At 45.3% G+C, this 237,258-nt stretch overlaps 1 protein-coding gene across 6 annotated transcripts; it reads left to right on the top strand.

Moving 5' to 3' along the window:
• The first annotated feature begins 42,197 nt into the window (after positions 1-42,197).
• Positions 42,198-233,784, top strand: gak (cyclin G associated kinase). Of its 6 annotated transcripts, none has more exons than XM_038804410.1 (29): positions 42,199-42,582; positions 74,535-74,596; positions 80,016-80,075; positions 92,959-93,073; positions 93,257-93,399; positions 99,780-99,905; positions 108,985-109,074; positions 116,621-116,756; positions 127,574-127,686; positions 137,782-137,881; positions 147,979-148,096; positions 157,639-157,647; positions 163,578-163,627; positions 164,385-164,533; positions 170,121-170,243; positions 172,075-172,208; positions 176,431-176,625; positions 178,075-178,192; positions 181,288-181,367; positions 189,702-189,895; positions 193,414-193,569; positions 197,765-198,250; positions 205,003-205,158; positions 207,412-207,555; positions 208,677-208,778; positions 217,987-218,217; positions 218,757-218,905; positions 230,289-230,465; positions 230,800-233,784. In XM_038804410.1, exons 1-29 carry the CDS (start codon positions 42,444-42,446, stop codon positions 230,899-230,901), a joined length of 3,957 nt encoding a protein of 1,318 aa, XP_038660338.1. In that variant the 5' UTR covers positions 42,199-42,443; the 3' UTR covers positions 230,902-233,784. The 6 variants fall into 6 exon arrangements, with proteins under 6 accessions (XP_038660339.1, XP_038660338.1, XP_038660341.1 ...); XM_038804408.1 differs by having other exon boundaries at positions 42,200-42,582; positions 208,653-208,778; XM_038804411.1 differs by lacking the exon at positions 193,414-193,569 and having other exon boundaries at positions 42,198-42,582; positions 208,653-208,778.
• The last annotated feature ends 3,474 nt before the right edge of the window (positions 233,785-237,258 follow it).

The following is a 237,258-nucleotide window of genomic DNA, read 5'->3' as shown; positions in this document are numbered from 1 at the left end:
ACACAGGCTGCAGCATTTCGGGGCCTGCAGGCCTGTGAATTCAGGGAACGGGTACTTTGAGCCGTGGGAGGGTTAGAGGCTGGGGCTTTCTTCGCCAGACACACTCTGGCATAGTGTCCTTTTCGCCCGCAGCTGCTGCAGGTCGCGTTACGGGCCGGGCAGTGCTGCTATGGGTGCTGGCTTTGGCCACAGAAATGGCAGGCTGAAGCAGCTGAGTAGCTGGCTGGGGCAGCAGAGTAACTGGCTTTGGCAGCGCGGTAGCTGGGGGGGCCGTGCGGCACAGGCTTGGGGGGACTGTTGGTCGGGGGTCCACGATGAGGTTGCGGGGTCCGCGGAAAACGAGGTGAGGCTGCGGAAGGAAACTTCCATAGTGGTAGCAGCCTCCACAGTAGTGTCTAAGTCCTGGGCCCCCTTTTCTAGCAGTCTTTGGCGCACATAGTTAGACCTAAGGCCCGCCACGAAAACGTCCCGCACAGCAAGCTCCCTATGTTCCGCCGCGGTAACGGCTTGATAATTAAAGTCATTGGAAAGATTGTTCAATTCCCTTACAAACTCGGTTAGCGTTTATGTAGGCCGCTGACGGCGGGTCGTAAACACGTGGCGTGCATAAACCTCGTTAATGGGCCTAACGTATATTTTGTCCAATATTGCCAGCGCTGCAGTGTAAGAACCGGCCGGATTTAGCTGTGTGGAGATTCTGTGGCTTACCCTCGCGTGCAGTAGGCTGAGTTTTTGTTCCTCCGTTGTTCCAGCGGTGCTGGCTTCTGCCAGGTAGGCTTTAAAACATCTCAACCAGTGGGAAAAAATTTCCTTAGCCTCTGCATCCTCTGGGTCGAGTTCTAGGCGTCCAGGCTTGAGTGCTGCTTCCATGATTTCTTCGACTGTTTCCTGAATATATTAAATTATTGGAACCAACAATTCTACGGACACGTGCTTGTAGGATTAGAATAGCGGTTTTAATATACTCACAACAGAGCCAGCCGGTTAGCCATTGAACTTTCGGTGAACTGGCCGGCTGACCATGTGGCACTGAGCTTTTATACAGCAGCTTCCAGGGGAGGAGTCCTGGGCAGAGCCAAAGGAGAAGCCCCATACAACTCGAGCATTCCCAGAGCTACTCCCCCTGGAGGACAGGTAGTGCAACTGCACTTACAATACAGACACATAGAACATAGAACATAGAACATAGAACGATACAGCGCAGTACAGGCCCTTCGGCCCTCGATGTTGCACCGACATGGAAAAAAACTAAAGGCCATCTAACCTACACTATGCCCTTATCATCCATATGCTTATCCAATAAACTTTTAAATGCCCTCAATGTTGGCGAGTTCACTACTGTTGCAGGTAGGGCATTCCACGGCCTCACCACTCTTTGCGTAAAAAACCCACCTCTGACCTCTGTCCTATATCTATTACCCCTCAATTTAAGGCTATGTCCCCTCGTGCTAGCCACCTCCATCCGCGGGAGAAGGCTCTCGCTGTCCACCCTATCTAACCCTCTGATCATTTTGTATGCCTCTATTAAGTCACCTCTTAACCTTCTTCTCTCTAACGAAAACAACCTCAAGTCCATCAGCCTTTCCTCATAAGATTTTCCCTCCATACCAGGCAACATCCTGGTAAATCTCCTCTGCACCCGTTCCAAAGCTTCCACGTCCTTCCTATAATGAGGCGACCAGAACTGTACGCAATACTCCAAATGCGGCCGTACCAGAGTTTGGTACAGCTGCATCATGACCTCATGGCTCCGGAACTCAATCCCTCTACCAATAAAGGCCAACACACCATAGGCCTTCTTCACAACCCTATCAACCTGGGTGGCAACTTTCAGGGATCTATGTACATGGACACCGAGATCCCTCTGCTCATCCACACTACCAAGAATTTTACCATTAGCCAAATATTCCGCATTCCTGTTATTCTTTCCAAAGTGAATCACCTCACACTTCTCCACATTAAACTCCATTTGCCACCTCTCAGCCCAGCTCTGCAGCTTATCTATGTCCCTCTGTAACCTGCAACATCCTTCCGCACTGTCTACAACTCCACCGACTTTAGTGTCGTCTGCAAATTTACTCACCCATCCTTCTGCGCCCTCCTCTAGGTCATTTATAAAAATGACAAACAGCAACGGCCCCAGAACAGATCCTTGTGGTACGCCACTCGTAACTGAACTCCATTCTGAACATTTCCCATCAACTACCACTCTCTGTCTTCTTTCAACTAGCCAATTTCTGATCCACATCTCTAAATCACCCTCAATCCCCAGCCTCCGTATTTTCTGCAATAGCCGACCGTGGGGAACCTTATCAAACGCTTTACTGAAATCCATATACACCACATCAACTGCTCTACCCTCGTCTACCTGTTCAGTCACCTTCTCAAAGAACTCGATAAGGTTTGTGAGGCATGACCTACCCTTCACAAAACCATGCTGACTATCCCTAATCATATTATTCCTATCTAGATGATTATAAATCGTATCTTTTATAATCCTCTCCAAGACTTTACCCACCACAGACGTTAGGCTCACCGGCCTATAGTTACCGGGGTTATCTCTACTCCCCTTCTTGAACAAAGGGACCACATTTGCTATCCTCCAGTCCTCTGGCACTATTCCTGTAGCTAATGATGACCTAAAAATCAAAGCCAAAGGCTCAGCAATCTCTTCCCTGGCTTCCCAGAGAATCCTAGGATAAATCCCATCCGGCCCCGGGGACTTATCTATTTTCACCTTGTCCAGAATTGCCAACACTTCTTCCCTACGCACCTCAATGCCATCTATTCTAATAGCCTGGGTCTCAGCATTCTCCTCCACAATATTATCTTTTTCTTGAGTGAATACTGACGAAAAGTATTCATTTAGTATCTCGCTTATCTCCTCAGCCTCCACACACAACTTCCCACCACTGTCCTTGACTGGCCCTACTCTTACCCTAGTCATTCTTTTATTCCTGACATACCTATAGAAAGCTTTTGGGTTTTCCTTGATCCTACCTGCCAAAGACTTCTCATGTCCCCTCCTTGCTCGTCTCAGCTCTCTCTTTAGATTCTTCCTCGCTTCCTTGTAACTATCAAGCGCCCCAACTGAAACTTCACGCCTCATCTTCACATAGGCCTCCTTCTTCCTCTTAACAAGAGATTCCACTTCTTTGGTAAACCACGGTTCCCTCGCTCGACCCCTTCCTCCCTGCCTGACTGGTACGTACTTATCAAGAACATGCAATAGCTGTTCCTTGAACAAGCTCCACATATCCAGTGTGCCCAACCCTTGCAGCCTACTTCTCCAACCAACACATCCTAAGTCATGTCTAATGGCATCATAATTGCCCTTCCCCCAGCTATAACTCTTGCTCTGCGGGGTATACTTATCCCTTTCCATCACTAACGTAAAGGTCACCGAATTGTGGTCACTGTCTCCAAAGTGTTCACCTACCTCCAGATCTAACACCTGGCCTGGTTCATTACCCAAAACCAAATCCAAAGTGGCCTCACCTCTTGTTGGCCTGTCAACATATTGTGTCAGAAAACCCTCCTGCACACATTGTACAAAGAATGACCCATCCAATGTACTCGAACTATATCTTTTCCAGTCAATATTAGGAAAGTTAAAGTCTCCCATAACAACTACCCTGTTACTTTCGCTCTTTTCCAGAATCATCTTCGCCATCCTTTCCTCTACATCTCTAGAACTATTAGGTGGCCTATAGAAAACTCCCAACAGGGTGACCTCTCCTTTCCTGTTTCTAACCTCAGCCCATACTACCTCGGAAGAAGAGTCCCCATCTTGCATCCTTTCTACCACCGTAATACTGTCCTTGACTAGCAGCGCCACACCTCCCCCTCTTTTGCCCCCTTCTCTGACCTTACTAAAGCACCTAAACCCCGGAACCTGCAACAACCATTCCTGTCCCTGCTCTATCCATGTCTCTGAAATGGCCACAACATCGAAGTCCCAGGTACCTACCCATGCTGCCAGTTCCCCTACCTTATTTCGTATACTCCTGGCATTGAAATAGACACACTTCAAACCACAGACCTGAACACTGCCGCCCTCCTGCGAAGTCAAAACTGTGCTCCTGACCTCTCTACTCTCAATCTCTCGCACCCCAAAACTACAATCCAGGTTCCCATGCCCCTGCTGAATTAGTTTAAACCCCCCCAAAGAGTACTAACAAATCTCCCCCCCAGGATATTGGTGCCCCTCAGGTTCAGATGTAGACCATCCTGTCTATAGAGGTCCCACCTTCCCCAGAAAGAGCCCCAGTTATCCAGAAATCTGAATCCCTCCCGCCTGCACCATCCCTGTAGCCACGTGTTTAATTGCTCTCTCTCCCTATTCCTCATCTCACTATCACGTGGCACGGGCAACAACCCAGAGATAACAACTCTGTTTGTTCTCGCTCTGAGCTTCCATCCTAGCTCCCTAAAGGCCTGCCTGACATCCTTGTCCCCTTTCCTACCTATGTCGTTAGTGCCAATGTGGACTACGACTTGGGGCTGCTCCCCCTCCCCCTTAAGGACCCGGAAAACACGATCCGAGACATCACGTACCCTTGCACCTGGGAGGCAACATACCAAACGTGAGTCTCTCTCGCTCCCACAAAATCTCCTATCTGTGCCCCTGACTATTGAGTCCCCAATTACTAATGTTCTACTCCTTTCCCCCCTTCCCTTCTGAGCAACAGGGACAGACTCCGTGCCAGAGGCCCGTACCCCATGGCTTACCCCTGGTAAGTCGTCCCCCCCACAAGTATCCAAAACGGTATACTTGTTACTCAGGGGAACGACCGCAGGGGGTCCCTGCACTGACTGCTTCTTCCCAGTCCCTCTTACAGTTACCCATCTATCTCCAGTCTTTGGTGTAACTACTTCCCTGAAGCTCCTATCTATGACCCCCTCTGCCTCCCGAATGATCCGAAGTTCATCCAGCTCAAGCTCCAGGTCCCTAACACGGTTTTTGAGGAGCTGGAGTTGGGTGCACTTCCCACAGATGAAATCAGCAGGGACACTGACGGCGTCCCTCACCTCAAACATTCTGCAGGAATGTATATACAGATTACAATCCCGTGTGAATCACATTCACCACAAGGATATTTACATTTTACTGACTTTCTGGAGGCACATTCAGACATGAAGTTCATCTCTGACTTGTGCAGAAACCATAATGGAGTCACCTGATTCCCTTGAGCACATTCTGCCAAGGTAATTGTCCATTATTCCAGGCAGTCTTTTAAAAGAAAACTGTCTGTCTTCCTGTGAAGTTTTACTGGCGTATGACATGACCGTGATAGGACAGAATACTGAGTGACATTATAAACCATACCAGCTTGCCAGAACTAACTGAATAACAGAAATCCAGTGACTATTGTATTTTTACTGAGAGCACTGCATTAATATTTGATTTTGTCTCCAGTTTTTTGCAGTAATTGGCACAATGCGGTTACTGTTTCTCTGCTTGGCTTATTCTGCAGAGCGAGAGTCATAGATCATCCAAATCTAGGACAATGCACCAAATTCATGGGTAGCAGTCAGATCTCACTGTCTGCCTTCCATTACGCCCAACCTCACCAGCTGCTGCTTGCGTTCCTCCAGCATTCTTTTTTGCCAGCCACAAAGCAAACCTTTCTTTCCCCTATCCCTCTTTTTACTGTCTGAATGAGTTCATCGGAACATGACCTGGCTGTGGGGTTACTATTGGAAAGGTAGGGGCAGCACAGTGGCGCAGTGGGTTAGCCCTGCTGCCTCACGGCGCCGAGGTCTCAGGTTCGATCCCGGCTCTGGGTCACTGTCCGTGTGGAGTTTGGACATTCTCCCCGTGTCTGCGTGGGTTTCACCCCCACAACCCAAAAGGATGTGCAGGGTAGGTGGATTGGCCACGCTAAATTGCCCCTTAATTGGAAAAAATTAATTGAGTATTCAAAATTTATTTGAAAAAAAAAAATTATTGGAAAGGTGGACTGTACCAAAATGGAGGTGTTGGGGAAATACATCACCGCTTCTAAAGAGAGAGACAAAGCTCAGCACCCTTCTGTTTCCAGACAGGTTCTGAGAGGAGAAATTAGAGCTTGTTAAATTGCCCACCTGTAACAGCAGTTCATTCATTAAACTGTGCCAGCATAATTTTTGACCAATGATCCATGGCCATGGTTTTGTCCAGCGAAATATATCTCTTTTTTTCATTTAAAAAGAACTTTACAACAGGACTCGAATTTGATAACTACTTTGAATGGTTCAGAATTTTGTATTCAGAAGGTTCAGAATTTTGTGTATTCCGGATTAAATCAAAGTTCAACTCAATCAGAAACAGCAGCTGGGGTAGGGTGTGGGGAGCGGAGGGGGGATGCTGGTGGTAGTGGTGTGGAGATGATGCCAGGAGGCCAGAGGCCAGGAGGCTTTCTGTTTAGTTTATTAAAGCCTCAGTTATGTTCACTACTCGTCTTGTGTTCATTGATGGCACATCAATTTAATAAACTAAACAGAAAGCCTCCTGGCCTCTGATCCCGAACTGGGGCAGAGGCGGAGACCAGCCACCTTTATACCGAGCCCGAGGGGAGGCGGAGCAATCAGGCAGTGGTTTACCATATTACATGTAATACAGTAGCAGTTTACCATAATACACATATTATATACTACAGTGGTTTACCACATGATGCACAAATGAACGGCTGAGATTGTCTGCACGTCATCGGTGTGGGGACCAACTCACCCCAGAGGCATAAATATCACACAACACAGAAAAGTGGGGCGGGCGAGGAGCAGCTTTATTACAGCGAGGTAAAGGGGGTAATGGGAGTCACAGGTCAAATGCAAAATTCAGAGCTCACCCCATACGTACAATAAACAGCAGAATTTCAAAAATAATTACAACGTTTGATTGCAAGCGAAGTCAGAAAACATAGTGGGTTGCTGCTAAGTGACTGTACATCAGGCGGCAGGTCTGAGGCACCTTGCCTACAGAGGATCCAAGGGTTTATTTTCAGATGTGTGCCCAGCAATGCTGCTCCTGGGTGCATTCATTATCAGATAGGTCTGGATGGGGCCTGGGCTGGGAGGGATAGTTTTCTCTCTTCCTCCTCTTGCCCACGTCCTGGAGGTCAGATATATCTCTATTTTATACAAAGACCATACTCAAAGTCAATCCTAAGCATTTTAGTTCCTTGGATTCTTTTGATACAAGATGCACGAATGAATAAAACAACAAAACTTTGGTATTATTTATGTCTGCTCTGAACTAGTTGTTATCCAGCCACGATCAGCCTTCATCATGTGCTCATTCAATGGTTTGTCTATAGATTTATTATATTTCTGAAGGAAGAACACAAGAAATATGAATAGGTCGTGTGGCCCATCGAGCCTGCTCCACCATTCAGTAAGATCATGGTTGAACTCCCACATTACTATTCTTTCACAATCTATGTCCACATCCCTTGATTTGCTGAGTACCCAAAAATCCATCAATTTCAATCTTGAATATACTCATCGTGCGAACATTCAAACTCTCTGAGCACCGAGAATTCCAAAACTTTACATCTTACCCTCCGAGTGAAGAAATATTTCCTCAACCCCTTATCCTGAGACTGTGGGCATTATTCTCACAAAAAAATGACTAAGGGCAAGATTTAACAGAAACTTTTTTATGTGACATTTGCGGCGTGTTTTGCTGGGAGTTCCCCACCGCTATCTAATGACACTTGGGCCTGGATTCTTCGGCCGCGTCCACCACACGATTGCCATGGGCGGGATGCGGATCATGTAAAGGTCCATTGACTTTGGACGGGAATGTCCGGTTGCCAGGCGAGCGCGGCCACAGAATCCCGCCCTTAGTCACTTTTTTGGGCCCTGGGAAGTTTCTCAGTGGTTTAGCCCCACAATGGGCACGATTTACTGACCACCCTGCCGTGTTTCTTGGCGGCGGAGGTGGCCCGTCAGTGGGATCTACCGACCCTGCCATTGTCAATGTCATTTCCCAGTGACATCACCCCTTGTCACTGGAAACCCATGTGCCGCCGTGGGATCGGAATCCCCCCCCGGTGTGAAAAAGCCGGTAAATCCCACACTTAGAATTTTTTCATCACTGGGGTACTGAACTCAGAGATCAGGCCGCCATTTTGAAATAGTGCCCGATCTCTACGTGAAATTGTGGATCCCCTACACCCTCCATCCATGGGCATTGTCATCCCCGACACATGGGCATTACCCCATACTCCCCCAAGTGGGGATACCTTGCTAGAGGTCGTGGGGGGGGGGGGGGGGAGGGGCCCTTCTTAAGGCCTTCCAACACCCACTTTCAGGCCCCCTTCCAGGACCCCCATGTGACACCCCCCCAAACTCCCAGAGCCCCCATTTTACTGGCCCTGCATCCCACCACCCTTCATACCTCTCCTCCATCCTCCTTTCATGGCCGTGCCACCCTGGCACTGCCACCCTTGCACACTGGTAGTGCTCCTGCTGGCTTGGCAGTGCCAATGTGGCAGTGCCAAGGTGTCAGCCGGGCAGTACCAAGTTGCCTGCATTCAAGGGGGGGGGCAGGCCCTGTCCCAGACCACCCAGGGGCCTCTGATGGCCAGGGAGACACCCCAGGCGCCAAGCTGGAGCCTCCCTGGGTAGGCCGGTAGATTCCGGGAGGCCGGTAGGTTTAAGGTCTGCTGAGACGAGCGCAGCTTGGTACCTCTCATTGTTGGCGGGTTGTTGAACCCGCCGCCTCGGGGGACTTGGGTAGATGCTGCGAGGCATCGTAGCTGTTGGAACGCCTGAGGGAGGCTTCACTCAGGATCTACCAGCCACGTTGCGCTCCCATAGGGGCCAATAGATCATGCCCTAAGTGTTATTATGAGCGGGTTTAGCTGGGTGTTTCCCGCCGGTGTTTTATGTGAGATCCAGGTCTGGATTCACCCACACTTTTATTTAGGCCTTGGGTCTAGCTCACACTTGGAAAAGCTTTCATAGGTAGGGAGCTGAACTCACCAGCGAAACCGGCTCTTCAGAGATCGGGGTGTTATTGAGAAAAGATGCCCCGATCTCTAAGTGAGTTTGAAGGTCCCCTCACAGACAATGCCATCCCCCACAGACATGGGCATTACCCCCCTTCTCCCCCAAGTAAGCATATCCAGCAATAGGGTCACTGAGGGCTGTAGCCACCTAAGATGGACACTGGGCTACAAAATGGAGAACTGCTAAGGCTGCAGGGAAAAACAGTCTTAGCAAGGACAAGCAGTTTGCAGGAGACTAATTAGCATTCTGCACGTACAGAAACCAGTTTGTGGCCAGGTGCAGAGTGTCAGCCAAAGGTGTAAATGGCAACAAGATCTACATAGTAATGAGGTGATCCAGATCCAGACCCCGCACAATAGAAACATTTAAGTATGAATGGATACTTTTGAGTAGACGCCCAGACAGAACGGCACCACAGTATCCAACACAAAGAACCATAGGGACAGCCCACCCATCGAGGGACGACCCTCAGATTGGGGGGTTTAGAAGATATCGATTGGGAAAGGCCCAATCGATACATGGCAGGTAAAAGGCCCGCCCCGAAGGGGCACGGACTTCTAGGAACTATAAAAGTAGACCCCGCACATGGTTCGGTCTGCTTTGGCTCCGGCTCTGACTGCTACTTTTGCTCCGGCTCCGCTTTGCTGCTACATCGCATCCTGACTCCAGTTCCATCACCAGCCATTGAGCCATTGAGCCATCAGCCATCGAACTGTAAGTGCCAATACAACGATCGCTACGTGATCCAGACCTTGCTAGATCCTGACAACTTTAAGTACCTGAGAGTTGCAGACCAAGAACGGGATGAAGGCCTTGCTCCCTGACCTTGCCTGTTCCTGTCTAGATAAGTATTTTAGTTGTTTAGTATTAGAAGTAAGTTAGTCTCTTTAGCGTATGCATGTGTATTTATTATATTTGTCATAATAAATATCAATCGTTTGGACTTACTAATCGGTGTACAGATTTATTACTTTGAACCTGACCTTGATATACTTGTGAGGTGTCTAAATACGGCACCTGGCAACTCCTGAGCATAATTACATACACAGAGCCATAGTAGTGTTAAGCACACGGCCTTTAAACGGAGGCGTGTTAATACACTCCAGTAAAACGAGCAACAGGGCCCCCTCTTGCAGGCCCCCACCCACACTCCCTTTCAGGATTCCCCCTTTCAGGAACCGCCCCTTCTCCCCAAAACCTTTCTGAAACCCCTTCAAACCTTCCTTCACACCCCACACTTCATACCCCCCTTCAGCTCCCCTTTCATGGGCATAGCCTCCCTCATGCCCCTACCCTTGGCAGGGCCAATCTGGCACCCTTGCACAGCCCCTGGCCCTGTCCCCATCCCCGACCACCTAGAGGGACTCCAATGGCACCCGAGACCCTTGGAGTGGCGATCATGCCTGGTCTCTGCTTCTGGAGACCAGGACTAATTGGTGCCCAGGTGAGGCCTCACCAGGGGAATGCACTCTCAAATAGGCCATGGATATTTAAATGAGCCTAACGACTAATTTAAATATGATTATCTGGACCACGCCCTTGCTGGATTTGATCCAGATCGTGCTGGGGTGCAAAGTCAAGCGGGAGTCACCCGACCCGTGGCACCCAGCGCAAAGCCTGATATGTGCATCTCCCACGATGGGAGGTGGGAAAAGTTGCACCCCGTGACTCAGAGTAAATAAATTGCTTCAATGTCTGAACACGTTTTTCCATTATATATTTTTCAAATCAGTGGTAATCTTCACAAGATAAAATTATAAAGCACTGCAGTTTGGAAAACACATATGCTCCTGATACAATGCATGCATAGAATTTGCATTGTGCCTTTTACATTCTTGTCACTCAGTATAATAATAATCTTTATTGACAGAAATAGGCTTACATTAACACTGCAATGAAGTTACTGTGAAAAACCCCTAGTCGCCACATTCCTGCGTCGCCTGTTCGGGTACACAGAGGGAGAATTGTAAATGCAGCCACAGTCCCAGATGACCAGAGGAAGCTCTACCCTGTGAGAGCTGAGGGTCATCGCACCTCAGGCGAGGGGCAAGATTGAGAAGGCGGGACCTCCTTCATGGATAACCTCAGCTAGTATGGGAATTGAACCCATGCTGTTGGCATCACTCCACCTCACGAACCAATCGCTAACAGAGCTAACTGGCTTGCACCAGATCATCTAAATGATACTATCTGCTTCAGATCCATTAGTCCCAGATCCTCAATGCGCTTGAACTGGAGGGAGCAACAAACGCAGTCAGGGTGTTGCCACTAACAATTGTTGTTGAGTGACTCGTGTTAGTAAGTGAATGTTTGTGGAAAGTGGATGATGATAGGATCAGCCTTGTTTGTCACCTTCCTCCCTATTTCTTCCCTCCTGATAAGGCATTTCTTGCCTTTAATTCACTTCCTTCCTGTGCCATTAGTGCATTTGTTGATTTATACTGTCTTTAATGAACAAACAAGAAACAAAAGACAAATGTTTTACAATTGTTAGGCCACTTCAGAGGGAGTATAAAGTGACAGTCATGCAGTGAGGGGCCTCAGTGAAATGTAGGCCAGACCAAGTAAGGGCGATAGGTTTTGGTGAAAGACACTTCTAAATGAGTTGCCATTTTAAACTAAAAGCACTGCAATTCTTGAGGGTTTTTTTTCCTGCTGCCAGCCCGCAAATTAGCAGACTCATTCAATTTATTTTCACAACTTCCCTGGCATGATTCTGAACTCCCAATCTCTGGATTGCTATTCTATCTCGTACCATAACTAGTATATTACCACTGGTCTGAAGAATGCCCCTTTTCTTGCACTCGCAGCCTGCCAGCATGGCAACTGACTAAACAAGACATAGAATTGAATAGATAGAATAGAATTTAAAGTGCAGAAGGAGGCCATTTGGCCCATCAAGTCAACACTGGCCCCTGAAAGAGCACCCTACCTAAACACACACCTCCACTTTATCCCCGCAAGGGGCAGCAGGGTAGCATGGTGGTTAGCATAAATGCTTCACAGCTCCAGGGTCCCAGGTTCGATTCCCGGCTGGGTCACTGTCTGTGTGGAGTCTGCACGTCCTCCCCCTGTGTGCGTGGGTTTCCTCCGGGTGCTCCGGTTTCCTCCCACAGTCCAAAGATGTGCGGGTTAGGTGGATTGGCCATGCTAAATTGCCCGTAGTGTCCTAATAAAAGTAAGGTTAAGGTGGGGGGTTGTTGGGTTACGGGTATAGGGTGGATACGTGGGTTTGAGTAGGGTGATCATGGCTCGGCACAACATTGAGGGCCGAAGGGCCTGTTCTGTGCTGTACTGTTCTATGTTCTATGTAACCCCACCTAACATTTTGGACACTACGGGGCAAATTAGCGGGACCAATCCACCTAACCCGCACATCTTTGGACCGTGGGAGGAAACCGGAGCACCCGGAGGAAATCCATGCAGACACGGGGAGAACGTGCAGACTCTGCACATACAGTGACCCAAGCCAGGAATCGAAACCAGGTCCCTGGCACTGTGAAGCAACTGTGTTAACCACTGTGCTACCGTGCCGTCTGCTATATACCATCACCAGACCAAAACAGCTAAATTCAATGGCTAATACCTAATTTGCAATGAAAGGCCACCTCAGACTATTTTCAGTGGATGAACATCAGCCTTTTCTTATGCACAAGCTGGCAAAGTTGGGAGACATTTTAATGTAACCATCTAGTGGCCATTGTCTGCAACTACGTTGTGACAATTAACACTGCAAACCTAAATTTATAGAATACTTTTATTATAATAATCTTTATTGTCACAAGTAGGCTTACATTAACATGGCAATGAAGTTACTGTGAAAATCCCCGAGTCGCCACACTCCAGCGCCTGGTCGGGTACACAGGGAGAATTTGGAATGCCCAATTCACCTAACAAGCAAGTCTTCAGGGACTTGTGGGAGGAAACTGGAGCACCAGGAGGAAACCCACACAGACACGGGGAGAACCTGCAGAATCCGCACAGACAGTGACCCAAGCTGGGAAGCAACAGTGCTAGCCATTGTGCTACTTTACATGGCCTGAGAGCATTTCAAAGTGCTTCAAAGGCAGTAATTTATTTACAACTAGTTAATTTGTTTGTGGAGGTATGGTTGAGCGCAATATTGTGATGGATAAAAGAAAAATGCTATATAAGTGAGTTAGACGGTGGTGCAGTGGTTAGCACTGCTGCCTCACGGCACTGAGGTCCCAGGTTCGATCCCGGTCCTGAGTCAGTGTCCATGTGGAGTTTGCACAGTCTCCCCGTGTTTGCATGGGTTTCGCGCCCTCAACACAAAGATGTGCAGGGTAGGTGGATTGGCCACGCTAAATTGCCCCTTAATTAGAAAAATTGATTGGATACTCTAAATGTTCTTAAAAATAAGTGAGTTAGGACAATTAAACAACTCACTGGAGGAGGAGGTTCCTCAAATATTCCCATCCTCAAAATGAAGGAGCCCAGCACTTTTGAGCAAAAGACAATGGCTGAGGCATTTGCAACAATCTTCAGCCATAATGCTGAGTGGATGATCCATCTCGATCTCCTCCGGAGGTCTCCAGCAACACAGATGTCAATCTTCAGCCAATACAATTCACTCCATGTGATATCAAGAAACAGCTGAAGACACTGGATACTGCAGAGGCTATGGGTCCTGGCAACATCCCAGAAACAGTACTGAAGACTTGTGCTCCAGAACTTGCCGCACACCTAGCCAAGCTGTTCCAGTACAGCTACAATACTGGCATCTACCCGGCAATGTGGAAAATTGCCCATGTGTGTCCTGCAGACAAGAAACAGGACAAATTCAACCCAGCCAATTACCGCCATATCAGCCTACTCTCCATCATCAGCAAAGTGATGGAAGGAGTCATCAACAGTGCTATCAAGCAGCATTTACTCAGCAATAACCTGCTCATGGACGCACAGTTTGGGTTCCGCCAGGGTCACTCAGCTACTGACCTCATTACAACCTTGGTCCAAACATGGAGAAAAGAGCTGAATGCCAGAGGTGAGGTGAGAGTGACTGCCCTTGACATCAAGGCAGCATGTGACCGAGTATGGCATCAAGGAGCCCTAGCTAAACTGGAGTCAATGGAAATCAGGGGGAAAACGCTCTGCTGGGAATCATACCTGGCACAAAGGAAGATGGATGTGATGGTTGGAGGTCAATCATCTCAGCTCTAGGACATCACTGCAGTAGTTTCTTAGGATAGTGTCCTAGGCCCAAGCATCTTCAGCTGCTTCATCAACAACCTCCCTTCCATCATAAGGTCAGAAGTGGGGATGTTTTTTTAAATATAAATTTAGAGTACACAATTATTTTTTTTCCAATTAAGGGGCAATTTAGCATGATCAATCTTCCTATCCTGCACATCTTTGGGTTGTGGGGGCGAAACCCACGCAAACACGGGGAGAATGTACAAACTCCACACGGACAGTGACCCAGAGCTGGGATCGAACCTGGCGCTGTGAGGCAGCAGTGCTAACCACTGCGCCACCGTGCTGCTCTCAGAAGTGGGGATGTTAACGGATGACTGCACAATGTTCAGTGCTATTTGCAACTCCTCAGATAATGAAGCAGTCCATGTCCAAATGGAACTAGACCTGGATAATATCCAGGCTTGGGCTGAGAAGTAGCAAGTTACATTCCTGCCACACAAGTACCAGGCAATGACCATCTCCTACAAGAGAGGATCTAACCACCACCCCTTGACATTCAATGACATTACTTCGCTGAATCCCCTATAATCAATATCTTAGAGGTTTCCATTGATCAGAAACTGAACTGGAATAGCCATATTAATACTGTGGCTACCAGGGCGGGTTAAAGGCTAGGAAACCTACGTCGAGTAACTCACCTCCTGATCCCCCAAAGCCTCTCCACCATCTACATGGCACAAGTCAGGAGTGTAATGGAATACTCTCCACTTGCCTGGATGAGTGCAGCTCCAGCAATATTCAAGAAGCTTGACACCATCAAGGACAAAGCAGCACGTTTGATTGCACCCCTTCCATATACATTCAAATCCTCCACCACCGACGAACAGTGGCAGCCGTGTGTACCAACTACAAGATGCACTGCAGTAACGCATCATGGTACCTTAGACAGCACTTTCCAAACCTACGACTGCTGCCATCTAGAAGGACAATAGCAGCAGATACCTGAGAACCTCACCACCTGGAGGTTCCCCTCCAAGTCACTCACCATCCTGACTTGGAAATATATCACCGTTCCTTCACTGTCGCTGGGGCAAAATTCTGAAACTCCCTCTATAACAGCACAGTGGGTGTACCTACATCTCAAGGACTGCAGCGGTTCAAGAAGGAAACTCACCACCGTCTTCTGAAGGGCAACTGGGGATGGGCAATAAATGCTGGCCTAACCAGCGACGCCCACATCCCGTAAATGAATTAAACATTTTTTAAAAGGCTAATTGCCAAGGCCTGCCATCCTGGGATCCTGAAGTAGTTGATGGAAGGAATGCAGAGGTCTTAGAAATTATATTTCAGGGTTCCAGGGACTTTGCATGGTGTGCTGGAGGACTGGAGAACGACCAAACTAGCAATTTTAAAGGGGAACAGGGTAATATGAAGAATTACTAGTCAGTTAGTTTAACATCTGCGGCAAGGAAGAAAAGTAAACACTACATTGAAGGTTGAAATAGCAACACATCTAGATATGGAGAAAATGGATTTCAAAAGGGTGATTGTGCTTGTCAAAACTCATAGAATACTTTTTAGAGGGAACAGACATGATGGAAACTCAATGGGCATAGAGAACATAGACTTTGAGAATGTGTCATTAGGAAGATTAGGTTAGAATATTGAATTAGTGGGTGGATAGAAAACTGGATAAGACATTGGATTCAAGTGTGGAAAACAGAGGGAGATGTAGGAAACGTTTAGTGCTGTGCTTTGGGGTTCTGAGTTAACTTTTGGTCACGGTACATATCAATGGCTTGGATGTCAGCAGCTGTTTCTTTTCCTTATTCTTCCTTGGAATGTCGGCATCACTGGCAAGGCCAGCAATTGTTGTCTATTCTTAATTGCCCATGAGCTGAGAGGCTTGCTGGGCCATTTCAGAAGGCAGAAACGAGCCAATGTCAAGTCTCATCCTTACCTTGGCCAGACCAGATAAGGATGGCATCTTCCCAGCAGGGAGGAAATTTATTGGAAGATTATTGAACCAGGTGAGTTTTAATTGATATTGTTGTCATGGTTACCATTACTGATGACTAGCTCTATATTCAAATATAAATTCCACCAGTTACCATGGTGGGATTTCAAAAAAAATTAATTTAGAGTACCCAATTCATTTTTTTCCAATTAAGGGGCAATTTAACTTAGCCAATCTAGCTACCCTGCGCATCTTTGGGTTGTGGGGCGGAACCCAAGCAAACAAAAATAGAATGTGCAAACTCTACACAGACAGTGACCCAGGGCCGGGATCGAACCTGGGACCTCGGCTATGAGGCTGCAGTGCTAACCACTGCCCCACCGTGCTGCCCTGTCATGGTGGAATTTTAATCCATTTCCCTGAAGCCTTACCGTGGGCCTCTGGATTATTAGTCCAGTGACATCATCACGACACCACCATCTCCCTGCATGCTATCCTTAAAAGTTGGCAGACCAAAATAACGTGCGGCGCACAGTGGATAGCACTGCTGCCTCATGGCTCCAAGGTCCGAGGTTCGATCCAGACTCCGGGTCACTGTCCGTGTGGAGTTTGCACATTCTCCCCCAGTTTGCATGGGTTTCGCCGCCACAACCCAAAGATGTGCAGGCTAGGTGGATTTGTCACACTAAATTGCCCCTTACTTGGAAAAAATAAATTTATAAAAAAAATAACGGGTGACACAATGGGGCAGTGGTTAGTACTGCTGCCTCATGGCACTGAGGACCCGGATTCAATCCCGGCCCTGGGTCACTGTCCATGGGGTTTGCACATTCTCCCTGTGTCATCCCCACAACCCAAAGATGTGCAGGGTAGGTGGATTGGCCACTTTTAAGTGGAAAATTAAAAAAAATATCAAAATAATGTAAGGGATAATGATTGGATAAAATGGACCAATGACAAACGGACTTTAGCAATAACGGTGGGTGTGCGTGTGTGGGGGTGGAAGGGGGATGGGAGGGTAGATTTTAGGTACAAATGTAACCACAGTAATTATTTTCTGAATGGAAGCAGGTACAGTGGAAGAACAGGGGGCTTTGGGGAGCAGAGATGGACTAGTGCTCTGAAGATATGAGTTCAAATCCCAGCACTGCAGCTTGGAGAATTTAAATTCAACAAATGAACGAATCTGCAATAAAATGCAGGTCTCATTAATCATGTTCATGAAACTAATAGATTTCTATTAAAAAAAAACATCTGGTTCATGAATATCCTACAGGGAAGGAAATCTGTCATCCTTACCTAGTCAGGTCTCCATCTGACTCCAGACGCACACCAATGTGGTCGATTTTTAACAGCCCTCTGAAATAAGACGAGCAAACCACTCAGTTTTAAGCAGCTCACTATTGATGTGACCATCAATTCACACAACACGTGGTTGAAAGTGAACAGTGGTTTTAATAGTCTTTCAACAGAGCCTGCCTGCGACGTGATGAACTGGCAGGCAGGCTCACGACTGCCAAGCTTTATACTACCGGTTAGTGGGAGGAGCCATGGGCAGAGACATGGGCGGAGCCAAGGGTGGAGCCAAGTACAAACTCCTCATCTCCCCCTATGGGCAGAGCCGCGCAACTGCTCGTATACCGAGCTTACATAGACACAGTACATCATCTACAATAACAGTGTGAATTACACGGACTGTGATTCACCACAACTACCACATGCAGAAGGATAATTAGGGATGGACAACCTTGCCTGCAATTTTTACATCCCAGGGACCAATAAAAACAATTCACAGAATATAAAATTCACAGAATATCTCAGTTTGATGAGCAAAAAAGATAGTAAAGACAGATTTTCAGTTAAAAATAACTACTTTTTGTGATCTCATGATATCCCAAAGTGCTTAACAGCCAATTAAATACTTTTACAGTTGTGCTGTTGTCTTGTAGGAAGCGAGGCACTCAATTTTCACACAGCAAACTCCCACAAATAGTGAAAATGACCCGATAATCTCTTTTGTTGTATTGAATGAGGGATAAGTATTGAGCAGTTTAGGCCTATGTTCTCTCGGGTTTAGAAGAATGAGAGGAGAGCTAATTGAGGTTTCTAAGATGATACAAGATATTGTCAAAGTTGACATAGAGAGGACAGCACGGTGGCGTAAGTGATTAGCTTTGCTGCCTCACGGCGCTGAGGTCCCTGGTTTGATCCCGGCTCTGGGTCACTGTCCATGTGGAGTTTGCACATTCCCCCCGTGTTTGCGTGGGTTCCCACCCCACAACCCAAAGATGTGCAGGGCAGGTGGATTGGCCACACTGAGTTTCCCCTTAATTGGAAAAAATTAATTGGATACTCTAAATTTATTCTTTTTTAAAGTTGACATTGAGTGGATACTTCCTCTTGTGGGGCAATCTAGAATGAGAGGTTCACAGTTTTAGGGTAAGGGGTAGCAGGATCAGAGATGAGGAGAACTTACTTCTTTCGAAGGATCTTGAATCTGTGGAATTCACGACCCCAGAGTGCTGGCACTTTGAGTAAATTTAAGGAGGAGATAAACAGATTTTTAATTAGTAATGGATTGATGGGTTCTGGAGAATGGGCAGGAAAGTGGAGTTGAGGCTGAGAGGAGATCAGCCATGATAGTATTGAATGGCACAGCGGGCTCGAGAGGCTGAATTGCCCACTCCTGCTCCTAGTTCTTACGTTCTATTGACCAGGACACCAGCTTTACACCTCTGATCTTCAAAATAGTGCCATGTGATATTTAATGTCCGATAAGAGGACAGACAGTGCCTCAGTTTAATGAAGTAAAAACAGAAAATGCTGTAAAAACCCGGCAGCTCTGGCAGCGTCTGTGGAAAGAGAAACAGAGTTAATGCTTTGAGTCCGTCGGATCCTTATGATTTATTTCAAATTTCCAGCATCTGCAGTATTTTGCTTTTATTTGCCTCCGTTTAATATCTCATCTGAAAGACATTCAATTTCAAAAGTGCAGCGCTCCCTCTGTACTGCGTTAGAATGTCAGCCTTGAATTCTGTGCTCACTCCTAGGGTAGAACTTGATGCTACAATCCGCTCACTCAAATGTAAGAGTGCGACCAAATGAACTATGACTGATACACAAGCTTGTATAAACAGCTGACTGAATTTTAAGTTTAAGTTCATAGAACATAGAGAAATACAGCACAGAACAGGCCCTTCGGCCCACGATGTTGTGCCGAACTTTTGTCCTCGGTTAATCATAGATTATCATAGAATTCTGGACACTAAGGGCAATTTATCATGGCCAATCCACCCAACCTACACATTTGTGGACTGTGGGAGGAAACCGGAGCACCCGGAGGAAACCACGCACACACGGGGAGGATGTGCAGACTCCACACAGACAGTGACCCAAGCCGGAATCGAACCTGGGACCTTCAGAGCTACCTTAATGCAAGTTGAGACCGAAACGAAATGGATTTTGCAATGATCGCTGAGGAGATAAGCAGTGGCGGATTGGCCAGGGGGTCAGCTTGCCCGATGGCAAGTGGGCCCCTGATGAAGTGGGCCCCTTATATCAAATAAAAATGCAATAAAGAAACAAACACAGACAACTGTTTTAGTAATAAAAAGGAATAAGAAAAAAAAGAGAACAGGACGCAAATAAGCAGTGCATGAAAAGGAACGAAGCAGGGGAGGTAGTGGAAGGATGTGGAATAGGGGGGCCCGGGTCGGGCATAATTAAGGAAATTCCATGTTTTCAGCAAGAGTGTGTGAATTTAAAGATAAAGTTACAATTCGGGATTTGAGATGGTCGGCAACTTCAAAGGATATCAAGCAGTAGTCTTGGTTCAGCCGGTACATCGGTCCGGGGCCCGGAGAGCCAAGAAGGGGCACGTGAATCTCTGAAGGGCCCTTAAAAATTATAATTAATTAGATAAATAAATCTCCAACTTCTTTCCTGAGATTTCTAACTTCATAAAATATTATTGTTTTTAAAAAGAACAATACCAAATAAAAATGCAATAAAGAAACAAACAAATAATCACTCAGTGTATGAAGGAACGAAGCAGTGTTAAACGGATGTGGAAAGGAGTGGACGGTGGGGGGTGGGGGGACATAGTTGGAAATTCACGTTTTCAGCAAGAGTGTGTGAATTTAATATAAAGTTACAGTTCGTGATTTGAGATGGTCGGCAACTTGAAAGGATATCAAGCAGTACATAGGGTCGTGAGGTCACCGAAAAGGAGAAGCGGTACCTTTGACCGTGAATCATGAGGTCAAAGATATTGAAGTGATAAGCCATGATCGGTAAACTCAAAGAGTTGCGACTTGTAACACTACACTGGTATCAAACTGGACATGTTAACTTTGGACATGGGACCATTCTTAATGTCTTACTATAGTCGGACCAAACTTCTAAGTTTCAACAGCTTCTAAGGTATGGGCAGCACGGTAGCATGGTGGTTAGCATAAATGCTTCACAGCTCCAGGGTCCCAGGTTCGATTCCCGGCTGGGTCACTGTCTGTGCGGAGTCTGCATGTCCTCTCCGTGTGTGCGTGGGTTTCCTCCGGGTGCTCCGGTTTCCTCCCACAGTCCAAAGATGTGCGGGTTAGGTGGATTGGCCATGCTAAATTGCCCTTAGTGTCCTTAAAAAGTAAGGTTAAGGGGGAGTTGTTGGGTTACAGGGTATAGGGTGGATATGTGGGTTTGAGTAGGGTGATCATTGCTCGGCACAACATCGAGGGCCGAAGGGCCTGTTCTGTGCTGTACTGTTCTAACAGTTGTCTCAGTTGCTTGCTGGTGTGAACACTGGACAGTGGATTGTCTCCTCTTCTGAAGCTGCATAGGCCACAGTAGTATTGACTAATGAACATAGCCTATTGAAGTGTAAGTAAGTTATTTTATATTTTTTATCAAGTAGGGGTTTATCTGGCGTTCCTTCAAGTTATTCTTGCAATCATCAATATTCATTTTTCCCAATGTGGGCTATTTTTAATTAAGTTTTTATTTCAGGAATATTACCCCTACCAGCATGGAAAAGAAAAAGCATAAATCTGGGTCACTAAAACGCAAAGAACAAAAAGAAGCAGAAAGGAAGGAATCAGCCAAGCGATGCAGGCCTATTACAGAGTTTATAATACCACAAGCACAATCTACATCAATATCCAGATTTGCAACAAATAATCAAGAAGCAAGAAACAATGCTCATGGTGATGATGCAATGACATGCGAGTTACAAGAACAGAGAAGAGCTACTTTGAAGGTAGAGACAAATACAAGTGCATTCATTACTAATCAACCCAGGCCCAATATTTCTTATGGCTTCCTTGTTCTTATATCTGTACTGCCTGTAGTTGCAACATCTGAACACATAGCTTCAACTTGTGACAGGGAATCAGATCTTCCTTCAAGCATAAATGACTTGGTTTCTGAAGCACATTCTGTAAATTTAGGGCAGCACGGTAGCATTGTGGATAGCACAATCGCTTCACAGCTCCAGGGTCCCAGGTTCGATTCCGGCTTGGGTCACTGTCTGTGTGGAGTCTGCACATCCTCCCCGTGTGTGCGTGGGTTTCCTCCGGGTGCTCCGGTTTCCTCCCACAGTCCAAAGATGTGCAGGTTAGGTGGATTGGCCATGATAAATTGCCCTTAGTGTCCAAAATTGTCCTTAGTGTTGGGTGGGGTTACTGGGTTATGGGGATAGGGTGGAGGTCTTGACCTTGGGTAGGGTGCTCTTTCCAAGAGCCGGTGCAGACTCGATGGGCTGAATGGCCTCCTTCTGCACTGTAAATTATATGTAAATCTATGTAAAGGAACCTACGCAAGAAAATGAAAGATCAATTACTGGAATCTTCCAATATCCATCACGAGCAAAGCTAAAACAGTTTTTTACTGAACATCCACTTCAGCCACTTGATGATCTGCCATTTGATGCTCGTTTGTATGAGAGGAAAATTATGAATGACTCAGTCCCAAGAAAATGGCTAACATATAACAAAGAAAATAGATGCTTATATTATTCATACTGCTTAGCCTTTGAGTTTCCCAACACTTGTAATCCATTACCCTTTGTACGTGGCTTTAGTGACTACAGGCGTATTAGCCAGAGCTTGACTTTACATGAATCGACAACAACACATATCAGAAATGCTCAGCAATATATCAGTGTGGTTAATGATGGCACATTAGATAATGTTTTTGCAGCATCACTAATTAAAAGGAAAGAAGAAGTATTGAAGCAGAGAAGTATTGTCATGAGGATTATAGACATCATAAAGATGTTAGGCAAGCAAGCACTTCCTTTTCGAGGTCACAGAAATGAATCGGCCTGCACTCTAGATAATGAGGTTCTGAATCATGGCAATTTTTTAGCTACAGTGCAGTTGATGGCAAAATATGACCCCATTATGGCAGCTCACGTTTCTGAAGTGCAAAACAAGTCTAAACAAAGAATCAAATGATTAGAGCAACAAGGAAAGGCTCAAAGTAAAGACCGTGGTGGACTTGTTACACACCTGAGTAAAACAACTATAAACATGTTAATCAAAATTATGAAGAATATGATACAAGAAAGAATTAGTCATGAAGTTTCTCAAGCAAAATATTATTCTATTCAGGTTGATTCAACACAAGATAATTCATCCATCGATCAGTTTAGCATTATTATTCGGTAGGTGCTTAAAGGTATTATCTGTGAGCGACTACTTTCAGTTGTGCCAAGTAATGATGGTACAGGACAGGGACTTTTTGATCTATTGATTGAAACATTACAGCATCTTAAAATTGACCCCCAAAAATGTTTATCTGATAGCACAGAGGGCGATGCAAGCTACCATGGCCAGTATAATGGTTTACAAAGTAAAATTGCTGATGTGGCTGATCAACATGTTCATATATGGTGCTATGCCCATGTCTTGAATTTGGTGATAACTGAAACAACAAAATGTTGTGTGCCTGCAGTTTCTTTTTTCAATTTGCTCCAGAATATAGCAACTTTTGTGAAAGCATCACACAAGAGAATGGCTGGATGGATAGAAGTTGTTGGAAAACATCTAGGACAAGAAAAAAATGAAACGATTAAAGCTAATTGGTGAGACCAGATGGTCAGGAAAATCCAATGCAGCAACAACTATATTTGGACGTTTTGATGATGCCGCTGCCAGTACTTTCGTAAATCTATTGACATGCTTATCAATGATACAGGATTCAGAAAAGTTTGATGCAAAAACAAAACATGAAGCAAATGTTTTACTTCAAAGTCTTCTAAAGTTTGAAACCATATTGACAGCATTTACTTACTTGTATATATTTGAAACTACAACCCCGTTATCAAGTTATCTACAGACAAGTGGTTTAGATATGTTTACTGCATGGAGTTTGGTAGATTCAGCTACAACAAAGTTGAAGGAACAGACAAGAACATTTGATAACGTTCACAGCAAGGCTTTGGAATTTGTAAATAAATGTAATGACAGGATTTCACAGATGAATATGGATGAAAATCAAACATTGGAAATTGATGCGTTGGAAACAGCATTGCTAGTTAAGAGGCAGAGGAAGAAGAAAAGAATGGCAGATGAGCTTATTGATGATGAAAGAAATTCCTCAGATTCTCTAGCTGATTTTCGAGTAAATGTGTTTAACCTAATAATGGATCGCATTGTCCAGTCACTAGAATCACGCTTTGTACCACACAAACAGTTGTATAAAGATTTGTCCTGCTTGGACCCAGCAAAGTTCAAAACTATTGTAGAGAAGGGCCTTGAAGATGAAGCATTGGAAGGTATTATTAAACTGTTTCTACAAATCAGCAAAGATCAAGTAATATTGGAATTGTTTTCTTTTGCTTCAAACTTTGATGTATTAAAGCTATTGCTTAATGATGGTGAGAATATGGATTCCAGTTGCAACAATTGTAAAATTTGTAGCACTTGCCCATCGTGTGTACTAAAAATTCTGGCATCCAACGGACTTCATGACAAGGCATATAATAACCTTTATGAACTTTATAAACTCATCTGCACACTATCAGTTACTCAAGTCCAATGTGAGAGGACATTTTCAAAGCTAAAGAACATAAAGACAAGGTTAAGAAATTCGCTGTCTGAGGAGAATTTGGAATCATACATGTTGCTATCCATTGAAAAGGAATTGTTAGATGAATTGGATGCAGAAGCAATTATTGGCAGATTTGCACAATCATCTAGTGAACACAAACGATTGCTCTTAATATAGTGGACTGCATGCAATGCTCTATTGTGCTTTTGAACTATCTGTTACTGTGTAAATTGTGCAGTAAACTATTTAAAAATATCAACCAATTACTTAAAATTAAAAACATTTAAAAAAAATTCAATTATAACATTCTGTATTTACATTTGGTATCTACTGCCAGTAATATGTACAGTACGTGTACACTAATTACTAAGAAATACACATTTTTTCCACAAAAATTTTAATTGTATCCTTTTTTCCATATGTATTTTTTGAAAATTTTATTTATTCGTTATGAAAATTAAATGATAGCATTGTAGTTGTGGGTGGGCCCCCTTTGTCTCCTGGCAACCAATATCTTTAGACCCAGTCCGCCACTGGAGATAAGGAAATTTTAAACTTTTAAAAATAACACAAGGGAGTGGGTGTGGAGTTAATGCAAACTGCTCACACGGAAGCTCCTGTTAATTATGCTCCAAAAAGTTTGACAGTTAACTATGTTTGTTTATTTAATTTAAATTTATTTTAAAGTTCTTCTGTTGTTCATTGGTGTTGGGGGGTGGGGGATGGGATACATGCGTCGATACGGTCTGGGGGTGATATAGTTATTATGGGTTATTTTGTTGCATTTCATTGTTTGTCGTTACGTTTTATATTTTCTGTAACAAATTCCAATAAAAATTGTATTTAAAAAAATATGTATTTATTTTTAAATCACTTTTGTTTTCTTCTCGAAAATGCTGCTGATAAAGTTTGGACTGCAGTGTCTGAGCCTATCATATTTGGAACACTTTGGATCAAGTTGAATTATTGACAGTTGGGGTCAAATCAGACTTCAAAATAATCTTGCAAAATACATCAAGGTAGGCCCAATGGGAAGCGGATGGAGTCTTGGGGATGACTATAGGCTGGATCAGGGTGTTACAGGTGGAATGGACTCTTCAGAATGCTGAAAAAGGAAGAGAACGTGTACTTGATGTTGGCATCGTGCTGGTGGAAATGGTGAAGAAGGATACAGTGAATGTGGACACTGGTGCAATGGAAGGTGAGGAGAAGGGGAATGTTTTCATGGTTTGAGGGCTCAAAGTCAGGTCTGAGGTGATGGAGGAGGTGGCATTGGACAGTTGACATTGCATTACCAAAGAGTAGACGACTACTTGTGAGACAACAACAGCATGCCCTGGTCAGCAGATTCAGTGTCAGTGAGGGTCGACCATGAGAGGACAGAGTATGTCTAGTTCAGAGGGATTCTTCTCCTACACTCCTATTAACAATCTAATCATTTCACAACAGTGGAAAGGTCAAGAGAAATGTGAATATTTGCGCTGGGCTTTCAGATGATACTGTTGAGCAACATGTGAATGTGAAATAGAAGGGGGTCAAGGACAGATCCTTGGGGAGCACCGGAAGTAACATTATGGGAAGGGGGAAGTGATGCCATGGTGAGTGATACTCTGTTTACATTTAAATGGAAGGAGGTGAATGCAGTCTCATCCAACTCCACACAAACACTAGTTTGAAAGCTTCCATGGTGGGAGAGATTAAAGGAACAGAAGAGACAGTAAAATCAGAGGAGGGGGAGCACGATGAGTTGAGATGGAGGATGAAATGACCAAGGATGAGAAGTAACTCAACACAAAGGCTGAGAGAGGAAAGTAGTGAAGAGAGGTCAGTGATTAAAAAGTAGACATGCCCGCAATCTCCAGCCTAACTGCCCTTGATGAGTGAGAGAATATGGTTAGCGAGGCGGATACATCTTATGCTCCATTTCAATTCCCTGGTCACAATGTGATGGCCATGATGTGGAGATGCTGGCGTTGGACTGGGGTGGGCACAGTAAGAAGTCTTACAACACCAGGTTAAAGTCCAACAGGTTTATTTGGAGAGCGCAGTTCCTTCATCAGGTGAGTCATCTGATGAATCACCTGATGAAGGGGCTGTGCAATGGATCCTGTAATTTGATGCCTGATCAAAGGATGAAGCCAGTCGAGATCATCTGCCAGTTTTTTTAAAAGCAACTCCAATATTAATTTTAAAGATGACATTGAAGCCTTGAACTTGCACTGTAACTGAACGATAGTCTGCACTCAAGACAATCAACTTCCCCTGGGAACTCTAATTTTGTCTTTATCTTTATTTTCCATTTCTTCAATAGACGTGTTTCATAAATATTTTATTGTCGTCCACCTTGATTGAAGTTGCTGGAATGGCAGAAACATTTAAATTGATCAGCTTTGCTGAGCTGGGCAGTCCAGGCACCTGTGTTGATTTTTTGCCCCACAATGCATCCTCCAAATGTCTGCCAAAGTGCAGTTTCCTGCCTTTTTGCCCAGTATAGTAGTCTTTGTTATGCTATCTATGAGCCCACCCAGTCAATTGATTGCTAATGAGGATCTTCTGGAAGAGCATTCAGTCAGAACTCCCAGGCGGTAGGGTTTCCTCTGGGAAGTCATTTTAATTTATATTATTCTGGGCCTTAACAGCCTCAGGCCAGTTTGATTCTTAAGGTTGTCGCTCTCACCTTCTCCCCAGCTTCAGCTTGTGGTTTAAATGTAACTGGTTTCCAGACTCAACAGAATGTCCCCTAGCTTTACTGAGGAAAAACAGAGGATCAGAGAAGCAGTTTCCATGAGATTTCAGAGAGGTCTGTTAACCTTTTAGGGAGATAAATCAAAAGAGTTCCCCGCCCTCCCCCCCAGCTCTGCCTTCAGGAATTAAACACTCACAGGATAGAGAGGAAAAGCTGGCTATATCTGTTTTCCTGGAGAGAGCCCCAGCATAGATGTTGATCTGCTGCCGGATGTTTAAAACTGAAACTCAAGATCAAACCTTCCAGCTCTGCAGAACATTCCAGAATTGTCAGCACCAATCAGCATTGGGTATCAGCAAGGGGCCCGGCAATTTAAAACAGCTCATTGGCCACCAGCCAATCCATCATGATGTGTCATCACTGATGTCGGATCAATCAGCACAACCTGCTGGGGTTTCCTGTTTTCAGATTAATGGTAAACTGCTTGGTTTTAAAGGCATTAACCATCGATAGTCAAAAACTGACGACTGTTGAAAAGATGAACAAGAATTAAAACGGGAAAGGGGAACAGACAGGGATTAAACGGGAGGATCCTCACACTTTATACAATGGAATGGGTATAAAATCGCCACCTATCCCACTCACTAATACGTAAGCTTTCATGAGCTCTCTGGAGGGAAAACTAAGTCCATCTACAGTCAGAGAGTTTGAGTAGCCCATGTGTTCCATAAAATAATTATGGGTTTGGCTACATCAGTTGAGAAAAATGGGGGTGACCTTCACCTTAGTCAAAAACCCTACATAGATCTCCTGTACCTCATTCATTACACCTGCTCCCACAGAAGTGTTCACTCATGTCTCCTAAGTCCAGTTAAAGCTACAGTTTACCCTATGGTATTCTAAACTTTTGTTCCCTTTTCAGAATGCTCCACAAGTTGCACATAACCACAAGTTGAATTGGCTTTCCTTGCAACTTCCAACATGAATGAATATATCCCACCTTTTTACAATCGTAACACCTAGACTTCCGAGTCTCACTTCCACCCTCACTACCCTCCTCCCTAGTCTGAGGAGATCTTGGAGCATTCCCAGTTATCTCATAGAAATTTATAAAATTCTAAAAGGACTAGGCAGGGTAGATTCAGAAAGAATGTTCCTGATGTTGGGGGAGTCCAGAACTAGGGATCATAGTTTATGGATAAGGGGTAAACCTTTTAGGACTGAGCTGAGGAGAAATTTCTTCACCCAGAGAGTGGTGAATCTGTAGAATTTGCTGCCACAGAAAGTAGATGAGGCCAAAATGTTTTGTAATTTCAAAATATAGCTCTTGGGGCTAAAGGGATCAAGGGTATGGGGTGAAGGCGGGATCAGGGTATTGAACTTGATGATCAGCCATGACCATAATGAATGGTGGAGCAGATTTGAAGGGCCGAATGGCCACCTCCTGCTTCTATTTTCTATGTTTCTATGTATCCATTCTTTACCTTGGACACCTGCCTTCCTTTCACTCTTCCATTTCACTCTTAAATTCCTCTAAGAGAGGGACCTGTCTCAGAGTCTCATAGGTAGTTGTAACTCCCAATGCTCGTACCCATCTAACAAAATTGTTCTGCTTAACCTTTTTGAATTCAGCAGGTCTGTCCTGGCTGTCTGCTCAAATTCTGAAACGTTTGCCTATATACTTCGGGAATTAATTCATATGCACCCAGAATAGACTTTTTAACTTCGTCATAATTCTTAGACACCGGCTCTGACAGGGAAGCATAACCTTCCTGTGCCCGCCCAGTCAATTTACTCTGCATGTGTAATGTCCACTTTTCTATTGGCAACACCTTTTGGGTTGCTATTTTCTCAAAAACCCTAAAAAACATTTCTACCTTTTCTCTTTGAATTTTGGGGGCGGGACGAGGGGGCTAAGTAAATTTAAACAAATCGCCACTGGATTCCATTCTAAAATTAAGCTCCCTGCTAATTTCTGGCAGCTCCCCTCTAATTTCAAATGCCTTAAGCTGAAGGTGTTTCTCTTTTGCTTTTTCCTTGTTTTCTAATTCCAACCTCCTCATTTCAATCTCCATTTCTTTTTGCTTCATCTCCAGTTCTTGTTTCTGCATCTCCCGTTCATGCTTGAACAGTAACTGAATTCTCTCCAGCTCAATTTCCCCTTCAGAAAATGTCCTTGATGCTACATTACTTTGTGGGCTCCCCTAGCATCTCTTTCAAATTTAAATGTTGAGCAATTGTGTCAGTTATATCCACCTTCCTAGCTCTTGCTGGTACCTCTATTTTTAATTCCACTGCCAATTTGACTAGCTTGTCTTTTCAAAGTTATTTTAAATAAACTAGAGACAAGTTGCCCACCTTAAGACAACCCCGAGCAGCTTCCACAGCCATCCTGTTATATCACTACTAACCTGGTGATGTTTAATTTTTAAAAAAATATTTTATCAAGCAACATTTTCATTATAACAAACACATCCAGCGAAAAGAGAACCCCAACCCCATCCTATCCCTAAACTACACCAAGCCTGACCCCTGAACCTCTTCCCTGTAAAGAAAACAAAACCTGAGTGAACCATTATCCCAACTAAGAAGACAAACCCTTCCCCTCCCCCTAACTGCTGACAGTAACCAACTCCTTATAAATGGAGGATCCCGCTCAAAGTATACTTAATCTATGCTAGATGTAGAAATTCCATCAAATACCCCCAACCAAGCTGAGGTCTTAGGTGGTACAAGGGACCTCCAACTAACAGAACTTGCCTCTGGCTATTATGAAATGAAATGAAAATCGCTTATTGTCACGAGTAGGCTTCAATGAAGTTACTGTGAAAAGCCCCTAGTCGCCACATTCCAGCGCCTATCCGGGGAGTCTGGTACGGGAATCGAACCGTGCTGCTGGCCTGCTTGGTCTGCTTTAAAAGCCAGCGATTTAGCTGAGTGAGCTAAACCAGCCCCAAGCGAGGCGAAGGCTAAGATATCCGCCTTAGTTTCCATCTGCAGCCATGATGAGCCAGACACTTCAAAGATGGCCACCAATGGGCATGGCTTCACGTGAAAGCCCAAAATCCCTGATAACGTATCAAAAAAGGAGTCCCAGAAACTAACCAGCCTTGAGCAAGACCAAAACATGTGCTTGTGATTCACCAGTCCCCTAGAACATCAATCACGCCTATCCTCCACCCCCAGGAAGAACCACTCATACATGCCCTCGTCAGGTGTGCCCTGTGCACCACCTTAAACTGGATCAGATTTAACTTTGCACATGAGGTTGTGAAATTGATCCTATGCAGAGCCTTCCTCTAGATTCCCCCTCCAGGAACAAACCTAGCTCTTTCTCCCAATTCCTCTTTACCTCCTCCAGCGAAGCCTGCATCATCGCCAGCAACCGTCCATAAACCACCGAGATCTTACGCAACATAGAAACATACACAGCTCACCCATGGCCAGGCCCCTATCAATAAGTGAGGGCAATGGCACCAGAGGAAATGAAGGGAGTTCCTTGCACAAAAAAATTCACGTACCTGCTAGTACTTAAATACATTCCCCCCGGAGCTGAAACTTCTCCAGTAGCTCGTCTACGCCGGCGAACCTACCCTCCAAAAACATATCTCTAAACCTCTCCAGAACTGCCTTTGTCCCATGCCTTGAATGATGAGTCTAACCGGGCGGCACGTGGCGCAGTGGTTAGCACTGGGTTCGAATCCCGGCCCCGGGTCACTGTCCGTGTGGAGTTTGCACATTCTGCCTGTGTCTGCTTGGTCTCACCCCCACAACCCAAAAAGATGTGCAGGTTAGGTGGATTGCCCACTCTAAGTTGTCCCTTAATTGGGAAAAAATATATAATAGGGTATTCTAACTTTTAAAAAAATGATGAGTCTAATCCAGATGGGACAAACCGATAGGTTCTACAGATTGCAGCCAGAAGAGACATGGAACCCAGCTTGTAATGCTGTCTAAACTGATTCCAAATCCGCAAGGTAGCTATCTCCACTGGACTTGAAGAGAATCTAGCCAGGGAAAAAGGAAGTGGCGCTGTAGCCAGAGCCCTCAGACTAGACCTTTTGCACAAAACCTCCTCCATCTGCCCCCAAATAGGCCCCAAATCGTACCACCCTCGCACCTTGTCGATGTTCGCTGCCCAGTAATAACATAACAGATTGGGTAAAGCTAACCACCACCCCACCCCGCCCACCCGACTGCCTGTGCCTTTGTAAAAATGTCTTACGCACCCGCAGAGTCTTAACATGCCCAAAGTAGAAATTGTGCAAATAAATGACCTTCGGAGAAAGATTGGACCAAAAACAAAAACCTCGGAAGAACAATCATCTTCACTGTGCGTACCCTTACCGCCAGGTCAGAGGCAGGGCATCCCACTTTTTCAGGTTGGCCTTCAACCCATCCACCAGACCAGACAAGTTTAGTCTGTGAAGCGTGGCCCAGTCATGGGCCACTCCGACACCCAAGTATCAAAAATTAGTCTTGGCTGGACAAAACGGCAGCCTTCCCAGATCAGCACTCCTCACCGGGGAGGGTTCACCGGAAAAATTTTGCACTGACTCAGATTTAGCTTGTCCCCTGAAAAAGAACCAAACCTCCTGAGAATCTCCATTATCCTTCTAACATTGGAGAGAGAGTCCATGATATATTGTAACATATAAGGACACCCTATGCTCCCTCCCACTGCGCTCTATGCTCCTCCACCTGGTAGACAATCAATATCCTGGGGTTTGCCATTGAACAGAAACTGAACTGGACTCGCCATATTAATACTGTGGTTACCAGGGCAGGTTAAATGTTAGGAATCCTATACCAAGTAATTCACCTCCTGACCCCTAAACGTCTGTCCACCATTTACAAGACACAAGTCAGGGGTATAATGGAATACTCTCCACTTTCCTGGATGAGTGCAGCTCCAACAACACTCAGGAAGCTCAACACCGTCCAAAACAAGGCCGCCTACTTGATTGCTCCTCCTTCCACAAACATTCAACCCTCCACCATCGACGGACAGTGGCAACTGTGTGTACCAACTACAAGATGCACTGCAGTAACTCGGGTACCTTAGACAGCACCTTCCAAACCGATGACTACTACCATCTAGAAGGACAAGAGCAGCAGATACCTTGAAACCCGACCACCTGGAGGTTCCCCTCCAAGTCACTCACCACCCTGACTTGGAAATAGATCACCATTCCTTCACTGTCGCTGGGGCAAATCCAGGAATTCCTTCCATAACAGCACTGTGGGTGCACCTACACCTCAGAGACTGCAGAGTTTCAAGGAGGCAACACACCACCACCTTCTGAAGGGCAACAAAGGATGGGCAATAAATGCTGGCCTAACCAGCAACAACCATATCCCGTAAAAGAATTTAAAAAAAGACAACCTCAATGAATGGCCAACAGTTTGATTGTTAATGTGAACAGCAATGGAGACAATGGACACCCCTGTCTTGTATCCCTGCCCAGTTAGAAATGACCCGAACTCAGGGCATTAGTACATACGCTTGCGGAGGGGGCCGTGTCCAAAAACCTAATCCATGACACAAATTTAGGCCCGAAGCTAAACCGCCCAAAGATTTCAAAGCAGTATCCCCACTCAACCCTGTCAACAGCTTTCTCCGCATCAATCAAAATGTCTACCTCTGGCGGCAACACAACATTTAACAACCTCCTGACATTGGCTGACAACTGCCAGCCCTTCACAAATCCATTCTGCTCCTTCAAAATCCCCTCAGGTAGATAGGGTTCCAGCCTCATTGCCGACGTCTTCACCAACAACTTAACATCAGTGTTTCACAAGGAGACAGGCCGATATGACCCACATTCCATTGGATCCTTGTCCTTCTTCAGGATCAAGGAAATTGGCATCTGTGTCAGTGTGGACGGTTACACCCCTGAGATATGGAATCATTGAAAATATCTAGAGGGACCATTGTCCTGCAAATGGTTTATAAAGTTAAATGGGGAAACCCATCCGATCCCAGCGCCTTACCGGTCTGCATTACACTAATATAATCATGATCTCTTCCAGCCCAATTGGCAGCTCTAACTTCTGCCTTTTCGCCTGCTCCACCTCTGGGAAGGTCAACCCGTCAAAACACTGTCTTATTGATGAGTCGCCAACTTGGGGCTCTGATTCATACAACCTACGATAGAACATGGAACATACAGTGCAGAAGGAGGCCATTTGGCCCATCGAGTCTGCAACGACCCATTTAAGCCCTCACTTCCACCCTATCCCCGATAACCCAATAACCTATCCCCTATAACCCAATAACCCCTCCTAACCTTATGGATACTGAGGGCAACTTAGCGTGGTGAATCCACCTAACCTGCATGTCTTTGGACTGTGGGACGAAACCGGAACACCCGGAGGAAATCCACGCACACATGGGGAGAATGTGCAGACTCCGCACCGACAGTGACCCAGCGGGGAATCTAACCAGGGACCCTGACACTGTGAAGCCACAGTGCTATCCACTTGTGCTACCGTGCTGCCCAAAACACCTCATTCACCTTCTCTGGGGCAGAAACAACCGTGCCAACCGAGTGCCTGACCTGTACAATGTCCTGGGAAGCTGCTTACTGCCTCAGCTGGTGAGCCAACAGACGGCTGGCCTTCTCATATTCATAGAACGCCCCCCTCGAGCGATGTAACTGGGTCACCGCCTTCCCTATGGTCAATGGCTCAAACTCCATTTGCAACTGGCGGTCCACCTCGAGAATGGAGTCCGCCAGCCTCTGTCTCTCTGACTTATCCCCATGCGCCTTAAACAAGATTATCTTGCCCCTAACCACCATCTTCAGGGCCTCCCAGAACATGGACGCTGAGGCCGCCTCATTCTTGTTAAACTTAACATAGCAGAGGATACCTGCTCACAAAATCTCTTATCCATGGCCAGTGCCGTGTCCAGTCTCCACGAGGGTCTCTGAGAGTGACCCCGCTCCAACAACAAATCCACAAAATGCAGCGTGTGATCCAATATAATGATCGGTGAGTAACCTGCCTCCTTCACCCCCTGGAAAAGGGACCTACCCACCACAAAGAAGTCTATTTGGGAGTAGAACAAGATGCGAGAAAAAAAGGGAAACACCTTATCCCTCGGAAACCTCAATGGGTCTGCACCGCCCCCCCCCCCCCCCCCCCCCCCACCCGCCCCCAGCCCGCCCCCGGCCCAGGCCGCTGGCCATCTGTTCCATGAATACCAGTAACTCCTTTGCCACCCATGCTGGTTTCCGGTACTTGGGACCTGACCTATCCAGGGCCGGATCAAAAACACAATTAAAGTGTTTTAATGCCAACAATGCACTGACTATTACATACCTCCCTCCTAGGTCCGCTAGTATGTGGCCCGCTGAGAAAACCACCCTTTCATTAATTAACACCCCCCCCCCCCCTCCCCCACACACTCTACAATCCAAACCTGAGTGCTATACCTGCCCCACCCATCCCTTCTGCAACCTTGTTTGATCTTTAATTCTAAATGGGTCTCCTGTAAAAAGAGCACATCCGCCTTCAAACTTCTGAAGTGCCCAAACACCCAGAATATTTTTACTTGGCCATTTAACCCCCTCACATTCCAGGTTATCAATTGGATCGGGGATCTCCGGCCCCCTTCCAACCCTGAATCGGCCATATCCACCATGTGAGGCAGTCCCGCAGTGCCTCAACCCGCGCCATCTCCAGGCCCAATCAAGATGGCCGCCACATTCCCCCATAAAACCAGCCCAAGAAACAAGGAACCATCAGCATCAGCAGTCTCCTCCCTCCACCACTCCCCCACCTTCATCCACCACCCTCACCCCACTCCAGAAGCCAATCAAATAACCAATCAAAAAACAAAACCCCCTCCCCCCACCACCCTAACCCCCAACCTAAACAAAACTGAAACCAAAAGCCTAATCTCATTATCTTAAAATTAAAACAAAATGCATCCCACATTGTAACAAGTTGCCGACATCCCCCCTTCTCCTCTCCAGTTTACTTGCTATACCCCCAGCAGGGTGACCCACACACAGAGAAAAGATCAAAGTCAAAACAATATATCAACAATCAACCCCCCCCAACCCAAAGTGAACTTTTAAACAGAACCCCAGAGGATAAAGAAACAACACCCATTCCCGCTCACCCAAACTCAAATGCTCAACAGTAATATATAATCCCTAACTTTGCCCCTTACAAACACCCGCCAACAAGCCCAGGCACAATCCTAAAGCTTCCCCTACATACCAAAAATCCCCTAGCTCATACAAGAACAATCACTTTAGTTCATGCCCAGTCCATGCTTCCTGACAAATACGTTTGCATCTTCCAACGCACCAAAATAATTGTCCCTGTCTTTAAAAGTTACCAAGAGACGTGCCGGGTACACAACACCGAACCTCACAATGTTCTTGTACAGCGCAGCCTTGAAATTATTAAACGCTGCACGTCTTCTCGCCAACTCTGTGCCAAGATCTTGGTATATCCTGATAGCACGACCCTCCCATCTACAGTCCCGGTGGTCCTTTTCCCAGCTTAGGACCTGTTCCGTATCCAGGAATGGATGGAACCTGACTATGACCGTCCAAGGTGGCTCCTCCAATCTGGGTTTCTGCTTCAGTGATCTATGGGCACAGTTCAAATCAGGAGTCGAAAAGACCTTCTCCCACATCAAGTTTCTGAAAGTCTTGGAAATATAGTCCATGGAGTTAGAGCTCTCCAGGCTCTCCGGTAGCCCGAGGATCCTTATGTTTTGCTTCTGGAGTAAACCTTGACCTTTAGCACCCTCCGTTCCTCTGGCAGCACTATCATCTCTGCCTCCAATGAGGCAATCCGATCACAATGATTGGAGAGCACCGCCTCAACATTGTCTCCTCGTGTGCCTCCATCCACTGGTCCAACTTCTCTCTGGTCACCCGGATTGGGGTCAAAGCCCCTTCCATTGTCTTCTGTATATCCTCGGTCATCTCCTGTTGCTGCTTCCTAATTAATCAGCCAGGAAATTAACCAATTGTCCTTTGAGGGGCCCCGGCCTCAGCAGAAGTCTCTAACACCATGTTGTCCAGTGTTGGGGCTCAAAGGGCTCCAGACTCTGTAGACGCTCCCTTGCCTGACTTCTGCTTGGAACTGCTTCTGCTGGACATTACATGAATGGAGAGATCATTTGTCATGGGAGTGTCCCTTTAAGAAATGTGTGTTTATCAAATGGCTTCAGTGATGACACTGTGTGAGTGGAACTGGACTGTGGCTCTGGCTTTTACTTTCGTTTTGAGCTAGCTGTGGCTCTGAGTTTTACTTTCGTTTCATAGTTGGAAGCTGGATTCCGGCAAAGAAGGCTTCTCTTCTCTCTCGGCATGTTAAAAGGTGTCCAGATCACTTGATAATTTAAAAGTGATAACTGTTTTCGGGAAAGAATTCAAACCTACTGTTTTGGTAAAAGGGTTTACCTGGTTTTTGATTAAAAGTGCTTCAGGCTTCTATTTAATAACACCTGAAAGGTGGGCCCTTATGCTCCTTATAACCAAAATCTTTAAACAGCTGTGGATTAGGTGAACTCCATGATATACTTTGAAGTTTTCTAAACCCTGGTTCATAACACTTTATACTACCAAATTATTCTTGTTTCCTCCAAAAATAACACCCTTGCATCGGGCAGAAAGGGATGAAAACCGAGCACACCATTGGAAGTCAGTGTGTGTGCGACCACTCAGTATATCACCGTCATAGGAATTTGGCTCTGTTTAATTTATAATGTAACCAAAACTTTGCTGTCTATTGTTCCAAAGATCCCAGACCCGAGCCCCCAAATTATGTTACGACACCCTGGGATAGTGAATGGTCAATTCCAGCCACACTTGACCTGGAGTCACAGCACAAGTGAATTAACCAAAGATTCTTCGTAAAATACAAGAAATGTTTGGCCCTTGGCTGCCTAATAATTACAGTCACCAGGTTTGTAAATGTAAACACAATTACTGTTTATTTATAACAAGAACTATAATTAAATATGCAGCAAATACAACTGGTTAACTATTATCTAATACCTAACTCCCCACTTTAATGGCCTCTCACCCTCCACCCACACAAGACAGACAAACACAGAGGGGTGGAAAGGGGTAGAAATCATGAGTAAGAGGGAAAAAAGTCTTTGTTTCAGATGGTGTTTTTTTTTTAGCACTTTACTCCTCTTCAAATTTTGCTGTCAGTTCGAAGTCTTTATTGTAGATTTGTTCAGTCCTCTATAGTTTCATAAATACAACACTCATAGCTTTGCTGGAGAGAGATAGCAGGTTCTGGTCTTTGTTTGTAGCCTATAAAAGTTTTTCTATAGATTCATTTACCCAGATTCTCTACAGTTTGAGGAATACAGCACTCACAAGCTTCCTGGAGATAGCAGGTTCTGGTCTTTGTGCTGTCAGGTTCATACTGAAATTCTGAAAATCATTTCACTGGGTTAGGATTCAATCACCGCCTGTTACCGGGCAGAGTGCCTTTTAGGCCAATTCATTGGCTACTAGACAATCAATCAAACCCAGTCCCATTCCATCTCTCTCTCTGGTGCTGACAAGTCTGCAACTCCTGTTTATACCAGCAGAGTGTTCTCTCCTTTAAATTCTGAATTCTGCAGCTTGCCTTAACGAAACATGTCCATTAATCATCCTTGAATCAAATAAAAGAACGAGAAAATAAGGGAATAAACAGAAAGGACCCTTACACTGTCACATTCTCTCTCTCCCTGTCAGATTCCCCCTCTCTGTCTATTTCCAGTTGCCTGTCACATACCATCTCTCTCCCTCCTTTCCCCGTCACATTTTCTGCATCTATTTCCACGTCATATTCTCTCTCTATTTCAGTCACATTCTCTCCCTCTCTATTTCCTTATCACATTCACTCTCTCTATTTCCCTGTCACATTCTCAATCTCTTGCTGTCATTATTCCTCCCTCTTCCTCTATTTCCCCAGCACATTACCTCTCTCTATTTCCTTGTCATATTCCCCCACCTTCATCTATTTTCCTGACATATTATGTGTCTCTCTTTATTTCCCTGTCACATTCCTTCTCTCTATTTCCCTGTCATAGTTTCTCTCACTGTCTCTCTCCTGTCACATTCCGTCCCTCTCTATTTCCATTTCCCGGTTACATTCTGTCTCTTTCTATTTTCCCTGTCACATTCTCTCTATTTCCCTAAAACATTCTCTCTCATTCTCTCTACTTCACTGTCACATTCTCTCTCTCTATTTCCCTGTCACATTCTCCCTTTATCCCTACCACATTCTCTCTTGCTATTTCTCTGTCATATTCTCCCTCACTATCTATTTCTGTCACATTCTCGCTATTTCCCTGCCTCATTCTCCTTATCTATCTATTTCCCTGACACATTCGCTCTCTATTTACCTGTCGCATTCTCTCACTCTCTTTCTCTTTACTTCCCTGTCACATCCCCTCTTTCTCCATTCCCCTGTGACATTCTCTCTCTCTATTTCAGTGGCACTCTTTCCCTCATTCGATTTCCCTGTCACATTTACTCTCGTCATATTCTTTCTCTGGCTATTTGACATTCCCTTTCTCTATCGCCCTGAGACATCCACTCTCGTCCTCTCTCTATTTTGCTGTCACATTCTCCCCCTCACTCTCTTTCTGGATTTCCATGTCATATTCCAGTCCTCTCATTTTTGCTGTCACTATCACTCCTTCTTGCTCTATTTCCCCAGAACATTCCCTCTTTCTCTAATTCCCTGACAAATTTCCTCTCTCCATCTATATTTCCCAAGGCAATCTCTTAGCACAGGGCTAAAGAGCTGGTTTCAAAAGCAGACCAAGGCAGGCCAGCAGCACGGTTCAATTCCCGTACCAGCCTCCCCGCACAGGCGCCGGGATGTGGCGACTAGGGGCTTTTCACAGTAACTTCCTTTGAAGCCTACTTGTGACAATAAGCGATTTTCCTTTTCATTTCTCTGTCACAGGGCAGGACAGTGATTAGCACTCTTGCTTCACAGCACCAGGATCCCAGATTCTATTCCCGCTTGGGTCACTGTCTTCATGCTCTCTATCATACGTTGTATGATCAGCCATGATTATGTGATTATGATGAATGGCGGAACAGGCTCGAAGGGCCAAAAGGCCTCCTCCATCTCCTATCTTCTAAGAATCTATCTTTCCTTCGGCTGCTCCGGTTTTCTCCCACAAGTCCTGAAAGACGTGAATGTTAGGTGAATTGGATATTATGAATTCTCCCTCTGTGTACCCGAACAGGCACTGGATAGTGGCGACTAGGGGCTTTTCACAGTAACTTCATTGCAGTGTTAATGTAAGCCTACTTGTGACTAATAATACAAAACATTCTCCCTCTCTACTTCCCTGTCACATTATCCCTTTCTGTCTATTTCCTGACACATTCTCTCTCTCTCTATTTCCCTGCCACATTCTCTCACTCTCTGCATCCCTGCCACATTCACCCTCTATTTCCCTGCCACATTCTCTCAGTCTCTGCATCCCTGCCACATTCACCCTCTATTCCCCTGTCATATTCTCTCTCTCTCTCTCCCTCTATGTCCCTGCCATTTTCTCTCTCCCCCTCCCTCTTTTTCCCTGTCACATTGTCTTTCTCACTCCCTCCCCTCTATTTCCCTGTCAAATTCTCTCTCTCAGACTCCCTCTATTTTCCTGTCACATTCTCTCTCTCTCTCCCTCCCTCTATTCCCTGTCACATTCTCTCTCTCTCTCCCTCCCTCTATTTTCCTGTCACATTCTCTCTCTCTCGCTCTCTCTCCCTCCCTCTTTTTCCCTGTCATTGTCTTTCTCACTCCCTCCCCTCTATTTCCCTGTCAAATTCTCTCTCTCAGCCTCCCTCTATTTTCCTGTCACATTCTCTCTCTCTCTCCCTCCCTCTATTCCCTGTCACATTCTCTCTCTCTCCCTCCCTCTATTTTCCTGTCACATTCTCTCTCTCTCTCTCTCTCCCTCCCTCTATTTCCCTGTCACATTCTCTCTCTCAGCCTCCCTCTATTTCCCTGTCACATTCTCTCTCTCCTCCCTCTATTCCCTATCACATTCTCTCTCTCCCTCCCTCTATTTTCCTGTCACATTCTCTCTCTCTCCCTCCCTCTATTTCCCTGTCACATTCTCTCTCTCTCTCCATCCCTCTATTCCCCTGTCATATTCTCTCTCTCTCTCTTCCTCTATTTCCCTGTCATTTTGTCTCTCCCCCTCCCTCTTTTTCCCTGTCAAATTCTCTCTCTCAGCCTCCCTCTATTCTCCTGTCACATTCTCTCTCTCTCTCCCCCCCCCTCCCTCGATTTCCCTGTCACATTCTCTCTCTCTCCCTCCCTCTAGTTCCCAGTCACATTCTCTCTCTCCCTCTCTCTATTCCCTGTCACATTCTCTCTCTCCCTCCCTCTATTTTCCTGTCACATTCTCTCTCTCTCCCTCCCTCTATTCCCCTGTCATATTCTCTCTCTCTCTCTCCCTCTATTTCCCTGTCATTTTGTCTCTCCCCCTCCCTCTTTCCCTGTCAAATTCTCTCTCTCAGCCTCCCTCTATTTTCCTGCCACACTCTCTATCTCTCTCCCTCCCTCGATTTCCCTGTCACATTCTCTCTCTCTCCCTCCCTCTAGTTCCCAGTCACATTCTCTCTCTCCTGCTCCCTCTATTTCCCTATCACATTCTCTCTCTCCTGCTCCCTCTATTTCCCTGTCACATTCTCTCTCTCTCCCTCCCTCTATTTCCCTGTCACATTCTCTCCATTCTCTCTCCCTCCCTCTATTTCCCCTGTCACATTCTCTCTCTCAGCCTCCCTCTATTTCCCTGTCACATTCACTCTCTCTCCCTCCCTCTATTACCCTGTGACATTCTCTCTCTCTCTCCCTCCCTCTATTTCCCTGTGACATTCTCTCCATCTCTCCCTCCCTCTATTCCCCTGTCACATTCTCTCTCTCTCCCTCCCTCTATCCCCCGTCACATTCCTTCTCTCTCCCTCCCTCTATTTCCCTGTCACATTCTTTCTCTCCCTCCCCTCTATTTCCCTGTCAAATTCTCTCTCTCAGCCTCCCTCTATTTTCCTGTCACATTCTCTCTCTCTCTCGCTCCCTCTATTCCCTGTCACGTTCTCTCTCTCCCTCCCTCTATTTCCCTGTCCCATTCTCTCTCTCTCTCTCTCTCTCCCTCTATTTCCCTGTCACATTCTCTCTCTCCTTACCTCTATTCCCGTCACATTCTCTCTCTCCCTCCCTCTATTTCCCTGTCACATTCTCTCTTCCTCCCTCTATTTCCCTGTCACATTCTCTCTCTCCCTCTCTCTATTTCCGTCACATTCTCTCTTTCCCTCCCTCTATTTCCCTGGCACATTCTTTCTTTCTCCCTCCCCTCTATTTCCCTGTCAAATTCTCTCTCACAGCCTCCCTCTATTTTCCTGTCACATTCTCTCTCTCTCTCCCTCCATTCCCTGCCACATTTTCTCTCTCTCCCTCCCTCTATTTTCCTGTCACATTCTCTCTCTCCCTCCCTCAATTTCCCTGTCCCATTCTCTCTCTCTCCCTCCCTCTATTTCCCTGTCACATTCTCTCTCTCTCCCTCCCTCTAGTTCCCTGTCACATTCTCTCTCTCTCCCTCCCTCTAGTTCCCTGTCACATTCTCTCTCTCTCCCTCTATTTCCCTGTTACATTCTCTCTCTCCCTCCCTCCCTCTATTTCCCTGTCACATTCTCTCTCTCCCTCCCCTCTATTTCCCTGTCAAATTCTCTCTCTCAGCCTCCCTCTATTCCCGTCACATTCTCTCTCTCTCCCTCCCTCTATTTCCCTGTCACATTCTCTCTCTCTCCCTCCATTTCCCTGTCACATTCTCTCTCCCTCCCTCTATTCCCCTGTCACATTCTCTCTGCCCCTCCCTCTATTTCCCTGTCGCATTCTCTCTCCCTCTATTTCCCTGCCACATTCTCTATCCCTCCCTCTATTTCCCTGTCACATTCTCTCTGTCCCTCCCTCTATTTCCCTGTCACATTCTCTCTCTCCCTCCCTCTATTTCCCTGTCACACTCTCTCTGTCCCTCCCTCTATTTCCCTGTCACATTCTCTCTCTCCCTCCCTCCTTCTATTCCCGTCACATTCTCTCTCCCTCCCTCCCTCTAGTTCCGTCACATTTTCTCTCTCTCTCCCTCTGTTTCCCTGTTACATTCTCTCCCTCCCTCCCTCCCTCTATTTCCCTGTCACATTCTCTCCCTCCCTCCCTCTATTTCCCTGTCACATTCTCTCTCTCTCCCTCTCTCTATTTCCCTGTCACACTCTCCCTCTCTCTATTTCCCTGTCACACTCTCCCTCCCTCTATTTCCCTGTCACACTCTCTCTCTCCCTCCCTCTATTTCCCTGTCACATTCTCTCTCTCTCCCTCTCTCTATTTCCCTGTCACACTCTCCCTCTCTCTATTTCCCTGTCACACTCTCTCTCTCTGGCCCCTCCCCTGTGCCGGTGATGATTGTTGCGGAAACGGCTCCGCCTGATCCGGATCGCGGCGGGATTCTGGAGCCGAGTCAGTGAGTCCGCTGCCGGTGACAATATTGTGCGCCAGGTCCGCTGCCGCCTCGCCGAGCCCGGCCTCCGGCCTCCAACTCCCCCGCCCACCGCAATGTCTATCTTCCAGTCGGCCTTCGACTTCCTCTCCGGCACGCCGGGCCTTGCCGCCGGCCGCGATCATAACGACTTTGTGGGGCAGACGGTGGAACTGGGCGACGTGAAGCTGCGGATCAAGCGGGTCATCGCCGAGGGTGAGTGTGCGCGGTCCGGGCACAGCAAAGCAGGAAAACCCGGCACAGGAGCTGGTCCGGCCTAGAGCCCCGGGCTTCGGCATCAGGAGCGGCAGAAAGCCGCAGGTTTCTTGGGTGGGGGTAGGTATTCAGTGTCAGTGATCCCCTGGGGATGGGGGATATTCAGTGTCAATGATCCCCTGGGGGTGGGGGATATTCAGTGTCAATGATCCCCTGGGGTGGGGGATATTCAGTGTCAGTGATCCCCTGGGGTGGGGGTATTCAGTGTCAGTGATCCCCTGGGGTGGGGGATATTCAGTGTCAGTGATCTCCTGGGGTGGGGATATTCACTGTCAGTGATCTCCTGGGGTGGGAGATATTCAGTGATCCCCTCCGGTGGGGGGGGGGGGGGGGGGGGTGAGGGTGGTACTCAGTGTCAATGATCCCCTGGGTGGGGGGATATTCAGTGTCTGTGATCCCCTGGGGTGGGGATATTTAGTGGCAATGATCTTCTGGGGTGGGTGGATATTCAGTGCCAATGGTCCCCTGGGGTGGGGGGTATTCAGTGTCAGTGATCCCCTCGGAGATATTCAGTGTTAATGATCCCCTGGGTGGGGGCTTTTCAGTGATCCCCTCTGGTGGGGGGTGGGGTGGGGGAGGTATTCAGTGTCAATGATCCCCTGGGTGGGGGATATTCAGTTAATGATCACCTGGGGTGGGGGATATTCCGTGTCAGTGATCCCCTGCGGTGGGGGGATATTTAGTGTCACTGATCTTCTGGGGTGGGGGGTATTCAGTGTCAATGATCCCCTGGGTGGGGGATATTCAGTGTTAATGATCCCCTGGGGTGGGGGATATTTAGTGTCAATGGTCCCCTGGGAGGGAGGATATTTAGTTCCTTTGATCCCCTGGGGTGGGTGATATTCAACATCAGTGATCCCCTGGGTTAGTGGTTATTCAGTGTCAAAAGATTCCCTGGGGTGGGGATATTGGTATCAGTGATCCACTGGGGTGGGGGATATTTAGTGTTAAAGATCCTCTGCGTTTTGACATATTCATTGTCACTCTGGACCTGGGTCCGATAATAATCGGTTATCAGTAACGTCCAGATGTGGATGAATATTCGGAGTCCAGTAATGAGCCGTTGATGTGGGAAGTCTTAATGGACGGGTTGGGGTGGGTGTTGGCCTACAATGGGAGATTCAAAGGAGGATATGGAGAGACCCCACTGGCAGGGCTGTGTATGAATACAGTCAATGTAACGAAAGGAACAATATTCAACCCCTAAAATCTCAGGAGACATTGCAATCTTATGTTGATTGCTCATAAATCAAACTCCCAACCTTCTTCCCATATGCCTAGTTTGTCTCGGGGGCTGTTTCTGGTTTTCTTTCTAACCTCTTGTGTAAACTTTGGTTTCCACCATCCCACCTCTTTTGTGGAAACTGTGACTAGCAGTCAGTTCCTGTAATTGCATCATGATCATTTCTACCTGCTTTTTGTACAGGTTTGGAGAATGTGTTTATAGTTTTTAGCATCTAATCCATATAATTAGTCAGCTGCCATTAAAAAAGTATTTATTTACCTTTTTGGGATGCAGAGTTGAGTGGAATTTATGTTGGCATTGTGGTAATCTTGTAGAAGTGGTGCAGTAATGCGTTTGAAGCCTGTGATGTGTTTGCAATCTGAATAACGTTGTGCTGTGTTTGAGAACCAACTTTTCATTGTGCCTCCTCAAGTTTCTCTTTAGTTTTCCCTACTCTTCATTTATTCACCCGCGGAGATCATTCATTCATTCCTGATCTGTGATCCCATGGATGCCAGTTGACCTTTGCCACCTCACTCAGCTGGCTACACAGAAATTTTGATCAACTCATGTTCCCAAATGGGCATTTTCAACAGGATTTATAGGGAGTAAACAGGGAGAACCACAAATTTTCCGACTGTTGCCCCATATTAGATCAACTAACTTAGCAAAGGCTTCTGATTATCTCTGGTTCCCTTTTTGTTTATGTGATTTATTTTGTAACCTTTCCATGTAGCGTTTATATATTGATTTTCATTCAGTTGCCTGGGATTTGCAGCTTATTGGTTGTTCATACATCTAACACATACTGGCCTGGGCTTTGCTGGATTGCGAAACTGTCAGTCTGTCATTATTCCCTCTCTGAAACTGACAGCAACTTCTGGGGTCCACACAGAACTATTTAATGGGGAAGTCCTGAAGTTACTGTCGGTCATTTTATACTTTGCCTTCGAGTGTGATATTGAAGTCCCCTGGTCTGCAATCAATTTGAAATCATTGAACTGATGGAAATCTGCCCTTCTTAAAAAATCTTTTTGTTAACAATTAATGCAACAAAGTAACAAAAATAGTAATTATCAGTGTGAAACTGGTACATACAGAACAAGAATTAATGCAAATATAGGAATGAGTAAGACAGGATAAATTTGGAACCATATACTTAAGGAACTAGTGCCAAAATTTTTAATTACAAATAAATCAATCCAAAAACAAATTGACAGATTGCGGGGGGGGGGGGGGGGGGGGGGGGGGGGTGGGGGGGTGGGGGTGGGGGTGGGTAGAGAGACAAGCAGGAGGGGCTCAGACAAGGTGGAGTCCAGAAAAAGTCCTATATAACTCGCAGCCAAAACCTTCCGGTCCTGTGGCCTTGCCCGGCTGAAGCTCCCTAATGGACGCAACTACCTCATCTAAGGGCCTAACACTGACTCTGAAACCTCCGGAAATGAAGGGAAGAGAAAAAATGTTCCGTATCTGTCATCACATTATTAGACTGATCTGACTTGTATAACTCCGCAGAGAAATCCTTAAAAGCCCCATTAATCTTTGCTGTCTTCATAACCAACATCCCCCCCACCCTCCCACACTTCAGGGTGATAGCCCTAGTATCTGCCGCCTCTTTAGTCAAGCAGGCTGAGTACTTACTCGGCTTATTCCCAAACTCATACAGTTTATGCCTTGAAAATTTTAAGCCTCTCTCCGCCTGGTGAGTCAATAAGGAATCAAGAACCACCTTTGTTGCATTAACTTCCTTCAACAATTGCTAGAGGCCTTCCTATACCCATCCTCAGCTTCAGCCACACAGACCACCAGTCGATGTTGGCTCTCCAGCATCCTCTGTCTTTTAGCCATGTAGAAAATAGCCAGACCGCAACCATTGGCCTTACAAATCTCCCATAGGATGGAAGGAATAATATCATGAGTCAAGTTAACTAAGTAGAAAAAGTCAAACTCCTTCATGAAATTGATTTTGAAAGATATATCCCTGAGCAAGGAGCTGTCAAACCACCATGATCTAGACCCGGGGGGGAAAAGGAGCCCTCGAGCAAAAATTCCAGAAAGACTGGAACATGGCCCGGTACGCAGTGGTTAGCACTGCTGCCTCATGGTGCCGAGGACCCTGATTCGATCCCGGCCTCGGGTCACAGTAAGCGTGGAGTTTGCACATTCTCCCTGTGTTTGCGTGGGTCCCACCCCCACAACCCAAAGATGTGCAGGGTAGGTGAATTGGCCACGCTAAATTGCCCCTTAATTGGAAAAAAAGAATTGAGTGCTCTAAATTTAAAAAAAAAGACTGGGACGTGACTAGAGATTACGATACTATCTGTCGAACAAGACGAGATGAAAATTAGTATCATTCTAGGTACGAAAAAATAGTTAACTCCAGCGTGACTGATGGGGGGTCTGGGAAGAAAGTAAAATCTCTATTCTTGGGTTCTGGTCCTCTAGACATTCTAATATCTCACCTCCGCAAACGGCAAAGCCAATGCATGAGCTTGCAGGTAGGGGAGGGGAGGCTCCTAGTAATCGGGAGCTGGTCTAACAAATGCTATTTGTCTTGGTTGTAAAAATGCTTGTGAAAGATGAAGTAATAAGTTCATAATTACTGTTGAGTAGCCTCACTGGAACGGAAAACTAATTTTACATTTGTGGAATGTCACATTTCTCTATTTTTAATAAAAAAAACGCATGTCGAAATTCTTTTTAGAAAGGTTTGATATTCAGCTTCCACCTTAATCCCATGTGTATGTGACTTATTTAGTGCACTAAAATGTAATTGAAGTTGAAGGATATTCAGTTAATTTTATTTCCTGATTGCTTCAGTGTGATTCGTTGCTGTACGCCATTTGGTGGATGCCTGGGGATCCCCTTGACTTGGCGCCAGCTTTAAATTAAAATCGTGAAAAGGGAAATCCATGCCATAAAGATTGCTTTGTTTTTGTGGGAAAATCTCTCTGAGGTCAGTGGTGAGTGCTGATTGTGAAACCTGAGCATGTATGTGTTAACTAAATTATATATAGGCCAAAGGATGCATATATAATATGAAGCCGTCACTGCCATTGGCGTTTCTGTGGCGCTGTACAGAAAAGCTTTGAGGTTAAAAAAACTTGTCTGACATTCATCAACAGTGCTATTCTTTAAAAACCAAAGCAGTTATGGAAAAATGCGATCACTTTTAACAGATTTTGTTTTGCTGTCTATTTCTTTTTGTGTGGGTGAGAAGATTTGTTTTCCTCTAACCCACCAGGGTTGATTATTGGAAAGTATAAGCTGGATCAGTTGCAAACAGTAAAGGCTTTGGTATCATCAAGATGTTATATATTGCTTAATCAGAACTGATACAGTTTAAGCTCAGCATTCAGTCATCCTCCAACATTCTTTCAGTAACTGATCTTCCCGCCCCCTTTCCCTGCAATGTTATAACTTCTCACTGTAGTTACCACAATTAATTGTTCAACTGATTTACTTAAAAATAAATGCAGGCAGTGACACTCATTTGAAGGTAAGGAGTACAGATCCTGTTGGTATTATACTTTTCACATTGTTTGTTATTGCTTATACTTAGAACGTTGAATTGATTTAGATGTACGGCCAAATTGTGTCAGGAGAAAATGCGCTTAGAGGGGAATGTTATACGAATATACAAAAGATCGAAGCTAAAAGAGAAAAGAAAGACTTGCATTTATTTTGTGCTTTTCACCAATAGATGTCCCAAAATGCTTCAAAGCCAATTTGAATCTTAGTCATATAATTCAGGCAATGCGGCAATCAATTTGCACCTAACGAACTCCCACAAACTGCAATATGATCATGATCAGATCATCAGTTTTTTTGTTCATTTGATTGAAGGATAAACATTAGCCAAGATACTGGGGATAACGGCTCTTCCAAATAGTGTGTGTGTGTGTGTGTGTGTGTGTGTGTGTGTGTGTGTGTGTGTGTGTGTGTGTGTGTGTGTGTGTGTGTGTGTGTGTGTGTGTGTGTGTGTGTGTGTGGTTGATGAATAAAAGGTTTGCTTTTTCTGTGGGTAATATATTGGCAGACTCAGGTGAGAGGTACGTAATCATCAGTGGGTCGCTGGGGGGCACGCCGGCGGTGTTGGTCAATGAGTTTGTAGCGAACTGGGATGACATGGCATTCATTAGCTCATTAGAGAGGTTGGTATTTATCCCAGAATTTGGGGGGGGGGGGGGGGGGGCGCTTCAATTGTGTTTTGGGCCCTAAATTGGTTCGGTCGAGTCCCAAGTCTCAGCGTCGATCAGGGATGGCGAAGGAATTATTGGTGTTCATGGATTAGATGGAGGGCAGATCAATGGAGGTTGAAGTTTCCGAGGGATAAGGAGTTTCTTTTTTTCTCTCATGTCGATTGGATCTACTCCCTTAATTAACTTCTTTGTGGTGAGTAGGTCCCTGCTCCCTGAGGTGAGGGGGACGGATTACCCAGCACTCGTTATATCGGATTGCACTCTGCATTTTGTGGACCTGATGTTGGAGCCAGGCTGCTCTCAGAGACGCTAATGGAGACTAATTACAGCGTTGTTCATGAATAGAAGTTTTTGAAAGTGGGTATCCTCTGCCATTGGGGATTATGTTGAGTTCAAGAATGAGGCAGTCTCCCCGTCCATGCTCTGGAAGACCTGAAGGTGGTTGTTAGGGAGGGAAGATAATGTCTTTAAGGTGCATATGGATAAATCTGGGAAACTGGAAAGGCAGAGACTGGTGGACTCCATTCTTGAGGTGGGCTGTCAGTACGTGATTGCCCTGATTATTGATTATTGATGGACAGAAAAAAGTTGCAAATGGATTTTGAATTGTTGTCAATGGGCAAAGTGGTGACGACCTAACTGCGTTGCTCGAGGAGGACCTTCTATGAGTATGGGGAGAAGGCCAGTTGTCTGTTGGCTCACCAGCTGAGGTGGCAGGCGGTCTCCTTGGAGTTAGTGCAGGTCAGGGACATGGGTGGCGGGATAGTTTCTGTCCCGGAGAAAGTTAATGAGGTGTTTGAGGCCTCTCACCATGAGCTGTATGAGTCAGAGCCTCAGGTAGAGGGCTCATAAATTAGGCAATTTTTGGATGGGTGGATCTTCCTGGGGCTGAAGCAGGAGAGAAAGCTAGAGGTTGGAGATGTTGATAGGGCATGAGTTGTATTTGGTAAATGCAGTGGGGCAAAGCACCAGGCCTGGATGGGTACCCCATTGAATTTTACAAACAGTTTGCTGGTCAGTTGGACCCAGGGTATTGCTGGTCACTCTGATGCAGATGTCGATTTCCTTGATCTTGGAGAACATAGAACAGTACAGCACAGTCCAGGCCCTTCGGCCCACGATGGTGTGCTGACCATTCATCCTAATCTAAGATCAACCTAACCTGCACCCATCAAATTTACTGCTGTCCATGTGCCTGTCCATGAGTCGCTTAAATGTCCCTAATTACTCTGACTCCACCACCTTTGCTGGCAGTGCATTCCACGCACCCACCACTCTCCGTGTAAAGAACCGACCTCTGACATCTCCACTATACTTTCCTCCAATGCCCTTAAAATTATGTGCCCTCGTGACAGCCATTTCCACCCTGGAGAAAAGTCTCTGGCTATCCACTCTATCCATGCCTCTCATCACCTTGTACACCTCTATCAAGTCACCTCTCTTCCTTCTTCGCTCTAGTGAGAAAAGCCCTAGCTCCAGCAACCTTTCTTCATAAGACATGCCCTCCAGTCCAGACAGCATCCTGGTAAATATCCTGTGCACACTCTCCAAAGCATCCACATCCTTCACATGAGGCGACCAGAACTGGACACAATATTCCAAGTGAAGGACAAGGATCTCATGGAACGTGGGTCGTATTGGCCTATTTCGTTAAATGCTGACACTAAGTTGTTGGCGAAGGTGTTGGCAATATGGTTGAAACTCTGCCTACTCGGGGTGATTTTGGAGGAGCTGTTGGCGGTCATTTTTGGATTACCGGACTCGCCGGTGCTGCAGACGGGGGACGAAGGCCTTCGCCTCGCTATTTGCCCGGAGGCGAGTTCTGCTTGGGTGGAGATCCCCGTGCCGCCTAGGGCCTCGGCTTGGTTGAGGGACCTGAAGGATATTTTGCACCTAGAGAAGATTAAATGAACCATGAGGTGTTCGGTGCAAGGGGTCTACTCGAGGTGGTAGCCTTTCATCTCCTTTTTCAGGGAAGAGGTTACGTCAGCCGTCTAAGGGGGGAGCGTTATCTTTGTCATTTTAATTGGGTTAAGATTTGGTTTCTTTATGGGGGGCTGAGGGGGATGGGGGGTGCATTTTGGGAATAAGATGGGATTGGGATGTTGCTGTGTTTGTTATATGAAAATTCTGTTTGAATATAAAGATTTAAAAAAAAGGTTGTGCCAGGAACCTTTCTCTTCCACCTGTGAGGTAGGACAGGGCCTCGGTTTAACGTCTGACCCAAAAGATGACATGTCCGACAGTGTGGCACTCCCTTATTGCAGCACTAGGGAGGTAGTCTTGATATTTGTGCTCAAGCCCTTGAGTGGGACTTCGGGGCAAGAGTGCTATCAACTGAGTGACAGCTTACTCAAATGAGGGGCCATTTGTTCAACATATTGGGCTGGATTCTTGCGTCCCACCCGCTGCAAAAATGCCATGGGCGCGACGCGGACAATGGAGAAGCCCATTGACCTCGGGTGGATTCTCCGGTCGTAGGGCAGACGCGGCATGATTCCCGGCCATTATGGTGCCTGAAGCATTTAGCTCTGATTATACACTTGAAAGATAAACATTAGTTAGCAATTTACGTTTGGCTTGGGCAATGTTTAAGTTGTAATGTGAGATTGCAATCAATGGAGAAACAGAGTGCTGGACTGCATGCTGAAGATTTTGGCATGAGTGAGGTGGCCAGTTAGATTAAGAATATTGTATTCTAAAAACAATACTGTACTGAACTAACGCAGAGGAGAATCTCACAGTAATTCTACCACGAGATTGTCTAAATCTGAAAATATTCCGTCCTGTGAGTAGCATGGAGTGAAAGGGGATTGTTATAACCTGCCTGCTTACCATTGGCTGGGGACGAATGACAATCCCACAATCCTGTGGGAGTATGAGCTTCCCCAATGAGGGGGGGGCGGAGAAATCACTAGCAGACTCCCTGCATCAATAGAGCTGGCCAGTTTGGAACCAGGGAGAGAGGAGTTTGGCAGCAAGAGAAGTTGTTGCTGCTGTTGTATATATGTTAATTTGTAAATAAATGTTATTTCTTTGTATCCTGAAAACTCGTGCTGGATTCTTTGTGGCCCTCACAAAACTGGCGACGAGGGTTAAAGTGAATAGCTGTCTACACTGCTGAAGCCACCACCCTGGATTTTTGTTGGACACAGGTTGGAAGTTGTTTTCTATTACACCATGCCTCTGTACGGATCCTCTGTTTGGATGTTTTTGATGCTGCGCAGGAAAGCTGGAACCAGTACGCACAAAGGTGCGTTACTATTTCCGGGCAAACAACATCGAAAACGAGCGGCAGGTGGTCATATTGCTCACCGCCTGCGGCCCGCATACGTTTGAGGTGATTAGGAGCCTTACCCAGCTGCGCCAGACACCAAAACGTTTGATGAACTTGTGAACTTAGTGGGGCAATATTTTAACCCAATCCCATCCACGATAGTCCAACGTTACTGGTTTATTACCGCTGAAAGGACCCCAGGAGAATCCCTTGCCGACTTTCTACTTCCGACGCAGGATTGCAGAGCACTGTGACTATGGTGAGACCTTGTCAGAAATGTTACGCGACCGTTTGGTTTGCGGTATTAACAATGCGGCCACCCAGAGAAAGTTGTTAGCCGAGCCAACATTGACTTTTCAACAGGCCATTCAAATAGTATTGTCCCGGGAGAGCGCAGAACGAGGAGTGCAGGAGCTACAGGGAATGGAGATGCATGTCTTGGGGCGCAACCCCTTCCATCCGAAAGCATCCCCCCGCACCCCTGCGGTACCTTGGGCAAGGCGACGTTCGGATCGACGCCAGTGGCCGTCAGATATTCCTCCCTGAAGGGAGCCTTCTCCAGAACCAATGGATGAGGAGCCATGTCCGTGTCAGACTTGCAGGCGCCGGCCCCGTCGCGGACGCCGGTCCTGGGGGCGCCAGAGGCGCCGTCGTTTCGATCGAAACTGGGGCCAGCCGAGGGGCCGTACCTTTCATTTGGATGAACCTGCGGCGACTACTCCCGAGGACGTGGAGCCGGAGGATGACTGCCTGCAGCTGCATTGTGTGGCAGCTCCCCGTGTGGCCCCCATTAAGGTGACAGTATGGGTCAATGGTCACCTACTTGAGATGGAGTTGGACACTGGCGCAGCGATCTCCGTGATCGCCCAGAGGACATTCGACCGCATCAAGCAGGGTACAGACCCTTACATTAACCGACACACAGGCCAGGTTGGCCACCTATACGGGGGAACCATTGGACATTGCTGGAACTATGATGACCCCTGTTGTTTATGGACGCCAGGAGGGCCGTTTCCCACTTATTGTGGTGCGCGGCCATGGGCCCAGCCTGTTGGGTCGGGACTGGTTGCGCCATTTGCGGTTGCAGTGGCAGCACATCCTCCAAACAGTTTCTGCAGGGTTGACTGAGGTGCTAGGACGATATCCAGATGTATTCCAGCCCGGTTTGGGGAAAATAATAGGGGCTGTAGCCCGTATCCAAGTCGAACCAGGAGCCAGGCCGCGCTATTTCCGGGCGTGCCCGGTGCCTTCCGCCTTGCTCGAGAAGGTAGAAGGGGAGCTCACTCGTTTGGAGACTTTGGGTATCATCAGGCCCATCCGTTTCGCTGACTGGGCAGCACCAATTGTACCTGTAATGAAGCCAGATGCCACAGTTCGCTTGTGCGGCGACTATAAACTTGCAGTGAATACGGCTTCCCGACTCGACCGATACCCAATGTCTCGCATAGAGGATCTCTACGCGAAGCTTGCAGGCGGACTCTCGTTCACAAAATTAGATATGAGTCACGCCTACCTACAGTTGGAGCTGGACCCTGCCTCCCGGCCATATGTAACGATTTATACACACCGGGGCCTGTATGAATATACACGTTTGCCCTTTGGAGTATCCTCTGCCTGCGCTATTTTTCAACGTGTTATGGAGGGCATTTTGAGAGGTTTACCGTGTGTTGCTGTTTATTTAGATGACGTTTTGATCACAGGGACGTCGCAGCAGGAACATTTAGAAAATTTGGAGGCTGCCCTTAGACGCTTTTCGGAGGCTGGATACCGTTTACGTCGCACAAAGTGTGTTTTTCAGGCGAAGGAAGTAGTCTACCTGGGTTATCGGGTGGACCGCGAAGGTTTGCACCCCGTCGCAGAGAAGGTCAGGCGCGCGATTCAACAGGCCCCTGCCCCCGACTGACACTTTGCGTCTTCGTTCGTTTCTCGGCCTCGTAAACTATTACAGGAAAGTTCCTCCCCAATCTGGCAACTACGCTGGCCCCGTTGCACCTTCTGCTAAAGAAGAATCACCCCTGGGTTTGGGGTCAGCAGCAAGAAACTGCTTTCCGGCGGGTAAAACAACAATTGTCGTCTTCTGGGTTACTAACCCACTATGATCCTGGAAAGACTTTGCTCGTCACATGTGATGCATCCCCGTATGGTATTGGGGCCGTCCTGTCCCACAAGGTGGAGAACGGGGACGAGCGGCCGATAGCTTTCGCCTCCCGCACATTGACTGCAGCGGAAAAAATGTACGCGCAGATCAAGAAGGAGGGCCTGGCAGTGGTCTTTGCAGTGAAACGTTTCCACCAGTACGTATATGACCGCCACTTCACTATCGTAACTGATCATAAGCCTCTGCTGGGACTTTTCAGAGAGGATAAGCCAATACCGCCCATTGCTTCTGCACGGATCCAGCGCTGGGCTTTGTTGCCCGCTGAATACGAGTATTCTCTGGAACTCAAACCAGGAACCCAGATAGGGAATGCCGACGCACTGAGCCGATTGCCTTTATCGACCGGCCCCATGTCGACCCCCACGACCGGTGAGGTGGTTGCAACCCTAAATTTTATGGACACCTTGCCTGTCACAGCATCACAAATCTGTGAGTTGACCCAGACGGAGCCAGTCCTGTCAAAGGTTCGGCACATAGTCCTGTATAGAGGGCAGCATAGACAGCTCCCAGGCGAGTTGCGGGCATTTTCCTCCAAGCTGTTACGCAAAGAGTGGTGAGGCCGTGGAATGCCCTACCTGCAACAGTAGTGAACATGCCAACATTGAGGGCATTTAAAAGTTTATTGGATAAGCATATGGATGATAAGGGCATAGTGTAGGTTAGATGGCCTTTAGATTTTTTCCATGTCGGTGCAACATCGAGGGCCGAAGGGCCTGTACTGCGCTGTATCGTTCTATGTTCTATGTTCTGTCCGAATTCAGCGTGGAAGGCGGCATCCTTTTGTGGGGGACGCGTGTGATTGTCCTGGAAAAAGGACAGGAGCTGTTATTGAGAGACTTGCACAATGGGAATCCAGGTGTGACCAAAATGAATATGTTGGCCCGGAGTTATGTCTGGTGGCCAGACCTCGACACCGACATTGAGAAGGTGGCCCAAAACTGCTCCATTTGCCAGGAGCATCAGAAGCTTCCGCCGGCCGCGCCCCTACATCACTGGGAATGGCCAGGGCGGCCTTGGACGTGCTTGCATGTGGATTTCGCTGGCCCTTTTCAAGGATCCATGTTCCTGCTATTAATCGACGCCCAGTCTAAATGGCTAGAGGTGCATAAGATGGGAGGCACAACGTCCTGCGCAACAATCGAGGAGATGCGTTTGTCTTTCAGTAAGCATGGCTTCCTCAAGATGCTGGTCACGGACAATGGCACTCCATTCACAAGTGAGGAGTTTGCAAGGTTCATGAAGATTAACGGCATACGCCATATCCACACTGCCCCTTACCACCCGGCTTCAAATGGGTTGGCGGAGCGCGCAGTGCAGACATTCAAACGAGGCCTAAAGAAGCAGTCTTCCGGGTCGATGGACACGAGACTGGCTCGGTTTTTGTTTGCATATAGGACCGCCCCCCATGCGGTCGACTGGGTAGCTCCCGCAGAACTCCTAATGGGCCGGAGACTTTGCACCCGCCTTAGCATGGTTTTCCCGGACATTGGCGCGAAAGTACGCCGCACACAAGAACGACAGGGACATGGTTTTTCTCGGCATCGGCCGATTCGGCAGTTTTCGCCCGATCACCCAGTGTTCGTTCGGAATTTTGCTGGTGGTGCCCAGTGGGTCCCTGGCGTAATCTCTCTTACCAGGTGCAAGTCCAGGGTCGTCTCCAGCGCAAACATGTAGACCATGTTCGGTCCAGAAGACTATCCCTGCCAAAGATTGCCCGCCCCAGGAGCTCATTCCTACAGCCGCAGAGACCAGACACAATGGAAAGTATTCCTCTCAATCTTCCTCTGGTGCCTCACTCAAAGCCTGCGCAGGTCGTGACAGAACCGCATGGAGATAAAGACACCGTGATGATGGAGGCAGCAGACTCTGACTCCGAGATGGAGACGCAAGACACCTCAGAGGGGGAATCCTCGGGCCCACGGGCCGTGGATGTACAACTGTTACGTCGTTCATCACGGAAGCTCCGGTCTCCATCTCGTTACACGCCGCCTGATCTAGCGCCTCGTGCAAATGGGGTCCAGCCTGCGGCAAAACGAGTCCGACGCCCTCCTTCGCCAGGGTCTTCGGTGGATTCCTTGGACTTTGGGGGGGAGGGATGTTATAACCTGCCTGCTTACCATTGGCTGGGGACTAATGACAGTCCCACAATCCTATGGGAGTATGAGCTTCCCCAATGAGGGGGGCGGAGAAATCATTAGCAGACTCCCTGCATAAATAGAGCTGGCCAGTTTGGAACCAGGGAGAGAGGAGTTTGAATTAGAATTAGAACAGTACAGCACAGAACAGGCCCTTCGGCCCTCGATGTTGTGCCGAGCAATGATCACCCTACTCAAACTCACGCATCCACCCTATACCCGTAACCCAACAACCCCCCCTTAACCTTACCCTTTAGGACACTACGGGCAATTTAGCATGGCCAATCCACCTAACCCGCACATCTTTGGACTGTGGGAGGAAACCGGAGCACCCGGAGGAAACCCACGCACACACGGGGAGGACGTGCAGACTCCGCACAGACAGTGACCCAGCCGGGAACCGAACCTGGGACCCTGGAGCTGTGAAGCATTGATGCTAACCACTATGCTACCGGCAGCATAATTTTAAGACAGACATGATTAATTGAAGTGAGAGTGAATAAATCACTTGAGTTTGAACAAAGGTAGTTTGTTAAACTTTCAAGTATCATGAAAGGAATTACGATTTAGAAACTGAAGTTCATTGTTAATGTAATATAATATAATTTGACATAGTTTTCCTACTGTTAATAGGCTCTCAGATGTAAATGACCTGACCTCTGGATTTGCAGTGATGTTAACGACTCAGTCTTTTATGGATTTTTCCACTTGTCCTTGCTGGTAAATATGGAGATGCAGCACTGATGCAAACATGTAGGTGAACAGGATCAACTTCATGTCAATGAAGAAGGACTAATAAAGAATTTCCAGTCAAGGGTAGAATTAGGTTTTGCATGAATGAATTATGAACTTTATTCCATGCAAATGCCTCACTGAGATTGCACGTTGCTCAGTTACAGCACAGATTTATAAAAAGGATAATGAGGCTTAAAGGGTTAAATAAGGACTGGTTACATGAACCTCGGTAGAAGAGTGATCTATGTGAAGTGTTTAAAATAAGAACGGATTCGATGGTATAGATAGCCAGAAAACATTCTTTCTGTTGAGGGAATAAAGAACAAAGGGGACCGGAAATCAGGAAACGCTTTTTCACTCGAAGGGTAGTGGAAATCCATCATCAAAAATGCTTGGTCAGTTCAAATTTTTAAAACTGAGTGATTTTTTTTTTGTTAAATAAGACTATTAAAGAAACCAGAGCAAGCGTGAATGAATAGCACAAGCGTCACAATCTTTTAAATGGGGGATCAAATTCAAGGGGTTGAATGATCTACTCCAGTTCCTATACACTGTGGGCATTTCCTGCTCTGCCGTATATTAATAATGGCTGCAGGCCCTGTGATTGTATTAGATTTGACATTGAAAATGAAATGAAAATCGCTTATTGTCACGAGTAGGCTTCAATGAAGTTACTGTGAAGGGCCCCTAGTCGCCACATTCCGGCGCCTGTCCGGAGACGCTGGTACGGGAATCGAACCGTGCTGCTGGCCTGCTTGGTCTGCTTAAAAAGCCAGCGATTTAGCCGAGTGAGCTAAACCACCCCTCTTGTAAAATCCCTCTTGTAAAAGAGAGACCTGGTTTCCTGCACAGTGTCTCCTCCAGTGAACCTATGGAAGAAAAGTGATGAATAATGATATAAATCATGAGAGTAATTCATGGGCAGCCTTGACCTCTGTTTGATCATCGCTATGCTGAGACTTGATAAGCAAGGTGCATGCGCCTTTGCTAGATTTTGTGAGCAGAGCTTGATTAACTTGTTGCAGAATTAATTTGAAGTGAAACTTTGAGGACGAGAGGAAATCTAATTTGAGATGGGAGAGCTGACTGCAGGAATGACTATTTTGAAGTCAAGGTAAAGTCGCCACAGTCCCAGATGACCATAGGCTGCTTTCCCCTTTGAGCGGGGAGAGCTGACTGGTGGTGATTTAAACCTGGGAATCACCACACCTCAACCGAGGGACAAGGTTGAGATGGTGAGGCCTTCATGAATAACCTCAGCTGCTACAGGGTTGAACCCACACTGTTGGCCTTATTCTGCACCAAAAACCAGCTGTCCAGCCAACTGAGCTAAAGTGGGCCCTGTTTATGTTCAGACATACACATCTTAGCTGAATACTCTATGCTCCTGAAGGCATTTTCTTCCTCTGGGGCTAGCATTTCATAGATGCTGGTCCCACCCTATGGTGTCTTGTCTGACAGGCTAATGTTTGTGTGTGAGCCTTGATAATTAGCTATTGGATTGGTGAGAGAAGAGAATAAAGGAAAATGTCACATCGAGCCTGACTTCCACACACAGGCACTCCAGCAGGGACTGCTGTAAAGCAACCAGGAGCGGGATCTCCAGCTTGATTTATTTTTCTCCTTCCCTAACCCAAACATTTGAGGTTAGGTGGGATCATGTAACAGCTCTTCCAATCCTTAAAATAATATATTTCAGACTTTTTAAACCTTCATCCATGTCTCCAGGAACTTGACACTGAGTAGAGCAATCATTGTAGTTACACAAACAATCTTTTCGAAAAAACTTTGTTGGTTGAATGGCCAACAATTAGATTGTGCCTTTTCATTACAGTCAACCAAATGGCAAAGACCAGAAGATGAACAGGCTCATATCCTGTCAAATATAGGTACATTTTTTTAATGAAGGTTTTATCCATGTGAACCAGGGAAACAAAATGTCTCTGGACTAGGAAATATGTATGTACTGTGGTGTGATAATGGTTGACATATTACAGTGTCAAGGTGAGAGTTTCTTTGTTATGTATTTGTTTTTAATATGTCTGTACTTTTACATGTAACTTGGCATTGAGATCTTTAAAAAAAAACAGTGCACAATGTTCATCTCATCTAAGCAATACTGTATAGCTGCTTCAAGCAGATGTCAACACTTTTACATTGAAAGCTACTGTACAATTTAAGTGCGATTCATTTCAATGTGCGGAATAGATGGCCATCAGAAGCTTATGAGCTGCTTAGTAATTCAAACATTCCACAGTTATTTAGCTTTTATATGATCTGCATCATATGCAAACATTAAAAAAAAGCTGTTTTGCAGCGTTTAGATTTGAGTCTCGTGCTCCAGTAGAGCGGCATGTAACACAGTCGTTAGCACTGTTGCTTCACAGCGCCTGGGTCCCAGGTTCGATTCCCGGCTTGGGGTCACTGACTGTGTGGAGTCTGCATGTTCTCCCCGTCTCTGTGTGGGTTTCCTCCGGGTGCTGTGGTTTCCTCCCACAATTCCAAAAGCCGTGCAGTTAGGTGAATTGAACATTCTGAATTCTGCCTCTGTGTACCTGAATAGGTGCCAGAGTGTGGCGACTAGGGGATTTTGACAGTAACCTCATTGCAGTGTTAATGTAAGCCTACTTGTGACAATAATAAAGACTATTATTATGTACTGTAGAACCATATAGTGCAGAAGGAAGCCAACCAGCTCACAGAGCCGTGTTGGCTCTTTGCAAGAGAAATCCAAATCTAATCTCCCCCCTGTACTTTCCTTTTTAAAAAAAATAATTTTTATTCAAATTTTCACAAAATATGAATAACAAAATACAAAAAGAAAAGACGAAACAAACCCCCCCCCCCCCCCCCCCCCCCCCCCCCCTTCATATATACAAAAAAGAAATAAATTAACACCCGTCATCAACAATGAACAAATATACACGCCCCTTCAGCGCAAAACAAAGAGACTAACCCCCGGCTCCGGGTTGCTGCTGCTATTGGCCTTTTTCTACCGTTCTGCCAGGAAATCTAGGAATGGTTGCGACCTCCTGAAGAACCCCTGTTTAGGGCAAAGTTTACCCTCTCCTATTTGATGAACCCCGCCATATCGTTGATCCAGGCCTCCACGCCCGGGGGGCGCGCATCCTTCCACTGAAGAAGAATCCTCCGCCGGGCTACCAGGGACGCAAAGGCCAGAATACCGGCCTCTTTTGCCTCCTGCACTCCCGGCTCCTCTGCAACCCCAAATATTGCGAGCCCCCAGCCCGGTTTGACCCTGGATCCTACCACCCTCGACACCGTCCTTGCTACGCCCTTCCAAAATTCCTCCAGCGCTGGGCATGCCCAGAACATATGGGCATGGTTTGCTGGGCTCCCTGAGCACCTAACACACCTGTCCTCACTCCCAAAAAACAGGTTCATCCTTGTCCCGGTCATGTGAGCCCTATGCAGCACCTTAAATTGTATGAGGCTGAGCCTCGCGCAAGAAGAGGAGGAGTTCACCATCCCCAGGGCTTCCGTCCACGCCCCCTCCTCAATCTTCTCACCAAGCTCCTCCTCCCACTTACCCATCCGCTCCTCCACCGAGGCCTCAATCCTCGTCCTGCGTCACTTGGTACGTTGCCAAGATCCTCCCCTCTCCAACCCACACCCCCGAGAGCACCCTGTCCTGGACCCTGCGCGGCGGCAACAGTGGGAACTCTGCCACTTGCCGCCTGACAAACATCCTTACCTGCAGATATCTGAAGGTGTTCCCCGGGGGGGAGCCCGAACTTCTCCTCCAACTCACCCAGGCTTGCGAACTTTCCATCCACAAACAGGTCCTCTATCTTCCTAATACATGCCCTGTGCCAACTCAGGAACCTGCCGTCAATTCTCCCCGGGACAAACCGGTGGTTCCCCCGTATCGGGGACCCCACCGAGGCCCCCACCTCCCCCCTATGCCGTCTCCATTGCCCCCAAATTTTGAGGGTAGCCGCCACCACCGGGCTCGTGGTATACCTCGTTGGAGGGCTCCAGGCTCGTGCCCACACAGGACGCTACCTCCATCCTCTTCCATGCTGCCCCTTCCCCCTCCATCACCCACTTGTGCACCATCGCTGCGTTGGCAGACCAGTAATACCCACAGAGGTTGGGCAGCCCCCCCCCCCCCCCCCCCCCCCCCCCCCCCCAAAATCCCTACCCCGCTCCAGGAACACCCTTCTCACCCTCAGGGTCCCCTGTGCCCACACAAACCCCGTAATGCTCCTATTAACCCGCCTGAAGAAGGCCTTCGGGATAAGGATGGGGAGGCACTGGAACAGGAACAGAAATCTTGGGAGCACCGTAATCTTAACTGACTGCACCCTACCCGCCAAAGACAGCGGCAGCATGTCCCACCTCTTAAACTCCTCCTCCACCACTAAGCTCCACCAGCCTCGTGAGGTTAAGCTTGTGCAAGGCCCCCCAGCTCCTGGCCACCTGGACCCCCAAGTACCTGAAGCTCCTCTCTGCCCTTTTTAATGGGAGCTTACCAATCCTCCCCTCCTGATCCCCCGGGTGGACAACGAACAGCTCGCTGTTACCCAGGTTGAGCTTGTACCCTGAGAAATCCCCAAATTCCCTGAGAATCCCCATCACCACCGGCATTCCCCCACTGGGTCCGCCACATACAACAAAAGGTCGTCCGCGTAGAGCGACACTTGGTGCTCCTCCCCACTTCGGACAAGCCCCCTCCAATCTCCCGACTCCCTCAGTGCCATAGCCAGGGGTTCAATTGCCAGTGCAAAAAGTAGGGGGAACAGGGGACACCCCTGCCTCGTCCCTCGATATAATCGAAAATACTCCGATTTCCTCTTATTCGTGGTCACACTCGCAATCGGGGCCTCATACAACAGCCTCACCCAACTGACAAACCCCTCTCCAAACCCGAACCTTTCCAGCACCTCCCACAAGTACCCCAACTCAACCCTATCAAAGGCCTTCTCCGCATCTAGCGCCACCACTATCTCCGCCTCCCCTTCTACCGCCGACATCATTATAACGTTCAAGAGCCTCCGTATATTAGTGTTCAGCTGCCTCCCCTTCACAAACCCTGTTTGATCCTCGTGGATAACCTGCGGCACACAGTCCTATTTCCTCGTGGCTAAGATCTTTGCCAACATCTTGGCGTCCACATTCAAGAGTGAGATCGGCCTGTGTGACCCACACTGCAGGGGATCCTTGTCTTGCTTAAGAATCAAGGAGATCAGCGCCCGAGACATCGTCGGGGGCAAAGCCCCCCCCCCCATCCCGTGCCTCGTTAAAGGTCCTAACCAACAGGGGGCCCAGCAGGTCTGCATACGTCTTGTAAAATTCAACCGGGAACCCATCCGGCCCCGGCGCGTTCCCCGACTGCATGTTGCCTATCCCTTTAACCAGCTCCTCAAGCCTCCACCCATCCCTCCTCCACCCTCGGAAATCTCAGCACATTTCCTCCCTGATCCTTAACACCACCAATCCCCCTGGCCGCATCCCGCTTACGGAGCTCCTGCTCGCCTTCTCCCCATACTCGTACACCGCATCCTGAGCCTTTCTCCATTGAGTCTCCGCCTTTCTGGTGGTCAACAAGTCGAACTCAGCCTGAAGGCTGCGCCGCTCCCTCAGCAATCCATCCTCCGGGACCTCCGCGTACCTCCTGTCCATCCTCACCATCTCCCCCATCAATTTCTCCCTTTCTCTCTGCTCCCCTCTCTCCCTGTGGGCCCGACTGGAGATCAACTCCCCCCCCCGAACCACCGCCTTCAGCGCCTCCCAGACTGTCCCCACTCGGACCTCCCCATTATCGTTTGCCTCTAGCTACTTCTCGATACATCCTCAAACCCGCCCCTTCACCGCCTCGTCCGCCAGCAACCCCACCTCCAAGCGCCACAACGGGCGCTGGTCCCTCTCCTCCCCAGCTCGAGGTCCACCCAATGTGGGACATGGTCCGAAATGGCTATCGCCGAGTACTCAGCGTCTACTACCCTCGCAATCAGCGCCCTACTCAAAACAAAAAAATCGATCCAGGAGTAGGCCTTATGCACATGGGAGAAGTATGAAAATTCCCTGGCCCTCGGCCTCGCGAACCTCCATGGATCCACCCCTCCCATCTGGTCCATAAACCCCCTCAGCATCTTGCCTGCCGCAGGCCTCATACCCGTCCTGGAACTGGATCAATCCAGTGGCGGATCCAGCACCGTGTCGGAATCCCCCCCCCATTATCAGCCCCCCCGCCTCCAAATCTGGAATCCGGCCCAACATGCGCCGCATGAAACCTGCATCACCTCAATTCGGGGCGTATACATTGACCAGCACCACCCGCTCCCCCTGCAGCTTGCCGCTCACCATCACGTACCTCCCGCCGCTGTCTGCCACCACACTCGACGCCTCAAACAACACCCTCTTCCCCACCAGGATCGCCACCCCCCCGGTTTTTTGCATCCAGCCCCGAATGAAACACTTGGCCCACCCACCCCTTCCTCAACCTAACCTGATCCGCCACCTTCAGGTGCGTCTCCTGAAGCATAGCCACGTCCGCCTTCAACTCCCTCAGGTGCGCAAACACGCGGGACTGTTTGACCGGCCCATTCAGTCCCCTCACATTCCAGGTGATCAGCCGGATCGGAGGGCCATCTTTCCCCCTCCCCCGTCGACTAGCCATCACCCTTCTGTATTCTGTAATGCGCCACGTGCCAGCGCCCCCCGCTCAGACCGCTCCCCACAGCGACAGACCCCCATCCCAACCCCCTCTACACGCTCCAGCTCCTTCTTGGCCATTCCAGCAGCAACCCGGTATCCCCCCATCTCTCCCCCCCCCCCCCCCCAAATCATCCCCCCCCCAAATCATCCCCCCCCAAAAGCTAGGGCCCCCCTAGCTGCGTAACTCCAGTCATTGTACTTCTGTAAGTCAGCCGACTCCTGCTGACCCCGGCTGCTCCCGCCACCCCAATTACCCTCCCCAGTGACACACACCCATTCCCCCAAAACTGACCCCGCCCCCTGCTTCTCCAGCGCGGCCCCATTCCAAGCCCCACCCTCCGACCCAAAACGCGGGAAGACAGGCACATGACCCAACAGGGCCGCGAACCCCTCCCAAACCCGCAACCAGTGAAATAATAAAAGTCCCAACATGATATGATAAAACACCCAAGTAAACAGATAACAGTCCCGAAAAGCAGACAAGGAAAAACAGAACAGCCAAAAAAAACATCGTCCAATAGAACCAAAAAGAAAAAAGCGAAAGGATATCAAGGAGGACAAAGCCTCCGTCCGGGCTGTGTACAATGTTCCCCAGCCCCCAGTTCAAGTCCAGCTTCTCTGCCTCAACAAAAGTCCAGGCCTTTATAAGTGACCCACAGGCGTGCCGGCTGCAACAGGCCAAACTTGACCCCCTTGTGGAGCACTGCCTTCGCCCGGTTAAACCCAGCCCTTCTCTTCGCCACCTCCGCACTCCAGTCCTGGTAGATCCTAATCTCCGTATTCTCCCACTTGCTACTCCTCTCCCTCTTCGCCCAACGAAGCACACGCTCACGGTCGACCAAGCGTTGAAAGCGGACCAACACCGCCCTGGGCGGCTCGTTCGGCCTGGGCTTCTGCAGCAGCACCCAATAGGCACCCTCCAGCTCCAGGGGTCCCCGGAACGACCCCGCGCCCATCAGCGAGTTCAGCATCAGGACCACGTAGACCCCCAAATCTGAACCTTCCAGCCCCTCCGGGAGGCCCAAAATCTGCAGATTCTTCCGGCGGGAGCAATTCTCCATCTCCTACATATTTGCCAACCATTTCTTGTGAAGCGCCTCGTGCGACTCCGCCTTCACCGCCAGGCCCAGGAGTTCGTCCTCGTTCTTCGAAACCTTCTGCTGCAGCTCCCGAATCTCCGCAGCCTGAGCCGTCTGAGTCGCCCTGAGCCTGTCCAGCGATCCCCTCAACGGCTCTAGGATCTCAGCCTTTAGTTCCTGGAAGGAGCGCAGCAGCAGCTCCTGCTGGTCCCTCGCCCACTGCTGCCACGCTGCCAGTTCCCCGCCCGCCACCATCTTGTCCTTTCTGCCTCGCACCTTCTTCTGCTGTAAAGTTGATTTTCTGGTCGCTCCACTTCTAGTCCAGCCCATCCACCGGCCGCCAAGCACAGAGGCTGCGTTCCCACTCAGGGAAAAGTCAAAACAGCGCCGTTGCGGGCCCTTAAAAGAGCCCGAAAGTCCAAAAATAGCGGGAGCCACCGAACTTGCGGCTTAGCACTGCATCGCCGCAACCGGAAGTATGTGTCCCCTATTTTTTTTTTTATAAATGTTTTTTATTCAGTTTTCATGTTTTATATTGAACAAATTACAAATTGTTAGAGAGAGAGAAAAAGAAAAAAGAACACGCAAAAATTAACATATATATTTACAGGTAAGCATCTTCGTAATAATAACTGTGGCCTCCCCCGGCATACATATTTTACATTCCCCAATATGGACGAGGCACATGTTTATTGGCATTTATTTAGTTTGGGTTTGGGCCTTAGCTAGCCATCAAACCCCCGTAACGAACCCGTAGCCCCCCCCCCCCCCCCGGCTACCTTCCCCCGATTCCCGTCCATTTTCCCCTGATTCTTGGCCACCCGACTATTCTTCCTCTTGTACGTTGGCCACAAACAGGTCCCGGAACAGTTGCATGAATGGCTCCCACGTTCTGTGGAAGCCGTCGTCCGACCCTCGGATGGCGAATTTGATTTTCTCCATTTGGAGAGATTCCGAGAGGTCGGCCAGCCAGTCTGCAGCTCTGGGCGGTGCTGCTGACCGCCAGCCAAACAGGATTCTACGGCGGGCGATCGGGGAGGCAAAGGCAAGGGCGTCCGCCGCCCTCCCCAGGAATAGATCTGGCTGGTCTGAAACCCCGAAGACCGCCACTATCGGGCATGGCTCCACCCTCACCCCCACCACTTTGGACATAGCCTCGAAGAAGGCTGTCCAGTACTCCACAAGTCTGGGGCAAGACCAGAACATGTGGGCGTGGTTGGCCGGGCCTCTTTGGCACCGTTCGTATCTGTCCTCCACCTCCGGGAAGAACCTACTCATACGGGTTCTTGTTAAGTGGGCTCTATGTACCACTTTTAGTTGCGTCAGGCTGAGCCTTACGCACGTGGAGGTGGAATTGACCCTATGCAGTGCTTCGCTCCAGAGTCCCCACCCTATCTCCATCCCCAGGTCGTCCTCCCATTTCCTTCTTGTTGCGTCCAGTACGGTGTTGTCCCTTTCTACCAGTCGGTCATACATGTCGCTACAGTTCCCTTTCTCTAGGATACTTGCATCCAGTAGGTCTTCCAGTAGTGTCTGTCGTGGCGGTTGTGGGGTGTCCCCTATTTTTAACCATTCCATCAATAGTGGTGAATTCATCAGATAATTCCCTAAGTTCTGGAATTCCCTGTCAAACCTCTCCACCTCTCTTCCCTCCGAGTTCTTTGATCTAATTTCCGTTTATGTGGCTTAATATCCATTCTTTTCCATTATGCTCCTGTTAAATGCCTTTGGGATGGTTTATTACATTCAAAGTGCTACATAAATACAAGCAGTTGGGCGGCATGTGGCGCAGTGTTTAGCACTGGGACTGTGGCTCTGAGGACCTGGGTTCAAATCCCAGCCCTGGGTCGCTGTCCATGTGGAGTTTGCACATTCTCCCCAAGTCTGCCTGGGTTTCACCCCCACAATCAAAAGATGTGCAGGTTAGGTGGATTGGCCATGCTAAATTGTCCCCTTATTTGGAAAAACAAATTGGGTACTCTAAATTTATTAAAAAAATAAATAAATACAAGCAGTTGTTGAAGTGAGTAGTTGAGGAAAGACCATTACTGCTTTTAAGGAAATCAGGCTCTGTTTCCATTAGGGGAGGTGGTGGCGTGGTGGTATTGTCACTGGACTGGAAAACAGAAACCAATGGTGATGCTCTGGGGACACAAGTTCAAATCCCACCACTGGCCTCTGGCCTAACACACATCTGCAAACACATATACCCCGAACACACATTCACTATCTCTCACATCCACTAACTCATATTCACTAACACACACACTGACCAAGGCTCTGCTCACTCCAGCCAGAGCTTGGCCGCCATCTTCCACCTCATTCACCACTCTCGCATACTTTCTCTCCCTCACGCGCACACAGCTTTCAATGTTCCTTTCGGCAGTCTTGAAATTCCAGGCTGTGCAGCTGATGACTACCAGCCTGCTTCCGCTCGCAACACTGACCCTAGGCTATCAACAGCCACAGCGAATCATCAGACTATGTTGATTATTTCTTAAACCGTGGGAGCCTCTATCAGCAAGGGCAGACATCGTTGATAAAACTCAGCATTGCCTCCAGTGTGCCCCTGTGGTTGTCAGTTTTCTGAGGAGAAGAGAATTTAATGACAGAGACCTCAAACCCGGCCCAAGATCATGGTCTCCAGGGCTTCATGTGCTACCTGATCTCCTGTACGTGTCAGAGACTTGGACAATGTACAGCAGACACCTTCAATCCGCGGAGAAATATGCCATTGCAAAATCTTGCGGATTCAATGGCAAAATAGGTGCTCGAATGTTGATGTCCTCGCTCAGGCCAAGATCCCTAGTATCAAGGGACCTGTTATGATTAATCATTTTTTAAGGTTTCGATTTTTCACCTTAATTTTATGAGATCAGTGATTGTGAGCAGGTATCTTTAATTTAAAAAACCCTCAATTTCTCCTAATTTTAAATTTAAAAATATTTTCTTCCTCATCTTTTCACCGTTCCTTGACGAAGAAACAAGATTTTGCGGCAGTTTACTTTTAAACTGGTGCTCAGTGGTACGCAGATGCTTGGCAATTGTCGCCTGAGTAAAGCAGAAGCCCATCTGTCTGCGAGGAAAATCTAGACTTAATATCAAGAGAGGACAGTGTACAAGAGGGAAGAATTACAAACTGTATCCGCAGCCCCCATTTGGCTGTTCAGCAGCTATATCTACTCACTCAGGACTTTTAAGAAGGATGTGACTCCAGACCCACAACAATGTGGCTGACTCTCAACTGCCCTAAAATGGTCGCTAGCAAGTCACTCAACATAAAGGCAATTTGAGATGGGCCTTGACAGTGACATCCATATCCCATAAAAAGAATTAAGAAAAAAGCAAGCAATTTGAATAAAATTGCACTGTGATTAATATTTGGACATGGTGAGGTAATTGCATGAAATCCCCCTGGACAATGATTCAAGAAAGGTGTTTGTCCATTTAAACACAACTGGTTTATCTCCACTCAAATACCTTCCCATCCTTCCTCATCTAACTCTATCACCATAACCTGTAATTCCCTTCTCCCTCATATGCTTAACTTGCCTCCCCTTAAATTAATCTTTACCATTTTCCTCAACCACTCACTATGACAGTGCGTTTCACATTCATAGAATATACAGTGTAACAGGCCATTCAGCCCAACCTATCTATGTTGGCGTTTATGTACCACTTGAGCTATATGCTATCCTTCCTCATCCAGATCTATTATCATAACCCTTTATCCCCATCTCCCTCATATATTTGTGTAGCTTCCCCTTAAATGCATCCATACAACTTCAAGCAAGTTTCATATTCTCACCACCTCTTATGGGTAAAGATATTTCTTCTGAATTCCCTATTTGATTTCTTGGCGACCATCTTATATTGACGGATACTAATTTTGCTTTCCCCTACAAGTGGAAATGCTTTCTTTGTCTACTCTGGGAAAACCTTTCATAATTTTAAAGACCCCTTGAACAAGAGAAGCCAGACCCAGCCTATACATCTTTACTTAATGGGTATAACCTGCAAGTTCTGGTATCATCTATATAAATCATTTTGTACCCTTTCTTAGTGCCTCTATATCCTTTTATAATATAGCAACAAATTCTGTTCACAGCATTTCAACTATGGCCAAACCAAGTTCTTTACAAATTTAGCAATATTCCTTTTACTTTTCTGTTCTATCCCTCTAGAAATGAACATTGTTCATGGCTTCCGTTTCTTTCTGGCCTTATTAACCTGCATTGCTACTTTTAGTGCTTTGTGTACTTGCACTCTCTAATATCCCTTTGCTCTTCTACCCACTGACATTCTTGTTTTCTAAGTAACATGTGATCTAATTTTCGTACCAAATGTAATACTTCCCATTTACCTGTATTGAAATTAACTCTCCAATTTAATGCTCATTCTGCAAGTTTATTCATGTCACATTTGTAATTTGTTAAATCCTTCCTCACAATTGATTGTCTTTTTCCTACTGCGAACAATGCAACCCCCCACCCCCAAATGTGGTGTCATTCACAAATTTCAAAACGTTCAAAGTTTAAATCATGAACATGAATTGTGAACAGTAATGGTCCCAGCATTAATCCTAGTTGGTCGCCACTTTTCTATTTTGCCATTCTGAATAGCTATCTTCCACCGCTGTGCTCTCCTTGCAGCAAGCTATCCATTTTATTCCTTCTTTTCTGACACTATGCACATTGGCCTTATTCATGAGTCTGTTATATGGTATAATTTTGAAGGTCTTTTGGAAATCTAAATATATTACATCTACTTCATTACCAACTCTCCCTGTTACCTCATCAAGGTTCAGTGGAGTTGGCCAAGTAACTCTGGTTTGAAGTCCATGCCAACTATTTTATCATATTTTTGGCTTCTAGAAGCTTTTCTATTTTTGTCTTTAGTACCATTATCTTTACTACTAATGGTATTAAGATAACTGATCTATGGTTCCTTGGCATGCTCTTCCTTCCTTTTTAAACATAGGTCTGATGTTAGCATCAACCAGTTCTCAATCAATAGTGACAATGCACCGTTCCAGTTGATTGACTGGCAATGAATCTGACACTATATACCTTTTTCTAATGAATTATTTATGTGCATAATGCTTCTGCTGCTACTTCCCTAGATTCTTCCAACATTTGTGGATGTAATTCTGCAAGCCAGGGGTTTAATAATTCAGCATTCCATCCACTTTGATTATTTTATATAGTATTTTTCCTTTTCCATTTTAAATGTAGCTATATCATTTCTAATCTCATCTTCCGATGACATGATTACCATATCCATCTTCCTTGTACATACTGAAGCAATATAATGATTTAATATTTCTTTTTTAAATTAGTTAATACATTTTTATTTATGTGCCTGTATAATATTTTTCTATTTTGTTTCTTGATAATTTAATTTCATAGTTCCTCTTTGCCTTCCGATTTGTTCTTTTTATTATTCCTGCACCAAAATGACTTGCAAACTACTATGAAGGCTATGACAGGATTTTTTTGTGCGATCTTAATTAAGGAATAAATGCCCAGGGCATTGGGAGAACATCCCTGCTCTTCTTTAAATAGTGCTGTGTGTTTTTTTTAACGGTGGCTGCAGAACTTTTACAAATTTGAGAAAGTAGATGGGACCAAAATATATCATACAAAAGGTGGCACCTCAGAATGTGCAGTACCTCAGCACGGTACGGGACTGCGTTTCGTCTTGGGTGCTAAAAACTCTGAAGTAACATTTTTGGTCAGAACTGAGAGTGCTATTGCTGAGTTACGGCTGCTCCTGGTCTTTGCCAATGTTATCTGAGCACATGAATGAAGTTGCATGGGCTAATCATTGGAGTTATTATTTTTCTCCCTTCCTCCCAACCCTTCCTCCCAATACTTGAAGACTTCCCTGTCCTCTTCCTGTAGAAATAGGAACTGAACTTGGACATAGATTGGACTGGAATCAACTTCGATGTTCTGGCATGGACACAAAACAACCCCAACCAGAACTTTTGTTTAAAATAACAGGCATAAAATGATTTCAAGGTTCTTTGTCACCATTTGCTTCTGTTACCTGCTACTGCTCTGATTTTAAAATAAGACTAGCAAATTACTAATCATTGTTCTGTGGCTGATCCAAGGAAAGTCAGGCCAAAGTGAATTTCCAAGTACATTTGTGATAGTGCAAGTATAGGTGAAAGAAAGATCTTGCATTTATTCTGTCCTTTTCACAATCTCAGAACCTCCGATCGAGCTTGACAGTCATTTAAGTACATTTTTGAAATGTAGTCTCTGTTGTAGGAAAGTTGGCGACTAATTTGCAGAGAGCAAGATGGCGCAAATTGCATTGTAATAGTGACCAGATAGCAATCTTTGTTTGAGTGGTTTTGGTTAAAGGATTAAATTGTGGTCAGGATACCGGGGAGAATTCTCAGTTTCGAATACAGTCATATATTCCCTTGCTTCCACCCCAAGACGGCAGACAAGGTCTTCTTTTAACATCTCAAAGGTATGGGTTTCTGCAGTTTATAAGATTCAAAGAGGTGGGCATGTGCAGCTGCTGGTGTTGACTGTGTGAACTTGAATGATGATGCCCAAATATGGTGGGTAGGATATAGATTTTGGTCTTGGTAATTTTTAAAACATAAAGACACCCTAATTACTACCTCAGGATGACCCAATTCTTAAATGTTTGTGCTGCACTGAGCACAGCCCTGGTGAAAGTCAAGACCATTTTCCTACAGTTATTCAGTTGATGAGTGTGGAGGTGTCCAAAATCAATGACTGTTATATTTAACAAGTTAGAAATTTGAAACTGTACAATTTTCAGGAAGTTAAAATGGTAGGATGCAGGTTTGTTCTGATTTCCTAGATGACAGGGCAGTTTGATCTGGTTGTGCATCTCTCTCTGTGGGAAGCATGGGAATGGGGAGGTCAGTGAACAACCCTGGATTTTTCTTATTCATCCCGCTGGTTGCAACAGGATGTTATTGAAAACTTGAGAGCTGTCAGGTGGTTGCTTTAGTAGCGAAATGGTACAAGCGGAGGGGGGAGAGAATTGGTGTAGGAAGGAGTGAAGAAGGGAATTGAGTTGAAATGTAAACCATCTCTGAATGAGTCGTGACTGGTTGTAATCTAGTCTTGGAATTCACGTAACATTCACAGCCACTTATACTCAATTTGGATTACTTTCTGATTTGTGCTGAAAGCTTTGTGTTAATCAGCTGCAACAGTGACGGGCAACCTAGGCTAGTTAGTGAGCAGCATGAGTGTCCCTCCTTCATCCCAGTGGGCCGCAAGATTGAAATCAGGCTCGTTCACGAACTATAACCCCATGAATAATATTGAATACGTTTAATGCATGCTGAATATTCTGAATTAAGAAAATGCTTAATCATTTATAGATTAATAGAACTATCATCAACTTCAAATGGTAAAAACAAAATAAATATTTACACTTTGGATGCAGAAGGAGCTCACGTCTCAGTCAATGTTGTGTGTAATCAGCAGGCACTTCACTTCTCTGCCCTTGTTTTTAAAAAAAATGTTTTTATTCTCCATTTTCACAATTTTCTTCAAAGTTTACACCCCACTCACAGACAGTAAATGGTAACAAATACAAAATCAATCCCCTTAACAAGAATAACGATCCCATCCTCCCACCACCCCAAACAACTGCCCACCTGTCCATATATGCATCCAATAAAACAAACACTCCCACGGTGGAAACAAAGGAGAAAAAGGAGTCCGGGACCGCCCATGGTCACCATAGAGTCTCCCCCCCCCCCCCCCCCCGGCCGCAGCCTCTCCCCCCACCTCACCCCCGTCCACTGGCCAGCTTAAACCGGCCAGCATGGAGGCCCCCCGCCCGGGTCCCTTTCCCCGTTGCTCGGCCCTAGGAAAGCCCAGAAATCCCCTTTTAACACACAAACCCCGCATATCCACCTACACCCAAAAGAGACCTCACTTCGAGTGAAAGTCCCATCACTTTCCTTGTCCAAATATATACAACATTGGCTCCTTTAGCCCATACACCCACATGCAGTGAAACAAAAAAGAAGAAAATACAGTCATGAGGTTACATCGGCTCATGGCCATTTCTCAATTTCTCAGTTCTGCCACAGTCCTTCTGCCTTCGTAAACTCCTCCGCTGCTTTCACCGTTCCAAAATAACAGTCCTTGAGCTTGTAAGTCACCCTCAGCTTCGCTGGATATACAATGCCGCACTGCACCGTGCTTATGTACAGTGCCCTTTTCACCCGGTTGAAAGCAGTCCGCCTCCTCGCCAGCTCCAGCGTAAAGTCCTGGTATACACGTATACCAGCTCCAGCCCACTGCACCACCCGTTTCTGCTTGGCCCAGCACAGGACCGTCTCCTTCACACTGTACCTATGGAAGCACAGAGTCACTACTCTTGGCGGCTCACTCGCCTTTGGTACAGGCCTCCACGACCGATGTGCCCGATCCAGTTCATATCGGGAGGGATCCTCCCCCTCCCCCTCCCCCAATAGTTTCGCCAGCATCGCAGCAAAATACTCAGTCGGCCTCGGCCCTTCAACTTCTTCGAGCAGCCCCACAATCCTCAAATTCTGTTGCCTGGATCTGTTTTCCAGGTCTTCCATTTTTCCTCGCAGATCTTTGTTAATCTCTATCACCTTCCGCATCTCCTTCCCCATTGAGGTAAGTTGATCACCGTGCTGCATTAATGTCTCCTCCGCTTCCTTCAGCGCCTTCCCTTGCTCCCGCACCTCCGCCACTGCGCTCGCCACCGCCGTCATCACCAGGGAAATTGCCTCCTCCACCAGCTCACTCAAAACCTCCCTCATCTCCTTCCTCATCGCCTCCATGTATTTTGTAAACTGCCTTTCGAATTCCGCAGCCATCACCGTAGTTATTTCTTCAGACGTAAGCAATGCGGCCTCCCCTGGTGCTCTAGCCTCCGTTTTCCTTGGTGACCCCGTGGTGACCTTTCCACTCCCCGACAGACCTTCAGCTGCTTTTTTAACGGCCGTTTTTTTGCTCACCCTCGACATTTTCCTTTACTGTGTCTTCACTGTGCCTCCTCTGTGCCTTCTCCCTGCTTTTGCCACTTCCATGAACCCTGGGACGGGCTTAAAGCCCCGAAAATGCCGTTCCCGAACGGGAGCCCTCCATTGCGCGGCTGCCTCCCGCCCGCCGTCACCGGAAGTCATCTTCGCTGCCCTTGTTTAATGAGTGTATCACTTCAGTCATACCGGTCGGGGAAAACACTACGTGGACAGACATCAGCAGAATGTGGCCACCCTGCATGTGGATAACGGGCAACAAAATGTCTTGTGGGCCGCACACAGAACACAAATGGCCCCTGGGCTGCAGGCTGCCCACCACTGAGCTACAGTGTTTATAAGCTGACTGTTAACTTCCAAAAATGTGTGGGTTAGGGAGCATCAATGGTAAAATGCAAAATAATCTGTAACAGTAACAGAACTCCCATCAAACCTGCTCACTTCCAGTTTTAATGGAGGTGGCAGGAGGGGCAGACGACCAACATGCTTGCAGGAAGTGGTTGGTCATTTAAATATTATAATGAGACTGTGCACCTTGATTTTAGTGGTGATTCTACAAAAGTGGCCAGGCTTCCTGGGTGTCAGGAAACACGGCAACCTAAAAGCGGAGGAAAAGACGGAATCAATGAAGTAACAGCACTACCTGTGGGCCAGAAGGAACAGGATAGTTTTCTCCTGGCCCAACAAGCTCCCCTGTGCACTTCCCGACTGTGATCTACCTGCCTATCCACACCTCCACAGATCACACCCGAAACCCACAAATAAAGTTGCTATAGTCCCAAATGACCATTGGCTGCTTTCCCCTTTGAGGGGAGAGTTGACTGGTGGTGATTTATCCTGAGGATCCTCAGGTGAGGGGCAAGGTTGAGAAGGTGGACCTTCATGAATAACCTCAGCTGGTACGGGAAGTGAACCCACACTGTTGGCCTTGCTCTGTATCACGAACCAGCTGTCCAGCCAGCTGAGCTAAACCGGCTCCAAAGACTGGTTTCCAGACCTCTCGATGGTGTTCCCGCCCGCACAGAGCTTGCCTCTAGGCTAACATACAGGTTTTTGTCACGGGTATCAAATATCATCTGCAGATATCAGCTGAGCTGTGCAATTTGACCATTGCTGTTTCCTATGATAATTTAGCCATTGACAAAACTTATTAAGATCTTTCACTACTGTTTGGAGTAAAATGTGACTAAGATAGTACTCTCGTTTTTGGATTCAAATGACTCTTTGGAACTATTTGTTTAATTGACGTGCTTGCCTTGATATGAAGTTACGGCCTTTTAAAAACCGTAGGTCTTTGTTAGTCCCTGAAAAGGTCTATAATGTCCACTGTATTTTGTTGCCAAGTTCTCACTCTAGGAATGTATTTCTGATTTAACAGGTGGATTTGCCTTTGTTTATGAAGCACAAGATCTTGGTAGTGGAACAGATTATGCTTTAAAGGTGAGTCATACTTTGAAACTATTTGCAACCACTGTCTTGCAGGCATTTCCCGTCTTTGTGCTGGGTTAGAGGTGTTTGCATCACTTCTGTAGTCGTTGCCTAGGGTGAAGTGCAGTTCAGTGTTTGTTTTTGTTTTACCACATTGGGCAACATCCAACACCCATGCTAATTAGTGGAGGAGTGTTTCTAGATAAATTGTACCTTCAGGTGGGCAATGTTTAAAACTGTTTTGTTTTGTGGTAGAATCTGCGCTACACATATCAGGAAGATCTCACGTGGTGTTGGTCTTTACATGCATGTCGTGGTTACCTAAGGATAGGATTGGTGTTTGAATGTCAGATCTTAATGTACAACTCAATGCAAATGTAATGCCACCGTTGAGTGTGAATAAAATTGTGTTTGCTACTCAGCATGATCAAGTATTTATTTCAGAGGAGACTTGGAAAACTACATAAAGTATATCAAATATTCACCACAGAAATAGGCCATTAAGGCCAACTGGTCCTTGTCGGCATTTATGCTCTATATTGCCTCCTCTCTTTCACCCCCCCCCCCCCCATCCATTCTTCCGCATCTAACTTTATCAGCATAACCCTCTATTTCCTTCTCCTTCATATGCTTATCTAGCTTCCCCTTTAGAACATCTGTAATATTTGTCTCAACTGCTCCCTATGTTAGCGTATTCAACATTCTCACCACTGTCTGAGTAAATAGTTGCTTCGGAATTCAGTAATTGATTTCTTGGTGACAATATAGATGGCCCCTTGTTTTGTTGTTCCTCACAAGTTGAAACACTCTGTCTATCATAGAACATAGAATTCCTACAGTGCAGAAGGAGACCATTTGGCCCATCGAGTCTGCACCAACCCTCTGAAAGAGCACCCGACCTCGGCACACTCCTCCGCCCTAACTTTGTAACTCCACCTAACCTGCACATCTTTGGAAACTAAGGGGCAATTTAGCATGGGCAATCCACCTAACCTGCACATCTTTGAATTGTGAAGAAAAAGAGTACCCGGAGGCACCCCACACAGACAGGGAGAGAATGTGCAAACTGCACAGACAGTCACCCAAGGCAGGAATTGGATCCGGCTCCCTGGCGCTGTGAGGCAGCAGTGCTAACTACTGTGCCATCACCTATCAATATACTTTGTAATTTTAAAGATCTCTTAGGTTACCCCTCACTCTTCTGTTTTCAAGAGGAAAGAGACATGGTCTACTCATGCTTTCCTGATGGTATATAACTGGAAATTCTGGTATCATTTTTGTATATCCTTTTTATAATGTGACACACAGCAATGTACACAGTACTTTAAGTGTGGTCCAACCAAGGTTTGATACAATAAAACTGTACTACCTTTCAATCCTGTACCTTTAGAAATAACCCTTAAGGTCTTATTGCCTTGCAATGTTACTGATTTGTGTATTTGTACTCCCTTTGCATCTCCATCTAATTTAGATTCTTATTTTTCAAGTAATATGTGACTTTCTTATTTTTCTTACCAAAATAAAATGCCTGACATTTACTATGTTTAAATTAACTGCCCATCCCGCGAGTTTATTAATGTCATTGTGAACGTTGGTGCGGTCTTCCCTCCCAATTTGACCATCTCTTTCAATTTGGTGTTAGCTGTAAATTTAGATGAAAGATCACCGACTTGAACCGTTAACTGCTGAGTATTTCCCACATTTTTTTGTTTTCATTACTGTAAATTTAGAAATTGTGTTTTGGATTCCAAAATCTAAATGAATATAATTTGTGTACAACAGAACAGGGATCCCAGCACCAATCCCTCTGGGGCCCAACTTTCCATCTTCTGGCAGTCTGAATAGCTCTTCCTCACCCTACTCTCTGCTTTCTGTCCATTCTGCTGCTTGCCCCTTGACTACACATGCTTTGACCATTATTCGTCTGCGACATGGTACCTTATCAAAGGTCTTTTGGAAATCTTGATAAGATTACAATTATGGCATCATCCTTGTGTACTCTCTCTGCTAGCTCTTGAAATCCAGCCCTCAAAGCAGGAGCTCAAACCCCATGTGTTGCTGAAATACTTTCTGGCATGTAATTTTTCTTTCTCCTCTTAGTTTTTGCAAACTGTCTGTACTGCTTTGGATGAATGATGTCTTTATGCCATCACTAAATTGAATCCATACAGACTCTATAGTTTATGTTGATCATGGACCCAATCATTGTTGATATTGGCATGTATATTGTGCGGTTGGGGGTAGTGAAAAGAGAAATGGGTCAGCCAGTTTCATTAATATTGAAGCAAATTATGAGTACGCTGATGGCTCAGTGGGAGAATGCACCACTCAATGCAGTATTGAGCTACCTTGCACTGCACTGAGTTATACAAACCAGACATCTCTGTGTTTTGACCTGTTTTCTATGATCAAATAGCTGATCTCTGCTGGGTTGAAGGAACCTGTACTGCAGTTGGTCTCCGGGGGCCCCTTGATTTAAGGAGCTGAAAGGTCAATCAGGCTGTGGGGTTCTCATTGCATCAGTTGACTTTTTGCAACAGTGTTTGCACCTGGGCATGAAGAGAACAATCTGCTTCCACTTCAGTGACACGCTCCAGAATGACCAATGCTGTCAAAACAGTTCTGTCTTGTAAAGATATAGTTCTGTATACATTATCAGCTTAAAAAAAATATTAACTAGCTTGCTATCTTCTCTTAATATTTCTGCAGGCTTTAAGAAAGTTGATCACATCATCCTCCCCCAGTGTTTCCCTCCTCCTGGAGAGCTTCATTGTCCAGCTGAGTGGGACTGCTCTTTCCTCGTTCCATTCTTAATTATGCAGTTGTAGCCAGAACTTATTCTGCAATGCTTTTTTCCCCCTCCCCCTTACTGTTAGCTCTGAATCCATCCGTTAGCCTCTCCTGTCTCCTTTCTGTATGCTGTCTCTCTGATGACATGATGTCAGTTTCATGCAAATGTTGACGACTCCCACATTGACCTCACTGCCATCTTTCTCAACTCCTCCATTCCCTCTTTGTTGTCAGCCTACTTGTCCAACATTCACTTCTGGGTAAACTGCAATTTCCTCTAATAAAGGATCAGAAAGATCAAACCCATTGCCATCAGTTCTTGATGCAAACTCCATACAATCTCCATGAATTCTGCCCCCCACCTTTTGGTCACTGTGTCAGACTGAAACAATTGTTTGCAACCACAATATCATATTTGATCCAGGGTGATCCTCTGACTCCAATATCCTCCTCAACACAAAGACTGCCTACTCTCACCTCTGTAACATCATCCAACTCATTCCATCTACAGTTTACAGACCGTATTCATTATTTTGTTATCTTCAGACTCAATTAGACTGATATTCTCCTGGCTTGCCTCCCACTTCCAACCTCCAAATCCTATTCACCCTTCATCCTTTTGTTCACTAACTACATTGGCACCCTGTCCATTAACACCTCAAATTTAAAATTTTCATCCACATGTTCCTGGCCTCACTCTCCCCACCTCTGTAATCTTCTCGAGCTCCATCACCCTCTGTGAATTTTGCTTTCATAAAGTCACAGAATTGTGAGGGTGCTGAAGGGGGTTATTTGGCCCATCATGTCTGCACAGGCTCTCCAAATGAGCACTGTGGTTTAGTGCCATTCCCCTGCGTCTTCCCCATGCCCCTGCACATTGTTTCTATTCAATTAATCATCTAATGCTCTCTTGAATGCCTCGATTGAGTGTGCTACCACCACAATTCCAGGCAGTGCATTCCAGACTTGAACCGCCACTCATTTGTATGAAAATGTCTTCTCTCATATCACATTTGCTTCTTTTGCAATTCACTTTATATATGTGCCCACTCATTCTTGATTCTTTTACGAGTGGGACGAATTTCTCCCTATCTACTCTGCCCAGCCCTCTTATGATTTTTGAACATCTCTATCAAATCTCCTTTTCATAGAAATTTCATAGAATTCACAGTGCAGAAGGAGGCCATTCGGCCCATCGAGTCTGCACCAGCTCTTGGAAAGAGCACCCTACCCAAACCAAGACCCCCACCCTATCCCCATAACCCAGTACCCCCACCCAACACTAAGGGAAATTTTGGACACTTAAGGGCAATTTAGCATGGCCAATCCACCTAACCTGCACATCTTTAGACTGTGGGAGGAAACCGGAGCACCCGGAGGAAACCCACGCACACACGGGGAGAACGTGCAGACTCCGCACAGACAGTGACCCAAGCCGGGAATCAAACCTGGGACCCTGGAGCTGTGAAGCAATTGTGCTAACCACAATGCTACCGTGCTGCCCATCCCCTAACCCAATCAATCCTCATTACTGAAGTTTCTCATCCTGGAATCATGCTTGCAAAACCCTTCTGCACTCTTTCGGATGCGTCACATTCTTCCTATAGTGTGGCACCCAGGACTTTACACAATATTCCAGCTGATGTCTAACTAGTGCCTTGTATGGGTTCAGCATAACCTCCTTGTACTTGTCCTCTATATCCCTATTATTAAAGCCCAGAATACAGATAGTTGTATAAACTGCTCTCTCCACCTGTCCTACACACCTTCAATGGTCTATTCATTCGTACATCCAGGTCCCTCTGCTCCTGCACCCATTGAAGAATTTTACCCCTTATTTTATATTGTCTATCCATGTTCTTCCTAACAAAATGCATCACCTCACACTTCTGCACATTGAACTTTTCCTCCCACCCATCTGCCCAGTCCACCAACTTGTCTATGCCCTTCTGAAGTTTACACTGTTCTCCTCACAGTTCAATACTTCCAAGTTTTCTGTCATCCACACATTTTGAAATTGTTCCCTTTGCACCAAAATCTGGATCATTAATATATATCAAGAAAAACAAAGGTCCCAATACTGACCGCTGGGGAACACCACTACAAAGCTGAAAATATCCATTGACCATTATTCTCTGCTTCCTATTATTTGCCAATTTTGTATCCGTGTTGCTGCAGTCCCTTTTAGTTCTAAAAGTCTGACCTCTTAGCCATCTTTGACTCCCTTCTCCCTCTGCTATTGATGACCTTCCTGTCAGTCGACTTGGCCCTCTGCGCTGCTCTTTCCCCCTTCAAGAGATTCTTCGTTAAAACCTACCTCATTGACCAAGCTTTGAGTCACTCCTCCTAATTGCGTGGTGTTAATTTATGTCTCCTGTGTGTGAAATGTCTTGGAGCATCTTCCGACATTAAAAGTGCTTTATAATTGCAATTTATCAATTTAATAAAGTGATGCAGATCACATTTAACGAATTAACTGCTTGAACTATTCTGCCGACCAATTTACTTGTGCAGTCACTTATGCAAGTTGAGCTTTTATCCACCAGAAATCCATGGTGTCTGATGTGTTTGAATAATTAAAAAGTCAAGTGTAATTTGTTTAATTGTTGAAGAATTGCTTGATCTTTATTTTGTGTTACAGAGACTTCTGTCAAATGAGGAAGAAAAAAGCAAAGCAATCATTCAGGAGGTTTGCTTTATGGTATCCTTTACAGTTATTCGAGTTTTATTGGTTGTAGCATATAAATTGCTTATTTAAGGAGCAAGCCTTGAAATGCTCCATGTTTGTGGAAAAATAGCTTTTGTTTTGTTGAAATAATGATTCAAAATATGTCTCATCTGATTGTGCAATTTTGTGCAATTTTCGTGGGTATGTGAGGAAACCACCTCCACTCTTTAACTGCACCTTTTAACTTTGAAAGCTTTCTTCCTCACTGGTTCTGTCCTCCATACCTTGTCGCTGCATGCAAGAGGATGTCAAGCAGTTTCCCTAGGCAACCTCCATTGCTGCCCTTGACTGGGTACCAGTAAATTAGGAAAGCAACTCGGTACACCCAATTAGTTTTGGCCCAGTGGTAGCACTGTTGGCTTTGAGTCAGAAAGTTGTGGGTCCAAACCATTTTCCAGAGACCCAGGTGCACAGCTTAGAGTAACGTTTCAGTGCATTACTGAGGAGGTGCTGCACTGTCTTGGGAATGAGACATGAAACTGAGCTTCATCTGTCTCTCAAGTGGAGATAAAAGATCTCAAGACACTTACCTTGAAGAGCTTGGGAGTTCCCTATAAGAACTGAGACCTTAGAACAGGAGTAGGCCCTGGTGTCATGGCCATTATTTATCTCTCAACTGACATAACCAGAAATAGCTTATTCGATCATTTATTTCATCAGAATTTGTAGGACCGTGTGTGCGAATTGGCTGCTGCAGTTGCTTACATCAGAACAGCTTTGGGACATTTTGAGGCTGTGAGAAGCTTTTTCTAAATGCCAGTTTCCCCCTCCTTTCCTGTAGTTTCATTCTTTCTCTGGGGAGGTGCTCCACTTCATGCTTCTTGACAGCAGCTGCATGGCATTTATCAAGGACTTAATAGAGTAAAGATTTGAACCTGCATGTCATCATTCCACAACTCTGTACATTTCTAAAATCAGAAATAATAGCCGTTCTAAGTTTCCTTTTGTCCCTATTATTTTTATGTGAAACAACCTGAAATGAATACAATCTCCATGCAAGCTAATCTGTGAGAAATGTTCTTGTTGGAAAATTTTAAACAAGTCCACATATATTCAGAGGTCTTGTGGCGCAGTGGGTCGCGTCCCTGCCTCTGAACCAGATGCTCCAGGTTTGTGTCCCATCCCAGAACCTGATGACCAAGAAGGTGCATTCGCAACATGGCCAAGCAGGTTGAGCATCAATCTGCTGAGCCTTCCAGCACACCAATGGCAGCCGGTATAAGCGGGAGAGATTCCTGGTCAACCATGTAATGGAAAGAAAGTTGGAGCCTCCTCCAACACTATCCATAGCTCCACACTTCCAACATCCATGTAAAAATGCATGTTTCCACAGCAACTCGGACTCTGAGTGAACTGTAACACACCACCACATTTATAAGCAATGTAGCCAGCCTTTCTATATATGGGCAGCAGGGTAGCATGGTGGTTAGCATAAATGCTTCACAGCTCCAGGGTCCCACGTTCGATTCCCGGCTGGGTCACTGTCTGTGGGGAGTCTGCACGTCCTCCCCCTGTGTGCGTGGGTTTCCTCCGGGTGCTCCGGTTTCCTCCCACAGTCCAAAGATGTGCGGGTTAGGTGGATTGGCCATGCTAAATTGCCCGTAGTGTCCTAATAAAAGTAAGGTTAGGGGGGAGGGTTGTTGGGTTACGGGTATAGGGTGGATACGTGGGTTTGAGTAGGGGTGATCATGGCTCGGCACAACATTGAGGGCCGAAGGGCCTGTTCTGTGCTGTACTGTTCTATGTTCTAAATGTAATAATCATCTTGGTGGTTTATCTGAAATGTTGTTGTAGTGACTTGTATTTTTTCTTTCCGCTGTAGCCATCTAATAGCTAATATTGCAGCTTATATGCTAGTGACCAGTTTGAATGTTCCTGATAAAGTGAATCCAGGAGTTAACCTCATTTTTATTTCCTCTTCTCCCTCTTGTTTTCTTGTAGTCTTTACCATCGCTTGGTTGGAGGGGCGATTGGCATTCCATTCTCTTGGTAGCTGATGCTCTGCATGATAAGTAGAGGTGTTTTCAGGCTAAATTCCCTTGCAATGACTGAAATCTGACTGCTGGGGCCCAAAGCAGAAGGTAACCCTGCTTCAGTCAGTGGTTTCATTCGAGAGACATATACCCGCAAGTGGCCCATTAACTGGCTGTACCGGGGCAGTAACCCCAATTATGGTTGGACTGGTCTCCATCTCCCCCCAACCCCTGCAACAGCTGCTGACTCAATCAGATCAGCAGCCTCACGTGGAGCGACTGCTAGTGGAAGCCATTGCTGAGGCTGTAGCTGTAAGGAGAAGGAGCCACAATGGCTGAGGAGCCTTCGGAGAGAGATAGGTGGAGTCAGGGCAGCAGGTAAATTCTAGCAATTGGGGTAGGATTGTTGTGCATAGGCAGTGCTGTTGCTTTGGAGGGTGGACGGTGCACCTGAGGCAGGTTCTCCTTAGCAATGAGGGACAAAAAGGAGGCCTTCCCCATCCTGGAGGCATGGAGGCTGCTGGGTTTCACTGGACGGTCTCGCCACGTTGTGGCAGACCCTCGCTTTTGATTTGGACAAATAATAATTTTCTTTATTGTCACAAATAGGCTTACATTAACACTGCAATGAAGTTATTGTGAAAATCTCCTTTTCGCCTGTTCGGGTACACAGCGGGAGAATTCAGAATATTCAAATTACCTAACAGCATGTCTTTCGGGACTTGTGGGAGGAAGCCGGAGCACCCGGAGGAAATCCATGCAGACATGGGGAGAACGTGCAGATTCCGCACAGTGACCCAACCTAGGAATCGAACCTGGGATCCTGGCGCTGTGAAGCAATAGTACTAACCACTGTCCTACCGTGTCACCCGAAAATGCCCGCAGAGAGGAAGTGGTCCTTAATTGGCAGATCTTCAAATACCATGACAGCAGGATGACATTGCCTTACTCCCAGTCAGCCCCCAAAGCTGCTGGTCGAATTTTGGCCTTCAGTTCTTCTAACTTTCTGTACTCTGTTCCCAAAACAGTCCGGTTGAGATCTGTAACCTGTAAACATCTTACTGCTCCAATCCATTATACACCTCCTTTTCTTTCACAGTACTTGTGCAGAAAACAAACTTCTCTTTATTTGAATGAGTGCTGAAGGCATTGTTGAGTTGGTGTAGGTTTGTACAATTTTTGTTGGAAAAGTTGTATAAGTAACCGTCCCTGTTGCACTGGTGCTGGTTTAGCACACTGAGCTAAATCACTGACTTTGAAAGCAGATCAAGGCAGGCCAGCAGCACGGATCAATTCCCCTACCAGCCTCCCCGAACAGGCGCCGGAATGTGGCAACTAGGGACTTTTCACAGTAACTTCATTTGAAGCCTACTTGTGACAATAAGCGATTTTCATTTCATTTCATTTTCACTTTGCCTGCAATTTGCAGTCAGTCAATGAATTTGGGTTTTTTGTAGTACAGCAACAACTTGCATTTCTATGGCATCTTCACCACGTTAAAATGTCCCGAGGTACTTCACAGGAGTGTCAAAAAATGATATTCGATACCGAGCCACGTAAGGAGATAATGGGAAACATAACCAAATGCTTAGCTGAAGATGTAAATTTTAAGCACCATTTTAAATGAAAATGAAAATCGCTTATTGTCACGAGTAGGCTTCAATGAAGTTACTGTGAAAAGCCCCTAGTCGCCACATTCCGGCGCCTGTTCGGGGAGGCTGGTACGGGAATCGAACCGTGCTGCTGGCCTGCTTGGTCTGCTTTAAAAGCCAGCGATTAGCCCTGTGAGCTAAAGAAGATAGCGTCGAAAGATTAAGGGGGGAATTTCCAGAGCTAAGGACCTGAGTATGGGAGGCATGTCTGCCAGTGGTGGAGCGATTTAAAAAATACAGGATGCATGAAAACCAGAATTGTGAGAAGTGTAGAGATCTTAGAGGTTTACAGTGCTAGAAGAAGTTACATATATGGGGAGGGTCAAGCTATGGCGTGATTAGAAAACAAAGATAATAATCTATACTTGAGGCTTTGATGCAGGTTGGACCATATTTTATAGGGCCAGTTAAGAGAAGGGAAGGTGACAAATTTAATTAAATAGGAGCCCAGATTTTGATTTCCGGAGTGGCAGTGGCAGGTCAGGCCTCGCGCTGTCCATGGCGGGTTCCTACATAATACATATGCTTGCCATGAATAGTTATTATTTTAAAACTTTTGGCAATTATGTCCTACCTTCAAGATTAAGCCAGTAGGCTGACGGGAATCCTGCGGTATCCAGTTCATGTTTGTTTGTTTGAAGTCTGTTTGTGTCTGAGGTCAGCGGTTTTCTTTGTTGAACTCTGCAGTGCAAGGGATGGAAGCAGGAGAACGGGCAGCTTGCGTGAAGGCTCAGGATTGGCATGGGTGAGTCAGTGGTTAGCGGAGCAGGGGGTTGTGTGGAGTAGGGCGAGGGGCATGGAGGCGTGGAAGAGGGAACCAAAAGAGGGTTGAGGGTATGGAGAAGAAGATGTAACGAAGGAGGGCCATTACCGGTTAACAGCAGAAGCAGCAATACCCAGCAGCAAGCAACACCTGAGGGAGAGAGGTTGTTCAGGATCCAGCCATCCAGGGAAGGCATTATAGAAGATGGGTACTGGCACGTCACCGCATCCCCAGGACCAGGACTAACAACCAGCAGGTGGTGGAGAGACAATGCCAAAGATGACAGAGTTTGTCCAATAAAATGATCACTGAAACATGTGGGATTGTGTAGCAATACCTACAGCCACATGGATTTCATAGAATTTACTGTGCAGAAGGAGGCCATTCGGCCCATCGAGCCTGCACGGGCCCTTGGAAGCAGCACCCTACTTAAGCCCACGCCTCCACCGTAACCCAGTAACCCCACCTAACATTTTGGACACTTAAGGGGCAATTTAGCATGGCCGATCCACCGAACCCGCACATCTTTGCACTGGCATTTCTATTTGGCATATATCCCACGCCATTGGCCCTCAAGGTGACTAATGCTCAGTATTTTTTGCCACCAGCGTTTTTCAGGGCTCCATGGGCAACAGTAGTATTTTACAGGTACACATGGGTACGTAAAAGAGGTAACCAACAGCCTGTTCCGTCATGTGGGTGAATTCATCAATTACTTGCCCGATGAGGACTGTCAGGCAGCAAGGGCATTGGGCTTTGTGGCTGTTGCTCGTTTCCTTGAAGTTCAAGAGGTCATTGACTGCACTTGTGGCCTTGGAGCTCTTTGGGACCAGCCTGTGTTATTTGTGCACCACAAGGGCTTTCATTCTTTGAACACTCAATTAGTCTGTGACCACAAGCAAAGGATCAATCATGTTCCTGCTCGTTTCCCAGGAAGTTCTCATGACTCAAACATTTTGTGTAATTCGCAGCACCCGAAACCTTTTGAGACTCCAGCCGAGTTTGACAGCAGGATCCACAAATTAGTTACATGATTACATGTGTCGCCCATGCATCAGCACTTTAAATTTTGATTAGAATTGTGGAAAGCTACCTCTCCACCCTGTGCCCTGGCGTGGCTGGGGGACCTGTTGGAATTCTTGACTCTTGAGAATATTAAGTTTGAACTGAGGGGAAGGATGGAGGGGTTCTACAAGTCATGGGCATTATTCATCATGCACTTTCAAGAACTGGGCAGCACGGTAGCATTGTGGATAGCACAATTGTTTCACAGCTCCAGGTTCCCAGGTTCGATTCCGGCTTGGGTCACTGTCTGTGCGGAGTCTGCACATCCTCCCCGTGTGTGCGTGGGTTTCCTCCGGGTGCTCCGGTTTCCTCCCACAGTCCAAAGATGTGCAGGTTAGGTGGATTGGTCATGATAAATTGCCCTTAGTGTCCAAAATTGCCTTTAGTGTTGGGTGGGGTTACTGGGTTATGGGGATAGGGTGGAGGTGTTAACCTTGGGTAGGGTGCTCTTTCCAGGAGCCGGTGCAGACTCGATGGGCCGAATGGCCTCCTTCTGCACTGTAAATTCTATGTAATTCTATGTAACATCGAACATTAGTTGGGGGGGGGGGTGGTGGGTGGGAGGGGAGGGGGGCTGTGTGTGTTAATGGTGACATGGGTGAGTCACGATTCCTTTTTGTCATTTGTTTATGTGATCGTGCGGGCTAATGTTTGGGGTTTGGTGGGAGGATGGGATCATTGTTATTGATATGAGGATTAACATATTTGTTACTGATTATTGTTTATTGTTGGTGGGTGTAAATTTGGGAGAAAATGTGAAAAAGGAGAATAAAAATATTTTTAAAAATAAAATTGTGGAAAGCTGGCTCCTGACACGGGCGGAAGTGCCGCCCACCTCCGGTTGTCTAATATAGCCCCTATTGGGAGGCTGACCAGGAGAGCATTGTAACAGTAATGTTTGAGCATAGTAAATGTACTGTATGATTATTGCATCAAACTGCACTAGAGGTTGTATGCTTTGTTCTGTGATGTATCAGCCTTGTGTAATTTATGGTTGTGAAACTTTGAATGAATACTTCTTGGAACACGGATTAGTATTTAACTTTGGACGCAAGATTCCCTGCTCAGTTACCTCTCAGTTGCACTTTATATTTGGAATTCATGAAGTTTAGACTTGTTTTCTTGTGGGACAGCCATGTCGTGAAATCCTCCTACAATCTTTGAGTTCAGAGGTTATCTTACAGCAGCGAAGTGGAGGACTTTCTTTAACATTGCTTAATGTCTGGTGAGGATTTTTTTCTTGAATTAATATGGATACACTGTCATTAACAATACATTAGCATGTAGCATTGTAGTGAAAATTGAAGGTAAATCTGGAAACTTTGTGAGGCTATTGTTGTACTCCAATGCTTTTCAGATAGCATTTTTGTTTTAGTTTTTGTAACAGTACTTTGGCTACAAGTAGTAGGAAAAGCTTGTTTTTGTAACAAAACCACTATGAATAGAGGTATTTATCTATGGATCTAACAGTCTGTGAGTAGAATAAGGATTAGAGCTGCAACTATTCAAGCAAGACTGACTGCTATTCAGTTTATTAAATAGCACATTGTAATTGAATGTGGCATGTTTTGTTTTGTTTGATTACTGGCTTGTAGGAGTGTTTTGTAATTAATGCTGCAACTGCCCCAAACAGTGACTGGTTAATGTTGAAGGACTAGCCTGTGTCCATTCAGGCGTAGTATATATGGAGTAACATTAAAGTACAATGAGTTCCCTGCCTGTTTGAAATGTCTAATTTTGATTACGAACACTCAAAGTAAAAGATTAACTTTATGTACAGTATTGTGAAGTAATGTACGGAGCATCCATACACTTTTGTGAGGCAGTCCATGTGAACAGTCCATGCAGCACCTGCATCAAACCAGCCAAAAAACAATTTCTAAAGTTGTAATGATAACAGATTAACCCCACCCTGTTCTAGGCTTTCGGAATGCTGTATTTCTTTTATAAATGAGCATTAAGCTTGGCTTCCGGTGTTTGTCATACAGAAACTGGACGGACAGGCTATTATTCATTAATTTTAAAAACCGAGAATGCCGTCTGTTTAGCTGGTGGTGATAAGTTTCCCATGTATCTTCCTTGTGATGCCATGAGGAAATGCTTGGAAAAGTTGGAGCAGGAGGAGGCTCAGAGAATCATTTAACCCCTTACGTTGTGAGTGGGGTTAAACTTTGGCCCAGTGATGAATGTAGAAATTGACTTATGTATTATTTCTTATTTCTGTTGCAGTGAGGTTCTTAAAAGGGTTGAGGTATATATTTATTGCATGAATATTATTATTTTTTTTTAATAAACAATTTTATTGAGGTAGTTTTTGGCTTTGTAAACAGTTACAGACATCAACAGAAAGAAAGCAAAAAAGGCAAAAATATGCAAACATTCATGTACTTTCAATACTGTAACATACTGCACAAGCCCGCTCCTCTTCCACCGGTACTACCCGCCATTTTATCCCTCCTACTCTACTCTACTCTTACCCCCCTCCCAAACCCCCTGCTGACGCTCACTCTCCCGCAAAGAAGTCAATAAATGGTTGCCACCTCCGGGCGAACCCCTGTACAGATCCCCTCATTGCATGAATATTATTAAAGAACCAAGGTTAAGGTACCTAGACTGTGTGTTTGCTAAAGCTGAAATTAAGAAGTTATAAAAGGTGAGGCAACCACTGAGGACAGACCCAGCAGGGTTGGCGGCGCAGTGGTGTACAGTTGGGAGGGAGTTGCCCTGGGAGTCCTCAATATCCACTCTGGGCCCCATGAAGTCTCATGGCTTCAGGTTAAACATGGGTAAGGAAACCACCTGCTGATGACCACATCCAGGCCATTGTCAGCTGATGAATCCGTACATTTCGATGTTGAGCACCACTTGGAGGAGGCACTGAGGGTGGCAAGGGCGCAGAATATGCTCTGGGTGGGGGACTTCAATGCCCATCACCAAGAGTTGCTCAGTAGTACCACCACAGACCAAGCTGACTGGGTCCAAAAGGACATAGCTGCTAGACCGGGACTACAGCGGGTGGTGAGGGAATCAACAAGAGGGAAAAACATACTTGACCTCATCCTCACCAATTTGCCTGCTTCAGATGCATCTGTCCATGACAGTATCGGTAGAAGTGACCACCTCACAGACCTTGTGGAGACAAAGTCCTGTCTTCACATTGAGGATACCTTCCATCATGTTGTGTGGCACTACCACCATGCTAAATGGGATAGACGGAGAACAGATCTAGCAACTCGACTGGGCAATCATGAGGCACTGTGGGCCATCAGCAGCAGAATTGCATTCAACCACCATCTATAACCTCATGGCCCGGCAAATCCCCCACTCTGCCATTACCACCAAGCCAGGGTATCACCCTGGTTCAATGAGAGCACAGGCGAGCATGCCAGGAACAACAACAAACGTACCTAAAAATGAGGTGTTTACCTGGTGAAGCTACAACACAGGACTACCTGTGTGCCAAATTGCATAAGCAGCAAGTGATAGACAGAGCTGAGCGATTCCACAACAAATGCATCAGATCTAAGCTCTGCAGTCCTGCCACACCCAGCCGTGAATGGTGGTGGACAGTTAAACAACTCACTGGAGGAGGAGGCTCCACAAATATCTTCATCCTCAATGATGGAGGAGTCCAGCACGAATGTGCAAAAGACAAGGCCGAGACATTCACAACAATCTTCAGCCAGAAGTGCTGAGTGGATGATCCATTTTGGTCTCCTCCAGAACTCTACAGCATCACAGATGTCAGTCTTCAGCCAATATGATTCACTTTACGTGATATCAAGAAACTGCTGACCAAATCCAATCCAGCCAATTACCATCCCCATCAGTCCATCATCTACACTGTCCATCATCTACAAGACATAAGTCAGGAGTGTAATAGAATATTATCCACTTGCCTGGATGCATGCAGCTCCAACAAAATTCAAGAAGCTCGGCACCATTCAGGACAAAGCAGCCCGTTTGATTGTTCCCCTGCCACAAACATTCAAACCCTCCACCGACGAACAGTAGCAGCTGTGTGTACCATCTACAAGATGCACTGCAGTAACTCACCAAGGTTCCTCAGCCAACCCCACGACCCGCTATCTGCTCTTGATCATTTCATTAAGAACTATTGCCGTGACATCACGCTCTCAATTTCTCTGCTCCTCTTACCCACACTAACTTATCTCCTTCTGAACTTGCTGCACTTTGCTCTGTCAGATCCAGCTCTGACTTTGTCATCAAACCTTCCAACAAGGGTGGCCTGTTGTTGTCTGGTGTACTGACCTCTACCTCGTAGACACTTTCTCCTACGTCAGCCTGGATCATGACCCCACCACCGAGCATCAAGCCATTGTTTCCAGGACTCACTAACCTCGTTGCCTCTGGAGATCTTCACTCCACAGCTTCCAACCTCATGGTCTCCCAACCCCAGGCAGCCCGCTTCTACCTCCTCCCCAAAATCCACAAACAGGACTGTCCTGGTTGGCCCATTGTGTCAGCCTGTTCCTTCCCCATTGAACTAATTTCTTCCTATCCTGACTCCATACTCTCTCCTCTTGCCTAGTCCCTTTCCACCTACATCCACAATTCCTCTGGTGCAATACATCACATCAACAACTTCCAATTCCCTGCTATAACTTCCTCCTCTTTACCATGGATGTCCTATCCCTCTATACCTCCATTCCCCGCCAGGATGGTCTGAGGGCTCTCTGCTTCTTCCTCGCTTCTTCCTCGAACAAAGGTCTGAACAATCCCCATCCACCACCACACTCCTCCGTCTGGCTGAACTTGCCCTCTCACGAAACAATTTCTCCTTTAAGTTGTCCCACTTCCTCCAAGCCAAAGGTGTGGTATGGGTACCGTCATGGGTCCCAGTTTTGCCTGTCTCTTTATGGGGTATGTGGTACATTCCTTGTTGTGGTCCTACTCCAGCCCATCCCAACAACACTTTTATTGGTACATCGACAGCTGTTTTGGTGCAGCTTCATTTTTCCATCTGCTCTTGGAAACATTTATTAATTTTGCTTCCAATTTCCATCCCTCTATCACCTTCACGTTGTTCATCTCCGGCATTTTCTTATTTTCTGGGGATAGATTGTCCACTACAAGTCCACTGACTCCCACAGAATACAGCTCTTCATGCTCATATCCTGTAAAAACTCCATCCCATTCTCCCAGTTCATTCGCCTCTGTCACATCTGTCCTGATGACGCCATTTTCCAAAACTGTGCTGCTGACATGTCTTCATTTTCCTTAATTGTGGTCTCCCACCCACTGTGGTCGATATGACTCTCAAACTGTGTCCAACCCATCTGCTCTCACCCCTCAACTTCTGATTAGGTGCATCACACACTACTGGATTTAACATTGAGTTCAACAACTTAACAACTTCAGACTGTGAGCTCTCCCCTCCACCTTCACTCCATTTTTATGTCTATCAATTCATTTTCATTTCTTCCATCGGTCCATTTTTCCCTCACTATTGTCTCGCGCGCTCTCTCTCTTTCTCTCTCTCTCGCTCTCGCTCTCTCTCTCTTCCCCCCCCCCCAAAACTTGGCCACCTGCTCCCTGTTCCTAGTTGTCCTTTGACACACTGCTTACCTTTATTCTGCCATTCTAACCTCTTACTGTACCATTTATCAGCACCTTTCTCAGCCTTGATCGCCAGCACTTACATTCCCTTTTTCTTTCTGTCCACGACATCTTTGTCAGTCTCCACCTATCGTTGGCCATCTATACTGCCCCATTGCTCCATGCCCCCCACTAACAACAGTATAAAACTGATCCTATTTCCAGTCATCCAGACTCGAAACATTAGCTCCCTTCTCTCTTCACAGATGCTGTCAGATCTGCTGAGATTGTCCAGTATTTTCTGTTTGTGTTTAAGATTCCAGCATCCTCAGTAATTTACTTTTATATAAGCAGGTAATCTGTTTGTTAATTGTATTTATAAGTGTTGTTTGAACTGTATTGGGTTGCTCATTTGGAGTTTGTAGCGGGCATAGGTGGTAAGTTGAAGTTTTTCCTTATGTTTAGAATTGTTTAACTGATGATTGTAAAGCTATTTTCTTCGATGATAGTGCCGTTTAATTCTGTGTTTAAGTTTGTATTTGCATAAGAGCCATCACGCCTGGGGTGAAGTAACCTTTCCTCACAGATTTACAAATTAACAACAATTGTTTGGGGTTCTTGTCCGGTATCCTAACAATTTTTGGGATCTGGTCCGGTATCCTAACCCCGGAATTTCTTGAGTGCCTTTTTTGCTCCGGTTTCCTCCTACAAGGCCCGAAAGATGTGCTTGTTAGGTGAATTGGACATTCTGAATTCTCCTTCTGTGGACCCAAACAGGCACCGGAGTGTGGTATCTAGGGGATTTTCACAGTAACTTTGTTGCCATGTTAATGTAAGCCTACTTGTGACACTAATAAAGATTATTATTATTATTATTCCAGCTACTTAGTGCTTTGAGACTTGCTGTGTTTTGTTTAACTGCTTTATAGACCAAGGTAAGGACCATGAAAAATCAAACCTTTGTTATCTGCTGATTAGGGTGTGTGTATATTTTTTTGCGTATACATGGATCCTGACGTGAATGCAGGGAAATTATACAAGACCCCGTCGTTGCATTGGAGTTAGTGTTTTTTGTATGAATGACAGAATATCTGGCTGGTCATAACCTGCAAATGGTGCAAATTTGTGTCTACTAACATTGTGGCATAAGCAGCTCTAAATCATGTGTGTGAGAGTTTCTTTGGTCTGGGAAAAACATGTCTCTACATTGCTATTGCACTGTAGTTATGCTAGTGAGTTCCAGAAAAGTCTTGACCTTTCTGTGTTATTGCCTGTTTATAAATGTATTCTCACTCCCCCCAAGCACGTATATTGATTCAGGGCTGAGAAGCAGATCAGATAATACTGCGTGGAAGTTCGCACAGCTACTCTTGACCCAACTCACAACAGCGTGAGAGGTGTGTTTAAGATCAGCTATTTCTATTCTGTGGATTAGGGTTTTTGTTAGTCTACAACAGGCTTATCCAACTCATGGTCCATGAGTTGGGCTGCAGCCCCCAAGCTCTCTGGACTAGGCCCACCAAACGTGTTGGACATTCAGCTGGATTATACTTGCTAAATGCTGTAAAGCTGTTCATCCATTCACAGGCTGGTTCCCCCTTGCATTTGCTGCTGATAGGCTCACTAGTGAGAGAGGGCATATTAACATTAGATAGGGACTGCAAGATCACTACGTTCACCCTTTAATTCGCCACTTCCCCATGCATTCCGGTGTACAAGATGGTTTTAAAAGATTACGCATCCCGTTTCCCAGTATGGCACTCTTTATAATTAATATTTAAAATAAATTAAATGTTTACACTTTAGCTCAATGAACAGCATACTCCTTGACCAAGCAACTTCAGAAAAAACTTTCAGGGCATCCAAACATTGTGCAGTTTAGCTCAGCGGCTTCCATAGGGAAAGAAGAATCTGATACTGGACAAGGAGAATACCTTATACTCACAGAACTATGTAAAGGTAAAGTTAAATATTAGCATGGATGTATAATGATTTTGCTTATTCCTTTGTGGATGCCCTCGTCTGATCGATGTTTAATCAAGACTTGACGTAAAAGAAAAATAATCCATTTTCATATATACTTTCACAACTTAAGGACTTGAAACAATAACTGTTAATCTTTTTGCTCTCTTTTGTTTCCAGGCCAGTTGGTTGAGTTTTTGAAGAGGGCTGAAGCAAATAACCCACTACCATGCAATACAGTGCTCAAGATATTTTATCAGACCTGTCGTGGAGTGCAACATATGCACAAACAGAAACCGCCAATCATTCATCGAGATCTCAAAGTAAGGAATAGCTTCTGAACCCTTGGCAGTGTCAGGAAAATAGTGCACTAAATTCCTGAATTGGATATGATGGTTGTCAAAATACAATTTGCAATTATTGGAAAAAGGAAAATACCTGACTCGTCTTACTTTTGCTTTCATTGCCTTCTACATTCTTCTCTTTTAGATGTCCACATGCTGTACTCCTACAAATGCTTGAAGTTGTAGCAGTATAGAATGAGAAGCCTCATTCATGCTTTTGTTATCTTTAGACTTGACTATGTTGACGCACTCCTGGCTGGTCTCCCACATTCTATCCTCTATAAACTGGAGCTCATCCAAAACTCTGTTGCAAGTGTCTTAACTTGCAGAAAATCCCATTCTTCTTCCCCTGTTTTCACTGACCTACATTGACTTCCAGTGAAGCAATGTCTTGATTTAAAATTCTCATCCTTACTTTCAAATTCTTCCATGACCGTACCCCTCCCTATCTGTGTAATGGTAAATCCAACAACTCTCCAAGATATCTGTGCTCCTCTAATTATTTTTTATATAAAAGACATTTTGTTACAAATGTAAACAATGACACAATAACAACAGAACCACATTCCAACAAATCAAAGTTAACAGTTTGTACATTTTCCCCCTTTTAGTGTCGTGTCCCCCCCGCCAACCGCCGCCCTGCCAATGAACAGCTCCTCGTTATGAACTGCCTCCACTGTACCTCAAAGCCCTCTTCCGACCCGACCCCCCTCAAAAGGCAAACTTAATCTTTTCCAGCCGGAGAAACACATACAGATCCCCCAGTTAGGCCTCCACCCTCTGTGAAGTCTCTGACCTCCAATTCAAAATAATCCGTTGCCAGGCAATCAGAGATGCGAAGGTCAGGACATGGGCTCGCTTCCCCTACAGCAGCTCTGTCACCTCCGAAACCCCAAAGATAGGCACCATGGGGTCCAGCTTCACCTTGGCTCCCACTATCCTCGATAAGATCCCAAACACAGCTTCCCAGAAACTCGTCAACTCCTCGCAACCCCAAAGCATGTGAACATTATTTGCCAGCCCCCTCCCACACTTCTCACATCCATCCGTTACCGCCGGGAAGAACTCACTCACCTGAGCCCGAGTTATGTGTCCCCTGTGCACCACTTTAAACTGAAACAAGCTCATTCTAGCACAGGAGGAAGTTGAGTTCACTCTCTGCATCGCCTCACTCCAGAGCACCGTCCTATCTCCCTCCCTAAATTCCCTCCCACTTCTGCTTGATCCTTTCCATCAGCGCCTTCCCCTGCTCTCCCAACCATCTGCAAATGTCCTCGATTCTGCCCTCGCCACCAAATCTGGGAACATCAGCTTCTCCAGCAGTGTGTACTCCAGTAGTTGGGGGAACATCAATAGCTCCTTGCGCGCAACTCCCTCACCTGCCAGTACCTAAACTCACTCCCCCTCGGTAACTCAAACCACTCCTGCAGATCATCTAACTCAGCGAATTTCCCGTCCGAGAACGTATCCCTGACCCGCTTCAACCTCTCCTCCTTCCACTGCCTGTACATCCCATCAATTCCCCTCTCCACTGTCTTAAACCTGTGGTTCCTGTACAGTGGTGTCAGCACTGACATGCGCCTCCTCAACTGATTCCAGATCCAACTGATTCCCGTACCAGCCTCCCTGGACAGGTGCCGGAATGTGGCGACTAGGGGCTTTTCACAGTAACTTAATTGAAGCCTACTCGTGACAATAAGCGATTTTCATTTCATTTTTTCATTTCACCTTAATAGTCGGACACAGAACTCCCTGTATACTTCTTTGGTGCCAGTGGCACTGGGGTCACCAACCCCCCTCCCTGCCTCTGACTTTGTAACAGAGCCCTCCCAGGGCACCTTCCCTGTCCACAAAAGTTCTGAGAACAGTGCCTCCACCTTCCCAAAAAAAGGCCTTTGGGAGAAAAATCAGGAGGGACTGAAAAACAAACAGGAACCTTGGCAGCACATTCATCTTTAACACCTCTTTATGCACCCTCCCTGCATCGTATCCCTCCTTTTAAAGTTCCCTCTTGATCTCTTCCAGTCAAGTTCCACCTATGCATTGTGGCCCACTCGTGCATGACTTGAATCCCCAGATCCCTAAACCGATCTCGTGCTACCTTAAATGGTAGCGCCCCCAAGTTTGCCCTCTGCCCCACCGCGTTCACTGGGAGCACCTTGCTCTTCCCTATGGTCAACTTATGTGCTCCTCTAATTCTGGCCTCCCAATTATAATTTTTCTACCATTGATAGCCCTGTATTCAGTTGCTTAGGCTCTAAGGTTTGGAATTCTAGTCCTATACCTCCCCGACTCTCAACGTGGCTTTCCTCTTTTCAGACACTTCTTAAACCTATCTGTTTGCCCAAACGTTTGGTGATCAGACTAAATTCCTTCTTTCGTGGCTGAGTGTTATACTTTATTTAATAATGCCCCAATGAAGCATCTATAAGTTGCTGTGTACTATGTTTGCAACCACTGAACTGGAATCACTTTGACATTTTACAATAAATGTGAGATCATTTGGTGAAGGTAGTCTTGTACTACGTTTTACAACTCATTGACTCTCAATGGCATTGCCATTGTCGACTTTTCCCCACCAACATCCTAGGGTTACCATCGACCAGAAACTGAACTGCAAAAGCCAAATAAATAATGTGGCTACCAGAGCAAGTCAGAATTTGGGAATTATAAGTAACTTGTCTCCTAATTCCTCAAACCCTATCCATTATCTACAAAACACGAGTCAGGAATGTGATGGAATACTTTGCACTTGCCTTGGTAAGTGCAATTTCATCAACACTCAAAGCTGAACACCATCTAAGACAATGCAACCCTCTTGATCGGCACCTCGTGCACCACTTAAAACATACACTCCCTTTACTGATGCAAAGTGGTGGCAGAATGTACCATCTACAACATACACTGCAGAAACTCCCCAAACCTCCTTCAACTGCACCTTCCAAGCCTGTGACATCTACTACCTAGAAGGATAGGTGCAGTAGATGAATGGGAACAACACCAACTGCAGGTTCTCTTCCAAGCCTACACATAAACCTGACTTGGAACTATCGCTGTTCCTTCACTGTCGCTGGGTCAAAATTGGGGAATCCCTTCATAACAGCACTGTGGGAATACCTGCATCACATGGACTGCAGCGGTTCGAGAAGGCAACCCAACACTACTTCTGAAGAGCAATTAGGAACAATAAATGCTGGCCTTGCTAGAAATGCTCTCATCCCAAGGATGAGTTTAAAAAAAGAAAGTTATTGACAACTGGCACAAAGTCACGTTTAAGTTTTAGGGGACAGCACGGTGGCACAGTGGTTAGCACTGATGCATCACAACGCAGAGGCCTCAGGTTCGATCCCGGCTCTGGGCCACTGTCCGTGTGACGGTTGCACATTCTCCCCGTCTTTACGTGTGTTTTGCCCCCACAACTCAAAGATGTGCAGTGTAGGTGGTTTGGGTATTCTAAATTTATTTTTAAAAAGTTTAAGTTTTAGCATTAAGTTAGGACAGGTCTTTTCCCTTTTATAGTTTTGCATTGACTGGTTAAGAGTTTCTTACTGAAAAGTCTTTGCAAGAGGTTGTTCTGGTATGTTTATAGAAATTGAGACTGTAAGATTCTTTGGAAACGTTGCACTTGTATTTACCAACAAAAACTCAGTTTAATTTTGTTCCGTTCAGTTTGCTACAAGAACGTGTGTTTGCATGATCTTCAATGCTTCAGTTACAGCTGAGTCTGTGTGCCAGAACATGTTGTGAAGTTAAATTCTTTCTTTCTTTATATTCCCGTGCACTTGCAGCACATGCATTGGCAAATATAGTTTTATATATATGCTTGTCCAATTTTACAATATTTGGGGGGGGGAAAAAGCTCAGACGCGGGTTTCTCCAGCCCCCCGCCGGGTCGGAGAATCCCCAGGGGCGGTGCAAAGCCGAGCGGCCGTCCGTTTTTGGCCAGTCCCACTGGCGTGGGTTATGCATGGTCCCACACGGCAGGACCTGGCAGGTAAGTCGGCCGGGGGGGGGGTTTAGGTTTTGACCCCTAAGATATTGATTTTGTAACTCTTGTTATGAGCACTCCTTATTGAGGTGGAATTTCTGAATATGATTTTACCGTTTGCATTACAATACTGCAAACTGCCCAGAAGTTTTACTTATAACCGTTTTCCCATTGTGAAGATTTACTCTGAATGCAAATTCAAGTTTTGAAGATGAAGGATGAAGGAATGTTGAAAATTTGTGCAAACATTTATGTATTTGAACTATTCTAATGGATCTGATTGTATTTTCAAGAAGTTACTGTTTTTTGTTTTTATAATTTACATTAATGATTTGAACTTTGGAGCAATGATGTCTAGCAAACTTTGCAGATGATATATAAATGGGGCGAGGGATATAACTAATGCTCGTATTACAAGAAGACGCTGGCAACCTTTTAGACCGTCAGTTGAAGTGGCACGGATAAATGTGAGGTGATGTGCTTTGCTAAGAAAAATAGAAATATCGCCTACATCTTCAGCATTAAAATTAATATGGCAGGTCAGATAAGCAATTCAATATGCTAACATACATTGGAATTTATTTCTAGGGTTATAGAATTCAGAAGTAGTGAAATTATGTTTAACTTGTATAGTACCCTGGCCAGGCCACACTTACAGTACTGGTATGCAAATAATAAAAAGGATAGAGAAGCACTGGGGAAGGTGAAAAATGATTTTCATGAATGATATCAGAATTGAGAGACTTGCAGCTATTGGGAAAGTTGGAACAGGTTGGGGCCAAAAGACTAAAGGAGATCAGTCTTTAAAATTATCAATGGGTTGGCCACACTGGGCTCGATTTTCCACACAACCCACCGCATGTTTTGCGACGGCGGAAGGAGCCCGTCGTTCCATTGGCTGGTGGCGAGATTGTCTGGTCCCGCCTTTGTCAGCTGGTTTCCTTGTTGAATGCACTCATTGCCACCATGAAACTTGTGGTGAGACCAGAAGATCCAGCTGGCATCAACGGCCAGAAAATTCAGGCTAGTAAATGTGAAGAGAATGTTTCCACTTGGAGGAGAATCCGCATCTAGGGGCTGTATTTACCAGATCATTACTAATAAACCGAATAGAGAAATTAAATTTATTTAGCAGCGTGTGGAACTCGCAACCCAAATAGCACATACGTATACACATATTGTTTTGTAAAAAGGGAACGTGGCAAATATATGAGAGGAAAGGGAATGGAAAGTTATGCTGAAAAGCAGAAATGAGTTGATGGAATGAGAAAATATTCATATGGAGTACAAAACACCAATACGGACTAGTTGGCCAAATAGTCTGTTTCTTTATAATCTCTGGAATTCATTAATACTCATGATTCTTGTTTTTCACTCTGCCAAACATTGAGGAAAAGGAGGAATTATTACATCTCCTACAATTTTGTTCATCTGTTGGATTTTTAAACATCTATTTATAATTTTGTGTCTCTGACCTTAAAAGTCAGTTATGTACCTTTTTTATATTTGACTCCTCAGTCCTTCACCACGATGTGCTTACAAATTGAAAGCAGATTTTTGAAACTATAGCTTTGACAAAGAGCGCCCCAGATGAAAAACATTAGCTCCCTTCTCTCTCCACAGATGCTGTCAGACCTGCTGAGATTGTCCAGTATTTTCTGTTTTTGTTTCAGAATCCAGCATCCGTGGTAATTTGCTTTTATCTTCTGTCGTTATAGGATGTTTTCCAAACGTTTTGTGCATGTGACGCCGTACAAATATTAATACACACTTGGGGTTTCCTAATGTCTAAAAAGAAATGTTTTACAGACATTTTTTGTTAGTATATTGCAACAAATATAATATATGATTTAATTAAAAATGCATCTTAATACTTGGAACTTCTTGTTTCAGATTCCAGCATCCACAGTAATTTGCTTTTCTCCCACTATTGTCTTGGAAGTTGCTGTGGGCAGAGCTGCAACTTGCACTATATTTTTATTTAAAGCATTACTCCCCCAAATATAGTCATTTGTAACTAAAATGTATTCTTTGTTTAATATGTTCCTGTCTGAAATCTGTTCCCTGCAGATTCATGATGAATAGGATGAATAAGCAGGTAGGATGATCAAAAGTCGCTATGATTGGCTATTTCTGCTGTTTCTGCAGATTTTCCACCTACAGACATCGCAGGTGATCGAGGAACCCATCCATTGTTCTAGGAATGCCGTGAAACTTTCTGAAGCTCCTTTGGATAGACAAAGTTTACATGAATCCCCTGTCTATCTTGTTCCCCCCGCCCCTACCTCCACCCCCTTCCGATTTGTTATTTTAACAGTCAATACTGTATTTGCTGATCTTGATTTTACTGTATGCTTTATCTCTAATGTAGGTTGAAAACCTCTTGGTCAGTCATCAAGGTACTATCAAGCTCTGTGATTTTGGCAGTGCTACAAGTATAGCACACTACCCAGACTACACATGGTCTGCACAGAAGAGAGCAATGGTGGAGGAAGAGGTATGTGTGTACATTGAAAATACACATTGAATGGCACAGATTACACAATGGCACATTTGAAAAAGGGCAAGGGACGTTTTATCTGACCAATATTTATCCTTTGATAAGTAACATTAACACAGATTGCCTGATCATGTATCTCACTGTTGTCTGTCAAACATTGCTGTATACATATTGGCTGCTATGTTTCTCTATAGAACGACAGTGACTACATTTCAGAAGTATTTAACTGGTTGCAAAGGGATTTGGAACATTGTGAGTGTTACGATTTCAGTTGGGTTTATAACTGGACAGTATGATCCCAGATAGGAAACTTGGCTCAAAAGACTGTAACTTTTACATTATCTTGTAAATTGTGGAGGAACAGAGTCAGAGGACCGGCAATTAGTTTTAACAACAAGAAAAATAAGTGAAAGAATTGGAGTATGATACAATACCGTACCAGTCTCCCCGGACAGGCGCCGGAATGTGGCGACTAGGGGCTTTTCACAGTAACTTAATTGAAGCCTACTCGTGACAATAAGCGATTTTCATTTTTCATATACTTTACCCCCTTAGCTTAACAATTACACACAGATTTTAAGATTAATATTATTTACAAAGTACATCTTGAGCTACGGTGGTCTTATTAACACACAAAGTCTCTTTTAAGCACATCAGAAGACTGTGGCAAGACACACCTCTCTCTGAACCCTAGTGAATGACTGTGGATTTCTCCTCAAAATCCCCCTCCCCCCAGATGATTCCTGTACCTCGAGCCGCCTTGTCTCACTGAGTTCCAGCTTCCATGCGAGTGATTTCAAATTCCACTTTGTTAAAAGTCACATTTTCAAATCTTCTTTTTAATTATGCTTTCCCTCTGCTGTTTCCATCAAGGTTTCACTTTCAGCTTTTACATGTCACTTTTCAGGTTTCCTTTGTCTTAAAGGCTTTTACATAAACTTTGAGGTCCAGCCGCCGATTTCAAAAATTATTTCAAGCAATGTCTTCCAAACTGTAGTAATTTCTCACAAACCTCAGCACTATACTGCAGGTATCTTTCTGATCTCTCACAATCTAATACCTTTTCAATGCTCTGTGACTTTACTGAACAACTATCTGTTCTAGTTCCCTGTTTCCTCTGTTCCTTAAACTGCAGACATCTTGGAAACTTCGCATCATTTCTCAACTTTCCTTGCCTACGTGGACTTTAGATTTGCGGCGTATGTTTTCTTAACAATTACTTCATAGTGTTATGTGTTTATATTGATTTCTGAAAGCTGGACTGAGCACTGTATAGTAATATATGCATGATGACATGACATCACTGGAAGTGAAATCACCGATCACTAACGTGGATGACTGTGCAGAATAAGGAAGGAGCCTGTACTGAACACACCTCTGTAATAAAACTCCATTAGTTTTTCAGCCTCTGTGCCTACTAGCATCAATTCTGCAGACACAACACAGAAACTGACAATGAGGACATTGAAGAGCATTTGCTAGCCACCGGGGAGGGAAAATAAATGTCAGAAAAGTCGGGGAAAAAGACTGAAGGAAAGCTCTCCATGTGCTGCGGACAGAATGGGCCCCATGGATGTGAGTAACGATCACCTTGCAAGATGATTAAAGAGCAATTGCAGAAGCAAATATAGAGCTGGGGGTGTTTAAGAAAACAGGCTGAAGTATCTTGTTTTCAAAGGGAAAAGGGAAGTAGCTGCTGAAAATACGATGCAAAGTGTGCATATGAGGAATCCCCAATAGGAAGAAAATGGCTGGAAGTTTTGGCGCAGTGGGACCCTTCGACAAAAAGCGGAGTGATGGAGCTCCTAAATGGAATAGCTTGACTATTTTGTGTAAGCGGTTTCCTGAACAATAAGTGATGATCACGTTTGTCTCCCAAGGATTTGAAAATTTATTGAAAGAGAACAGTATACAACATATTTTTAAAAAATATTTTTATTGGGGTATTTGCAAGTTTTTATAATAACAGCGACATAAACATGGTACAATAAACATTTCCACCCGATCACAATCTTCACACACCCCAACCGTAAAACCATAATCCCCCCCCCCCCCCCCCCCACGAGAAAGTCGACGAACGGCTGCCACCCGTCCGGGTGAACCCTACCATTGACCCTCTTAAAGCGAACTTTATTTTCTCGAGACTGAGAAACCCAGCCATGTCACTAACCCAGGTCTCTACACTCAGGGGCTTCGAGTCCCCCCACATTTATAAAGATCTGTCTCTGGGCTACCAGGGAGGCAAAGGCAAAGGCGTTGGCCTCTTTCGCCCCCTGCACTCCCCGTTCTTCCGACACTCCAAAGATTGCCACCTCTGGACACTGCACCACCCATATTTTGAGTACCATGGACATTGCCTTAGCGAAACCCTGCCAAAACCCTCTAAGCTTCGGGCATGCCCAAGTATACAACATATTAGATCAGCAGTGTACCCTCCTGCTATGAACAGACTAGCAGAACATTTTGTACAAACAATGAAGCACATATTAAGGACAACCAGGGAACAAGGTTCATTGACCACACATCAAAATCAATTCTACTCATGTATAGGAATACTGCTCTGTCAACAGCAAAAATTTCTCCAACATCATTGATGATGAAATAACAATTATGTTTGGAATTCGACTTATTAAAATCTTCAAAGACAAAATAAATCATTCAACAGAAACAACAAGGTCAGATTGAATGGCGGGAAAACAAAGCAAAATACCATGTTTTCTTTCAAGGACAAACAGCTCTGACTAGGAACAACTCTACAAGAGAGAAATGGGTTCCTACTATGATCATCGCACAAACGGGACTTATCTCGTGTACCAACCATCCAGATCTAGGATGATGTCATCTGGAGGAGGCATGTGGATCAACTGTTGGCGGGGAGAACCGATCTGTTGGTGATAAAACCTGTAGTGAATCTGAATTCATCTGTATTCAACTGTTGACAGAACTGGTTGAGGAAAACAACAGTTCAATTTCAGACCAAGCACAGAGTCAACCTCCAGTTGCAATGACAACACAGGTCAAAACAACCACTGACGATGTTCATACAAAGACGGAAACGCCAGAGGCTACAACTATTCAGAGAACAATGACTCCCGAACTGTCTGACTTATAGATTATTTTTGTTTAATTATTGTTCATGTTACATTTGTTTAAATTTGTTAGGGTCGTTCAATGTAAAAGGGGAGGAAATGTTATGTATTTATATTGATTTCTGAAAAGCAGCACTGAAACTGCACTGTACACTATATAATGATGGATGCATGATGTTGTTGGAAGTGGCATCACCGATTGTTATTGCGGGTAATTGTGCAGAGTAAAGAAGCAGCCTATACTGAACATACCTCATTAATAAACCTTTAGTTTGTCAACCTCTGTGCCTCTGAGCCTCAATCCTGTGCACACAACACACAGTATGGCTTTTCATCTAGTAAGCCTGAGAGACACGTTCCCTCTCTAAAACCAACTGCTTCTAGCAGAGCTTTGAGATCTGCCTTCCCTCTCACTACCTATCTTCAACTATAATAATCTTTATTAGTGTCACAAGTGGGCTTACATTAACACTGCAATGAAGTTACTGTGAAAATTCCCGAGTTGCCACACACCGGCCCCTGTTCGTGTATATAGAAGGAGAATTCAGAATGTCCACTTTACCTAACAAGCACGTCTTCCGGGACTTGTGGGAGGAAACCGGAACACTTGGAGGAAACCCACGCAGACACTGGGAGAATGTGCAGACTCCGCACAGACAGTGACCTAAGCCGGGAATAGAACCTGGGTCCCTGGTGCTGTGAAGCAACAGAGCTAACCACTGTGCTACTGTGCCATCCATCAAATTAGCTAACTAAAACTCAAATGCTTCTCTGCCATACGAGGCCCCAGTTGCTAAGCAACCACTGGTTATTTACTCTTCACGCTGTAGCCCTCTCTAAGCACAATAGACTCGCAGCTGGAATTGGAACTAACCCCCTAGCATGCAACTACTTTTGTCTAGCATGAATCTAACTAGGTTTTACTCTGTCAGGCACATAAATACTAAATTAAATCCACTTAAAACTATACCTTATTCCTAATGCTTACCAATACAAATATAAATTCCGTGAAACTACCTTTTTTCCCTAACCTTGAGGTTGTGAGAGGTTCGTTTGAATAGAAATTCTTTCCTTTTCCTTTATAACTCTTGACATTTCAGTTGTGTGTGAGTTAGCACAGCAATAAGTATTTAATTTCACACAAATTGCTGGTCCTCAACCAGTATTCTGTGCAGCCATTATTGCCATGGGTTCTTTTTGAGTTATGTTTGTTGAGTGAGTGCGAGAACAGTCGAGGTTACCCTTGGAGTGATTCATGAATCTGCCAAATAGGAAGTGATTACAAGAAGTTATATAGTATAATTGTACTTGACATTTGACTTCTTTAGTTAGGGTGCGTTGGTGCAAAATATCTTCCCATCTGACTAAACTTATTATGTTTATGCTGTTGTTTTGTTCTTTGAAAGTATGTTTCGAACTGAAGTTGCATGGGGCTCATTATACTAAGAATATGTAAGAAGGAAAAATATTGAGAAAAATGTAACTAAAATTAAATATCAGGTTTGAAATTTCTAGACATAACTTGTGACCCATTGTTCAAATATTAAAGATATTGTTGCAATAAAAACATGTTGATTGAATAAGAATATTTTGACAAAGCAGTGATCAAGATGTGCACTAAACTTGTGTTTGTTGTAGTTGTTAATTTGTTTGTTTTGGTTCTGTCTTCTGGTGTAATTATAGGCCTCTGACAGCGCTGTGAGCAAAGAATTTGCAGTTGTGTAGCGACCTCCGGACATACCAAAGCATTTTACAGATAATAAAATAGGTTTTTTTTAAAGTATGATGTATCAAATACTCAAAACAAAAGAAACCTGTCCCTTGAAACGTTATCGTGCCAAGTTAAAGTCCCAGCAGATTGGAGTTTTGAACATGTAAGACAACTATCAAGAAAGGAAGGAGAGGGAAAAACAGGGAAAGACCCAGGCCAGTTAGCCTGTTGTCAGGATTTATTTTCATTCTTTCATGGAGTGTGTGTGTTTTTGGCAAGGCCTGATTTATTGTCCATCCCTAATTGCCCTCAAGAAGGTGGTGATGAGCTGCTTTCTTGAATCGCTGCAGTCCTCGTGGTGTAGATACATTGTGTATTTACATTGTGTATTTATGCATGTCCTATGTTTTTTTAATGTATGGAGCGATCTGTCTGGACTGTAGGCAGAACAATACTTTTCACTATACCTCTGTACACATGACAAATCAAATTCAAATTGAATTCAAATTCAACCCACAGTGTGATTAGGAAGGGAGTTCCAGGCTTTTGACCAAGCAGAAGTGAAGGTACAGGGCTATTTTTCGAAGTCAGGATAGTGTGTGGCTTAGAGGGGAATTTGCTGGCGGTGGTGTTCCATGCGCTTGGTGCCATTCAACCTCTGGCCTTTGTGAGTTTGGAAGGTGCTGTTGAAGGAGGCTTGGTGAGTTGTTGCCATGCATCTTTTATATGATGTACACTGTTGTCACTGTGTGCCAGTGGTGCAGGGAGTAAATGTTTAAGGTGATGGATAGAATGCCAATCAAGTGGGCTGCTTTATTCTGGATGCTATTGAGATTCTTGTGTATTGTTGGAGCTGCAGTTATCTAGGCAATTGGAGGGTATTCCATCATACGTCTGACCTGTGCCATTGTAGGCAGCCGACAGAATTTGGGGAGTCAGAAGGTGAGTTAGTTGCAACAGGATTTTCATCCTCTGACCCGAGTATTTATATGGATGGTTCAGTTTAATTTCTGGTCAATGGATGTTGATGGTGGGGGCTTCAACAATGGTAATGCTGTTCAATGTCGAGGAAAAATGGTTTGGTTTTCCCTCGTTGGAGATAGTTGCTCCCTGGTGCATGTGTGGTGCGAATATACTTGGCACTTGTCAGCCCAAGCCTGGATATTGTCCAGGTTCTGCTGTATTTGGACATGGATTGCTTCTGGGGAGTCAAGTATGCTACTGAATGCTGTACAATCATGAGCGAATATCCTCATTTCTGACCTTAGCATGGAGGAAATATCAATGAGGAAGCAGCTGAAGATGGCTGGACCTCGGACAGCATGCTTGGTCTGAGATGTTTGACTCCAAGAAACACACAACTATCTTCCTTTGTGCTAGGTATGGCACTGACTGCTGGGGAATTTTCCTCTTTATTTATTTCCATTTACTTCAATTTTGTTCAGTTTCGTACTGCTCCTTGAAATGAAAATGAAATGAAAATTGCTTATGTCACGAGTAGACTTCAATGAAGTTACTGTGAAAAGCCACTAGTCGCCACATTCCGGCGCCTGTCCGGGGAGGCTGTTACGGGAATCGAACCGTGCTGCTGGCCTGCTTGGTCTGCTTTCAAAGCCAGCGATTTAGCCCACTGTGCTAAACAGCCCCTCCTTGATGCCACACTCAAATCAGATGCCATCTTGATTTGGATTTAGTTTGGTTTATTGTCACGTGTACCAAGGTACAGTGAAAAGTATTTTTCTGCGAGCAGCTCAACAGATCATTAAGTACATGAAAAGAAAAGGAAATAAAAGAAAATACATAATAGGGAGTAAAAAGTGGATCTGTTAGGGAGAGCTTGCAGAGAGTTGCCACGCTCCAGCGCCACCTTGTGCACTCCCGGGAAAAGGTAGTCTTGCTACAGTTGTAAGGGGTTTTTGTGAGACCACACCTGGAGTACCAAGTGCAGTTTTGTTCTCTACATTTAAAAAAGGGTATACTTGTTTTGGAGGCAGTATGACTTAAATTAAAACATTTTTTTTATTACTTTATCAGAGTTACAAAGCCAGAGCTCAGAGTGTGGACAGGGGCAAACCCCTAATCCAGCTCCTTGTCTGCTCCAAAAATCAATTCAAATTTAATCCAATTCATGGTCCCCACAAGAGAGACATACTAGATTCAGGCATTACATGTGACCTCACGCTCACCTTGGCCAAAGGCTGAGAAGCGAATAGCAGTATAACTTTTAATAAGGACGCGGGAGTCCAAACCGAGTAAAAATTAGAACAGTTTTATTTATAAACCGTATATCATACTCCCTGGTAGATCCCCTACTGGGTACTTCTTTGGTCAATGCCTTACTGGTGGATCTTATGTACTGTGGGTAATTGAGATACCCGCCCCTAGTGGGGGAGCTCATACTCTGCAAAGAGCACAGAGGAGACTAGCATTCCTATCCTGTTGGTCCCATGCAGGATATTACACAACTAAAATAGACTAGATTGGTTCTTGGAGTAAGTGACTGTGTAAATTGGACCAAATGTAAACTGCAGTTTAGAAGCATGAGACATAATCTCATTAAAATATATAAGTTTCTGAAGGGACTTGACAGAGTAGACATTGAGGTGTTTGTTCTGGATGGAGAACCTTTGGGGTACTGTCTCAGGAACAAGATGATTAATTAGGCCTGAGATGAGGAGAAATTTCTTCAAAGAGTTGTGAACCTCAGGAATTCTGTACCCCAGAGCGTTGTTGTTGCTCCATTGTTGAATATATCTTTAAGGCTGTGATAGACAGATTTTTGGTCCCTCGGGGAATCAAGGGATATGGGGAGTGGCAGGAAAACGGATTTGAGGAAGAAGAAGAGCCTTTTGAAAGGTGGGATCCGGCTTGAAGAAACTGTGGTGTACTCATTATTATGTGTCTATGCAAAAAATAATTTCTGGCAGTGACTTCAAGACTTGATTCCAATGTATTTTAAGGGCATAAATCAGGGGCAGCAGGGTAGCATGGGGCAGCACGGTAGCATGGTGGTTAGCATAAATGCTTCACAGCTCCAGGGTCCCAGGTTCGATTCCCGGCTGGGTCACTGTCTGTGCGGAGTCTGCACGTCCTCCCCGTGTGTGCGTGGGTTTCCTCCGGGTGCTCCGGTTTCCTCCCACAGTCCAAAGATGTGCGGGTTAGGTGGATTGGCCATGCTAAATTGCCCGTAGTGTCCTAATAAAAAAAAAGTAAGGTTAAGGGGGGGGGGGTTGTTGGGTTACGGGTATAGGGTGGATATGTGGGTTTGAGTAGGGTGATCATGGCTCGGCACAACATTGAGGGCCGAAGGGCCTGTTCTGTGCTGTACTGTTCTATGTTCTATAAATCAATAATGAAGATAGGCTATAACCTATTGATGCTTGACTCTCCCTTAGCATCCACTACTCTAACTCTGCACCAAAGTATTCAACTACGTCCTGTGTGACAGGGAAGTAGTTCAAGATCAGTTATAGCCCAACAATGTATCGTACTTACAATACCTGTTTAAAACATGTTTTTGATCTAATTAGTGCAGCACTGAGGAATGTTGCATTGTCAGGTATCTTTCTCATGAGGTCCATTTGCCTGCTCCGATGAATGCAAAAGATCCCACCGCACTTTTTGAAGAGGGAGTGGGGGGAGTTATTCCATACAGCCTGTACAATATTTATCCCTCAATTAGTATAACAAAACAAGAGCATCTTGCTCTTTGTAAGTGTTGGTTGTGTGCATATTGGCTCTCATGTTTCCTACACTACAACAGTGACTACAGTTCAAAAAGTACTTCATTGACTGTAAAGTATTTTGCGATACCCAGTGGTCGTAAAAGCTGCTATCGAATAATTACAAGTCTTTCATGTATTTGTTTTGCTTCTTTCTCAACAATAAAACTTGATGTTCTCCAATCTTTCCTCCGAGCTCATACCGTTGACAATTGGAATCCGTATTCTGTGTAGTTTTTCCAATGCCTCTAGCATTGCCTCTAGTTTTATGGTTTGGTAATCAAAATAGGACCCACTACTCTTAAGTAACACAGCTTCTGTGGGTTCATATTTTGCGATTCTGAGTTTTGATTGTGCACCGTTCGAGCTTAGTTTTGTGCTGTTTGAAGCCTCTTAACTTCATAATCACTGTTGGCATTGATTTACTCTGCAGTAAAATAAGACTGTATTGAGAACGGTGCTCATGTAACTAAGCTTTGGTACAATTTATATTTCCATGCCATCCATGGTGAATTATGAAACGTAAATCACTGTCTTGTTTTTTTAAAAACCAGATTACAAGAAACACCACACCAATGTACCGGACACCGGAGATAATAGATCTTTATTCCAATTATCCAATCAATGAAAAACAGGATATCTGGGTATGTTTTCTATAAAATATTATGCTTTGTAATAGCAGAACAATTCAGCTTTTTATTCATTTGCAGGATGTGGGCATTGATGGTCTGTCCAGTATTTATTACCCATCCCTAATTGCCCGTACGAAGATGCTGGTGAGATACCTTCTTGAATACAGTTGAGGGGCTTGCTAGGACATTTAAAGGTTAACCACATTGCTGTGGATTTGGAGTCTGGGCTGGGTATGGGCAGCAGATTTCCTTTTCAGGAGGACTTCAGTGAACCAGATGGGTTTTTACAACAATCCAGTAGTTTGATGGTCGCCATTACTGATACTAGCTTTCGATTGCAGATGTATTTAGTTATTTCAATTTAAATTCTCGAGGTGGTGGGATTTGAATTTATAGCTGCAGACTATTGATCCAGGTCTATAGATTATTATCCGAGTAACATAGTCACAATATGACTGTTCGCCGTTAGTTAATAATGACTTCATGGTCGTTTCAATTTGGCCAAAATTTGACTATTTCTATTTATAAATGAGCATTTATTCCCAATAATGGGTGGTGCAGCATAACAGATTGTGGTTCATTTAAGCTTTTGTTCTATGGTTTGAAGTTATTTTAACTTTGATTAAATCACAGCTTTACTACTGTCTGCACTTCACATAATTCAACATCTGGTCTCACTGTTATGCTTTCAATTGCTTTTGTTTTCTTTCTGGATTTTTGCTTCCCATTGGCTTGTTAATATTGTGAAACAAAGCATACTTTAAAAAAATCTGTAACAGGTATAATTTGTTTCAGTTATGTCCAGAATTATGATAACCTGTTAACTCATTTTTAGCAAACACCGGAGTAACGAGTTAACTGAGGAAATGGTTCTTGTCATTTCTGAAGATCACATTTTTGTTCTAATTTCCATCTACTCTCCGAGGTGAGAGTTTGCATCCATGAAAACCAAGGAATAGGAATATAGATCTATTGGAGTATTTTTGTCCTGGGGAATCCACTATATTTGCAGTGAACCCATAGCACAGTGACTGAAAAGCCCTGAGAGGCTATTTGCCGTTGCACAGTCAAGAGTTCTTAATGCTAAGCACACTGGGTCAGTTTTGTACCTTAATAAACCACACAAGTCTCAAGTTAAGGATTGTGCCCATGCTCAGGTATGTAGAATGGTATCTAACTGTTTGCAGCGTCATGCTACAGTAGTAGTAAGGGCAACACCCTTGTGCACCTGGCTCCACAGTTAAACTGAGAAAATAATATACAATGGATAAAGGTAAGATGAAGTCGCCATAATCCCAGATGACCAGAGGCTGCTTTCCCCTTTGGGGGGGAGAGCTGACTGGTGGTGATTTAACCTAAGGATCGCCATACCTCAGGCGAGGAGCAAGGCGGGCCTTAATGAATAACAGTGGGTACTGAAACTCTGAAATAATAATAACAAATGTTGGAAATATTTGCTGGATATTTTATATATTCCATTGAGAACTCCAGGGTTCCCTTTGGGCCTTCAAATAAAATTCCAGCAGCTTTCTCTCGGGAATGGTGATGTTGATGGGAAAAGTTGAAAGCTACTTTAGAGGATTCAAATAGTGCCAACAATGACTGGGTGATGAACACAGTATATCCAATCATAGTTGGTAACCTGAGCAATGAAATGTTATCCACTAACAATTAGCTTTTATTTTATTCATAAATTGACAAAAGGGCCACAGGTGATACAAGGAAACATTTGTTTGTGCAGTGTTGTTATGACCTGGAATGCACTAACTGACAGTTTGTTGGATCAAATTCAGTAGTGGCTTTCTGTGCTGTATCATTTTATGAAAGCCTAAAACCTCAGGGTGTTGACTTAGAATGAAGGAAGTGACTTACTAACAAGGTATCTATATTTGGCCGTGTGTTTATCAGCCAGTGTTCAGTAAATGTCTGCCTAAGGTGATGGTGTTTCTTGGGATACTTGGGATCCTATAAACACCTGGCTGATCAGAGTCTTGTTCCATGAGGAAGCTTGCCCAGCAGGTACTGGCCTTTTAAGGAAACCTGTCTTCATTGAAAATTGAGAAACATTTTCAGCTATTGTGATGATCCAGTTCCTGACTGATCAAACTGTAACCTGACTACCAGTCCAGATTTACTCAGCTTGGACAATTCAATCTCAAAACAGAAAAGAGCAGCCAAGATTCATATATAAATATCCTGTTAGAAAACAATTTACTTCACTTGATGTCACTCTAGGTTGAGTAGCTCTTCCTATGGGAGATCATTAGTGCAAACATACATACTGTTCCAATTGTTCATATTCCAATATTCCAGGTCACCTCTCAACCTCCGTTGTTTCAGTGAGAACAGACAGAGTTTATCTAACCTCTCCTCATAGCCTTGATTTTGTTGGTCAGCCTTTTATGTGGTACGTTGTTGAGCGTTTTCATAAAATCTATAAAGACAACATCCACCTTTTCTGTTACTTCACCAAAAGAATTACATTAGTTGAGTCAAACATAGTTTGCCTTTTATAAATCCCTGCTGGCTTAACTAACTCAAACCTCTCTAAGTGTGTGTTGATTTGTTTGGAAGATCATAACCGTCTTCTGCTATCTCTGTTCCTGTGTGACCAACCTGCACACAAGCAATCTGGACCAGGCGACTTATCCACACTAATCATAACCAGCGGTTATCGTATATTCTGCCTATTAAGTTTCACATCATTTGTCACCTGTGCCATCTCCACTTTTATTTTTTTTTAATTATTTTTTTATTAAAGCTTTTATCAACCAGGATTTTTACATCACAAAAAGAGAAACAGTAAACGAAAAATATTTAACAAACAAGGTGGATGCTATCATTATACAAAACAAAAATACACATTATATCAATTCACATTATATAATTCACATTATATCAACAAGTCCCCCCACCTGAGCCCCCCCGTTGCTGCTGCTGCTGACTCTGTACTGCTCCCCATGAAAGTCAAGGAAAGGTTGCCACCGCCGGGAGAACCCCATCAAGGACCCTCTCAAGGCAAACTTTATTCGCTCCAGGCTGAGAAACCCAGCCATATCGCTAATCCAGGTCTCCATGCTCGGGGGTTTCGAGTCCCTCCACATTAACAAGATCTGTCTTTGGGCTACCAGAGAGGCAAAGGCCAACACCTCGGCCTCTTTCACTTCCTGCACTCCCGGATCCTCCCGACACCCCACATATCGCTATTGTTGGACTCGACTTCACCCGCGTGTCCAAAATCCTGGACATAGCTCTCGCAAAGCCCTGCCAGAATTCTTTAAGCACCGGGCATGCCCAGAACATATAGATATGGTTCATTGGACTCCCTGCACATCTTGCGCACCTGTCCTGTACCCCAAAAAAACTTGCTGATTCTTGCCGTCGTCATGTGAGCTCGATGCACCACCTTAAATTGAATCAAACTGAGCCTGGCGCATGATGCAGACGAATTGACCCTGCCCAGGGCATCAGCCCACAGGCCCTCATCCAGCTTCTCGCCCAGCTCCTCCTCCCACTTGCCCTACAGCTCCTCCACTGAGGCTTCCTCCGCCTCCTGCAGCTCCTGATATATGTCCGACACCTTCCCCTCTCCTACCCAGATGCCAGACACTACCCTGTCCTGTATCCTTCGCGGGGGTAACAGCGGAAATGTCCCCACCTGTTTCTTGAGAAAATCCAGAACCTGGAGGTATCTGAAAGCATTTTCCGGGGGCAGGCCGAACTTCTCCTCCAGCGCCTGCACGCTGGGGAAAGTCCCATCTATAAACAGGTCCCCCATCCTTCTAATGCCTACCCTATACCAGCCTTGAAACCCCCCATCAATCCTGCCCGGAGCAAATCTATGGTTGTTCCCTATCGGGGTCCAAACTGAGGCCCCCTCCTCCTTCCTGTGCCTCCTCCACTGACCCCAGACCCTCTGTGCTGCTGCCACCACTGGGCTTGTGGTATATCATGCCGGCGAGAACGGCAGCGGTGCCGTTATTAGTGCCCCTAGGCTGGTGCCTTTGCATGACACTGCCTCTAGCCGACCCCCCCCCCCCCCCGGCTACCCTCCAAACATAACCTTTTGACTCGTGGGTTTTATTTGCCCACACAAATCCCGTGATAATCCTGTTCATCTCCACTTTTATTGATATTTTGTCAAGATCCGTTTCCTTAATAAACATGGATACCAAGTACTCATTAAGTCTTCCAGTCTTACCCTGTGCGTCCAAGCATATCTCACCTTTGATGCGAATAGGGACATCCATCTCTGACTGACATCACTGACTATTGATATGTCAGTAGAAGACTTTTGGATTCTCTTTTATGTCATCTGTCATTCTATTCTTGTATTCTCTCTTTGCCAGTCTTAATTTCCTCTTCATTTTCCCACCTCAACTTATTGTATTTGGCTTGAAGAATTACCTGACATGCACCATAACTGTTTTTTTTGTTTTGTCACATTCTCTATCTCCTTCATATCCATGATGTCCTGACCTTGGTTCCACTATCTTTTCCTCTTGTTGGAATGGACCTAGCCTGTAACTGAAACATCTTCTCGTTAGCATCTATTGTTCCATTAGCATTTTCCCTGTCACTTGATGGTTCTGTTTCACCCTGGGTAGATCCCCTCTCATACTATTGAAGTTTGACCCATTTAGAAGTTTTGCTTGAATGTCTTCTTGCTCTCCTCAATATCTAACCTAAATCCTTTGATACAATAATCAGTCTTTTCCAAGTGTTTCCTCACAGGCACCTTGTCCACTTGGCCCATCTTATTCTTCAGTACCAGATCCAACAATGCATCCTCCCTAGTTGGGCCAAGAATATACTGGTCAATAAAGTTCCCCATAACACATTTCAGTAATTCCTCCTCCTCTTTACTTATTCCAATCGATATTTGGGTAATTAACATCCCCCAATATCACCACTTCACTGTTCTTGCATACCTCTGTGATTTTCCTGCAGCTTAGGTCTTTATTCTCTCTCTCACCATTTGGAGGTCCTTAGCATTTCTTAGTAGTGTGTCTATCATACTCCTTTACTTCTCAATTCTAACAAAATGGCTACATGGTGGGATTCTGCGGTCCCGCAGCTGGCCAATGAGGTTCCCGTTGTGGTCACCTCATGCCATCGGGAAACCTGCGAGCGTGGGTGCGTTCCCGTCGGACTGGAGGATCCTGCCAATGGAGAATTCCGCTGACTGTCTTTGGCCCCTCAAGGACATTTTCTCTTTCCCACACTAGTGTCTTCCCTAATCAGTGCTGCCACCCACCTCCATTTTTTCCTTCCCTGTCTTTTCTGAAAACTAAATCTTTGAGAATAAAATACCCAATTCTCACAATTTTTAAGCCACATTTCCATAACTGTTATTACATCAAATTCCCACATCTATTTTTGCTTGCAGCTCGTCAGTCAACCTTATTCACCGCATGTTGTGCACTTATATACATGCATTTTAAAACTGTCTTTGAATTCTTCATCGTCCTCATTAGTCTGCAACAGTGCTAACCACTGTGCCCTCTGCAATCCACCCTTTTGAATAGATGCCTCCTCCTGCTCCTGAACCCCAAACTAGCCCCAATGTCCCAAGAATTTGAAGCCCTCCTTCTTGCACCATGCCTCAAACCACGCATTTATACCCTCGCTCTTATTATTTCTACACCTGCCATGTGCCTGGTCCTGGGAATAATCCAGAGATTTTTACCTTTGATGTCCTACTTTTAACCTCCTCCCTAGTTCCTAAAAGACTGACTGTAGTACCAAAATACCTACCTCTCTGTTGTTGGTCTGGATGTGGACCACACCTTCTGGCTCATTCCCTTCACCCTGCAGAATATTTTACATGCGCTCTCTGATGTCCTTTACCCTCGCACCAGGGACGCAACATGTCATGCAGAACTTGCGATGACATTTCCAGAAATGCCCGACTTCCCCTAACTATTGAAACTCCTGTAGAAACTGTATTTCAATTCTTTGCTTATCCCTCCTAAGCAGTCCCTTGCCCATCAGTGTCATGGTCTGGACTGCACTCCTTTGAGGTGTCGTCAGTCCCAGCAATGCTGAGTACTGGCTTGAGAGACTCGTACACCTGAAAGACTCCTGCATTTCATGCCTCTTCCTGATGACCACCCATTTACTATCCTGAACACACTGCCTGTGGGGTGGCCACATCTTCAAACATACCATCCACGAAACCTAGCCTCCCTAATGCTCGACAGTGATTGCAGCTGCCTCTCAAGCTTGGCCATCATGACCTGAACTCGGGAAGAACGTGACACTTCCTCCTAATGCAGTCCCCGAAGAAAAATGGAGTCTCCTGAAGTTCCATTGTCATGTAGGAAATGTGTAAGCAACATATCTCCGCTAGCCATCCATTATCTTAAAAAAATGCTCTTCCCTCTTTCAGAAGCTTGTTTGAACTAGTAACTTTAATTTGTGTCTCTGGACCTGCTCGACACTAATACTCTTACAGTTAATTCACTTAGTAGCATACTTGCTCTGATTAAACATTTTAATTTCCTGGCCCCTAGTTCAAATGAATACCCTGGTTTAGAGAGGGAGAAAATAAATTGAAGAAAAGGAAATGTCAATGAATCAGTAACCACCTTCCCTGTGGCTTTACACTTGATTTTCTTTTTGTTTTTTGAATGTGGTTGGTCCACTCTGGACTCTCCGGCTCTTTATTCTGACCTGTTCGTTCGCCAGCCTCGCCCTGCTTTTCAGGTCTTACTCTTACTGCTGCTCTTAGGCCTGCGCTACTGCTGCTCTTTATTCCGGCACTGGTCTCGCTCTCGCTGCTTGTGAGAAGATCTGTTGGCTGATGCCACCTCATTGTCTCTCTCACTGTTTGCTGAATTAAATGGAGAGTATACAGGGTTCAGCAAAACAACGTTTCATTTTTGCTTCACAAAACAAGCATAGTCAGGGCCAGAAGTACAAATGCATTGGACAAAATTCTCCGGTTTCCCCAGCCACTTGTTTCTAGGCGACGTGCCATTCGCTGGCAGTGGGATGCTATCTTCCCGCCGCTTGTCAATGGGATTTCCCTTTTGTAACCACACCCACGTCACCGCGAACCCCACTGGAATGAACTACCTGTGGGAAAAGTGAATCGCAATGACCGGAGAATTCCGGCCAATGTCTTTCTTGATGTTGATCTTAGAGATCAGGAGGGTTCCAGATCCGGTCCATGCTCTGTGCTGTTAACTGACCTCAAACTGGGCAGCAAGAGGAACATTATCATTTGTTCTAGACGTGAAAGGAAGGAGCCACCTGACCTACTCTTTTGAATTGATGTTCCTAATGGAAAGTGCACTTTGGGCCATCAGGCCTGTTACCTTCCTTTTTTTGCTAATCCAACTGCTTTTCAGATTGAATATAAAATTGAGTTACTTGAGAAGAAGTACTGGAGAGTTACTGCCCTTTATCACTGTGCAACAACATAAGTTATTATCTTCTGAGAAAATTGAAACGGGCAAATTTACCCACAGGCAATTAATGTAGTTGGGCATAAAGTTATCATCTGTAATTAACATGCAAGTTTTAGTGAAATGTATTTTATAACTTTCCTTAGGCCTTGGGTTGCATCCTCTACCTTCTGTGCTTTAAGCAGCATCCATTTGAAGATGGTGCTAAACTTGGAATTGTAAATGGAAAGTACTCTATTCCTTCAAATGATACCAAATACACCGTTTTTCATGATCTCATTCGTAAGTATTGAGCACAAAGTAACAAGTATCTAAGTTTAATATTCAGGTTAATTATGCAAGATATATACTGACTTGTTTTCTCATAATTGACTGTAGATTATTGCTTGATTATTTAGCAACAGAGTGTTGGGATGCATGGGATTTGTTTCATAAATGTTAACCCTCGAGTATGGATGCTTAACTCTGTAAATGGCTGGGAATAACCTAGGGATAAGAGGATGTCATGTTAATCTCGCTGCTGAACAATCTAATAAGAATGTAAAAAGTATATTCTCAGTAACAACACCTTGAATATATATAGTGCGGAAAAAAAGTGTTTCACAAAGGTCTTATGAAAAAATGGACTCCGAATTTGGGTGACCAGTTGCTTGATTGAAGAATTGGATTTTAAAGAAGGTCTTACTGGATGAGAGGTGGGTGGGTGGAGGAGTTTAGGAGGAAAATTCCATGGCATGCTGAGCAAGCAACTGCATGTGGCTGTCATTGATAGGATGAAGGAAGGATAGAGTCCAAGAAACCTAGAATTCAGGGTAGTATGTTGCAGGACTGGAGGTGGTTGCAGGTACAGTCAGACTTGAGGCCTTTTCAGGGCATTAAATCCAAGGATGAAAATTGAGACTTAATGAAAAATAGGGTACAGATTTTGCCTGAACTTGAATTCATGGGAGGTGGAAGATGCAAGGCTGGCCAGAAGAGCATTGAAATAAGTCATGTATGAAGTTTGCACAGGTATGGACGGAGAAGTTGACAGCAGATAGGCAGAGGTAGGGATGTAATAGAGGATTACCCTGCAGACTTGGTGAATGAGAGCATATGGGGTTGGAAGCTCTGCTTTGTTGCTGAAGAGGTTGTCTGTGGTTTTGGCTGAGGCGGGAGGTAAAATCAGTGACAGTGGTATAGAGTTTTTGCAGAGACTGAAGACAATGGCTTGGTTCCCATTGTTTAGCTGAAGGTATTGATGCACCATCAATTGGACTCGAGTCGTGAAGTAGTTCCAAATAACAGGCTTTAATACACTAGATGTGTGCCCGGCAGTAGACGTACAGAGAAAGGCCGACTGCCAGCCGGTATGGGTTCTTATACCCCGCCTCGTAGGCGGAGCTACCAACCCCTCAGCCAATCGGCGGGGAGTCACATGACTAGCCTCGGCCAATTGGCAGAGAGGCACATGACTTGCCTGGGCCAATGGGCAGCGAGTCTTCTGCACCAATGGCAGCTTGGTTCTAGGGTAGCGTAATCTCCCTAGTCATACTACCACAGGTATTAATGACTTATCTCAGTCTGAATGTCAGACAACGCAGAGGTAGTTGATGGACTGACAGAGCCGGTGGAAAGGTACAGTTGGGTGTTGTTAGCACGTGAAATTTAACCCCACTTGGCTGCAGATGACGCTGCTAAGAGGCAGTAACTGAGGAGAGGGACCATTTTCAGTGTTAAATACATTGGGGCTGGAAAGAGGTGGTTTAATAGGAATTATGTCAAGACTCCTTACGGGCAAGGTGAGCTCAAAGAGGGCATGAGGAGCGAAGCTGAAGAGAGATGCAAGTTCCTGGCTAACTTCACAATGTATATTTTTAACAAGAATGCTCGCGGGAATCTCAACAGATCGGTCTTCATATTTAGCTCTAAATGAGTTTCCTTGTCAGGAAGGTGAGCGCCTATAAAAAATGGGGTGTTAGAACCTTGACTATTTTATTGCAATATATCTGTGGCATGATACTTAAATAGAAAGTAAACTTTTAGTTTAAGGTCGCTTTTAAAAATCTAGCCATGAACTATGGACCTTTAGTTGGATAGCACAATCGCTTCACAGCTCCAGGGTCCCAGGTTCGATTCCGGCTTGGATCACTGTCTGTGCGGAGTCTGCACATCCTCCCCGTGTGTGCTCCGGTTTCCTCCGGGTGCTCCGGTTTCCTCCCACAGTCCAAAGATGTGCAGGTTAGGTGGATTGGCCATGATAAATTGCCCTTAGTGTCCACAATTGCCCTTAGTGTTGGGTGGGGTTACTGGGTTATTGGGATAGGGGGAGGTGTTGACCTTGAGTAGGGTGCTCTTTCCAAGAGCCGGTGCAGACTCGATGGGCCAAATGTCCTCCTTCTGCACTGTAAATTCTATGTAAAATACAATGCTGCAAGCATTTTTGTGTCTGTCTTTAGGTCTGTACAGTTCATAGTTGAAACATTCTTTCTGTTGCATACTTTATAGTGATTGAGAGTTTTAATGAACTTTTGTCCCCTTCAGGGAGAAAACAAAACTTTGTAGACTGCAAGAACGTGGCAACAGGAGTCGGCCACTTAGCTCCGCGAGCCTGTTCCACAGAGATCATAGTTGTTCTGCAACCTAACTCCACATTCCTGCCATTGACCCCTATTCCTTGATATCTATGACTTAGAAAAAAAATCAATCTCCGTTTTCAAATGAATAGTTGAACTAGCATAAATTGCTATTTGCAGAAGGCAATTTCAAACATGTATGACCCTTTGAAGAATTTTCCCCCTAATTTAATTACTGAGAGTTCTGCCTCTAATTTTTAACTGTGCGTCCCCAACCAGCAGAAATAGCTTGTCCCAATCTACCCATCAGTTCTCCTTAATATCTTACAAAATTTGGTCAAATTATCCCTTAGCCGTCTAAATTTAAGGGAATGCCACCCTAATTTGTGTAATTTTGCTACATAATTTAACTCTTGGAATTCTACTAAGTCCACACTGCACTCCTTCCAAGACCAAGATTTGATTGGTGCCCAGAACTGCCCACGGTATTCCAGGTGTTGGGCATAGATCAGTGTTAAGTGACACCACGAGGTCTCCTAGGCTGGGGCGTTCAAACCCGGGCCTTAGAATCCATAGAATAGAATCCATACAGTGCAGAAGGAAGCCATTTGGCCCATCGAGTCTGCATTGACCAAGTACCCTGCTCTATCCCTTTTAGGTGCACATTTTCCTACATTGAAATCAATTTGCCAGTTTTTCCCATTCACTTAATATCAGTATATCTAATATTATGCTTTGATTAGCATTGCTTACAGCTTTTCTGGATATGTGGCTTTCAATTTCTTCATCCCACTTTAAAAACCCATTTGAAAGGGGATTTGAATTCAAATTCAAATTCTAGTAATTAAATACCAATGTACTATAGTAATCAATTACATGATGTCCTGGTTTACTTTTTGCCAGCTTTGAAAAAAATGTAATATTTAATTAGAGTAGAACAATAAGCCATTGAGTATGCTGCAGGTTGTGATTGTCAGGTCAAAGAGTGACATTGCCTTTGTTTGCCACAGGACTCCAGCGACCATAGACATTGAATAAATTAACTTCTTGGATCATCTGTGTTCCTATCAGCTCATCGGTAACCAGATGAGCACTGATTAAAACTGAGCTGTTCACATTATTTCTCACAAATCACCTGCTGAGTCCCTTCACTTGAGCCTGGTATTTTGGTAACAGCAGAAAAAATCAGCTGATTCGTGTATATCTCGATTTAATGCAATGGGAGCAAGGGCGGGATTCTCCGACTCCCCGCCGGTTCGGAGAATCGCCGGGGGGCGGTGTGAATCCCGCCCCAGATGGCTGCCGAATTCTCCGGCGCTGGGGATTTGGCGGGGGCGGGTATCGCGCCGGTTGGCGGCCGCTGGCAGCGGGCCCCCCGGCGACTCTCCGGACCGCGATGGGCCGAGTGGCCGCTCGTTTTCGGCCAGTCCTGTCGGCGTATGTCACACCAGGTATTTGCCGGCAGGACCTGGCTGCGCAAGCGGCCTCCGGGGTCCTCCCGGGAGGGGGGAGAGAACTGGCCCCTGGGGCTGCTCCCATGGTGGCCTGGCCCGCGATCGGGGCCCACTGATCCGCGGGCGGGCCTGTGCTTTGGGGGATCTCTATTGTTCCGCGTTGGCCGCTGTGGTCCTCCGCCATTGCCGACGCGGAGATGAACCCCCTGCGCATGCCCTGGGATGATGCCATCACATGCTGGCGCTCCCATGCATGCGCCAACTCACGCCGGCTGGCGGAGGCCCTTGGGCACTGGTTGGCATGGCGCCAAGCCCCTTCCCCGCTGGTTGGCGCGGCGCAAACTACTTTGGGGCCGGCCTAGCCCCTGAGGTTGTGGAGGATTCCGCACCTTTGGGGCGGCCCGACGCCAGAGTGGTTGACGCCGTTCCTCGGCGCCGGGACCACCCCGCCCCGCCGGGTAGGGGAGAATCCCGCCCCAAATGTCTCTCTCTCTGTTATACTGACAGTGTGATTTCCTCTTCCTCTGCTTTGACGCCTCAAAATAAGCTAACATCTGAGGGATATTAAGGGTTCATTTTTATCTAAAGTCTAGTCTTTTTTTTATTTAGTTAATTAACTTAAAAGTTGCTGTTTGGTTTAGAAGAAGGTGAATTTTCAATCAGCTTTAAACAGAGGTCCTACTTGCAGCTGGAGCTTGTTAATTAGTTAATTGGATTAGGCCAGTATTGGATTAGGCCAGTTGTCCGAGGCTAGAGTCACAGTATAAAGGTGAGCCACCGATAGTGCAGACTTTGTTTGCACTGAGTGCTGAATTTGGTGCATTTGAGTGCTATAGTGAGAGTGGTGACTGAGGGCATGCTGAATTTGGGTGCATTTGAGCGCTATAGTGAGTTTGGTGACTGAGGGAGTGCTGAATTTGGTGCATTTGAGTGCGATAGTGAGAGTTTGGTGACTGAGGGTGTGCTGAATTTGGTGCATTTGAGTGCTATAGTGAGAGTTTGGTGACTGAGGGTGTGCTGAATTTGGGTGCATTTGAGTGCTATAGTGAGTTTGGTGACTGAGGGAGTGCTGAATTTGGTGCATTTGAGTGCTATAGTGAGAGTTTGGTGACTGAGGGAGTTGGGTGAGGAGGGAGCAAGGTGTTCCTTTCATTTCCTCAAAGAGCGAGAAGGGAGCCGGGAGTTTACAGAGTGCTTCTGACTGAGAGCAGAGTCGGAGGGCGGAGTTCCAGTTGGTCCACAGGGCAGTTACATTCTGTAAGATCAGAGGGGATGGAGGCGAGGGCAGTTGCATGCTCCTCCTGTAGGATGTGGGTGGTGAGGGATACCACCGGTGTCCCCGCTGACTACACCTGCGGGAACTGCACCCAACTCCTGCTCCTCCGAGACCGTGTTAGGGAACTGGATGAATTTCGGATCATCCGGAGGCAGAGGGGGTGATAGAGAAGAGTTACAGGGAGGTAGCCACACCCAAGGTACAGGTCAAGAGCAGCTGGGTTACAGTCAGGGGAAGGAAAACGAACGGGCAAACAATGCAGGGATCCCTCGTGGCCGTTCCCCTTCAAAACAAGTATACTGTCTTGGATGTTGTTGGGGGGGGGGGGGGGAAATGACCTCGGGAAGGCCCCAGCGGCCAGGTCTCTGGCACTGAGCCTGGCTCTGTGGCTCAGAAAGGAAGGGAGGAGAATAGAAAAGCAATAGTGATAGGAGACTCAGTTGGTTAGGGGAATGGATAGGAGATACTCTGGTCGCGAACGAGACTCCCGGAATGTATGTTGCCTCCCGGGTGCCAGGGCCAGGGATGTCTCGGATCGAGTCTACAGGATTCTGAAGGGGGAGGGGGAGCAACCAGAAGTCGTGGTGCACATAGGCACCACAACATAGCTAAGAAAAGGGATGAGGATCTAAAAAGTGATTTTAGGGAGTTAGGTTGGAAACGAAAGAGCAGGACAAGCAGAGTAGTGATCTCAGTATTGTTACCGGTGCCACGTGCAAGTGAGGCAAGGAACAGAGAGCGAGTGCAGCTGAACACGTGGCTACAGGGCTGGTGCAGGAGAGAAGGCTTCAGATACGTGGATCATTGGGCTATCTTCTGGGGAAGGTGGGACCTGCACATGAAGGACAAATTGCATCTAAACTGGAAGGGCACCAATATCCTGGGTGGGAGGTTTGCTAGAGCTCTTCGGGAGGGTTTAAACTAGTTTGGCAGGGAGATGGGAACCAGAGCTATGGATCAGAGGTTGGGGTAGCTGTTGAACATGCAGAAATAGTATGCAGCAAGTCTGTGAAGAGGGATAGACAGTTGATAGGGCAAAGTTGCACTCGGTGGAATGGGTTTAAGTGTGTCTGTTTCAATGCAAGGAGTGTCAGGAAGAAGGGAGAGGAACTTAGGACATGGATCAGTACTTGGAACTACGATGTTGTAGCCATTATGGAGACATGGATTTCACAGGGGCAGGAATGGTTGTTAGATGTTCCGGGGTTTAGATGTTTTCAGAAGAATAGGGAGGGAGGTAAAAGAGGAGGGGGAGTGGCACTGTTAATTAGGGAGTGCACCACTCCTGCAGAAAAGGAGGTAGTTGAGGAGGGTTTGTCTACCGAGTCAGTATGGGTGGAAATCAGAAACAAGAAAGGAGCAGTCACTTTATTGGGAGTTTTCTATAGACCTCCCAATAGTAGCAGAGAGATAGAGGAACAGATTGGGCGGAAGATCTTGGAAAAATGCAGAAGTAACAGAGCTGTTGTCATGGGTAACTTCAACTTCCCTAATATTGACTGGAACCTCCAGGCAAATGGTTTGGAAGGTTTTGTCAGGTGTACAAAAAGGATTCCTGACTCAATATGTAGATAGGCAGACGAGGTGCAGGCCATATTGGACTTGGTGCTTGGCAACGAACCAGGCCAGGTGTCAGATTTCTCGGTGAGAGAGCATTTCGGTGACAGTGACCACAACTCCTTGACCTTTACCATAGTCATGGAGAGGGCTAGGAACATACAGTATGGGAAGGTATTTAATTGGGGGAGCTATTAGACTGCTGCTATTAGACAGGAGCTGAGGAGCATAAAGTGGGAACAATTGTTCTTGGGGAAATGCACAACAGTAATGTGGGGATTGTTTAAGGAGCACTTGCTGCGAATGCTGAATAGTTTTGTCCCACTGAGATGAGGAAGGAATGGTAAGGTGAAGGAGCCATGAATGACAAGAGAAATGGAGCTTCTAGTCAGGAGGAAGAAGGAAGCTTATGTAAGGTTGAGGAAGCAAGGATTTGACTCGGCTCCAGAGGGTTACAAGGTAGCCAGGAAGGAACTCAAAAATGTACTGAGGAGAGCTAGAAGGGGGCATGAAAAAGCCTTGGCGGGAAGGATTAGGGAAAACCCCAAGGCGTTCTACACTTATGTGAGAAATAAGAGGATGATCAGAGTGAGAGTAGGGCCGATCAGAGATAGTGGAGGGAACTTGTGCCTAGAGTCTAAGGAGATAGGGGAGGCCCAAAATGAATATTTTACTTCAGTATTCACGAGAGAGAGGGACCTTGTTGCCCATGAGAACAGTGTGAACCAGGTTAATAGACTCGAACAGGTTGATATTAAGAAGGAGGATATGCTGGAAATTTTGAAAAGCACCAGGATTGATAAGTCCCCTGGGCCTGACTGGATATACCCAAGGTTACTCAGGGAAGCGAGGGAGGAGATTGCTGCGCTGTTGGTGATGATCTTTGCATTTTCACTCTCCACTGGAGTAGTACCGGATGATTGGAGGGAGGTGAATGTTGTTCCCCTGTTCAAGGAAGGGAATAGGGAAATCCCTGGGAATTACAAACCCATCAGTCTTATGTCTGAGAGATAGGATTTATGATTATTTAGATTTAATTTGGTTAAAGATAGTCAGCATGGCTTTGTGAGGGGTAGGTCATGCCTCACAAGCCTCATTGAATTCTTTGAGGATGTGACGGGACACATTGATGAAGGTCGGGCAGTGGATGTGGTGTATATGGATTTCAGTAAGGCATTTGATAAGGTTCCCCATGGTAGGCTCATTCCGAAAGTTAGGGGACATGGGATACAGGGAAATTTGGCTGTCTGGATACAGAATTTGCCGACAGAAGACAACGAGTGGTAGTGGATGGGAAGTATTCCGCCTGGAGGTCGGTGACCAGTGGTGTCCGGCAAGGATCTGTTCTGCTCTTTGTGGTTTTTATAAATGACTTGGATGAGGAAGTGGAAGAGTGCGTTTATAAGTTTGCCGATAACGCAAAGGTTGGGGGAGTTGTAGTTAGTGTTGAGGGTTGTTGCAGGTTACAACAGGACATTGACAGGATGCAGAGCTGGGCTGAGAAGTGGCAGATGGAGTTCAACCTTGATAAATGTGAAGTGATTCATTTTGGAAGGTTGAATTTGAATGGTGAATACAGGGTCAAAGGCAGGATTCTTGGAAGTGCGGAGGAACAGATGGATCTTGGGTCCACGTACATAGATCCCTCAAAGTTGCCACCCAGGTTGATAGGGTTGTTAAGAAGGCGTATGATGTGTTGGTTTTCATTAACAGGGTGATTGAGTTTAAGAGCCGTGAGGTTTTGCTGCAACTTTATAAAACTCTAGTTAGACCACACTTGGAATATTGTGTCCAGTTCTAGTTTCCTCATTATAGGAAGGATGTGGATGCTTTGGAGAGGGTACAGAGGAGATTTACCAGGATGCTGCCTGGACTGGAGGGAATGTCTTATGAATAAAGGTTGAGGGAGCTAGGACTTTTCTCACTAGAGCGAAGAAGGCAGAGAGGTGACTTGATAGAGGTGTACAAGGTGATGAGAGGCATGGATAGAGTGGATAGCCAGAGACCTTTCCCCAGGGCTGTCACGAGGGGACACAATTTTAAGGTGATTGGAGGAAGGTATAGGGGAGATGTCAGAGGTAGGTTCTTTACACAGAGAGTGGTGGGTGTGTGGAATGCACTGCCAGCAGAGGTGGTGAAGTCAGAGTCATTAGGGACATTTAAACAACTCTTGGACAGGCACATGGACAGCAATAAATTGAAGGGGTGTAGGTTCAGTTGATCTTAGATTAGAATAAATGGTTGGAACAACACCGTGGGCTGAAGGGCCTGTATTGTGCTGTAGTGTTCGATGTTCTATCCCCGCCATCCAAATGCAGTTTTGACCATTATTGATGGTTACGCCAGTAGTAAGATGATCTGATCATTATTTAATCCACTGTTTAGTTGTTCTGCTTGACAGAACATTTCTTCAGCTGACTGCTCTACTGAGGTCTTGGCAGCAATTGATTGTTTTGTTCAGAACTGAAACTGAGTTGTGAACTGCATTGGTCCTTTTCGGGGAGATTTCTGTTACCTGGACTGTCCTGTTGTTCGATTGTCCCGAAAGACGTGCTTGTTAGGTGAATTGGAAGTTCTGAATTCTCCCTCAGTGTACCCAAATAGGTGCCGGAGTCTGAATTCTCCCTCAGTGCACCCAAATAGGAGTGTGGCGACTGAGGGACTTTCACAGTAACTTCATTGCAGTGTGTTAATGTAAGCCTACTTGTGACACTAATGAAAGATTATTATTATTGAAGGAAGCCAGTGTAAAAGAAGTAGTGAGAACCAAATATGGAGAGGTAAAGAGAGGGACTATCGCCTGGAATTAAACCTTGAGCCTTCTCTACACAGCCCAACTGTTGTCTTTATCGTTTTGTGTTCATGTTCTTTTTGTTTTTCTGTTAAGGTTTTTCAAAAAAAAATTGGAGGTGATCAGATGTTTTCTATGTGGTAGCTAACGTTAGCTAACTGTCTCTTGTGAGGGAGTCTATCAAGTGCTTTCTAGATGTTCATATACTCGTAAACAAAATCCATAGACATTCTGCTATTCACAACTTTAGTCAACTCTCTTACAATACATTCAAATTGTTCATGCATGACTACCCTTTAAAAGTCCATGCACACGTTCTCTGATCAGCTAAACATTTTCAAGACCTTTTGATGCGACCATCAATTCACTCTGAGACACGAGTTGGAGTAAACTGTGGCTTTAATTGGCGTACAACTGAGCCTGCCTGCGACTGCACGATACTGAGGGCTGTCTCGCAGGACCGCAGCACTTATACTCCCTAAAGGGGGCGGGGCCTAGGCCTAGGGCGGAGCCCTGTACATGCTCCTCATCTCCCCCTGTGGGCAGAGCCGCACAATGGCTCACAGATGGGGCCCCACAGGGACAACAGTAAGGTACAGTGTGAATTACCAGTCACACATTCACCACACCTTCCATCACTCGATGCTTAATTATAGACCGGAACAATTTGTCAACAACAGATGTCAATCTCCTGGTTCCCCTCTGTCAGCTTTCTTCAATAATGGAACGACATGCGCAGTTTTTCAAACTAAAGGAATAGTTCCCGAATTGAGAGAACTTTGGATGATCTGCAATGCTCTCAGTTACTTGTGACCTGGGTTCATGTTTTAAGTTATGAAATAACTAAAATATGCTATCGTGGTTTGTGTTGATGTTGGCTGAAGCAGATGAGATGGATTATGGCCACTTTTAATGTTTTGGTGCAATAGCACATCAGGGTGCCCTGCAGAACTGGAACAAATAATCTAGGCTGACACCTCAGTGCAATGCTGAGGGAGTGATGGATGCACAGTTAAAGGCGCTATCTTTTGGATAAGGCCCTTAAGACCTAAATTGCCTGTTCATGTGGGCAGAAAAGTTGGCAACTGTTCACAGAAGAGCAAAGGAATTCTCCCATTATCCTGACCAACCAATACACGTAAAACCGATTAACTGGCCATTATCTCGATGTTATCGTGGAACCGTGCTGTGTTCAAATCGGCTGAGAGCTACGCCTATATCACAGGATATTATAATTCAAAATTATTAATGTTTGTGAAGCACCATGAAACATCTTGAGTATGAGAAAGAAGCTGTAAAAATGCAAGTTTGCTTCTTTTCCTTAAGGCTGTAAACCATAAATTTTCTACCTGGTGACTGAACTTCAGGGGAGTGAATCCTAGCACTATGTTTTAGTTGTTTTAGTTCAAAACACCTATTGGCAGAATGTAACACAATGACATATTTTCTCCCCTTTTTTGCTATAGGTAATATGATGAAGATAAATCCCGATGAGCGATTAACTATTACAGAGGTTGTGAATCAACTGCAGGAGATAGCTGCAGCTAGGAATATTAATCTTAAATCTCCAGTAACTGAGGTAAGAAACTTGATGCTGGTCTCAAGGTGTACAGTAGGTGGTTCATAGCCATTGAGTGTGCAGAAGGTTGTGATGGTCATGTCAAAGAGTGACATTGCCCTGTGTTCATAGAATCATAGAATTTACAGTGCAGAAGGAGGCCAATCGGCCCATTGAGTCTGCACCGACCCACTAAAAGAGAACACGACCTAAGCCCACGCCTCCTCTATCCCTGTAACCCAGTAACCCCATCCAACCTTCCGGACACTAGGGGCCAATTTAGCATGGCCAGTCTATCAAATTTGCACATTTTAGGACTGTGGGAAGAAACCGGAGCACCTGGAGGAAACCCATGTAGACATGAAGAGAAAGTGCAAACTCCACACAGTCACCCGAGGCTGAAATTGAACCCGGGTCCCTGGAACTGTGAGGCAGCAGTGCTAACCACTGTGCCATCTAGTGACCATAGACTTTGAATAAGTTAGCTTCTTGAATCATCTGTGTTCCTACCAGTTTATCAGGAACCAAATGGACAACGATTAAACTGAGCTGTTCTCAATATTACTCACAAATCCTGCTGAGTCCCTTCACTTGAGGCTGGTATTTTGGTAACAGCAGAAAAGGTCAGCTGATTTGAGTACATCTTGATGTGATTGTAATGGAGGAAAATGCCTCGCTCTCGGTTATACTGACAGTGTGATTTCATCTTCCATGGCATTTATTGCCTCAAAATAAGCTAACATCTCCCACCATCCAAATGCAACGTTGGCCGTTATCGAAAGTTAGGCCAGTGGAAAGATGATCTGATCATTATTTGACTCGCTGTTTAGTTGGTCTGCTGGGCAGTTTTGGCATTTCTTTAGCTGACTGCTCTGTTGGAGTCTTTATTCAGTGTGTAACAGAATTATGTAGGTTATCTTTTGTTTACAATCTACAGTTTATGAATGATTCTATTCTGACTCTACACATAAATCACCCAAAGAGGGAGGGGATACTATGTGGTAAAGCGTCCCTCTAATAGTTGTGTGCTTTTGCAGTAGCCATGAAAGTATTGAGCTTCCCTCAGCAGCTCCTATAATAAGGCTTTGTTCCTGCAGGATGTCATGTCAGCAGTTTGGTATTGTTTTCACCCACAAGATAAAAGTTGAACATTATTTAATACCTCTATGGTTAATCATATTTATAGTGCTGCCGAGGTTTTAGTAAACTTCTTTCTGCTTTTGTTGCTGTTTTACTGTCAGCAGTGTTGACTTCTGGCTTTGACAGGTTCATTGTTTGTTGTGCTTTGTGTTAAGTACTTCAGTTGGCACTTGTTAGCCGATGTTTTAAAAGCTAGCTGGAATGCTAGGTTTTATATCTAGGGGACTGGAATGTAAAGACACGGGTTATGCTGCAGCGATATAAAATCCTGGTTAGACCTCACTTGGAGCACTGTGAACTGTTCTGGGCACTACACCTTAGGAAGGATATTTTGGCATTGGAGGGAGTGCAACGTAGGTTTACAAAAATGACACCTGGATTATTACAGGGGTTGAGTTATGAGGAGAGATTACTCAAATTAGACCTGTTTTCGCTGGAATTTAGAAGATTAAAGGGTGATCTGATCGAAGAATTCAAGATATTAACAGGGAAAGACAGGGTAGATAAAGATAAACTATTTCCACTGGTTGGAGATTCTAAGATAGGGGGCATAGTCTAAATATTAGGGCTAAACCTTCAGGAGAGATGTTAGAAAGAACTTCTTCATTCAAAGGGTGGTAGAGGTTTGGAACTCTCTCCCACAAACAGCTGTTGATTATTCTTAATTTTAAATCTGAGATAGATAGATTGTTGTTGAGCAAAGATATTAAGGGCTTCCGGTGTACACCATGGAGTGAGTGGTCACACACACGGCAGCTCCTGCCTAAGGTTACAGAAAAGAGCTCCTTTTTAATCAATACGGGATGGAATTTTGATGGAAAGGCGTAGGTGAATGTTGGAGGAGTACTTTCCCCCAGGAATAGCATGTTTCTTGGTTACCAGACCCGCAGAAACAGTGAAGGATTTGGCTGCAGCTGCAGCAAAGATAAAAGCCTCTTCCAGCATGCAGGCGGGGGAAGGGTGGGCTTAGAGGCCTCAAGCTGACTTGAGGGCCTTTATGTAAGCTGAATTCTAGCAGCAGAGGGAACAACTGTGAAAGTATCTCACCAAGGCCATTGAAGAAGCGAGGACGGGACTTCCGGTTGCGGCGATGCGGAGCTAAGTCGCACGTTCGGTAGCTCCCGCTATTTTTGGACTTTCGGGCTCTTTTAAGGGCCCGCAACGGCGCTGATTCGGCTTTTCGCCGGGTGGGAACGCAGCCACTGTGCTCAGCGGCCGGTGGATGGGCTGGACTAGAAGTGGAGCGACCAGAAAATCAACTTTACAGCAGAAGAAGGTGCGAGACAGAAAGAACAAGATGGCGGCGGGCGGGGAACCGGCAGTGTGGCAGCAGTGGGCGAGGGAGCAGCAGGAGCTGCTGCTGCGCTCCTTCCAGGAACTAAAGGCTGAGATCCTGAAGCCGTTGAGGTCATCGCTGGGCAGGCTCGGGGCGACTCAGACGGCTCAGGCTGCGGAGATTCGGGAGCTGCAGCAGAAGGCTTCGGAGAACGAGGGCGAACTCCTGGGCCTGGCGGTGAAGGTGGAGTCGCACGAGGCGCTTCACAAGAAATGGTTGGCAAGGATGGAGGAGATGGCGAACCGCTCCCGCCGGTAGAATCTGCGGATTTTGGGCCTCCCGGAGGGGCTGGAAGGTTCGGATTTGGGGGCCTACGTGGTCCTGATGCCGAACTCGCTGATGGGCGCGGGGTCGTTCTGGGGACCCCTGGAGCTGGAGGGTGCCCATCGGGTGCTGCTGCGGAAGCCCGAACGAGCCACCCAGGGCGGTGCTGGTCCGCTTTCAACGCTTGGTCGACCGTGAGTGTGTGCTTCGTTGGGCGAAGAGGGAGAGGAGTAGCAAGTGGAGAATACGGAGATCAAGATCTACCAGGACTGGAGTGCGGAGGTAGCAAAGAGAAGGGCTGGGTTTAACCGGGCGAAGGCAGTGCTCCACAAGAAGAGGGTCAAGTTTGGCCTGTTGCTGCCGGCACGCCTGTGGGTCACCTATAAAGACCGCCAACTTTACTTTGACTCCCCGGAGGAGGTCTGGACTTTTGTTGAGGCAGAGAAGCTGGACTTGAACTGAAGACTGGGGGCTGGGGCACATTGTACACAGCCCGGAGGCTTTGTCCTCCTTGATATCCTTTCGCTTTTTTCTTTTTGGTTCTATTGGACGATGTTTTTTCTTGTCTGCTTTTCGGGACTGTTATCTGTTTACTTGGGTGTTTTATCACATCATGTTGGGACTTTTATTATTTCACTGGTTGCGGGTTTGGGTGGGGTTTGCCGCCCTGTTGGGTCATGTGGCTGTCTTCCCGCGTTTTGGGTCGGGGGGTGGGGCTTGGAATGGGGGCGCAGGCTTTTCTCCCGCGCTGGAGAAGCAGGGGGCGGGGTCAGCATTGGGGGAATGGGTGTGTGTCACTGGAGAGGGTAATTGGGGTGGCGGGAGCAGCCGGGGTCAGCAGGAGTCGGCTGACTTACAGAAGTACAATGACTGGAGTTACGCAGCTAGGGGGGCCCTAGCTTGGGGGGGGGGGGGGGGGGGGGATGGGGGGGATACCGGGTTGCTGCTGGATTGGCCATGAAGGAGCTGGAGCGTGTAGAGGGGGTTGGGATGGGGGTCTGTCGCTGTGGGGAACGGGGGGCGCGGGCACATGGCGCATTACGGAAGGGTGATGGCTAGTCGACGGGGGAGGGGGAAAGATGGCCCTCCGATCCGGCTGATCACCTGGAATGTGAGGGGACTGAATGGGCCGGTCAAACGGTCCCGTGTGTTTGCGCACCTGAGGGAGTTGAAGGCGGACGTGTCTATGCTTCAGGAGACTCACCTGAAGGTGGCGGATCAGGTTAGGTTGAGGAAGGGGTGGGTGGGCCAAGTGTTTCATTCGGGGCTGGATGCAAAAAACCGGGGGGGGGTGGCGATCCTGGTGGGGAAGAGGGTGTCGTTTGAGGCGTCGAGTGTGGTGGCAGACAGCGGCGGGAGGTACGTGATGGTGAGCGCCAAGCTACAAGGGGAGCGGGTGGTGCTGGTCAATGTATACGCCCCGAATTGAGGTGATGCAGGTTTCATGCGGCACATGTTGGGCCGGATTCCAGATTTGGAGGTGGGGGGCCTGGTAATGGGGGGGGGATTCCAACACGGTGCTGGATCCGCCACTGGATCGATCCAGTTCCAGGACGGGTAGGAGGCCTGCGGCGGCTAAGGTGCTGAGGGGGTTTATGGACCAGATGGGAGGGGTGGATCCATGGAGGTTTGCGAGACCGAGGGCCAGGGAATTTTCATACTTCTCCCATGTGCATAAGGCCTACTCCCGGATCGATTTTTTTTGTTTTGAGTAGGGCGCTGATTGCGAGGGTAGTAGACGCTGAGTACTCGGCGATAGCCATTTCGGACCATGTCCCGCATTGGGTGGACCTCGAGCTGGGAGAGGAAAGGGACCAGCGCCCGTTGTGGCGCTTGGAGGTGGGGTTGCTGGCGGACGAGGCGGTGAGGGGGCGGGTTTGAGGATGTATTGAGAGGTATCTAGAAGCCAACGATAATGGGGAGGTCCGAGTGGGGATGGTCTGGGAGGTGCTGAAGGCGGTGGTTCGGGGTGAGTTGATCTCCATTCGGGCCCACAGGGAGAGAGTGAGCAGAGAGAAAGGGAGAGATTGGTGTGGGAGATGGTGAGGGTGGACAGGAGGTACGCGGAGGCCCCGGAGGAGGGATTGCTGAGGGAGCAGCGCAGCCTTTGGGCTTCGTTCAACTTGTTGACCACCAGAAATGCGGAGGCTCAATGGAGAAAGGCTCAGGGTGCGGTGTACGAGTATGGGGAGAAGGCGAGTAGGATGCTGGCACACCAGCTCCGTAAGCGGGATGCGGCCAGGGAGATTGCTGGTGTTAAGGATCAGGGAGGAAATGTGGTGCGGAAGGGGGTAGACATTAATGGGGTCTTCAGGAACTTTTATGAGAGACTATATTGGTCCGAACCTCCGACGGAGGAGGGGGGGATGGGGCGCTTTTTAGACCGGCTGAGATTTCCGAGGGTGGAGGATGGACGGGTGGAGGGTATGGGGGCGCCAGTTGAGCTTGAGGAGCTGGTCAAAGGGATAGGGAACATGCAGTCGGGGAAGGCGCCGGGGCCGGATGGGTTCCCGGTTGAATTTTACAAGACGTATACAGACCTGCTGGGCCCCCTGTTGGTTAGGACCTTTAACAAGGCAAAGGAGGGGGGTGCTTTGCCCCCGGCGATGTCTCGGACGCTGATCTCCTTGATTCTTAAGCGAGACAGGGATCCCCTGCAGTGTGGGTCATACAGGCCGATTTAACTCTTGAATGTGGACACCAAGTTGTTGGCAAAGATCTTAGCCACGAGAATTGAGGACTGAGTGCCGCAGGTTATACACGAGGATCAAACGGGGTTTGTGAAGGGGAGGCAGCTGAACACTAATATACGGAGGCTCTTGAACGTTATAATGATGCCGGCGGTGGAAGGGGAGGCGGAGATAGTGGTGGTGCTAGATGCGGAGAAGGCCTTTGATAGGGTCGAGTGGGGGTACTTGTGGGAGGTGCTGGAAAGGTTCGGGTTTGGGGAGCGGTTTGTCAGTTGGGTGAGGCTGTTGTATGAGGCCCCGATGGCGAGTGGCCACGAATAAGAGGAGGTCGGAGTATTTTCGATTATATCAAGGGACGAGGCAGGGGTGTCCCCTGTCCCCCCTACTTTTTGCGCTGGCAATTGAACCCCTGGCTATGGCGCTGAGGGAGTCGGGGAATTGGAGGGGGCTGGTCCGGGATGGGGAGGAGCACCGAGTGTCGCTCTACGCGGACGACCTCTTGTTGTATGTGGCGGACCCGGTGGGGGGAATGCCGGTGGTGATGGGGATTCTCTGGGAATTTGGGGATTTCTCAGGGTATAAGCTTAACTTTGGGAAAAGCGAGCTGTTTGTGATACACTCGGGGGACCAGGAGGGGGGGATTGGGAGGCTCCCACTGAAAAGGGCGGACAGGAGCTTCAGGTACTTGGGGGTTCAGGTGGCCAGGAGCTGGGGGGCCTTGCATAAGCTTAACCTCACGAGGCTGGTGGAGCAAATGGAGGAGGAGTTTAAGAGTGGGACATGCTGCCGCTGTCTCTGGCGTGTAGGGTGCAGTCAGTCAAGATGACTGTGCTCCCGAGGTTTCTGTTCCTGTTCCAGTGCCTCCCCATCCTTATCCCAAAGGCCTTTTTCAGGTGGGTTAACAGGCGCATTACGGGATTTGTGTGGGCGCACGGGACCCCGAGGGTGAGGAGGGTGTTTCTGTAGCGGGGCAGGGATGGGGGGGGCTGGCGCTGCCCAACCTCTGTGGGTATTATTGGGCTGGCAACGCAGCGATGGTGCGCAAGTGGGTAATGGACGGGGAGGGGGCAGCATGGAAGAGGATGGAGATGGCATCCTGTGTGGGCACGAGCCTGGGAGCACTGGTAACGGCACCGCTGCCGCTCCCTCCAATGAGGTATACCATGAGCCCGGTGATGGCAGCTACCCTCAAGATTTGGGGGCAATGGAGGTGGCACAGGGGGGAGGTCGGGGCCTCGATGGGGTCCCCAATACGGGGGAACCACCGGTTTGTTCCAGGAAGAATTGATGGCGGGTTCCTGAGTTGGCACAGGGCAGGTGTCAGGAGGCTGGGGTCCTGTTCATAGATGCGAAGTTCGCGAGCCTGGGTGAGCTGGAAGGGAAGTTTGGGCTCCCCCCGGGGAACACCTTTAGTACACATGCAAGTAAGGGCCTTTGTCAGGCGGCAGGTGGTGGAGTTCCCTCTGTTGCCGCTGCGGGGGGCCCAGGACAGAGTGCTCGCGGGGGTGGGGGTTGGAGAGGGGAGGATCTCGGAAGCGTACCAGGTGATGCAGGAGGTAGACGAGGCTTCGGTGGAGGAGCTGAAAGGTAAATGGGAGGAGGAGCTGGGTGAGGAGATTGAGGAGGGGACGTGGGCGGATGCCCTGGAAAGGGTGAACTCCTCCTCTTCATGTGCGAGGCTTAGCCTCATACAGTTTAAGGTGCTGCATAGGGCTCATATGACCGGGACAAGGATGAGTCGGTTTTTTGGGAGCGAGGACAGGTGTGTTAGGTGCTCTGGGGGCCCAGCAAACCATGTCCATATGTTCTGGGCATGCCCAGTGCTGGGGGAGTTTTGGAAGGGTGTAGCAAGGTCGGTAGTGAGGGTGGTAGGATCCAGGGTCAATCCAGGCTGGGGACTCGCAATATTTGGGGTTGCAGTGGAACCGGGAGTGCTGGAGGCGAAAGAGGCCGGTGTTCTGGCCTTTGCGTCCCTAGTAGCCCAGCGGAGGATTATTCTTCAGTGGAAGGATGAGAGGCCCCCAAGCGTGGAGGCCTGGGTCAACGATATGGCGGGGTTTATTACATTGGAGAAGGTGAAATTTGCCCTAAGGGGGTCAGTGCAGGGGTTTTTCAGGAGATGGCAACCATTCCGAGATCTCCTGGCAGAACGGTAAAATCAAAAGGTCAGCAGCAGCAACCCGGGGGGTGGGGGGTTTCTTTGTTTTTGTTTTGGGTTGAATCTTCGCTAACGATGGGTGTTTATTGATTCTCTTTTGTATATATGGGGCGGGGGGGGGGGGTTCTTTTTGTTCTTAGAATTTTCTGTTACTGTTTTCTTTTTTGTGAAAATGTGAATAAAAATTATTTTTTAAAAAAGCAAAGATATTAAGGGGTAGGGGCTAAAGGCAGGTCTACAGAGCTAGATCACAGATCAACCATGAGCTCATTGACTGACGGGACAGGCTCGAGGGGCTGAATGGCCTCCTGTTCCTGTTTTTTCTCTGTTGAAAGTGCATCAGGTAGCTAGATATTGACATTGGGTTACACATTTCCACATACGTTCCTCAGTGATAGATATCAATGATTGCATAATAAGGAATAACATAGTGAAGAGAAATTATCTAACATTTTGCAGTATTAATTTTCTTGGCTGTTAATCTAGACTTGGACAGTGTTTGTAGATTGTTTTCTCTTTCAGTTACCATCAGAGCCTAAATATCTTGCACTCAGTCTCCTGCTTTTTTTTTCCTCTCCCTCTCTCCTGCCAAAAGGTAAACTGATTTTTTACTTTGAATATGTCGGCCGATCTGTCACAAAGTGTACAAGCTGATATGAACCAGAGAATTCCTACAGTGCCAAAGGAGGTCATTCGGCCCATCGAGTCTGCACGGACCCTCTGAAAGAGCATCCTACTTCGGCCCACTACCCTGCCCTAGACCCGTAACCCCAGCTAACCTACACACTTTGGACCCTGCACGGCAATAAAACATGACCAATGCACCTAACCTTCTAGTATTTCTTTGGGTGGAAACCGGAGAACCTGGAGGAAACCCACCCAGGCACAGGAGAAAGTGCAAACTCCTGACAGTCACCCAAGGTCGGAAAATGAACCTGGTACTCTAGTGCTGTGAATATTTACAATGAATCTTGATATAAGTTTCATGTAAAAAATGTGCCTCTTTAAATAATTTCTAGTTGGGTCAGGTAGAAAGAGCTGGCCTTTTGCTTCATTTCCGGACTGTTGATGTGATAATGGGTCTGTTTTGGCTGATTGAATGTGGAGTGTGTATTTGTCAGGCCGCGTAAAAGCTTTCCTGTCTTTCTTACGTAGATGCTAAATCACAGCTTTGTGCAATGCATAATTTAACCCACTGAAACCCTTGAAAAGAAACAGTTTCTGTGATCCAAAGTGCAGAATTGTTCCAGGGTTTCACTTGCATCAAGTCGAATTTATGGGCAGCACGGTAGCATTGTGGATAGCACAATCACTTCACAGCTCCAGGGTCCCAGGTTCGATTCCGGCTTGTGTCAATGTCTGTGCGGAGTCTGCACATCCTCCCCGTGTGTGCGTGGGTTTCCTCAGGGTGCTCCGGTTTCCTCCCACAGTCACAAAGATGTGCAGGTTAGGTGGATTGGCCATGATAAATTGCCCTTAGTGTCCAAAATTGTCCTTAGTGTTGGGTGGGGTTACTGGGTTATGGGGATAGGGTGGAGGTGTTGACCTTGGGTAGGGTGCTCTTTACAAGAGCTGGTGCAGACTCGATGGGCCGAATGGCCTCCTTCTGCACTGTAAATTCTATGAATTCTACTGTACACGCTTGTGCTGTCCGTCCCCATATAAATGGGGCAATTGACATATGTTCACTGAAAAACTTGTAATTCATGCAAATTGGGTTTTATTGTAGGTTGCTGTAGAATAACATGTTTCAGATCTTTGCAAAATGCAACTATTTAAAGGGATCTTTAAAGGTAACTGAACGTGGGTGGTGCAGTGGTTAGCATTGCTGCCTCACGGTGCTGAGGACCCGGGTTCAATCCCGGCCCCGGGTCACTGTCCATGTGGAGCTTGCACATTCTCCCCATGTCTGCGTGTGTCTCACCCCCATAACCCAAAGATGCGCGGGGAAGGTGAATTGGTCACTCTAATTTGCCTCTTAATTGGAAAAAATAATTGGGTACTCTAAATTTTAAAAAAAGTTATCGAACTTTTTTTTTCTTATTCTGTTGTGATTATAGAACATAGTATTTGCTTTGTTGTTTAATATGTTGGACATTTTTAAAATGGCATTAAACTTCATAAAAGTGGGACCGCTCCTTTATAACAAGCTGTCTGTTTCCACAATGAGGATAGAATTATGAAGGTAATCTGCTCATCTTCAAACTAATCAGCTTAAGTGTCAAGCAGACATGGTGTAGTCAGCTGCAAACACTGATCAAGGCTGGGCCTAAAGCCAAATTGGATATCCTGCTGAACATGCTCACAAGTGTAGGCAGCTGAGCATTGAGATGGCACTAACACAGCAATGCCCTGTTTGCTCTAAAGAGAAGCTTCTTGCTACTGCAACTCGATAGCAGAATAATTTGCAACCGGTGGCTGGGAACCTCGACTTTTCTTTGTTGTGCTAGTGTTTGGATTGTGCTCTCATGAGTCTGCTGGGCTCTTATCTGCGAAAGATCAATTGTGACGGTTACCAATCCTTACAGCTCCTGGAGCAGAATGGAGGGGTGGCCAACAATACCATGGCAAGTTCAACGCCCCAGTGGAGCAAACCAGCAGGACCACTGAACAACATGCACAATGCAGGTATGCAACCTATTTATCAGCAAAGGAGGAATAAAGGTGCAGTAGTGAACTAACTCTCCAGAATAAAACCATAGAAACGTGTAGTCTGTAGCATCAAATTACATTCAAGTCAAAACTGGGCAATTTGTTTCAAATTGATGGCCAGCTTCAGTGATTTTGAGAACCAAACTGGATTTAGTGGTTGAAATTCTGTTGCCTTGATTCCTTTTGGTTCAGGACTGTTTCATTTTTTTAGAAATTGCAAGACAGGAAGTGCATGTCAAAATCAGGTCATCAGCGACGTTGCTGCTGATGTGATGTTCTCATTTTTATTTGATTCTTTCATTTTCATTGTGCTTTATGTTGCTGATTAATTCACAAATTAACAACCAGGACAAGCTCTGGTTTGTTTTCCTTTTGTATCTGTAGAATTACAGTTACAGGACCCACCCAGGGGACTTATTAGTATGTTTGGAGCACATCGTTCTGTCAAATCAAAATCTCTGCGTCATTTAATAAGGTTACAAAGATTGTTGTTTATCTTGGATATTTTATGTTGGGCATTTCATTTAAAAAAAAAAAATAATTTAGAGTACCCAATTTTTTTTTCCAATTTAGTGTGGCCATTCCCCCCTAACCTGCACATCTTTGGGTTGTGGGGGTGAAACCCACGCAGACATGCGGAGAATGTGCACAGTCCATCCGGACAGTGACTCGGGGTTAGGATCAAACCCGAGTCCTCAGCGAAGTTGGGCACTTCAAAGAGGTTCAACTGTGTTCCCTTTCCTTACTCAGTGTAATGTGGAGACAAAAGTTGGACTATAACATATTGCTTTAGATTACTATCTTGAACTTGAGACCTCAGCTAGATTTCAAATAAACTTTAAAAAAGAGGATTATATTTTCATCAGATTTTGGAATTGAGTTTTGAAGAAATTGGAAAGGTGTGTGACAGGAATTAGTTTATAAATATTGTTAAACTCATTCTGTGCCTCTGCCTTTTAACACTGGATAAAAATAACTGGGTACATACAGTCGCATTCTGAACACTCAAAAAGCCTTTCTTGATCCAAACAATGATCAAGATTATTTCAACTGTCTGTGTGATAGATTATTTAAATGTATGTCATAAAATATTCATAGAATCCCTACAGTGCATAAGGAGGCCATCCGCACTGATCCTCTGAAAGAGCACTCCACCTAGGCCCTATCCCCTGCCCTAACCCCGTAACCCCACCTAATCTTTAGACATGAAGGGGCAATTTAACATGGCCAATCCACCTAACCTGGACTGCGGGAGGAAACTGGAGCACCCGGAGGAAACCCACGCAGACAAGGGACGAATGTGCAAACACCACACAGCGAGTGACCCGAGGTCGGAATCGAACCTGGGTCCCTGGTGCTGTGAGACAGCAGTGCTAAACACTGTGCCACCATGAAGTGTGTTTGCACTTTTACCATAATGTGCTCAGTTTAAAGTAGAAAACCTTTGCTTTTCCCCACCTTATTTTATCAATCTAGAGCACTGTAAAAGTGAAATAATGCAGGAATAACTCCTTTTGTTACAACAGTGACTGCGCTTTGAAAATACTTAATTAGCTGTACGCGGCTTTGGGACAGTTTGAGGTTGTGAAAGGCACTTTATAAATGCAAGCTCATTCTTCTCTCTTTAATTACTTCAGTTACACTTGATCTGTCCAAAAGGGTGATGGTTGATTATTGATGAACATTGGCTAACCTATTTAGTTGATTCATTTCAATGCACATTAATAAGTAATTTAACAACCGTGTATATTGAAAGGGCAAATTGTGTTATAGTTTCTCAGTTCCCGGCTCTCTCTCTCTCTCTCTCTCTCTCTCTTTAACTCTGCGTCTGATCTTTTGAGTTTTTTGGTGCATCAACAAATGATGAGCTGAATTAACAGAACTGAAAAGATATGTTGATGTTGGCTCAGATCTTCCGGCGTCCAGATTGTCAGAGATGGTCATACCCCCTAAGAAGCGCGACAGGACCCCTTGGATATCCCAACTCACTGACTCTCTGGAATTGTCCAGGAAGTTTGAACTTCCAAAGGGAAATTCCCATGCTCCCCGGGACCCTCCTAAAAGGTTTTCAATCCTGAGTTAGAGTCGGAGACTTTGGACCGTTCGGACTTAATTATCTGGATAGTAAACCAGGAAATGATAGACAGCAAAATTCTAGTCGGAACTGCTGGGTAGCTATACAACTGACATTCTGACTCCCCCCTGACACCCCACTAGACCCAAACTCACCATTCTAACCAGCTGTGACTCTTCCCCCATATCCACTCATCTCACCCATGTACCCACTGAACTCAGTCACACTACATCTTTCCATACCTACTACACATCTACATATTCACTAATTCACTTACCTTCTCATCCACTAACACACTGAGAAGCTTTGTGACATTTAAACTACGATTTCACAGAATACAGCAGCTAGTGCCATAAAAAGGCGGCTTCTGCATAGATTCTCCTGCTGTGCCCTCTGAGGTTACCTGCATTGAGTGAGTTCTGCAGGGTCCTCCGTTGGAAGATTGTCCAGAAATATTGGAGGAAGGTAAGTGCGTGGTTTTTAAAAATCAGGGTTGGAAACGAGGGTTCAGACCCTGATCTGAAGATTTGGGCCGTTGTGTTTTGGTGGAGCATACAAGGCAAAAAATATGCGTTCTATTTATCGTCAGTTCAGTACCAGTCTGTGTCTGGCTGCATTCAGATTCTCTATTTTACATCATTATTATGAGCTGGGGCAGCACGGTGGCACAGCGGGTTAGCCCTGCAGCCTCACGGCGCCGAGGTCCCAGGTTTGATCCCGGCTCTGTCCGTGTGGACATTCTCCCCATGTTTGCGTGGGTTTCGCCCCCACAACCCAAAGATGTGTAGGCTAGGTGGATTGGCCGTGCTAAATTGCCCCTAAATTGGAAAAAATTAATTGGGTACACTAAATTTATTTTAAAAAAATTATTATGAGCTGAAGGTTGCACATGAGACATCTCTAATTTAATTTACATCAGTAGCACTTCAGAAATTTCAACATTTGTTTTTTTTACAAGTGTTGGAAAGACCAGTGTTTTACAAACTTTTTTGCCCGGGACCCATTTTTACCAACTGGCCATCCTTTGGGATCCACGTCAGTCAATCTTCGTGACCCATGCTGACCGAACTTTGTGACTGACTTTTTTTGCTTACCTTTAATGCGGCAGGTGAGACTGCTTTGTCCTTAAGATGTCACTTGCTTTGTCATTCAATATTACGTTTCTGCGAAGTGCTTCAGCTGATGATTTGAGTTTTTGCTGCATCCTTTGAAAAAAAATCAAGAGGTTTGTCCTCGAACTTGCCATGCCTAGTCTTGTAATGCTTTTGAAGTTTTGAATGTTTAACCTTTCATTTGCCAGTACTTCCCGGCACATAAGGCACATGGGCATTGAAACATGATTTACATTGGCACAATTAATAATGCCATACCTCAAAAATTATCTTTATAGTGCTTTGGCTCCGATTTCAGCTTTTTAATGGGCTGTTCACCATAGGCCCTGGAGCTCTCACTAGCACTGCTTTGTACAGCTGAGAAGCTCTCTGCAGTGGATTCTGTTGTGAGATCCTGGCCGGTTTGTGTCTCTGGCCTTCTCTTCCTTATTACATACTGATCCATTTTCAGTTCTTCACACAGTCCTGAGGCTTGCTTGCTGGCAGCTACAAAATGGCGAAATCTCTCCTTCATGATTTTGCGGCCAAAATACGGATTGCGTGACATCAGTGTACATGTTGGGCTTGTGACCTGCCCTCTCTCTCTCTCTGTGTCACCACTTCTGGTGTGAAGATCCTGCTGTTTTTAATAAGAAATTTGGTCCTGGGAAAGCACGCTGAAGCAGGGGGAGGCAGTACTAGGACAGCGCACTGACGTCAGGGCGAGATGGTGCTGGGATAACGTGCTGACCTCGAGGTGGCATTCTGCCCCGCTGGGCACCGGGCCTGTGCATTGCCGAATCTGCCTCCGGGGATGTATATAGATGGCATTGTCTTTTTTAAAAATGCACATGGTGTCCCATGAGTTTTATTTGTGAAGACTGATAACTTGTAATACACCATTATAGTGACACGATTGCAGAGGTTTCAAACATTCACATTGATTTCCCATGCTGCTGCTTAAATCCTAGTTGCCCTGCCCCAGAGGAGAAACGCACATAAATTATTTTCTGTGATGCTGGTGCTTTCTTCTTGGATCTCAGTTTGAAGAATAAACACATTGCTGCAGTCCCTGTTTATCTAGCTATCACATAGTTCCTCCTCCCTGTGATGGTGTAGGCATTGAAGTACTTGTGGAAGCCAGAGAACTGGTGCTGACTGCCAGCACTGTAACCCGCCATTCACATCCCTCACACAAACGTCACTTGGCCTCTCTCTGTGTCCTTCACAGGCTCTGAGCTCCAATAGTCACAACACCAGAAGTACCGCCCCGCCACCTCCTATTGGCCAGCGGAACAATGAGGCGTTGGATGTGACATTTGGAAAGTTAATCACCCATTGGATAATCTGGATACCAATCGAATGGAGCTAGGCAAAACGCTGCGGCTGCTGGCAGACGTGGCCGGCATTCTCAACCTAAAGGCCGGCATTCTCAACCTAAAGGCCGGTGCTGGCTATAGCTCCTGCCACAATCGGGAGCGCCATGACCGATCGCTCCGTGACCCTCGACCAACCCGCGGGTCGCGACCCTGGGTTTGACACAGTGACTCAGTTGTACAAAAGTCTGGTGCGGCCACATTTGGAGTATTGCGTGCAGTTCTGGTCGCCATATTATAGGATGTGGAAGCATTGGAAAGGGTACAGAGAAGATTTACAAGGATGTTGCCTGGTATGGAGGGAAGATCTTATGAGGAAAGGCTGAAGGACTTGAGGCTGTTTTCGTTAGAGAGAAGAAGGTTAAGAGGTGACTTAATTGAGGCATGCAAGATGATCAGAGGATTAGATAAGGTGGACATTGAAGGCCTTTTTCCTTGGATGGTGATGTCCAGCACGAGGGGACATAGCTTTAAATTGAGGGGAGATAGATATAGGACAGATGTCAGAGGTAGGTTCTTTACTCAGAGAGTAGTAAGGGTGTGGAATGCCCTGCCTGCAACAGTAGTGCACTCGCCAACACTAAACGCATTCAAATGGTCATTGGATAGGCATATGGACGATAAGGGAATAGTGTAGAGGGACTTTAGAAGGGTTTCACAGGTCGGCGCAACATCGAGGGCCGAAGGGCCTGTACTGCGCTGTAATGTTCGATGTTCTATGTTCTAATCGTTGGTGATCACTTTAGCTACCAGTTCCAATTTGGATCGGAGAATGGGAATCTGGAAAATGAGGTGGTCTATGTGATGACCCTCGCAACATATATTGATGTCTTGTACCTTTGAATGGGACAGAATTGTTTTGGCCTATTCTTTGTGGAAAAGCCTGGATTGTGTTAAGCCACCTCTGCAGTCAGTTCTACTTGTGGAATAAATGTTATTACATTTGGGGGAAGGCAATGGTGTTATGGTGTTGTCACTAGACGAGTAATCCAGAGACCAAGGGTAATGCTCTGGGGACCCGAGTTCAGATCTCTCCATGGCAGATGGTGGAATTTGAATTTAATGAAAATTGGGAATTTAAAAATCTGGAATCATAGGAAACCATTGTCGATTGTTGTAAAAACCCATCTGATTCACTTTAAGAAATTTTAAGAAATCCCTTTAAGAAATCTGCCATCCTTGTGTGGTCTGGTCTCTAAATGGCCTCTGAAATAGCCTAGCAAGCCACTCAGTTATTTCAAATCAAATATAAGAAATGAAACTGCACGGACCACCCGACAGTGACCAAGGCACAGGAAACGAAAATGGCAGACACAGCCCTGTTGACCCTGCAGAGTCCTCCCGAGTAACATCTGGGGGCTTGTGCCAAAATTAGGAGAGCTGTCTCACAGACTAGTCAAGCAATAGTGTGACATAGTCATACTATTTACCTTGTAGATAATATCCGAGACGCCAGCATCACCAACCCTGAGTATGTCCTGTCCCACCGGCAGGACAGACCCATCAGAACATAGAACATAGAATTTACATTGCAGAAGGAGGCCATTCGGCCCATCGAGTCTGCACTGGCCCTTGGGAAGAGCACCTTACTTAAGCCCACGCCATCACCCTATCCCCGTCACCCAGTAACCCCACCTAACCTTTTAGACACTAAGGGGCAATTTATCATGGCCAATCCACCTAACCTACACATCTTTGGACTGTGGGAGAAAACCAGAGCATCCGGAGGAAACCCACACAGTCACGGGGAGAAAGTGCAAACTCCACACAGACAGTCACCCAAGGCCGGAATTGAACCCGGGTCCCTGGAGCTGTGAGACAGCCGTGCTAACCACAGTGTCACCATGCCGCCAGGAGAGGTGGCAGCACAGTGGTATACAGTCGGGATGGAGTTTCCCTGGGGGACCTCAACTTCGACTCAAGACCCCATGATGTCTCATGGCATCAGGTCAAACATGGGCTTGGAATCCCCCTGTTCATTGCATCTGCTGCCCTAAAGCTGATGAATCGGTACACCTTCATGTTGAACATCACTTGGAGAAAGCACTGAAGGTGGCAAGGGCACAGAATGTACTCTGTGTGGGGGACCTCAACGTCCAACACTAAGAGTGGCTCCGTAACACCTCTGCAGACTGAGTTGGCCGAGTCCGAAAGGACATAGCTGCTAGACCGGGACTGCGATAGATGGCGAGGGAACCAACATGCGGGAAAACATACTTGACCTCATTCTCCCCGACCTGCCGAATGCAGATGCATCTAGAACATAGAACATAGAACAGTACAGCACAGAACAGGCCCTTCGGCCCTCGATGTTGTGCCGAGCAATGATCACCCTACTCAAACCCACGTATCCACCCTATACCCGTAACCCAACAACCCCCCCTTAACCTTACTTTTTTAGGACACTACGGGCAATTTAGCATGGCCAATCCACCTAACCCGCACATCTTTGGACTGTGGGAGGAAACCGGAGCACCCGGAGGAAACCCACGCACACACGGGGAGGACATGCAGACTCCGCACAGACAGTGACCCAGCCGGGAACCGAACCTGGGACCCTGGAGCTGTGAAGCATTTATGCTAACCACCATGCTACCGTGCTGCCCTGAACATCTGTTCAGTGTCGGTAGGAATGGCCACTATACAGTCCTTGTGGAGGCAAAATTCCTTCTTCATTTTGAGGATACCCTGAGTGGCACTACCACCATGCTCAATGGGGTAGATTTTGAACAGATCCAACAACTCAGCACTGGATTATCAGGAGGCACTGTGGGCCATCGGCAACAGCAGAATTGTAAACAACCACAATCTGTAGCCTCATGGCACAGCATGTTCCCTACTTTACCATTACCACCAAGCCAGAGATTCAATGAAGAGTGCAGGAGGGCATGTCAGGAGCAATACCAGGCATTCCTAAAAATGAGGTGTCTTCTGGTGAAGCTACAACACAGGATTATTTGCATGTCACAGCATAAGCCGCAAGCGATAGACAGAACTAAGTGATTCCATAATCAACGGATCAGGTCCAAGCTCTGCAGTCCTGCCAAATCCAGTTGTGAATGATGGTGGAGAATCAAACATCCCACTGGAGGAGGAGGAGGCTCTACAAATATCCTCAATGATGGGGGAGTCCAGCACAACAGTGCAAAAGATAGTGCTGAAATATTTGCAACAATCTTCAGCCAGAAGTGCCCGTGGATGATCCATCTCAGTCTCCTCTGGAGGTCCCAAGCATCACAGATGCCAGTCTTCAGCCAATTTGATTCACTCCATGTGATATTAAGAAACTACAGAAGACTCTGAATACTGCAAAGGCCAAGGGCCCTGACAATATTCTGGTAATCGTAGTGAAGACCTATGCTCCTAAATTTGCTGTGCCTCTAGCCAAGCTGTTTTAGCAGAGCTACATCTATCTGGCGAGGTGGAAAATTGCCATAGTATATTCTGTACACAAAATGCAGGACAAATCCAACCTGGCCAATTACCACCCCATTAGACTACTGTTGATCACCTGTAAAGTGATCGAAGGAGTCATCGGTGCTATCAAGTGGCACTTGCTCAGTAATAACTTGTTTACTGACGCTCAGTTTGGGTTCCTTCAGGGTCACTCAGCCCCTGACTCCATTACAGCCTTGGTTTCTTCCTGGACAAAAGAACTGAACTCCAGAGATGAGGTGGGAGTGACTGTCCTTGAAGTCAAGGTGGCACTTGACTGAGTGGGACATCAAGAGGAGCCCTAGAAAAGCTGGAGTCAATGGGAATCGGGGAAAACCCTCCACTGGTTAGAGTCATACCTAGCACAAAGGAAGATTGTTGTGATGGTTGGAGGTCAATCACCACAGCTCCAGGAAATCACTACAGAAGTTCCTTAGGGTTGTTAGTGTCCTAGGTCTAGCCATCTTCAGCTGCTTCATCAATGACCTTCTTTCCACCATAAGGTCAGAAGTGGGGATGCCCACTGATGATTTTGCCATGTTCAACACCATTCACAACTCCTCCAGATACTGAAGCAGTCCATGTCTAAATGCAGTAAGACCTGGACAACATTGGGCTGACATAGCAAGCAACATTTGCACCACACAACTGCCAGGCAATGACCATCTCCAGCAAGAGAGAAGCTAACCATTGCCTCATGACATTCAATAGCATTACCATTGGTGCATACCCTACTATCAACATTCTGGGCATTACCATTGATTTGAAACTGAACTGGACTAGCCAAATAAGAACTGTGGCTACAAGTGCAGGTCAGAGGCTAGGCATCCTGCGGCGATTAATTCACCACTTGACTCCGCAAAACCTGTCTGTCATCTACAAGGCACAAGTCAGGAATGGGCCTGGAGTACTCAAGAAGCTTTATATAAATATACAAAGCACACCACTTGATTATCCCATCCACAACCATTCACACCCTCCACCACTGATGCACCGTGTCGGAAGTGTGTACCATCTATAAGATGCATGCAGGAACTCACCAAGGTCCCTTAGACAGCACCTTCCAAACCATGACCACTACCATCTAGAAGGACAAGAGCAGCAGATACCTGGGAACACCACCACCTGCAATTTCCCTTCCAGGCCACTCACTGTCCTTTGGAAATATATTGCTGTTCCTTTGCTGTCACTGGGTCAACATACTGGAACTACATCCCCCCCAAGCACTGTCGGTGTACACCACATGGATTGCAGTGGTTCATGAAGGAAACTCAGCACCATCTCAAGGATAATTAGGGATGTGCAATACAAGACCATGACACATAGGAGCAGAATTAGGCCACTCGACCCATCGAGTCTGCTCCGCCATTCAATCATGGCTGGTAATTTCTCATCCCCATTCTCCTGCCTTCTCCCCATAACCCTTGATCCCCTTATTAATCAAGAACCTATCTATCTCTGTCTTAAAGACACTCAGTGATTTGGTCTCCACAGCTTTCTGCGGCAAAAAGTTCCACAGATTCGCCACCCTCTGGCTGAAGAATTTCCTCCTCATCTCTGTTTTAAAGGATCGTCCCTTTAGTCTGAGATGGTGTCCTCTGCTTCTAGTTTTTCCTACAAGTGGAAACTTCCTCTCCACGTCCACTCTATCCAGGCCTTCCAGTATCCTGCAAGTTTCAATAAGATCCCCCCTCATCCTTCTAAACTCGAACGAATACAGACCTAGAGTCCTCACCGTTCTTCATACGAGAAGTTCTTAATTCCAGGGATCATTCTTGTGAACCTCCTCTGGACCGTTTCCAAGGCCAGCACATCCTTCCTTAGATATGGGGCCCAAAACTACTCACAATATTGACTGGCCTATCCAGTAGCATCCACATACCATGAGTGATTGAAAAAATAGTGATCTTCTGGTATTGTCACCGGAGCAGTTGGTCACACAGGTTGCTAAATATTTGAAACATTCCAAAAATATTATTTCATTATTTACTTTGTAATAGGTAGAAGGCAGGTTATGAGAAATGTACAAAAGGGAATAAGGTAATTGAAGAATGAGTTGTTTGACTGTCATGAATTATTTGTTCAATTTTTCCTTAGGTATTGAAAATGATGTATCGCACCCTGGGGGGTTGTTTGATATCCTCCGAGGAGGCACAGAGCGTTTCCTGACTAACATCAAGGATACATCCTCAAAAATGATCCAGTCAGTTGCCAAGTAAGTAGAGATGAGAGCTGAGCAATCGTTAGGTGTTCTGTTGAAATGTCACGTTTCACTGCTCGTGTTCACACAATCGTCACATTTCACTGCTCGTGTTTACACAGTTGTCACATTTCACTGCTCATGTTCACATAATCGTCACGTTTCACTGCTCGTGTTCACACAGTCATCACATTTCACTGCTCGTGTTCACAGTCGTCACATTTCACTGCACATGTTCACATAATCGTCACATTTCACTGCTTGTGTTCACACAATCGTCACATTTCTCTGCTTGTGTTCACACAATCGTCACACTTCACTGCTCGTGTTTACACAATTGTCACATTTCTCTGCTTGTGTTTACACAATTGTCACATTTCACTGCTCGTGTTCACACAATCATCACATTTCACTGCTCGTGTTTACAGTCGTCACATTTCACTGTGTGTTCCGTTGAGTCACTATTGGTGCCGTAAACATTCAGAAGTTTAATTCCCAGGGAAACTGTCAGGTGTGAAGTGTTGGAGCAATTAAATATACCAACTTTACAAAATATGATTCACCTTTTCCCTTCTTATTACAAGGAAGTCAACTTAATTATCAGTCACTTTGGAGTTGCTGAAGAAACAATGCAGCTTCTAGCTAATCTGCCACTCAAGATACCAAGTGGCTTGTTGATTTCTGTCCATTTTGTCATGGGTTAAGATCATTTATTGGATCGATCTTTTTTCAAGATCATTTCCATTTTGATGTGGAAATGCCGGTGTTGGACTGGGGTGAGCACAGTAAGAACATAAGAACGAGAAGCAGAAGTAGACTATCCGGCCCTTCGAGCCTGCTCCGCCATTCTATAAGATCATGGCTGATCTATTCGTGGTCTCAGAACCACTTACCCGCATTCTCGCCATATCCCGTAATTCCTTTATTTTTCAAAAAAACATCTACCCTATCTTTAAATATATTCAATGAAGTAGCGTCTACTACTCCTTTCGTTAGGGAATTCCATACTTTAACCACCCTCTGGGTGAAGAAGTTCCTCCTTGATTCAGTCCTAAATCTGCTCCCCCTAATCTTGAGGCTATGCCCTCTTGTCCTACTTTCACCTACCAGTGGAAACATCCTTTCTACTTCTATCTTATCCATTCCCTTCAAAATTTTATATGTTTCTATTAGATCCCCCCTCAACCTTCTGAATTCCAGTGAATATAATCCCGATCTACTCAGCCTCTCCTCATACGATAACCCCCTCAACTCCGGAATCAGCCTAGTGAACCTCCTCTGCACCCCCTCTAGTGCTAGCACATCCTTTCTCAAGTGTGGAGACCAAAACTGCATACAGTACTCCAGGTGTGGCCTCACCAGCACCTTGTACAACTGCAACATTACCTCTCTACTTTTAAACTCAATCCCCTTCGCAACGAAGGATAAAATTCCATTTGCCTTCCTAATTATTTGTTGCACCTGCAGACCAACTTTCTGTGACTCGTGCACAAGTACACCCAGGTTCCTCTGCATAGCAGCATGCTGCAGCGTTTTACCATTTAAGTAATAATCCGTTCTATTGTTACTCCTACCAAAATGCACGACTTCACACTTATTGACATTATACTCCATCTGCCAGACCTTTGCCCACTCACTCAATGTGTCAATGTTCCTCTGTAAAGTTTTACAGTCCTCAGTACACTTTGCTCTGCCACACACCTTCGTGTCATCTGCAAACTTGGATACCTTACACGAAGTTCCCAACTCCAAATCGTCTATATAAATTGTAAATAATTGTGGTCCCAACACCGATCCCTGAGGCACACCACTCGTCACTGATTGCCAGCCAGAATAGCACTCATTTATTCCCACTCTTTGTTTCCTGTTAGACAACCAATCCTCTATCCATGCTAGTACTCTACCCTTAACACCATGCATCCTTATCTTATGCAGCAGCCTCTTGTGTGGTACCTTGTCAAAAGCCTTTTGGAAATCTAGGTACACCAGATCCACTGGGTCTCCTTTGTCTACCTTGCTCAAAATGTCTTCATAGAATTCCAAGAGATTCGTCAAGCATGACCTGCCCTTCATGAATCCATGCTGCGTCCGTTCAATGGGACAATTTCTATCGAGGTGCCCTCCTATCTCTTGATAATAGACGCAAGCATCTTCCCTACGGCAGAGGTTAAGCTAACCGGTATATAATTCCCCATCTTTTGTCTACTTCCCTTTTTAAACAGTGGCGTCACATTTGCTGTTTTCTAATCCTCTGGCACTGCCCCAGTGTTCAGTGAATTTTTGTAAATTACAGCCAGTGCATCTGTTATTACTCCAGCCATCTATTTCAGTACCCTGGGATGCATTCCATCAGGGCCAGGAGACTTGTCTATCCTGAGCTCCATTAGCTTGCCCAACACTTGCTCTTTCGTGATAGTAATGGTTTCCAGGTCCTCACCTACCTTCTTCTCTCGGTCAATTGCTGGCATGTTATTAGTGTCCTCCACTGTGAAGACCGATACAAAATATTTGTTCAATGCCTCCGCCATTTCATCATATCCCATAACTAAATGACCACTCTCATCCTCTAACGGACCAATGTTTACTTTAGCCACTCTTTTTAGTTTTATATAATTATAAAAACTTTTGCTATCTGTCCTTATATTCTGTGCCAGTTTTTTTTCGTGTTCTATCTTACTTTTCGTTATGGCTCTTTTCGTGGCTTTCTGCTGACCTTTAAAGTTTTACCAATCTTCTAGTTTCCCGCTGATCTTGGCCACTTTGTAAGCCTTCTCTTTCAATTTGACAGCCTCATGTATCTCCTTAGACACCCATGGTAGATTACCTCTTTTCTTACAATTCTTCCTTCTCACTGGAATATACTTTTGTTGAGCACTGTGAAAGATTTCTTTGAAAGTACTCCACTGCTCCTCAACTGTCCTACCATAAAATATTTGTTTCCAGTCTACTTTAGCGAGGCCCTTCCTCATTCTATCGTAGTCCCCTTTGTTCAAGCATAGGACCCTGGTATTGGATTCTATCATCACACTCTCCATCTGTATACTAAATTCAACCATGCTGTGATCACTCCTCCCAAGAGGATCCCTAACGATGAGGTCATTAATTATTCCTGCCTCATTACACAGGACCAGATCGAGGATAGCTTGCTCTCTCGTCAGTTCCATTACATATTGTTCCAGAAAACTATCCCGGATACATTCAACGAACTCCTCTTCAAGGCTACCCTGACCGAGCTGATTTGACCAATCTATATGCAGATTAAAATCTCCCATCATAACTGCTGTACCCTTTTCACAGGCATTAGTTATCTCTTCATTTACTGCCCGTCCCAGTGTGATGCTATTATTTGGTGGCCTATAGACTACGCCTATCAGTATCTTTTTCTTCTTAGAATTTCTAATTTCTAACCAAATGGATTCAACCTCATTCTCCATAGAACCTATATCATCCCTCAATGCCACCCTGATGTCGTCCTTGATTATTAGTGCTACTCCACCTCCCTTGCATACCTGTCTATCCCTCCAAAACGCCTGTTACCCCTGGATATTTAACTCCCAGTCCTGACCATCCTGCAACCATGTCTCCGTAATGGCTATCAAGTCATATTCATTCGCGATGATTTATGCCGTCAATTCATCAACTTTGTTAATTTATCATTAGAGAAATTGGACATCATGAGATGTCCTAAGTTATCCTTCCTTTTTGCTTCATTCCTAGTCTGCCTTGAACTTAAACCCACCTGCACACATGCCAACCTGCTGCTTATCCTTCCATTTAACTCCCTGTCGCATTCCCTGCCCCCCGACTCAAAGTTTAAAGTCCTACTGACCACCCTATTTATCCTTTTCGCTAGGACACTGGTTCCAGATCGGTTCAGGTGGAGACTGTCCTAACGGTACAGACCCCCCCGGTTCCTAAACTGGTGCCAATGCCCCATGAAATGGAATCCCTCTTTCCCACACCAATCCCTTAGCCACGTGTTTACTTCCCTAACTTTCTTATCCCTATGCCAATTAGCACGTGGCTCGGGCAGTAATCTGGAGATTATGACCCTCGAGGACCTGTTCTTCAATTTCCTTCCTGGTGCTTGATAATCCCCAAACAGGTCCTCCACCCTAGCCTTGCCTATGTTGTTAGTCCCAACGTGGACCACAACAACTGGATCCTTCCCCTCCCACTCCAGTATCCTTTCAAGCCCGTCGGAGATGTCCCGCACCGTGGCACCGGGCAGGCAACACGCCATGCGGGACTCCCTATCCGGCTTGCAAAGGATACTATCTGTCCCTCTAATAATAGAATCCCCTATAACAACTACTTGTCTTTTTGCTCCCCCCTCTTGAATGGCCTTTTGCACCATGGTGCCCTGGTCAGCTGGCTCATCCTGTCCAGAGCCCTTTTCCTCATCCATACAGGGAGCAAGAGTCTCATACCTGTTGGACAAGGTCAAGGGCTAAGGCTCCTGCACTCCTGAACTCCGAATCCCCCTACCTGCCTCACTTACAATCACACCCTGTTTTTCCTGAACACGTACAAAATTTGAATTACTTAATCTACCGGGAGTGACTGCCTCCTGAAGCAAAACGTCCAGGTAACTCTCCCCCTCCCGGATGTGCCGCAGAGTTTGAAGCTCAGACTCCAGATCAAGAAGTCTGACAACACCAGGTTGAAGTCCAACAGGTTTGTTTCAAATCACTAGCTTTCAGAGCACTGCTCCTTCCTCAGGTGAATGAAGAGGTATGTTCCAGAAACATTCTCTATATATAGAGAAAGTCAAAGATGCAAGACAATGCTTTGAATGTGAGCATTTGCAGGTAATTAAGTCTTTACAGATCCAGAGATAGGGGTAATCCAGGTTAAAGAGGTGTGAATTGTCTTAGCCAAGACAATTGGTCGGATTTCGCAAGCCCAGGCCAGATGGTGGGGGGTGAATGTAATGCGACATGAATCCCAGGTCCCGGTTGAGGCCGTCCTCATGTGTGTGGAACTTAGCTATAAGTTTCTGCTCGGCAATTCTGCGTTGTCGCGCGTCCTGAAGGACGTCTTGGAGAATGCTTATCCGGAGATCAGAGGCTGAATGCCCTCGACTGCTGAAGTGTTCCCCGACTGGAAGGGAACATTCCTGCCTGGCGATTGTCGCATGGTGCCCGTCCATCCGCTGTCGCAGCGTCTGCATGGTCTCGCCAATTTACCACGCTTCAGGACATCCTTTCCTACAGCGTATGAGGTAGACATCGTTGGCCGAGTGGCACAAGTATGTACCGCGTACCTGGCGGGTGGTGTTCTCGCGTGTAATGGTGGTCCCCATGTCGATGATCTGGCACATCTTGCAAAGATTGCCACAGCAGGGTTGTGTGGTGTTGTGGTCGCTGTTCTGAAGGCGGGGTAGTTTGCTGCAAACAATGGTTTAAGGTTACGCGGTTGTTTGAAGGCAAGTAGTGGGGGTGTGGGGAAGACCTTGGCAAGATGTTCATCTTCATCAATGACGTGTTGAAGACTGCGAAGAAGATGTTGCAGTTTCTCTTCTCCGGGGAAGTACTGGACGATGAACGGTACTCTGTCGGTTGTGTCCCGTGTTTGTCTTCTGAGGAGGTCGGTGCGGTTTTTTGCTGTGTCGCGTTGGAACTGTCGATCGCCGAGTTGAGCGCCATATCCCGTTCATACGAGGGCTTCTTTCAGCGTCTGTAGATGTCTGTTACGCTCCTCCTCGTCTGAGCAGATCCTGTGTATATGGAGGGCTTGTCCTCAGGGGATGGCTTCTTTCATGTGTTTAGGGTGGAAGCTGGTGAAGTGAAGTATCGTGAGGTTATCCGTGGGCTTGCAGTAAAGCGAAGTGCTAAGGTGACCGTCCTTGATGGAGATGAGTGTGTCCAAAAATGCAACTAATTTTGGAGAGTAGTCCATGGTGAGTCTGATGATGGGATGGAACATCTTGATGTCATTATGTCGTCGTTTCAGTGATTCTTCGCCGTGGGTCCAAAGGGAAAAAATGTCATCGATGTATCTGGTGTACAACGACGGTTGAAGGTCCTCTGCGGTGAGGAGGTGTTGTTCAAACTTGTGCATGAAGATGTTGGCATATTGAGGTGCGCATTTGGTCCCCATGGCTGTTCCGTGCATCGTGATGAAGAACCTGTTGTCGAAGGTGAAGACGTGATCCAGAATGAAGCGGATGAGTTGCAGAATTGTGTCTGGATATTGGCAGTTAGTCGGTGTTGAGTACTGATTACGCAGCCTTCAATACGTCATCGATGAAGATGAACATCTTGTCAAGGTCATCCCCACACCCCCACGACTTGCCTTCAAACAACCGTGCAACCTTAAACAAACCATTGTTTGCAGCAAACTACCCAGCCTTCAGAACAGCGACCATGACACAACACAACCCTGCCATGGCAATCTCTGCAAGACGTGCCAGATCATCGACATGGGTACCACCATTACACGCGAGAACACCACCCACCAGGTACGCGGTACATACACGTGCCACTCGGCCGACATTGTCTACCTCATACGCTGCAGGAAAGGATGTCCCGAAGCGTGGTACATTGGTGAGACCATGCAGACGCTGCGACAACGGATGAACGGACATCATGCGACAATTGCCAGGCAGGAATGTTCCCTTCCAGTCGGGGAACACTTCAGCAGTCAAGGGGATTCAGCCTCTGATCTCCGGGTAAGCTTTCTCCAAGGCTGCCTTCAGGCTGCGCGACAACACAAAATCGCCGAGCAGAAACTTATAAGAACTAGGAGCAGGATTAGGCCATCTGGCCCCTCGAGCCTGCTCCGCCATTCAATGAGATCATGGCTGATCTTTTGTGGACTCCGCTCCTTTTTCCGGCCTGAACACCATAAATCTAAACTATCAATCTTTATCTTAACAACATTTAATTAAGGAGCCTCAGCTGCTTCACTGGGCAAGGAATTCCATAGATTCATAATCCTTTGGGTGAAGAAGTTCCTCCTAAAATCAGTCCTAAATCTACTTCCCCTTATTTTGAGACTTAGTTCTGGTTTCACCCGCCAGTGGAAACAACCTGCCCGCATCTATCGTATCTATTCCCTTCATAATTGTATATGTTTCTGTAAGATCCCCCCCGCATCCTTCTAAATTCCAACGCGTACAGTCCCTGTCTACTCAACCTCTCCTCGTAATCCAACCCCTTCAGATCTGGGATTAACCTAGTGAATCTCCTCTGCACATCCTCCAGTGCCAGTATGTCCGTTCACAGGTAAGGAGACCAAAACTGAACATAATACTCCAGGTGTGGCCTCACTAACACCGTATACAATTGCAGCATAACCTTCTTGGTCTAAAACTCCATCCCTCTAGCAATGAAGGACAAAATTCCATTTGCCTTCTTAATCACCTGTTGCACCTGTAAACCAACTTTTTGCGACTGATGCACCAGCGCACCCAGGTCTCTCTGCACAGCCGCATGTTTTAATATTTTATCATTTAAATAATAATCCCTTTTGCTGTTATTCCTACCAAAATGGATAACCTCACATTTGTCAACATTGTATTCCATCTGACAGATCCTAGCCCATTTACTTAACCTATCCAAATCCCTCTGCAGACTTCCGGTATCCTCTGCCCTTTTTGCTTTACCACTCCTCTTTGTGTCGTCTGCAAATTTGGACACTTTGCACTTGGTCCCCAACTCCACATCATCTATGTAAATTGTGAACAATTGTGGGCCCAACACTGATCCCTGAGAGACACCACTAGCTACTGATTGCCAACCAGATAAACATTAATCCTCACTCTTTGCTTTCTATTAATTAACCAATCGTCTATCCATGCTACTACTTTACCCATAATGCCATGCATCTTTATCTTATGCAGCAACCTTTTGTGTGGCACCTTTTCAAAACCTTTCTGGAAATCTAGATATACCACATCCATTGGCTCCCTGTTATCTACCGCGCTGGTAATGTCCTCAAAAAATTTAATTAAATGAGTTCGGCATGACCTACCCTTTATGAACCCATGCTGGGTCTGCCCATGCTGCGTCTGTCCTTATAGCCAAGTTCTGCACACATGAATACGGCCTCAACCGGAACCTTGGATTCATGTTGCATTACATTCATCCCCCACCATCTGGCCTGGGCTTGCGAAATCCGACCAACTGTCTTGGCTTGAGACAATTCACACCTCTTTAACCTGGGGTTACCCCTATCACTGGATCTGTAAAGACTTAATTACCTGCAAATGCTCGCATTCAAAGCATTGTCTTTCATCTTTGACTTTGTCTATATATATATATATATATATGTTTCTGGAACATACCTCTTCATTCACCTGAGGAAGGAGCAGTGCTCTGAAAATTAGTGATTTGAAATAAACCTGTTGGACTTTAACCTGGTGTTGTGTGACTTCTTACCGATTTCAATTTTGGTCATCTTTCTTTTGCATAATAAATACCCTGTATTTCTTTGCATTGCAGTTGAGAACTCCTTGCTAGTATTAATCATAGATGGATGTTTCACCCAGTTGCTACAGAGATATTTGCACCTTTTTGTACAAACACTCTTTCAAAAGTTTAACGATTGCAATTTGAAGCGGGAAAACTGACAAATATTTAACAATTAGCAATCTGCGTGTAAACATTTGTATATGAAAATAGAAAAAAAGTACTTTGGTTCCTACCCTGATGTCGCTCTTGGTTGCACTCTTATCCTGGTATTTGCTTAGTCACAAATCGGAGTAGGTTGCGCCACCATTTCAGTGTACCAATGGCAATGTGCCCTGTCCCATCATTGATGGGTCCTGAAGTGTTCTCTTGAATCATAGATTTTAAGGACTCAAATAAAAATGCCAGTGGTAAACAATGGACGCTATTATCATTTGTACCTGTAAAATGCTTAAATAATGACTTTTTCCAAAAAACATTTGAGTTTAAAATGGACATAGAATTTAGTCTTTTGAAAACAACACAGTCACATCAATTAATTCTGCAGCAACATGCCCATTTTCTCGAGCTGAAACCAGGTTATATATACAGCTATTGTGCGAAAGCATGTGTGTGGACACAGGAGAAGATGGAATGATGGCAACAAATCAGAGTTTTGTCTTTTCTACCCCCTCTTTTTGTTTCTTTCTGCTTAATATTTCTCCTCCTACCCATTAGTATAAGCTAGCGGAACAAATGTATCCTTCATTGTTAAGACCACTGCTTTTGCTGATAAGTCACCTCGGAGGAGAAAAACGACCGCCCAAAAGGATTGCCCAGTTTCCATTTAATGACAGCTCATTAGTAAATTTGAAGGAATCATATTATAATGATGGTTTTCTCTGGAATTTGAGGTGCCACTCAAAAGAACTGCATTGTCTAAACTAGACGTATCGTTCCATTAGAGAGACAACGATTTTGATAATTACATTTCTCTTTAATTTTAAAATTTTTGCCCAGGACTGTTTTTTTAATTTAATATTGATGAGTATCATGCACTTCACATTTTTGTTTCCCATTGTGAATGTTGCTTTTTGTTACTGCTTGTGTTTAAAATATTCACTCAATTTATTTTCTTTCTTAACATCTCTGTGCCACTGGTAGCAATCCCAGGTAAATATTTTAGTTTCTCTGTGTGTTGCTAAGTTATGGTTGTATTAACTGGATTTTGTCCACTTTCTGAATGGTGTGCATTAACCTGAAGCTCCAATCTCAATAGAGATGTTTGCATGTGTTTTGTTTTGAAGAGCTACAAGTGGAAACACTGTTGGTTGAATTTATTTACTGGGGAAGGGGTGCAAGCAAGGCGAGGAAGAGTTGGGGATTTTTTTTTTAGGAATATCAGCCGAGCAGGCAGGCTCATCGATTTTCTAAATTCTAACGGACCTTGCCTCTCATTCAATTATGTATTAAAAAGTTGTTAGTTTACATTTTAAGCTGGCATGCCAGGCATGGCATATACAACACATATTGGTAAGATGTGATATTTTTGTTTGTTCTCAGTTTTATGTTTTTGAATTTTTTTGCACTGCTGCATTTCAGGGATGTTTGGATGGGTGAATGGAGCAATTGTAATTTTGCATATCCATCATCGGCCTCGGGTAGCCGTGAAGAGTACTTCAAAGGGGAACAGACCAGTTTTGAAGTGAAATCAAGCTGATTGAACTTTATGGAGCTGACAGCCTCTGACTTTCTATTGCTGAAGCTCTAATGGTCCTTGTTCAGGGATGCCTTCAGTTCAGTTTTGTTAAATAATGTTGAGGATGGTGTACAGTTAACAAGTTACTGTCACGTTTGTTAGAAGGTTTCAAGTTTATGATAAAAGACACCAATGTCTTCCCAAAATGCCTCCCTCTTTAATCTAGTTGTTAAAGAGGGTTTTTAAAAAAAATATTTATTTATTCTCCTTTTTCGCATTTTCTCCCCAATTTACACCCACCAGCTATAAACAATAATCAGTAAAAAATATGTCAATCCCCATATCAATAACAACGATCCCATCCTCCCACCAAACCCAAAACATTCACCCACATGTTCACATAAACAACTGACAAAAAGGAATCAGGAATCCCCCATAGCCCCCATTCACACCCTTGACCCCTCCTCCCCCAGCCTTCCCTCCCACCCTCCCAACTAATGTTCGATGTTATCCAGTTCTTGAAAGTGCATAATGAATAATGCCCATGAATTGTAGAACCCCTCTGTCCTTCCTCTCAGTTCAAACTTAACCTTCTCAAGAGTCAAGAATTCCAACAGGTCCCCCCACCACGCCAGGGCACAGGGTGGAGAGGCTGCTCTCCATTCCAACAGGATCAGCCTTTGGGCGATCAACAAGGCGAAGGCTACAATATCTACCTCCGCACCTGTTTCCAACCCTGGCTGGCCTGAATATGGCCTCCCGGGGGCCCGGGTCCAGTTTCACGTGCACCACCTTAGAAATTATCCTAAAAACCTCCTTCCAGTAATCCTCTAGCTTGGGACAGGACCAAAACATATGAACATGATTAGCAGGGCCCCTCCCGCAACGTTTGCACACATCTTCTACTCCTTCAAAGACTCGGCTCATCCTCGCCCTCATGCAGTGTGCTCTATATTACAACCTTCGGCTGCATCAGCCCCAACCTCGCGCACGAGGTGGAGGCATTCTCCAGAGCACCGAACACCCGAACACCTCCTCCATATCCTCTCCCAACTCTTCCTCCCACTTTGCCTTGATCCCTTCCAGCGGTGCCTTCTCCTCCTCCAAAATAGCTCTGTAGACCGCTGATACAACCCCCTTCTCCAGTCCCCCTGTCGTCAGCACCTCCTCCAGCAATGTGGGGGCCGGCTCCTCCGGGAAGTTCTGTATCTCCTTTCTAGCAAAATCTCGAACCTGCATATATCTAAACATTTCCCCCTGCTCCAGCCCATACTTCTTACAGCTCCTTCGATCCTGCTAACCGACCCCTAAGAAACAAATCTTTTAGTGTCTTAATCCCCTTCTCCTCCCATTTCCGAAAATTTCCATCCCACCTCCCTAGCTGAGTCTAGTTGTGTTAATGTGCCATTTTTCATTGCTATACCAAAGAGATTAAATAAAATGTCTAAGAACAATATCAGGGAGAGTTTAAATCGACCTGAGCAACGTGTATTTATAATGTGATGGCACGTATTTGCAATTCCGGGTAGCACGGTGGTACAGTGGGTAGCACTGTTGCTTCACAGCGCCAGGGTCCCAGGTTCTATTCCCGGCTTGTGTCACTGTCTGTGTGGAGTTTGCACGTTCTCTCTGTGTCTCATGGGTTTCCTCCGGGTGCTCCGGTTTCCTCCCACAAGTCCTGAAAGACATGGTGTTAGGTAATTTGGACATTCTGAATTCTCCCTCTGTGTACACAGAATGTGGCGACTAGGGACTTTTCACAGTAACGTAAGCCTATTTGTGACAATAAAGATTATTATTATTAATGTTGCCTGTATTAAGTCCATAAAATGGAATGTTAAAAAATACAGCCCTGTGGTATTACGGTGTCTACGTTCACCTTTATGTATGCTGGGGCTTTACTTATCAGGCTTTTAGAAATTATTCCTTTGCATTTTTCATGATTAACTTTGTTAAATTTAGTGATTATTTTATCTTAATTTATATTGGATCCTTCAAGTATAATTCTGCACATTCTGCTGAACATTGGTTGCGAGGTGTGTTCAGCAGTGCTGTTTACATAGCTGAACAACATTAAATAGCTTGCTTATATGTAGGTCGAAATGTTTCTGAAAGTGAGTAAAGTAAATTAAAATGATTGTCAACCTGTGATTGGAAGATTAAATTGGCGATATTTACAGCATCTCATAGTTTGTCATCCCTTATTGTGTAAGGAGATTCATTGAGGCTCCTTTCCAAAGGGAGCTAAGTCCATTTAATCCCCTCTTGTCAGAGAGAAGCAGTCAGAGCCTCCCTAGTTTTGCTCAAATTACATTCTTTTCTGTGGTGCAGGGTGGTATTTACTGCTTTGTGGACGCCACCTGTCAAATCTGCTGTGTGCTAGAACCAAAGGGATTCCACTGCCAGTGTCCAGCTGATATGTTACCACCGAAACATGAAGGTCAATCCCTGGTATCCTGGTAACAGCCGTGATACGTCCATTCTGTGGAAGCCTGCTGTGCCAGCTGCATTTGAGCCCCAGTGGCAAACAGAATGTTGGCGGCAGGACAACAGGAATTATCCACTGATGACACTCGGTCTGTCCCCACCCATGGAGAAACATCCACAGTAAATTAGTTCCTCTGAGCCATTCCCTCTTCACCTCATTAGTGTCTGTCATTTGTTTTTATGATAGCACATGACACTTGTCTGGAAAACTGTCCTCACACTTAAGTGTCATCATAACAGCTACCTATGATCAGTAGTTTAAAGATGCAGGGGCAGTACAGAAATATCTCCCATTCCATACAGCATTTTGGGATTATATGACTATTCAAACGTTGTACCATTTTCTTCCCCTTTCCCCTCAATAGGATGTCTTAAAAGTCATGTCACTTTCGAACATGTTCCTTTAAAATTACTTGGTCATTGCCACACTTGCTTTATTTTATTTGATGGGCTACTGAAAAATTAAAAGCTGATTTGAATATTAGATGATGGCACATCTGCATCTCAACTGAATTTTTATTACCTCTTCTCCATACCTCATGATATTCTTACCAAACAAAAATCTACCTATCTCAGTCATAAAAGACTCTAATTGTCCTAGTATCCACGGTCTTTGTGGAGGGCAAGAGGAGAGCTCCAGAGTTCTAATGACATCTGTGATAAATGTCTTGGCCGAAGAGTGTGCCTCTGCCAGTCGGTGTTCTGGCTATTTTGTACAAAGGGCCTACTTTTAAATATATTAATGACCTGGAACATTTGTGTAGAAAGCAAAATGTGTAAGTTTGCACATGGCATAAAACTTAGAAATGTAGAAAACAGTAAGAAGGGGAGCAACAGATATCAGAGAGACTTAGACTGATGAAATGGTGGACACATGACAATAAAATTTAAAGCAGAGATGTGTAAATGCATTTTAGGAGTAAGAACAAGGAGGGATGATAGTCAATTCTGGGGTATACTTCTAAAGGGGGTGTGGGAACAGAGAAACCTCGAAGTTCACATAACAGTGCATTTAGGGCAGCACGGTAGCATGGTGGTTAGCATAAATGCTTCACAGCTCCAGGGTCCCAGGTTCGATTCCCGGCTGGGTCACTGTCTGTGTGGAGTCTGCACGTCCTCCCCGTGTGTGCGTGGGTTTCCTCCGGGTGCTCCGGTTTCCTCCCACAGTCCAAAGATGTGTGGGTTAGGTGGATTGGCCATGCTAAATTGCCCGTAGTGTCCTAAAAAGTAAGGTTAAGGGGGGGTTGTTGGGTTACGGGTATAGGGTGGCTACGTGGGTTTGAGTAGGGTGATCATTGCTCGGCACAACATCGAGGGCCGAAGGGCCTGTTCTGTGCTGTACTGTTCTATGTTCTATAACACAAATGATGATGGCAGGACAAATCGAAGGGAATGTTTCTTTTTTAAAATAGCAGGGAGAACTTGGGCTTTATAAACGGAGACCAGAGTACAAGAGCCAGGAAGTTATGCTAAACCTTTATAAATCACTGTCCGCAGAGGTCCCAAGTTCGATTCCGGCTTTGGGTCACTGTCCATGTAGAGTTTGTACATTCTCCCCGTGTCTGCGTGAACTTGCCCCCACACCCCAAAGATGTGCAGGATAGGTGGATTGGGTACGCTAAATTGTCTCTTAGAAAAAAAATAATTGGGTACTCTAAATTTATTTTTAAAAATTCACTGTTTGGGCCTTGGGATGCACACTTTAGGAAGGATGCCCAAAGGAGACGTTGCATAATAATGGCGAGATTAGAGAAGCTGAGTCTGTTCTCCAGGGAGCAGAGAATATTAAAGGGGGATATAAATAAAGGTGTTCAAATTTTGAACGGCTTTGATCTGGGGGCAGCACGGTAGGATTGTGGGGCAGCATGGTAGCATTGTGGATAACACAATTGTTTCACAGCTCCAGGGTCCCAGGTTCGATTCCGGCTTGGGTCACTGTCTGTGCGGAGTCTGCACATCCTCCCCGTGTGTGCGTGGGTTTCATCCGGGTGCTCCGGTTTCCTCCCACAGTCCAAAGATGTGCAGGTTAGGTGGATTGGCCATGATGAATTGCCCTTAGTGTCCAAAATTGCCCTTAGTGTTAGGTGGGGTTACTGGGTTATGGGGATAGGGTGGAGGTGTTGACCTTGGGTAGGGTGCTCTTTCCAAGAGCCGGTGCAGACTCGATGGGCCGAATGGCCTCCTTCTGCACTGTAAATTCTATGATAATCTGGAGGAACTGTGTCCACTGGCAGGAGGGTTGATAACCAGGGAACACAGGTTTAAGATAATTGCAAGCCTGCAAGGAGTAAGTTGAGAACTTTCTGCAAGGACATGTGAAGTCTTCAAACACATTATCTGTTGTTGGAAACAGGTTCACCCCTAACTTTCAAAAGAGAATTAGATATATACTTGATAAAGAAAAAATATAAGGCTAATCTTTATTTAAATTGTATTTGTAAATTTCATTCATTGTTTCTGTTTTGGTTTCCTCGCCAAGGGAACCTTTGTTCTACATGATTTGCCTGAAAAGATGATAGACACAGATACAAGATTAATTTTCAAAAGTGACTGAGATTTGTACTTGAAAAGGAAAAATTTGTGGAGACAGTGAAATGGGACTAATTAGATTCTTGTTTCAAAGGTCTGACACAGGCTTGATGGGCTGAATGACAAACAGAGTTAACGTTTCGAGTCCAAAATTACTTCTTCGGAACTGTTCCGAGTTCTGAAGACTAATCATATTTGACTCAGAGCGTTAACTCTGTTTTTCTCGCCACAAAAGCTGCCAGACCTCATGAGTTTTTCCAACATTTTCTGTGATTACTTCATTCTGGATTATGAAGCGTTTCTTGTTCAAGAGTTAATCTGTATCTCTCACGGTTCCCTACTTGACAATCTGTTCTTACGTGATATTTTGTATGCTTTTTTTGACTAGCTATGCTAAAGGAGATTTGGACATTTCATATATTACTTCAAGAATAGCTGGTAAGTCAGAAAGCCTTTGTGTTTCAGGGATAACACTTACTTGCATACAAATGAGCATGCCTGATAAATTCTTTCAGCAGTAGGTTGTTTTTTTTATGAGAAGTAAAACTAGAGGCCAACAGTTAACTGAGAATCACTTGTTCACGGCTTGGATTCCATGACACGACTATGTATTATTCCACTTTACATTTGTTAAACTTAACAAAATTATGAATACAGGAATGAACTTTGAAACTGTTGATCTTGTTTAGAGATTTTTTAAAACAGAAAACTTGGGTGTAGCAAAACCCTGTGCCCACCCCAATTTCATAAGATACTGGAGAATGCACTAGAAACAAAACACTTGAGGCTTTTGCATTGTTTAATTTCAAGTCTTGGAGGGATGATTCTTATTTTTCTGTGGTTCATGAAATGCTACTTCTATGAGCACATGGCATTTTCGATGGAAATTTGTGGAGAGTGTTCTTGAAAAATACACAATTATTATAAGTCAAATAACTGGCAAAAGGCACAATTAATGGGTAATCCACAATAAGCAGGTTCTGAATTAGCTCCTGCAATATTGAGCAATAATTACGGAGTAATCATTTTAATTACAATTCTCGCATAAATGTTCCCCACAGAGAATAATAAACACTAGTGAGCACAAGACAGTAATCCAATTATGGAGTTCTGAAGTCATTTGAATTCATTGTAATTTAATAATATGCAGTTCTATGCCTAGTATTTGTAATATATTTTGTACTTTCCCCCCCAGTTATGTCATTTCCAGCTGAAGGTGTGGAGTCCGCAATCAAAAACAACATTGAAGATGTTAGATTGTTTCTAGATTCCCGCCATCCAGGACATTACGCAGTATACAATCTCTCGCAACGAACCTACAGATCCTCCAAATTCCATAACCGGGTATGTATAACAAATGTAAAAGGTGAATTGAAATAAGATATCTTCATTGCTCTGCTTAAACCTTGTATTCTTAAACTTAATTCATTTTTCCATACGGAATTCATTTTTTCCATACAAAATGACATACATATTTGAAATGATGTTGTATAATTAATGGCTGCTTCTGTCATCTTTGTGTTTTGTTGCCCAATTCAGTGTGGCTGCAAGTATAATGATATGATTGGCAAGTGGCTGTTGGGTTGAATTTTCCATAAACCAAAATCGAGCCGCAGATTGCTGTGGACGACATCTTATTGGACACTTTTAAATGTGGGAATTGGCCAGCCAACTGGTTTTCAATTGTCAGTTTAGAATTGTGCCTCTTGTTTTAAAACAAAAACCATGGATGTGCTTGTTATGTTCTTAAAATAAAGCTGCATACCGAATCTTAAGGGAAAATGTTGAGGGAATCGAAACAAAATGCACTGGTTTATTGCATTTTAATGAATAAACTATAAAGTTGCTTTAGATTTGGAATGAGATATTACACGATTGAAATTAATGTTAAATTTTTTATTGCAAATGCGAGTTTACATCTTCAAGGCAAATCTCTCAACTGCAGCACTTCTAAAATTAACAATTAAGGTGTCTGAAAGAAATTTTATATTTCTATCTTTTATTAGCTGATATTGCTTTCTGTTGAAAGGCGCAACTGCTAGACGTATGAGATGATTAGCTGAAAATATTATTATGAGAAGGATCGTTTGCATTAAAATGGAACTTGAGAAGGAAAGATGAACAATCTCAATAGTGTTACTATTTTGTTCTGACTATATCAGACTTTTCGAATTGACAACACTGATGGTCAGTGGGTAACTTGGTTGCTGAACACAATACAGTCGGCGGGATTCTCCGTAGCCCGATGCTGAAATCGAATACTGCGATTGGGCGGCGAATGGCTACGGAATGACGATGGAATCGGGGCAGGCGCAGGTTTGACGCCAGTTCGCGATGCTCCACCCCCTCCAATTCGGCGTCATTGGGCCACGCGCCGCCCGCAGTCGCAACCCCGTTGAAGCGTCATCAGCCCATCCACCCATGATGCTCCGCTTCCGATGGCCCGAGTTCCCGACGATGCAGGCCACCTGTGGTCCCCGCGGTTAGGAGCCTGGAGTGAGAGCTGGATAGTGTTCAGTGCCGCCACACTCCGCTGAGATCCGTGCCGCTGGCTGGGAGAGTGGTTGTGGGTGGCCAGGAGGTGGGCTGTGGGGTCGGGATGGGCAGGTACGCGGTCCAGCACGGCCGGCGCCATGTTTTCCAGCGCAAACAGTGCGTGTTTGGGGGGTGTAGGCGTGCGCAGCTGCAGCCTGTCAGCCCTGCGCATGTGTGGCCCGGGACCCGGTGATTCTCTGACTGGTTTCTGAGCTTTCTGAGGGTATTTTGTGCGGCGTTGGTGCTCGCCCCTCATCGGTACCAGAATCAGGATTTCATGCCGATCTTCCCGTTGTGAAACACCACGGATCCTCCGTTGGGGTCGGCACTTATCCTCAGGAAGGGAGAATCCAGCCTAGTATATTTACTGTTTTCAAATGTGAAGTTGTTAAAGGGAACTTTATTTGTACAGCCACTAATTTTGGAAAATTGCAACAACAAATGTTTATACGTCAAGAGTTATATTGTGTTATCTTTTATCCACCAACTTTGTATTTTTCCTCTCCTGAAGTCGCATTCAAAGACGACGTAAATTCAGCTTTCAAATTCCTCACATAAAAATGATAGTTATCCATGGATGTGCCAAGGCAGCCTGTTGAGATTATTGCAGCAGAATCTGATCCCAAGCTCACCTGACATCCACATGTATCAACATGTGTCACCAATTAGCGAATAGGTGTAAGGTTATCTAACTTTATTCCCTCATTTTATCACTCTAGAGATCACTTGAATTATCAGTCCTTGTCATACAGCTGACATGGATTAACTCAGTCCAGATTATCGGATCAGCCTGAACCACCTTGTTTTATGTAGTACAGTATTACACAAGTCTATTAATCCATCAGAGAAATTATTTTACATCTTTGGAATATAATAGATGGAATGTAACACATAATTTGAAGTGAAAAGCTCATTTCTGGTCCTTAGTCTGCCCAATGCAGCAGTTTCAACTGCAAATATTTGTTAATAATAGGCTTAAAGAATTGCTACTTGTTTTAATCATACACTCTAATATTAAGTATAGAGGTTAATTTTGCCACAGGGTGAACTTGATCAGTTTTGTATATCCTGTCCAAAGCTCAGAATCATTATGCTGCAGTGGTGTGTCTAAATAGGTGATTCCAACGAAAGAACGACAGACTTGCATTTATGCAGTGACTTTCATGGCCAAAAGACATCGCCAACCGCTTTCACTTTTGAAGAGTAGTTACTGTTGCCATGTTAAAAATGTGGCAACCAATTTGCAACAACATAGCCTTGCAAACAGCAAAGAGATAATCAATTTCTTATTTGTGTTCGTTGCTATATTAAATACTGGCCAGGAAACCATGTGACAATTCCCCATGCTCTTTATGAATTGTACTCCGCTAGAAATAAAAATGAGACAGAATACCCCGAGGCCTTGTTCATTGTGGCTCGGTACTTCAACCATGCCAATCTCGAGTGTATTGCCAAAATTCCACCAACATTTCTCCTGTCCCACCAGGGGCGGCAACATCCTTGACCACTGTTACATAAGCATCAAGGATGTCGACCACTGATTCATCCCCCCGACTGCACTTTGGAAAATCGGACCATAAGACAGTGCTCCTTCGCCCAGCATACAAGCAGAAACTTAGCGGCAGATTCCGGTTAAGAAGGCTGTGCAATACTGGTCCAAGGCAAGAGAAGTACTCCTACATGACTGCTTAGAGTCTGTGGAGTGGTCCCTATTCAAGAACTCAGCGCCCAACCTAAATGAGTGTCCCACCACCGTCACAGACTTCATCAACAAGTGCGTAGATGATTGCGTGCCGAAGAAGGTAGTACCCCAACCGGAACCCATGGTTTAATCAGGAGATTCACTCCCTACTGAAGGCCAGGTCTGAGGAGTTCAAGACAGGCGACCCAGACCTATACAAGAGATCCAGGTATGACCTCGGCAAAGACATCCGGGATGTCAAGAGACAATACCAGACTAAGCTTAGAGTCGTAGACTGGTGACACGGACTCTCGTTGGTTGTGGCAAGCCTTAAACAACATGACGGGCTCCAAAGCCGAATAGAATCTCCGGCAGCAGTGCACCCCTCCCCGATGAACTCAATGCATTCTATGCTTGTTTCAAGCAGGAAACCAACAAACTGTTATCAATTACCGCAGCAGCCTCGGACACACCCTTCCAAAGTCAGATCGGCCTTCTTGAAAGTGAACCCTCAGAAAGCAATGGGTCCTGACGGAGCCCCTGGTCGTGCACTCAGATCCTGCGCGGACCAACTGCCGGGTGTGTTTGGGGGCATCTTCAACTTCTTCCTATTCCGTTCCGAGATCCCATCTGCTTCAAGAAGAACCAGGAAGAATGCCTCAATGACTAACTTTTTTTTTAACTAACTTTTTTTAAATTAACTACCGTTAATTTGAGAGGTTAGTCATGAGACACATCAACTCCATACCCAGAATGCCATGATTCACTGCAATTCGCATACTGCCACAACCGGTCGACAGCTGACAGCATCTCCCTGACCCTACACTCATCCCTGGAGCATCTCGACAGCAAGGGCTCCTACGTCAGACTCCCATCCCAGCCAAGCTCATACATATCAAAACTCCAAAACCTAGGACTTGGCTCCTCCCATTGCAACTGGATCTTCGACTTCCTGACCCAAAGACCTCAATCAGTAAGGATAAACGCCAACCCCTCCTCCACGATAGTCCTCAATACCGGGGCCCCGCAAGACTGGGTACTCAGCCCCCTACTATACACTCTATACACACACTACTGTGTGGCAAAATTTGACTCCAACTCCATCTGCACGTTTGCTGATGACAAGACTGTAGCGGATCGGATCTTGAACCATGATGAGTCAGAGTAAAGGAGGACGATGGAGAACCGAGTGGCATGGTGTAACAACAACAAACTCTCCCTCAATGTCAGCTGAGGAGTTCATTGATTTCTTAATGAGGATGGCTTTGAAGTGTAGTGTCTCCCACTACATCAAGCGATGTATTGAACAAAGCTAATTTATTTTCACTACAACTAAATAAATTCGACTTGCTTGATAAGATATAAAAGGTTACAGATTGACTAAACTATGATTCTAACTGCAGAGCTCCTGATAACACGACTATTCTCCATCTTGCCTAACAACCGTCTTCCCGAATCAAGAGTATCATGTGATCCACGTGTATGAGCTTGATCGCCAACTAGTGGTTGAATGTAGTTACAGTGAATTGTTAACCCTTCATTATTATTACAATACACATATTGTCACATCAGCAAAACTAAGGAGCTGGTTATTGACTTCAAGAAGCAAAGTATTGTCCACACCCCTGTCTGCATCACTGGTGCAGAGGTGGAGATGGTTGACAGCTTCAAATTCCTAGTTGTGCACATCACCAACAATCTGTCCTGGTCCAACATGTCGACGTTATGACCAAGAAAGCACAACAGTGCATATACTTCCTCAGGTTACTAAGGAAATTCGGCATGTCCACATTGACTCTTACCAATTTTTACAGAGGCACCATAGAAAGCATCCTGTCTGGCTGCAGCACAGCTGGTATGGCAACTGCTCGGCCCAAGTCCGTAAGAAACTACAGAGAGTCGAGAACACAGCCCAGTGTATCACTCAACTCGCCTCCCATCCATTGACTCCATCTCCACCTCCCGCTGCCTGGGGAAAGCGGGCAGCAAAATCAAAGACCCCTCCCACCCGGATTATTCTCTCTTCCAATTTGTTCCATCGGGTAGAAGATACAAAAGTCTGAGAAAACGCACTAACGGATTCAAAAACAGCTTTTTCCCCACTGTTACCAGACTCCTGAATGACCCTCTTATGGACTGAACTATTCTTCCTGCATATCTTCTCTACTGAGTAGTACTACACTCCATATGCTTCACCCGATGTCTATGTCTATGTATTTACATTGTGTATTTATCATATGTCCTATGTTTTTTCATGTATGGAATGATCTGCCTAGACTGTACGCAGAACAATACTTTTTACTGTACCTTGGTACATGTGACAATAAATCAAATCAGTAGTGTCATGGGATATTTCATGTCCATCTGAGAGGTAGGATGGAGGCTTTTGTTTTATGTCTCATCTGAGAAACAGCACCTGTTGTTAGTGCAGCACTCCTTCAGTACTACACTGAAGTGCAGCCTAGAATTCATGCGCATGTTGCTGAAGTTGAACTTGAACTCACAAACCTGACTATAGAGCCACATAATCCTCCTCCCAAAAATTCACTGGTATAAATTAAAATATACTTTCTTTACATTGGTAGATGTGATGCTTGAACAAGTAAACTGATACAGCAGTGCTTAGGCTTGTATTTAGATACAAGTCATGAAGATATTTTCAGAATTTATTAAAGCACATGAGTAAAAGATTTGCTCTGCCTTTAATAACCATAGGTTTCTGAATGTGGCTGGCCGTCACGACGTGCCCCAAGTCTGCAGAACTTGTACAACATTTGCAGGAATATGCACTTGTGGCTGAAACAAGATCAGAAGAACATTTGTGTTGTCCATTGCCTTGTAAGTATTGCAGAAGTGTGTTTTTATGATGGGTCAAAAGACATAGTTTGAAAGGGGACATCTGATGATTTTATAGAGGTTTATATGATAGTTTGAAGAAATAGAAAAATATTCTCATTACTTTAAACTAGTAGGACAAGGTGAATCAAGCTCAAATAGTAAAAGGTTAGTTCTTCATACAAGGAGTTCTTGGTATGTATTTTGAGATAGTATTGGAAGCAAACAATCCTGAAATAATTCAAGTAGCAATTAAATGTGACACTTGGGAACTGTAATTTCTTTCTGTATGGATAAATTAAGATGAATAGATGTTCTGCATCAATAAATATCTTTGAAAAATCTGAATAATCCAATATAAACACTAATTTATCTCATAGGAAATTCAACCAATTTATATCAAGTTTGATTTCTGTATTGCTCCTCATGTGCATGATGGCATATCATCTCAAAATATGTACATTAACAGGAACGTGATTGCATTCTGAGTAGGAGGAAAGATGGAAGAAGAGGAGAAGCATTGACAATGTTGAAGAGAAGGCTTTGCAGTGGTGTTAAAAGCAGGAAGGAAGTAGGAAAACCAGAAGGAACTGGGATGAAGTTCAGCAGATAGGAACACTGGCTGAACATGTGAGCACCAACAATGGAGTGAAGGAAAGGCAGGAGCAGGAGAAGCCTAGTGTTAGAGGATTAAGGATGTATAACGAGTTAGTAAGGCAAAAGAGAATCACTAAGGTAGAGAAAGACACGAATGTGGAGAGATTTGCAAGTGAGAACAAGAATTGGGAAATCTATTCGCTGTTGTTTGGAGAGGATGGGGTGATGAGAATACAGGACTTCGTGAGGAAGTAAACTAATGTTTTCAATAGACATGCACAAGAGGGATTGAGATAGTGTAGCTGACTGGGAGACTGTTGAGAAGTTGAACCTTCAGATGTTGAAGGGGTGGAAGGAAAATAGTCTCAGTAACAAACTGGATGTGAGGGAGGAAGTTGGTTGATCAGTGTGGTAAAACTTTACACTTTCTGACTAATTTCTGGGTGGTAATTTTGAAGTTTGAGGAGCCGAAGCCAGAGGCTAGCAAATGCTGCCAGCACTGAACTGGGGCAGATTTAATGTAGGAGGCAAAATGGTAGAATTGGTGTAATTTGCATCTGTAGAAACACCCCAGTTTATAGCAATTGTTAGATAATTGGTCATGTCATGGGTTTAATCACTGGAATCTCTTAGACCTGGGTTTGATTTAACCCCTGGTTGAAATTTGGGCAATCTCAATGGGACACAAAATTGTCCCTAATTTGATACCAAATTAGTATGGGTCTGATGTTATAATGGTTGCAGTCCTTAAGTTGGGCATTAAGGCACATTACTGGAATTGGCTAAATGGAGCTTCACACTGCAGTGTATGCTGACATTGGATAACAAAGATGGGAAAAGCACGGTATCTTTCAATTTTGCTGAAAATTAATGTTGAGATTTTATTAGAAATATACAAGTGCTGTTACCCATAAATAAGAATATTGTCACCGCCAGCACTGGTGTGTCTGACTATCATTAGAAGTCCTGAGTCTGTTTGATAAGCGATTGGCACTGGCTCTTAACCGGAGGATGGAATGCTTTGCAGCATTAGATGCAGTAGCTCCATTTGCCCTGGAGATAGGGATGGGAAGATAATCACAAACACTGGGTTGCAGCATCAATATTTATGTGCCCGAACTGGTGAGAATGCCCTACAATGTGCTCAGCTCTTGATATTATTTACCTGGATTTGGATGATATGCACAAGTGCACTTTTTTAATTTCTATGGACTTTTATTCAAATCTTTCACAACAGGATGGCCGAGCAGCATCTGCAGTGGTGGTCTGTTCTTTTCTGTGCTTTTGTCGTCTCTTCACCACTGCTGAAGCTGCAGTGTACATGTTCAGTATGAAGAGGTCACCACCTGGTATCTGGCCTTCTCACAAAAGGTACTCTTCATTTGATTTTATAAGATACAGCTATTGGGAGGATCATGTTAAGCAGCAAACATTGTTATACAGAGTAATGTGTTAAGTTTTGCAGGTAAAAACAATAGAAGATAAGAAAATTAACATGGCATTTGTGCCGCTCTTAGAAATTGGGGTACAGGTTACTTGTCTTTTTTTGTCTTTTCTTAAAAACATGGAAGGTAGATACAAGAAAAGACCATTCAGCCCCTTGAACATGCACCATCATTTAATAAGATCCTCAAAATTGCTATGACCACCGGTCTAGTGCCCGATCAATTCCAGCCCCAGTTGACTCGAAGTCGCAACACAATTGAAACTAACAAATAATTCTTAGAAAATCCCCAAAGTCTCTGGTCTATGGCTGCCCAATAACTACAGTCACCAGGTTTGTAAATTCAAACAGTTAATTTTTATTAATAACAATAACTATCATGAAATATACAGCAAATACAACTGGTTAACTATTATCTAATTCTTAACCCACCCTTTCATAAAGCATTCTGTCTAATCATATTTTGATTTTCTAAGTACCTTGTAGCAACTTTGTTAATAATGGATTTTAGCATTTTCTTGAGAACTGAAGTCTGGCTAACTGGCCTGTTGTTCTCTATCTTCTCTCTCTCCATTCCTGAATAATAATGCTACATTTGGTGTCTTCCAATGTACTGTGGCCATTCCAAAATCTAGGAAATTTTGAAAGATCACAACCAGTGCATCCACTATCTCTGCAGCCACCTCTTTTGGAAATATAGGATATAGGCCATCAGGTCCAGGAGTTTGTCAACCTTTAGTTCTGTTACTTTTTGCAATAATGTTTCTGTTCTGTACTGAAATTAATTATCTTAAGTTCCTCACTCTCATGAGATCCCTGGGTGGCAGGGTGGTACAGTGGAATGTGGGAGGAAACCGGAACACCCGGAGGAAATCCACACAGACTGCGCACAGTGACCCAAGACAGGAATCGAACCTGGCACCCTGGAGCTGTGAAGCAAAAGTGCTACCCTCTATGATACCCTGCTGCTCGTAGCAATGTTATAAGCCTCTTTAAAATTAATGCCATACTTAAACGTTTCAGTTCGCCACAGGTGAATGAATCTCTTTTCTCTAGGAGCGTTTTTACCTAGTTTATGGTGAAAGGACAGGAAAGTCGAGCTGAAGTAGAAAATCAGCCATAATTGTATTGAATGGTGGAGCAGGCTCAAATGGTTGCATGGTCTACTCCTGCTATGTCCGATGTTCTCATCTAACCCAGCTCCATATCTATGTAATTGACTATATTTAAATTCAGTACTCCAGCTTGAGACTGAGGTACATCATTCAAGCAAATGTGAAATGTTGCCATATGATTACTCTTTCCCAGAGGATCCCTAACTATGTGATTAACAAATAATGCAAATTAATTAAACAAAGCAAGATCTTTGTTGCTTGTTCCCTTGTTGCTTCCACAATGTCTTGTATGAACGTTTCAAGTAGTTATGTTTCGAGTCCAGTATGACTCTCCTTGGGAAATGTGCTTGGAAGAAGAGTCATATTTGACTCAAAACATAGAATATAGAACATTACAGCGCAGTACGGGCCCTTCGGCCCTTGATGTTGCGCCGTCCTGTGAAACCAACTGAAGCCTATCTGACCTACACTATTCCATTTTCATCCATATGTCTATCGAGTGACCACTTAAATGCCCTTAAAGTTGGCGAGTCTACTACTGTTGCAGGCAGGGCGTTCCACACCCCTACTTCTCGCTAAGTAAAGAAACTGCCTCTGACATCTGTCCTATATCTACCACCCCTCAATTTAAAGCTATGTCCGCTCGTGTTGGTCATCACCATCCGAGGAAAGAGACTCTCACTGTCCACCCTATCTAACCCTCCGACTATCTTATATGTCTCTATTAAGTCACCTCTCAGCCTTCTCCTCTCTAACGAAAACAACCTCAATTCCCTGAGCCTTTCCTCGTAAGACCTTCCCTCCATACTAGGCAACATCCTAGTAAATTCCTCTGAACCCTTTCCAAAGCTTCCACATCCTTCCTATAATGTCTGCATGAACTGTTTCTCTCTCTCTTTCTTTCTCTCTCTCTCTCTCTCTCTCTCTCTCTCTCCACAGATGCTGCCAGACCTGCCGAGTTTTTCCAGCAGTTTCTGTTTTTATTTCAGGTCTGCAGCATTGACAGTATTTTGCTTTTATTCCACTCTGGCAGATGCTGCTATTCCTGGGTATGCAAGGTTAAAAATCACTGCACGGGTGAAATTTAAGTACCTCGGAAGCATCTTGACAGAAGATCGCTACGAACCTAAAGAAATCTGGAGCTAGAATAGTAATGGCAAAGAATGCATTTTCCAAATATAAAGAATTACTCAGCATAGGAACAAATAGAAATCTTAAGAAAAGAAGCATAAAGACTGTGGGCGCAATCTTCTGGCCATGCTGCAGTGGAAAAGCAGCTCGCCACGGCGCAGCGTGGCCGGTGAAAGCCGGGAAACCCATTCCTGGGATCCACCCGGCTCGCAACACCTCGCAAGATTCAATGCAATCTAGCGAGGCATTGCAAGGGGAATTGCTCCCACAATGGGCGGGATCAGATTTTGGCAAATCTGCATATTAGAGCAAGGCAGAATGCCTTACTCTAATATGCAGATTCCAAAGGTACCTGAGGTTTTGGGATTCAATTCCTTTTCCTCACGTGAGCGCCATTTGCTACTGGTCCCCACACATGGGGATCAGACGGAACGGCACTTGTGGCAGTCTCCAAGAGGATTTGAGGTCCCCAACTGTATGCCCTTTGGGCAGTGTGATGCCCTGCCATTGCTGGTGCCACCTGGCAGGTTGGCATTGCTATGGTGCCAGGTTGGCACTGCCAAGGTGTCAAGCTAGCATTTTCTGTGTACGTGTGATTGGGCCGGGGTTGCCCACCAGTTGGGAGGTGCAGGGGACCCTCCCATATTGCGTTTGAGCTGGGGGAGGTTGGGGATTTATTTGTGGGCCTCGGAGATTGGGACGCCATTTCAAAATGGCGTCCTGATCTGCTGCTACAACGTGGAGTTCCAGCGAGCGGAGTGCCCCGTTGTTAAAAACGGGGCTATGTGCGCCCTCGGCCCTGTGTTTCTTGGCACTGCAAGCATGCGGTCGTTTGGGGACTTTGTTCCGTTTTGGGAAGATTGTGCCCTTTGTTTTTGGGTATCTTGTTGTAAAGGACTGAAATATGGACCTTAGGAAAAGGGGGCATCCAAAGACTGGACAGGATTTTCCAGTCATGCTCGCCCTGAAACCGGATATGATTGAATTTAAATTCAATTGATCAAAAATCTGGAACTGAAAGCTAGCCTCAGGAAAGATCACCATGAAACTACCATCGATTGTTATAAAAACCCATATGATTCACTGATGTCCCTACCTGGCCTGGTGTACATGAGACTCCAGAACTATAGCAATGTGGTTGACTATTGAATGACCCCTAAAATAGCCTACCAAGCCAGTTAGTTTAAGGGAAATTAGGGATGGACAATAAATGCAGACTTTGCTAGGGATGCTCACACTCCTTGAAAAAAGAACTTGAAATTGAAAATGGAGGATTCTTACAGGCAACTGAATAAGAAAGTGTGGAGAAATGAACCGAGGACCAGGCCTTGGGCCGATTGCTCTACTACATAGATGATGCAACATGTTTGAAAGCCATAGAGACAGAATGGAAAATAAATGGAATTAAAGCAAACATCGGATAGTAAAGGGATAAAAGCAGTGAGAAAAATATTCATAGACCGCTTGCACAATGAAAAATGCATCAGAACCATTGTGAGTTGCTGGTAAATATATACACAGTATTAGAGAGCACGAGAGAATGAAGCACAGATGCAGGAAATTAGAGAATTCTGTTTTTCATTTTCTCCAGGAGCATTTGCGCAAGAGATCGAACTTAGTGATCCTTAATTTAATATCCCTCTGATTGACCATGAGCAAAGCTATGGGATGTCTGTGTTTAATTCAAATACCTGGAACAGAAGTTTAATTGCATTAATAACCATAATTATGGAGTATGAGTAAGTCCTTGGATAAATTCATTGACAGTGGAACATTCAGACTGACCAGCTTGTGATTGTGCTGGAAAAATATATTATCAGTTTCTAACATATACATTAATGGGAGCTCTATACATTACCTCCGTGCTACGAGATAATTTGTGTCTTTTCCCTTGTGTTTATAGGTATGTAGAATACATGTGTGACATGATGGCTGAAGAGCCTATAATCCCCCATAACAAATCTATCCTGATCAAATCGATCGTGATGACGCCTGTTCCTTTATTTAATAAACAACGCAATGCTAGCCGCCCATTCTGCGAGATATATGTGGGTGATGAACGAGTGATTACCACATCTGAAGAATATGATAAATTGAGGTAAATATTCCTTTTTATCCAGTTGTCTATAGCTTATTGGCAGTTTATATAATAACAATCATAATATGATTGAGTTGAAAGTGTTGGCCAAAAAGGGAAAATACAACACAACTACTATGATGAGACATACACTGTCCACAATAAACTGGAAAAATTTGTTCATGGGTAGAACAACAGAAGATCAATGGGAGGTGTTCAAAAGAATATTTTATGATACACAGCCAGTTTTTACCCTGAAAGGCCAAGAGCTGTACTTGCCAAAGAAGACAGCCATGGGCAACCACAAAGGTAAACAACAACATAAAATTTAAAGAAAAATCATATAAAAAGGTCCTGGCAAGTGGGAAGGATGCAAAGAATGGCAAAAGGTGACAAAATAGTATGAGTTACGAAAAGTGCAATGTGAAATGAAATCAAGACAAAACGTTTTCATAATTAGGAAAAAGAGGGTGGTCTGGAGCATTGTAAACCCATTAAAACTAATCATGGTAATGTTGTCAATTAACATAAGGAAATGGCATGACTTTATTCTCTGGTATTTATAAGATTAAGAGATAATTTGATCAAAATTTTCATATTAAGGGGAACATAGCGTGGGCAGAGGGAAACTATTTCTGCTGGTCGGGGAAGCTTGGATGAGAGGTCACAGTTTATAATTTAGGGCTAAACTCATTCTCTGTGCCCAGGCGATCTTTGTCTGTTGCAACACAGCTGGACTGATGGAATTAAAGTCTCATCACTCCTTCGGCCTAAAAGGTGCAACTTTGCAGAGGCAGGTTTGTTCAGGACAAAACTATCCATGTGTTTCCACTACAGTAGCAAACTCATTCAGCTATAAAGTGTTTAATATAGGATTAATATACTAGTACATCACATTGATGAGTTTGATAGAACGGAGCTATGTGGACTTCTTCATAGTGCGCTGCTCCAGACTGACCAGAGAGGACACACTTAATTCATTGATTCTATCTTCAGTTACCTATCCTCCCCTTTTTCTCCCATGCTCCTTGATTTTGTGAAGCATCATGGGATATAAATGTAAGTTGTTACTTCGAGTCAACTCAAATTGGCCTTTTATTGATTTGAAGGCAAATATTAGTCCCAGTGTACACAAGCTGAAAAGGGCAAAGATTGGCTCAGGTTTTCTAGACATGATTACTAACCTCTTCTCTTGGAAGTGCATAAGTAATGGTGCCAGATGAGGACAGTTTATGGCTTGGTCATGATGACACTGGCCCAGCAACATGACGTATCCTAAACGTTATTTTTCATGACTGGACGTTGTAGCTAATAAATCAATCAGCCCATTTAGCACTGGATTTGTCAGATTGTTTAACTTGAAAAATACTAATCTCAAATGATTTGTGATAGCGTTTAAAAAATAAATAAAATTAGATTGAACCTTAGTGTATTGTGCGGAAGGGATTACCTGACATCTGTTTCTTTCAGGGAATTTAAAATGGAAGATGGCAAGGCAATAATTCCGCTGGGTTTAAATGTTCAAGGTGATGTCCTCATTGTGATCTTTCATGCCAGATCAACACTTGGAGGACGACTGCAGGCAAAGGTATACATAAACCAACCAATTCTTCTTCATTCGGTAACTCTGGTCACGATGATGTAACACTTGTTAATTCTGCAAAATAATTTAACTTCAGTTTCTTGCTTGCTAATAAAATCTGCATTCACTCTCTAATGCCGACACACAAGGAAGAGGAGACGGACATGTGGAAATTGATTTAGTGAATATATTTTTTTCATATGGTTGTTTTTCCTCTAAGAAGTGTTTGAGGTGAGGATTACCAAACTAGGCACTTCCATAAACAAGAATTGAAGAACAGGAGTAGACCATTTAGCCCCTTGAGCTTGTTCCACCGTTCAATGAGATTGGGGCAGATCTGTAACCACACACCATAATATCCACCGTTGCCTTATGTTCCAGAATACTTTGGTTAACAAAAATTTATCAATCGCGTTCTTAATTGAACAATTGTTCTAGTATCAGTTGTGATTTGCTGAAGAGTTCCAACTTCTGCTTGTAGATATGTTTCCTAATTTCAACCTTGAAAGCTCTGGCTCTAATTCTCTAAGACTTTGCTCCTAGGTCTGGGACTCCCCAACTCTTTTAAATAATTTTTCTCTTCCACCCTCTCTGTTCCCCATAATATCTTGGAAACTTTGATCACATAACCCCATAACCGTCTAAATTACAGGGATGGAACCCCATAATTTCCTTATTTCTATTGACAATATTACTGTTTTTCAGCGGCTCTCATTGCTTCTCACTGCTCTCTTTTTCCTTATGTAAGTGTAATAATGTTCTTTGATTTTGCCAGCTTTTGCAAGTTTCTTTTCATCCTGCCTTTTTGTAGCTCTTATTTTGATTTGTCACCGTTTGTATCTTTCCTATTCACTGGATATGTACTATTCTATTGCTGCTTATCTCTTTAATTGTCCAAGATTGTGTTTTTTTTTACAGATGAGCTCTTGCCCCTCTTGGAGATATAATACCACATTAAATAATTTTTGAACATGTCCCACTCATTTCTGTTGTTTTTACCCACTAACAGATTTACCCAGTTTACTGTGAAATGTCTTTATCGTATTGAAGTCAGCCATATCTAAATCTAAAACCGTCGTAGCTGTTTCTCTATTCTCACTTCTAACCACTACATTAAACTCAAATCAGATTATGATTGCCATTAGATAAATGTGCATGCATCATTAAGTTGTAAGCGGCACAGTGACACAATGGTTAGCGCTGCTGCCACACAGCGCTAGTGACCAGGGTTCAATTCCGGTCTTGGGTGACTGTCTCTGGAGAGTTTGCATATTTTCCCCATGTCTGTGTGGGTTTCCTCTGGGTGCTCTGGTTTCCATCCACAGTCCAAAGAAGCACAGGTTAGGTAGATTGGCCGTGCTAAATTTTCCTCATAGTATCCAAAGGCGTGTAGGTTAGGTGGGGTTACGGGGATAGGCTGAGGAGGGGGTTTGGGCCTGTATTGGGTGCTCTTGCAGAGGGTCGGTGTGGATTTGATGGGCCATGTGGCCTCCTTCTGCACTGTAGGATTCAATGGGTAAATATGACCCATTGCTTGTTGCTAAATCTAGTGTGGCATAACCCCTTAAAGCGTATATTGCTGTAGAAAACAATCCCAAGCTACTCGGAAGTTGGCTACGTTTCTGATGTGTGTTAGAATGCTATTTGCAATCTATATGAAAGTTGAAATCCATCATTAAAACCAATCTGCCGTTGCTGCATACCTGTCGAATGTCTATATTTGTTCAATCTACCACCTAATAGATGCTATCAGGGGACCTATACACAATTCCCACTACAGTATTAAATACTTTTCTGTTTCTTAATTCTTCCCATAAAGTCTCCACTGCCTGCCTCTCATTATATCCTGAAGTGGTTTCATTTTCAATCACTAGCTCTACTCCTTCTCTACCATTTTCTAATCTTTCCTGTAGACATTCTAACCTGGTATATTTAGTGTCCACTTCAAAATGCCTTGCAGTCATATCTCCGTAATGACTACCGTGTTGTACCTGTCAAAATGAATTTATGTCTGCAATTCGTTCATTTTTCCCTTATACTTTGTGCATTTGTAAGAAACCTTATTTGGATCACACACCCTGACCTGTGTTCTGTTCCAATGTTTTACTTGCACATTTCTTTTTCTCTTTCCTGGTTTAATTACTTTACACCTTTTTCATTTTATATACCTGCAGTGCCAAAACACTGTTATACTACATTTTTTAATTCTTCCATCGGATGTAGGCCTCACATGCTAGGCCAGCATTTTTATTGCCCTTGAGTAGGTAGTGGTAATTTGCCTCCTTGAACTGTTGCAACCCATGTGCTGTCGGTACACGCACACTGCTATTCGGAAGGGAGTTCCAGGATTTTGACTAGTGACAGTGAAGTAACGGTGACATAGTTCCAAGTCAGGATGGTGTGTGGCTTGGAGAGGAACTTGCAGGTGGTGATGTTTCCATGTGTCTGCTGCCCATATCCTTCCAGGTGGTCGCGGCCATGGGTTTTAAAGGTGCTGTTGAAGGAACTCGGTGAGTTCCTGCAGTGCATCTTGTAGATGGTACACACTGCAGCCACTGTGCATCAGTGGTGGACAGGGCTGGATTTTCCATTGTCGTTTCCAGTGATGAGATCAATGCCGGGTGATCCTTCTGGTTTCACTTTTTTTGTAGACTTTGTAGCCATTTTCAGACAGCCATTAACATTTAACCACGTTGCTGTGGGCCTGAAGTCATGTGTAGGCCAGATAAGGATGGCAGATTTCCTTCCCTAAAGGACATAATTGAATCAAATGGATTTTTATGACAATCGACAATGTTTCCGTCATTATTGCTGAGACTAGCTTTTTAATTCCAGATTTATTAACTGAATTTAATATCCACCAGTTGCCATCGTGGGATTCAAAGCCATGTTTCCAGAGCATTGGTCTGGGCTTCTGGATTACTATTCTGGTGACATTACCACTACACCACCACCTCCCCTTTCCCTTCTTTTGTTTATTTTTAAACTGCTGTCAGCTGTGGCTCAGTTACTAGCACTCTTGCCTCAGTCACAAGATTCTGGTTCAACTCCACACTTAATTGCAAGAGACTTGCAAACATTGACTGACCATTTTATTTCAGATGACTTCAATGAAGATGTTTCAAATTCAATTCCACACTGGATTTGTGCCTAGGAATGCTGCATTGGTCAAATTTGCAAAGTAAGTCTTTTTAAATTTATCCTCTTGCAATAAACATGAATTCAATACTGTGTACCTGCTGCATGCACTGTTTTGACATCAAAATGTTTTATTTGAAGTTGTATCTCTAGTTGGACTGTACAGAAGGTGTCCAAGTTAAATACATTTTTCCCTTGAGGTATCTTTTGAACAATGGATTATTTTGGCAAGGAAACACAATTGTTTTTATATTCATCAAAAGTAATTCACCATTCTTGTTGATAAGAGGAATACATGGTTTTTCATTTTTTTTGGAACAAAAATCTAGAATGGTTGGGTTTATTTTTGCTTAATAGAAACCGAAGTGTGAGGGATTTGCTTGATGAAATCTGATGGAAGTGCAAAAGATACGCTCAGCAAATTCCAATAAATGATAGTGTCTGCAATTGATGGTTGCTTTGCAGATTGATGTACATAAAGCTACCCTGTTGTTTGCAAAATTCCATGTCATTGTTTCCGGTATGTAGGTCAATGCCGGGTGATTTGTGCGGTTTCATTCCTTATAGACTTCTTTGCAGTTTGATCGAACTGAGTGGCTTGCTGGGTCATTTTGAAGGGAAAATAAGAGTCAACCACATTGCTGTGGATCTGGAGTCACATGTAGGCCAGACCACTAAGGATGGCATATTTCTTTCTAAAAAGGGAAATCCCGTGACAATACTACTATACCACTGGCTCTCAGCTCTCTTAAATTACATCAGTGAGCCAGATGGTTTTTGTTCCCACAATTGACAATATGTTTTGTGGTCCTCATTAGACTTTTGATTCCAGATTTGGTGGGATTCAAACCCGTATCCCCAGAGCATTTCCCTGGGTCTCTGGATTACTCGTCCAGTGACAATACTACTACACCACTTGCCTCTCCGCTCTCCTAAATTACATGTTGATTTGAATTAGTATCCATGGATGCTGGTGGATTCAACTGCAGATTGGGTACAGCTGCTTGGAAAAATGCTGAGAAATGATGATGGGTATTCTCGTCTGCCTTGCTTAGACCATAAAACATAAGAGCAGAAGTAGGCCATTCGGCCCATTGAGTCTGCTCCATCATTCAATGAGATCATGACTGGTTTCGGATGATAATCCTCAACTCCACTTTCCTGCCTATCCCCATAACCTTTGATTCCCTTACTGATTAAAAATCTGTCTATCTCAGCCTTTGACATACTTACCGACCCAGCCGCTGTAGCTCTCTGCGATAAAGGATTACACCGATTCACTCGGGTAGCACAGTGGTTAGCACAGTTTCTTCACAGCTCCAGGGTCCCAGGTTTGATTCCTGGCTTAGGTCGCTGTCTGTGTGGAGTCTGCACATTCTCCCCATGTCTGTGTGGGTTTTCTCCGGGTGCTCCGGTTTCCTCCCACAGTCCAGAGATGTGCAGGTTAGGTGGATTGGCCATGATAAATTGTCCTTAGTGTCCAAAAGGGTTGGGTTGGGTTACAGGGATAGGGTGGGGTTGAGTGGCGTGCTCTTTCCAGGGGCTGGTGACTGAGGGACATTAAATCCAGTAGCTGGGCCACTGATCAAAGAGACTGCTCTGTCCTGAATGGTCTGAAGCTCCTTCTATTGTTGCAATTGTATCAACCCAGGAACATAGACACAGAATTTACAGTGCAGAAGGTGGCCGTTCGGCCCATCGAGTCTGCATCGGCCCTTGGAAATAACACCCCACACCTCCCCTACCCCCATAACCCAGAAACCCCACCAACCTTTTTGGACACATAGGGCAATTTAGCATGGCCAATCCACCTAACCACATCTTTGGGAGGAAACCGGAGCATCTGGAGGAAACTCACACAGACGTGGGGACAATGTGCAGACTCTGCACAGACTGTGACAGAAGCCGGGACCTGGGACCCTGGAGCTGTGACACAACGGTGCTAACCACTGTGCCACCCTGCTGCCCCTAAATTCTTGGGTTCTTGGGAATCACCATTTTCACAGAAGCTTAACTGGCCCGGTCATATCAATGTGACCGATTAAACTAAACCCTAGTTAAGGAATGGTTATGCCACTGTATTAGGAATCCAGGAGCCTGGCCCTAGAGGCTTGAGTTTTTGCTCCACCATGAAAACAAGTTAGTTAAATAAATCTGGAATTTAAAGCCAGTATCAATAATGGTTAGCATGAAACCATCTGGTTGTCATTAAAAACCCATCATTGATACTTACCTGCTGTCCTGATCTGATGGCACCCACAGAAAGTGGTTGACTCTGCCTTATGAAATTGCCTGGGAGGCCACTAAGTTGTAGAAAACCACTACAAAAAGTGCAAAAGAATAAAACCAGACAAATTCCATCAGTTTCACCCAGCAATCTTAATATGATGGCAACACACGGGGTCAATCAACTTTGCAAAGATTTCCTCACTAACATCTGAGCACTTGTCTCAAAATTGCTGGAGTTGTCTCATAGACGAGTCAAGATTATACTCTCAACCATGACTTTCGATCAGTATCCCAGACCCTTTCAACATGCTGGATTCTGCCACTATTGAGGATGGGGGTGTTCATGGATTCCCCTCCCCTCATTAATTTTGTAATTGTAGTAGGACTGTTGAGCTTTGATCTGATTTATTGATCATGGGATTGCTTAGCTCTGTCCACAGTATGCGGTTTAGCATGCAAGTAGCTCTGTGTTGTAGCTTAATTCTCATTTTTAGGTTCACCTCGGCGCTGCACGTGGCATGCTGTTCTACACTCCCCTCATGACAAGCAGTAACCCCAATTACCTCATTCTGCTCTTCCGTTGACCTTCCTGCTAAATGTGCCTGCTGGGGCCTAATCTTGCCAATCTCCTTCCTGTCCAGCTCACTCTTCCCATTGCAGACCCTATGATCCCTTCCAGTGGGTCAGCTCCCATCTCCATCCAAAATGTTCAGTGGCTTGTGAACAAGGCCTTATCCATGAGTTTATTGTGGATGATTGCATTAACACATTAACATTATGGCCTGAACAGACACATAACTGAGAGGTAATGATACCTTTTCCCTTCTGCCTATATCTTCTGTTATGACAAGGATGGAAAGAGTGCGCAGTTTATCTAGTCCCACTACTCCGCAGTTGCACCATTAGCTTTACAGTTTAATTCCCTCACCAAAATGGCTAATTATTTACCACCGCTGTTAGACACAGAATAAAAGAGACTTTAACCAGTCTGCTTTCAATAAAGTCAGAATGATTGACATTATAAAACAAAACTTTTTTAAGCAAATGGCAAGCATTAGTACACACACAATTGTGCTCTGGAAGTATATTCCTTTTTTAAAATACCCCAACACATACACGCATAGACACACAAACAATGACAAACAGGTAGGATCTCTGCAGAGATGGGCGTTGACGATGGGCTTTATAAGATAACGGATATGGTTTGCACGGTTTCGACGCTGTCGATCTGGAGCTACCACATGTGAAGCACGAGCTGGTCCCAGTGGATGTCTGGATGTTCTTGTCAATGGATCTTCAGCGTAGAGGAGAATATAGAGCTGGATTAATTCTTCTTGCCTCAGCTTTGCAGGTTTCCAAAAGCAGATAAGTTATACTCCGATGAGGATTCTAAGGCTGAAGGCTGATTACCACACAAACAACTTTAGGCAAAGCAGGAGTGAGCGAGTTAGGGTAGCCTTCGTTCCCACCGTAAGCCCCCAAAAACAACAAGTTCAAAACTTAAAGCTCCTCTGTCAGGTGATTCCCAGTAAACAACCAGCCTTTAAACCATTTTTTCTCAGCAGTTAAACTAATTGCAGTTCAAACAAACAGCTTCAAGAGCCATGCTGATCAGGTCTCTGAAATCATGTGATTTCCTAGAAAAGACATGATTTTTGACAGTCCAAGGTGAACTTACGACCCTTTAAAAAATCTGAGTGTCCAAATAATGCAAAGTCCTTCCAAAATAAATTAAAAAACAGGTTTAAGATATGATTTTCCCTATGCTTCCCACACTTGACCCACCAAGACTGTCACTGTAGTGGTGTGGCATTTATTACAAGGTCGCCTATTCTTCTGGCACTGTCTCCTCCTTCGAGCAACTCACTGTGTCACCCTTCTTGCCTCTCATTCAAACTCATTAGTCTCTCAAGTACAATAAATTATCCTCACAGAGATATCTTCACTGCTTTCCTCTGTCAACCTCTTTGTTCAACCTCCATTTTAACTCATCATGTTTTCATTCCTAACTTTAACAGAAAATTAAAAGACAGGACCTCTAGGGTTGTAATCTCGGGATTACTCTCTGTGCCACGTGCCAGTGAGGCTAGAAATAGGAAGATAGAGCAGCTAAACACGAGGCTAAATAGCTGGTGTAGGAGGGAGGGTTTCCGTCTTCTGGACCACTGGGAGCTCTTCCATGGCAGGTGTGACCTATATAAGAAGGACGGGTTGCATCTAAACTGGAGAGGCATAAATATCCTGGCCGCGAGGTTTGCTAGTGTCACACGGGAACGTTTAAACTAGTATGGCGGGGGTCAGGCAGAAGAACTTAGAGCTTGGATTAGTATTTGGAACTATGATGTTGTTGCCATTACAGAGACCTGGTTGAGGGAAGGACAGGATTGGCAGCTAAACGTTACAGGATTTAGATGTTTCAGGCGGGATAGCGGGGGATGTAAAAGGGGTGGCGGAGTTGCGCTACTGGTGAGGGAGAATATCACAGCTGTACTACGGGAGGGCACCTCAGAGGGCAGTGAGGCTGTATGGGTCGAGATCAGGAATAAGAAGGATGCAGTCACAATGTTGGGGGTTTACTACAGGCCTCCCAACAGCCAGCGGGAGATAGAGGAGCAGATAGGTAGACAGATTTTGGAAACGAGTAAAAACAACAGGGTTGTTGTGATGGGAGAGTTTAACTTTCCCAATATTGATTGGGACTCACTTAGTGCTGGGAGCCTGGATGGGGCAGAGTTTGTAAGGAGCATCCAGGAGGGCTTCTTAAAACAATATGTAGACAGTCCAACTAGGGAAGGGGCTGTACTGGACCTGGTGTTGGGGAAGGAGCCTGGCCAGGTGGTAGAAGTTTTAGTAGGGGGGCATTTTGGGAGCAGTGACCACAATTCAGTAAGTTTTAAAGTGCTGGTGGACAAGGATAAGAATGGTCCTAGGGTGAATGTGCTAAATTGGGGCAAGGCTAATTCTAACAATATTAGGTGGGAACTGAAGAACCTAGATTGGGGGAGGATGTTTGAGGGTAAATCAACATCTGACATGTGGGAGGCTTTCAAATGTCCGTTGAAAGGAATTCAGGACCGGCATGTTCCTGTGCGGAAGAAGGATAAATACGACAAATTTCGGGAACATTGGATAACGAGAGGTATTGTACGCCTTGTCAAAAAGAAAAAGGAGGCATTTGTCAGGGCTAGAAGGCTGGGAACAGACTAAGCCTGTGTGGAATATAAGGAAAGTAGGAAGGAACTTAAGCAAGGAGTCAGGAGGGCTAGAAGAGGTCACGAAAAGTCATTGACAAATAAGGTTAAGGAAAATCCCAAGGCTTTTTACACGTACATAAAAAGCAAGAGGGTAGCCAGGGAAAGGGTTGGCCCACTGAAGGATAGACAAGGGAATCTATATGTGGAGCCAGAGGAAATGGGCGAGGTACTAAATGAATACTTTGCATCAGTATTCACCAAACAGAAGGAATTGGTGGATGTTTAGTCTGGAGAAGGGTGTGTAGATAGCCTGGGTCACATTGAGATCCAAAAAGATGAGGTGTTGGGTGTCTTGAAAAATATTAAGGTAGATAAGTCCCCAGGGCCGGATGGGATCTACCCCAGAGTACTGAAGGAGGCGAGAGAGGAAATTGCTGAGGCCGTGACAGAAATCTTTGGATCCTCACTGTCTTCAGGTGATGTCCCGGAGGACTGGAGAATAGACAATGTTGTTCCTTTGTTTAAGAAGGGTAGCAAGGATAATCCAGGGAACTACAGGCCGGTGAGCCTTATGTCAGTAGTAGGGAAATTACTGGAGAGAATTCTTCGAGACAGGATCTACTCCCATTTCGAAGCAAATGGACATATTAGTGAGAGGCAGCATGGTTTTGTGAAGGGGAGGTCGTGTCTCACTAACTTGATAGAGTTTTTCGAAGAGGTCACAAAGATAATTGATGCAGGTAGGGCAGTGGATGTTGTCTATATGGACTTCAGTAAGGCCTTTGACAAGGTCCCTCACGGTAGACTGGTACAAAAGGTGAAGTCACACGGGATCAGGGGTGAGCTGGCAAGGTGGATACAGAACTGGCTAGGTCATAGAAGGCAGAGAGTAGCAATGGAAGGGTGCTTTTCTAATTGGAGGGCTGTGACTAGTGGTGTTCCACAGGGATCAGTGCTGGAACCTTTGCTGTTCATAGTATATATAAATGATTTGGAGGAAAATGTAACTGGTCTGATTAGTACGTTTGCAGACGACACAAAGGTTGGTGGAATTGCGGATAGCGATGAGGACTGTCAGAGGATACAGCAGGATTTAGATCATTTGGAGACTTGGGCGGAGAGATGGCAGATGGAGTTTAATCCGGACAAATGTGATGTAATGCATTTTGGAAGGTCTAATACAGGTAGGGAATATACAGTGAATGGTAGAACAAGTATTGAAAGTCAGAGAGATCTAGGCGTACAGGTCCACAGGTCACTGAAAGGGGCAACACAGGTGGAGAAGGTAGTCAAGAAGGCATACGGCATGCTTGCCTTCATTGGCCGGGGCATTGAGTATAAGAATTGGCAAGTCATGTTGCAGCTGTATAGAACCTTAGTGAGGCCACACTTGGAGTATAGTGTTCAATTCTGGTCGCCACACTACCAGAAGGATGTGGAGGCTTTAGAGAGGGTGCAGAAGAGATTTACCAGGATGTTGCCTGGTATGAAGGGCATTTGCTATGAGGAGCGGTTGAATAAACTCTGTTAGTTCTCACTGGAATGACGGAGGTTGAGGGGCGACCTGATAGAGGTCTACAAAATTATGAGTGGCATAGACAGAGTGGATAGTCAGAGGCTATTCCCGAGAGTAGAGGGGTCACTTATTAGGGGGCATAAGTTTAAGGTGCGAGGGGCAAGGTTTAGAGGAGATGTACGAGGCAAGTTTTTTTACACAGAGGGTATTGGATGCCTGGAACTCACTGCCGGAGGAGGTGGTGGAAGCAGGGACGATAGTGACATTTAAGGGGCATCTTGACAAATACATGAATAGGATGGGAATAGAGGGATACGGACCCAGGAAGTGTAGAAGATTTTAGTTTGGACGGGCAGCATGGTCGGCACAGGCTTGGAGGGCCGAAGGGCCTGTTGCTGGGCTGTACTTTTCTTTGTTCTTTGTTTGTTCTTAAATCTCTACCCCAATATAAAGTCCCAACCCCATATTCACAGCCATCCCCTTGACCTTGCGATTTCATGTGCTCTTGCTAGTCTCATCATATCAATCACAGATAATCCATCTCTGAACATTTATTTTTATCACACTCTATCTACTTTCCACATCCCAACCTTCCTTCCTTTTGTGTCTGCCCCTGCTGAAAACTATCCCTCAATGTGTTTACAATGCAACTTTCAAAATCCCAACTGTCTGGCCTCTGCTCTTTGATAGTATGTGGCAGATAGTTTAGCTATCGACTGCCATATATGGCTAGCCCATGTAAAACACTCACAGATTCTCAACCTTGTTTTCAAATCCCTTCATGACCTTGCCCACCCTATCTCTTCTACAGATATCCAAACTGCTCTGAGCCTGCCCCAATCGTAGTTGCTCCCACATTGGTGACTGTACCTTCAGTTTCCTAGGCCCTCAGCTCCCTACAAACATCTGGCTCTCTGTCAGTATCCTCCTTTAAGACACTCTTTAAAACCTACCTCGGTGACCAAACGTTTGGTCACCTGACCTTATATCTTGTTATGCGGCTTTGTGTTATATTTTGCTCATAACCGTGGGCAGCATGGTAGCATAGTGGTTAGCACTATGGCTTCACAGCACCAGGGTCCCAGGTTTGATTAGGTCACTGTCTGTGAGGAGTCTGCATGTTCTTCCCGTGTCTGCGTGGGTTTCCTCCGGGTGCTCCGGTTTCCTCCCACGAGTCCTGAAAGATGTGCTATTAGGTAATTTGGACATTCTGAATTCTTCCACTGTGCACCCGAACAGGCGCCAGAATGTGGCAACTAGGGGCTTTTCACAGTAACTTCATTGCAGTGTTAATGTCAGCCTACTTGTGACAATAAAGATTATCATTCAAAAAAACCCTCCTGTGAAGCACCTTGGGACATTTTATTCTATTAACGGTGCTATATAAATCTAAATTCTTGTAAATGAATTCTGATGAAATGGTGATTCTGTGTTGCAGGTATGATCTTGATGCATGTGACATTCAGGAGAAATATCCAGACCTTTTCCAGGTAACTCTGGAAGTAGAGGTAGAGCCTCGAGACAACGTCAGCAGTAACATGCCACTATGGGAAAACTTATTGACAAAGGGACTCAATCCCAAGATTCTTTTCTCTAGCCGCGAAGAACAACAAGAGATGTTATCTAAATTTGGTACGTTTTAGAGACCCAAACCCAAATCATTATCTTCCCCATATATGCAAGTCATGGAAATAAATGTGTGTCATTTACATATGTAAGGGCAAAGAATATGGGACAGCATGATGATTTCAGAAAGCCAGAAAAGAAAATTATATTGAGGGCAAATAAAAGTATATAAAAACCTTGCAGGTGGTATTAAGGAAATGAGCCAAGATATATCAAGAAAGTAAGCGATGATGGAGGAAAATGGCCTAGTAAAAACACCAATGAGTTTTCATTTCATGCCCCTAGGTGAATTGAATGAAAAACCATTGTCTCAACATTATTGTGTATAGAGCAATAAACTATTTTAATGGCTATCTCATTTCTTCTCAGGATAGCACATATTCGGTGTGTACAGATATTTTTCAATGTCATGTCAGAAACTATTACTGAATCTCAAGGAACTATTTGTAACCTGAGTTTAACTTTGTATCGGTAACGTGGAATAAACAAAACCAAATATTCCATTCAAATGAAAGTATTGAACTTCCAACTGTGTGACAAATGGAGTACAGCCAAGTGTGAAGTTGATATATTTTTTAAAAAAGTATTTTATTAAGGTTTTGCAGAATTTTTCATAATAAAACAGTAGTAATCATAACAACAAAACAAACTAGAGTGAACATTAACATAGTACAAAGGAGAATATACAATAACAATTAAGTAGACATTACCCCACGCGACCCAGTCTTCCCACACCATCCCAATGAAGCACTCACCCCCCCCCCCCTCAACCTTCCCCAGGGATTGCTGCTGCTGCTGACATTTTAATTTTCCCCGAGAAAGTCGACGAACGGCTGCTACCTTCGAGAGAACCCTAGCTTAGACCCTCTTAAGGCAAACTTTATTTTTCGAGCCTGAGAAACCCAGCCATGTCGGTAACCCAAGTCTCTACACTCGGGGGCTTCGAGTCCCTCCACGTTAATAAAATCCGTCTCCGGGCTACTAGGGAAGCAAAGGCCAAGACGTCGGCCTCTTTCGCCTCCTGAACTCCCGGGTCTTCTGACACTCCAAAGATCGCTATCTCTGGACTCGGCACCACCCGTATGTTAAGCACCTTGGACATTGCCCTCGCGACCCCTTGCCAGAACACTCTAAGCTCCGGGCATGCTCAAAACATGTGGACATGGTTTGCAGGGATGCCCTTGCACCTCATACAACTGTCTTCTACCCCAAAAAACTTGCTCATTCTCGCTGCCATCATGTGTGCCCGGTGGACCACCTTAAATTGAATTAGACCGAGCCTGGCACATGATGAGGAGGAATTAACCCTGCCCAGGACCTCTGCCCACAGACCCGCTTCCAACTCCTTACCTAGCTCCTCCTCCCACTTGCCCTTGAGCTCTTCCACCGGGGTTTCCTCCGCCTCCTGTAGTTCCTGGTAGATATCCGACCACCTGCCCTCCCCCACCCAGATGCCGGAGACCACCCTGTCCTGTATCCTCAGTGGTGGCAGCGTCGGAAAGGCCACTACCTGTTTTTTCAGGCAGGCTCGTACTTGCAGATATTTAAAGGCGTTTCCTGGCGGCAGATTAAATTTGTCCTCTAGCGCCTTCAAACTGGGATAGCTTCCATCTATGAACGGATCTCCCATCCTTCTGATGCCTGCCCTCTGCCAGCTCTGGAACCCACTATCCATCCTACCCGGGACAAACCTGTGATTGTTGGTGTGAAGTTAATATTAAGATTTAACTTGAAAGGAAGAGAGCGAAAAAATGCAACAACATGGATTATGTGAGGAGGCAGATCAGTTCAACGTTAGGTATGACGTAATGCTTGTTAAATGCAAGAGTAATGGATGGGAGTACAATATAAATTAGGAAGCGCAGTATATGCTTTTTTGACATCAAGGTTTAAAATTGGGCAAATTCATGAAGTGCAAACAGTTTGAGAAGCTGTAATCTTGGCGTTGCCAACATTAGGAAGATGTTACCATTGACATTTCTGCTCAGTATGGGTGACATTACTCTGTTCATACATAGGAAAAGCAATGACATACTGCATACCTGAATAGGGTACATTTCAAACTACCCTCATGGTGAGTGACCTTTATTCTGGCAACATACATAAATGTTTGAAGATGGCAGGACAAGTTGATTCGGCTTTTAAAAAAATATAAGGTTTATAAATAGAGGCATAGTGTACAAAAGCTAGGAAGTTTTGCTTAACCTTTATAAATCATTAACTGCAGTATTGGCCAGTTCTGTCCACCCAACTTTAGGGTGGTAAAGCTTTAGAGAGGATGTGCAGGAAATTTATGAAAATTGTAATGGGGATAAAGGCCTTCAGTTATGTGTAAAGACAGGAGAAAATTGAATTGTTCCCTTTGGAGCAGAGAAGGTAACGGAGAGACGTTCAGAATTATGAAGGATTTTGATAGTACAAGTAAAGAGAAACTGTTTCCAATGGCGGAAGGGTTAGTAACCAGGAGTCATGTTTGAGATAACTGAGTTTGAAGACAAAGAGAAATTGTTTCACAGAATGAGTTGCTATTATTTGGAATGCATTACCTGAAAAGTTGGAGGAAGCAGATTCAGTTGTGACTTTTAAAAGAAAATTGGATAGATACTCGAAAAATAAGTTGTTACAGAGCTATAGGAAAAGTGAAGGAAAGTGGGATGGATTGGATAGCTGTTTCATAGAATCTCTTCAGTGCAGAAGGAGGCCATTCGGCCCACTGTGTCTGCACCGACCCTTTGAAAGGCCACCCTATCTAAGGCCTAATCCACCACCCTATTCCTGCAACGCCACCCTAAGGGGAAATTTAGCATGGCCAATCCACCTCACCTGCACATCTTTGGACTGTGGGAGGAAACTGGAGCATCTGGAGGAAGCCCACGCAGACACTGGAGAATGTGAAAACTCCACACAGTGTGCTGACAGGGGTATGATGGACCGAATTACCTGTTTCTGTACTATATGATACTACGGTCACTGAGAGCTGAGCTGTGTATACCAGCTCAAAGAATGAGTTCAGACATATTTTCTCATCTCTCACCCATGATACTTTGAAAAACATCAGAATCTTCTGTTAGTCTATAATTTATAATTTCAGTTATTCCACCCCTCTCTGTTGCCCTGCTCCTTCTATATCTATAGACACACTTGTGAGCATGAATCTTTGGCAATACATCAACAATATATGTGCAAGGAGTTACTTTAGGCAGTGTGAAAAGCTGTGCACGCCCACTTCCAGCACTTTCTTTGCAGCATGCACGACCATATTTATGCTTATTAGTAACTGAGAGTCACATAACCATTGAACTAGATTTGTGAATGATTTTTGTATTATGCAGGTAAGAATAACTGTTTTTTAAATAGAAAGAACTTCTTAAGTGAAGAGATCTATTTTGTTTTTTAAATCTTAGCCACAGTATGAGAACAATTTTGTTACCAGGAATTATGCCTAAAATTCAGGAAAGCCCATTGATGTGGAGGAAATTTACATTGAGAATGTTCTGAGACATATTTTTTCTCTCAAAACAAAGGAAAACCAGAACTTCCCAGACAACCAGGATCAACAGCACAATATGACGCAGAGACCCCTAAGTCAGACCACGCTTCACAAAATACAAGTGAAGATGAGGCCTCCCATCAGAACAGTGATACCTCCAACAGTTTTTTTGAAACATTAAATTGGGAAGGTGGGTGTTGCATGATCTTGATGAATTGGTCAGACTTCAGCTTGCCAATGGTTTCATTCTTAAAAATAGTTCCTTAATTTTTGTTCCACATGGGTATTTATTTAGAAGCAACATTTCACCACACCTGCTCAAAGAAACATATTGCAGTTACAATAACCTATTTTAAAAGTTGAGTATACTTACTGTCAAATTCACAACTACTACTAGGTCAATAGTTTTACATCTCGTATAGCACTATTGGACTAGCTAGCTTCATATTGTATTATTTGGATTTGTTGTCACGTGTACCGGGGTACAGTGAAAAGTATTGTTCTGTGTAAAGTGACAGATCGTTCCATACATGTGTCATTTGAGTGTCCCTTTAAGAAATGTTTATTCTTACCACATGAATTGTAGCACAGCTTCAGTGATGTCATTTGTGGGTGGAGCTGGGCTGTGGCTGTCAGGTGAGAGGGGTTTTTAGTATTTGGGTTTCAGTTTTGGTCTGTTGCTTTGGACTGCAGAAGAGAAGCAGTGTTTCTCTGTTTTCATTTTAAAGTTGTACCGGTGAACTGAAAGCACATTGGGTGTGGCAAACTGCCGTGGTAACTTTAAAGATAGAGTTGCTTTCCAGAAGGAGTTTTGAATCTGCTGGTTGGAGGCTGGATCTCAGGGAAAGGACGAGTCCCATTCAAGTGAGATTACAGTGTGCTTCACCACACCCTTGAAAGGGGTTTTAGTTGATTGGATCTTGTATTGAATTGGAACAGCTACTAAGGGGGATTCATTAAGAGTTATATACATAGATTACTGGAGCTGCTGTGTTTCCTTTATGTTTGTAATTGACAAATTATTGCTGCGTTTTATATATGTTAACTACATTCTTATAATAAACTTTGTTTTGATAAAAGCGCCTAGGAAGTCTGATAAGTCACACTTGCGCTCATCCTAGCCAAATTCAACATAAAAGTTATAGGTCAGGTGAACTTCATAATACACTTTGGAGTTTCTAAGCCCTGGCCCATAAGAAATGAAACACAAAGGACATACGATAAACACACATGTAAATACATAGACGTCAGGTGAAGCATACAGAGTGTAACCTTACTCATAAGAACCAGGAGCAGGAGTAGGCCATCTGGCCCCTCGAGCCTGCTCCGCCATTCAATGAGATCCTGCCTGATCTTTTGTGGACTCAGCTCCACTTTCCGGCCCGAACATCATAACACATAATCCCTTTATTCTTCAAAAAACTATCTATCTTTATCTTAAAAACATTTAATGAAGGAGAAGATGCGCGGAGAGATAAGTTCATTCAAAAGAGGGTCATTCAGGAGTCGGGGGCGGAATTCGTGAACCCCCCAGGAATCGGCGGGGGTGGGAATCGCGCTGCGCCGGTCGGCAGGCCCCCTGCGGCGATTCTCCGGCCGAAGTCCCGCCGCTGACATGCCAATCCCGCCAGCGGGAATCAAAACACCTCTGGTGCCGGTGGGATTGGCAGCACGGGCGGGCCTGTTGGGGGGGGGGGGGGGGCTCGGGGCGATTTGCCCCCACGGTGGCCTGGCCTGCGATCGGGGCCCACCAATTGGCGGGCGGGCCTGTGCCGTGGGGGCACTCTTTTTCTTCCGCCCCGCCATGGCCTTCACCATGGTGGGGGAGGAAGAGACCCCCTCCCCTGCGTATGCGCCGGTATGACGTCAGCAGCCGCTGATGCACCAGCGCATGCGCGGACTTCTGACGAAGGCCTTTTGGCCCCAGCTGGCATGGCGCCAAAGGCCGTTCGCGCCGGTCGGCGGAGCAGAAACCACTCCGGCGCCAGCCTAGCCCCGCAATGTGAGGGCTTGGCCCCTAAAGGTGTGGAGAATTCTGCACCTTTTGGGAGGCCCGACGCCGGAGTGATTGAAGCCACTCCAATACGCCGGGTAGGGGAGAATCCTGGCCCTGGTAACAGCAGGAAAGAAGCTGTTTTTTAATCTGTTAGTGCGTGTTCTCAGACTTTTGTATCTCATGCCTAATGGAAGAGGTCGGAAGAGAGAATAACCCGGGTGGGACGGGTCTTTGATTATGCTGTCCGCTTTCCCAAGGCAGCGGGAGGTTTAGACAGTCAATTAATTGAGAAGTGGTTTTGCGTGATGGACTGGGCTGTGTTCACGACTCGCTGTAGTTTCTTACCGTCTTGGGCCAAGCAGTTGCCATGCCAAGTTGTGATTCAGCCAGATTGGATGCTTTCTATGGTGCATCTGTAAAAGTTGGCAAGAGTCACGTGGACATGCTAAATTTCCTAGTTTCTGAGGAAGTATAGGCACTGTTGTGCTTTCTTGGTCGCAGCGTCGACGTGGGTGGACCAGGACAGATTGTCAGGGGTTTGCACACCTAGGAATTTGGAGCTGTCAACTATTTCCACCGTGGCACCATTGATGTACATAGGGGTGCGTATGATACTTCGCTTCCTGAAGTCCTTGACCAGCTACATAGTTTTGTTGACATTGAGGGTGGAGATTGTTGCCGTTACATCACGCCACTAGATTCTCTATCTCCTCCTGTACTCGGATTCATTATTGGTCAAGATCTGACCTACTACAGTCGTGTCATCAGCAAACTTGTAGATGGAGTTGGAGCCAAATGTTGCCACGCACTTGTGTGTGTATAAGGAATATAGTAGGGGGCTAAGTACGCAGCCTTGTGGGACCCTGGTATTGAGGACTATCGTGGAGGAGGTGGTGTTGTTCATCATTACTGATTGTGTCTGTGGGTCAGGAAGTCGAGGATCCAGTTGCAGAGGAAGGAGCGAAGTCCTACATTTTGGATTTTTGGAATGAGCTTGGCTGGGATTATGGTGTTGAAAGCAGAGCTGTGGTCAAAGAATAGGAGTCTGATGTAGGAGTCTTTGTTGATGTGCTCTGGGAATGAGTAGGGTGAGGGAGATAGCATCTGCTGTGGACCGGTTGTGGCGGTAAGTGAATTGCAGTGGATCAAGGCATTCTGGGAGTATGGAGTTGATGTGTCTCATGACCAACCACTCGAAACACTTCATAATGATCGATGTCAAGACCATTGATATTGACCCCACCTCCTTCACTGAACTACTCTTCAACCATTTAGGTTAGCAAGCCACCTGAATACGCACATTGAACATGTTTGTGAAATCAGTTAAGCCTGTATTAAAACTGTACTCTTAAACAGAAACTTTGGAAAAACACCAAAGATGTAAATAATTATTTCACTGCTGCAAATTAAGCAGACACTTGTCTGAGTAATATTAAGGACGTAGGATATCTGGAATACCATTGAATTTGTGCACTGCTTTAATTTATTTGGGGGCAAGGTAATATTAGCAGCAGAGCATTCTAATTTTAGCCTACCTTTTATTTCAAACTTTTCTTATGTTTCAAACAAACTCGATTTTTTTTCATTATGGCTTTCTGCTTTAAAGCCACGCCACTACGGGCAGCACGGTGGCACAATGGTTAGCATTGCTGCCTACGGCGCTGAGGACCCGGGTTCGAATCCCGGCCCTGGGTCACTGTTCGTGTGGAGTTTGCACATTCTCCCCGTGTCTGCGTGGGTTTCGCCCCCACAACCCAAAAGATGTGCAGGTTAGGTGAATTGGCCACACTAAATTGCCCCTTAATTGGAAAAAATAATTGGGTACTCTAAATTTATAAAAAAAAAAGCCACGCCACTGAGGAATTCCCCCACTCCTGCCTTGACTCCCCATCAATTTTGAACTCTCACTTTCCTGTGGGCGCAAAAACCGAGCCATCAAGGAAACGCACAGATTTTTGGAGAAGATTTTCCAGTTGGGTTTGTGCACTGCCTCGTGTGATTTTAAGCAACACAGAGAAGGGAGGTCCCCTATCTGTGCTGTATTAGTTGGCGTCTGCGCCCTTGAATGATGGAGAGGGAAAATAAGTTAATTTTCCTGTGCTGTTCTCCAGAGTTTCCCATTGCGAAGTGCTTGTGTTTGGTCACCAGCTACCTGTGATGGCCCACGTGGTCAAATAGCCCACCAATCTATTAACCAAGTTGACAAAAATATAACATGTTGGTGAAATAACAAAGAACCACTTCTCTTGAAACTATAACCTGTTAAAAGTTATAATCTAACGACAATGCTGAAAGAAGTTAAGGTGTAAATAATAAATTTGCTTATAGCGATTTTAATAGCTTATGTGAATCGAAGCAGTTTCGGTCTGACACTTTGTTTGTTTATCAGAAACGAAAGAGGACTCCAGGGCCACTGAAGTACTGTCTCCAGATGAAGATCACCCAAGCTTGGTGGATGAAAGTTGTCCGTCGGATGACGATTTTGCTGCTTTTTCCAGTGAGCGCAGCACGGCGAAGGCTGATGAGCCAGAAAGCCCAACTCAGCCAGAACAAACAAACACTGTAAACTTTTTCTTTGAAGCAGATTTTGAAGAACCCGCAGAGCAAGCCACAGAATCTCCTACTGAGGACAATGTTGATTTACTTGGACTGAATAGTGATGTTCAGTCTGACATTGCCCCTCCTACAGTGGAGATGAAGAGTTCATCCAGCAATGCTGACCTGCTAAATGATTTATTTGCTGGTGGTCCACCAGAAATGCAGCAGGAGTTCTCAGCTGACCTCATTGGGGGAGGGGATGATTTCTTTTTCGGTGGGACACCTCCACCACGAGTGGAACCGGTTCCTATACCTTCTGCAGTGCACACTTCAGCAGGTAGGTATTGCTACAGATGGATATTATTCACAACTACCGGATAACTAGAACTGATAATATTGGATGCCTTTTTTGTTAGATGATCAAGTGATTGGCCTAGAAATTGAAACAGAAAGGGTGCTACTATGTCTATCTACATTATAGGTAGTGAGGAAAATATTTCCATTTCTGGCCTGCCTCCTTGCTCTTGTGTAGTGCCACGTTATCAGCCACCTTCTATTACTACAGAATTCTCCATAGTCGCTGTTTGATTCAGCATAAGTAGATTTCAAACTGGTTGAGCCTGTTTATCTTCTCCCTTTCCGCCCACCACCAATCTTCTCCCGAGACTGGAATCGTTTGTCGCTCGGCAACACTCATATTTACTGGTGCAGAAAATTGCACATAAACTCACTGCAGCAAGCCAAGCAGGTTTGCGTGTCGAGCATCCCTGAGACTTCATTGTATGACCTGGTGTGAAACAGAGCATAACTGAAGTTGCCAGAACTGTGTCTGTAAAGTTCATGTTTGTTTTGGAGCGTGTAGTCCGCGTGCGGCAAAATTGCAAACCAATGTGAGACTGCACACTAAGTATGATATTTGTGTAAGTCACCTTGAATTGTTCAGCACGTGTAATTGAATTACATGGTTTCATTAGAAGACACTGCAAATCATCAGTGTCTACCGTGACTTAACCATCATGAAAAAAAAGGTTACCCGTAATAAATTGTTGTATTTCTATGTGAACGAATGTGTTATGTGATAGAATCCATCCAGTGCTGAAGGAGGCCGTTCGGCCCGTCGAGTCTGCACCGACCCTCTGAAACAGTACCCCACCTAAACCCACTCCCCCACCCTAACCCCATAATTCCACCTGTCCTTTGGGCCCTAAGGACCAATTTTAGCATGGGCAACCTAACCTGCATATCTTTGGATTGTGGGAGGAAACCCACGCAGACACTGGGAGGAAGTGCAAACTCCACAGACAGTCACCCAACGTCTGAATTGAACCCGAGTCCCTGGTGCTGTGAGGCAGCAGTAATAACCACTGTGCCACCGTGCTGCCCATGGGGGAGTAATGCATTTAATACTTGAGCTAACAATGTGTCTGAGCTTCACTATTGTAATAATGCAGATATCTTATTCATTAGTTACCAAAACAGGGAACCCAGTTTTACCATCTCAATTTTGCTTAGTTTCTGATGATTATAGTTCGAGTCAATTTTATTACCCTAAAGTATGCCAGCTTAATTTTAATGAAGGACGAGGACCTTTTTAACTTTGTGCAGTATGCATAATTGTCATTTTTCTCGTGACTCTAATTGCAATCTGGAGTAGGATATGGTGTTGATAAAATAGTGAGGTTTCTATTTGAAAGAATAGATGAAAAAAATGTTAATCACATTTTAAAATCTGTGTACGAACCAGGAATTATGAACGGTGGTTGTAAATAGAAAATTACTTTGCATACATAACGAGAGATTGAAGGGATTCAGTTGAGTTGAGCAGAATGCCATTTTGTAATTAGTCATCCATTAAGATTCTTGCAGTGTGGAATAAAATATGTCCTTCTAAATGCTTGAATTTATCAGTTTAGACTGGGTACGCTTGATTAGAAGAAACTCAGTATCGTTTCAAAACCTGTTCCTATTCCTGATTGTCAAATCAAGGAGGGTATCCATAAATCCCCAATGGTCACCTACTTTAATTTGAGGCTATTATCTATTTTACACCTCCATAAATCAACATTGGTGCGTGTATTTTAGCACTTTCCATAATCAGTTATTGGTATGAATGATCTTAATCGATTAGCTTGCAAAAATGCCAGTCTTGAAACGTTAATTCTGACCTAACTTCTTCACCTGTCGGGGGCATGCATTTGGCAGGTCCGGAAGTGGATGTGAACCTCGTTCCCAGCTGCGGTTGGCCCCGGAATGCGATTTTATGCCGCCAGGCCAATTAAAAAAAAATAATAATTTTTATTAAGATTTTCAAAAACATATCCAAAACAGAAAATAACAACAAGAAAACAATATTAACAACAGCAAAAAGAAAAACACACTAACCCCCAAAACCAAACCCCCCCCCCCCCAGTAACTACAAAAAGGAGAGATAGATAAACACCCGGCATATCCAATAAACACATGTACACATTTCTCCCCTCCCCCGAAACAACCCCCCCCCCACCCACCCACCCCCCAGGTTGCTGCTGCTGCCGGCCTATTTCCCTACCGTTCCGCCAGGAAGTCCAGGAAAGGCTGCCACCGCCGAAAGAACCCCTGTACTGATCACCTCAGGGCAAATTTCACCTTCTCCAACTTGATGAACCCCGCCATATCATTGATCCAGGCCTCCACGCTTGGGGGCCTCGCATCCTTCCATTGAAGCAAGATCTTCCGCCGGGCTACTAGGGACGCAAAGGCCAGAACCAAGGCCTCTTTCGCCTCCTGCACTCCCGGCTCCACTGCAACCCCAGAAATTGCGAGTCCCCAGCCTGGCTTGACCCTGGATCCTACCACCCTCGACACCGTCCTTGCTACCCCCTTCCAGAACTCCCCCAGCGCTGGGCATGCCCAGAACATATGGGCGTGGTTCGCTGGGCTCCCCGAGCAACTAGCATACCTATCTTAGCCCCCGAAAAACCTACTCATCCTCGTCCCAGTCATGTGAGCACTGTGCAGCACCTTGAACTGTATGAGGCTACGCCTCGCACAGGAACCCATGTGGGGGCAGCAGAGGGAACCCCTCCACCTGCTGCCTGGCAGACGCCCTAACCTGCATGTACCTAAACATGTTCCCCGGGGGGGGAGCCCAAACTTCCCCTCTAACTCACCCAGGCTCGCAAACCTCCCATCCACAAACAGGTCCCTCAATCTTCTAATACCTACCATGTGCCAACCCAGAAACCCACCATCGATGCTCCCTGGAACAAACCGGTGGTTCCCCCGTATCGGGGACTCCATCGAGCCCCCCACCTCCCCCCTATGCCGTCTTCACTGCCCCCAAATTTTGAGGGTAGCCGCCACCACCGGGCTCGTGGTATACCTCGTTGAAGGGAGCGGCAACGGCGCTGTTACCAGCATCTCCAGGCTCGTGTCCACGCAGGACGCCATCTCCACTCTCTTCCAGCCTCCCCGGACAGGAGCCGGAATGTGGCGACTAGGGGCTTTTCACAGTAACTTCATTGAATCCTACTCGTGACAATAAGCGATTTTCATTTCATTTTTCATTCTCTCCCCCCCCCCCCCCCCCCCACCCCCCCCCCCTCCCCCCTCCACCGGGGGCTCGGACCGGTACAGTTCCCCATAAAAGTCCCTGAAGACCCCATTAATGTCCACCCCCCTTCGCACCACATTGCCTCCCCTATCCGTCACTCCACCAATCTCCCTGGCCGCGCCTCGTTTATGCAGATGATGCGCCAGCATCCTACTCGCCTTCTCCCCATATTCGTACACCGCTCCCTGTGCCTTCCTCCACTGCGCTTCCGCCTTTCCGGTGGTCAGCAAGTCGAACTTGGCCTGAAGATTACGTCGTTCCCCCAACAGTCCCTCCTCCGGAGCCTCCGCGTATCTCCTGTCCACGCTCACCATCTCCCCCACCAACCTCTCCCTCTGTCTTTGCTCTCCCCTCTCCCTATGGGCTGGGATGGAAATCAACCCCCCTCTAATCACCGCCTTCAATGCCTCCCAAACCGTCCCCACCCGGAGCTCTCCATTATCATTGGCCTCTAAGTACCTCTTGATAGACCCCCGAACCCGCCCGCTCACCTTCTCATCCGCCAGCAGTCCCAACTCCAGGCGCCAGAGCGGGCGCTGGTCCCTCTTCTCCCCAGCTCAAGGTCTACCCAGTGCGGGGCATGGTCCGTAATGACTATGGCTGAATACTCGACATCCTTCACCCTCGAAATCAGCCCCCTGCTCAGGACAAAAAAATTGATCCGGAAATAGGCTTTATGCACGTGGGAAAAAAATGAACACTCCCTGGCCCTCGGCCTCGCGAACCTCCAAGTATCCACCCCTCCCATCTGGTCCATAAACCCCCTCAACACCTCCTGCCCGTCCTGGACATGGATTGATCCAAGAGGGGATCCAGCACTGTGTTAAAGTCCCCCCACAAGTATCAGGCCCCCCGTCTCTAGATCCGGAATGCGGCCCAGCATACGCCGCATAAAACCCGCATCGTCCCAATTTGGGGCATAGACATTCACCAGCACCACCCGCTCCCCTTGAAACTTGCCGCTCACCATCACATACCTCCCTCCACTGTCAGCTACCACCTTTGAAGCCTCAAACGACACCCTTTTTCCCACCAGAATCGCCACCCCCCTGATTTTTTTGCATCCAGCCCCGAATGAAACTCCTGGCCTACCCAGCCCTTCCTCAGTCTAACCTGGTCCGCCACCTTCAGGTGCGTCTCCTGGAGCATAGACACGTCCGCCTTCAGCCCCTTCAGGTGCGTAAACACCCGGGCCCGTTTGACTGGCCCATTCAGCCCCCTCACATTCCAAGTTATCAGCTGGATCAGAGGGCTCCCTGCCCCCCCTCCCCTGTCGACTAGCCATAACCCGTCCCCTGTCCGCCCCAAGCCAGCTCCCCTCGCTCGGCCCGTTCCCCACGGCGGCAAACCCCCACCCTGGCCCCCCCTGCAGACTCCAGCTCCTTCCTGGCCATTTCAGCAGCAACCCGGTTAACACCCCCCCCCCCCCCCCCTCCCCCCCAAAAGGCTAGGACCCCTCCCTCCATAGTACTCCCGTGAGCCAGCTAACTTCTGCTGTCCCCGGCAGCTCCCGCCACACCTCCGACCCCTCCCAACGTTGGGCTACTCCTCCTCCCCCAGACCCATCAGCAGACCCTTCTCCTCCCCCTCCCGTTCTCTCGCGGGAAAAAAGCCCGTGCTTCTCAGCTCAGACCCCGCCCCCATCCACCCTCAGCGCGGGAAACAGAAGAAAAGCCCGCGCTTTCCCTCTGCCCGACCCCGCCCCCGCAAAAAAAGACAGCACCCCACCCACCCTAGAAACAACCCACAACCAGCTTAAAACAGCATGAAACAGCATAAAACAAAGACCCTTCCCACCAAAAGTTAACACAGTTATTTACAAACCCCTGACCCTCGGTCAGAGTCCAACTTCTCGGCCGCACAAAGGCCCACGCCTCCTCCGGGGACTCGAAATAAAAGTGCCGGTCCTTGTAGGTGACCCACAGATGTGCCGGCTGTAACATGCCAAACTTCACAGTCTTTCTGTGGCGCACCGCCTTCGTCCGGTTTTAACCGGCCCTCCACTTGGCCACCTCCGCACTCCAGTCCTGGTAGATCCGCACTACCGTGTTCTCCCACTTGCTGCTCCGCTCATTGGCCCACCTAAGCATGCACTCTCGGTCAACGAACCGGTGGAACCGCACCAGCACCGCCCATGGCGGCTCATTCGGTTTGGGCCTCCTGGCCAATATTCTGTGGGCCCCCTTCAGCTCCAGGGGCCCCTGGAAGGACCCAGCTCCCATCAGCGAGTTCAACAAGACGACCACATAGGCCCCCAGGTCTGACCCTTCCAGCCCCTCCGTGAGTCCCAGGATCCGCAAATTTCTCCGCCTCGACCGGTTCTCCATCTCCTCGAACCGCTCCTGCCACTTCTTGTGGAGAACCTCGTGCATCTCCACCTTTACCGCGAGGGCCGCGGCCTCATTCTCTCTTTCGGAGGCTTGTTGTCGGAGCTCCCGGATCTCCACCCCCTGGGCTGTCTGCGTCGCCAGCAGCTTGTCCGTATTCGCCTTCAGCGAGTCCAGCAGCTCCACATTGAGCTCCTGAAAACAGCGCTGGAGAGTCTCCTGCTGCACCTGAGCCCACTGCCTCCATTCCTCGAGGCCTCCGCCGGCCGCCATCTTGATTCTCTTCCCCTGCTTTTTCTTAGGCACTGCCACCGCTATTCTCCTGGCCCCGCTCCTGGTCAAGACCATAGACCACTGGGGATCCGCTGCAGATACCTTCCTACGTCGGGAACCGTCGAGCAAGTACCGCTGGGGGCCCTTATAAGAGCCCAAAAGTCCGTTCCTGGCGGGAGCTGCCGAACGTGGGGCTTAGCTCCGCATAGCCGCAACCGGAAGTCTGCCGCCAGGCCAATTAACGGCCATGGGCAGGCGTGTGTAAGAATTGGAAGTAAAATGTTGCGCACGTGCGCAATGACATCAGGACACACGCCCCAACATCTTTTCCTGTGATTTCACGCACTTCTGGATCAATTGAGTGCCTGCACAAACCGCCGTTGGGTGACTGTGTGGAGTTTGTAAGTTCTCCCTGTGTCTGTGTGGGTTTCCTCCAGGTGCTCCTGTTTCCTCCCACAGTCCAAAGATATGCTGGTTAGGTGCATTAGCCATGCTACAAAATTGCCCCTTAGTGTCCAGCGATGTGTACGTTAGGTGTGATAGGATGGGGGAGTGGACCTGGGTAGAGTGCTCTTTCGTAGGGTCGGTTCAGACCTTATGGGCCAAATGGCCTTCTTCTGCACTGTAGGGATTGTATGAACATAAAACTCTGGCCGTTGCTTTTCTCTCCACAGATGATGCAATATCTGCTGAGTTTTTCAAGCACCTTGGTTTTTATTTCAGATCTCCAGAATATGCAGTATTTTGCTTTTATTGTAAATGTGCCAAACTGATTGACAGTTCAACTCATGCTAAAGTAAAGCTCCTCGCTAGTCCACACCTCACTTTTTGCTAAAATTTCAAGTTTATGTAAGTCAGAAATATGTATCACTGACGAATAACTTTTTTTTTCAACAGACTCCTTTGATCCATTTGGTGCTGCCTTTTCAACAGCCAAGCCTGACCAAACTGAGCCTGATTTATTTGGACAGTTTTTCAGTCCTAATGCGCCTACTTTTTCATCTGCAAATGATAAGCCTCAACCATCCTCAAGTTCAGATTTCTTCAGTATGGGTAAGGTTACCATGATAATGTTTAATCCTTCCCCAATGTTAGTTTTCCACTAATATTCAATTGAGGGGCTGTGTTCACAAATCATATCTGCTGTCCACCTTATCTTCAGACTTGAAGTTCTAAGTTTCTTATCATCCATGTTTAATGTTGAAGAACTTCTTTCCATGAGGGATACAACAATGAAAGTTTTTGTGAATTCAAAATCTTCACCACTCAAATTTTGCACAAAACATTTTAATGTAGTTTCTCTTGAATATTTAAAACAATTATTCCCTATTTTCTCAGCAGCAAAGAATACATTCTTTAAATTTCAGGGTTACAGAGTCCATTATGGATCTGTTCAATAAATGTTACTTGTAGGGACGCCTTGCTGTAATTTACTGAATGTTTGATGGTTGTTTTGGCAGTAAATAATTGGAGTGCTTTTTAGTATCTTGAGTATTTGAATGATTTTGAGAAAATATTTGCACTTGCACAAGTTTAAAAAAAAAAAATGTATTTATTCAAAGTTTTTCAATAAGTTTACGAAAATAATACAAAGAAAGAAGGGCAACATGCCAACAGAACAACTTAACCCTCTAAACGATAAACAGTTTAGCAAATTAACACCCAATTCGAAACAGGATAGAGCATGCGCCCCTTACAAAACGGAAAAGAAATCCCCCCCCCCCGGTTGCTGCTGCTGTTTGTTTTAAAATTAAGGTTTTGCAAAATTTTCCATATTAAATAGTAAGAATCTTAACACAGCAAATTAGTGAACATTAACATAGTGCGTAAAGAGAATATACATCAGCAATCCACTAGACGTCACCCCATGCGCCTCAGTCCTCCCACCCCTCCCATCGGGGTACTCCGCCCCCAATGGGTCGCTGCTGCTGCTGAAGTGTTAATTTTCCCTGCGAAGTCAGCGGACGGTATTGTGCCCCCGCTCAGCAGCGGCAGCTCTGTACCCTTGGCAAAGTTATTTACACACATATGTAGGCATCCATCCGTTTGTGGTGGTGTCCCTTGCTTCTTCCTTCCTCTTAGATTTAGCTGTCCCTCTCCCGGTCTCTCTCTCCCTCTCATGCCTTGGCTACTTTCCCGTTTCTTGGCCACCTGGCTGTTCTTCTGCTTGTTTGATGGCCACGAAAAGGTCCCGGAACAACTGGGTGAACGGCTCCTACGTTCTGTGGAAGCCGACGTCTGACCCTCGGATGGCGAATTTGATTTTCTCCATTTGGAGAGATTCCGAGAGGTCAGACAGCCAGTCTTCAGCTTTGGTTGGTGCTGCTGACCGCCAGCCGAACAGGATTCTACGGCGGGAAATTAGGGAGGCAAAGGCAAGGGCGTCCGCCCTCCTCCCCAGGAATAGATCTGGCTGGTCTGAAACCCGAAGACCGCCACTTTCGGGCATGGCTCCACCCTCACCCCCACCACTTTGGACATAGCCTCGAAGAAGGCTGTCCAGTACTCCACAAGTCTGGGGCAAGACCAGAACATGTGGGCGTGGTTGGTCGCGCCTCTTTCGCACCGTTCACCTCTGTCCTCCACCTCTGGGACTAACCTACTCATACGGGTTCTTGTTAAGTGGGCTCTATGTAACACTTTTAGTTGCGCCTGGGTGAGCCTTGCGCACGTGGAGATGGAGTTGACCCTATGCAGTGCTTCGCTCCAGAGTCCCCACCCTATTTCGATCCCCAGGTCCTCCTCCCACTTCCTTCTTGTTGCGTCCAGTACGGTGTTGGCCCCTTCTACCAGTCGGTCGTACATGTCGCTACAGTTTCCTTTATCTAATAATCTTGCGTTTAGTAACTCTTCCAGTAGTGTCTATTGTGGTGGTTGTGGGTATGTCCTTGTCCCCTTTCGTAGGAAGTTTTTTAATTGCAGGTACCTTGGCTCATTCCCCCTGGCTAGCTGGAATTTCTCTGTCAGTTCGCCTAGTGTTGCGATCCTGCCGTCCGTGTATAGGCGCCTGATTGTCAGTGTCCCTCTGTCCTGTCCCCGCCTTTTGAAGCTGGCATCAGTCAGCGCTGGGGTGAACCTATGGTTGTTGCAGATGGGAGCTTTACCTGACATTTTGGTCAGGCCAAATTGCTGCCGTAGTTGGTTCCAGGATTGGAGGGTGGCTATTACTACCGGGCTGCTGGAGTGTTGTTTGGGTGGGGATGGGAGTGCCATGATTAGTTTGTCTAGTGCTTTGAAAAAGGCCTTGGGGATGTACATCGGGATGGATCGCATTTGCACAAGTTAACGAATTATGCTTGCTTCTAGGAAATCCACCACCGGAGTTATCTAAAGTGGCATCATCTGCCAGTCAGCCGGACCTGATGAGTGGCTGGGATGCGTGGGCCTCTAGCAGCAATACAGTTCCCCAGCAGAATAATAAGGCTGCGTTTGTTGGAGCGACAGATCAAAGTAACACATGCTTGTTTTAAAAATGATTTCAATACATTGCAGCATTGTGGATATCTTATGCTCCTACTGTGGTATCATTGTTTTGAAAATCCATAAACTTGAATTGTAACTTAATTTTTAGAGTTCCCATCTTGTGGTCAAGGATTTTTGGGACTTCACAGCTGAGCCCTGGATTGAATAAACAAATCTAATTGAACCGGCTGATCATATAGCTGACTCAGCCATTAATTTATTCTTTCATGGGATGTGGAAAGGTCAGCATTTATTGCTCATTTATTGCAAAGATGGTGGTGGTGAGCTGCCTCCTTGAACTGCTGCAGTCCATGTGGTGTTGGCACACCCATATATAAATACACACCACCTGGTTATAACAGAACGAAATTAACTGAAGCAGTTGTGTTTTACAGTGTTTTATAGTCAGTTAAGTACTTTTGAAACATAGTCGCTATTGTAATGGGTGAAATGTACCAGCCAATTTGAACAGTCAGGCCCCACAAACAGTAATAAAATAAATGACCAGACAACTGTTTTTGGTGGTTTTGGTTGGAGGATAAATGCTGGTCAGGACACGGGGAGGATTTCATGCTCATCTTCGAATGGTGTTATGGGATCTTTTATGCCCACCCGAGAGGGTAGATGGGCCTTGGCTTAATGCCTCATTTAAAAGACCGATAATGTAAATATGTGACCAATTTGCCTGAGAGGAAGAGAGGGATAAGAAACCAATTCTCTCTGTTGTTGGAATAAATCGTGGAATATTGCCAGAGCATCAAACTTTACCAATATGCGCACAGGTGTCTTTTGGCTTTATGATCCGCAGATATCATTTGCATCTGTATACCTATTTATAGTAAGAAGTATCAAAAGTACCATTTATAGTATACCAAAACAGTGATCATTAGTTGCTGATGTGATGAATTATATTACTATTATATTGGCTATTATGTGCCATGTTAGTTTTGATCATACAAATGGATAGTCATTCAGCAAGACCTGTTCTGTGTTCTGGCTGACGTGATAATGTAATATTCTGTATCATTATTATTGACTTTATATGCTGGTCATTTATAACTTATACTGGATTGTTTCTAATGTAGGCTCAACATTCACTTCAACATTAGGTTCTTCCCCCGGTCCTTCATCAAGTATGTCATTTGGTCATTCAAAGTCGCAGAGCTTCGATCCATTTGCTGATATCGGTAACCTTGGTTCCAGTTTACCAGGTAATGTTCTGAAACCATTAGAGCAGGTCCTATATTTCATCTTTGATCCAGTCACCTAACATAATCCTTGTTGCCTTTGGGGACTTGAATTTATTCATTCATAGTTGACATGTTAAGTCATGATGTGGAGATGCCGGTGTTGGACTGGGGTGGGCACAGTAAGAAGTTTTACAACACCAGGTTAAAGTCCGACAGGTTTGTTTTGAATCACTAGCTTTCGGAGCACTACTCCTTCACCGGGTGAGTCACTCACCTTATGAAGGAGCTGTGCTCCGAAAGCTTTTGATTCAAAACAAACCTGTCGGACTTTAACCGGGCATGTTAAGTGTAAGACCTTGCAATGGATCTGGTCTTAATGGGATCTTTTTGTGACAACAAATTTCATTTCCCCTTGTTGAGATTTAGCTTGGATTTTGATAATGACCTGAACTGGGGTGTCCAAACTATAATTCATATGCCCTGTGACTCAACTCATGGACTTAGGCTGTGTATCCCAGACAATTTATGTTTCTGTGTTATCCACACATAATCTCTAAGGTGCAGAAATCGATCCATGGCCCAACTGGTTTATGCAAGTGGTAACACTCCACAGGAGGCTATTCCCACTCCAATGACATATTCTCACTTTGTCCTGCATTCCTCAATTCTCTTCTTCCTCATGTTACATCAAACATCTGCTTTAAGTTGTCAACATTATCTACTTCAATCACTCCATTTGGCAATACGTTTCACAATCTTACCAATCTCTGTATGACAAGATATTAAATTATTACAAATTTTAATATTGTGAAACAAAAACAGAAAATACTGGACAAACTCATGTCTGACAGCATCTGTGGAGAGATGGGAGCTAATGTTTTGAGTCTGGATGACTTGAAAGAAGGGTGCTGATGGTGGCACATAAATAGTTTAAAATGTATGGATAGCAGAACAAAGGTTAGCAATGTGTTAAAAGGCAACTAGGAACAGTTGGCCCAAGTGGATTGGATTGGATTAGATTTGTTTATTGTCACCTGTACCGAGGTACAGTGAAAAGTATTTTTCTGCGAGCAGCTTAGCAGATCATTAAGTATGTGGGAAGAAATGGGAAAAGAAAATACATAATAGGCAACACAGGGTATACATTGTAACTACATAAGCACCGGATCGGATGAAGCATACAGGATGTAGTGTTAATGAGGTCAGTCCATAAGAGGGTCATTTAGGAGTCTGGTAACAGCGGGGAAGAAGCTGTTTTTGAGGCTGTTCGTGCGTGTTCCCAGACTTCTGTATCTCCTGCCCGATGGAAGAAGTTGGAAGAGTGAGTAAGCCGGGTGGGAAGGGTCTTTGGTTATGCTGCCCGCTTTCCACAGGCAACGGGAGGTGTAGATGAAGTGTAGTGGGGGAAGGTGGGGGAAACGATGGCGAAGGGAAAACGGAACAATGGAAGAAATGAAAATAAAAATAAATTGATAGAAATAAAAATGGGGTGTAGGTGGAGGAGAGAGTTCAGAGTCTGAAGTTAGTGAACTCTATGTTAAGTCTGGAAGTCTGTAACGTGCCTAATTGGAAGATGAGGTGCTGCTCCTCCAGTTTGCGCTGGGCTTCACTGGAACATTGCAGCAGGCTAAGGATGGACATGTGGACGTGAGAGCAGGGCACTGCTTCGACAGGGCTCTCAACTGTGTCCAACACATCTCCCGTGCCTCTGCCCTCACCGCCTCTGCTCCTTCCCAGAGCCAGGATAAGGTCCCCCTTTTCCTGACTTTTCACCCCATTCAAAAAAGCATCCTCTTCCAGTTCCGCCAACTCCAGCATTCCACCACCAAACATATCTTCCCTTCACTCTCCCTGCTAGCATTTCGCTGGGACCTCCGCGATACCCTAATGGATAACACGGTAGCACAGTGGTTAGCACTGATGCTTCACAGTGCCAGGGTCCAGGTTTGATTCCCGGCTTGGGTCTTTGAAGACAATGCGCCTCTTTAACCTGGGGTCACCCCTATCTCTGGATCAGTAAAGACTTAATCTATCTATCCCTCTCATCATTTTATACACTTCAATTAAGTCACCTCTCATCCTCCTTCGCTCCAATGAGAAAAGCCCTAGCTCCCTCAACCTTTCCTCATAAGACCTACTCCAATCCAGGCAGCATCCTGGTAAATCTCCTTTGCACCCTTTCCAATGCTTCCACATCCTTCCTATAATGAGGTGACCAGAACTGCACACAATACTCCAAATGTGGTCTATCCAAGGTCTTGGACAGTTGCAGCATAACCTCACGGCTCTTAAACTCAATCCCCCTGTTAATAAATGCTAACACACTATAGGCTTTCTTCACAGCTCTATCAACTTGGGTGGCAACTTTCAGAGATCTATGGACATGAACTCCGACATCTCTCTGCTCCTCCACATTCTTCAGAACCCTGCCGTTAACCCTGTAATCCGCATTCAAATTTGTCCTACCAAAATGAATCACCTCACACTTATCAGGGTTAAACTCCATCTGCCACTTTTCTATCAATGTCTGTTTGCAGCCTACACATTATCCACTACTCCACCAATCTTAGTGACATCAGCAAATTTACTAACCCAACCTTCAACTCCATCATCCAAGTCATTGATAAAAATCACAAATAGCAGAGGACCCAGCACTGATCCCTGTGGTACACCGCTGGTGACTCGGCTCCAGGATGAAAATTTACCATCTACCACCACCCTCTGTCTTCTATGTGATACTGATCCAATCGCCCAAATTCCCCTCTATGCCATGCCTCCTAACTTTCTGTATGAGCCGACCATGGGGCACCTGATCAAACGCCTTAGTAAAATCCATGTATACAACATCAACTGCTCTACCTTAATTACCTCCTCAAAGAATACAATCAAACTTGTGAGGCAAGACTTACCCGTTACAAATCCGTGCTGACTATACTGGATTAAGCTGTGTCTTTCCAAATGATCATAAATCCTATCCCTCAGGACCCTTTCCAATAATTTACCTATGACCGAAGTGAGACTAACCGGCCTATAATTCCCAGGGTTATACCTATTCCCTTTCTTGAACAAGGGGACAACATTCGCCTCTCTCCAGTCTTCTGGTACTATTCCTGTAGACAGTGAGGACATATAGATCAAAGCTTCTGCAATCTCATCCCTCGCCTCCCAAAGAATCCTAGATTATATCCCATCAGGCCCAGGGGACTTATCTATCCTCAGGCTTCTCAAAATTTCTAACACATCTTCCTTTGAATATCTACCACCTACAGCCTACCAGCCTGTATCGCACTATCCTCCTCAACAACATGGCCCCTCTCCTTTGTGAACACTGAAGAAAACTATTCATTTAGGGTCTCTCCTATATCTTCAGACTCCATGCACACGTTCCCACTACTGTCCTTGACCAGCCCTAACTTCACCTTGGTCACTCTTTTATTCCTCACATAAGTGTAAAACGCCTTGGGTTTTCCTTGATCCTACCCGCCAAGGACTTCTCATGCCCATCCTAGCTCTCCTAAGCCCTTTCTTGAGCTACTTCCTAGCTATCTTGTATCCCTCACGTGCCCTTGCTTTTCTCATCCTTACGTAAGCCCCCTTCTTCCTCTTGACAAGACATTGAACCTCTTTTGTAAACCATGGTTCCCTCACTTGACCATTTCCTCCCTGCCTGACAGGGACATACATATCAAGGACTCTGGGTATTTGATCCTCGAACAAGCTCTACATCCCAATTGTACCTATCCCTAACAGTTCCTATTTCCATCTTATGCTCCCCAATTCTTGCCTAATCACACCATAATTACCCTTCTCCCAGTTATAAACCTTGCCCTGCCGTATGTTCCTATCCCTCTCCATTGCTATAGTGAAAGTCACCGAATTGTGGTCATTATCTCCAAAGTCTGTTGTCCCCTTGTTCAATCTAACACTTGGCCCGGTTCATTACCCAGTACCAAATCCAATGTGGCCCCGCCTCTTGTTGGTCTATCCACATATTGTGTGAGGAAACCCTCCTGCAAACACTGAATAAAAACAGCCCCATCCAAACTATTCGAATGATAGTGGTTCCAATCAATATTTGGAAAGTTAAAGTCACCCATGACAACTACCCTGTGACTACCGCACCTATCCAAAATCTGCATTGCAATCTTTTCCTCCACATCTCTGTTACTGTTGGGGCGCCTGTAGAAAACTCCTAACAAAGTGACCGCTCCTTTCCTATTTCTAACTTCAGCCCACACTACCTCAGTGGACAGATCCTCCTCAAACTGCCTTTCTGCAGCCATTATACTATCATTGATTAACATTGCTACTCCTTCACCTCTCTTACCACCTTCTCTAATCTTACTGAAACATCTAAACCCCGGAACCTCCAACAACATTCCTGCCCCTGTTCTATCCACGTCTTGTAATGGCCACAACATCGTAGTCCCAGGTACCAATCCATGCTTCAAGCTCACCAACCTTATTCTTAACTCCTCGCAATGAAGTAGACACACTTCAAACCACCTTCATGCATGCAGGTCCAGTCTGTAACCTTGGTACCCTTCCTCAGTACTGCACTATCCTCAACTTCCTGAACTCCAGCAATGCTATCTCCTGGACTACAAATCAGTTTCCCACCCCCCTGCCAAATTAGCCCCCCCCCCCCAAGAGCTGTAGCAAATTTCCCTCCCAGGATATTGGTGCCCCTCTGGTTAAGGTGTAACCCGTCCTGTTTGTACAGGTCCCACCTTCCCCAGAATGTGCTCCAATTATCCAAGTAACTGAAACCCTCCCTCCTACAGCATCCCTGTAGCCATGTGTTTAACGGCACTCTCTCCCTGTTCCGCACCTTGCTAGCACGTGGCACTGGCAGTGTGGTGAATGTATTCACCTAAGTATGAACTGTCTGTATAGTGATGTGACCTATGACCTGGAAATGATAATACGGTCTACTTCCAGGTACTGTACTGGAACCCCGGTGGGCTCCGCCCTCACCGGGGCGATATATAGACCGGCCACCTGTGGGTGGCACTCATTTGTACAGCAGACACTGGCAGGCGAGTTCCTGCAAAATAAAGCCTTGTATTCACTCGTTCTCACAGTGAATTGATGGTATAACAGGCAACAAACCAGAGATGACAGCACGGTCTGTCCTGACTCTCAGCTTCGACCCTAGCTCCCTGAATTCCTGTTTTACATCCTAGTCCCTTTTCCTACCTATGTCGTTGGTACCGATGTGTACCACGACTTGTGGCTGCTCCCCCTACTTAAGGCTCCTGAAAACACGATCTGAGACGTCACGGACCTTGGCACCCAGGAAGCAACATACCAACCGTGAGCCTCTATCATTGCCACAGAACCGCTTATCTGTATCTCTAACTATAGAGTCTCCAATAATTAATGCTCTCCTGCTCTCCCCCCTTCCCTTCTGAGCCACAGGGACAAACTCAGTGCCAGAGACCTGGTCACCGTGGCTGACCTCTGGTAGGTCGTCCCTCCCCAACAGTATCCAAAACGGTATACTTGTTATTGAGGAGAACAACCGCAGGGAATCCCTGCACTGACTGCTCCTTCCCTCGCCTTTTAAATGTCACCCAGCTACCTTCATTCTTAGGAGTAACTACATCCCTGCAGCTTCTATCTATAACCGATTCTGCCTCCCGAATGATCTGCAGTTCATCCAGCTCCAGTTCCCTAACGCGGTCTTTGAGGAGCTGGTGCACTTCCCGCAGGTGAAGCCAGCAGGACCACTGATGGTGTCCCTCGGCTCGAACATCCTGCAGGAGGAATATTGCACTGCCCTTTCTGCCATCCCTTCCATTTATCCACTTGACAATCATAGAGAAAAAAAAAAGCTTACCTAATTTTCACACTCCCCACAGGTTAGAAGTGGTGGAAGTGTGGAGAGAGGAAAAGAAAAGAAGGCTTACCTCACCAACTCACACAGTCTTTTTGGTTGGAGGAGGAGGTGGGTGGGAGACCCAACCTGTGTAGTGTCTCAGGTTTAGCCACTGCCTGAAATATATTAGTTCTAGAAATTCACCCAACAGCAGCTTTCCACAATTCACTCCCCGCAACAGCCAATCAGCGTGGCCGGTTTGCCGTCCTCTGCAGGATACTTGCCTCAAGGGGGGCAGCACGGTAGCATTGTGGATAGCACAATCGCTTCACAGCTCCAGGGTCCCAGGTTCGATTCCGGCTTGGGTCACTGTCTGTGCCGAGTCTGCACATCCTCCCCGTGTGTGCGTGGGTTTCCTCCGGGTGCTCCGGTTTCCTCCTATAGTCCAAAGATGTGTGGGTTAGGTGGATTGGCCATGATAAAATTGCCCTTCGTGTCCAAAATTGCCCTTAGTGTCCAAATTGCCCTTAGTGTTGGGTGGGGTTACTGAGTTTTGGGGATAGCGTGGAAGTGTTGACCTTGGGTAGGGTTCTCTTTCCAAGAGCCGGTGCAGGCTCGATGGGCCGAATGGCCTCCTTCTGCACTGTAAATTCTATGTATCAACTTGTCCCCGCAGTCTATCCTCACTGAACTGAATAACACAACAACATAATCAGTCGACACCACGGAGATATCAGGAGAGATAACTAAAGGCTTGGTCGAAGTGGTAGTTTTTAAGGAAGCTCTTAGAAATGCAGAGGCAGAAAGGTTTAAGGAGGAAGTTCCAGGGCTTTTGAGCGAGATAGCTAAAGGCATGACCACTGATGATGAGACAAAAGAATTTGGGGTACACAATAGGCCAGATTTGGAGGAACACCGATTTCTTGAAGAATTGTAGTGTTGGAAGCAGTTAGAAACATTGGGACAGCCAAGCCCATGAACACAACGATAAGAATGAAAATTCAAGGTTTTGATTGATGGGACAAAATAGGTCAGCGAGAACATTGACAAATGGAATTTAGTGCAGAGCTTTGAATGAGCTGAAGCTTATGGAGGGAATGTAGAGTTTGACTTGATGTAATACTTTGCCACTTACTTAGATATATAATATTTACAGCACACTAGGGTGGAACGTGGCGCAGTGGCTAGCACTGGGACTGCGGCGCTGAGGACCCGGGTTCGAATCCCAGCCCTGGGTTACTATCCGTGTGAGTTTGCACATTCTCCCCGTATCTGCGTGATTTTCATCCTCACAACTCAAAAGATATGCAGGTTAGGTGGATTGGCAACGCCAAATTTCCCCTTAATTGGAAAAAAAATAATTGGGTAGTCTAATTTTATTTTTAAAAATAATATTTACAGCACAGAAACAAGCCATGCACCCCAACAGGTTCATGTAGGTGTTTATGCTCCACAAAACCTCCATGCACTCTTCATTGAACCCCATCAACATATCCTCCTACTTCTTTCTGTCTTATATACTCGTCTAAATTCCCCTTAAATACATCCATGCTCTTTGCCTCAACTACTCTTTGTGGTTGCAAGTTCCAGACTCTAACCATTATGGATAAATAAGTTTCTCCTGAATTCTCCATTGAATTTGTTAAGAGAATACCTTAGTTTAATGGCTACCAGCTGCGGTTTTAATTTCAAGTGGAAACATTTTCTCGACGTAGGAATTAGGAGCAGAAGTAGGAAATTCTGCCCTTCGAGCCTGCTCCGCCATTCAATCAGATCACGGCTGATCTCTTCCTGGTCTCAAATCCACCTCTCTACCTGTTCACCAAATCCCTTAAACCCATTTTTTATCAGAAATATATCTGTCTCCTTGAAACAATTTAATGGTTCAGATTCCACCACACCCATGTGGCAGCAGGTTCCACAAATTCACCACCCTCTATGAGAAGTAGTTCCTCCTCATCTCAGTTCTACATCTCCCGTCTCTAAACCCAAATCTGTGATCTCACGTTCTAAATGGCCTCACAAGGCGGAACATTTGATTGACGATTATTTTATCAACCCTTTTAGTATTTGGTATACCTCGACCAAATCCCCCCGTCATCCTTCTAAACCCCAGCGAGTATAATCTTTCGGCCAAAATGGATAACGCCACTTACCTACATTAAACTCCATCTGCCAAATTTTGCCCCAATCACTTAACCTATCTATATCTGTCTGTAAAATCTTTATTTTCTCTTCACTGCCTGCTTTCCCACCTATTTTAGGATAATCCGCAAATTTTGCTATGTTGCACTCCTGCTTGCAGATCATTTCTATAGATTGTAAATAGTTGAGTTCCGAAGACTGACTCCTGTGAAAATGAGAATTGAAAATCGCTTATTGTCACAAGTAGGCTTCAATGAAGTTACTGTGAAAAGCCCCTAGTCGCCACATTCCGGCACCTGTTCGGGGAGGCTGGTACGGGAATTGAACCGTGCTGCTGGCCTGCCTCGGTCTGCTTTAAAAGCCAGCGATTTAGCCCAGTGTGCTAAACCAGCCCCATGACACCCCACTAGTCACAATTCACCTGCCAGAGAAGGACCCATTTATCCCAACCCTCTGCTTTATGTCAGTCAGTCAATTCTCGATCCAATCAAATACTCTGCCCCCAATTCCCAGTGATCCTGCTTTCTGGATCAGTCCTTTATGCGGCACATTGTCAAACCCCTTCTGGAAGTCCAGATCTACCACATCCACATTATCCAGATCTACCCTATCAAACCTTTTCTTTAAGACCTCTATTGGGTCACCCCACAGTCTTCTCTTTTTCTCAGAAAAGAGCCCTATCATGTTCAATCTTTACTGATGGTATGACTTCTCTAGTTTTGCTATCATTCTAGAATATTTTCTTCACCATCTTTCCAGTGCTTCTGTATCCTTTTCATATAACATGGAGACCAGAACCGTTCACAGTTCTCCAAGTGTGGTTGAAACAAGGTTCTACATAGGTTCAAAATAACGTATCTGCTTTTTAAATCTGTCCTGTAGGAATGAATCACAGTTTGCTTTTTTCATGGCCTTAAGGGACTTGTGCCTCTGTACGCCTTCCCATCCTTCCATTCCATTACCCGATTTAGACTCTTATTTTTCAAAGGATATGTGGCCTCTTTCTACCTGTCAAAATATACGACAACACTTGTCTATTTTGAAGTTTGCAAATTATGCAACTGTTCTGCAAACTTATTAATGTCTTCCTGTACTTTGCTGCAGTCCTCCTTAGTATGACTATCCTCACCCCCAATTTGGTGTCGGTATGAAAGAGAACACATGTTTGAAATGCTTTCATGTGCAGAGAAAACATGGATAAATAATATAAACTGCACAGTTACTTTAACTTCATATTAATGATTGTTCTTAATTCTCCTACAGGCTCCTTGAGTGGCGGGTTTACGGCTGGAGGAGCATTCACTCAGAAACCTGCCCAGCCAGCAATGGGCAGTGGCCCATGGCAGGCGGGAAAAACACTGGGCAGCAGTGCCACTTCACGGCAACAGACACAGCAACCAAAGTCCAGGCCAGCAGCCCAGACCAAACCCAACTACAATTTGAATTTCGTGATGGGAAGACGGGAGGAACGCGGAATCCGTGGTCCAGGATTTGGTACATTTCTGTTTGATATTTCAACTGTCTTTTTTTCTAATATTATTTATCAAACCTCAGTTTTTAAGGGAGGGAGAAAAAAATGTTTTAAAGTCCATAGGATTGGATAGAATTTACGATACGGAAACGGACCATTTGGCCCAACCAGTTTGTGTTTATCCACCACACCAGTACTAGTCCTAACTCCATATCCCCTCTCTCTTCCGATATCCCTTTATTTCCTTTTCATTTAATCACCTTTCAAATCTATTCTTAACTGACATCATTTCTGCTTCAATCACTAACTCCGTAGTACATTCCAGTCTCAACCTCCCAACCCTCTGTGTTAACAAATTTATTTCTCCAAAATGTCTTTTCATCTTAAATGTACGCCCCTCATGTTAGGCCTCTATGAATCACTATTAAGTCACCCCTTTGAAGCAGTGCTAATCACTGCGCCACTTCTCTTTTTCTTAATATCACTGAATGCTGACCATGCAAGAAAGGTTTTCGCAGTAGAATCCTATTGTTCAGTTGATTTTTTTCCCCCTCTCCTGCAGGACCAAAACCAAAAGTTTCTGCAAACGACTTCAAGGATCTGTTGTCTGACCAAGGATTTTCCAGCACAACGGACAGAAAAGAACCAAGGACTATTGCAGAATTACGGAGAGAAGAACTGACTAAAGAAATGGATCCTCTGAAACTGAAGGTTTGAAGATTATATACATGTGTGCATAGACCTTGAATCTCTGCATCATCACTTTATTTTGTAACTTGCAGCACAGATGTAATTCTGTATTGATTACGTAATTGCTGCCCCTGAGTTTACAAATGTTATTAGAATATTTCTTCTAAGGTTGCCTCAGGTCGTCCTGGGTGCATGATAAACCTGCTGTTTCCCTATTTCATTCCAAACTTCTGATGTGACTTTATAAACCACCAGATTAGCAAGAAAGGGGGAGGTGAGGAAATTTTTTTTTAAGCAGAATTACAAAACTGTTACAACACAGAAGGAGACTGTTTTGCCCATCATGTCTGCACTGGATTTCCAAATTCACTTTGTGCCATTCTCCCATCTTCTTCCTATAACCCTGCACAGTCATCCCTTTAAGATAACAGCCTAATTTCCTTTTAAATGCTTTGATTGAACCTACCTTCACCACACTAGTGGACGGTGCACTCCAGGCCTTAACCACTTGCTGCATGAAAATGTTTTTTCTCATTTGCTTCTTTTGCCAATTACTTTATAGTCTGTGCCCTCCCATTCTCGACCCTTTCACGACTGGGAACGGTTTCTCCCTATCTACTCTGTCCAGACCCTTCATGATTTTGAATACCTCGATCAAATCTCATCTCAGCCATCTTTTCTCCAAGGAAAACAATCCCAATCTATCAAGTTCCTCATCGCTGGAGCTATTCTCATGAATCGTTTCTGCAGTGTCTTCAATGCATTCGCATTCGTCCTAAAGTGCAGCACCCAGAACTAGTTGGAATACTCCAGCTGAGGCCGCAATAGTGATTTATCCAAGTTCAACATCATATCCTTGCTACTGTACCAGATTTCCCTATTAAGCCTAGGATACTGTAGCTTATTGCAACCTGTCCTTCCACTTTCAGTGACTAATGCACATATACATCCAGGTTCCTATGCTCCTGCGCTTTAGAGTTGTACCCTTTATTTTGTATTGTCTCTCCATGTTCTTCCTATCAAAATTAATCATTTCACACTTCTCCACATTGAACTGCATCTGCCATCTATCTAACCATTCCACCAACCTATCTGTGTCCTTTTGACGTTCTACATTATACTCCTCACAGTTCACAATGCTTCCAAGTTTTGCATCAGCTGCAAACTTTGAAATTGTACCCTGTACACCAAGATCTATGTCATTAGTACATATCAAGAAAAGCAAGGATTCCAACACTGACCCCTGGGAAACTCTACTACAAACCTTCCTCCAGCCCAAAAAACACCCATTAACCACGACTTTCTGTTTCATCTTACTCAGCCAATTTCATATCCACGTTGCTACTGTCCTTTTTATTCCCTAAAGTATAACTTTGCTCACAGGTCTGTTAAGCTGCATGACATCAAATGCCTTTTGGAAATCCATATACACCACATCCAAGAGCATACCCTTCATCAAAATTTTGTTTCCTCTTCAAAAAAATTCTAGCAAGTTATAGAACAGTACAGCACAGAACAGGCCCTTCGGCCCTCGATGTTGTGCCAAGCAATGATCACCCTACTTAACCCACGTAACCCATATAACCGTAACCCAACAATCCCCCCATTAACCTTACACTACGGACAATTTAGCATGGCCAATCCACCTAACCCGCACATCTTTGGACTGTGGGAGGAAACCGGAGCACCCGGAGGAAACCCACGCACACACGGGGAGGACGTGCAGACTCCACACAGACAGTGACCCAGCCGGGAATCGAAACTGGGACCCTGGAGCAGTGAAGCATTGATGCTAACCACCATGCTACCGTGAGGCCCTGTTAGTTAAACATTATTTTCCCTTCAGAAATCTAAGCTGACTTTCCTTCATTAATCCACATTTGTCTATGTGGCTTCTTAACTTTGTCCTGATTTACCCCCCCCCCCCCCCCCCCCCCCGTGGGGGGGGGGGGGGGGGGGGGGGGGGCGGCGGCGATTCTCTGGCCCGCGATGGGCCTAAGTCCCGCCGCTGTCATGCCGGTCCTGTCGGCGTGAATCAAACCACCTACCTTACCAGCTGGACCAGGCGGCGTGGGCGGGCTCCAGGGTCCCGGGGGGGGCGCGGGGCGATCTGGCCCCGGGGGGGGGGGGGGTGCCCCACGGTGGCCTGGCCCGCGATCGGGGCCCACCGATCGGCGGTGCGGGCCTGTGCCGTGGAGGCACTCTTTTCCTTCCGCCTTCGCCATAGTCGTCACGATGGCGGAGGCGGAAGTGACCCCCTCCCCAGCGCATGCGCGGGGATGACGTCAGCAGTCGCTGATGCTCCGGTGCATGCGCGGACCTCTGCCGGCTGGCGAAGCCCCTTCGGCCCTGGCTGGCGTGGCGCCAAAGGCCGTTCCCGCCGACCGGCGGGGTGCCAACCACTCCGGCGCGGGCCTAGCCCCTCAATGTTAGGGCTTGGCCCCTCCGCACCTTTTGGGACGGCCCGACGCCGGTGTGGTTCACGCCACTCCCATCCTGCCGGGACCCCCAGCCCCGCTGGGTAGGGGGGAATCCCGCCCATTGTTTCTAGAGCTCTCCCGACCACCAAAGTTAAACTGATTGGCCTGTAGTTGGTGGGCTTATCTTTACGCTTCCTCTGGCTCCTCATCATCAATTCTAGTATCTACATCCTCAAAGATTTTTCAAGCATGATTTCCCTTTTGTAAATCCATGCTAACTCTGTCTGATCCTGCCACTATTTTCCAAATGCTCTGCTGTTAAATCTTTTATAATGGACTCTAGCATTTTCCCCAAGACCGATAGCAGTCAGACTAGTCTATAATTTCCTGTTTTCTCTTTTTTAAATAGAGGTGTTACATTAGCTACCCTCCAAACCACAGGAACTGTTCCAGAGTGTATAGAAACTTGAAAGATAACCATTAATGCATCAACTATTTCTAGGGCCACTTCCTTCAGTAGTACACTTGGATATTGATTATCAGGCTCTGGGAATTTCCTTCAGTTCCTATCTCTCACTAAACCCTGTCTTCCCCAACATTTCTGTTACATTGACTTTAAATATAGACACACCATCCAGTACCACCACCTCCTTAAGAATTTTAAACACTTCTCATGTCTGAATGATACTTTCACCAGGGACTGGATAACATCTTCATCTTTGGTAAAAGCAGATACAAAGTATTAATTTTAATACCTCAGCTACGCCCTTTGCCTCCATGTGTAAATCCCCTTTTTGGTCCCCAATTGGCCCTGCTCGTTTTACCACCCTTTTACTATTTATATGCCTATTGAAGACTTTGGGATTTCCTGCATGTCTCATTTCATACTCCTCTTTGTTTCTCTTATTTGCTTTTTCATGTCCCCTCTGAACCTTCTGTACTCAGTCTGGTTTTCAATTGTATTTTCTACCTGACATTTGTCACAAGTACGTTTTATCTTTTTCATATTTTCTTTTGCCATCCAGGGATTTGTTTGTCCTGCCTGTCGCTTTCAAGGGAATATATCTTGACTGCACAAAATATCTCTTCTTTGAAAGTAGCCCATTGTTCATTGACTGTTCTTCATGCCAACCTTTGATTCCAATTTATTTGGCTCAGATCAGTTCCTACCCGATTGAAGTTGGCTTCCATCCAGCTTATTTTTCTTACTCTGGACTGTTCGTTGTCCTTTTTCACAGTCAGCCTAAACCTTGTGATACTTTGAATGCTGTTCCCTAAATATTCTCCTTCCGACCCTTGATCCATTTAGTCTACTTCATGCACAAGAACTGAATCTAGCAGCGCCACCTTTTTCATATAGTTGTAGGAGGTTTTCCTGGAAATACATTTTTTGTTTTAGGCCATTTACAGAGGGAAGTTAAGAGTCAACCACATTGCTGTGGGTCTAGAGTCACATGCAAATGAGGATGGCCAGATTTCCTTCCCTAAAGGACATTAGTGAACCAGATGGATTTTTACCGCAATGGTTTCATGGTCATCATCCGGACTTTTAATTCTGGATTTTTATTGAATTCAAATTTCACCATCTGCCATGGTGGGATTCGAACTCAGATCCCCAGAGAATTACCCTGGGTCTCTGAATTACTAGTTCAGTGACAATACCACTACACCACCGCTTCCATTATTCCTGTCTATTTTTGGTTAATTAAAGTCTTCCATTAAAAGTACTCAATATTTTTGCACCTCTCTGTAATTTATTTATGAATTTGCTCCTCTACACCCTTTTCACTAGTTGGTGACCACCTATGGATACTGAAAATGTAACTGCACCTTTTTTGTTTCTTCGCTCTAACCAAATAGATTCCGTCCTTAACCCCTCCAGAACATCCTTTTTATTGAATACTGCAATGCTGCCCTTAATCAATGCTATCACCCCACTACCACCTTTTCTTCCTTTCCTATGTTTCGTGAATACTTTGTATCCACGGATATTTAATACCCAATCTCGTCCTATTTGAGCCAGTTTTTTGTTACAGCCACAGCATCATATTTCCACAAGGCAACCTTCACCTGTAACTCACCAATTTTATTTACCACACTCCTTGCATTCACAAATGCTTCATGAATCAAATCCCAGCATATTAGCTGGGGAAATTTAAATTTGATTAATTAAATAAATCTGGAATAAAGAGCTAGTCTCAGCAGTAATGATCATGAAACTACCAGATTGCCATAAAACCAGTTGTGAATGGTGGTGGCCAAACAACTAACAGGCTGCATGTTCTCCCCGTGTCTGCGTGGGTTTCGCCCCCACAACCCAAAAATGCGCAGAGTAGGTGGATTGGCCACGCTAAATTGCCCCTTAATTGGAAAAAATAATTGGGTAATCTAAATTTATAAAAAAAAAAACAACTAACAGGGGGAGAAGGCTTCTCAACAGTCCCCAAATTCTATGAGATGGAGCCCAGAGTTGAGTGCAAAAGATTAGGCTGGAGCATTTGCAACCATCTTCAGCCAGATATGCTGAGTGCATGATCCATCTCTGCTTTCACTTGAATCCCCCCAGCATCACAGATGCCAGTTTTCAGCCAATTCAATTAATTCCATATGATATCCAGAAATTACAGGGCACATTGGATACAGCAAAGGCCCTGCTAACATATTGGCTGTAGTGCTGAAGACTTGCACTTCAAAACTAGCCACATTCTTTCCTAAGCTATTCAAGTATAGTTCCATCACTGGCATTTACCCGACACTGTCGAAAATTGTCTACATAGGCCCTGTGCTCAAAAAGTCAAGGAAATCCAGTTTGGCCATTCAAATTATAAGACGTAGGATCAGAAGTACCCCCCCCCCCCCCCGCCAAATTATCAGCTGATGCTGAAGCTAACATCTTCTTAATAAAGTCTGCGTTGCCCCAATTGAGCACATAAACATTTACTAAAACAAGCGGCACCCCTGCCAAGACCCCGCTTACCATCATGAACCTCCATCCCAGGTCCCACACCTCACTAGCCGTCACAAATGCCACACTTTTTCTAAACAGGACCGCGCAACCATATAGCGTGAATACTTACAAAATATGTATATACATATACATATCGAGACAGAAACAAGCAAAGTTTCCACCATTAACCCTCCCGCAAACCATGCTTATCGACAAAGTCATTTGCCTCCTCCGACATTGTAAAGTAATGTTCTTTGCTCTTAAAATTCGTCCAGAGTATGGCTGGGCACAACACCCCAAACCGGACCTTGCTCCGAAAGAGCGCCGCCATGCCCCCCCCGTCCTGGTAAATCCAGATCAGATGTCAGATTCCCTTCCCAGCTACAATCACGCGTCGACTACACCTCAGAATCCTCTCCTGAAGCTTGTGCATCTAGATGATCACCACCCTCGGCTGCTCCCAAGCTCTCCACCTCTGTCGTAGTGACCGGTGGGCACGATCCACCTCCGGGGCTTTATCGTAGAATCTCCTCCTCGATCAGCTTCGCGAACATCCTCAATACGTAGTCCATGGCACTCATCCCTCCACCCCCTCCAGCAGCCCTACAATTCTTACATTCTGCCACCTGGACCGATTCTTCTTTGCCCACCATACCTTACAGGCTCTCCTAACATTGCCACCTCCGCCGCAAATCACACAATTAGGTCAGTGTGGTCAGACACTACCCTTTTCCATCTCTCGGATCGTCGCACTGTGTGACTCCAGACCCTCTCCATCTACCCCAAAGTTTCACGAAGAGGGGTTACTGCTGCCTCAATCGCCGTGGGCAAATCTTTGCATCTCTTTCCGATGATGCCAAAACTCCCTCTTGATAAAATCCATCAACTGTTCCAGAGGTAGTGGGGTAGATGACGATGCACTGAACTCTGCTATTTTATCAGTTGCTGTACCTTGCGGATCCTCCACCTTTTGAGCCAAGGATTTACTTGACATTTGCCCGGTGTTGTAGCCTATCAACATTCCATTTTGGAGGAGATACCCACTTCCTCGCCTTATTCTGCACTTTTGACAAACAAAGCGTCCATTAACCAGGTAGAAAGGGTCAAAACCGAAGCTTCCAAGCAGGAGCCATCTTGTGTGCGATAAATCAGCTCATTATTGCCACTGGAAGTCCCAGTGTTGAATATACTTAATGACCCAGCCTCTACAACCCTCTGCAATAAAGAATTCCACAGTCATTACCCTCAGAGAAGAAATTCCCTTTCATTTCTGTCTTAAATGGGCGACCCCTTACTCTGAGATTATGTTGTCTGGTACTAGACTCTCCCAGAAGGGGAAACAACCTCTCAGCCTTCAAGCCCCTCGAGATTCCTCGATGTCTCAATGAGCTCGCCTTTCATTTTCCTGAACTCCAATTAATACAGGCCCAATCTATAGCCCCAACAGTCTATTCTCAATCATCAGCGACATTATAGAAGTCACGGTTGACAGTGCTAACAAATACTTGCCAATAACCTGCTCACTGATGCCAGTTTGGGTTCTGCCTGGACCACTTGGCTTTAGACCTCATTACCACCTTTGCTCCAAACATTCCAGAGGATAAGTTGAGGATGGCTGCCCTTGACAGCAATGAGCCCTTGTCAAATGTCAATGAGAATTGGAGTGGAAAGCTTTCCACTAGCTGGAGTCACACAAGGAAGATGGTTGAGGTTGTTGGAAGCCAATCATCATAGGCCCAAGATATCTTTACAGGGGTTCCTCGGGGCAGTGTCCGAGGCCCAACCATTTTCAGCTGCTTCATCATTGAACTACCCTTCATCATAAGGTTGGAAGTGAGTATGTTCACTGATGATTGCAGAGTCTTTAGTACCATTTGCAACTCCTCAAATATTGAAGCAAATCTTGCATATATGTGGTGAAACCTCTACAATATTTAGGCTTAGGCTGGTAAAGGACAAATATCATTTGCACCATACAAGTACCAGGCAATGATCATCTCCAATAAGAGATAATCTAACATCTCCCTTGATAATTGCTGAAAACCCACCATCTACACCAGGGGTGCTAGTGACCAGAAACTGAACTGGTCCACCCGTATAAATACTTTGGTTACGGGGGCAGGTCAAAAGCTGGGAATTCTGTGAAGAGTACCTCACCTCCCCAGTCCTGTCCACCATCCACATGACACAAGTCAGGAGTGTGCTAGAATACTTCCCACTTGCCTGAATGAGTGGAGCTCCAACAACACAATAAGCTCACCACCACCCAGGAAGAAGCAGCCCCTTGATCGGCACCCCATTCACTACATTAAACATTGACTCTCCACCACTGCCGCAGAGTGGCAGCAATGTGTACCATCTACAAGATGCAGCAACTCACTAATGTTCCTTTGACAACACCTTCCAAACCTGTGATCTCTATCACCTAGAAGAATAACTACAGCAGGTACATGAGAACACCAGCACCTGCAAGTTCCCCCACTGAGTCGCACGCTGTCTTGGCGTGCAATGCATCGCTGCCCTTTCACTGTTGTTGGTTCCAAATCTTGGAACTGCCTCCGTAATAGTACTATGGGAGTACCTGCATTGTATGGACTACAACAGTTCAAGAAGGTGGGTCACCACCACCACCTTGAGGGAAAACACGGATTGACATTAAATGTTGGACTCACTCGTGACGCAGCAATTCTCCCATCCCACGGACAGAAAAAAATGCGAACAATGATTGTTATGATTAGTAGGGATTGGTAGGTATGATTAGTAGGGATTGTGAAAATTGTTGATGGCTGTTCAGTTTTTCCAACTGTAAATGGTAAACTGTTCAAATTCCCAATTCTTCAGTTGCTTCTAATGAACAGAATACACAGCAGTTTCAAATCCTTCATGAATCAGTTCATTTATGTGACTTTCAATTTGAATAAGCTTCCAGTGCTTTGGAGTGCTTGTTGGCATTTTGATTTATCTGCAGTCAGTTGCTGTTAGAAACTGACACCTAAATAATGAAACATTCCATTATGTAGTGATGTTTTGACTTTATCTGCAAAGATATGTTGATATAATAATGTGATCTGTAAAATGTGATCTGTAAAATGCATACTTCACACAATAGGTGTATAACTTCAGGATACAGTGAAACATACGAACAGAGTAGGTAATTCAGTTCTTTCAGCTTATTTGGCCATTTAATTACATTTTGACTAATATGTGCCTCAACTTCCGCCTACCACTTTAAATCCATATCTCTGCTGGGCATGAAGATTTTTACGCATTGCACAGTCTTCATACAAGTCACTATTTCTTCATTTCAAGAATTTAAAAATGTTGTAAAATGTTACTGACTTAGTTTTCTTCTCTTTCAAAGTAATTTCAATTCTATTTCTGGATTAAATTTTGGGGAACCCAAGCGATTTTGCATCATGATATCTGAGATTAAGATGTTATGTAACTATGCGATAAGTTCTCGAGGTTTTTAAAAAAATGTTTTTTATTGGGTTTTTTTGCACATGGTATATTTGCAGATGTGCACAAAGGAAAAAAAGGATAATAAGAACAAAAACACTATATAAATAAATAAATAAAAAACCAAGGGGTGGGAAAGTAAAAACTGGGGAAATATACATACATAGAAGCACTGGAGAGGCAATAACTGGGTGGGGTGTGCCTGGGCGATGCCCCTGATGTTGCTTACTTTTCCCGGTCGGTTTTCGGCGTTGTTTTGTGTTTGCCTCCGCTTCGGCTGTCCGTTGTTCCTTCCTCTTGTACATTTTTAGTCCCTGTTGCCCTGCTGCGTTTGTTATGGTCACTGTAATTTCCCGTGCTCTCCTTCCAGTTTTCCTTCCTACTTCCCCCCCCCCCCCTTCTCTACACCCCCCCTGCGCCCGCCCCCCCCCAAACTCCCTCCCTCCCAACTCCCTCCCTCCCTCGGCTCCCTTTCTATTCTGATTGGCTGCTCCCTCTTGCACTGTGTCCCCCCCCCCCGCGGACTTTCCCTCCTTCCTTCTCTTTTCTCACGTTTTGGCTACTTTCCCCTGGCGCTTGGCTACTTGATTATTTATATGTTTGTTCGTTGGCCACAAACAGGTCCTGGAACAGTTGGGTGAATGGCTCCCATGTTTTGAAGAAGCCATCTTCCGACCCCCGGATGGTGAATTTGATTTTCTCCATTTGGACAAATTCCGATAGGTCGGACAGCCAGTCTGCAGCTTTGGGTGGTGCTGCTGGCCGCCGGCCGAGCAGGATTCCACAGTGGGCGATCAGGGAGGCAAAGGCAAGGGCGTCCGCCCTCCTCCCCAGGAATAGATCTGGCTGGTCTGATACCCCGAAGACTGCCACTTTCAGGCATGGCTCTACCCTCATCCCCACCACTTTGGACATTGCCTCGAAGGCTGTCCAGTACCCAGCAAGTCTGGGGCAAGACCAGAACACGTGGGCGTGGTTGGCTGGGCCTCCTTGGCACTGTTCACATCTATCCTCCACCTCCAGGAAGAACCTACTCATTCAGGTCGTCTTAAGTGGGCTCTATATACCACCTTTAGTTGCGTTAGGTTGAGTCTTGCGCACGTGGAGGTGGAGTTAACCCTATGCAGTGCTTCACTTCAGAGTCCCCACCCTATTTCGAGCCGATTTCTTCCATGTTGCGTCCAGTCATGCTGGCTCTCTCCACCAATCATTCGTATATGTTGCTACAATTTCCTTTACCTTGAATGTTTGCGTCCAGTAACTCCTCTAGTAGTGTCTGTTGTGGTGGTCGTGGGAGCTCTCAGAGGTTTTTAAGATCTCTGTAACTCCTGCCAATGTAAGATGACTGTTCTGAGCATGTGCACTGTGCCACACATGAACGGAACGCAAATTACCATTATTTCTCCACGTCCAGCCTCCCAGTACACCTCTGCACATGCGTGAATAGTTCCTTGCTCTCCTTTTAGCACTGATTATTTTCAGGTTTCATGTGAGTGCTCAGATGATGGCTTCATGGGTTGAAGTTGCGAATGGGGAACAAATACTGCTGTGATTATTTGAGTGTGCCATTTTTAGTCTTGGCTGATACCAGCCAATTCTTTCGCTTGCTATGCCGTAAGGAAGCAGCATGGTCACCTGTGCATGCCCAAGGTTGGCTGCAGTGTTAACAGCAAACATAGCCTCTTGAGTTTTCTCATGGGTGAAGAGGATTGTTAGAGATCACAGCAGGATATAAACTGGTTGGAGTCTTGGGTGGAGAAATGGCAGATGGAATTTAATCCGGAAAAGTGTGAGGTAATGCAATTTGGAAGGTCCAAAGCATGTAGGAATTACACAATAAACGGTAGAACTCTTGCGAGTACAGACAGGCAGAGAGATCTGGGCGTGCATGTCCACCGATCACTGCATGTGGATAAGATGGTTAAGAAGGCATAAGGCACGCTGGCCTTCATTGGTCAGTGCATTGAATATAAAAAGTCATGTGCAACTGTACAGGAACCTAGTTAGGCCTCGTTTGGAATATTGTGTACAATTCTGGTCGCCACACGACCAGAAGAATGTGGATGCTTTGGAGAGGGTACATAAATGGTTTACTAGGATGTTGCGTGGTATGGAGGGCATTAGCTGTGAGAAGAGGTTAGATAAACTCGGTCTGTTCTCACTGGAACGATGGAGGTTCAGAGGCGACCTGATAGAGGTCTACAAGATTATGAGTGGCATGGACAGAGTGGATAGTCAGATGCCCTTTCCTAGGGTAGGAGAGTCAAGTACTAGGGGCATAGTTTAAAGTGCATGGGGGAAAGTTTAGAACAGATGTGCACGGCAAGTTTTTTTACACAGAGTGGTAAATATTTGGAACGTGCTGCCTGTGGTGGGAGCAGGTACGATAGCGGCATTTAAGAGGCATCTAGACAAATATATGAATAGGGTGGGAATGGAAGGATACGGACTCTATAAGTGTTAATGGTTTTAGTTTAGGCAGGTATTGTGGTTGGCGCAAGCTTGGAGGGCCGAAGAGCCTGTTCCTGTGCTGTATGGTTCTTTATTATTACATATTAAAATTTTGTCTGTTTGCTAGATCTTTGACTGGATCGAAGGAAAAGAAAGAAATATAAGAGCTTTACTATCAACGCTGCACACAGTACTATGGGAGGGTGAAACCAAATGGAAACCTGTGAGCATGGCAGACGTAGTGCACCCAGACCAAGTGAAGAAAGTCTATCGGAAAGCTATACTCGTGGTTCATCCGGATAAGGTAGGGTCAACAATATGATATTGTCAATCAAATCAACAGGAGTAAAGTGAAAAATCTGGGAATTCACTAATTAACAGTATGCATACTGTACTTTAGAAAATGTTTGAAAGAAAATGGAATACTATGGCTGCATTTAAATTAATCTTTATATTTTGATAAACTACAATTTACAGGGGGTTCACAAAATGATAACTAAATCCTGATGGGGCCCATCATAACATTTTTTGTGTAATATGTTTTGCCTGTCACGTAATTTGCTTATAAAGTTCTGAACATACAATGAAGTAAAGCACACCGTAGCTGCTGAGTATTAATTTTTTTTTAACCATTTAAGGCCACAGGTGAGCCCTATGAACAGTATGCCAAAATGATCTTCATGGAGCTGAACGATGCTTGGTCAGAATTTGAAAATCAGGGATCAAAGGCACTCTTCTGAAGAATCGGAACATGTGAATATAATTGATGAGACTGCTCCAAGTGCTCTGTTGGCTTGTTTTTACCTTCTCCTGGAACAGCTACTGCAAAATATCATCATATCTTCAGTTATCTTAAAACTTCACTTTCAAGAATTGTTACTGCAGAGCTGTAGTTTAAAATGTATGGAGTTCTTCCTACAAAACTTGGTTGATGCACTTCCTGCATTATTAAGACAATCTCTGCTATGGTTGACGGCAGCATTTAGATGCCTGCTTAAAAACCGCATTTTTATCTTTAAAATCATTGCAGTGAATATTCTTTTGAAACCTGTTTGAAAATCTAATCTGTTTGGCCCGAGAGATGAAAATGCAAGGTGTAAATGCTGGAGAAGGCTTCAGAGGACGAATTAAGCAGTATGAAGACCACTTCTAAAAATGTACAGTGGTAGGCTTAAACTTAAGTGACATATTCAACAATGCCTTGCCTTTAAAAGTTGGAGATGAAGTATTTCAGCTGGCATGTTCACCTGCCAGACCATCTTCTGTAGTCTTTGTTCACATTTGCCATATTTTGTCTGTAATTTTATCATGGTTACCTTTTATTGATCTCAGTTAACTGCCATCTTAAAGGTTATTGGCCAGAAGTGATGTTTATTTTGTTAGCCTAAATAGACTATAATTTATTTCTTTCGGAAACTTGAAATTTCTTTTGGCAAGCTCCGTTTTTCTCAATTTCTTCTTGATTTCTGTAATAATGTAAATGTAATGTTCGTGAGTAAATATTATGTGCTGTGAATTGGGGTGTTGACATACTTTGAAGCATTATGTTTCTGCTGCAGATGTCAATGACTATTGAAAATGGTTGTGTACCACACTCTTAAGGTTTCACATGTCAGTGCTGCAATTTTAACATGTGGGTCAAGTGCCAGCCAACACCCGTGAGAAATGATTTGTAATAATTTGAAGTGAATGTTAATTGATTTCTCCTTGTAAAAACTGAAAATGTTTGCAATTTACCCTCAAGCCTCCCTTTGACTGTCCATTGAATGCCTTTTCCAAGAGGTGAAATTTAGGAAACTTGTGCTTTGTCATGTATATATAATGGAGAACATCTCCTGAGTGACATTCCGTTCAAAGTTCCTGTTTTATATGGTCATCATTTGTCCAGAATTAACGCAGTCATTTTCTTAATAAACAATGCATGAATGATGAGGCTGCTCAGAACTAATAGAATTGCAATATCAAAGTCTGTTGTTGATGTAAAAGCTGGTTTGACTTCAGCTGTGAAAATGCTAAATTCCAAATTTACGGCATTTTGAACTGAAGTGGTGAACAGTTTAGTGGATTTGGTGGAGTTGTGTTTTAATTCTTACGGTGGTACACAATCTCTGCACATTGAACTTCGCTTACCCCAGAGATAATTTGACAAAAATCAAGTTTGTAAATCTAGATCAACTAGGTACAATTTTTCTCTTGTGAAAAATGGTTACTGATGTAGCCACTTATTCAAAGGATGAGAATTAATTACTTGGCTGTTGGTGAATGAAGAAAGGGAAGAGAGAATCTGTATTACAACCACTTACAAATATTGTGCATTAAACATGGTCATATAATGTGGTATTTTCAATATTCCATCAGTATTTTAAAGGTAATTTTAAAATCGTTTTTACCTATCTGTACCTTTTTGTTGCCTCCATGTGTCATACTTCAGGCAAGAGAGTAGAAATATGCAGGTCCAACATCTTCATTCCAGCCAATAGTGCAGTTCCATTTTAGTAAGCACATCGTCCAGTTATTTATTTTTCTAATCCGGAGAGCAATTTTGACTACTGGAAGGGGAATTGTTTAACAATCTGATTCAGACCTGTGAAAACTGTCAAGGATTGAATTTCGAGTGTAAATTTAAACCCATGTGTTCAACGTGGATTACCCTGGAGCTTCCACACACAACCCTAGATTGCACACTATTTATTAAAAAAAAGAGACATTTCTAATAACATCGTGAGGTCAGCCTGAAGAAAAAGTGTGTTCCTTGTGATAATTCTTTCATTGAGCCTTTCTGACATGTTTATCGAGTAACTTTTTACTTGAGAATTGCAATGAACAAAAGATAATGATGTGGCTTAAGAGGTTGTTTCACAGCTGAACTGTTTATATGTGCAGTGAACACTACTGTTGAACTTGAAACATAAACTCATAGCACCTGTTTTTGGTATTAATTTAAAAGGCAAGGGCTGAAATGCTTGCTGGGAGAGTACATGTCAAGATGAAAGCAGGATCTTGATTTTTCATTGCATATTTGTATATATTGGCAGGTAATTGCTTAATGAAGGATACACAGTGTAACTTTACCTGGGAACACATAATTGAAATAGCAAGTGATGTATAGTAGGAATTTTGTATTGCTGGATGAGACACTCCTAAAATGGCAGGTAAAAAATTGGGCATTGCAGCCATTTAAGGCATTTGAAGAATGAATTCCAAGTGCAAAATGAAATATGTTTGTTCTTCTATCGACCTTAACTTATGGAAAATAATGATTTGGTCGCACAATTACTTTTAAATCTAACATAGTCTTAATCTGTGTGATTCTTCTGGGATATATTGAAGGGACTTGCAGAAAATATTCTTATTTTGGACAACTATCAGAAAATGTGTTACACAAGTTGCATTTTTTAAATATGGAAATATTGTATTATCTATAGATTGTACAACATATATGTATATATATAGAACAAGTAAACTGAAACCTCAGACATTGTAAACAGGGATCCATGTAATAAATACAATGTAGACTCTGTTAATTTAGTCACATACATCTCCGTCTGGAAATATAAGTGTCTTATCTGTGAATTGCATTTATGGCTAATAAAACAGATTGATTTACTCAGTAGTTCATTACCTCACTTCCTCCAGTGTGTCACAGTCATTTTGCATCAGATATGGAAAAATGTCTAAAAGCAAATTCTTGTAGAAGCTGGAATCTGAAACCAAAGGAGAAAATACTGGAAAATCTCAGCAGGTCTGGCAGCATCTGTAGGGAGAGAAAGGAACTAACGTTTCGAGTCCAGATGACCCTTTGTCAAAGCTGAATGGAAAAATGTTCTTTAGTACTGAATTTTAGTAACATATGCACAATCAATTGAATTAGTTATTTAAAATACATTTAGAGAACCCAATTCTTTTTTCCAATTAAGGGGCAACTACCCGGCACATCTTTTTGGGTTGTCGGGGTGAGACCCACGCAGACACGAGGAGAATGTGCAAATTCCACGCGAACAGTGACCCGGGATCGAACCCGGGTCCTCACCGCCGTGAGGCAGCAGTGCTAACCACTGCATAACTGTGCTGCCCTAATCAGTTGCATTAGTGGTGAGTTAACTGTGATGGGATTTTCACCTAAGTATTCCCTGTTCCAAATTTGCATTTGGAGAAACAGTATTTTTCTGAAACACTTTCCCTCTGCCTTGATTAGATTTACTTTATAAAGGTACTGGGCATAATTATCCGTTTGGGAGGCTATGGGCACGATTTTCCAGCCTTGATGTGCCCTCGTTCAAGTGTAACGAGACTGGTGAATAGCGCGAGAGGCCAAAAACGACATCCGGGCCGGGCACCAAACCATTTGCGATGCAACAGCCCCGTAGGCGAAGGAGAAACCAATTATCACCACTTAAGGCCCATTTCCATACAATCAACGAGAGCCACGCCTTATCCAACGGCCTCCCATTATTCAGCAGTCACCCCAGCAAGTGCTCATGCTGGCGCCGATTAGTACCAGAAGGGCCTCTGTGGGGAGCCGAAGAGGTGAGTAGCCATCTTTGCTCACCGGCAAAGAGCCCGGGGGCGCTGGGTTTGCCACCCGAGTGCTCGGCAGAGGGTGGGGGGAGCTCAGCTGGGGATGGGGGAACCTCCACAGGGGTGGGCCGCCATGGGGGGAAGGGGGGAGGGTTAATCAGAGGGCAATCGTTTGTTGCACCACCATGCCAAACCTGGAGCGTGTGTACCCATTCCGGGGCAACCCCTTTACCCGCCTGTCTGCTTCACCGATCACCCAATACCCCCACCGACTGCTGAGGCCTATGGCTGCACGGCTGAAGGCTTTTGCTAATAGGGAATTGGCAATGGTGGTTAAGTGAGCGCTTGACACATGCCAAGTGGATTCCTATGGGCAGGCGGGCCATGTAGTATCTGGGAATTATTGTCTAGCATCCCAATCACACCTTGATGCCTGGATGCTGTGCTTGAACTCTTGTGTGAGGCAACACGACACGCACCATCCAAACACCCAGGGAATAGGACACAGCTCCGGGGACATGTCCACAGCCGGAGGGTGAGTGAGTGAGCGCCACGGGGGGGATGCCAGGAGAGATGGGCAAAGGGTCCGGGGATCAGCCTGCATTGCGGAAGGAAGTAACAGAGGCATCATGGTCATTGTGCAAAAAAGTTGTTTATCGTGCTGTACAATATCCCACTCCCGATGGTGCCGATTGTTGGCGGCACATGCATAGCCGCTCCATCAGTTCCTCATATATTTCCGAGACCCTCTCCTCCTCAACCCGTTTTAGGTGGGGGATGTTTGTGACCATGTTTGAGGAGCTGTTTCTCGCAGGGGGGTGGGTGATGTGGAGGGTCGGGGTGGGGGTGAAAAAGGAGAAAAATCTGTGGAGGGTCGGGGTGGGGGTGAAAAAGGAGAAAAGAGTTTGTTGGGAAGAATATTTCTTGGATGTTTATTTGCTGTAACCTAATTTGTACAAGTTTGAATAAAATGCGTTCAAAAAAAAAGTTAATCAAAGTTCGGACGGGCCAAGCCCCCCCTCACCGTGCCACCGCTCAAGAAGGATCTTCTTCACCCTTGGGGCTTTCCCGGCCCATATTAAACTCGAGATAGAAAAGATGCCACTTCTATTGAGCACAGTAAGAAGTCTTAGAACACCAGGTTAAAGTCCAACAGGTTTGTTTCAAATCACTAGCTTTTGGAGCACTGCTCTTTCCTCAGGTGAGGGATGGAAGCTCTGTAGGAAATTATGGATATTATGTGGGAAATTAGCCAGGAGTGTGTTTGAATAGTCAAGTCTAGAGACAGAGAAAGATGTGAACGGATTTTGAAGGTGACAACACAATCAAGGGCTTGGCTGAAGAAAGGGAGGTTGGAGGTTAGGTGGTACTTTGCAAGAATGGTAAGCTCAAAGTTTGTATTTTTGAGGAATAGAATGATGATGAAATAATTCTTTGAAAGCGAGGATGTGAGGAGAGAGAACTGTTTATCGACTTACATTGGGAGCAAGAGGGAGGTTGGGTAGTCAGCAGTTTAGTAGGAATATTAATGGGGAGTTGAGAATATTGTTCACCTAAGGTGGTGTGGGTCTGGAACTCGCTGCCTGAAAGGGTGGTATGCACTTGGGAGTGCTGTAACCTATAATGTTATAGACCAAGAACAGGAAGGTGGAATTGAGCTGAATAAATATTTTTCTGCCACAATGGCTTCCTTCTGTGCTGTTAAGTTCTTCAATAGCCCCAAGGGTGGCGTGGTAGCACAGTGGTTAGCACTATTGCTTCACAGCACCAGTGTCCCAAATTAGATTCCTGGCTTGGGTCACTAGCTATGCGAAGTCTGCATGCTGTCCCTGTGTCTGCATGGGTTTCTTCCGGGTGCTCAGGTTTCCTCCCACAAGTCCCGAAAGGTGAGCTGTTAGGTGACTTGGACATTCTGAATTCTCCCTGTGTGTACCCGAACAAGCAGCAGAATGTGGCAGCTAGGGGCTTTTCACAGTAACTTTATTGCAGTGTTACAGTAAGCCTACTTGTGACATAAAAATTATTAAAATTAATTAAAAAGCTGTGGATTCAGAGTTGTTGAGAATGCTTGACAGTTACCCATAGGTTTTTGGATATTAAGGGATTATGGTGACAGTGTAGAAGGGTGGAGCAGGTCGGTGTCATACTTGGCGCAAAGAAAGATGGTTGTGGTAGTATCAGTACCTCAGTTGTTGCACTCCTGGAATGCTGTAGTATCTAGCAGTTACTTAGTAAATTTCTTCAAATAATTTTGAAAAACAAGATGGCAGTCTTCAAAATCTAAACAGATAGTTTAAAAAAAGTTTATATTATATGTTAACGCACTTGATTTGAAGAGGGAGTTATGGATTGGTCATCAGGGTTGACGGGCCAAAGGTTAAAGGGATTGGAGATGCAATGGGGGCAGGAGTATGCTGGTTGCGCGAGTGATTTGGGAGAAAGAGTATTGCTGTAAGTCACATTTTCTTCACGACACAAATTAAATATAACTTGAAGCTGATAGGTTGCATTTTTACACACAGAGAAACAGAGATCTGGAACCCTCTGATTTGGTGTGTTCTTACAGGCAAGAGATATAA

Source organism: Scyliorhinus canicula, chromosome 8, assembly GCF_902713615.1.
Source record: "Scyliorhinus canicula chromosome 8, sScyCan1.1, whole genome shotgun sequence".
Taxonomy (NCBI): Eukaryota; Metazoa; Chordata; class Chondrichthyes; order Carcharhiniformes; family Scyliorhinidae; genus Scyliorhinus; species Scyliorhinus canicula.
Note: the sequence above shows the minus strand (reverse complement) of the source record. Positions and strands in the feature narration are given on the sequence as shown.

What these genes read in the sequence shown, in the direction of transcription:
- gak (XM_038804408.1), top strand. Translation starts at nt 42,444, where the DNA reads ATGTCTATCTTCCAGTCGGCCTTCGACTTCCTCTCCGGCACGCCGGGC. An exon ending in CCTCCAAATTCCATAACCGG is followed by an intron (nt 164,534 to 170,120) that starts GTATGTATAACA and finishes TAATAACCATAG; the next exon opens with GTTTCTGAATGTGGCTGGCC. An exon ending in GAGGACGACTGCAGGCAAAG is followed by an intron (nt 178,193 to 181,287) that starts GTATACATAAAC and finishes ATTTTATTTCAG; the next exon opens with ATGACTTCAATGAAGATGTT.